Here is a 259,883-nt window from a genome sequence, read left to right as displayed (position 1 = left end):
TTGGGAAATTGAGTGTTTCAAGTACATTAAGGCAGGGAGGGCTGATATATTGTACCAGTACTGCTTTGGATGTATTGTGAACAGCTAAATAATTCCTTTGATGAATTTTTGAGATACAGATGGAAGCTCATGAAGGACTCAGTCTCAGAATGAATGACTCAAATAACTCAGCTCCACTCAAGTAACTCTAGCTGAGGACAAATAACTCTTTTCATGTGCACTTTGAATGGCAGAAGGCAGAGAGGCAGTTATGCTTGTGTAAGAAAGATGAGGTGCCTACATGACATAGCTAGCAGAAGAGAAGTAACAGGAGATTTTCTAAAGATGCAAAAAACCCATGTGAAGGAAACTTCTACAATGCTAGCTATTTTTAGTAATTTTATCAATAGGAAGGTGTATCGGTTACTGACTGAATGACCTATAAACCATCTACGTTAGTCCAGGCAGTCATGTATGCACACTTATGGGACCCAAACATGTAGAAGCTGTGATTCTTCATGGGCATGCAGCAAAACCCAACAACAGATATATGAACAACCCTATGCACTGCATTAATGCAGTTTTCTTTTGCGACTGGGTTTTATATTACTCTGACTCTTATTTTTTGTCATTGCTCATAAATCTTGCCAGGGCAGTAGCTTGGCACCAGCTGGGCTTGTACAGCCCACGGGGCAGTATCTCCTTGTGATGTTTCCTTGGCTCTGCCCCACCTGAGGAGACGTGGGCAGAACTTGTAAAGGGGCAGCCCCAGATCCAGAAGCTGCAATGGCTGCACCAGCCCCAGGCTAAAGCCTAGTAATGCAAATAAAAGCCAGACACACCAGCTCCTGGTGTTACGGCTAAGGTTCAAGCCAGGAAGGTTTCCTGTGAGGTTGGTATTTCCTCACTGCTTTATCCAGAGGGTGTGGAAATTGGAGACAGGGAGGTTCATCTTTGCTGAGAGTGCTGCAATTTAAATGCAGTAACAAAGCCATAACTCCTGCATGACTGACAGCCAGCAACAGGGTTGCAACCCTCCGGCAAGGACTGAAGTGGCTGCAGAAACAGGGTGCACTCATAACCACCTCCCAGCAGATTCAGCAGCAGCTCTACAAGCAAGACGGCAACCCCAGTGCTCTCGGAGTAAGGGCTGCCTACACCTTCTGCCATTCCTGCCACCCGTGGTGACATGTTATCTTATGTTATAATATCTTTGTCCACATTTCTATTTGTCCAGTGGTGTTTCTGCTGGGAAAAAGCCATCTCTCCGTTGTACCAGCGTTCTGTGAATTCTTATGGGAAATGTTTTAGAGCTCACTTCAACAAGTTTCCTCTGTCTTCCTCAGTATGAAGTGCTGCGTGTTCCTATAATAAGGATGCCACTTGTAGCTAGGAGGTATTTTTCATACATTATTTATTCATGTAGTCTATGTGATGGATGTGGGAGGTGTGGTGAATCCATGATAAGAGACCTGGAAGTAGACTTGTTTGCTCATTGTACTGTGCGATTAAAAAGAAACTCTCTGCTTGCGTAGGCAAGGAAGGTATTGAATTTCTCTTATCACTGAGATGGTAAAAAACTTCATTTCTTTAATTTCCTCCATCAAGGAAGCAATGACTGCCAGCACAAGCACACAGTGTGATCTGTTCAGAAGATACACAGTTGCCAGACTAGACCTGTTCTCATCACTTGCAAAATGAAGAGCCAGGAAGTTTGCAGTTAGGGGATAAAACTAAATATTTAGGAGATAAAATCTGCATAGAGTGTAAAATGAAAGATTTAATCTGAGCCTTACCTTGAAGACCTAGATCTGATTTCCTGTCTAGGATCTACTGCCCAAATCCAAATGAAATGTTAGAAGATATTATGCTTGGGTTTAGAGAGTGTACAGTTCAAATTTGCCTGCTTTTGGAACTCAGAGGTTTGCTTCTGCTTATGACAGAAATACAGACCATAATAATAAACAGGAGAGAGGGCCAGGGGTTTCATGAAAGTTTAAAAGGGGATAAGTGAAGACACATCCTTTTTGTTTCTTTATAGCCCTAGAGATTCACCCTCTCTTCACTACAAAAGAACCCAAACCAAAAACAAAAAACAAAAAACAAAAAACAAAAACAACCACAAACCTCAGCAACTTGAAAGAAAAAAGAAAAAAGAAAAAAAAAAAAAAAGAGGTCAGCCCTTTCTGAAAGCAGGCATGTGGATGTCATTCAGGAAACTGCAGGGAGGACAAACACATAGCAGTGATGCTCCTTAGTGGGGGGGATACAGGTACCTGCAATCAGCACCAAGAGGTTTGTCTAGATGTGGAACAAAGAACAAAAAAATTTTGTTCACAACCAGTAGCTCGAAGCCACGGAGATGGGAGGAGCAGTCTGATAGGCATGCCCAAGGAGCCAGAAGATGGTGGTCTTCTGAGGCAGAAGACAGTCCTTCTTCAGATAGCTGGTGGTGATGGTTGATGTGATGGTGGCTCAGTAGTCACTCATGGTGGCCTCAGAGACACTGAAGGTGTTATTGGGGAGGCTGCGTGGATGTACTGCTGGAAGCGTGGCAGAAATCTGCTTGGCTGGAAAACACCCAGGGGCTTTCCCTCCACACTTCTGCCTGCTCATGCCCCACAGGTCAGCCATTTCCTCCCTTTGGCAGAAACCTGTTCCAAGAGTCAACAGCACAAAAGTTTTGCACAAAGTTTTCCTCTGCTCAGTTTGCCTGGTTTCACTTCTGACCATGTTCACAATGTTCCCTTTGATGAATTGTTGCATTTTGTTTCTTAGCATGTAACTTGCTCTTTTGCTGAGTATCTAGTGCTGAAGAAAAGGGCTGGAACAGGGAGATCCAAGGGTATGACATGTCTTTAATCTGGTAGCTCACTGAAGGCCAGGGAGCCTGCAGGCTGGGAGTCCCACGCTGCATGGGAAAACCTGCTTATAAGGGCCTGATACACAAAAAAACAATCCTGGCAGTTGGGTTGTGGGCTCCCAAGCCACCTGTAAGCCAAAGAACCATCAGACACAAAACACAGCAGACTGAAACCCATGCTCAAGCTAATATTCAAAAACCTATTAATTTATGTTCTTTGTTTTCTAGAAAAGAGGATAGCAGCCATCAGCAGTCCCGCCAACAATAATGCACCTTGCACACAGATATCAGTATGTGGTTTTTGAGCTAGCCTGGTGTTTTTCTGAGGACAAGGAAGCTGTTCTGACACATGGCAGCACTATGCCACTGTCCTGATCTCCTGCTCTCAGCTTTGCCAGACCTTATGCTGGGGCTTACAGAGGCAGTGCAGAGCACAGCTGGCAAATATCTCTCATTCAAAGGCTTTCAGCAAGGTCTTGGTGATGTTCCTTGGGACAGTCCAGTGGTTAAACGGTGCCTTGTGACAGCCAAGAGAGCAGCGTGAAGCCTCACCACCCTCAGCAGCGAGGCTGCCAAGTGTTGGGGACAGATAATGATGCTATCAATCTCGGCATTTCCAGAGCAAGTTGTGAAAATTCACAGCATCACACCCTCGACTGAAGCATCCACAGCTGCTGGGTACAAAACAGCCTAGTGGTCAACCACAGGCTGAAAGTGGGTGGAGAAACAACTTTTCCTGTTACAGCTGTCTTTATGTTGGGAGGGGAGGATGAAGAGCACAAAAAGTTGGGATATATGTACACTTAATCATCACAGAGCAACTGTGAAACGAAGTCTAGTCAGCCCTATTGAAAGCAATGAAAGTTCAAACTATATGTGAAATAAAAAATTATTGGTATAGCTTTCTAAGCACGTGTTTACTGATACCAGGTCTCTCCCCTGCTGTTGAAATGGTGGGAGCTGTTTTTTGATTTTGGTGGCAGGAAATGGGATCCAAAGACAGATTTTCTATCACTATGCTTTAAAAGGATGCCAACAACAACAAAAATAAAAATTGACATACAACAACAAAAAGGGACCCACAAAATACCCATAGTGGAAATACAGAGCTATAAAACTTTTTTCTGTGCAGTTGAAATTCTCATTTAAGAATGCAAGACTTTTTTTTTTTCTATTAAAAACAAAATAAAGAAGAATCGAGTAATTCATACATTTCTAGTACACTGGAGGGTGAATGCAAACACCATGAAATCAGCATGCTCTCAGGGCTGGGAGTTTGGCAAAGCTTTGCTGATGCCCCCATGATCAGGCTGTGTGAGTGATGGCACCTCAGGTTGGGGCTACGAGCACTGGCAGCTCTGGTGGACTCAAGGGTAACTTCTTACATCATTTAACTTGTTATCACTGCTGTCATGAAGACAATTTGTAAGTTATAGATAAGTGATGGGGTTACTGAACTGCACAAGAAGAGTGGTATAGAGCCATGGGTACCAGAGCTACAGCATGGGTACTTCTGAGCCAGATTTTTCTCCAAAGGAGAGGAATAAGAGAAAAGTGACAAGGAAGGAAAGAATTTGGGGAACTGGAATTTAGTATCAGCTAAATATAAAGCCTCTGGCCCAGCTGAGACCCAGCAGCTGGGTGGGAAAGCCACTCCCTGCCAGAAGGCCTCAGAGAGCCACTCCCTGCCGGAAAGAGATGCCGAAATCCTACATGAAAGTTGAAGTTAACCTGAAGTTAAAAATCTCTTCAAGATGATCCCCAGCAACTTTCTCACAGGGCATTTTGCAAAACTATCTCAGTGAAGTTACGCAACTTCTGGCAGAGGCAGAAATGACCATCAGCTATAATTTCCATTCACTGTGAAAATTGTGGTTATTGGGGGAAGAGGGTGTCTGTAAGGGTCCATTTCACCAGAAAACCCTCAGCAGCCATATAACTCTCTCATAAACATTTGAGAGTTGACAAAGCTCAGGCACCCACCAAGAAAATGGTTACCCAAAGTCATCAACAAATCTGTGGGAAGTGAATGGAAGAGTTTGCTGAAGCTGCTTGGCAAAACATCCTCTCAGAGATGAACCTGACTGTGACCAAGTGTCACCTCTGATAATGCAATTGGCAGGAGGACCTCAAAACCTCTGCCTCATGGCAAACACTCCTTCTGATCAGGTCGACAATAAGTCAGTCTTTAAAGAGAAGGAGAAATGCTGAGAGATTAAAATAAAATAAAATAAAATAAAATAAAATAAAATAAAATAAAATAAAATAAAATAAAATAAAATAAAATAAAATAAAATAAAATAAAATAAAATAAAATAATTGATCCAACTGTTTGTAACTTTATGAAGATTCCTGGCCATGGAAACTCTGTGAATAGGCAGGACACCCACCTCGCCTCTCAGTCCTAGGACAGGATCTATAAGTGACAGCCACCCACCATGGACAGGGGACATCAAGTTAAGGACAGAGTTACAGAGGAGAAAATGTAGAAAGTAAAATCATAGAAAAATAAGGCTGGAAGAGACCTCCATAAATTCATTCTCCTGCCCAAAGGCAAGGCTACTCTTGACAGATACCATCTCAATCATTCCCTAAGATATTTGGTGCTGGGGATCTGAGCTTTCCCAAGCAGCCTGTCCCACTGCTTGTTGTCATCTACTGTTAGAAAAAAATAACATAAAGTCTAACTCAAATCTGTCCTGCTGCAGTTTAGGACCAAACAACAATTCAGCATTTACCTTTTAGCAAATAATTTGTATTTATATCCATTTTAAAGGAAATATATTGACTTAATATGTTGTGTTTTCCTTTACTTCTCCTGAACAGGATATTTAGGAAGCCTTCATTCACAGCAACCTCAAGCCTTTCCCCTGAATTCCTTGTTAAAAGCAGTCAGCAGCCTGAGGGATGGTGCAAGAGCAGAGATTCTTTCAGAAATCAAAAATGATGACTCCTGTGGGTGAGCAGACCCCTTGCCTTGTGAAACCAAGCCCGTGCTGGTGGCCCCCAGCCCCCAGGAACTCACCCCCACCCTGGCGCCTGCTGCATGCCCTGCCAGAGGCTCCTCCCACCCCGTCCTGCTCTGACCTCACAGATGGCCTTGCACAAGCAAAATGAACCACACCTGATCTGTGCTGCTGCCAGGAGGGGAGCTTTCGGATGTTTAAGTGTGGCCACAGCCCGCGCACTTGGCTCTGGTTCAGCTCTGCTTGCTGCCGGCCACTCGAGCTAGCAAGCATCTGATAATGTACGTACATTGAGCTGCAACGGGGAATGAGCTGCCAGGAGGTAGAGGGTGAGGTGGAGAGCAGACAGTCTGAGTGAAGCAGTCCCACATTGGTGGAGGTGGGAAAACTCATTCAGTACATGAAAAAGAGGGGCAAAACTTGTGCTGCGTGTGGTGAGGAATGAGTGGGTTGATTCAGCTAAACCGCATCCCACATCATCTGTTGCTGGTCATTTTCACAAGCAAAGGAAATGCTTTGCATAAGTAAAGGATTATTAAAACCAGTAATCAAACAAATGAAAGCCGGGGAGGTTCATATCTAAGTTAGGACACATTAAGGAATGTGCAGTGCCCAGCTGCAAGCAGCAGAGCTCTCCAACCACCAGCGCAAGCAGATGATGCTATGCTGTACTGCTCTCGTTAATGGCTGATTAGAAATGTCTCACTGAGAAAATTGAGGGAAGTCATAAAATTGCAGCAAGTTGTTTATTTGCATGGCTGTCCCAGCAGAAGAACACGGTTTTGCGCAGGGTTTGAAATCCCAGGGAGCAGAGGGTGTGAGCAAGGGAACGCTCACCCAAAATTGCAAAGCATGGACCAGCAACTCCAGCAGGCCCCCAAGGAGAAAAACCCTCCAAAGGAAATGTTTTGCTTGCGTCATCAGTATCACAGGGGGTTTGACAGGAACAAACTCTTTCTGTGTGTTATCAACATCATGAATGAAGCAAAATGGTTATTAAAACTTCTCTAAAGCCACTCCTGGATATCAGCAGTAAGAGGCAGGACTTGGTGTGGCTACATGCATGTTTCTACTGTTTGCTTTACAAGGGTGTGATGTCCAGTTTTGTGGGGTTATGCAACTAGTTTTCCTTCACTTATGTATGGTGTGGTGGAGCTACTGACGTCCTGTTGTCACGGAGTATTTTCTTTAGCCTCTTGTTCAGTGTCAGGCCGAGCATGCTGAGCTTGCCTTGCCATTGCCAAGCACTGTCATCACCCTGGAGCAGCGAGCTCAGATGCTTCTGAGGTGGATAAATGAAGCCCCCTGCTTTTAGTGCCTGTAAAGTTATTGTCTGGGACCTTAGCACTTCAAACTCCTGCCCGTTCCATGGGACAGTGGGAAGTGCCAAAGCTCTTCGCCTAAAGCTGGTTTTCCATAGGTTTCCTTGGTTATAATATGTGCCTCTACCTACTGCAGCACACTTCATGCATGATACACTATTTTTGTGGGTGAGGTATTTCAGTTTCATTGATCTGAAATATGCTGTGGGCATTTCCAAAAAGCCACACGTGAGTTATTGTATCATTTAGGGATGCTAGTCACAACCCAGAACTCCTTCCTTTTTATACCCAAACTGGTTAAAGTTGGTTGAGACAAAAACCAGCAGTTCAAACCAAAGCTGGAAAGCCTGTGGCTCTCCTCAAGCTGATTTACTGGAACAGCCCAGCTGTGCTCAGCTCCATCTTCATTAAACATGGGAGCTCCACAACGGCACAGCCTGTGCTCACAGAGCCTGGCTGCAATTGAGCGCAATCTTTGACTGCAATAAAGAATCTTTAATGATAAGATACACTAAGGAAACACGATGGAGATAAGATCAAAATAACTTGAAATTGGAACGCTCTAAAATTTGGCAGAAAATCTGCTTAGAAAGTTTACATGGCAGGGAGGAGTGTGATCCCTCAAATGCTGGGGCTTAAATTTCCAGAATTGCAGCAGGGATATGCAGTAACAACTCCATAATATTTTGATTTGGAAGGAAGCAAATAACATACTGCAGGATGCTGCTTCCATAGCACAGCCCATTGGCAACACCCTCTTCCAAGAAAAAAAGTAAATTAAAATAAAAAGGAAAAAAAGAAATGTTCCCATTGCTTGAAAATATGTGCTGGTAGAATTCAATGCTTAGAGAAGGCATTTTTCAAGAATTCCTTCCCTTGCCACCATTCTCCTCCTTGAACCCATCAAACAACAATCTGTCTTTACAGAAACCCAGTTGTAGCCAAGAAGAAAATCTCTTTAAGACCGTCACAGCCAGTGATGGTTTCTTTGGGATTTAACTGGTCTGACAGGCTTTCCTCCTTTGCTTTTATATAAATTCCCTAATTTATTCTTCATTCCTGGTCAATTCCATTAACACACATCTCTCACACAGTGGCATGCAGTGGCCTCTAGGAGTTGGGAGAGGACAACCTCTTTCTTAATGCTCCATTTCTGACACATGGAGGTTCAGGGCATTTGGGACTGAGGGATAAGATGCAGCCATAGCAGGAACTCAGGAGCTATTCTTTCTTTGCGGGCTAACTTGTTCTTGAAACCAGGTTATTGGGTGTTAAGTAGCACTATCAGTTCCTCTTTCTGGGTGCCAACGTAAAATAGAGAAGTGTCCCAAAAACTGTGTGCCTGTCCAGGGCACAGGAGGAAGGTAATAGGTTATTCTTCCTAATGCTGCAACAACTCTCCGTGCTTAAGTTCTGCTTTCATCCTGGAGGGACTTTCTTGCTGTATCTCATGACAGACCCCAAACCTAAAAAAATAAGGTAGGACTACCTACAAAATATTTCTGAAGACTAGAGTGGAAACTATGGAAACTAAAATTTGTAATTCTACTAATATTAAAAAATAATTAATGCAATAGAAAATTTGATTCCATAGCACATAGTAATTCCCCTATGTCTTATTCCAACTAATTCCTTTATAACGACCCCTCTCTTGCTATCTCTATTACAGGGGCTAATGACTTCCTCACCCTATTTCTGTCTAGTGTTCCCCACTAGTCACAAGCCACCATTTTCTCTGAAAACATCTAAATGATTAGCATTGTTAAGATAAGCTGCAATTTTCTGAAGCTATTGCCTAACTCTGAGTGTGTTTGTCTTGCAGTTAAAACATATTGCTTCCAACCTGAAAAGCTTCTGGGCCCCAAGACATGTCTTTTTATTTGCAGTTACCTCTGTAATTGAATAAGAGAAGGTCCCCTTTGGTCTGGTCTCACTGCAACTGTTAATTTGTTGGTTTCTCCAACAAATGACAGAGCCTTTTGAGCTATTGACTGAACAGTTTTAGTGAGGAAAGCAGCGTGTGTATCTAACAATACAGACTGCTGTGAGAAGTCTCATTTCAGGCAGAGCAACCACCTTGCAGTTAGAGAACAGACTTAGAAAATGCTGAAATTCAGAACTGGGTTATATTCCTGACCCCTCCATTACACAATTTGTATAATTAGGCATAATTGCAAAGTTACTACTTCATATGTGGCATCTGGTCCTCCCACAGACTCTGGTAACTTAATGTAGCTTCATAGATTTCCCGTGTTTTCCTCCCTAAGTGTTCCTATTGCTAAATATTAAATGTCAGCAGTTAGCAAGTAAAACCTCTCACATCTAAATGGTATCCCAGCAGAATGTTTTTCAGTCCAAAACAAATCTTTGGCCTTATTCTTGACAATTTAAAAAAGCTTTTTAACAACCACTAATCTACTTGTAAAGGGTCACTAGAAAATACATAGGTTATCAGTGAAACTATCTTTATACCATCCTTCAAATTGAAATCAGTTCCAAAGTTAATTTTACCAATCCTGAATCCTTTGTGACTGTTGTTACAATGATAAAAACTTTCAGAGGGAAGAAAAGGAAAGGACATTATTTTTCAGAATCATGTGTTGCTACAAACGTAATTTTAAACAGAACAAAAGACAGTGAATGAAGTGCAGTGGAAATGTGTCAAAAAGGACTTAGAAGATGTTAAACTAGAATTCCACTGACTCTCTTGTATGATCCTGGTTGCTTATTCATAAAGGACAAGATGAAAAGAAGGAAAATAAAAAAGCATGCCTGAACCTAGAGTACAACTTGGGTTGGACCTGGACACCTCAGTCCACTGATGGCACTGAGACACAGTCTAGCCAAAGCTCATCAAAGGTGATAGGCACCAAATATTCACCAGTAAGCACATGCATCTGAAGTCTTACTACTGACTCCCAGAGAGGGTACTGAGGATCTCAGCACCTCTCAGACCTGAGGCTGCTTTCAGTGCAGTGTCCAGGTGACACCAAGAAGCAGGAGGAAGCTCCTTTGCAGCATTAAGCCATTTATGTGAGCCTCGTAGTGCTGCTACCCACCCTGGTGTTGACACCAGTATTCCTCTGTACCCACCATGACCCCTTTGATGGTCTTCAGTCAAGAAAACCCAACCTACAAAAAAACCCCCAGAGCAGCTGGGTCTCCTGGGTGTGCTCATGGTACTCCCAACATATGCACCAGCACGTGGTTTGGCACAGCACAAAGCAGCTGTGTCACTTTATTATTCAAAATACACAATTGTCAGCGGTGCTGGCCGCACCTAAATCCTCTTGTGGCTCTGGGCTTTAATTAGCAACATTTTCAAAATACTTTCAGTGCTTCTGAACAATAGCTATAGGTGTCTGCCGGCATGCCTGATGGTGCCAGCAGCTCTGTCTAAAAGAGAAATGGAGATGAATGTTAATGAATGTCATGGATGCTTAGCGTCACTCACACAAGATAAAGATTTAATTTCTATCAGCGTCTTTATTTATAGCATCTCTGTATATTTCACAGAGAAAAAACAGTGGCAAGTCATTTAAATATATATATATATATAAAAAAAAAAAAGTCAGAAAACAAGGTTTTTAGACCATTTAAAACACATGAAACTATTGTGGCTGATTAACCTGAAATCAGGAACTGAAGGTAATGAGAACAAAGTCAGCTTCCTCCAAATCACCCCAAAGCTTGACCACACTACTGATGACACACAAATCAAATAAACATAGAGGAGCCGTAGAGCAAACAACCCTCCAGCTACACACCTCACTGCATGCACTTTCCACTTTTGCAGAAAACTCTTCCCTGTGCACACTCAGGGCAGTGCTAACAGGAGGACCTTGACCTTCCTACAGTATTTGGGGTTGTTCACTGTTGCAAGAAATTCACTCTGCTTCCCTCTTGGTCTTTCTATTTTTGCCAAAGCCAAGAAAATGTTTGAACAGTGGCGGTGGGTATCACAGAGCGTCCATGCATGGAGCATCCATGGTGCAGCTATCAGCACGCTTCTGCTCCAGCAGGGAGCTGCTGTCTTGTAAGGATCACAGCTCTCAGAAAAACATCTCACGTGGGATGAGACATGCCTTCCTTACAGTCTGACACATTATCTGAACAAAAACGTATTTGTTTGTCTTATCTTGCATTTTAGCTTTATGAGCTGCAACATCTCAGCATGACTGTTTTGGCTTCAGCTGATAATTTTACTAATTTTTATTTCTAAATAAAGCCACACAATATTTAAGAGCAAAAACCAGTCACATTACGATGTGTATTACAGAAATGTTGAATGAGCACTATGAGGAAATCCTTTTGTGATGATTGTCAGCTGCCTTTCTTGGAGCAAACAAGCATAATGGCATTGTGAATGAGGCAGGCTTCTCTTTTCTCTGAAGAAAGAGGAAATTCTGTTCTACCTATGTCTTCTCTTTTTAAAATCTTCCTTTTTGGACAGACTTGATAATGAATGCTCTATTATTATTATTTTTTCATGGCAATGAGAAGCAAATTGGGTCTCACCTCCCCCAGGCAACACTTTTATAGAGTCACGACTGGTAGTATACAATAGATCATAAATTTTTCAGGAAAGTTTCATGTGTCACAAGCTCTGCCAGACATAGATTCGTTCAGTCAGTGCTGCTAATTCTCTGAGCTCACTGTCTTCCCAACAACATGACATATTTGCTGGAGTTTCACTGAGCCCGAGGTAGGAGGCTCATGAGGTGTTGGTGGCCTCCTGGCACTTGAGTTGTGGCTGGTGGCCCAGGGACAGAACTCCTGGGTGGAGCGAGCCAGGGACCATCCACCTGGGATGAGTTGCTCAGAGGCTGACTCTTGGGTAGACTGCACCTGACTCACCTTCCTCTTTTCCCCAAACCACAGGAAGAATACCTAAGAGACAAAAAATACCTCTTTGAGTTAAAAAGAGCAAGGACATGCCACCTGTGAAGATGTGGGGACAAGTTTTGAGCCCAAGAGGGGGTGACTCTGTAATGAAGGTGCTTTCTGTAGAAGCCAGACTTTGGTGATCTCTTTCTTTTAGACCTATGGCTAAAAGGAGAGTTTATGAGAGTTTTGAGAAAGGTTGTTTCCTTTTAATTGTTCATTCTGTGTGTCTGCACAAGAGATACACCCAGCTGATTGTGATGACCTTGGCAATAGTAGACCGCAGACGCAGCTGGTAGGGCCAGAGTGAAGATCTGGTTCTCCTCTTGGTAGGTTCGATGCATGGATCCCTTCAATGCATATGGCTGTGTTCTTTGTTAAGAAGGAGAGGAGGTATGAGCCCTGTTTGGGGGTGCAGGGTGGGCAGGACAGGCTGCAGGCTGTGCTCCATACCCCTTCCTAAGGAAAGTAAGCAGTCACAGCCTCCTGTGGGACCCACGAGGACTGGAAGGAAAAGGAGTCAAGTTTATCTCACAGGGCATGGACCTCTTGAGCCCCTGATTATTTGCTGTAAAAAACATGTGCCACCAAGAGTTGTGACCAAGGTACTTGCTCTATTCTGTGTTAGTAATGCAAGTGGACCTACCAGGGTGTATAGATTTATTAGGCAGATAATTTATTTCCATTTCTTTAGACTTATCCTGCCTCCAGCTGGATACTTGCAGCTCCGACCTGAGTATTTCTGTGGAGACGTACTTTGTTTCCAGATGACTGAATAACCCTCATGAGGTAACTGAGATTAAAAAAAAAAAAAAAAAAGTCCCCTTATTTTTGACACTTTCTTTTAACAGAACTTAATTAGGGGGGTCTGGCATAAGCAACTCAACATCTCTGCCACAGCCACGTTGTAAGGTCACCGCGCAAATGAGGTCATAATTTGGATGCTCATTTTTGCCTTCAAGGAATAAATGCATCCCTAAATGCCATCTGCCACCACAGCAAGAAGGCCTTAAGCTTCTGCTTTTCATCGACAGCAAGAGAAAAACCCACAAAACAACAAAAGTCAGAGAAAGGCCTTCCAAGGGTGACTCATGCTGCAGGATGAGTTGTTTGATGGAACAGAGAGCAATTTAAGGAGAGGGGCTTGCTGGGGCCATGCACAAGTGCAGCTCTGCCATTCCCCTCCCATGCAGGTAAGGTGCACCCAGAGCCTGCTGCCTGAGCATCCAGCATGCTCACGTTGCTCTCATACACATGGAGCCTGTGCTGGAAGAAAATTTAAGCGTAGAAGATATAGCAAACCTGTTATCTTTTTTTGGTGTGTGTGTGTGGTTTGTTTGTTTGTGTTTGTTTGTTTTGTTTTGTTCTTTTGTTGTTGTTGCATTTTTAAAGCAAATTACCTTTAATGAAAATATCTGAGAGACAAAGTACCTTGCTTCCATTTTAATTAGCAATTGTGGTTGCTAATTAGAGTAATATCAAAATAATTGTGTCATGGAACAAAAATAATGCACACATTTTTCCATGCCAGAAAAATAAGATAATGGCCCCCAGTCATAGTTCCAGAACAGACAATGCTTTACTCTAACTTTTACAATGCTTAATTCAACCTTCATGTGACAAAGAAGAACTCTGTAGCTTCTGATGCACGGTGCAGCGTACCATGGCACGTAAAGATGCAGAAAGAGATCATAAAGGTCCCTTTTCTTAGTGTTTCAACACAATTAACCTTTAAGGTTGTAATAATCAGCTTCAAATAATGTCATATTCCTCAGTTCCTTTTTTTTTTTTTTTTTTTCTCCAAATCTTCTTTGTATATAAAAATATCATAATCTGTAATCTTGCTGGATTTTCTTTGCCTAGTGCCTTCATTTAGATACATCTTCCACCATTTACTAAGGGAAGCTCTTATATGACAAGACAAGACTGGTTTCCTGCAATTACTAAATAGTCTTTTTTTTTTTTTTTTTTTAAGAAAAAAAGAAAGTCACTTCCTCCACAAAAGCTAATTCATGCAGCATGACGCTTTGAATATATAGCCTAGCAATACACAAGTGTTGGAAGTGACACAAAAGAACTCCAAAAAGACCTCTAATTGATTAATTCAGCAGGGTAGCACAGTGTAAATGATTGATTTCAGTCTACCAGGCCTCCCTCTGACCTTTTCTGAGGCTACGTTGATAGGTACTTGAATAGACAAATTTGAATACAAATGGCATTATGACAATAGCTTCCAAATTCTTTAAAGCAAAGTTTTTCCATCATTTTTGTGTATCAAAATGACTAAAACAGGTTAAAGATGCCACCAAAGATGAAGGCATTTTTTAAAGATACATTTCTCAGTTAGTAAAAATATTAACACTAGTAGTAATGACTGATCCAAAAAGAGTGATCTGACTGACAAATAATAGGTGATTGTGGTCTTCTTAGACAATAACGAGGCATAACAAACAGGGAGGAGGTAAGGGCTACTAGGACGGGCAGATAAAGCTACAGTAACAGATTTTTTTGGAGGTTATCGTGTTTTCCTGTTTTAGCTGTCTTCGAAGCAGCCTTTGCAGACCTAACCAAGAGCATGCACATCTCCTAAACTTATTTAAACTTAAACTACCCTCACATTGCCAATCAACAGAAAAAAATATTCATTGCATGGGTTGATATATCTGCTGCTCAGCCAGAATTTGAGAGGTGGGTGATAGCTGCACTGATGGCACCCAAAGTGAGAGATGCGTGTTGCAAGCAGAGCTATTAGCAGATACCTTTCCAGCTTCAGTCTAGCACCACATTTCTTGCATAAACACCTGCAACAGCATCAAGAGACTTGCTGAATACATTTTCTGAGCATAGGACAGAGGTTATCATCACCTTGTTTCTGCAGCACGCACAGAAGATGGCCCTGCAGTGGGAGCCCCGGCTGGCAGCAAGTCTTGGCTTGGTCCTTCAGGACTGCATGAGGAGGAAGCATGCAAAGTCATGCGTACCGAAGGTACTTAGGTACCTTCTGCTGGTAGTTGCAAAGAGGGATTGGTGCTTTGATGTATTTAGGGGGTCTAAACCTGCTAATGTGGTTTCACATTAGCACTAATGTGGTTTCCAGTGGTGGCCAGCTTCTGTCAGCTCAGTTGTATCTTCTGACCAAGCTTGTGTCATCAGACCCTACAATCTCAATGAGGTTACAAGTGTTTTTCCAGGTATTGTGGTTGAGACTTATTTAGGCTGGCTGGGATTCAGTTTTACATGCATTTCTTTGTCTTAAAACTTGCCAACTTGTTCTCTGGAATCTCAGCTCTTATTTATATCCGTTTTCAAAATCTCTTACCCTTGTGGCTGTAAAGTGAAGTTTTTCACAGAGTGTAACCAAGCAGTATAAGTCCAAGCTATGAGCCCAACCTTGAGTGAGGGGTCAACACAGATGCTTCAGGTGGTCACCCAGTGATCCCCTCCCTGATGCCCTATGGCCTACAGCAACACGTGGCTCAGATGAGGAAAGGACTTCTTCATATGTACCTAAAAATGCTTCCCAGTGAATGACTTAAACAGATGGCATTCCCAATGGAGTGAGGAGCAGCAGCTCCTGGGGAAGCCCTGCCTTCCCCTCCTCTACTTGGGTCATTGGTCAAAAGGGAGGGGCAGAAATCCTTGGTGGCTGGGGCTCAGGTGGCATTGAGGAACCATTAGTCCACCAGGAGGGCTCCTCCCTCACATCTGCTCCTTTCCCTACAGCTCTTGGTCACCTTGCAGTGGGGGTTTCTAGTATAATGTTAATTTTAATTACAGATGCGTCATCAGCTCAACCTCATCTCAACAACAAAAACTGCTGAAAAGCTTGGTGAAGTACTTTGGTGCTTCTGAACAGCTGGATATATTAAAAAGAACCAATATACATATGCAGGTAAAATATTAATTACTGAAGTTTAAAACCATAGTGAGTTTATCCAGCACTCTTGCACTAGGAAAGCAAATGAGATATAAGCAATTACAGGCAAACTGAGTTGTTCTATGTTCTTCTTAGAAGTTTTTTTTTTTCTCTGTTTCAAGTCGATTTGACATTTTTGGGTTACACTTTAGAAACTCAGTGCGGGAACCTGGCTTTGTACCACCGCTCCAAACAAGCAGTGATTTAATTAGGCACCAGCCCACCCCTTCCCCAAAACTAAACCCTCTCAGATCCCAAACTCCCTTCAGCACAGTTTTTAAATAGAAAGAATAAGTAGGGTAAAGCCGGTTGTGGGAGCTACTTTATCTTCCATATTTTCCACCATCATGCTGATTCCTCTGACCTGGCTGGGCTCTCAGGTCCCTGGCTGTTTTCTCATGTTGGGAAATGCCGATGTCCACCTGTAAATGGCCATGAGTGGGTTCAACTCTTCTCCCCAGTTGTGGGTCCATCCACTATCGTGCTGTGATCTGGTGAATGCAACAGCCATTGTCTCAATACAAAGGTTCAAGTTCGATCTCAGATTTTCTATTAAATAAACAGGCCCAGTTTTGCTGAAGTGTGGTTGTTTAAAAGCATTCTGTGACTCTACAGCCTTAGATATAACAGATACTCTTGCTAAGCAGTTTTGCAAACTTGGTGACAAGGTTACTGCTATTCTTTTATTGCACGCTCTTTCCCTAATACTTGGAATACATTCATCTCTTTTCAGTCATTGTTTTAGTGGCCTAAAATTGGGATGTTACAAACAAAATTGAAGATTTAATTTTAAATTGTAGTTGTTTTCTGAAATAGTTGTTTTCTGAAATGTTAACATGCATCCAAAGAACTTATCCCAGTAATTTCACTCAGATCAGAAGAAGTGGTGTAAATTTTTTGAAAGTGGAAAGTTGTGCTTGTCACAAATAGGAAAACATCTTCTCATGGATATGCTGGAGAACAATTGACATGAAATTTAAAAGTGAAAGCTCACTTCAAAAAAATGGGCAACCCTAAGTAAAGTGAAAAATGTTACATATTTCATTATTTCATGAAACTACTAGAGCTCAGCCATGGCCTACTACATCCCATGGTGGCTTTTGAAAGTGACTTGCACAGAGGACTTCAGGATCCAGTGGCATCACAAACCCTACAAGTGCAGCTGCTGCCCATGGGACAGGATCTACAATGGACTAAAAACCATTTCTGCATAAACACCATGCCTTAGATTCTACCATGATGACACATTTACCATGCTTGGGTTTAAGTCTTCCTCTGACAAGATCTAAATTTGGTTCTTTTTGATCTTTTAAAAAACTAAGTTACGTGTTTGTATCTGGACTTCCCAAACTGTAGTTCAGGTTAGCATCCACTCCATGCCTGGTGACTGCACTACTGCTTTTAGGCAGTGGTGTATTTTGCATTTCTTTAGCCCTGGCATCCTCTGCTCTGCTCAGACATAATCTGTTGTTCCTTTTCATCACTTTCTCTTTGCTTTCCAGCTTAGTTTTCCAACATGTCACTCCTTACTCAGATCAAAAGGATTAACAGAGCTAAAAAGCTTACGTAAACCATTCGCTATATTTGGCGCAGGTTTGCGGTGCCTGTGTTGTGGACATTGTAACCACTCTGTTTAAATGACCAGCTCCGGACCAGCTCATTATTTTCTTCAGCTGACTGCTAATCCCCTACCTATTTTGAAAAAAGTTAGGATTGAAATCCTCTTTAGCAGATCACTATGAGTGGGATTTACCTTGACTAATTTTATCCCTCTCAAAGTTTTGGGACAAGACTAAGCCTTCACTGTTCTCAGGGAGGAGAGTGGAGGAACCTAGGATCTTCAGCCCCTCCCCTATATAGAGGATGAATTGTTTCCTGGAAGAGCCTGAGCTTGTTTTTCACTGTTGCGTACCAAAGGAGCACAAGTAAGCAGTGTAAAAGGGATACCCAGCAATTAGTGGGCTGAAGGAGAATGAACAAAATCCCTGCAATCCTTTGCTGGACTTTGTGCTGGGCTCCTTCTGTCTGCTGTGGCAAGCCACAGCTGCACACCTGAATATCACTCAGGCAAGTTTGACAGGCTGTACTCAGCAAAAGGCAGTGACACAGCCATGTGAATTGTCTAGACTGCTCCCCTCCCTTTATCCTCAGAGAAGGACCTGAGGGGCTGTGTTACTCTCAGACCTGGAGGCGTTCTGCACACCTCACTTGCCAGTAAATGATCTGGGGCATTTCCCCCTCTGTGTAACTCAAAGAGTATGTAACTTCTGGTAGTACACAGTAAGTGGGAATTAAGTGAGGTTGGCCCTCAGCCCACTGGGGGATTTAATTCCTTTGGATTTTATGTAAGCAGTTATCAAAGATATTTATCCCAGGGCATTAGGTAATGTAACCTGCTGCGAAGAGGCTTGTGGGTTTTCCAAATGTTCACCATCAAGTCCTCTCTTATGAATGCAATGGTTTTACTGCCCCAGGTGTCCTCAGCCTTTCTTCACATGGCCCTGTTACCAGCTTTGTTGCCTGCCTCTGGATGCTTTCAAGGACCTTATCATCTTTTTTATATTGTGGAGCCCAGAGCTGCACACAGTACTCAAGATAAGGCTGGACAAATGGTAAATACAGTGGGAGAATTACCTCTTCTCTCTAGCTATGCTGTGTTTAATGCATCCCAAAATGCAGTTCTCCCTCCTGACTGCCAGGGCACACTGCTGCCTCCTGCCAAGCCTGCTGCTGACCTGCACCCCCGGGTCCCTTTCAGCTGCTCACTCAGCTCCCAGTCTGTGCCTGTGCCTGGCATTATTCTGTCTGCCCAGGTGCAGAACCCAGCTGTTACCTTTGTTGGACTTCATGACACTGCTGATTGATTGTCCAGCTCTCCAAGGTATCTAGATCCCTCTGCAAGGCCTCTCATCCCTCCAGAGAGTCAGCAGCACCTCCCAGTTTAGTATCACCAGCAAACTTGCTGAGGATACATCCCACTCCTGCATCCAGATCGTTCATAAAAATGCTGAACAGAACTGCCCTAGAAGTGATCCTAGATAAAACTCACTGTAGGTCACACACATGGTGGGAAATGCTGAGTGGCTGAGCACCTTCCTTTAATTTGGTAGCTGCCTCCTAAGGCCAAGACATTTTTGAAAAGGCTTCAGAGGACATTGGCAAGCTTGTGTTGTATCAGTGAGGAACAGCAGTGCCATCCCAACAAGATAACTATCGCATCAACACCATACTTTCTAACTGAAGGAGAGAGGGATGCCACTATTGCTCTGTATGTGCATTTTCATACTTGCTAATTATTCATCCAAGAATTGCTGAGACTTTCTTGTATCCAAAAGGATGAAATGGAGGGAGGTTTATATGCTAAGCCTAAAACCATGAAGCAGAGCATAACCCTCCCAAAGACGGGAAAACAAAATAACCGTTCCTACTACTTTAAGTTACCAAAGTTTTTGTCTGTCTTGTTCAGATAATTGCAGCTATGACCGTGATCGTATCGTACTGTGATGACCTGTTTCCTAGGAACTCTTGATATTTGCATGTGTGACTTATTGCATTATACAAATGTATCTAGTACATTTTCTTTGCCAGCTGTGCTATCAGGGGGCTGCTGCAGACTCACCATTAAGCTGTCAGAGTCCCTGACTGCAGTGAGTGAATAACAAAGCAGTTCCAGCTTTTCTGAAACACACCTAAAACCACTGAGTGGTGTTGAGGTGACATTAAGAAAAAAACAAAACAAAATAGGGAAATGTCTTTAGGGTTGCATTCAAAGGCTTGTTGATGTGAAATTCTTAGCATGCTAATTTGGATTCAAAAGGTACCCAGAAGCCCACTGTTATTTGTCAGTTGGTGAAGAACCAAGTGCAGGCATCACATGGGTACCACACTAACAAAGGCTCGGTGGGAAGAGGTTTTGCACAGCAATGGCTGAGCATTAGTCATACTTGCATATTCTTCTTTCCACACGTTAAAGGTCTGCAAAGACAAAGAGCCGTGCCCTTGACGTTTCTGAAATCCATCAGTCTTAGTCGGTTCTCAATGGGCCCCTTGAAGTGGAAAGGCTTTTTGCCCACACACGTATCACAGTGCTGCATGGAGCGTCCCACTGCTGGGTACGTTACAGCATGCTTTCCAGAGAACATTTTCCCGAGGTAGCAGGCAAAATATAGCTCTTGTATCCAATACTGCTTAAAGCCTGCTTGTCTACAGGAAAGCAATCTCCTCCTCCCCTCCCAAAACAAAAACACCATTTAAAGCTGCATTATTGCCAGGAATGAGTAGGACAAACAGTGAGCTCTTTTTTGTTGCCATTTAAGGGTAGTTTAAAGTATGGCTCATCTATTAGCCTATAGAAGATTACTTCCATTTGTGAGCATAAACAATATATCTGCACTGCTTTCACTTACACCATTGACTTCTATAACTTTTTTTTTTCTCCTTTTTGTTCCCCCTATGAACCAACTATATGTACCATGAAATACAGTACGTTTTGATATCATGTGAAGCTATGCAGATCACATATGAATTGAACTTTTGCCATTTTTTTTCAGATGATTTTTTTTTTTGCTCCTGGTTTCTTACTTTTCTCCATTTTTGTTTTATTTTATTTTATTTTATTTTATTTTATTTTATTTTATTTTATTTTATTTTATTTTATTTTATTTATATATATATATATATATTTTTTTTTGGTGGCCATTGATTGGTGTAGGGTTTTTGTTTGTTTGTTTTTGTGGTTCTGTTTGCTTGTTTGAGTGCTTGTTTGCCATTGAGAGGCAAATCAAAACCCAGTGTAGACATTTGACCAAAGATTTGAGAAAACTTGCCTGCCATCAGTTCATTTTCCTAACAGTTAAAGGCTGTCTGAGCTGCATTAGCAGCAGAAGGGTGTAGATATTCTGGCAAATATATATATATATCCCATGTGCAAATGCTATAGTCAGCCCCCTGGTACATAGCAATGCCCTAGGATGGGTTTGTAGTGGTGGCAGGCAGTAACACCAAGGGCCAGACTTCCTCTATGTGATTTTTTTTTTTTTAATGCAAACCAAATCTGCTACATTTCAAGAAAAAAAAAGACAGAGAAACCTCCTCCCCAGGGTTTTGACATGTTTCGGTGGCCAGAAGCCAAGTACATATTGGGGAACAAGTGCAAGCAGCTGTTTTTCAGACTCTTCCTAATGCAGCTTTAAGACTTGTTCCACTCCTGCAGTGCATTATTAGCATTATTCAGTCTTAGATTCCAACACTGACATGAGCAGGGCTTTTTAGCCTGCTTTCCTGAGGAAACCTCGTACATGTGATGACACTCTAATCAGTCTTTCCGTCAATGTTTTTGAACCAACTGGCCAGTTTCAGTCAAAGCAGTCGGCCAACAGCTTTGGAAACCAACATTTCTTACAGTGTTCCTGAACCACATGTGGTTGGGCAAGTAAAAACAAAAAGAAAACAAAAACAAAAACTTTCAACCTGAACAAGACCCCAGAGAGACCACAGAGCAGGTGATACGTAGATGACCTCCTCCAGGGAAGCTTTACAATAGTTTTTTTTGTTTGAACACTGGTGCATCCAGCAGAAGAGCAGATGCCATTAGTTCCATTATCATTTTTTACAGCACTATCATGAACTTACACTTTCTTTCCAATTTCTCCCATGTTAATGGAGTCAGCTCTTGCTGCGAGGTGAAAACTGAGAGCAAGCTTTGTAAATGTCAGAGAGCTTCTCTGGCACGAGCTGCACTTGCTTTCCCTCAGCTGGAAGGCACAGCCAGATCCACCAGGACAGCGAGGAAAGCTTTACTCATCATTTGAAAGCATGTCTTTGTTCAAAGAGGCATTTCTGCCATGAGCACACGTGCCTGCAGGGAGCTTCCTTCAGGGACTCAGCTGGAAAATGGGGCCACAGGGGCAGGCACAGAAGTGCTGCAAAATCTTCCCTCTGTTCCTCTGAAAGGCTGCTTTAACAAGAACGTACAGTGACGGCCTGTACTCACAGGGACTACAGAAAACAGCCAGAAGTAGCTTCCTTACTAGATTCTTTTTGTTTGTTTGTTTAATTCTAAAATGCACTTTTATAAGCAGAACAGTGTCCCATCTCCTGGAACATCAGCAGTCCTGCGCCTCAGCAGAAGGCATCTAGGGAGGACAAACAGAGTGCAGACACAAGGAGCCAGGAGTACCAGACCCTGGTGACTGGCCTCAGCACAGGCCAGACCAGCTCACAGAAAGCCGTGCTCCTTCACTGGTGCAGGCTAAAGCGATCTAATTAAGGATGACAGAAATTACCTCTAGTAACAAAGCCAACAAGCATTCTTTCAACTAATTAATATTTTTCAGACATATATGTCTCACTCTTTTTCTTTCTCTTCAGTACTGCACTGCTGCCCAAAAGCTAGAGGCAAGACAAAAGAGGGGCTCTGGGAGATGTGCAGAGACAGCACCATTGTCAACCAAAGGAACCTCCTTCAATTATTCAGTGTCTGCCGTTCTCAGATTTCCCATTCTTACAGCTTGAGCTAAGCAGTGCTGCACGCCTTTGGCAGTAGTTCTTGTTAACTCAGAGGACAGCCAGAGTAAGGTACATATGTATTCATAGGATATTTAATGTTTAAAGATTAATGTTGTGGTAACAAGTTTCCATATACATTCCCAAACTATCTGCCAAATATGTATTTGTCAAGAGTAGGGAACCTCAAATGGAAAAGGTAAACATAATCCTAAGCAGACATGAAGCAGAACTGTTCCTTTTTTTTTTTTTTTTTTTTTTGTCTACTTCATTAACAACCATAAAATTGATCCTTAAGCTGTGGCACACCAAAGAATGTGCACCAGAGAAGCAAATGCTGAAAACCCGTGAGCAACTGAGTGCAATCAACCAATAACTAAGAAAATCAGTCTTTCTGACATCTACCAACAATATTTTGAATCTGAAAGACAAACTGGAGCTGAATTCACGACAAAACAATATTTAAGAATATAACGGGATACCTGTGCTGCAATGCTAAGAGACTGAAAGATTCAAACCAATCTTGGTATCTCCAGATAACATGGCTGAACTAGGGAAGGGAAATGACATGAACTCTAGGCAGAGGTGTTGACAGGCAGCATACTCATTTTATCATATTTATCTCTTGGAAGAGTGCTTTGAATGGCATCCTTTTTCCAAATCCCTTTTACAATCTATCTCCCATTTGATAGGAGAGTGGATGCTTCACTTGGCCAGCCAACATGCCCTGTTCTCCTGATCCACTGTGCTACCTCTCTTTTTGACAGACTAGACACTACAACGGCCTAAACCAAGGGCATTGCCCTTTCTGAGTCTCTACAGAACCATAGGCAGCATTTCTCTCCAAGACACCATCTGATGGGAGCCCGAGTACACCAGCTAGAAGTACATGGTTCTCTGCACAGCAACACGCATAGCAGCCTACAGGATCTGCCATGGAAGACAAGCAAGATACCTCCAGTAAAACCATGATGAAATGAGGAATAATATGTTACAGCAACTTCCAGAAAAGCTATATATATGTTAGCTTGGTGATGTGCACAGCTTCTACCAGTAGAAGAAGGAAAGCTCCCAACATTGTCTCTACAGTCTTACAAGCCACCAATCTGGTTGTGTGTCCTTCAGTCAAACCTGTTTGATTCACGCAGCTGATCAAAAGAAGATGGTGGTGGTGGTATCATTCTTCATTTTTTATATTCCCACCCACCCCCACACCATCCCCTCTTAACACTCCATTAGAAATGTGAAGAAGCACCTATCCATTAAGAAGGAACACTTCCAAGCCACCCTCTCCCACAGGCGACCCATCGGGCAGAGCAGGGAAGGGTGTGAGGAGGGATCGGATGCCACACTTACTGCAGAGCCGCCGCCGCCGGGCCCCGCGTCGACAGAGCCGCGTCCGCACCCACTGCAGGCATGGGGCCAGGTCCATGGCTCCGGGCAGTGCCCGTCCCCGGAGCCCCCTGGGACTCCCTTCTCCCAGCCAGGCAGACCGGCGGCAGCCCCAGGAGAAGCCCCAGCCAGAGGGGAGAATGCGGTGGGCAGCTGCCGAGGCCCTGCCATCCCAGCATCTTCGTCGCGCCATGTTTTATGCATGAAGACGACGGGGCGTAATTTCATCCTAATTCCCTGCGCCTGCTGTGTATGTGAGCTCCTGCGACGACACAAGGGAGACAGAGCATCAGCCAGCGCCTTGGTATCAGGATACCATACAGAAATCTGCATCACAAAAGTGTGTATTAGGATGCCATACAGAAACCTGCACCACAGAAGCATGGCCTGTGTTTGAGGCCCTGCTACTGTGCATCCCTGGCAATGTGTGGAAGCAGAAACTCTTGTTTGTACCACAGTAAAATGGCCTCTACACCAATGAGTTTATAACTTAAGCACACTACCTATAATCTTTCCATCAACAAATATGTTTGTGTTTCTTACCATAAATGTTCCCTAGATCACAAGAAAGAAGGCACCATTCACACACACCAGCACATCCTAAGAACAAAGCTAGCAAGCAGGTGTGGAGTGTACAAGGTGCTTTGCAGGCCCATAGGCAGTTTTCTCCCTGTAGGACCTCTGGAGCCTCTCCTGACTCAAGGTCCTGCTGTGAGAGTACTGTACAGTGGCCAGGAGGGCTGCAAGCCATGCCAAATGCATCCAGTGTAACTGGAGAGTGGTGACCAACTGAGTTTCGGGTGTCATCAAAATGTGAATCTTGTTGTGGGGTCACCCAAAGGGCCGTGGACAAGTTTTTGGTCTGATGTAACCAGGTAACTCTTGCACTCATTGCAATGATAGACAATAGCCAGCAGATGCCTTTAAGCTTCATTTTAAAGTTCATTGGATTCATTCCAGTCTGGGCTAAAAGTGCTATTTTGAATCCCTGTTGGGAACATGAAAATCTCAGTGATATTTGCACCTGAAATTTGCATTAAAGACCGTGCGTACCTCATTCACACTAGGAATTCACACAGGATTCAGAGTGACAACCCAGAACAGTCTGGAAGTTTAAAAAATATAAAACCCAAATCACTGTCAAGGGAAGCTATATAATTCTGCAGGCTTCCATTTAATTTTGTCAGACATCAGTCACATCAGATTATTCATTCAGTGTTGATCAGAAATGAAAGAAATGGGTAGTGTAAAAACACTTCTGAAACCATGAAGAATTTGCTCCAAGTCTTGAGTTATTGTGCAATAACTTCATCTTGAGACCAGTCAGAGTGAATTAGCCACATGCTGTGGTGGACAGCACCACTGGCATCACAGGGAGCAGCTAACCTAGATTATTTTCTTCACCAACATGCTTCTGATATTTGAATGGGCACCATCATCTATTCCTGTTCCCATCAAGAAGGGCTGACCATGCTATGTCTTGGCTCTGCAGAAATCATTGCTATACCAGGCTGGAAGGGATTGCTGGGTCAGCACGTTTTAGGCAATACAGCCTTAAATAAACTATGTCTCAGATTTAGTCTTCCTGCCCCTCTTGCCCATCTTTAGCTTGAGGAATAAGGAAATACTGGTTGAGGTGACTTTAAGTGGTGCAGAGTCACTTTGGGATTAGAATTCAGCACAGCTGTGATCTCAGTTTCATGCCTTCATTGCAGTGATTCTGATGCACATAATTTAGAGCAATAAATGAGATATAACAGCAGGTATGTGTGGGCTGGAGATAGCAATTAGATCTGAAATGAGAAAGGTATGACAGGTCTGGTGCACTTCGTGCTTAAATGGTGCTTATAATTGTATTTTTATAATCATACAGACAAATAAATAAGAATAATGTTACAGACTAGCTATGTAGCATTCAATTTTGCTTGTTTAAGGAAAATATGTTACAATGACAGTATATTTGTGCTGATGATAGCTTGTTTTCTTGAATATTTGATGTTTGTCCTCCTTTTTGTTCTTTTTTTTTTTTTTTTAAATCAGAAACTCATCTAAGCTTAGAATAAGATACTTGTAGATCTATTTTTACCCTTGAGCAGGCAGAAGCCAACATTTTTATGCTTGATTGGTTCCGATTCACTGTTATTTTCATCACAACATTTGGGGTGATTTGCATGCAGTCGTGTGGCACCAAAGTGCAAAAGAGAAATTCAGAAAAACTTAAATATGCAAGTCATTTTCTCCAACCCATTTTCTGTAAATGAATGTTGACTTGTCAGAGTCACATAGCAGAGCACACAGTACATATCTTCCTGCAGTTCACTTCAAAAATTTCTGTGGAGAGGAAGAGACATGCAGTTACACAGTAGAAATAGGAACCACTGAGCCAGGTTACATCTAGTTGTGTTGCTCCCGTAACTCCAATCAACAAGAGCCACTCTGGAGTACAATGGGGCAACAGCTTCCAGTCATCAGAGTTTCCAAAATTAAAAGTAATCACTCAAGACAGTGTTCATCCTTGACCTCTCAGCCCAAAGTAATTTTCTAGTGGCTGCTATTTCTCTAGAGAGCCCCCTGCAAATGGCAGTATCCAGAAATTGGTGCCTCAAGCCCTGACATGTGGGCCTGCTACCTTTTTCCTAGCATGCTGCTGACAAACAAACATAGTTAATGAACCTTTTCCATCAGCAGATGGGGCTTATTTTGCACTTATGTTCCCCCACTTCTCTTGCGGTCTTTGAGATGCTCTCATGGCAATTCAAACAATATTTTTTCAGGTTAACAAAGCACAAGTCTGCTAAAAAGAGCATTGCGCTTTGGCATGTCAGATTTCTATTTTGATGTACAGTGGAAATCAAACTTATTTAATGCTTGAAAGCAGGTAATAAGGTATAGTGATGTTAGTGGATGTCAAGAGCACACTGCACTCAGGGAGGAAGTAGCTATTGTTTAGAGGAGAATTTCCACTTACTCTGTGGGCTTCACTGCAATGATTTTTTTTAGATAGTTAAATCACTAGGCAATAGGTTTTATAAAATACTTTATAAAATACTTGGGAAAGAAAAAGACAGCATTAATGGCACAGAATAAAGCCACTTGCTCAGCTGCAGCCAAGTCCTGTGCTGTTCTTGTGCCACCTACTGACCAGTTCCTTACAGCTTCGAATTCATCACTTCCCTAAATGGAACTTTTTTTTCCCCCGTTTATTTGTAAATCTAAATATTTGATTTGGTTTTTGCCTAAGTGATTAATAACTACTTAATACAGTCAGTCTTTGTGTCATGGCAATAATCTTTAGAGCTGAATTACCTATCCTGTGCTTGTTGACTCAGCACAAGAACTGGATGTGGTTGGTGTTACCCAGCATGTCAGACCTGACAGTGCTTTCCGTCCTTAAATATGGAATTCCCGACTGAAATCATTCTGATTGCACAGATGTTCAAAAGCAGGAACCACATGGACAATATGGTCTCTGTCAATAGGAGCTTTTCCTGATACTGCTGAGCTACAGAGAAGGGTTGACTTCTTCCTTCACCAGGAAGAGGTAATGAAATGCAGGCTGTGGGTCCTCACCCACCAGGTGTGCTAGTGAATGGAGAAGTGCTTTTCTTTCACCTTTTCATAAAATCAGGAACTACCCTGCACAATTAAGAAGATACTTTGAACTTTGTAACTGAAAGTCAGGGCAATCACTAAATGGATGTGTGTGTACACCCTGGGGCATTCCTGAAGTTTATACAAGGCGGAAAGCCCTGTTTTAGCTCTAAAGCTACCTGTTTGCACCTATTGTGAGTAAGTAAAACACAGACTGGTAGCCTAGCCTGACACTGTGAGGTGGTCTGCTAGTGGCCTGTTTTACCAGTGAAGAGTGGCACATGGATGCAACAAGCCTGGGCCTGGGAGTCTTAAATAGCTGTGGCACCAATCAAAAATTTCTCCAGATTAACAGCATCACTGGACCATACCAGCTGCTCAGGAAGCACATAGTGCTTCTGGAGCTTCTTGTAAGGAAGATGAAGCAGGCTGCAATGGAAGAGGCTGCCCAGAGAGGCTGTGGGGTCTCCTCCTTGGAGATCTCCAGAAGCCGCGTTGACATGGTCCTTGGCGACCTACTCTGGGTGTCTCTGCTGGAGCAGGGCTGGGACCAGGTGGCCTCCAGAGGGCCCTGCCAGCCTCAGCCACGCTGTGAATCTGAGGAAAAGTTTATCAGAACAGAACACATGGTCTTAAGTGGTCACTTTGCAGCCAAAGCAGCCTTCATCAGGCCAAGGTGTGATGCTGAGAAGTTGCTTCCTCCAGCTGTGGTTGCTGGTGCTCTCTAGCTGCGATCTTCAGTAGGGCTATGATCTCCTTGTATACTTTTGAAAATATGCACAAAACAAGATTTCAGCTTTCTTCCTTGCTAAATTTTCTGCTTCTTACAGCTCTGTATTTGGTAGAAAGGTAAAAATGGGAATAAAGGATGACAGGTTTCTTCACACTAATATAAAGCAAAGTGGAAATTTCATATACTCTTTCAAAGGGATCACAAAATCAAAAGGGAACACATACATTTTGTGTTTGGGATCACAGTGTTTTCTTTTAAGTTATTTAAAGAAGAGCACTTTTTTTTTTTTTTTTTCTTGCATTAAACTTGAAAATACCCAGCTTCCTGGTATTTTCTTCTAAAAGTAGCTGGATTAATCATTCTAGAAATCTTCATGTGAAGACTAAGTATCAACTAAATATTTTTAGAAACAGTTTTAGAGGTTGACAAACATGTGGATTATCTTAACAATAAACTTGGCACAGCATTGTATTGGGGAAAAAAAATGTTTTTTTTTAAGTAATTATGATAGCCTTTTTTTGTTCTGTACTCGACTGTCCCACAGGTACCCACTCTAGAGGCAGTCTGCCACAAAGCACCAAGTAGTTAGGATTTAGAGATAAACCAACTCTATCTCCACTTGCATACCTACATTTGAGTCAGAAATACTGCAGGAAGGTCACCTCTGACCAATAAATAAGTAAATAAATAAAATTAAAAGATTTCAGAATCTATTTCTGGGCCAGAATGACAACAGGAGAAATAAAAGCCATACTTCTTCAAATATTTATTTTAGCATTTTTATTATCAAACATTGAAAATACAGCTGCAACACTTATGGGTCAACAAACAGATATTGTACTTCAGGCACAGGTTTGTTGTTTCCTTAATATTTTCCTAAACTTCCATATCCTCTCTTGCAGACAGCTACTTTATGCAGTAAAGCCAGTTCAGTGAAGGCAACCTTTTGGCAATCTAAACTTAAACAGGTGTAAGAACTAAACCACCTGCTAACCCCTTTCACATGGATAAACTCAGGCCAAATAAGACTGTGCTTCTGTAAAGGAAAAAGCCTAAAATGGGATCTGCTGTGAAAGCAGAGCTTATGTAGAAGCTCCTTATACAGCTTTGCAGTAGTATTCCTTCTTGAAAAGATGCACTCAAGCAAAACATCAAAAAGTACGTAGAAGATTTGTATCTGGTAAGAATGTTTTACTGTGATGTTGTAGCTACTCTTTAATTAGATAAGAAGTAAGCTTCACTATAAAAACCTCTTAATCAATAATAAGTATGCTTTTTAAGTGATATTGCTTCTCAGATTTGCTGAGCTGCTTTTTATCTCTTCCTTTCAAGCCTACTTCCGTTACTTACTTAAAATATTGCTTCTGATTGTCCTCTTAATCATTTGTTTTTATTAATTTAATTTAATTTTTCTGAGTACTAAAAATACTTGATATCTTTCTGAATATTTTTATCTCTTATTCTTTTTAACACATGTAGTTGTCTTAATGTACATCGCTATTTTTCATGGCCAAACACAACACCCCAAGAGCTTTGCGAGGACTACAAAGGTTGGAACATTATTTCCTGTAGTGTCATTATGCATTTACAGGCCCCTTGATATATAGCCCCATATCACAAGGCAAGGTTATATCCTGTTTGCTTCTTCAATATTTGCAACTGACTTTCTGTAAGGAAATTTATTTCCTAGGATTCTGATTTCATATTTATATGAAAGTGATTATTATTATGCTTCAATAATTTTAATAACACTTTGTGGAATAAACAGTGGTTAGATGTGTCACAGAATTGTCTTAACTCATACTAGAAAAGGAGGCAACACTTAAACTAGCAATAATCTTTTTAAAGGTAAGTTAAAACTTATATTAAAGGCTAGAAGAAATCAAATAATAAATAAATAAATTTGTTGTAAGGTATGGGTCACCTCTTGGAATGCATATAAACAAAAACTGTTATTATTGTAACTAATATAACATAGACTCCTCTGCAATCATTTGGTTTCATGATTTCTGATTTTGTAAAACTGATAGAGATGCTAACAGCATGATTCAAGGCCAAAGAAAGGTGTAAAGCTGTATACTAAACTGTTGTGTTTTCTAAGCAGCACACAAGAAATCTGGTGGTGGGTCTAATTACTCTATAGGCTGATATCAAAATTCCCTTCCACTCATTGACGACTCAGATGCTTTTACTTGTTGACCATCTTAGGAAAAAATTGAAGAAAAATTTCTGGGCATTGTTTCTCCCCCCTTCCCAAAATAATTATTATTATTTTAAATATTTTGGGCTTACTCCAGAGACTTTACAGAGGATCAAAGACTTTAATTAAGACTTCAATCAAAGACTGCATCAGTTGTCATCTGGAGAAAAAAAAGTGTGCAAAGTCATCTTTCAAAAATACTTTTCCTCAACCACATAGACAAAAGGTTCCTTCACTTTCTTCTAAGATTCTGATATTTTAATGTTTCAAAGCTTAAATTTGAAAATTATATCCTAAATATTTGTTATAAAACTGCAAAAGGGAGCATCCTGTATTTCCAGCGAAGCTGTGGTTTTCAGACCATGAAGTACCAGGGCTGCAAAACATAAATAAACTGTGAGTTAGGCTAGAGCTTCACTTCAAAGCAAAGGCCCTGATCATGGCTTTCTGAAAATATTTCTATATTGAGGCTTGATTTGACATCTTACAATGATTTCTGGAATACCCATAACTCAGAGAATCAGAAAAATAGAGGTTGCAACAGGCTTCAACACATGGCATTCCTGGAAACTAGTGTAATTTAAATGATTAAAAGCACATCTCCACATAGGAGGAAATGCTGGGATCAGTGAGAGATGTTTTAAGCCTGTTACATTTTCCAATTCCTTGAACTAAATAGATTGCAGAGTCCCATTTTACTTATTTCTAATATGGCAATTAAGAAGCCAGAGATTGTAACAGGATCACAAACTTTATATGGAATTTTAATGTCCAAAGCAGAAACAAAATCCTGAATCAGCAGTAACACATCCTGTCCCCTGATTATGGTTCCCCTCTCATGTATTTCTCTTACTTTTCCACCCTCAGGTCTGGTCTCAAATGGGTAGGGGGGACATGGCTGACAGTCTCAGCAGTTTCCATTCTGAGGTTGCACCAGGTGTGCTTGCCCACATCTTGAAAATATTTTCAGTGGAGTAAAAATATCCTTCAAAGGACTAGGTGCAAATCTCCTGGTGAGATGACCCTTGAGTCTGGCTGGAACAAAATCCCCTATCTAGCTGCTGGAGAAGCAAATCGTCCAAAGGTTTTTCTCTCCCTCGAAGAAAGGAAGTTCAATCATACTTAACAATATAAAAACACTCAGGAAAGAGCACAAAGCCACCTTAGTCTGATATTTCTATGACTCTTTAAAAACCTAAATAAACAATGGTTAAAGAAAACCTTGGCCTACAGGGAAAGAATGGCTGGATGATCAAAATGTAATAGGATGATTTTTTCTCTAACACTTTCTGGCCACAAGGTGTCAATCCTTACTCACAGGAAGAACTAATGGCTGGTACATTTCTCTGAAGTAGAACTGTAGCAAGTTTTAAGCTCTTCCAGGAGCAATGGCAATTGAGGAAATAGAAAATGAAAAGGCAGTAGATTCAAAGGATGAATATAGCCCTCAGCTGCAAAATCTCCCTTCATCTTGTAAGGACATCCCATGTATGCTTTGTAGTATTCAATGAGCAGCTGCACCTACTTAGCTAATAAATAGATTAAATCAGAACTCAATGCTGTTGTTATATTTTTGCAATGAGATATTAAGTAGCCGTACTCTCCTGAACATATTTATATTTAACAAACATGTGAAAAATATCAGAAAAAATGAGAACTTTAGAGACATGTCCAGAAACACCTAACACTTCTGAATAACAAGTCACAGAACAAAACAGTAAGGAAAAAATAAATGGGACAGGAAGGCCTTTAAAAAGTTTGGCACCATCTAAATGTCTCATAGCCAGGTTTTCAACAACGCTTTAATAATGAAATAGCCTTTTGCCAACTGATGCCGTTTATACAGCATTTTGTCTTCAGAAATCCTAAAGGAGCAACTGAAATATATCAAAGATATTTTTCAATTCTACCGTAGCTAATGGACACTGTATTCCCTGCAGGTTCATGTGGTGAGCATCATTTGCTCTGAGTAGCAGTCCTGCATGCATGTGTTCACCTTAAGTACTAGCATGGGAGTACAGCACTGATTTGCCCAAGAGGGAAAATACACATTACACTCCACGTGCATTTTAGTGTTGGTTTCAACTGCTTGTTTCTATTCTGCTATATTTTTTGACTCTGAGTAAGCGTTGAGTAGTGTGTGAATATGCATGAATTTACGCTCTATGGTGTCACGTTGTTTTCTGGGGACTAGGGAAGCATTTTTGTCTCTCCAAGGATTCTTTCCTGCGTTGGCAAAAAATGGAAAGGGAAGAAAACTCTTCTTGTCCAGTCCACTGCAAAATAGTCCCCTTGCTGAGAGCATCAGCTGATGGCTGTGCAACCAGGATCTGGAGCTTGCCCGCAGGACCCTCGATTGCCAGTGATGATGCATAAAGTGGAAGAAATCCAGCTCAACTGCTGGAGACTGGGCTGAGTTGGCAGCTCAAGAAAAACACTTTCTCCTTGAACCCAAGTGTGTTTCATGTGGAAATCATCACTAGATGTAAACAATGCAAACTCTGAAGGGTCTCTGGGGAGCACAGAGCTGCAGTTCAGCAAGGGAAATAATAACAACTAGATGGGACTTCAAAGGGAATGAGGGAAAAAAATATATAATTTAGTGTCCTTGGTAAAAGCAAGGAGGCTCCTTAATCTGATGAAGCAAAAAGCTGCTGCGTTAATTTGCGTAAACATTGCAGTGAGTGCAGAGGGCTTCACCAGGCTACTTCCAGCCCCTCACACTTCCCTCTTCCCCTATCTGGCTACAGTGTCTGTGCTTGAAGGGTTGAGTGTCTCTTGCTGCCTCACAGCTCAGCAGGCCCATTACATACTGAATTCATTGCATTAAAAGCTGTGGCACATATTGCATTAAATGCTCTAGCGTGTTGCTCCTCAAGCTAATTCATGTGCGTTGTGTGCTAGTCCCTGCGCGATTCTCCTTCCTGCATGTGGCAAGGACATCTGGTACACTTTCTCCAACACTGAGGCGAAGGTTTTGTGGCTGAACAAAACTTTTCCTTGTTTTGGAAATACTGCATCACAGGGGCCCAATTCCTTTGCTGAGAAAGGAAATGAGTCGGCTGGGTGTGTGCAACTGGGAAGAGTGAGGAGGAGTGAATCCTTTGTGTCTGTGGCCGTTTTTCCCCTCTTTTTGTTGAATCAGGGTTGTATAAATAAATCAGATCAGGACAGACATAGGATAAAACCTGAAGAGTGCCTCTATGTGTAGGTAAAGCATAACTAAGATCTGCTAAAGGTCTACATGTGTCTGTGTTCACACTGAGATGCTGACAACGCTCATTTTGCTGCTTATTAAACAACGTTAATTTCAGATGCCGTCTGATGCAGAACTGAAAATAGCTACAGCTACTCCCAGAGCAGCAGCAATAAAGTACAGGCTGGTGGAGCTGCTAGCTTGCTGGGGAACGTGCCTACAGCACTGCCCTCGGACAGGTCTGTGCAGCAGCCGGCCCATTTCACACCAGGTTCTGGCTGCTTCTGCTCCACTGGGTTGGGAGGAAGCCGTATTGGTCTTGTGGCTGCTCTGTTTGCAGCTGGGGTAGAAGAATGCTGCATCTCCTCAATGTTTTCAAATTATATTTATTTATTTATTTATTTATTTATTTATTCTTTCCCTGATATCCAAACTGTCTCAGCCTATAATAAACAGCCCACCTTTTCCCAGAAAAACAAACAAACAAACAAACAAAAAAAAAACAAACAGGTTTCTCTTTTCCAAATCCCAACCTTCGGGCATCCTGCTATCACTGCTGCAGAGCCCAGGTGCCTTGCTGGTTTTTCCACCAGGGCCCTGACTGTGCCGAGCTGAATGCTGAATTAGCTTCTCAACTTTTATTTTCAGCCAAAACCACAGTATGCTACCTCTGCTTCCTTCCAGCCCCGTGTGCAAATATTGCAGTATGTATATTGTACCGCCAGCTTACTGTTTGGGCTATTTTTAAGAAGATTGTTTCCAGCTGTCACTCTCCAGATTTTGCTTTTGAGTTATTGCAAGCTTTACCCTTTGTGTTTCAATGTGCTGCAGTTGAAAGAGTGGTAGGAAAAACAGGGGACCATCTGTCTGCTTGCAGTACACGGAGCAGCACTGCTGCTTCCTTCGTGCTGCCTTGAATGGAGCAGGTCAGAACAGCTCCGCTCCAATGCCTGGGGACCTTGGTGGCAGCCAGCATGGCTCCTTGTTTCCTATGGACCCCTCAATCTGCCACATGCTTACAGTCAGATTTGTAATCTGCATGTATACCCATCAGAAACACACTAAATAATCTAATGGAGGTAGTATGACAAAGATTTTAGGCTTCTGTCATGCTGATTGTAAATGAGAGTGTGTGTAACACTGACCCAGGCGTCCTACAAGGAAGTTACTTCTTTGTAGAAACCTACAGGAACATCTAGCTATTGCTCTTGTTTAAGGTTCCTTACACATATCTGGTGTTGTAAAGAGAAAGGTAATAAAAGGATCTCAGGAGCCTCTGTGTGCACAGAAACCAAGAGGCTTTCTTAAGAGTAGGCTAAATAATAATAAACTGGGCATGGACAGTGGTAAACCACAATCCTCTCTAGGAAATACTCTCTGCTGCCTGACTCATACAGTATCTCCCAGTGAACTCTTCTTCTGCTGCATGTTAACTGAAGTAACAGCCTAGGTATTTGACATTGGGGAGCACTGGAATTTTCCAAAGCACAAAATTTAATGGGTTGTTACAAAACAAAACTCGCTTTTGACCTCTTGCTGAAGAATGTGGAGCTAATGCTTTCTATCAGCAGAGAGCTGTTAACGCGCTGAAAAGATGATGCTGATTCCTTGATGGGGCTGCAAATGAATTAGAATGAGGGGAAGAAAATTGTCATCTCGTACTGAGCACCTCATAATTTTGCTGTCACTTGAAGAGCTAAGATTACTGCCAGCAGCAGATAATACACAATTAAAGGAACCAAAAGAAACAAGTTGGAGAAGAAGGAAGGGAAAAAAAAAAAAAAAAAAAAGGAGAAGAGCACTTGTGCAGTGAGGCAGGGAAGGAAGAAAGGGTAATAAAAACCTGTTCTGAACAGTAAATTAACCACTTGGAGTGGACTGAAGGCTGCTAAAATCTGCTATGTTCTTTCTGTAGAAATGAAGATGAAAAAAATAAAATAATATCCAAAGTCATCCTCAATGCTGTTTTGTTTTACAGTACATAATCATAATAAACCAATACATTTGTGCTTTGAGAAACTGCATTAGAGGAAATGACAGCCAGGGCTGGTGACAGGGGAAAATGCTTCCAAAGATCTCTAATCAAATCCATGAGCAGGTTTTGAGTCCACCATGGGAGTAACCATTCCATAATTGTTTTCAGAGATCATTTGAGCACTTGAACTTGATTAGAACTGGTGCTCGTATGCTAAAAAGCAAACTTCAGGCTGATTGTGAAATACGCTGTCCTTGTTGTGCTGCTTTATTATGCAAATCGTCCAGAGGGGGAGCAGAAATGACATGATTTGACCTATGTCACTGACTGAAAAGTGCAGATAGCAAATTGTGAATGTTACAGCCAGCTATAGGGTTCTGTATTTTCCATTTCTATGTCCTGACCTAAATAATACAGTCTTGTTTCTGCTGCCCTAGCTGGGAGGTGTCTGTAACAGATCAAAATGTGAGATGAAGATTATAAACTGCAAATATTTATTCTTAAAATCGTATTTTGCAATTCACTGATGATTTTCTGGAGTAGTTCTTTTTTTTAATAGCCTATACATTCAGTAAGATTGTGGTATTTTCAAAGGTAGTTTACGACTTAGAGGAATGAAAGTGAAGAGTGTTTTGCTGGTGGGGTAGTAGGGAGTTGCAACACAGTCTTCCCTTCTGGGACCTTGTCACATCTGTGGTTTATCTCAGGAATTTTACAAGTGTTTTTCCTTCTGCTGTTCTCGTAGAGCTCCTTTGGCACCTCTGCCTTGGCATTGTTGACTCTCCAGCAAAATGTCCGGTGATTTCATTGCAACGAAAAAGTCCTCTGAGCACCCTGTATCAACCTGAAATAAACCATGCCAACAACCGTGCCCAGCCCCTGAAAAGCAAATGTCTGCACTAAAAAGCTGCTCCACTGATGTGATGAACTTCTGCTGATGTGGTGAATCTTCCCTCTCCTTCACTGAAGAGCACAACACCTAACTGGACTGCGAGGTGAGGACAATTGCTTCCCTGCTGTATTCTGTAAGGGCCGCGATGAATGGCAAGGACAGTTTCTGTCCCCCTTTAGCAAACCAGAACCTCTCACAGCATTTGGCTCGATGATGGCATTTGTCCCCAAATACTGGCCACTTTTAGGTATTAGACGTGGGGTGTGGAATTAACAGCCTAAAGACATTTTTTCATTAAGACCAAGTAAATGGCTTTAGGTGGAGGTAAATCTTCACAGAGGAGCATATGAATCTACACCAGTGATAAGAAGTTGTGTGTGCTGGTGATAATTTTGTGGGAGATTTTTCATATCTAAAAAGCAATTATTTGAATAGCACTTTTAAAAATAATCTGCCCCAGATTATTGGTGACATATATGTGTCCAGAAAATTGGTGTGACCTCAACTTTACTATTAGTCAGCCGTTATGTTAGCATCCTGTTATGGCCAGGCCCAGGAACAGCAACCTCATTTTGCCAGTAAATTCTTGTTACATTGTAATATCAGATCTGATGCTGTTTTTATTGTAAAACATGCAGCTAGGGTGTTCTGTTTGCTCATATCACTTTCCCTGCTTGCTGATTCCTCTATATGTTTGTGAAACTTTCATAAGTTGTCCAGATGACAAGATGACTGATTTTCCTTACTTTATTTTATAACATGTCTAGGACAACACAGGACACCACAGCAATGGCACAGATCCCCCTAGAAGGATCTCGTTCTCACATGGAGCTTTCCTGAAGCCAACAAGGCACCCGTGGATTTTACAAAATTCAGAAGGCTTAGTGTATTTAGAAAGCTTTTTGATACTTAAAATTTGCCTGTAATTGTTGTCAGTCTTCTCTTTTTCACTATAAAGTCAACTTTTTCTGCTCCCAAGGCAGAAATGTTCAAGAAAAATTTTTATCCATGCTTTTCACCCTCTCTTCCTTGTCTCTAGGGCCATCACATGGTGAGCTAGAGGTTTATTTATCAACCCATCTAGGCTTAGCACATGCATTTAAAGGTTCTTGTTGACAAACTGCATGGTCAATGACCTCTCCAGAAAGTACTGCTTAGAGCTAAAGAACATATTTTTTGCAGCGGGGGTTTTTAGGTTGGATGAACAATATTGGTATTGATAGAAAGGCTGTTAGTACTTTCTGTGGGGGAAGAAATAAGGATAGTAAAAGTGGAGAGTGAAGTTCAAACTTCTAAAAGGGAGAGAAAGAATCATGTTCAGTTTGAAATTTAGGTCAGAACTACTCCAGATTTATTTTTGTACAGGTTCATTTCCACCTGCTTCACTGGCCATGAAGAAAATCTGTCTTCTTTTTCAGTTATTTCAGACAGTACAAATAATGTGTATGGAGCATGTTTCACCACCTCGATTTCAAGGGGTTGTTAATCTCTCAAGGCTGACGGAAACCCAATCAAGACGTGTTGTTTGATTAAGTTGGAGTCAACAGTAAGAAAAAGGAGCTTGCTGAGATACTGGATGCATGAAGGCCTGTACTGGAGGAGAAATGTGATTTCACAAAAATGGGGCGCTTTGACTTAGTGACAGATGAGCTGAGGAGCTGCAACACTCACAGACCTGTTTTAAATGGATTAAAATGTTTTATTTCCATTTGGGATCTTGCTAAGTGTATTCCAAGCATCACTAGTTATGCCTGGTACGGAACAGAGAAAGTTAGGACCCCGGTTTAGGTTCTGTATTTAAGAATCATTTGTTTTTGCTCTCCAGTTCCACATCTGAAGTCATAAAAATTGTAACAGTTTCTAACTAAATGTGATGGGATATGCAAAGGATTATGCTTTCACGTGAGAGCTAAGTAGCAGAAGCAGATGAGCTCTTAAGAAACAATGATCCCGGTTTTATGCAAATAGGCCTGCTAAAAGCGAATGAGGGAAGAGGAATATGGAAATAGATGATAATAATAATACAGTAGAGTAACCAGAATTATTCTGAATAGATTCCTCCTATTAAGATTTTCACGAAGCGTCAGCTGCTCTTTGTAATTCTTTTCTTAACATTACCATCAAAGTATGCCTTATCAAAATATACATCTTTGCTGCTGCATTTATAGTCACCTTATTTAAAATCAAGACAAAATACTTTTTTTTCTTTTTTTTTTCTTTTTTTTTTCTTTTTGTTGCAGGGTGCTGAAGCAATTGTAAAAGCGTACGGCATGGCAGCCCAGAGTAAAGGGTTTGAAAAGTGTGTCATTTCCTTTACCAAGCTAGTAATTGATGGAGGATGTGCATTTTTCCCTATCAATTTTGCCACAACTGGTGAATTCAAAACCAGGCATCCAATCGTTTACCAATAAGATACCTTTATTATTTTGCAATTAGCTAGCAAATTGTTTTATGCCTTTTTTTTTATTTTTTTTTTCTAATGAACATTTCATGTCAAAATATTCCTAAGTCCTGGGTCATCTACAGGTTTCTGACCAGATGTGGTCAATGTCCAGGACTCAAATATCACATTTAATAGTGTCACCAAACATAGGCAATTCAAATATAATTATAAAATTGGACAAAATAATTAGAACCAAATACCTGGAGAGATCCGAAAACTGGAAGTGCTAAAAATCATTTTTAGGCTGAGCAGAAATAAAGCTGGTATGGATTGGTAGACCTTGTGTACTTCTGAGCTCCCACATAGTTGGAAGTATGTGACTTAATTGTACTTTGCATACTTCCATACAGTTGCAGGTTAGCTGCCTGTTGGTCTTTAAAATGCTCATAATAATTCCAGTGATTGAAAAGGAACACTTCTTTAAACAATGCTGCTCTTGGCAATGTCTGACTGGCTAGGATGGTGGCAGATGAGAATGTGTGGCCCAATTTGACTTCATTCACTCAATGTAGTGTACAATATCTGTGGAGTTGTGAGGGGATAGCTGGAAAAGAAACCCACCCCTTTGAATTTATTCTTAGAAATGCAACTAGCAAGGCTGGATCATCTATATCTAGAGCTGTTTTCTGCCCTGTTTTTCATAGACATGAGTTTTTGCTGCACATTGCAAGGCAGCTTTGCAAATCAGATTTGATCACCTGATTCCTCCTACCCTGATGCTGCTCTGCAGCAGGATGACTCCATGGTGTGACTCGAATGTCAGTCTGGCACCCACTGTCAGCAACAGAAATCTTTCCACTGGCTTCAGCAGGAATAGGATCGTGCTACAGATCGCATCATAATATTGTTCACATCATGCTCCTAAGGAAAAAAGATTGAGATTCAACAGTGCTAAAGCCTCAGTCCAAGTGACAGAGAAGATAGCAGGGAGGACATTCAGCAGTAGAGACTACAAGTAGCCTACCTTATGGCAGTGAGTGTGGCTTTGCACCAGCTCACATTGACACCTGCCTGATCTGCAGGAGAAGACAGTATTTCAGCTGAGAAGGAGGATGAGGGCAGCAGAAGGGCTGGAAAACAGAAATACAACAGAGTATGTGTCAATGCAGGGTGTGACATGCCCTAATAACATAGAGACCTGTGAGAGGTGGTCAGAAATTCTTTGTGAGCTACTTCTTATAATTTATGGTTAATCTGATACATGAACACACAGTTCTGAGGACATCCCCCTCCTCCCCCAACCACCACCTTTTTCTATCTCAAATGTCTCCCTGCTCAGAGTCTTCTGATGTCCCTAGTTCTCCCCTGCTCTGTTACTGTCAGTTAAGTCTAAGCTGTGGATGCTGTTCTGTTCCCCGCAGCAATTTAACTGGTGCACGATCCAACCCACTGTTCTCGTCAGCATTTTTGTCACACCAGACACTACAGTAGCTTGAACAGTCTTTAGAGGAAAAAAAAAAATAAAAATCTACAAGCAAACCACACAGCTCCCATTTCTGTGGCAGGCAAGTTGGTTATCCTCTGAATGACTTATTTTAAAATGACTTCCTGGGTCTGCTCTGGTGGAAGAAAATGTAGCCTCCTTCCTTTTCAGTAGGCCTGCTGCACGCATGATATGCAAATGCTACATGACTACTGTAGTGTGATCCTAGCTAGGACACCAAGCCATGATAATTTTCACCACTGCAGGTAACATAAGATGAGGAGAGCCCACTGACGGACATAGCAATGACTGCTCGGGAGCAGCTCGGGCTAAGAGCTGCACCGTAGGGTTACAGGAATACAACTGAGCTCAGATAGAAACCCAGCTCCATCTGCCTCAGCCACCCCAGTTTCACTTGGACACCTCTGTTCTTCTCAGCTGTGCTGATGTGCCTCCATTGCGGGGGTGATGTGGCTTTTCCTTTAAGCTGTAGAGGACAGTCTCCATTTGGGAGGCTCTGGGAGCCAAATGTTTGGGACCCCTGGGGAGGTGGTCCAGGCTTCTCTGCTCTGGGAGGTGGAAACATCCTTCTTTTCACAGGACTTGCTGATGTTGCAATAGCGCCAGTATCCAGGCATTACTACAGCTGCAGCTTGCCTGAACGACCATTTCCTGCCTCCTCTTTAGGGAATAAGGAGTGGGAAATGATGCAATCTGCTGATTGAATCTGACCTTGGGGGCATTAACCCACCCAAATTTAGTCTACCTTCCCTCCCTTGAACCAGGTCAGTCTTCTGGGCTCCCAAAAGGAATGATACAGTAGCCTTGGCAGTACTACTTCATTAGCTTGTTATGGTGGCGATTAAACAACAGAACAGAAAAAACACTGCCTGCTACCACCATTCTTTTTGTTTGTTTTCTTTATTTTTCTGTATGTATCCTGGCTTTGCTGTGCTGGCTGGTTCGTGTGAAAGGAAGCAGAGATGGAGGGGTGCTCGCAGTACCCAGCAGAGTGCTGCAGGCAGGCCGGCCTGGAAGGAGCACATCGCTTCTGCAGCTGGTGCACACTGAGAGGCCTACAGTCATGTGGCAGGAGCCCGAAAAGCAAGATCCGCACTTCAAGTACTGTTTCAGATAGAAATGAGGCAATGAAACTGCTTCTGCTTCATGTATGAGCTGTCATAGTTCCAAAAACATGCATTTTTGCAGAGTAAGTAAATAGTGATGGAAGAGAAGGTATCTTTTGGGGAAGTTTTAGTCAAACACAGGGCATTAGACTCAATACAGAAGTAACTGCATGAAATTATATATCCTTTCTTATGCAGACCTAATAATCTGATTTTTGCTTCCTGGGTATTAGAAAAGATATGAACTTCAGAATTCCTATTTTGTTGTTGTTGTTTTTGTTTTGTTTTCTGCCCAAAGATGCTCAGATTCCTCAGTTGGAAGTAAGCTTGCTTATGTGCAACAAGCAAAAAATGCATATTTGTGCTGAGCTATGAGGAAAGACTGTCAGGTATTCTGCAGAGAAAGGAAAAGGATGCAGATACAGTGAAGAAGAGGGAGCAGAGGACCATCAACAAGCAGGTATAGAGCTCTCTTTCTATGCATATATATGGCCAGGTAAGGTTTGACTGGCTGTGCTGTGTGTTAAAAGCACACAGCTTCTTTTACCAATATACCCTATATTTACTGTTTGTTTATTTTCTTTAAAGAATGTCCCTATTTGCTTCCTGTAGTTAAACAACAAAAAGGAAAGGCAGCAAATTTGTATCTATTTCTGTAGTAATTGTATCTGTGTTGGTAAGATAATAGCTAAAGTTATTCAGTGTGCTGGTTGTTGCTGTGGGGAATCATAAAATTGTTTCACAAGTCGCAACAATTTCAAACTGCTAGTTATGTTTCTTTTGAAGACCGGGGAATGTGTAGTCCCCTAGATGCACAGAGCAGCAGCACAGCATTTTACCAGGAAAATAAGTCATCTTCTTGGATTTGTGCTGTTGCTCTCACTGAATGCATTTCAGGCGTCTTAAATAGGCATAAATGACTTTGATCTTGCAGATCCGTCACTCACTTGTAGAGCGCCTGAAATATGAGGTTTATGCAGTAATCCACCCCTTCAGGATGCAGGAGGACCAATCACAGTCCTGCTGCAGTGAAAATGATCTTCTCATTGAAACTGTGCATCGCTACCAGGAGCAAGCTGAAGTATTTCCAGAGCTGCCTAGCCTCTTCCTCTCCCCTCATCCAATGAGCTTCTTTCTGCCCTTATTTTTATAGGCGCAATTAGGCAGCTCACGTGCTGTGTTTCTGTAACGCGTCTGTTGCACATAACAAAAATGCTCAACAGCACAGTGCAACAAGCAAAACACTGCTATTTGTGGGTTTTTCTTTGATCCTGGGGAAGGAGGCATGCTTCTGGTTTCCTTCAGTCTAGCATAAGCCCAGATATTTGCCTTTCCCCTCACAAGGCATTCGCTAAACAACCCATAACAAGGGCATCACCTTAGAACAGGTGACATCCCTGTGGTGATGAGGTGGGGGAGTGCAGAAGAGGCAGATGAGCTCTGGATCAGAGGTTATCCTTCGCCGGGGTTTAAAGTGATCCAGCCTTGGCGATCTCTTTCCCAGGCAGCAGGAAACGAGGGCTGACTTGATGGTTACAACCACTCCCTTTACAGCGTCAACCTTTTTTTTAAAGAAACACACGAGAAGGAGCACTCCTATGGGGCAAGGCCAGCGGGTGCATCTGCCGAGGATGAGGACCTGTTGAGGAGGGCCAGCAGTGAGACCTTGAGACCTTGTTGCTGTAGGCGGCTCTGCATGGCTCCTGTGCTGAGTGGTGCTGGCTGGAGAGGCCACGTCCATGGAGCACCTTGTCCTGCGGGACCTCACGGTGGCTGAGCACAGGCTGCAAACATCTGCGCTTGGTGCTGTAGCAGTGTTGCAATGCTTCCTCTTGGCGCTCAGGGCTTGTCAACAGCCAGCACCAGCACAGCCAAACCATGGAAAAGGAGACGGTTCATCCATGCGAGAGGCTTCCTGCGAGCCAAGGACCGGGCAGCTCAGCCCTCATGCTGCTGGCGCAGTTATTTATTTACCTGCACTTGGGTCATGCCCGGGCTGTCACCACGGCCCCTCAGTAGGGCCAGGGCCTCAATGGTGAGCCCAAATCAGACCCCAGACTCTGCCTGGAGGGAGAAGGAGGCAGAGAGCAGGGACCAAAGCGGAGCCTGGGGCCGGGAAGCCCTTGGGGGCCGCGCCATGGCCGCTCTCCCCGGGGGCCGTGGCTGCGGGTGGGAGCGGCGGCGGCCGGCAGGTGGCCCCCGTGGCCGCCCTCCCCTCACCCCGGGGGGCTACGGGGGGGCTGGGGGGGCTGCATTTCACTGCCTTCCCGTGCCCTGCCGGCCGTGGGCGCCACGGTTCCCCTTTCGGGAGCTGCGGAGGCCGGGGGAGGGCACCCTCCCTCCATCCATCCATCCCTCCCTCCTTCATCCTGCCGCGGCGAGGGGGAAGGAGGGCGGGCAGCCCCCGCCCGGCTCCCTCCTCCTCCCTTCTTCTCCTCCCTCCCTCCCTGCCTGCCTGCCTGCCTCGGGGCTGGCTTCCTCCCCGGGAAATGCCCCTCCCGGCCGCTCTCTGAAGATCCCCATCCCCTTTTCCCTCCGCTCTCGCACGGCACCCCGGCGCAGGGCCAGCCCTCTTCGCCCTCCTCCTCCTCCTCCTTCTCCCCCGCCCCGCGGCTCGCATGCTCGCCCGGCCCTGCGGAGGGGCGGCCAGCCGCTGAAGCAGCCCCGCCGCCCGGCATGGCCGAGGAGAGCTCCGAGCTCCCCCGGGAGCTGATAGGTGAGGGCCGGGGGTGCCGGGCGGGGGGGGGCACCGGGGGGCTGCGGGCTCCCCGGGGGACGGGAGGGCCGGGGGACGAGGCCCCGCTGCTGCCTGCGGGGACCCGAGCCGGGGGGGATCCGGGGGGGCTCTCCAGTGGGGGCGCAGGGTGGTGGGGGTCCTGGGGGGCTCCCGGGGGTCCCCCGGGGCAGGGATACGCGTGGGGAAGGGCCGGTAGCAGCCCTGCTGTCAGCCTCCAAGCTGCGCCCGGGGGGGTGTTACATGATGTTTTTTTTTTTCCCCCTCCCACCCCACTGGGCTTGTTTAAAACTCATTTTTTTTCGTCTGTGTGCACGTCCGAGAGGCTATTTGTAATTAAAGTTTAATGGCTGCATGGGGTGACCTCCCCCCCCTACCCCCCCCATGTTCCACGGTCTGTGCTTAAGCAACGCTGGCTGATGGCGAGGACCTCCTGAAAATGCTGTCATCGCTACTTGGGAGTGCTCAGTACATGGCGATACGGGCTGCTGGCAACCGGTGTCATTTGGGGATAACAGGTCTGATACTTTAGGATCCAGCTGCTCTGCTCAGGCCAGGCGCCCACTGGTTTTAGATGCCGGGTCGCCTGTTGAAGGGCAATACGAAGCTCTCACCTACACTGGAATTAATTTAAAGTACTGCCTCAGTGACAGATGGAAACAGATTTGTCATGCAACCAGGTACATGTTGCACTGAATGCAGCTCTTACAAACATCACCTAGCTCATTTATACTGTTGCTTTGCCTTTGATTGTTACAGGCAGTGCTTTTGCTGGGAATTAGTTTGAGTGTTTATAAAATATCGGCAAAAATCTGGATGGCAAGTTGCATTTGTCACAGATACTTTTTTCCTCTGTATAGAAAAAATAGCTTTATTTATGGTCTTTTTAATGTGCAAACCATGGGGGGTTACTAGCGTTAGTATGTAGCCTGGCTACTGGGAAGTGATGAGCTATGTTCAAAACTGATTTTTTTTTCTTCTTTTTTTTAATACATTTGAGATACTAACACATGATAGTAATTGTTGTGCATCTGCACTGTACCCTACTATACCATAGGGGGGATGTAGTGCACATTAAGGAGAAAGGCAAAGCTGAACATCCCAATGCATCCCATCCTCCGGTGGCTTTGGACAATTTTAAGAATTGCTTCCCCCCACCCCCAATCCTGTCGCCCTGTGCCCACCCACTGCACTTTGTCAGGGCTCTTTAGGGGCTTGTGGGCCAGTTCAAGTGGGAGGGTTTGATTTCTCCCAGCATTTTGGCATCTGCATGTTAAAATGTAACCTGATAAACAGACTTTTTGGAATAACCCTATGCTTTGGGAACAGGACGGAAGGATGTGCCTTATACCATAGTGATTACAGTGTGGAGATTAAACCAGGAGTGAGAATTGTCAGAACTGTAGGTTTTTGTTGTTACTCACTTCCTGCACGACCTTTGCTAGGTCAGGAAGGTTGAAGTCTTAAAAAAAAAAAAAAAAAAATGAAATCTCTGTATTAATGTTGGCTTACCTGGATCTGTTCCCCTGAGGTGCTGGTGTCTGAACATAGGCAGTCATAGCCACAGGTGTTAAAAATGAGTGAGTACGTGAGAACTGGAGCCTTAACTTTGTGCTCCTTAATCTGACAAACTACTTTGCAAGTCCACCCGCGGCCAGTGTGTTTGGAAGAGCCCTCAGTTACACGGGAGAGACCTGTGAAGCTGAAACCTTAACTTTGTGCAGAAAAGTCCCCAGCCCCTTCAGGCAGGTGCTGGTGTCCTGGTGCCTGGCCGAGCCACAGGTCCCAGGCCTCTCCCCAGCCGTGCTGGAGCTGCCGACCTGCGGTCCTTTTCACTGTTGCTGCGTGGCACCTGTGGGATACTGAGGGAAGTGGGTCTCACTCCCCAGAGGAGGAAATACCCTGCTTGCCCGAGAGGAGAAACCAAAAGGCAGAGGCTGGGGGTGGAAGTACAGGAGCAGCGACCCCCACAGCACCTTTCCTTCTGCGTGGAGAGTGGGCTTTCCTTTATGAAAAGGGCTCTGTGGTCAGCTTGCTCCTCAGCTCCCACCCAGGGACAGAAAGGGCAGGACTTGGCGTTATTGCTGCAAGAGGAAGCTTTGGAAAAACAGCTTGCCTCGGGAGGGAGGACGGGGCTGGACTTTCCCCCGGGCCCTGCTTACCTGGCTGCTCAGGGAGCTGGCTGCCTGGCTCCCTACCAAGCAGTTGCCCTGGGAGCCGGGCGCGCTGGCAGCCTGCCACAGGGCTGCCGCCGCTCGGGGACGGCCTTCTCCGGGCTCGCTCACTGCTGCCGAGGAGCTTTTGTTTCCTGAGAGGAAAATTGAAATTCCTGGGGAAAAAAACAAAAAACATTCGGATTTTGCAGAAGGAACGCTTTCTGGCAGAGAGTCGCGCTGACCGGGCGTGTTTGTGTCCTGTGTGCCCTTCTGCCTTGCAGGCAGAGCTCCTAGGCTGGAGAAATGATGTGTTGCCTGAATGAATGTATTGGGCAAATGGCTGAAAATTGTGTGGAAAAAGTAGCATTCTGTAATTAAAAGCCTTACGAAGAGTCTATTATCTTTGGTTTTAGCCTTTAAACTTTACTCTGCACAAGGGCGAAGTGTGTGCGTCTGGGGAGGGTGGAGACCTGCCATTTAAAGGTTCCAGTAGTGGTGCGGGAAATAGGTTAATGTGTTTAAAAGATTTCTTCCTCAGCCCTTGTCTGGGGGGGCTGGGGAGTGAAATGTGCGGAAGGTGCCAAATTGGCTCGTCCAGATGAGCTCCTCTGTTTATCTACCGCTTACATCAGTTGTATAAGCTTTCTGACACGATTCCATGTGTGTATGTTCCCTTCAGTACAGGGTTCAAGCCTTTAGGGGAAAGGCTGGTTCATGTGGTGCTTGGCAGAGACTGTCTATGTGTGTGTATGCCTGTACATATAAAAAAAAATTATGGCAATTAATGCAACTTTGGCACCATGAGGTGCCTACAGCGACTTGGGCTGAGACCAGCGCTGCCTTCCACAGCGTCCGCTGCATAGCTGTCAGGTGTTAGTGGCTGGAAATCTGACCAGTTGGCTTTGCATCTTGAATGTGCAAGTACCAAATGTGTAAACTCTAGGTTTATCCATCATCCCCCTTCTCCCAGTATCAATAAAAAGCAAGCATCTTTGCAGTACAAGGAGTTAATTGGCTTTAGCAAGCTTTTCAGGTACGAATAATAGCAAGTGAGGAATTCTCTCTCTTTTCCTTGAGCAGAGCTAAGCGGTGCTGGGGCTTGTCTTGGGAATGCTTTTGATGTGTAACTAGCACTGGAAATAAATATGCAATTATGTTTAGAATGCTGGCATATGAAAGCTCTAACCCCACCGTAATAGAAGTAAATTATGGTGTGGATGGTGTACTTCTTACAAAAGTTGTGTTAGTTGGTGTTTAGTACTGTTACATGTGCATGAGAGTTCTGTGAGTGCAAGCAGTTGAGCAACATAGCTGTGAATCTTCCTGAAAACAGGACTGTGGTGTTTCCTTCTCATGTTGACAATAAAAGTGTTTAATCAAAGTGTTTTCTTTTATTTCAGAAAGTGCCAGGGATGTTATTGGGAGGAAAATCAAAATTTCGGTCAAGAAGAAAGTAAAGCTGGAAACCAAGGGAGATAAAGTGGAGAACAAAATATTGGTGAGTAAGTAGACTGAGTGATTCAATTTGTGGAGGAAAAGCCAATATATTTTCAGAAGGCATCAATTCTCTTCTTGAAAGATTCTTTGAACTTTTGTTGTACTGTAAGATTCGCATACCTCTTACTTCCTTGCTAGCCTGCATAGCAAGTTGGTGTGTGGTATGCACGTGTACGCACACATGTTTATCACTGAGTTATTCTTCAGGGCTTAGGGTATGGTGTTGTGGATTGATGCTAAGACTAGTTATTATTAGAACCTGTTCTACAATAATTTGATGCCTTTGCTGGTGAGGTTTCCCATCTACATCAATAGGAATTTTGAGTGGACAAGAAATGCAAAATGAAGCATGTAGAATTATTTATCTTTTGAGAATCTCTTGAAGCTGTTACATGGGGAAGAATAATTGTAAAGCTGTTGTGCTTCTTAAAGTCAAATGACTATTTGTACTTTTTAGTATTCTCTGAGTCATTATCTGTGTTTTAAAAGAAATGCTTACTGTGTGGGATCTTCCATTGTCATTCCTAAAACTGTAGTGGGGGAAAGTGTCAGATTAATCTCACTGAAGCACGCTTTCCTGTTTTCTCAAGAATAGTTTTGCTGGCCTCTTTTGATAAGAAGAGAGCTGCAGTAATGAGCTGGTATGCGTGCATACTATCTTGAATACTTGGGTATGCAAAAAGAGATGGAACTTCATTTCTTCTTTCCTTTGATACCTCTCTATCAGGAAAATAACAAATGCAAATAACTACAATGCTACTATAATACTTTGCAAGATGTTTGAAATTTGGTGCTTTGTGTCAATAAGAATGCTATTGTACGTTTGAAAGTTTCATTGCCAAGACTTTGTTTGAGATTTTAGGTACCTTCCACATGTCAATGTTGTGTTTTTATATTAAAAGAAGCAACTAATTAATCAGTTCTGAATTATCTTCAGAAAATACACGTTGCTTGTTCTAGGGCAGTAAGACTGTTGATAATGGCCTACCTTCAAGTGAGAGCAGCTACTTATGGAATTTGAAATATTTTCTGCGTAATATCTACCCATTTTATTTATAGCTCCTGGGTTAACAGTTTGTTTCTCTACTGGAAATAGGTCGAGTGTTTGAATGTTGATTGATCATCTCTGTTTATTTGAAAGCCACGTGTAGAGGGAAGGCTGACAGTTTCACTGAAGCAGTAACACTTGATTGACTTTTTGGCTTATTCCGAATCATTACTGATATCAATAATGAAATACACTGTGGAAATACTGTAGTACTGTTCTGATCTGATGGGACCAAAAGAATGTCAAGTTCTGAATCCTCAGTGAAGCTTCTGAGGGATGTACTGCTCAGCAGTAAAATGCCTAAATGTGACGACTCAGATCATTTTTCTCAGTCATCTCCTAAGCTTTCAGGTGTCAGACTTTAACCTTTTATGGCTGGAGAGATACTGAAAGGGAAGGAACATCTTTAAAGGGTTCACAAGTTTTTTGAGCAGTTCTTGTATGCTTGCATGATGCCTCCAGTGTACAGGATAAGTCTTTCAAGAATATGAAGGGGGTTATTGTCCAATAGAACCATTTGTTCTCTGATACAACCATGCAGAGGACTTATGTTGCAAGGAAAAAGAGAATGCTTTCATGGTTAGGGAAATTGACAGTTGACTGCTGGGGTTGGATTTCATGTTTTCTTCGGCTTCAGATTCCCTGTGTGAAGCTGTACAAATCACTAATGTCATTTTTTTTTTTTTTTTTTTTTTTTTACAATGTTTCTTTGACTGCATGTGTGCATCTTTATTTTATGTGGTTTTCTTTGCAGAAGTGCTGAGTGTTCTCTGCAGTGGCTGAGGCCAGTAGAGGCTATGGTTTCTTTTGAGAACAGAGTTCTCTGAGAAGCGGAGCACTCTGAAAAAATGATATCAGTGACACCTTAAGTTGGGTACCTTAAATTAGTGGAGACTTTTAGGCCTTACTGTGTCTACAGACTGTCATTTCTTGCATGTGACACAGAGGAGATGAACCCTCCTATCCTCAAAAGTTTCTGAAAATAAATGACCTTACTTCAAATATATGTGGGTGCTTAATGCTAAACACCATTGGAAAGCGCCCAATAAAGCTGAGAAATTTGTAATCCAACCTAGGATTTAACAGTACTCAGTAAATAACGCATATGGCTGTGTGCTGTCCAATGCAGGTAAAAGTGGCTACTGAATGCTGTGCCTTAACCAAGCATGCAAACTGAATGCTGAATAAAATGTTGGCAGCAAAAACACTTCCATGATTAAATACTATATCCTTAAGTGCATGCACCACAAGGCTCAAATGCGATTCCATGGCCAACCTTCGTGCCAGCACTGCTTGATACCTGGGAGCTTACTTCTGAATTGTTAATAATCTTCTGAGCATGGCCTCTTGAGTTCATGTGTAGCAATTAATTATTTTAAGATTTAGATTAAAATTGTATTAGTAGCTGTGTGTTTACAAGCAAATCTGTTAGCATGCATTGGGTCCAGCACTTATTAAGTAGAAAATGCCAGTTGCTCTTGGTCTAGCTAACCCCAGCGCTGTTTTGGAACGTACTCAAGATTTTAGAAGAGGATGATCATAGAGGTTGAATGATCTCTCATCCTTTCTTCCTAGGAAATTCCAGCAAAATGAGTGACACTTTGAGAAAGGAAGATTATTTAAAAATTGTTGCTTTTTGCAGATAACTGTAGAAACATTTGACCTCTGGCCCTGTTGTCCATGGTATATTCAAGATGCAAAGTGCTGGAATATAGATATAACTATCCAGTCAAGTCACTCTACTCTAGCAAATTCCTCTGATAAGTAAGATGGAAATTTCTCTAAAGAGAAAAGTGCGAAAAGAAAATTGATGTTGTTTAAAATGAGGTTCCTATGTTAAGACAGTGACGTTGGTGGATAAAGTCCATGCATGCCTTAAGGTAGCTTTAGGATCTCAAGTTTGGGTGTCAGAGTCTGGAATTTTATGACTTGGGAGTTTTGAAGTAAGACTGGTTTATCACTGCACAACAAGCTTGCTGCCTCAGTAATCTCAATTTGCAGTTATTTACCTTTTCAGTTAGTCATAATGATACAAACCAATAAACAGGGCGGGCGGCTTAACTGACTGATTTGTGGCGTTGTGTCTGGCCACAGGTGTGCAGGCCGCAAACTGGAGTCCAACCCTGAAAAGTCAATAACCGACTTGAAAAACCAACAACCACTCTGAATGGGCTTCAGATCAGTCCTCAAGCAATTAAGGTGAAACCCCAGCCCTCAACAAGTCTTCTTTATATTGCTCTAGTACAGCAAAGCTGCCCAGAGGGAGGATCAGGAAATAACCCGTGTGGCCCTGTGTGTAAGGCTGAGCACTGTTGCAAGGGCAGCCATCACTTCTTCTGGGTCAATAGGGTTCTTCCAAAGTAGGCTTACTGGGTTAAAATCAATAGCATCTTGTAATCATGTTAACAATTGCTTTGGTCTTGTGGGATTTTTTTTTTTCCTTTTGTTTAAACATGGTTTCTCTGAGAACAAGGCTTAAGGCATCATGTCCAGTGGCTGATGTGTTTCTCCTCACACTGACAACTTCTGGGCATCGTGGCTGGTTTCAGCCGAAGCTGGTGGATGTGTAGAGGTCTAAGTTGTGATGATAACACTGTGGGTTTTGTGGAAAAAAGCAGTCAGAAAAAGAAGAGAAACTTCACGCTTATTCACCCTAAGGGCCCCATGTTTTGGCACCCTAAAGGATCTCAGAGAGTGCCCTGTCCATAAGAAAAAATTTCAGTGTTGTGTTGTTTATTAATCCAGAGGCTTTGGTGTTTATCGGATTATCACCCACAGACAAACCCTGGTAGGAAATGGGGCTTCTTAATTTCACTGTTCGTGATGCTACTCTTTTCCTCCTCAAAACCAAAGCTATCTGTATAGTGTTTTGCTGGATATTTTCCATTGCAGTTCATTCCCATTATACTTACTGTAATTAATAACAATCATTGAGAAGTTGAAATTGTAAGATAAAGGCAGTATGTTAAATACATCTGATCAGCTCATTATAAAATACTTACATTTTTAGGAGGGATTCATAACAGGTAAAAAATTCCAGGGTCCTTTTACTTTTTCTTTCTTTATTATTAATAAAAGGGAACAATTGTAGCATAGTTTTGTTTTAGATTTGTTTTTCTTTTGAAAATAAAATAATTTTAGATATTAAAGATGAAGAAATATTGGCATTTCATACATACTGCAAATGACCATGCTTCCTGTATGGCGGGTCTGTTGTATATGTGTTTGTGTTTCTTTTTTTTTTTCTTCTTTTTTTTTTTTTTTTCTCCAGTGTTTTCTTAACCTTAAGGTCGGAGTAGTGTGATGTGACGTAGATATCAAGAGCACTTTATTAGGAAATCCCATTGAGGAGTCTCGGTTACGCTGCTGCCCCAGATCGTTTACATTCCCCTTGTTAAAATATCACAGTGCTGCTTCTGGAACCATGACAGTTGCCTTGGCAGGTGGCTCTCCTTGAAATGTTCTGTATGCCCAATACGGATTTGCTGGGAGTAATTTGTATGCCCTTGTCACTTTCTTTGGGGCATATGTTGCCGTGGTCTTCTAAAGCAAAATTTCTAGTTGAATTCTGTCAAAAAGGTTTATATTTATTGTGTGCACAGGACCTAAGATTTCATGTTCTACTTCTACACAGTTGCATGTATAGAGTGAATTTCTATTAAAAAGATGTACCTGTATTTACTTTTAAAGGAGCAGTTATGGGCATCTTGTGCACCGACCGTGTGGCTGCTTTAACAACTTGGCTGACTTTACTGAAGTAGCTGAGAAAAGCTGAACAGGCAGAGCAGCTCATACAAGCTATAAGGATAGCAATCTCGGCGTGGAGGCAGTAATGTTTTGCACTGCCAAAACTATTTTGGGATGAAAAGCTCTGGCGTTAGTTTCCCATTGCTCATCTTTTTGTCTTAATCCATCAATGATAATTTATTTGAATACAGATTCTATATCTGTTTAGGTGTATTGCCTTTAATATATTCACTCATATTAAATCTCGAAGAGCATGAAGCTTACAGGGTTGTCCAAGGTTAGTTTTACATAAAATGTGTGTGATCTCACAAGTTATATCATGACAGCTGGTGTGTGATAATGATCTTAAATATGGACATTCTTGTAGAATAATGGTGTTTCCTCTTCTGTGCCCTGAACACTGAGTGTTATGACATATCTGAAGTGTCTTTTTATGAAGATGACATGAAGTAGGTGTTGGTACATCCCTTATGTCAGAAAGTCTAAATAAAATGAGGTACAATAATAAAAAATACATAAAAATATATTTTAATCAATTTACAAGGGGTCTCTTCAAAAGCACTTGAATTGTCTTAAATTCAAAAGATCACTACAGAAAACTGAAATACTAAGAGTAAAGTTCTCTGGAAAGAGAACTCAATAATCTAGTTCTATTATGCAGTTTGTTTATTAATGCGATTGTATATAAATTTGTTAAAGTGGTTGTACGTAGTCCCCAAAAAGGAAATGTTTTAAAAAATAATCATTTCTGTCTACGTTTTAAATAAATCTACATATACATTGTACACTGATCTATAGTGTCCCTTTTTAACCTTTGTGAGGTTTTACAAATGTAACATTCTCACGCTCTGATAGTGCATGCAAATGTTAAAATCATCTTTCTTGAGATGTTTCCACTTGCAGGAAAGGAAATTGATCAGTCAATGCGATTAACCAAGTGGAGAGGAACGCAGACTTTTGCTTTGGGTTTGTGAGGCTGGGAATTGCATTTATCTCCTCAGTCTCTGCTTATGCTTCCAGTTTTGTTCTCCCTCCTCACCTTCCTTATTTCTAGCCTCTCCCTCACTGAAAACACCCACTGCAGGTGGAACAGTGTGTCTTGTGTTTAAATCAGTGTTGACACACTTGTATAGCTTTTTAATATAATAACAATATGAATAAAATGTGAGGCAGTGCTTGGACATTCTGCTCCTTCCCCTCATGTCTGTCTGCCTTAAGGCTAAGGTGCAATCTACTCTTTTAATTAAATTGGCCTTTGACCAAACTGAAACAGTCCTTTTTCTTTGTCTACCCAAGCGAAAATATGGATTTCTACAGTCCTGGCACTTCTGCGTCCTTTTGAGTGCAACCCTGCCTAGAGTTCTATGCTTTCTTTGACACTAGTTCAAGCATAGATATCTTGCTCACTGAGAGTACAGTATATTCTTATATTCTCTGTAGCACACACTTTGGGAGGATAGTGTTACGACTGTATCAGAAGAGCAGCTTGCTTGCACTCATCGTCTTTAATGTTGGACAACTGGTACATATAGAAAAAGGTAAGAAAAGGTGACTCAGCTTTCACTTGCCTGGAAAGCAGCTGCCTTTGTTCTGTCTCAGGTACTCTGTGCTCACCTGCATGCATATGCCCTTATCTGTGTCCTGGAAGGAGGATCACCTCACTTTCAGTGGCTTCTGGTTTTCAGTTCACAGCTCTACCAGCTGTCAGGAAAATAGCAGTGGTGCGAAGCAGGACTCCACTATGTCTCTGAATGGTTCATAGGATCTTTTCTTCTATCAATTTTTCATAATCCAATAAACCAATGTGATTTTTAAACCATCATACTCTTTCTACTTCTTTTACTGAATATATAATGTACCAAAGTGGTTTGCTAATGTACTTTTGTTTCTAGAGTGCCTGACTCCCTGCCACCATTATTTATGAAATGGAATCTTTCTAAGCAAGGATTTGCATTGAAATCTGTGCATAAAAGTGGCAGAAGAGTGAATATTACATATAATTTCCAAAAAGCTGGAAATGAAAAAATAGAAAATGAGCATTAGGGTCAACTTCTCGTCTCTGTCACTCTGCTCTACTGATGGCTGCTTTATCAAGAAAGAAAAGCCTTGGAAGGGAACAGAATGCATGTTATTAGATGGACCAATACAAATGCAAAAAGCTTGTCTGTGGTGTGTGTATTTTTAAATATCTAGTGGCTTGTTTAGTCTGCCTGGAGATACTCAAAGAGCAGTGCATCTCGCACATGGAATGTGGTTCATTTTACTCTGAGTGGAGGAGGATGCAGTAAACTTGAAAAAGGCTGGAAAGGCTGCTAATTGAAAAGCTAGTGCACCACATGGTGAAAAATACTTCTTATTGGTCTGAGCCCCTCTCTTCAGCCATTGTTGTGGTGGAAGAATTGGTGAACATCACCAATTTTTTCTGTTTATTAAAATATTTACTGTGGATCACCTACATCACCTACAGTTCTGCCTTTTTTTTTTTTTTTTTTTTTTTTTTTTTGTCCTTGTGGTGATGGTAATTTAATTCAGTGTAAAGTAATTACAGGCCCAGGATGTAAAATTATTTGTTAAATATAATTGTTGCTAAATGTGCTCCGTATTGCTGCCACGGTCCCCAGGCTGATTTTTGCCCTTTCTAATCGCTCTCGATCTCCATAACACCCACTCTGCCATAACGTGTGAGTGGTATCTTTTGGTTAATGATAGGTTCCTTAATTCGAACAGTTAAGATGACAAGCTATTGCTATGAAAATTTAATTACAAAAGCTAGGGCCTGATAACCCAGCACTCCTGAAATAAGCTTAACAAAATTAATTGGCCTGCTCAGGTTTGGGGAGCCAGGGTAGCAGAGTAAGGTCCAGATATCTGCAGGTTGGGATTTTAACATCAGCGAATTAAGCAAGTTTCTTCATTTGGTTGGTGCAAAACAAGGAGAAAAGGTCACAGCCTGCAGGATGGAAACCAAAAGCAAGTGAGGAACAGCTCTTGCATGGATGGGTTATATTTCTGGGTTGCAGAATCATAGAATCATTAAGGTTGGAAGAGACCTCCAAGATCATCCAGTCCAACCATCCCCCTACCACCAATGTCACCACCATGTCCCTAAGCACCAGGTCCAACCTGTCCTCAAACACCCCCAGGGACGGTGTGACTCCACCACCTCCCCGGGCAAGCTGTTCCAATGCCTGACTGCTCTTTCTGAGAAGAAATGTCTCTTCATGTCTAATCTAAACCTCCCCTGGTGTCTTCTCTGCATAGTGGCTTTTGTAAAAAATTGAAAACTATGTGCTGGATGTTCTGCAGCTTATTCCCTGTCTGACACGTGGCATTTGTAGAAGATGTAGTAGAAGGCCTGTGTGACAGGAGGATGAGCTTAGAAAAGTACGCAAATAGGGATGGAGAACAACAGCATTAAGGCTGGGTCTAGGTCTTCTTTCCCTTTAAGAGTTCTGTCCTGCATTGGTTTTGTTTCTTTGTTTTTCCCAGAGGTGTCTATGCTTTGCTTTTTAGATGGGTCAATAACTTCATTTAACTTTTTCCCCTCTGTGCAGTTAGCACAGTGGTTAGCACCAGGCAGCCTGCAAGGGCGTTTAGGGTCACTGGAAGGTCTCTAATAGCTGCTGCTTAGGAGGTTGAGGTCACCTGGAACAAGCCATTTCCATGTCATGCTCCTGAACGCCTGGAAGAAGCATGCCAGAGGCACATATTTATGAAATAAGTGCTTCAGGTATGTGCCTCTTCCTCTAAACACATCCTCGGATCTCTGATTGAACAGCATCCCACGCTTGTGCGTAACATTTTGCCAATCCACTGCTTCTGTAGTGCTTCATGAAACATGGATTTGAGCTCAGCTATCAATACCTACTTATTCCTGGGGGCTGGGAGGAAAACAGGAAGGCAATATAGTTGCGACAGAGCAAGTTTCTACTCGGATCTGATTAGGGGAAATGAATGGCTGTTGACCCTTATCTGAATCGGGAGACAGGGCACTGCTGTGTTTGTTCAGGGTTGACCTCTGAATGAAAAGGCTTCTCTCTCTCTGCCTCCAAGGCCATTAGCAAGACCGAAACTATTCATACAGAGCTATTGATAAAGGGGAAACAGTTCCAAGGCTCATCCCTTAACAAGCACTTGAGCCTGGTGCTTAAGAATGATACTGTCTTCAAGCCAGTGAGCTTCTGCAGATGCAGAGCTGGAGGAGGCTTAGGTGTGGAGCGGTGAAGGTAGGACAGTGTTTGTTTGGATTTGTACTGCAGAAAACTGCAGCTGAAGATCTTTTTTTTATTTTATTTTATTTTATTTTATTTTATTTTATTTTTCTTTTTTTTTTTTTTTCCTGGTCTTTACAATGCTGCCAGTAAATATTTGAGGAAATGCTAACTTTGTAAAGTGCTGATGCATAGATGAGAAATAATTTCTGACATCTCGGTAAGTTTATTCATACTCCACAACTAAATTACATATTTTATATTATTATTTTAAAAAAAAATGTAACATGAAAAATGTGTTTTAAATATAAAGAATAGTTTTTTTGACTGCATCACTGTTCATGTCTGTACCTTGCAAGTATCAGAAAAGCAGGGTTTGTGCTCTGGGCTTTCCGTTCTCTCATTTCACAAAGGTGCTGGAATACCTGCAGATTTTGTGAAGCATATCCCTGTATGCTTTGTATACTTGTTGCATTCACTACTGCTGTCTTTATATTCCCTTTCCATCTCCCTCTTTGCTGTCCTTCCGTCTCTGCTTCAGCAAGTCCCTGAAAACTTTTATATGTGTAGATTGTTCTCAGGGCTCATGTTTGCTTTTTAGCCTGCCCCTCCACTTACACTAGCATCACCATTTTCCCAGCGGTGTATTTCCCCACTTTTGTTTCCTTTCCTTACAGGGATAATGCTGGGGTCACAGAGATAATATTGATAGTGCCACAGCAGTCTGAAATATTGTGAAATAGTTTTAAAATGGTTTCCTCTGTGAGTAGAGTGTTGAGATACCCAATTTTTATAGATCTTTCTTTGCTTTGGGAAGACATTTTTCTAAATTTTTTGACAATGAATTTAACTGCACCTTATGCAGTCTGTACCATTTCCCTCACAAAGGATTTCACAGCCACTTTTCTGCCACTTACTTGCTTGGCTGCACCATGTAGGAACGCTGCAAGAGCTGCTGAATGCCACTCAGACTTCTTATAGGTACGTCAACTGGCTTGAAAAAGCTGGTTATCTGGGGAAGAGTGGTGTTCAGTCTTTAGCCAAATGCTAAGAAAAGTCTTCAGAAATGGCCAACAGAGACATATGTTTTGTTTCAGTTGGAAACTGCTGCTGTTTTTTTTGCCTGCACTGAGCGCTGTTGAAAATGGTAAGACGCACAGGACTCAACTTTTCACATTTGCATATTCAAATCAGATGTTAGGTGGCTGCAGGATTATTGCCAACACTGAAAACACCTTGCCTTTTTGACCTCTCATTGTTAAACTGTGATCTTTATCAGCAAAGATTTATTAAACTTAGTAGATGCTTTTTGGAAGCTTTCAGAATACATTTTCCCTGTTAAATAATTTGAAAACAGCCCAAAATACAACAGCTGAAGATTGAGTTAGTGTCGTGAGCTATTTCCAGTGTAACACTATCCTTTTACTGAATTTTTATCCTAAGTACTTCCCATAACATGATTAGATCGATCTGCTGTTGTTTATATGTGCGTGAAATTGTGTGAAATTAAAATCCTGCAGGTTTTTGTACGGTATTAATTTATTGCAAATGTAGCCCTAATGCAATTTTAGTAGGTCTTTGTTCAACCTGAATGGTTAACAAATTTACCCAAATTACTGTTGTTCTTTTTGTCTTTTTTTTTTTTTTCTATTTTTATCTTGCATTGTTTATTTTAGGGTACTCATTATGTTGTTTTTCTTTTGTGGGGGCCTTTTTACTCTTGTCATAAAGAAAATGTTGCAGATAATTGTTTAAAATCAAGACTGGCTTTAGGGATATATGCATGATTTAAGGAAACATTGGCAAGCCAGCTACTCTGCCTCCTTTTTCACCTCTCCTAGTGTTACAGTTTTCCCCAGCTCCTCAGGATATGATTTGTATGGTGCTGATGGTGTCTCTCCCTTCTGCCACAAGCAGCATTGAGCTTGCTGAAAAGGAGGTCGGTGCATTTGTGCTCGACACTGAGTATTAAGGACCACATTTTCTTGCCTTCCCTGGTGCCATAGCCAGAGCTACCTGGTGCTCTCCAGCTGAGTAAATGCAGTGTGGTGTCAGGGTTGCTCAGATCCTAACGAGAGAAGTTCTGCCATCACGCTTACACCTCGAGATGTGCTACAGAGAAAGCTTTGCTGTGGAGTAACCCACGTATCATGAAGTTCACAGCCATTCCTTGTGTAACCTTGTCTGTGTGCCAGAGCCCAGGAGAGGTGGAAGAGACGGGGCTGTGCAGAAGGAGGAGGTGCCTCTGCTTGCACAATTCCTTCCATAACGCCGCTAGACATCTCTCTTGCCAGATGCACGAATCTGCACGGTGCTGCCTGACTTCAGGGCTGGATGGGAACGAGGCATTCACTAGCGGTGCTGCTTTTTCAGAGCACCAAAGAATTAAGTCAGGGAGTTTTATCAGAAGGGCTGCATTTTCTCACCTTCCGTTTCATTGTGCATACCCTATGGGGAGCCAACATCAGAAGTGTTTTGCCAGATAATCTTCATCCGATTTTATTAAGTTTTATCAGTCATTTCTTTTTTTGGGAAACAAAAAAAAAAAGTCTCAGTTTGTGCAAAAGGGGATATACAGCCTGACAGAACTGGCAAAAAGGAGAGGAATAACTTTCTCTGCCTCCCTGTGTCACTGTTTCTGAAGTGGTAATAGCAGCTTTTCCTGGAACACAGGGGAAGAGCTGGCACAGACATCAGACTTTCAGGCTGGCAGGAATTAAGCAAGTCGCCTCAGTTGTTCTTATGTTTTTGTGCGCTCTTGAAATAGGTTTTCCATGGATCAGGCAAAGGGACTGGTTCTAAATAATGTACCATTCTCACAGGACTTTCGTTCTCAGTAAAGTAATTTGAAATCCTTTGATAAAAGGCTGTTATTTCTATACCTTTGTTTATTTACACCATCATAGTTACCTTTGAAAGAAAAGTGTTTGTGAGTATGATGAACTGGATGGCCTTTATTTCTGTAGGAATAGCATTGTGGTAAATATAGGAAATTGAGGGAGGGTCTCAGAACCACTCAAAATACATGAGAGACCTTCTACAGTGCTGCTCCTCCTTCCCCCAAAACTGTGTTTCAAGCTGGGCATTAACTTTGAGTCCTGCTCTCTGCATTAAGTCTTGAGTCAAGGAATCATTAAGGTTGGAAGAGACCTTCAGGATCATCTGGTCCAACCATCACCCTATTACCCACATCTCCCACTAAACCATGTTCCTAAGCACCAGGTCCAACCTTCCTTGGACACCCCCCAAATAACAGATTTGTTATTTTTTATTTATTAAAATAGCAAAGCATGATGAGAAAATCCCTAAAACGCATAGGGTCTAGATGCATCTTTGGGAAGTTATCTGAGTTGTTTAGTACAGCACAGTTCTTGCCATCTTATATCTTTAAGGACACTGAGTAAGTTTACAGCTTTACAGTCATTGCTATCAGATGGCCCTCCCTTGGGAAGCAGGGGGGGGTTCATAATTGACCTTTGGATAATCTGATTGCTTTTTCTGAGAGAACAAACCCCCCCAAAAATGTGGTCACGTGGAATTTGTCCTGCCATAGTTTAAACTTGGGCAGTGGAAATCCATTAAACGCTGATCTGCCATGCTTCTTCTGCAGTTTCTGTGTAAGCTATCTGCTCAGGTAGGTTGAACAGCATCTGCTCAAGATGTGCCCAAAACCCAATTCTGGTTTCTGAGCTCTCATCTCTCCTGGTATAAGTCTAGAGCACTCCCAGGTGGCGTTCAGAGCCTGGAGCTGCAGGGTGAGGAGTGGATCGGATTGCTCTGTTCAGGGTTTTGTGCGCAGCCGGAGGATTAGTGGATCTGTTGGTGCATGGTGGAGCCAAGCCAGTTGGACTCGGCATTAGGTTAATGCTTAGGGCACTGTGGCTGCATTGACAGGAGGAAATTTAGTATCTGGGTTACAGTAGCTTCTGGCAGCAGTGTTAAGCTGCTAGTGTAAGAATATACTCCTTTTCTATTTTTTTATTTATTTTTTTTAAATCCCATGTAATGGAAAATCTGTCCTGAGCTGATTTTAGCATTACACGGAGGTAAAAATACCTAACGGTTTGCTGTTATCAGTCTATCACTGTGTGGCAAGGTTGCTTTCAAGCATCTGAAATGGGGATATTGATGTTTTTCCCCTCCTGTAGGCAGAGTTCATGCGTAAAATTAATGTTGAGCTTCTAAGTGTGCTTAATAACCACCCCTCCCGTGAAGATATACCAATGCACATAATGTTATGCATACTGGTGTTTTAGATTGGACAATGTCTTAAAGAGCCAGTTTATTATATATTAGCCAACAAACACACAAAGATTATACACATTTCAAAGATTGTTACACTCTTATTTTATTTTCAGATCAATAGAGTAACCGAAATAAGAGGCAATACAATAAAATATTCTGAGCCCAGCATGTTGCCTCTTGCATGAAGATGACGTTCGGTTGCTACACGTGTGGTTTCCACAGACAGCGAGCGTGTCAGCAGGTTCTGGATTGCCCATTTGTTTCAGCCAGAGCACAGCCCCCTGTCGCCACATGCTGTGAAATCCCGTAGCCTGGCTCACCTTCTGTGCTGCTGACTTCTTGTAGCTCTATCTGCTTCGTTTATTCATTATTGAACACATGCTTTCTGCTTGACAAGTGCTATAAAATCCCTTTCACTCTGGCTGAACCCAAGAACCTCCACTGAGAGTCTGGAAGGGTTGTTATTATTTTTTTTTAAAATGCAAATACTGTGTATTTCTGCTTTCCACTGAAGTGCTCTTCACAGCAGACTACTTAAAAGGCTGGGAGAGTGGCTCTGCCCCATCCTTTAAGCAGTGGATTCATGTAAAAATGGAGTCCTACATGTTTCCAGATTTCTGTTAAGCACAGGAACACGAATACTTCATGTTTGAAAATGTTCCTAGAGGTCTGATATTATATTGTGTCTGTATGATAAATGAGTGTTCATACTATGTAATATGCACTGGTATATGTACTTCTGTATTAAGGTTGCTTGTACGCAATCCCCATGAAGAACACATGCACTGCATATAACTAAAGGGCATGCTTTACTGACATGAGCTACTAAGGTCTGAGCTTTCTGAAATTTTAATTTTGAAGTACGTGGTTTAGACATCCAGTGTTACAGGTTTTTTGATTTATTTTAACCTTTATGATTGTTTGAGACCAACAAACAAACGGAGGCTTTGTATTTCCTTCCTAAACTCTATCTTGTGTAAGCTCTGGCTTGTCTTTCTGTTTTTATTGAGCATGTTCTGACTCATTTTTCTTGCATTATACAGAGCCTTTTTATTTGTTCTTTCTTAGATGAACATTCCAGTGTTTGGGAGCAATAACCATACCTGGTGCTAATCCAGGGCACCAGCTTTTGATCCAAAGGGGGAAGAACAGAGTTAATCATTAATCTATGAGAAGATCCCTTTCTAAATATAGACTTTTTGGTGCTGATTTTTCTTGGAAAATATAGCCGTGATGAATTTAGCTCAGTCTTCACATGTATGTTTGTATTTGCCTTTAAAATATCCCATTTGAGACCTTTTTGTAAGATTCTTCTCTTGGGTCAAGAGAGGTAGCCTCAGGACTTCTCAGGCAGTTGGATGTAACACCAGCAGTGACCTGAGACAGTAGTTTTGCTGTCGGAATATCTAGCAGTGGAAGAACTGACTTGTCCCCCAGAAAAGAGCAAAGAAGCAGATGGGAGGCTGTCTGGAGAATATTTCAAAAAAAAAAAAAAAAAAAAAGGCCAAGGAAAGGGAGATCAAGGCCAAAGGAATTACTCACAGTCAAGCCAGTCTCCCTCTTGTTTTCTGTACTCGACAGACTGTAGCTGTGAACCTTGTCCTTCTGCACAAGGCCAGGATGGAGAGGCATACTTTCCTTTTTTTTCAGAATAGGGGTCAACAGATGTCTCCCTAATTGGGCTAACAGAAGCTGAAAAGAAGGTGATGGAGCTCAAGTGGCTTTGGTGAACTTGATCAGGCTATGTGCTAAACGTTTCTATGGCCCTTATTAGTAAAGAAGTGCGAGGAATGAAGTCTACTCATGCCTCAAACATGGGTTTTATTCTGTCTCCGCTGTGTTCATCTTTTCTGTGCCATGGCTTCACTCCTACCTGGCTGAGTCTTGGTGAAAGAGCTGATGAAATAGCCACAGGATCAGCCATGAGCAAGGCAGGTGGTGTGCTGGTGTGCAGGTCTCCTCAAAGTGCTGTAAACCAAGCTGGACACCAGAAAACGGTTTCTACTCCTGAGTGGTAAACTTCTGGCCCCCAACCCAGCGTTGAAGCTGTCAGATGGTTCCTTCTGGGCCATAATGTCTCCTTAGAGAAGAGATGTGGGATTCCTGGGGAATTGTGTGGCTAAGGTCCCTGGCTTTTGGTAGGCACCAGATCTACCATTGCCTCTGTCTATTAAGGAACACTGGTTCAGTGCTTTAAGCACAACTGTTGGGTGCAGGCTCTTTCCTCTTTGCTAGATCTACTGGAAAGCCTTGTTTCCAAGGCATAGGATCAAACTTTCCTCTTTGTTTTAGTGCTGCAAAAGCCATGCTAGGTTTGGGAGCTCTAACTGGAACCGTGTGCGCCATCTGCATCAGATAAAGGATTGGATAGATGTGTAGCCTTACTTCCTCCAGCTGGTTATGTGTTTACAGAAATGCCATGGTGTTTGTTTTTCAGGTGGATTTAACACCTCTTCCTTGGAAATCTCAGACATATGTGCAGAACCCACTGTTCAGATGCTTGACTGTGACTTATTGGGTAATTGTCTGAACTTCGTTTCCACACCCAAACTTGATGCTGGAAGCATTTCTGGTGTGAATATTAGTGTTCATCTCCTGTGAAGGCTCATATGGGCAAAGCCCCAGTGCAGTTTCTGCCAGTGCTTTTTCAGTGAATGCTGTTTCTCAAAGATCTGTAGAAGGAGTGTGGGCTTGTGTGAGAATACCAGCCTGTATGGCTGTTGATACTTGCTGAGAATGGTGTGTAGTTGTTGGCTTAGCCTTGTTCTCTAAAAATGAGACTTTGCTAAGATTTTTGCTGCTTTTCTTCTGTTCTCTCTGCCTTTTTTTTTTTTTTTTTTTTTTTTTTTTTCACATGGTGGGAAATGATCGTGAACAAATTAAAACTTGAAAAAAACACCCAACCTTTTTTCTATTTTTGTGCGTCTGATGCTGTTATGTCAGAGTACATGAGGATGGCATTAACTCTTGAATTATACTGTGCTTTAGCTGTTGTGTTTATGGGTGAAGATTTAGGGAGCCAGGACCTGTCATGCGCTCATTTATAATGTCTGTTTCTAGTGACAGAAAGCCAGAAGGATAATCTGTTACCTCAGGTCATATTGGCAGTCATGTCTGCTGTTGCAATCATTTCTTTGGATTTAATGATAATAAAAATGCCTGAACATAAGCTCTGAGAAGTGTATTGATAAAGGAGTGAATGATAAGTAAGATTATTTAATAGCATTAAATACTTATGTGAAGATGTATACATCTACAAATATATATATATATATATGCAAAAAAACCTCTAGCCAGCAGCATCCAATAATCAAATGGGGCTGTCAGTTTACTGTAGCTGTCACATAAATCCTCTTATACCCATTCATGCTGGGTGTATACCTTGGGTCTTTCCCCACATTCCCAAACAAACAAACAAACAAAAATATATGTATTTTTGTGGTTGCTGGCTTTTTTTCCATACCAGATTCAAACATGATTAGGTGGATGGAGCGAGGGGGATGGTTTAATGACAAGGGGATAAGATCTTCAAACCTAGAGACATAAATGATACTGGGAGCTTTCAGCAGCTGTTTATTTTCATAAGAAGGCAGACTCTTTTGGAAAGACTCTTACTGTGCAGCTGGGAAAACACATATCAAGCAAAAATGCAGTTTGAGTTGGGCTTGACAACCCAGCTCTTTTTTTAAATACTCCTCTTTCAACACTAAGTCTGTGCTCTCATCACGTAGGTGACTGTGGTGTAGTTCAGTACTTCCCAGTCTGTGCTTCCCCAGTGAAGCCCATGTGATAAGCTCTGCATTATCTTTGCAGGGAGACTTCATGTGTCTGTGCGTTGTCCTGATGAGCTGTGATATGTTGGGGTATTCAAGGCAGGCAAACCCACTGACTGGGACAAATAAATCTATAGTTAAATAATTTTTTCTCTTATGCTAATGTAGGATTTCCTTCTGCTTTCAAAATACTAATATTTCTTATCAGATCTGTATGATTTGCTTGCACATGGTATCAAACTTCATATCTTGGAATATGTTTTTTTTAAAAAAAACAAAACAAAACAACAACAAAACAAAACAAACAAAAAACAAAACCAAACAAACAAACAAACAGAAACAAAAACAAAAAAACAGAAATATACTGTTTTGGAGTGTCTGACTCTAGGGAATATCACCTGCAACTGAGATGTAAAAGTCTTCCCTGAAGTGAAACTCCATGCAGATTTATTGTTATTAAGTAGGGGAAAAAACATATTGTGAGGCACAAGCATTTAACAGGTTATAATAAACAAACAGTATGCAAGGACAAGAAAAAATATTTATAGCACTACAGGTCTGCTAGTTTTTCAAGTGACCTTGAGAATATGCAAGTGTAGCTGTTCTTGTTAAACTAACAGTAAATAATCCTTTATTAGAAAAACATGAGTCTGGGGGCTGGCTCAGATCCTTGCAAGTAAAAATCATGAAAGTAGCGACTGGTGACCTTAGCAGCTGGTTGCAGTGAGCTGGAAAGAACCAGGGGTTTGAAGCAGATTTTAGGATGACGTTTTATGATTTGGGAGCCATCCCTGAGTATTTATCTGGTCTTGACTGATCAGAGAGGGAAAGGGATAACATTGGCAAGAAAGCAGCATGAAAGCAACACTGCAGCTTCTGAAGAAGCAGCCATTGCTCCCTCACAGTTAAGCAGTGAATATGAGCTACTGAAATTGTTGTTGGAGAAACTGCATGTTTTCTAACTTCTTAGCCCCCATGTAGTTTTGGGATTGATTCCTGAAATGGAAGAGATCTGCAAAAGAGGCTATCAACTTCATGTGGTGTAATTCAGTAGAAAGAAAATATTTACATGCCTAGAAAGGGTTTTGTCACCAGGTAAGGGTAGAGAAGGGCTATATTGAATGGTCATCAGTGCTGAAGGCTTTAATTTCTTTGCACATCTCAGTTGTCTGTGTGCATATTGAATAACCTGACCGACCTTGAATTTTATGTGTGATTGTGTAAGAAGAGATTGTTCAGTTATGACTTGTTGAATACTGAGCAGGATTAAGGTTTTACTCAGTCTGGAAACTTTTCCCATATATGGAGGAACATGTAGTATAATTCTGTCTCTAGAAGTTTCAATTTAAACACTAATGACCTTTAAAATATATTTGGAAAGTTGTTGCTACTAACTTTGGGAAGTTGTATGCTGTCGGAGTTGTTCTGCTGAGCAGCTAATGAGTGGCTAAACCAAATTCCCTGGGCTCTCTGACAGTTTTATCTTTTCAGGGTAATATAGTGAAGAAACTGCTTCACCTGATTTATTCTCCTCTGTTGGGGAATCCATTGATCCCCTGAAAAGTTGATGCAATGGTCATGTTTCTTTGTGTAAAGAACTATTCCCTTTGCACTTTCCTTCATCTGATTAATTGCAATTTCTTAATACATGATCCCTTCTAGCAAGGCATTGCCCTCAGATTTAAAATTGACAGGGTGCTTTACTGAGGGGAAAAAGCATGTGGTATTGGTGCTGAGGTGGATATTTTTTCGACTGAGTGATGAGTGACCTAATGTCAAGCCACACTTGGATTTTGCAGGTTTTCACTTACCTGTTTAAAAAATGAAAAGCCCTAATCTTTTTGTAATCCCCCCATAAGAGAGAGAGAGAAGCAACGACCTGTGGATGTTTTTGAAAGAATAAAACCACAGAAGTGTAAGTGTGAACCCTCTCCTTATGCTGGAAGCTCTGTTTTGTTATTTCTAGCCCCATGCAAGAGACCAGCCTACTTGTGGTGGGCTTTCATCTTTCGTTGGAAATCAGAAGAGGGCAGGGGGAAAAGGCTTTCCTGCTGGAGTAGCTGCCCGTTCCTGTGAGCTGCTCTTCTTCCCTGAGTGGGATTTCATGATGAGAGGAGGGATGGATAGTGAGCGAGCTGACTAGACCAAGACTACTGCAGGGCAGTCTGACCTGTTTGTGTAGACTAAAGCCAGGTAGGAAATCAGAACATGGTGGAATAGCTCTTGCAAGCTGGAACTAGTGGGCTTCACAGTGCCAAGAAGGAAAAAGCAGATTGAAATGTTCAAATGTGTTTCCTCCCTCCCCCTTTCACGTCTCTTTTATTTCAGCTAGTAATGGAAGTCTGTGTACCGGGTTTTGAATGAACAGCTTACACTGCGCTAGTGTGAAGTACCTAATGAGCCTCGTTTCTAAGAGATCTTTCAGTCTGCCTCAGTTAACCCAGCAGCTTTTTTTAGAAATACTTGCTTTGGCAGAGGCTTTTCTGTGTGTATGAAGAATGCGCAAATAAACCATTGCACAATTTGCAATTAAAAAGGAGGATGTAGGGAATGGGAGGTTTTTAAACCAGGAGGTTGCCAAGCCAAGTAAAACAATCGCTTGGCACCATGTTTATGTTAGACCCCTGTCTCAACAAGACCTGGGTGCCTGCATTTCACATCGAGGAGTGGAAGTGTGAGCTCAAGCTGGGGGAGTTCTGCACCGCCTGTCAGGACCCAGTGTTTCTCTTCTTCCCTTTGCATAGGGGTCTTGAACAGCTGTTTCCTGGGTATTCTTCTGTTTTAAAAATCGTTTTTCTTTCAGGATGATCAGGAATGTCAAGGCATAACTCCGCAGGTTAAAAATGCCAGCTATGGGCTCCACAATTTCCTATGCTACATTTCTGGCATAGCTCCTACAGCTGGCATTCGCCTTCCTGCCTGCTCTTACTCTGTGACAAGTCCTCGGTGACCCCCCCAGTCCAGTGGTCAGCCTCTTGTTCCTCCTGCCATGCTGGACACATATATGACATTGCATACGGATTGTGTGCTGTGCCCAGATTCCTGTGGCAGTGCTTTAGTGTGTACTGTAAGCTTACATCTCCGTCTGGATGAAAAGACCACACTCAGCTCTTGGCGAGTCATTTGGGCAAGGTAAAGCCTGCTACACGTTTCGTTGGCTCAAAGCAAAGGGTGTCATTTGAGCTAAGTCACAAATCTGAGGCAGGTGGGGTGAATCACCCTCTATCTATAGAGGGACTGAAGGGGTCACCTAGACTTTAGTCTCGGCTAAACGCCTATCTTATAAGTGACTCAAGTTGAACAAAATGGTTTTTCAACTTGCCTCTCTGTGCTTTGCTTTTATGTTTGTGAAACGGAAGAATTGCTCTGCGCTGCCTCACAGAATAACAATTCTTTTGCCTCCAGTGGTGTATCCTGCTTGCTCACAGGATGCCCTTACTGTAGCAGATGTCCATGGATGTGCGATACTCGGCTGTGCTGCTCATCTCTCCATTTATCTTGCCGTAGCATGTTGTAATTGTGGCTTCTGGTCTTCTGCTGAAGCCTGTAATGGTGGACGGGGAAGCCTTCTGTGGCCTGTGGCTGTATAGTTAGCAGATGTTTTGTGGAGTCTGATAGACACCCCTTTCACCTCCTAGTGATCCCTCAAGTGTGTCCAGCACTTCTTTTCTCTCTCCATAGCTCAGAGGCAAGCAGGAACAAGTTGGTCACACAAGTCGAACATATTTAGAGGCCTAGTACAGGCGCAGTATAATGCTAGAGTACTGCAGTAGGGATCCCAGCTCTGATAAAAGGAATGATGCTTCACACGTTGGTAGTGAGGAAAAGGAATATGGTTGGGAAATGCTGTAGAAACAGCCTTGTAAAACCTGGATTGAGAAAGAACAGGAGGCATTTTAAGATTCTTGTGTAGGAGGTGAGTGGCTGGCCACGGAGCGTGGCTCAGGTAGGAAGCAAGACATTGGGTGAGGATCATCTACAGCAATCAAACTGCTTTTAGAAGAGCTGAGGCAAATGCTTCCAAATCAGAGATGAACAGAGAGAAATGTTGTCTAATCCATCACCCAAACCCAGTTTTACTAGAATAGCAAGAGTCGCAAGGGGTCAGCCTTGCAAGAGCAGGTAGGCTGGTTCAGGGAACAGCCTGTGTTTGTCATCGTCTTTCCTCATGCAGTCATTCCTTGTCTCGGTGCTGGTAGCAATCAAGCCTCTCGAAATGCAGCCCCTGAACTGGTGACTGGCTTTGCTCTGAGTTAGCAAGTTTTTGAAAGTCCAGCTGTGAGTCTACTTTATTAACCGTGGGATCCTATTTTGTATTCACTGAGTGTTTACTTAAATGTAATATCCTGGAAAGGCTAATAATCCATTGTAAATATGATATAGCCATTGAATGCCTTATTTAATGGAATTCCTAGTCTTCCTCCCTTCCCCCAAGAACTTTAATTATTTCTCTGGGCTCCTCATGCAGTTACTGTCTGTAAACATGTGGATTTATTTCAGTATTCTCTCCCTCCTTTTGAAACCCCTGCTGTTTGTTGTACTGCAACGTCCAGTCTGAAATGTTGAAAGCTGTGGGGTGTGATGTTGATTTTCAAGCAGGACAATGCACTCTGAGCCCTGAAGGGGTTTGTAGGTGCTGTGTGAGTGGAAATAATAATAAAACGTGATGTGTTTGTGGTGATGTGTTTAGTTTGGGGTATAAAAAAGGGAGAAGTTTAATGACTAACTATTGAAAAATCCTAACATTGCAAAAACTCAAAAATGTCTGGAATCCAGAGCATTTTTTCCTTGTATACGACATTTCTTGCTTATATTTCATCAACGCCAAAAAATAGGCTTTAAGCTTTGCTGTTGTCCAAGACATTTGGCAGATGTGGTGGTGACAACCAGAATGTCACAGTCCTCTGGTGAATGGGGCAATGGTGGCCATTTGTCAGACAATTGGCAAGCCAGGAGACTGGGAACCTCTGCAAATTGCAGTGAGCCCAGGGGGTTAAGAATGCACATGGTGACACGATGCTTGGGGCAATCATGGTGACAGCAAAGTGAGCTGGACAGTCTGCAGGGTCAAGGGTGATGCTTTCTGGGTGCGTGAGGTACCTGAACAATGATCCTTCTTCCCATGGATGGATGTGGTCAGCAAGGGTGCCACATAAGTAGGTCATTTATATGTCAGATATATATTTGTTATTTTGGGAGTACCAATAAGTAGCTTGCAAATGCTTTGTTGTATATATGTGTTGGTCACAGAAAAGTTTATTATTGTATTAATAGGTTGTTAAGGCTATTTTTTTTGTTTGCTTTTTCTTTACACTTACATGGCAGATAGCACTATTACTTTATCTTTCCCTATCTCAGCAGTATCATGCATGTCTCAAATGTGGTATCTCAGTGCTGTTTCAATACTTTGTCTCACTTTCCAGAGGATTTGGGTTAGAATCATCAGGTACCAAAACCAACCAACCCAACAAAAACCCACTACCCCACAAACAAACTAAAATCACCAAAAAAGACACTCCAAACCCTACAAAACCCTTGCTGAGAAAGAGCATGCAGTTTATATGCAGGAGTCACGGCTTCTTCTGCCTGGCCTTTGACCTAGCCAGACTGCAGTCAGATGAACAAGCTTTTGGTTTGCTTTTCTCCTTGTTCTTTTGGAGAATGACTTCTTAAGGCTAGATTTGTAATGGCTTGTTTATTCCCTCTCCTGAGGCTGCCAAGGGTGATTTGATCTTTAGATGCCTTTCTCACAACATTTTTCCTCTTTCTCCGTATTTCTTGTCTATGTTACATAGTTTTGAACAGACATAAGCAGCAAGTGGTGCTTGGTGTGGTTTAGTAGAAATTGCAGCCAGTTCCAAATTGAAATAATAAACTATTTTCATCAACGTATAGAGTGTAATCACTTGTGAGATATTAATTCCATAGGAGTGAGCCTTGGGTACCCCCCTTCAGTGTGGTTACAAATGTACCTGCCTCTCAGGTCAGCTCCAACAATTCCTAACCCCGTGTTTGTATTCCTGTTACATGTTAATGTATTTCGAGCAGGAGAGGTGTTGGGGAAGTATGTTGGCATGGATGGGTGAGAGAAGGAAGCTCGCTGCACCAAACAGCAATGGCAAAGGGAGCTTTTGCTAAAATCTCCATCAGATGCATTGAGCGTCCAGTGTCCCTGTTACAGCTAGAGCCGACATGGCTAAATGAGTGAGGGGTTATTGGCGTGGGAGTGCAATTTGGGACAAGGATTGAGGCTGTTACACAATGCTAAATTAATATATATGTGTATATACATGTATACATGTGTGTATGTAAGTATACAGGGTTAGCAGGGCTCATGTCTGCTCTGATGCGTGTAGCACCATACAGTCCCACCTCCTGTTGGCTTCAGTGATGACAAATTTCATCTTTCAAGGCTCTATACAAAACTGCTGTTTTTAAACTCAGGTTAGAAATGTAGTACAGACCTCCCGTTTTGTTTTAATGCTGGGATTTCTCACAGGAAGAAAACTGTCAGGAAGAGAATACATCTGCATCCTTGGAAAGGCACAGCTAGGAGCTGAATAATAGAGAAATAATTTAATGCCACATCTTCCATTAAATTGTCAACATTCACCCCATGGGAAGGCCTTAAAGTGTTTTCTTGCTTGTCACCTTATCTCTAACTGCTGGTTGAATCCTACTTTTCCAATTTATTGACATATTTCCAAGAGGTACATATATTAGGTTTATTGTATACATAGTACAGCAAACAAAGAAAGTTTCTTTTTCGTAGGGCTGCTAACTAAGTGGTATTAACTAGGTGTGGTTACGTGTGGATATGACTGAAAGCAATTCCGTATTTCTTGCTTTTTTAATTATTTTTGAATACAAGGGTGAGATTTTCAGGCTCTTAAAGTAAAGGGCATCATGGACCTAGCTTGCCTAGATCTTTTTGAAATCCACCTTGGTTCATGGCTGCATTTATAACTTTTGGAAACCTGCTTGATAGCTTGTAGCTACTAGAAAATAAGAGTAGAAAATCCATTTGTTTGCATTATTTGTAAGATTCAATAAAGTAAAAAGTTTTGGAGGAAAAACGTCACAAAAGGATGCTTGTACTTAATGGTCCTGGACTTGAAAACCAAAGCCGTTTATTATCAGTTACTTGACCTCTTGACTAATGCTGAAAACCTAGTATATCTTTCAGAATAATATTGCAAGTGTAGTAATAAAGCTGCTGCCTCAACCTGAAGAATAATATCCAAAGCAGTTGTGATAACCAAAAACCAGAAGAGAAAATAAATGTATTTGTGATGGAAGGCTAGAGCAGGAGGGTAAATAAAGCCACTCAAATTGATCTCATGAGGCTCCCTCAGTTATCAATGTATAGATAAATGAGCTTCTCCCAAAAGCAATTCAGAGAATGCAGATAAAGCTCTCCTGAACACAGCCATGGAGATTGCTGTATCTTCTGATGATGATGGCTTACCATTAATTTAGATGCTTAGTTACCCGGCTGCACCTCAGCCATAGGAATTCCTCTGCTGTCACGACCTGAAATGCAAAGACTTGGAAGGGGTGAGGTGGCTTGGGAGGGGATACACCCAGCATGCTCCTCTACCACCACAGAAGTTAAGGTACAGTATGAGGAATAGGTGCAAACATTTCCTACGGTGTCAATGGCAGGGGCTTTAAACTTCCCTTGGAATGCTTTGCCTTGACAGTTCATTAGTTGTATTGCTCCAGGTCTGGAAGCAACCCAGGCAGCCTAAATGTCAGTGTGGTAATGAAGACTCTATTCGTTACTCTTAGAATAAAAAGCTACCTGTGTAATTTAAATGCTGCATATTGGTAAGTGCGGTTCTCAGTCTCTGAAACCGCTTGGTGGATCCGTGTAAATCTCTCTCATTAAGTAGTTATAGAAGTGTTGCTTCCAGAAGGAATCTGTTGTTCCAAATCAGTGCTGGAGTACAGGTCCTCTCCAGGGAATGTTGCGAGGGGCCACGCATGGTTTTGTCACGCGCTGCACTTACAGATGATGAAATAGTCACTTGTCGGTATACTGCTGGGTGATCACACCAGAGAGGAATGCCACTGCATGGCAGGGGGAAGGTTATTCACTAACTAGCAAGGGCAGAAATGTAAGATTTTCAGAACAGAAGAGGAATAGGTGACTCTTGTATCCCATTTTCATGTGTGTTGTGTTAAGAATTGAAGTACTAGTCCCCGAACAGCATAGAGTATATAATGTATCTTCGTAGCATATTAAATATTGTTTTTTCCCTACTACTTTATTATATTTTTAATTATATTTTTTTACAATTTAAAAAGTAAATAGCATTAACTGGCTCAGTGGATTTATAATGAAAAAAATTAATAGCTAGATAGGCCCTTACTTAATATTCATAGTATGGTATTTTCTAGGAAATGAGATTAAGCTGTTAAAGCATCCAGAATGCACCCACCCTCCCCCTTTTTTTTCCTTCCCTGGGACCTGCGCTCACATTCAATTATGTATTTTTATCCTTACCGATGAGCATGTCGTGTATCTTTGGCCTTAAACTGTAGTGCACAAAAATTATTTACTGTTTCATGGCTGATGAAATTAACAGAGGCAGGTTCGCTCCGGCTGTAGGAAGGTGGTGGAGCTCCCTGTGTTGTATAAATCATGGAGACTTACCTAATGATGACCAGAGGAGCAGCACAGCCATAATGCATTCAGGCCAGTATTTTCCAGCATCCCCTGTAAACCCTGCATACTACCTTAGCAGTAAGTGTCTTGCAAAGAGTTGTATCACGGTCCAAAGGTGAGAGAGGTAGATTTGTTTGCATGGCTGTACTCTAAGAGAAAATGTGCCGTCATGCTCTCAGTTGCTGAGCTCTAGCAGAGCCACTAAAAGCTCGAGGAGACCCTCAATTGCCAGAGCAGTCTCCTATAGTCTTCCTAACCCAGCTATTTTAAAAAGCTGTGCTGTAGGATGTATCCAGAAATCTTTGTGCCTTTTTCAGAAGGGTGGGTTTTATCCCTTGGGGTTCCAGGGTCTTCCTGCCTCTACAGCAGGAGCTGTGGAGCTCAGGGGCCCTGGAAGAAATTTCATCCCTGGACTGGGTGGTTTGTGTGCTGCTGCATTCTTGCCTCTCAGGAGTTATGCACAGAATGGCATCATGCTGGGTTGCTACAGTGGATGCTGCAGAGGAATTTTTCTTGTTTTTCAGCTGAGATGCTTGTCTCTTTCAGGCATGGTAGCTGTTGCTTACATCTGATAAAGGCTGTCTGGAACTGAAGGATTTGCAGCTTTTTGAGGGTGACACTTTTGATTATATATTTTTTTCTCCATATTTTCATACTTATAGGTAAGCCTTGAAACAGTACACATTTCTAGACTAGAAAAGTTAATAAAAATGGGGGGAAATCATGATAAATGGGAACAATAAAAAATGTGCTTTCAGAAAGTGGAGTAGGTAATAGCTCGGAAATCGCAGCGGGTTGCCACATGGTGGGCATGGTTGAAAACAGGTTGGAGTACTGCAGTTATCCCAAAGGACAGGGTGTTAGCAGCAGCTCTGGAATCATTCGGTCAGCTTGGGGACAGCAGTGTGCTGTGAAGGAACCAGATGTGCCATGGGTAGAAATAGAGAAACAGATTTTTGCACAAGAGTACCCTTCATGGTCTCTGTCCGCAGCTGTTTTACTTGTGCAGGGAGAATCTATGTGCTTAAAATGTGTTACCATTGAGATTTTTATTCATCAGATTGGAGGAAGGTTGGATAATGGTCATTAAAGGGAATATGATGCAGTTGCCACTAGTTCCCAAGGCTTTGCCCTTTCTAATTTGTGTGAATATCTGCTAAACCAGCCGGCTTCCTGGCAGGCCTTCAGTTCTGTGTCTCTTGCTTAACAGCACATTTCTCAGTTTACTGTGGAGAAGTAATCAAGACTGTAAGGCTTTGTTTACAAGACGTTAGGGGAAAAAAAAAAAAAAAAAAGTGTCATGCTATCAAGACATTCTCAAGGCTCGTCCTATAAGGACGATTTCTTATCCTGATAATTATAAGGATAAGCTATGCTCTCCAGGAATTCTGTGATTATTTTTCAGGTGATATCAAGGCCAACAGTGATGCTAAATATCTGAGGCTTGTGCAAAACTGCCCACTATATGCAAAGATTTAAGAGTAAAAGAGTCTGATCTTGGGAGGAGCTGTACAGGTGAGGATTATGCATTTCAGCAGACCTGACCTTTCTTTCCTTACTAATAAAAGCTAGTGAATTTGTTGCTCTGAAGGCTTTTGATTTGGGGTGAAAATAATCCCCCAGATCACATCTGCACTTGTTTGTCCAGCTCTCCCTGTAGCCATGCACAGAAATGCCGTCTCCGCTGCCGCAGCACACGAGTGGCCAGGAAGTGATGCAGGTCTGTGAATATCATCGGGCTGCCAGAACAGGACGTTCAGATCACGAAGGAACACTAACTTGCCTACTTTTTTGGGTTTTATCCTCTATTGTTTAAAACTAACCTGCTGCTTTATTAGCTGGTGTCATTTTCTAGGTGAATGTGAATTCCGTCATTGTAAATTTCCATCTAAGAAAAAAGTAATTCTAGCAGTTTCATGATCAGGAATCCAAATGCTTTTGTTCAGAGGACGAATTTTGCCCCAACAAGGGAGCAAAATGTATCAGTAAGCTGGACACTAATTTTTTCACTGCCAGGTAACTCTGCTGAAAGCAGGTCTGTGTTTATGCTTTGTCATCGTATCGTCGAATTGGGTCCTGATTTTCCTACCTTTTGCTCCTTAGCACGTTAAGCCAAGTGAGTCTACTCTTTCTTTGGCAGTCAACTCTCTATTTTCCATACCTTTGGGATATGGATGCACAGTGCTCTTACAAAAAGCCTATTTCAAGGCTATTTCAAGGGATTTTCCCATTCTTAATGAACATTGCAGTGAAAATCACTACTTATTTATTTGCAACTGCTGATCAACAGTAGACAGTACTTTCCTCTTAGAAAGTAATGCATGTTTTTATGGCTTTCCACTTTGTATGTTTGCAGTTGCCTCATTAAATATTTCTGTTGGAATACTCATAAAAATCACCAAGTGAAAATAAACTTCTATTTGTTTTCTAATGCTCACTGGCTTCATATCTAAAATGGGACTCAGTGAGAAGTTAATTTTTGCTTCATTTTAGTATGACCAAGACCGTTTTTTTTTTGTAACTAACATAGCAGGGCTAAAGTGATAGCATTGCTTTACTTCTGAGAAACTGCAGTCATTCAACAGTAAATTTCTAAAGTGAAAGCCTTATGTTTATGAGCTTCTTAAATCACAACTTAGAGCTGAACCAAAAATAGTGCAACCTACCCCTTCCTAGCTTTGCACAGTATGTGATTTCCCTGTCCCCTTTTAAACTGTATGGGAATCTAACCCATGTATGTAGTATGGCTGCTGCCACTTCACCATTATTCAGTCCAGCTGCCTGGTGGGGCAGGCAGATGTTGTTGGGACATGAACTACACCTGAGAGGTTAAATGACTTGCCCAGGAATGAGCTAGCAGAGCAGAATTTGGGCATCAAGACCAGGTCAACAAGTAGAAGGTGGGGCTGGAAGACCTCAGTACAAGTTTGCACCTTGAGACAGAGCAACCTGTTGTGAAATGGGGAAGGATGAGTGTCCCTCTTGCAGATGGGAATTGTGGCACGAGTAAGTGACTTGACCATTGTTACAAAGGAGGCAGTCTGAGTCAGTTCTGAATTTTGAACTGATGTCTTAATCCCTGCTATCTGGACTCCTGACTTCGATACAAAACATATGAAATATTTTACCTGTTTTGTCTGTTTAGTGAGATAGTTTCTCCACTTTTTTGCTCTGACAGAATATTATTTATTGGCAAGCATTGCAGATACAGAAACCAGTATCATAACTGCTTGTCACCACTGAGCATTGTTGCAGAAAGAATGGTACTGGTAGCTACTGGAGGAAAGAAAGTACAGTAGCAACCTAAGTCAGAAACGGAGCTTTGCAAACTGGTTGTTAATGCCAAAAGTCAGGTCTCTGTGCGCTGGACTCAATTGCTCTCCAGCTACGTTCCTGTGGGCTCTCTGCCTCCTCATGCACGTGCATTCTCCAGCAGTACGTAGTTTGTATCCTAGCCAAAATTCGTCTCATAACCTGGCAGGAATTCCTAAAGGAAAGGCTCCCAAAGGAGGACAGTACTTTCTCATTATTAACATGATCAACTCGTATTCAAGTGAGAGGCTGTATTGTAATAAACATTTAGAAGACTTCAGCAGAAATAGTGTCAGCTCAAAAGCAATAGGAAAAGCTGATTGCTTAAATTGTCAGAGCCCTTAAAACAGAACAGGGAGTTACCTGTGTCCTACAGCAGGGGTAGATTTTACAGCCTGGCAGGGAGAGAGGTAGAGACGAATGCAGCAAATGAGGTTCATTTGAAATAAATCAGTGTTAGTATTCCCTCCTAATACATGCAGAGTTTCTGCTTTTATAGTCTGAAATCATATTAAAATAGAAAATATGTACATTTTAATAAAAAAATGAAAAGTAGAACTGCTTTGTTTTACAGTTACTGCTAGTCTTACAGCAAACACAGTTATGCCCTGGGCTTGCAAATGTCATGTACATTGGAAGAGGGTCTGAAATAAGCCAATGACAGCAAATAAATTCCATACTGACACTGCCTACTATTAATTAGGCTTTACCTAGCAGGCACAATTGTAGCATTCTGCATTGTGCTGCAGTTTTGTCAGCAAGCATCTTGGGAAGGTTAAGATCAACTTACTGCTAGCCTTAGAGATGGACAAGCAGCTTGAGGAGCCAGAGTGACAGTTCTTGGGTGTCATAGTTCTTTCAGAGTCATTAGGCTGGTGACAGGGTTACAGGCACATGGTGCTGCCTCTTGGAGAGTGTGATGGGCTGTTCATGGCCATCCTGGCTTCACAGGTTTGTTGGCAGTTTTTGCTGGAGTAGCAGTGCTCAATTCCTATCCTCAAGTCTTACAGTGAGCTGCTGACCAAAGTGCTATGTTTTCAGAGGAATCTGCATGTCCATGAGGAAGTACAGCTTCTACATGTTTGAGTCCCAAACGTGTACACATGCGACTCCCCAAACTAATACATTGAGCTCCATGGAGCTGTGTGCGTGTGCTGTGTTCATGTGTATGTGGTACATACAAAATAAATGCTTAAATGTCTTCTAGGATTTCATCAGTAAGTAGTTAATCAGTCTGCAATGTACTCAATAAGTATACAAGGCATTTATTTGCCTATGATGTGAGATAGGGTAACGATGAGGTCATTCTTTGAAAGCCCAGACGCTCAGCATCCTGCCTGTGTGCTTTGTAAGTGATTGGGATGGAGAGCTTAGAAAAGACTTTGTAAGTCTGTGAGGCAGCTTGAGAAGCTACAGTGTCAGCGAGTTTTAAATCTGTACAATCAAGAAATGACTTTGATGAATATACTTTAAGTGGTTCTGGGGTATTTGGGGAAAACAGCTGTTTTTTTCACTCAGCTAGACACAGATATATAGCAGTGTTGTACATTAATGTTTTCTAGTTGATTTTTAGATACAGGTATGCTGTAGTTTAGTGTTTGGAAAACCAAACTAAACAGATTGTTTTCTGACAGTGTACTGGTAACTATATCATGCCATTAACAGCTTAGCTAACATAGAATATTTCTTAGAGAGGAAAGGTTTAAACTCGTAAATGTCTTCCTTAACTGTAGAAAACAAAGAGGTATCTATAAAGGAAACAAATGCCATGGACAGACAGGCAGAAACTGATAATGTATACAAGTTATTTTAAGGTTTAGACAGCCAAGTCATGTCCAGGAATAGGACTTTCATTAGAGTTTTACAAAGCACTTCCTACATGAAGCGCTTCAGCCTTCTTAGGGTGCTGCTACTTCCCTTTGGAGGGTCTGGAAATCTGGTTGGTCCTTTCTATTCATTTTTGAAATCATGATTTGTTCTGTATTAAACCTGATACGCACACTTTGGATGCCCATTCCATAAATTCTTAGTACACTTATTCCAGAACACAAATTCCAGAACTCCTATACTATAGGAGCAGGTACTATGTTGAGGGATCCAGGGCTTTGGTGGATTACATGACTGGTAGTATCACTCATTGAAACTTTAATCTTCTGTTTGAAGCTGGAATAAAGCAAAAGGAAGAAGCAGCTTACACTAATGACTTATTTTTAATTCTCCTTTTTGGCATTGAGAGGGTGCTGTGCTAAATTCTATGCATTGCTACAGTTTGGGTGTTTTTGAGCAGAAAAATGCATGCAGCAAGGTTAAATAAATCTTGTTATTGAGAATATATGAGTGTAATATTACAACTTGGAGGAAGAATTTGGAGGAATTTTGGAAAAGAGCTATGACAAGTACTTTTTGATCTGTACATTTATCTTTGTCTTGTGTGACAAAACTGAACATACTTCTTAAAATAATCCAGACACTTTTGCAGCATAACAAAAGTGAAGGGAGGTGAAATATTCCTACAGAAGGTGAGGATATGAGAGAGCGCAACCCAAACATCAGGGAAGAGTAGTTGTAGGACATAATGGCTGTATGTGTTTAATACAAGCTAAAACATGGATGAGAGAAGTCTCCTCAACTCCATTCTTGTAGTTACAAGCCTGATGTCTCAATCTTGCTTCCTCTTTAGCCCCTGAGAGACTGGATTTTGGCTGGAAAATAAGAGCAAAGCCTAGGAGGCTGGTTTCAGGAGCCTGGGCTATGCAGAATGAGAGAGAGCAAGCAGTGTACTTCAGCTGACATGGAGAAATTGGCTCAGGGGCTGGAGAGAACTCGAGACAGCAAAAAATGTGAGGCTGAGTCTTTTAATCCACTCTAGCATATCTCTCTGTATCATTTTTTTTTTTTTCCTGATACAAAGTTTGATTTTATTCTGCAGTCACATAGTTAAAGATCCTGACCCTTTCATTTTTCTCAGTTTTAGAGCAAATGGTGTGTTTCGTTCTCCTTTTCCCCCAGTAACAGAAAGCCGAGAACTTTGGGAGCGTTCAGGAAGCGGGCAGAGAATCGCTGCCTTTGTGTCTGCTTGGGCTGCCAGCCCCAGGGTGGCAGAACTGGGTTCCCATTGTCTGCCGAGAAACATTCACCAAAAATACCTCTTATGGAAAGTAAACAAACAGGGCTTGCAGGCACGTGGATCTGTTTCTAGAGAGTTTACTGTTCGAGCTCGAGTCTTATGTCCGTGGCAATGCTGATTCGACAAACTCAAAGGGCTGCCTGTGCAAGTTCATTCCACTGTAAATGTTCATTGCAGCTGACAGCGAGGGCTGGGGCTTGTGCTACTGGGGCTTTCTTCACGCCTCTGTGACAAGAGTGACAAAGAAATGCTTTCCAGGGCAGTGTCGAGGATACCAAGGTTTGGCTGAGACACGGTAACCTCATGCAGTTTTATTACTGTAAAAGAGGAGTCCCTGATGAAGAATCATAGAATTGTAGGTCCCTTCCAACTCAGGATATTTTACAAGGATCACTGAGTCTAACTCCACACAGGCCCACACAAAAACCAAACCCTGTATCTGAGAGCGTTGTCCAAATGCTTCTTGAACTCTGGTGAGCTCAGTGCCATGACCGCATCCCTGGGGAGCCTGTCCCAGTGCCCGAGCACTCTCTGGGTGCAGACCCTTTCCCTAACCCCTAGCCTGACCCTCCCCTGTCCCAGCCCCATGCCGTTCCCTCGGGTCCTGTCGCTGTCCCCAGAGAGCAGAGCTCAGCGCCTGCCCCTCCGCTCCCCTCGTGAGGGAGCTGCAGGCCTCCATGAGGCCTCCCCTCAGCCTGCGCTGCTCGGGGCTGAGCAAACTCAGGGACCTTAGCTGCTCCTCATACACCTTGCCCTCTAGACCCTTCACCATCTTTGTAGCCCTCCTTTGGACACTCTCTAATAGATCTATGTCCTTTTTATAATGTCCTTTTTATACTGTGGTGCCCCAAACTCCACACAATACGTGAGGTGAAGCTGCACCAGCACAAGATAGAGTGGGACAATCACTTAAGAAACATAGAAAAAAAACAATTAATTCACTTGAGGGGGCTGGAGGAGCTTCTGTTGTCCTTCTCCATCAGAGCAGAGCATGCCAGCCCACAGGACTCCTCACAGCATTCTCCCTTCACACATCCCCGCTGCCCCTCCAGTGTGCTGACCAGAATAGGTTTTAGTCCTGTTTACATTAGTTTGTGCTACCGTTTTGCTGAGTTCTCGTGCATGGTGTGGAGCAATGAACACCAAGAAGCACTGCAGGGCAAGCATGCCTCTGAGGGGGCTGTTACACATTTTATTGGTGTTGGCAGAGGCTTTGAATGCCTCTCTGAACAAAGCCAAGATAAGCGTTCTTGTAATAAAGTGAGATGAAATTTGTTTAGGTACTGCCTCTGCTCGTCCCTTCTGAATGTGTAAAATAAACCTTGTAAAGATTAACAGTATAATAAACACCAAAACACTTATTTCCCAGTATCTCTGCAGCAAATTCTGTGGTAGCTGTAGCACTTGATGGCAATGTGCTGGAGACCGGAGATAGCACAGAAATGAGCTTCCAGTTGGTGCTGTAAATGTGCCTTGTCTTGGTTTCTGCCACTCATAATCTACTTTTTCTTTTCTTTAGCAGCTCACTTTCAAATCTGACATCAAATTGTTAGTTTTGAGAATCAGTTTCTTCTTATGTGTGCAGAATACATCCACTGATACCTAGCATTGCTTAAAAAAGCCAAGCATATTTCTGTGAAGTATACCTAAGCTCTGTAACTCATTTATTTTTTTAAATGATCTTGTGCTTGGACTTCTGTGCTTAACTGACCTTTTCATAGTTACTACCGCTTTATAAGTCATTACTAGAAGGCTTTTAAAATATCATATTAATATTTTTTCATAATAGAATGTTTTTTCTCAAAGATTTTGAGTGCATTTATGCCTTATGGAGGACAGAAAATGAGATTAGCAAACCTTGTAGAGTGTTGCTGTAGCGTAAAATATTTCAAGTTTTAATTGCAATGAAGAATTAGTTTCTGTAAAGCACAATTAAAGAGTTTCTTAGAGTTCAAATTAAGATTCACATTAGCCTTAAAATTAATTTGATAGAAATCAAACAAATTAGACGTGTCAGCAATTAAAAAAGAAAAGACTGTGATCAAATTTGTCAGATGCAGTAGAAGATATTTTCCAAGTTTATCAACTACACAGTGACTTTGAAAATTGTCCTATAAAATGTTGATATATTAAGGGGTAAAAAAGCAATGCTATGTGAAATACTGTGCACTTTTTTGTGCTTTTTTTTTTTTTTCTGACATGAGCCTAATATAGTGCTACTTGCTGAAAAAATGAAATGGTTTTGTTGCTTTAGTTTGCCAGGTCTATCTGAGGTTTTTCTTGACAGAAATTTTCTGGAAAGTGTCAGCCTTGTGCAGTAGTTGAGGTCCATCTGTTAGATGCTTCCCATCTCCTGGTTGTGAAGTAGCATTTGTTTCTGCTCTGTGATTACCCTGGAGTCCTTTCTTCCTTTTGTAATTTACTGTAGTGGTACTTTTTTCTCCTCCCCTTTGGGATTAAGACATCAGCCTTTCTATTCACTTCTATTGTATCAGAAGTTCCTTGTGAATGTTATTTGATCCTTTTGACTTCACTGCAAAGAAAGAATATTTTACAAATTGGCAAGTCACCATTCCTCTACATCAAAGAACCGAGACCTCTTCAACCCAGTGAGCTGATGACAGTACTATCCAGCCTTCCTAGGCAGTTGGTCTCTCTCATGATCATTATAATGCTTACTGCCATCAGTAATCAAGAGAGGGAGAAATCCTCAATAATTCTAGCTGTTCCCCATTCTCTCTTCCTCTCCTTTTTAAATATAGCCTGTATGATGTAGCTGTGCTGAACATGCTTAATCTGCAATATGGCTCTCTATGGGAAGTTGTCTGAGCCATGCAGCTTATAGGTGTCAATCTGCAGCACGTCCCAGGCTTGTGCTGCCCTCCAGCAGTCTTGCCTTCCGCCTAAAGCTGATGTGTCAGCACTGGTATGCTTGATTTCTGAATTAATTAGGCATTCTGCTACTGGGCTTGTATGGTTAGCAGAATTCATGAATTAATAATTTTATGCTTTCCGTGGAGGAGAGAAGGTGATATGTTGTCTGTCCAGCAGGTTTTTTTTTTTAAATTTCATTTCTTGCTAAAGTTAAATTACTGAATGGGCAACAATAAAAGCATTGTTGTTGGGTCAGTATTGTATAATTATGATTGTTTTCTGAATTAAATTGTTCCTTCCAGCCCTTTTCCCGTTCTGTACTAGTATTTATTTTAGAGAGAGTTTTTGCTAGCTGTTTTAAAGAAGATTTGATTTACACATTTTACTTAAGTTGGAAAAACTTCAATACTAAGCAAAAGCCTTTTTTTTTTCTGTCCCTCTTCCTGTTATTGTTTTTTACACTCTCTGCAGCAGCATCCAGTGTCTGCTTTTCTGAAAGCAGCAGGAGCAGAGCAAAGACAAATAGGGCTTAGGTCATTTTTCTCCTGGCAGGCCCAACAGGGGAGAGGTGGAGCTGTGGCACAGGAGGACTGGCTGTCGGGACACAGTGTTCATCTTCACTGATGCTCTGGGCTCTTGTCCTTGAGAGCCCACACATGGTTGTGCATCTTCTGCTCTAGGACCTCATTTTCATATTTTCAGAATGGAAAAGTGGCAGCATATGAAGGATAATAAAGAACAAATCACTACTGCACACCTGAAGACCAGGTATATGTCTGCTTGGAACACATAGCACAAAGCTAAGACAGTAATAGGGAGCAATTCTGAGGTGATATGGTGTACAGTTACTGCAGTTTATTTTGGAAAGTGTGTATCTCTTGCTGTAAAGCCATCCCAGATTCTTAAAGTAAGTTTTTCTCAACTGTTGGAGGTGCCGTGTTGTTTAGGTTTGTCATTTTCACAACCAAGTGGCAAGGGTGCTGCAAGAAATGTATCAGATAGGCCTTCAGTGACATACATAAACACTTATTCCATAATCCCAGTTACTAGCAGATTGTTCACTGTAAGAATAAGAGAAATTCTGCATTAATGTTCTTCAGGGTAAAAATCAAGCTTTTCAATGAATGCAAACAGACTGTGCAGTTTAATTTGCTGGGGGTGGCCCTAACCTACAGCAGGGCTGCGTATTGAATCTTAAAGAGTGAATGATGATTGATCTTTGTTTCTTCTAGTTTGGATGATGTCTCTTATGTGCAATGCAGCTGAGCTTCATAGGGAGGAGGAGTCTGTAAGCTGCCTTCCTTCGTGGGGAAATATTTTGTGGAGAGACAGTAGTCTTCATTTCTAGAGGAATTATTAGAGAGGTTATACAGGGCGGAGTAAAAACCAGAAAAAAAAACCCTGGGATTGGGGCATGAAAGAGAGGGTCATCAAGAAGAAAGCTCGGAAAGAAAGAGATGGTTGGTAGGAAGGAAAGCATCATCCTTCTGGCTGGGCAGGACTGGGATGGAAATAGTGTTGCATGCCTTTCCATGTTGTTAAGTAAAATCCTTACACAGTTGTACTTTGAATGGCAAGCTGGTAGAGCATATTAACCTACCCTGCAGACAGGTAAAAAATAAAATAAAATCAGGAAATATATTACTAAGTACATGGGTACTTTATTGAAGTAGAAATAATTCATGAAATCAGCAATTCTTAAACTTGCTTTTCTGTCTTTGAGTACCGTTTTCAGGCATGTGTCCTTCTCTTTCAGGCTCAGCATTCCAAGCATGAGTCTAAAGCACTGTATTTCTGCTAAAAGGTGTTGTGGTCTTTTCTTCTGAATGGTGGCATTGGATTGAATTTTTTTTTTTTTTTTTAAACGACTGATGCTACATTTCTCCGTATGGTCTAGGTTGTCTTTTCACTTCTGTTTTTCAAATAAGCAGTAATGTTGAGGAATGATTTAGGGAAGGCTGAAAACAAGATGAACCTTGAACTGGCTGAATAGAAAATTAGACCAGACCTTTAAGGGATTTCTTTTGATGTGTGGGATTTTTTTTTTTAAGCCTGCCATTGCTAGCAATGGTTAAATGACCTTAGGCTGACCTCCATCGTTTGTCTGAAGGTTGTTTTTCAATATTTTCTGTACTGCTGTAAGAGGAAGTTCCTGAACAAGTTTATGATTTACATTGTGATACATATCCCTCCACGTTGCTTTTCCTTTAACCTCTGACTAAAAGCACGCGACCTCATGGAGTGCAAATACCTTGCAGACCTTGTAAATCAGTGGCAAGTTAAATGTTTGCTGATGTTTTTTAAACAGATGCAGATGTCTCTTTTAGGTCTCAAAACAGTAAGCTTGGTTGTCTAATTAAGTATATGGCTTTTATGCCAGGCAGTTGTATAAAAATTTAATAAGTTACCTGGGCACCATTTCAGCAAAGTAGGTAAGTACGTGCCTAAATCCAGCTATTCAGGTAGCACCTGTAGAGTTGCGTGTTCAAGTAACTTTTCAGTCAAGACTGGAAGAATTTTAAGTGTGTTTTTTTTTTTGTTTTTGTTGTTGTTTTTTTTTTTTTTTTTAATTATTATTACTATTATTATTTGAAAAACATCAGTGTGACTAGAGACTTAACTGTGCTCTACAAATCGTCTTAGGTTTATTCTTGCTATCTTAGTAATTAATGTGTGTTTGGGGACATTTTTTTTTTCTGTGCTGCTATAATCTGAACATTAGCAGTCTGAAGTCTTATTTAATAATTGATATTTTGACATTGAGATATCTTCCAGCTGCCCAGAAACAAGTTACCATTTGTCTTCTGAAGTGTTGGAAGTCATTTGGATGTGCCTGCTTAATTGCTTTGGGATGGAAAGGAAAGGTGTGTCAAGTGGTACTGCACCGGCACCTTGCTTGCTCGGTGGGCATTAGGAAACGTTCAAATATTGCCTAATGTTTGCTGAAGTGTCTTTCCATCTACTGTGGGCTCTTGATGGTGATGAAACAACAGCACGCAAACAGAGGATTTCTTTCTGGTTCTCTGCCAGAGGACCAAAGCGGTGGTTTCAGAGCAGAGGGTAATGGGGCTGTGGGTTTGTACAAAGCCGCTTTGCCTCAGTGAAGCTGTTTCTGAGGCATGGCATAAACCCAGAGAAAAGGGGGCATCCCACAGTGTCCTGGGATAACTTGTGAAGAGACGGGCTCCAGAGAGCTTTGTCTGTTGGGGCTGCTGTCTGGCACGCAGCAGGCAGCTCTGGGCGGCTGTTGGCAAGCCTGGAAAAGAAATTTGCAGGAAGTGAGGAGCTGTCTCAGTCTGGGGTGCACTGATGGATGGTGTTTTGTATTCGGATGATTTCTTTTCAACATTTGTGTCTAGAGTGGTTACCAAAGCTGTTCATTAGCTTACAGAGTCTGTGGCATTTGTTCCTGTCCCATTTGTGGGGTGTCTGCAGCGCCGGGCCTGACAGAACCGTGTTGCATCCTTAGTGCTGTGTGTGGGGCAGCTGCTGTAACAGCACAAAGTTTTTCTTGTTTGCCACTGTCTCTGCACTTCTTTTCCTGACATGTTAATGTCTCATTGTGTAAACAAGCTGTGTGAAGGGGGAAAGTTGTGCCCTGCTGTCAGAAACCTTGATGGGAGCGACCATCTTAGAGGGGCTGGCACAGTAGAAATGACAGCTTGCCAGAGATGTCCTCGGGGCAGTGCTGCAGGGCAGAGAAGGCAATAACAGCTCCTAATGACTTCATCCTGACAGTGACACGTGCTGAGCAGCTCTGGATTTTGGACGCTTCATTAAAGCAACCGTTTATGAGGTACGTGGCCATGTTCACCCAAATCTTAGTCAGCCAAGGATGGGGGCTGTTCACAGCTGTTTCATTAACCACTTTGCATTCAAAACCAACTCGTGATGCGTTGGCTAGGATCTCTCGCACAGATGTCTCTCCCATGTGCATCTTCTCCTGCGGCCAAGCTTTTTGAAGTGTTTTATGACTTCTGACAAGGAAACTTGTAGCCCTTGCTGTTTGCAACAGTGTGAGGTACCCAGTGTGATTTTAGTATTGTCCCATTCTCAACAAGGAGATTCTTTTCTGTAGTTCTGTTTCTTCAGCAATCAGAAGACCTGCAAGGTTCATTAACTGATCCTTAAAAAAGACTTTTATTAGCAATTGTATTTTGAGTATTTCAGGATGAATTTTTGTCTTTGCATTTTAAAATGTTCTGTGTGATAGGAGAAAATCTTGTCATATAACCTGTTCATTAGAAACTTCTTATTGAAACAATTAGTGTGGTAAAATATGAAGTAAATGACTTGTATAAGGATTATAGAAGAATAACTAAGTATAATTGGTATCAAGAACTTTTTCCTGATGCAACTGAGGGGTAACTTCACCTTTGGGGAAAGATTCCTTTACAGACATTAGGAAAACGACTCTTTTCTGTAAGAAATGTAAATTATAAATGCTTGAAAGATATCACTCTGTTAAACCTCAAATATGCTGCAATATATCTAATAACAGGTGAAGAGCTTTTAAGTTCTGCCTGTGTCTGAACAATGGTAAAGTTTATAGGACTATGGAGAAAACCATCCTTTGTTGTCATCAGAGGATAAGATGAATAATATCTGTCCTGAGTAATCATTTTCATTTTGCTTCATCAAACAAGGCACTGATTAGATACATTCTAAAAAAAGTCATGATGCTCGTACGCTCGTGGTAGCTTTTTGTTTCTTGTAACACCAACTGTATACTTGAGTTGATTACAGCAGAGCAAGAACAGCTATGATAACGCTAATGATGTCTTAATACATTTAAATCCTATAGTACTCACGTGACAGAAATCCTGCATTTATTCTACTTCCCAAAGAGTAAATTTGCATAATAATTTCTGATATGTTTACACAGTGAGGTACAACAATGTGAAATATAAAGTTCCCAAATATTCCTTCCCCCCTTCTGTCTCTCTCGCCACCTTCTTCTGGTTATTCTGTAACTATTCTGACCCACTCCTACAGAATTCAATAGGAGTGAAATTATTTCAAACACTAGTCTCACAAAATCTCAATGACTGAAGAAGAGAGGAAAGTGGGCTCACTAAAGGTTGTGTAAAACTAAGCACACATGTAGCCTGTGGATTCAGAAGCCTAATTGTAGGCTCAAGACATTCTGATAATGAGATGGAAAAAAATAATGTATCAATAAAAAGAGTAAAAAAGCAATTGTTTTGCATTGCAAAACATGAATGTAGAATGCTCTTAACTTTATTCCTGAGTGTAACTGCTGGAAAACTTTGCTGACATGTCTAGAGAAAGTTAGTTGCTACATCATCCTAAATAGAAGACATTATTCTCTACTCTCATTTTTCAAAAAGCAAGCAATATTCTTAAACTTGTAAAATCATTACTTTAGAAGGGAAATGGAAGACTCCAGGATATGCAGTTTTGAAATACATTAAAAGATGTAGTTTTTGAAAAGGAAGGTAGGGCAGTTTGGCAAATTAACTTTCTTCAACCCTGTGAATAGGGGTTACTTTGATGTTTGAAGTTAGCAACAGAGCAGACTTTAAGATGAGCAGACTTGTTTTAAAGGAATTAAGTTAAGTGACGCGCTAATATTGAAGACTGATTCTGCTCTGGATTTATGCATTTATTGGATATATTGGTTCTGACAACTATTAAACTGAAAAACTAGCCAACTGAAAGGCTTTTCATCCTTATTTAAATGCCAACTTTCAAGTGGCTTTCTCAGTGAGAGGCTATAGAACATGCAAAAGGAAAAACAATATGCTAAGAAAGGAGATGTTTTTAATGCTAGCAGAAGAATCTAATTAAAAACAAACAAAAACAGACTAAACTACACAATGTTATTAAATTGGCCAAATGTAGGCTGGCCACCCTCAATCACAGCCAAGTTTTAAATTCCTTTATGCACCAAATGTTTATAACAAGAGTGCTGCTGTACAGTAAATGCTATTTCTCTTCTGCAGTGAGCGATAGATGGTAAAGACAACGCTATAGAGCTTTCTTTGAGAAAGAGCTGAATTAGCCAAAAAATGTTCCGTCTCTCTTCTGCAGCATTGGACCACACAGATCCTGCACGTTTACAGTTTTCAAAATCCTCTACTTTAATGTAAGCATGCGTGCACGCTGATATTCAGCTGGTTACAAGCGTCTAATTACTGTGATTATATGCATGCATACTTCATCACTTTTTTTCTAATGAAGCTGGCAGTGCAAGAGAAGCTTGGCATTTTATCTACTGTATAATTTGCTTGTTTTTATGCTTAGTGTAACAGCTTGCTGAATGTGTGCTGAAGTGAGACTTCGATAAATAGCAAGGGGAGAGCAGGCGCACAGACATGTGGAGCACTAGTGGTCATTGCACCCATCCAAAAAGACATATCAAACAGGTATGAGGAAGGCCAAAAAAGTGAGAGTAATTCACAAGTAATTTTTGTTTCTTGCGCACATTGTCACTTGCGTCTTCAATTTCTTTTTCCTTTGGGAAGTAATTTCTCATTGGATGTATGCAATCTACTTCTTGTTACTTTCAAGAGGATTCCTGCTACGACCCAGGGTACACTCAGCTGTAGGTATAGCCTGGTGGGCACAGCAGTTCTTGGCTGGAAAAAAAACCACACACCCTAACATGGTATTTAACAGAGCATTACGTTTTAGCAGGTAGGTGGAGGGGAAGACCTCCTTTTTGAGAGTTTACCTGCTGCCCTCGATTCTGGGATGGAGGCAGTGAGGTCAGGGAGAATTAATTGGCTACCTCTAAAAGGTCACTAGGTTGCAGTAATAATCATTGGCTTGTGATAATATCATATTTTTTTCATAGCTTGTCCTCTCGGAGAATTAAACCAAGAGCAGGGCCTGGCCTCTAGGTTGGCCATTGCAGGTTAATGTGCTGGGAGAGGTAGTTGCCACAATCTAAGTATCTTAAGATAGCTTAAACCCAAAAGAAACATATAAATAAATATAAAGGAGAGGGAGGGCTAAGAATATATAATAAGAATTTAACCATTTAAATCGTTCCAATACCAGGTTATCATCTATACTCTCCTAACCCCCAGGTCACACTACCTCTGCTGAGCTGACAGAAGCAATCTGTTTTCAAAGCCACTGGTGGGTGGAAGTAAAACAGCCACCCCTTCTGCCTCTCCTCCTTCCTGCCCACCGGAGCTGCTAACCAAAGTCTTTACCTGCTTGAGGGCCACCAACAGCAGTGCCTGCTCCACTGGGGTGGAGCTGGTGGGCAGAAGAGCCCCGAGGGGTAATTTGCTGTCAAGATGTGGTGTTGGCTCCTCAGTTGTCTTGTGGTACCTCTGCAGTAGAGGGCTGTAATAGAATCGTAGGATCATTGAGGTTGGAAGAGACCTCCAAGGTCATCTGGTTCAACCATCACCCTACCGCCAATGTCACCCACTAAACCATGTCCCTAAGCACCAGCTCCTTATGTGAGGTGTGCATTGCAAAAATACCGCGTTTCACCCGCTCTTCTGGCAGAGCAGGTGGAGCTGTGCTGGGAGCCTTCATTCGCAGTCCGACCAACCGAGGAGCTCAGGTTTTAAGGGTGTGCATCATGTCCTCCAGAACTGTGCATTTTCACTTGATAATTTTCTGGGTTTTGAGTTGAAAAATTGGTGATGTTTGCACTTGTTCTTAAAGCAGTGGGTGTTTTTTATTTGTGTTCTGACTTCTTAGCTTTTGGAATGAACTTCAGAAGCATATCCAGGTTTTTCTCTGTAAGCCTGAAGTCTCATGCTCAGATGGTTTTAGAGAATTTACAAAAGCATTTGATATTATGAGACTTGGCAGTAAAATGAGGAAAGGTAGGTTAACCTCCATGTTCAGTTCTGCCTGGAGTGAGCTCATGTAAATTCTCGGTTACCTCTTAAAGGTCACCAGGTTGCAGTATGAGTCATTGGCTTGTGATGATATTGAAGTTTGCTCCTATTTTGTCCTGTTGGGAATTCTAGCATTGTGACAGGAAATTAATGTTTTCTTATCTAAACTTAGGAAAAAAAAAAAGGCACCAATATTTTGGAAAGTATTCTCAAAATGAGAATTGTGAAATACTGGCGCAGGTTGTGGAGCAGCTGTGGATGCCCCATCTCTGGAGGTGCTCAAGGCCAGGCTGGATGGGGCTGTGGGCAACCTGGTCTGGTGGGAGGTGTCCCTGCCCATGGCAGGGGGTTGGAACTGGGTGGGCTTTAAGGTCCCTTCCAACCCAAACCATTCTGTGATTCTGTTATTCTATTTTTGGGGAGCCATTGAAACGTTAAATTTAATAATGATGTGAAACTTTTTTTAATTAATAGTTTAAGGTACCTGTTAGAAATAAGGCACAGGACTACTCTTGTGAATAAAGAGATAGAGAGCAATTGGCACAGAAATGACATATTTTAATTTATGTTAGTTGAAAATGTAAAGTTTTTATATGAAGTATTTTTTACTGTCACTTTCTTTTTCTCCTTTGCCCCCCGCCCCATTTTTTTTTTCATCTGCCATATGCTGCATGTCTTCTTGCAAGAGCACTGGAGATGGATCAGATCTAAATATACTTTTTCTCAGCTTTAGCACAATGTGGCTATGATCCTGATTGGGACTTGAAAGTTCTTGAGGATAAAAATATTAAGGAATCTGATGCCATATTTTAAATGGGTCCTTTATGAATATGGGAGGTGCTTTGAGCCTTCCGCAGAATCAGCATTTCTCCAAAATGTCCTGATATTTCAATTGAATAATGTATCAACCAAACCCAAGAGATATTAAGTAACAGATAAAAAAAACAATTGTTTCTGCTTTTTAGTCAGCTTTCATATATATGGTATATACGGGCATTCTTCTATGAATTTTACATGCCCTGAATGAAAAGGTAAGAAAGGTAGATATGTATTTGAACCGTTTTTAAAAATCTAATGTTCAAAAAAGGAAAACAAAATTTGAAGATGTGATAAATAAAATTGCCCTTTGAAACTTTTTTTTTTTTTTTTTTTTTAAACTAATTAAAGCAACTCCTCCTGTAGAGCAGGGTCTTGAAGCAGCTCTGACATGTTTTAATGCTGGTATGTTGAAGCAGCCACGTCCATGGGAAGTGCATGGTTTGATGGAGGCTGTCCTGTGTATTTGTGCTGTGCATTTTTTTCATCCCAAGCAGGTCTTGTGGCTGCTGTGGGTTACTCAAAGCAGGTAAGCAGGAGTCATAAGCTAAGGTAGCACAGTCTGAATTGCTGGGAGGAATCATAGCTGTGCCAGAGTGCTGTGTGGCCATTTCCTAGGTAGGTAAGAGTAAGCAGGGTGTTTGTCTGAGCTCTGTTCTGCCTTGGCCTGGAAAAAAAAAAAAAAAAAAACAAAAAAAACAAGATATTTCAAGGCAACCTGTTCTTCTGTTATTTATAATTATAATGGTGTCTAAATGCATTTTTCAAATGCAGTTATCCACAGGATTCAATGTGATGGGGAGAGACCACACTAGGTTGGGTACTGGAAGCTGTATAGCAAAGAAAGGAGGAGCTGAGAGCAGCCAACACTTGCTTTGTCATGCCATGGCTGGGCTGCTTCCAGGAACCTGAGCTAGTTTGTTTTTTTTTTGCATGCTACAGTTTGTGCCACATAAACATAACTACATACTTATTGCCCAAGGCATTATCCCTTCCACAAAATAGGCAAGGTAAAGAAAGATGATAAGAGGGTACTCTGAAGTACAGGGACTTGCTTGGGTTTACTGAAAAGGTCCTGGACAGGCTGAGATCTCACACATCAGGGTCCTGCCTGTTAGCTGGGACAACCTCTTTGTAGGTTGTTCCCTGATCACCGATCTTCATCAGTGGATGAAGAAACAGCTCTTAGTTTAAATGGAGGTAGAGAAATGCAACAAGATATAAGCCTGGTGCAGATAGCAGTTAGGGGAATGGCAAGCGAGTTTCCTTTGTCCTTTTGTTTATTTGTTTTGGGGTATGCTGCAGCATTGTAGACTGTGGAAAGGAAAGCTCACCCTGTGAGATTCCAAATGCAGCTAAATATGGGTGAAGGTCCAGACTTAGTTATTGCAGCAGGATAGAGGAAAATGCAGTATATATCTAGCCTTACAGCTAATTTTATAGCACTTATGTGTATGCAGAAGCACTTAAATTTCACAATTCTGTGCTGTCCAAGAATGCACAGGAGCTTTTATTTAGCAAGACTAATAAGAAATAGAAACCTACTTTGATTTATTAGATGAGCATGATTTTCACCTTCTTTACCTTCTTGCCTTTTCACTTACTCTCTGTCAACTGTTTTGGATTTGTAGCTGTTCATTTCATTCTGTTAGTTTCTTTTTTTTCTTTTCTTTTTTTTTCTTTTCTTTTTTTTTTTTTTTATTTTCTGCAGCAGAGGAATCTAGAAGTACAGCTGGGTTTTGTTTTAAATCTCGGTAATGAATAAATAAATAAAAATAATTAATTTCTTCTGAAGTACACAATCTTTCGGTGTAGAATTTCGGGCTTGGTGTTTATATAAAATAAACAATAACTTCCAGTTCAGGAATGTTATTGTTCATGTTACTGCAACTTTCTGGAAGAAATAAGATCTGATTTACTGACTCATTTTAAGGATATTTTCATTCTTCTTTCTAAATCAAGCAACTGTTTTGTGGATTTTTGTTGTTGTTTATTTATTACTGCTCACATCTTGGCAGCTAATTCTGTGTCTCTTACTTATCATGCTGTTCTGAATCCGTTGTTTGTGGGTGGAGGTTTTTTGCTAGCCTTTTTTTTACTTTTTTCTCATGGCTCATATTAAATCTTTTTCCCATCATAGCATCTGCATTTCTCCATCTTCCCAATGAGATGCGTTGGTAGGAATGTTCTCATATAACTGAATTGGAATATTGATGTTTGCTTTCTCTGGGTATCTGACATAAATTCTATGGGCTGAGGAAGACTGAGTGCTGCTGGACCTGCCTACATGCAGCTGAGGCTACACATCCTTTTTGCTCTGCCCCTGTGTGCAGAACATGTGCCAGGTGTTGCTGTCCTGAAGCCAGTCCCAGAACTTGTTCCCACAGGGACTTTGAGGCTTGTTCAGAGCAAGGAGGCATAATATGGGTTAAAACAAACAAGGCAATTTCCCTTCCCCTCCAGAAAGTGGTGTTTTCATGGCATTATCACTGTGTGGAAATACTTAACTAAAAAGTTAGTGCAACTGCAATCTCCAAGTCTTTCAGCAAGCAGTACTGTGCAAGTACCTGTTTGAATAAGCTCTTGTGGAATAGGAGGCATCCACCTATATCATAATCTGTTAAAATATTTATGAATGAAAGAAACCCTCACTAGGGAGGTCTGGTTCACTGAGTCCAGTCCCCTGCTGTTATGGGCACCCCACACCATATGATAGGGCTCGTGTATTAACCAAGCTCCACCTTAGGCTTCCTGCCTCCACCGCTCCCATCTGATGTCTCCCTTTCCTGGTGTGAGGAACCTTATAATTTCAGGCACAGATGCACTCACAGTCAATTTAGCCATACTTCTTCTTGTGCCAGATTAAATCATTTTTAAATCAAATTTAAGTAGCTCTTCTCTTTTTCGAGGCTTACTGAATACATATGAGGGACACCTAGAGCCATCTCGGAATGCAAATACACCATGGTCTGGTATCCAAGCACACGAGTAGTTATTTTTCCCCTTAATCACTTCTTGATGAGACTTTTAGACTTAATGCTGAGGATATGCTGGCAAATCATGTTTCAGTGACCTAGAGGAAAAGTTGACTTGTGCAGTGGTCTGGTCTTTGTAGGAGCCTCCTAGCAAGTGTCCTACCCACCTTAATATTCTTCTTAATTCCCATCTCCACTCCATCAGAGTCCTTCACGCTGCTGAGTTAGGACTGACATATTTTCTTTGCCTAAAAAATGAGCTACTGTGTTTGAAAAGAGCGTCATGTTGGTCTGTGAATTGATTTTATTTTATTTTTTCCTGGTGCTGGCAAACTAGTGCTGTGTTTTATTCTGTTTTCCTTTAACCTCTTTCTTTAATTATGCCTCCCGTTACAGCATGTTCCAACGCCATATGCTTCTACTGAGGTGATTTTTATTAGCAGCAGTTGCCTGGATTAGTTGTTTTTGTTTTCTGCTTCCTCTGATTTTTTTCTTTTCTTTTTTTTTTTTTTTTTTTTGTTTGAATGGATTTATTGTGTTTGAACACTTTAGAATCATATATCACCTTATATTTAACAGTTTTATTGAAGTCCTTGCACCTAGCCTTGCAATTTCATTTGCCCGTTCTTAAAGAATCCATAGATGGTGATTACTGAGGTGTATCTGGTTTTCAGTGCATTAAGCTCTTTGGGTCTTGCTTCTGTTTTCATGCTCTGTGCCTCACAGGCATCTTGGATTTCCCAGGCTGGAAAATGAGAAGGATAATTCCATTTGGAGACTGTTGAAAGTTGCCTGTAGGACACGCTGACGTCAGATTCTCTGTGCAAGTGTTACGGGATCCCTAAATGAAATTTTCATTTCATTGTTTAAAAGACACGATGATGCTGTAGAAAAATCTAAAACCGTGTTTTGACTTATTTTTTCATCCCAGTAGAGTATTTCTCCAAGTCTTCATCCAGCCTCTGTGCTGTGCTATGTGCTTTGAAAGCTGCAGCAATTCCTCTTCCCAGGACTGCCCCCCTCCAGGTGACCCTTCCAGGCACCATGTCCTTTTGCCCAAAAAGAGGCTTGTGCTCGCACAGCTGCCTTGCTGAACTCTGTCAGTGTAAAAGGAAACAATTTCTCTGCTACCTGTCAGGATTTTGCAAGTACAAAAGAGGCAGAAACATATGGCTGGGTTAAGAAACGTGAACGGGATGTGAGTATTACCTCCACCTCACCCCAACATGCCCTTTGGATGTGTGGAGTACAGCTAGGAGTGGGTGAGATGTGAATGATGGCAAGAGCCAGACTGACTCAATTTGGTGACTTTAAATAGTCCATGAGGTTTCCATTGGGGGCTTTGTTCATGGCATGTTGAAGTCCTTTCAGGTTTGTAAGCAGCGTTTCCCCTTCTAATGAGGTGAGTGAATCTAGATGGTCTCCAGTTTCACTGCAGAACTGTAGAGCAGGCATAAGCAGGTAAGAAAATGAAGCCAGCAGAAAAAGTGTATCTGAAAAACAATTGTGATTTTACATGGTGGTTCTTCCACTACTTCTCTTAAAAATAAAAATTTGAAGCTCAGCAGATGGCCACATATGCTGCTGAGGCTTTAAAGATGGAGGCTGAAGGTGCTCCAAACCTTAGAAAGCAGTTACAAATCCCATTAAATTCAGGTGGCTGTTTTCAGAGGGAGGCTGGAGGGCTTTGGGCAAGGAAGGTTTTTGAAGCACACGCAACATCAAATCTCTAGCAATGGTGTTTTCCTTTTTCCTCCTCCAGGGGCTAGGACTGAATCATACAGATTAAAATTTTAGGATTTGATTTTAAAATGTACAGTTTTCGAATCACCAGACGTGAGAAAGCAAGGGCTGTCATTCAGAACACTAGAAGTTATGCAGTGGGAGGGATGCTATTGCTTCAACAACTGCCTGCCCCCGGACCTTTCTCCCTTGGAGTGCCACTGGAGAGGCTTGTTCAACTCTAATGTTTTTTGTCATTGTCAAGCCAACTTTTAGTCTTTCACAGAGCAGAGAAGGAAAGCCTAGCTCACATTTTAAAGAGCATTTGAAACCTATAGCTGCCTCAAGCTGTAGCTTCCTGTGCTGTGTGGTAGTGTCTGATAATGAAAGATGAAAGCTTTCTATTTTGGTCCTGTGAATGTGGCTCATGTTTCGTGTTTGTGGGCCAGATTGGTTGATTTTTGTGTGTTCCTTTTCAGTGCATTCTTTTATCTTGGGAAAAGGGGAAGGAGGGAATAGCAACTTCATTGAGATGCTAAATTTAGAGTGTTTAGAAAAAAAATGTGTGTGTGTATTCAGGGTCTTTCCAGCATTTCAGACTCAAGGCACCTGAAAAGGCTGATTTATGACTCAGCACATGAAGCTGAAAGGAGGGTGTCCGGGCACCAGAAGCCCCCTTGCTCTTCTCCCCAGCAAATCTATCACAGGTTGCAAATCTGTGCACCCTGTGACACACAAAGACAATCTTTCTCCGTTTGTCATTTGAAGCATACGCTGCAGATATAGCTGTCAGTGGAGTGTTTCGATCTTGACACGCTTTAAAATACACTTTTAAAGCACACCCAAAATCAATTGCATATTTTTAAATTTTATCTGCCTCATATAGTGAAGAGCTTGACACAATACAATATTTTTTATTTTCATAAAAGCAGTTTCTAAGATGAGATACAGCAGATTTGTGCTTTTTTTTTCCAGCCATGCAAAGTACAGAGATAATGTTCAGTGGGAGAGGGTGAGTGTGGAAAGAGGAAATAGAGGAGGACTCATCGTATTCTGCCTCTTGGGTGTTGAATTTTCTTCCCTAGATTTACTGGGAAACTTGATGGTCCGAACTGTAGCTATCCAAGTACTTCTCTTGTACAAGCATAAAACCACAATGTGGTTTGTATTTTATTTTTCTAAGACTTTTTTCGTTGGGTTGTACTCCCACCTCGCTTCGCTCTCAGATGTTACAATTCCCACATTCTTTTCTAAGTTGGTCGATACCTTCATAAAAAGCATCTCTGCACTAGCGTTGTGGACTGAAATACTGTATCTCATGGTTTGCTCCTTCTCTAGGAATATTCCTGTGGAGACAGAAGCCGTGTACTTGTGTGTCCAGTGGTTTAGAGCAGATGCTCTTGTTCTCCAGGAGGCTGTAGCCCAGGATGAGATTCTGGCTGCAAACCCAATCCAAGAAGCTTTACTGCTCAGGTTGCCCTCTCCCTGTTCACAACTATCCCCTTCCAGACAACTTTTTGACATTTTATATGATGAGCTCCCAGCTTAGGAAGGTGAGAACTGTAGAAACGACAATGGTAAAGCTTTGTACAAGAGCTGACTTCATGTTTGTTCTGAAATGTGAGCTCCGTGTTTGGTTTTACCTGGTTATGAAAATACAAGGTTCTTATATCTTCCTATCTATCCACACTTACAAAATAGCATAAAGGGCATCTTACAGGTTTTTCTTTTGATCTTCCGTGTTGTAATTTGAGGTACTGTATTCAGAAAAAAACATACAAAAGTGCAGTTTATTCAGAAACAAAGTGATGAAAAGGAATAGATGCTTGAGAGCTGTGTTTGGAGTATACTTGTAGGGAGTTGCTGCTGTGCTCTCTCTGTGCTCTGAGACTAACAGCCTCTTGCCGCTACAAGACCTTTGCACACCGGTTCCCCACCACTCCCCAGCACTTTAGGAAATTAATGTACCCTGGCATTATGTACACTTAACTGGCATCGTGATAAGTGAAAGAGGTCACGCTGAAGCCTGAGCGGAAGCAGACTACGGCTGGTGTGCACGATACAAAGCAGGCGTCACTTGGTGAGCCTCAGTCTGCAGCTGGGTGTGCGTGCTGGCCGTGCTGGCCCAGCGAGATAAAATCACAGGAGGGTGACTAAGATGCCTGGCTAAACATTTACGGAATCTGGTTAAGCTGTGGCAGATTGATCATTCACGAAAATAATTGGCTGTTATGTCTGCTCTGCCTGTTTAACGTGAGACAGGGAATTGTTACGCTGTGCGCTGCGGGCTGGTTTTGTACAGCATGGTACCTGCTACTTTCCCACGTGCACAAACTTTTTCAGCACTGCTGGAACTAAATATTTTTCCCTTTAAATTAAATATGTCCACAGCTAAACAAAATCCCTAGGTGAGCCAGGTATCCTGGTACGCATGGGATTGCTGGAAGGTGGCCAGCGGGGCTCGCTGACTGAGGATGAGAGTGGGAAAGCAGCAGATTTTAAGCCTAGCAATGGGAAATGCTGAATCCTGGTGGTAGTTGGCTATGCACAGCCAGAAGCACTTTGGGAGCAGAGTCTGAGCTCCATAAAACAGCTGGTGACATGTCTGTAGTTGAAAGATGGTTTTGGCTTACAACCCACAGCCCCATTCAATGAGTTACAGAGCAAACTGCAATTATTTTTTTTGCATTTTGTTTGGTAGATGGCTCTTTTTCAATGGTGTTTGGGATAAATGGTGCTCTTCCCTTTTTCCTGTCTCCCTCCCCTCTAACAATATAGTGCAGTTATTTCTCTGCAGGCTTACTGCTTTCCCTTGGCTTTCTTCCCTTTCTCCTGCTTGCTGCTTGGAGCTGAGTCAGTAACTGGCATCGCCTTCTTCAGAGCAGAGCAAGGAAAGGAGATGATCCAATGGCATCTTACAAACTTGGGCATCAGCAAAGTCCCGCACTGCATCGGTGGGGTATTTCCCCTGTTAAAAGGGGTTTTACACAGGGGGGAAGAGCTCTGTCAGTGTCAAGTTCGGCTGCAAGAAGGGCTGGGTAAAACCCCAGAGGAGTCCTTATTAGCCAATGCCTGTTTGTTAATGGTCCCATCTTCATGACAAATTGGAGTTGTGGAGGGAGATACAGCTACAGGAATTGGCTGGGAATTACTCTAAGTGGAAACACCCCCAATCATTAATGAATTGGCAATGTAAAGTCTTTATTAAAGAAAGCATCCTTTTTTTTTTTTTTATTCTGAGAGGCAATAATAATGAGCAGCAGTAGTTCTAATATTGGTTACAGTGTCTAAATGAAAGCAAAATAAACGTTTGCAGCAGTAAATTACTGCTTTTATTTATTTATTTATTAGTGGCACCACTAATACTGTTTCGGTATTGCAAACCTCCGCTGCTGTCTAGATGTATGCCTGCTGAACTGAGGGGGAAATCACAGCAGCTCAGCAAAACTGAATGCATGAAAGAACTGAAATGTGTACTTAATGTAAAAACATTGAAGCACGCCCAGAGGCTGGTGTGCTGCCTGGAGTAATGCTCACCTCTTTGTAGGAAGGAGATTGCATTGCTGGAAGATTTTTCTGGAATTCTTTGTGTTTTTGAGATAAATTTTTGCTTTCTGTAAAGCAACGATGGTGGAAAGCAATGAGCTGAAACTTTCTGCTGATAACTTCTAATAATTTGCAGAAGAACTTTATTTAATATCCTTGCTGAGCAAATTTAATTATTGCTGATGAAAATTGGGGGTTTAATACATATGTGACCTAAGGCAAACAATTTTGAAACAAGCCCATTCCTGAACTTTTCAGTTTTAGCAGATGCCTCGTTTCAGACAAAACTTCACTTACCCATGACTCATGGCCACCAACCAGAAGTATTTTGTTGTTCCTAAGGGTAAAAAGCAATCTCTTTTGTGTTTTGGGCAGTGATTCATGGCTGAAAAGCATGCCATTAGTGCTTCTAAAGGTAAATGGGATGCTGTCATTCTGTGGATGGAGTTTTTTTTGTGTGTGTGTAGGGATGGCCTCTGGTTTGGATTCTCAAGCTGCTCTTCATGTGGTTTCTCCTGTTTTGGGGTCACCAACATTCAACGGTGTGGGGGCTCTCACAGCCGGTTCAGAGACTGTGATGGGAAGATGTAGTCGATAGTTGGCATCTGTTTGGCACATCTCCCTCGTGGGGAGCATCAGGGCAACAGGCATCAACTAAGCAAACGGGCAGAATTTGCCCAGCTTCTGGAGTGCAAGAATTTCACCGTTCCTGGGTAGCTGGGCAAAAGACTGCAATCCCTCGTGTCTCCTTCCTCAGAGGCACGAATTTGGTTTCGTGAAGGGTGTGGACTGCAGCCGACTTCCCCAGTGGCTCCTCTCATCTGCTGACAGTGTTGTAGACGGAAGATAAATTGCTCGTCATTGCAGTCTGACGGCTGCCTAGGGAGTAGAGCGGGATTAATTCCCAGAGTTATTCCCTGTTTCATCTACCTGCATGGATGCTCACTGCTGAATTTCTAACTCCTTTACAGCAATGAAAAGTAATAAAACAATCCGTCCTGTTCATTTGGCGTACAGTTAACATCTCACATAATACAATTAGTACGTTGTTATTTGGATCTACAAGGGAAAAATCTGGATTGTTAAAATAAGCTGGTAATGCAGCCCTGTTGTATATGGTGGAGGCCTTGGGGTGTGACTCGTGTCATTGCCTTGACCTCCAACGATGACAACCTTGCAGTTTTCCATCTTTGCTCTTCGGCAGGTGCACTGCCATTCTTATTACCTACCTCTGCGGTTTGTTCGGGGCAATAGCAGATATCAGGCAGTTGTGTATTTTTATTGTGTTTATACAAGGCTCCTCTCTGATGATGAACCTAACTCTGGAGCTGTTTTATTTATTTATTTTTTATTTATTTATTTATTTATTTTAATGCATGTGGCAATGTACAGCTGCTCTGTAATTAAGAACAGGCAGTGAGGCTTGTTTACCTTGCACTGCAGCTCTCAGTTAACTATTCGGGTGTTACTGCACGGATGTGGAGAAGCAGTAGCAAAACAGTAGCCTGCACGAAGATAGAAGATAGGTCCCGAAGAGCCTCAGGGGCGGTTAATAGACTGTTCCTGAGCTTTTAGCTGTTAAGTCAGCTCTGGCCAGGTTACAAAACATGTTTTGTCTGGCAGCGGCAAGGTTCAGTGAGCCAAAGGCTTGCGAACAGTTAAAAGGAGCCTTTCTGACTGAGCAGAGCTCAGGCAGCTGGTGGAGAAGAGCCTTGAAGAGGAGGAGGTCGGATCTTCCCTGGGTTTCCAGCACTGGATGTTGATGGTCATTTAGGTAAGGTGGGTTTGCGGTACTTCTTGTTTCAAAGCCGTATTTCTCTCGTGTTTGCTTTCTACTGGCAGGATTAAATACTGGGTGGAGGAGTTGAATACAGCTGGTAGCTGCCAGGAGGGAGAGGGTGCTGCTGGGGGTGTGCAGCACGGGGCTCCTGACAGTCAGGGCCCTACATCCCCTGTGTCAACATCCTATGTGCTGCTTTATGGATGTATCAAAAGGAACCCCTGGAGGATGTTGTGTATTAAAATGTCTGGTTTTAGGTTGCAATGTATTCGCAATTTTTGCCGAAGAGGAGAGTCAGCTGTTGGTTTTGCTGGGTGGGAGTCTGTTTATTTGGGACTTTGAAAGGGAAAATTCTTTCATAAAGTGAAGCCTCGTTGCTGCATACAGCTCTGGGAGAGATGCTGTGTGTTTTCGGACTGCTCTCATCGGAAAGCAGTATAGCTGCAGCACTGCTAAATGCTGGGACTCACCTAAGATACTCTTACTACATTCTCTGTAAGATTTTATGCACTCAAGCACGTTACCTTTTATGGAAAGAGCATTAGCTAATTTTATTTTAGTAATCTGCAAGGAGTTGCTAAGTATACCTGACAAATGGACTGCTACCTGTGTTGTTGCGAAAAATATCGTAAGAAAAACTCGATTATGTTTTCAGCTTACTTAGTACCAAAGAAGTTCTGAACAAAAATGTACACTTTTTTATTTTCACCCTCCACTGTGTGCTTTTCTGTTAATGTACCTCTATGAGAAAAAAGAAATCTGAAAAATGCCTTGGTTTTACTTTCCCTCTATCTGGTTATTACTATCAATACTTTAGAAGTAAGAGGACTACCAGGCTGTATGCTTTCATGTTTTCCCTTTCTATTTCACCATTTGAATATATAATCTATACTTCTTGTATTAGAAAAGTTTTTACTTCTTAGTCTCAGTGGAAACAAAGTCGTCTTCCGTGATGCTGTCAAAGGTACTATATACATGACCATTGCAAGCAAAGCAAACTGTGTGTGAGCACAGTCAAACATTTTTCTGATTAAAAGCATCATTTATTTTTTTTCTTTAAACATTATAAACCTTTTAGAAAACTGCTTTAAGTGTAAATGTACTTGTCTTGGCCGAAGTGATAGCCTAAATGGAAACTAAAAGCACACTTCAGAAACCACTTGTGTATTGGGAACTGTCAGGAGTGCCAGCGTTACAACCGACTTGACCAAGATGACATGCTTTAGGTATGTTAGGGCATATGAACTAGGCATGCTACCAGGTTAATTAGCCCAAGCTTGAAGGTTATTTTACAGTTAACTCCTTTCTTTTCTTCAGTCTTCTTGAATTTGCTTTTCAATTTTGTGAATTAGCATCAATACACATGGGAGGACATTTTCTTTGGATCCCGCACTAAATTATTCTGAACTATGTAGAAGCTGACACTGAGAGGAGTTGAATGTTTCCCCATCTATGCTGTTAATAGGCTTTTCACAGTATATTTTTGCACCTATTTGAAGAAGTGATATTAGCCTTCCAATTACTGTCCAATCTCTTTGATTATGCCGATGAGCAGTTATGCAACATGTCTGAGTAGCTTCCTTTCTCTGAAGAGCGGGCAAGGGCTGACAGGACAAGTGTTCACTCCTGCATTCAAATTAACTCTCGAATTGAAATTCAGAGCTCAGGCTGTGGATCCTCTGGGCAGGTACCCGGTAAATTAGGAGAAGAGGCTGCTAGCTCTTACAGAATGAATGTGATATGGTAGCACAGCATCAGCAGAGCTGAGTTGCACTCTGGTGCTTCTGAAACGTGGAGTGTAAATTCATACAGCGTTTTCATCTTCCATCCATTGTAGGAAGGGGTGACTTTTTGTTTTCTTTTTAAGGTTAATCAGCCCAAATGGTACTGACTGTTGTAGCGGTTGAACAAATATCTGAACCCTTCTGTGTGGGCTCGTTCCTGTGCTTCTCAGTGCCCTCATGACCTGCTGTTCCAGCTTTCCAGCCTCTGCTACTCCTTCCGGGACCTCCACGGCTCCTCTACTGCAGCCCTTTGGACGTGGAAGAGCTTTGCCAGACTTATCGGCAGAGACATCTCCAAATGAGCCTTCTGTGTCTGTTGCAGCACTTGGGGATGAGCTTCCAGATGATAATTACCAGAGTGGAGGGCTGCCAGGGCTTGGTCTATGTACCTAAATCACAGCATGACTCAAAGTCATCCAGCTGTGGTATATTGCTGGCTTATCTAGATGTGCAATTTCATCACCCTCTCTCTTCTGCAGTAAAAATACCCACCTCATATTTGTCCCTTAAAAAAAAAAAAAAAAAAAAAAAAAAGTCCATTTTCTTTATGGGTTTGTCCTCTTGATGACAACATGTAGAAAAGCAAAAGGGTGGCAATTAAAATAGTTGGATTTGTCCAGCTCCCTAGTGAGGACCTTCCCTCCAATACTAAGTGGCCAAGCTCTGGATGATCTAATTGTGCTAATTTTTGGAAAATTCCACCGCTGTTTGTCATCTTCCCCTTTGGCAGAGGTTGCTGCTTTGCTACCAGGGTGGGTGACGTTGACTTGGGCATCCATACTTGCATTGGGCGCTATCATTGGGAACTGCCACAGCAGTTCACAGTGCACTGTTATGCCACAATTAATCTGGATTAATTGCAATCCTAAATGCAGATATTTAACTCTCATGGAGACCCGATTTGGTGTGCATATATGTGATAGCTCCTGCTTAGATGAGTGGACCTTTGTAGGTGGCTGGGTGGTGGTAGCATTGCTGGTACTGGAGCAAAGTGGAAGGATTTGCCCTTTTAGTGTTAGCCCTGTGGTTACACCGGGTGAGCTGTATTGTGAAACTGCATGGTAAGGCTGCATATTGGCATGTGAACTTCTAATTAACTCCTTCACTTTCTTTAATGCTTCATTTGTGACCTAGAAGATGGATGTTGAGGCTTATTTAGTGTTCCTTGTGCTTCAAACAGTTTTATGTATTAATACGAGGTATGAATTTAGCTGTGGTCTTCAACCATCTACAATGAAATACTCCTTTTGCTACTGAAAAGGACTATGTTTCTAACATGAGTCAGTTCAAAGGGTCAAAATGTTCTCCAGTTAAAGTGACCTGGAAATAAACATTTCCATTATTTTTTTTGTTGTCGCTATTTTTCATTCATTTTTCCCCCACAGAGATGTTCTTTTGTTTTGTTTGTTGGTTTTGTTGGTTTTAGAAGCTTCCTGGCTTTTCTGTAAGAATTATTTAGTGTCCCAGATCTGCCAATTATGAGCTTCTCAAGCTAGGGGCATAGGAACAAGGGGGCGAACCTCCAGGCATAAACCTGGTGCAAATAGCACTGAAACAGCTGCAGACAAAAGGGCAGGCTGTGCATTTGAAAACATTAGATCTGAGTGCACTGGGATTGAAATGTAGGCATATGAAAGGTGACAAATTTAGCCCAGGGTAAACTTGCCTTTGGGAGAGAGCTGAGTCTCTAGGACACGTCATGTGTTCACAGCTTTTAAATCAGGACAGGCTGACTTAGCACAGATTAACCCTTTTGAGAACCCCCTTACTCAGTGTCTCTAACCCATATTATGATTTGGTTTCTCTGGTCATGTGATCTGTTTTCATTTGGCAGAAAAAACAAAACAAACCAAAACAAACACACAAACAAACAAAAAACCTGAATGAAATATTGAAGTCTTGGTGTGTTTCTCCTTCATTTCCAAGTCTGTTTTGGTCCAGTTGAAAATATGCCTCTGAAGTGTATCCTGGACCTGTGGAGTTCACAGTCACATCTATTCACGGTATAGATATAACTTGTTATGCATAACAAGTAAAAATCCTGGTATTGGGCATCTTTTCTTCAAAGGGTTATGCCTACCTGCTTCTGGCATCTGCATTTTTAAATTTGGGCCTTAATCACGTTTATATTATATATTTAATGATCACGATAGTGTACACTAAGTTTGAGGTAAAAGCCAGTTTTATTTATTCTTCTAAGTACATTGGGTAGTGCTCTAGCTTGATCAAAATAACATCCCCTGGAGCTTCCTTGCTCAGCGTGAAGTAGATGTAAGTAGAGTGTCCCATTGGTTCCTTCTCCCTTACCTCTACTTTAAGAAAAATTTGTAGCTGGGGGCAGAAGATCTCTTAATTTATTTTCTAACAAATGTCCAACGGGAAATAGTGGCCCTTTCAGAATTACTAGAAACTCTACAATGTGATGGAGTTTTGAAAGTCTAAATGCCTCCGCAGACATGTTGACATGGGTACTTTCTTCTTGTCTTCATTTCTTGTCTTGTCTTGCATTTTCTGTGTAAGAAATGCTAGGATTAAGAAAGGGAGAGAGAAGACATCTCTATCCAGTCCATGCAAGAAAATAAAAAATGGTGGTGTAGACAAATTGAGTGATCACAGCACCCCAACCTAGAAGAAACAGAAGGTAGAACAAGGCAGTGGGGTTTTTGCTTCCATGTTTCCAGTGGTGTAGAAGGTCTTGGGGTTGTATTTTACGGACATCACTGGTGGTCCTATCTGAATAACGGCATTAATAGTCAGGTAACACAAGAGTTCGTGTGTGGGTAGAGTTCAAATCTTCATCATATCTGGTGCTATGCTGGGTACAATTTTCTGCAAACCAGTTAATGAGACCATGGATTGTCCATAGACTGTGGATCTTCCATTCACAGTGCATTTGGAAGCTGATCTGTGTAATTCAAAGGCTTTTTACATTTTTTTTTTTTTTTAATTGAAGTTCTATTTTTATTTGGGCAATATTTCTGTCTTGATGGAAAGATCAAACCTCAACAAAAAGAAAATAAAACATGCTTAGAATTTTAGACAAAAGATCTTGAGAAGACATAAAAAATAAGTGGTTTGAGAAGTCATAACTTACATATATTAATCAGTAATTTAAACAGCTTGAATGAATTATCAATTTCTTTCTGACTTGTGTGAGAAGATGAGCAAAATTGACTGAATCAAGTTTGTTAAGTACTTGGTGGATGATTTATAAATCCAGCAATCAATGGTATTGAGAATTTTGTTAGGCTAAGGATGATAGTCACATTAGAAGCAAATTTAGCTAAATTGGTGTGTATGTTAGTACCATTCTTTATAACTGCTGTAAACTTGAGCTTGCAATTGCAAGCATTGGTCTTGAAAGTGAAGATGGATTGTTTGTAAATCAAACTATAGCTTTACTCATGAGGTCTTGTTCTACCTAAACTAAGTATAAAAATCACACCTGAAGATAAAATATGACAGGAAAAGGTATCAGTAGCAACTGGATGGCCTCCATACTAAAAACTGAATGTTTGTAGTAGTTGGTCTGAAGGGAAAGCATTTCCACGTTATTGTGGAATATTGTTACCAACATTTAGTTTTGGTCTTGCAGTTAAAATAAACAAACAAATAAATAAATAAATCATTCACCAGCATTAAGAATCAAAGAAACCTCAACTTGGAAGAGAAAAAAAAAAAGGGGGGGGGGGGAGGAATAACAGCAATACTTAAGATAGTTAAGATAGGGCCAACCGTGTCCTGTGGTGCATCAAGCACGGCATCACTAGTAGGTCAAGGGAGGTGATTGTCCTGCTCTACTCTGCGCTGGTGCGGCCTCACCTCGAGTACTGTGTGCAGTTCTGGGCACCACAGTATAAAAAGGACATGAAACTGTTGGAGAGTGTCCAGAGGAGGGCTACGAAGATGGTGAAAGGCCTGGAGGGGAAGACGTACGAAGAACGGCTGAGGTCACTGGGCCTGTTCAGCCTGGAGAAGAGGAGGCTGAGGGGAGACCTCATCACAGTCTACAACTTCCTCGTAAGGGGGTGTCGAGAGGCAGGAGACCTTTTCTCCATTAACACCAGTGACAGGACCCGCGGGAACAGGGTTAAGCTGAGGCAGGGGAAATTTAGGCTTGACATCAGGAGGGGGTTCTTCACAGAGAGGGTGGTTGCACACTGGAACAGGCTCCCCAGGGAAGTGGTCACTGCACCGAGCCTGTCTGAATTTAAGAAGAGATTGGACTGTGCACTTAGTCACATGGTCTGAACTTTTGGGTAGACCTGTGCGGTGTCAAGAGTTGGACTTGATGATCCTTAAGGGTCCCTTCCAACTCAGGATATTCTATGATTCTATTCTATGATTCTATGATATTTCAAATGATTCTTGTCTGGTTTTCTCTCACTTGCATTGGCTTTGAAGCCGTGATGATAACATGCTGGGGTTCAAGTTGTGTTCAAAGGTTCTCTATAGCGGGCTGATGGCCTTTGTGGTTTTCTTGTTGTTTCATTTTGTGTTTTTTATCCCAGCGGTTCAGTTAACTGCGTATCTCAGGAACAAAGTAAAGACACATATGATGTATGTAAACGTCCCATGTCAGAGTTGAAAAAGTAAGGCATTGAAAAAAACACATGAAAAGTTTTTTCTATCGAGTGTTGAATTTCATGTGAACACTTCCCAGCTTTATTAAAAGCAATACATCTCCCGCAGTAGGAGAGACAGCATTTGTAGCCATACTATTGAACAGGCAGCAAAACAGTCCTAGCAATCGTGTGCTTAAAGTTTTATAGATCCTGGCTTCTTGGAGTTTTGTCTGTATGAATTCACTGTTTTCATCATTAGTGGAGCTGTGTCAATAGCAGGAGTGTGTTGTTTGGAAAAACAAGCCTAGAAAGGGCAGGCTATAAACTGTCAGGATGCCTTGTCACTTGCATTGCCATCTTCCAGGAAGCCATAAGTTTCCTAGCTTGTATTTCAAAAAACAGGATGACTTCAAGCAGGGCAGAGCATGCTCTCGCCTAGAAGACCATGGGAGGCAGTTTCTAGACGGTTAGCTCATACAGAGCACCATGTTCCTGTGGCTTCACTGCTGGTGGTAGTCGAGCTGGCTCATTCAGGCAGCCTAGGCCTGTTGGGATCACCGACTTGCCCACAGATGAGGCTGGCCTGTGGTTGTGCTGGGCCCATCCTGTGGCACTGGTGGCATGTGAGGTCTAGGCTGGGGGGAGCTGCTCCCACCTCAGCTGGGCTCAGCAACCTCAGCACAAACCCTGCTGCTGAGCCAGGCAGGTCCTGACCCTCACCTCTTTTCCATGGCCTTGTGTCAGCTTTTCAGTTACATCTTTTGAATCTGTGCTGTCTAACCAGGGTTGATTTTAGGGTGCATGCAGGAGCGATCTCTTGAGATTAGCATCAGACATGCAGGAAGCAAGCTGGGAAGGATCTAGTTCTCCTTACACTTCTGTTGCTTGTACTGACAGGGTGAGTCTGTGGTTTAAGGCTGCCGTAGTGAGGTAACCTTTTAAAATTAAATAGCTCTCTTGTTCAAGACTCTTGTGCCACGGTTTTGAAATGAACAATGATTAAGAAGCATCAAGCGTGTGGTTCATGGCTTACAGAACCAAAACTTCTCACCCACAGAAGTGACCCGAGAGACAGTTTGACTTAGAAGACCTTTGCATCTAAGTCTTTTGCAGATTTTATTGGAAGAAAGCTGTGGGTTTTTTTATGATTTATTTTTATTTTTATTTTTTTATTTCAGAGGCAAGGGTAGTTTACAAAGCATTAGTGTCCTCTGTATAGCTAGCAGAGCTGGCTCAGGTGATTTTTTGGGGTAACAAGCATAATACCTTCTACTTGACTCCTAAGGTCAAAGAACAGAATTATTTGTCAATTTTGCATTTGATGTACTGTAATTTTAAAGTTTTAGAGTGGTTTCTGCCACTTTTGGAAGTTTAATCTCCATTTGGCCATTATAAGTCGATGTTCTTCCAAAATAAATAGGGGTATTTTGTTATTACATGCAAGAATCTGTGTGAATAAAACACTGGTAACATGTGCGACACGTTTAAGAAAAATCCTTACAAAAGTAGAAAACAATAAAATATCTTTTATATGGGGCGGGAGCATACTCATTTTTAATAATAAACAGCATTAGATAATTGACATATGTTTTTTAAAAAAAGTATATATAATAATAACCCTCTAACAACAGTTACTTCATGGTTTTTGCCCAGTCTGTGCAGTGAATGCTTCTCAGGCAGACAGGGCAGTGTATCTGTGGGGACTGGGGTGAAACCCTGTAAGCATTTTTTGCAGGACGTTGGAGGCAAAATTCCTGTTCTGGAATGTGGCAATTCCTGAATTTCCGTCTAGCTGGAAGACAAAGGCAATCAGCTGTGTCACTGCCTGAATCTGTAAAGCTGGCCTAGCCTCCAGGCTTCCTGCTTGCAGATTTCTCAACTATTATGTGCAGAGAGCAAGCAGGTGGAGGGAGTACAAACTGGGATTCATCTAACTGGTGCAGAATTTCATAAGAAAGAAACTTCTGTATGACAGCGTTCCTGTATGACCCGATTGGACCTATGTGGGGGCAGTGGGGCTATTGCACATACCTGATTTTTATGACTGCTGTGGCTGTAAGGGTGGTGGGTTTGCCAAAGGAGCTTTTGTGTTTCCCCCAGGAAGCACCAGTTACTAACTGGTCAAGCTGCTGGGTGAGTGCGGTCAGCACTGGTTCAGCCAGCAGAGGATGTCTCAGCCATCTTCGGTTCGCAGGGGTTCAAAATAAGGCACCAGAGCTGTGGGAAAGCTGTTTTGTGAGGGGATGGCAATGGGCAGTGAAATGGACGGGATCCCGCTAGTTCTGCTTTCCTGTGGAAGGAGAGGGAATAGTTCCTTCTCTTCCCACTTCTGGAAGGCACATTTAAGCTCTAAAATAAATGATCTCTTTAGCAGAGGGGAAATGTGACACCCTAGGAATAAACTAAGAGTAAAATGATTTTCTTATAATATGTGAAACAGTTTAACAAAAATCCAGGTTTGGGGGTTGGGAGTATCGTGGTGGCTTTTAAGGCTTTTAAACGACCAAGCGTCTGGTTCCAGCACTAAGCACCATTCCTCCCTTGAGAGACTGAAAGTCTTAAGATGCCGATATAAAAAGAGATGAAGATTTGCAGCATACCTCAGATGATTAAGGATGGAGTGGCTGTCATAGTCATCTTAGTGCCGATGTGTACTTTGTATTATACAGATGGAAAAAGTGTTCTGTGGAGAAGCAAAAGCAGGAAAAGGAAATCAGAGTGCACCTGAGGACTGCACTGAAGCTGCTGAAGTGATGTAGAGGGGCAGATCTTCTGTAACCCCCTCTGGAGATGCTCAGGAAGAGGGTGTTGTCTTGCACCCTCAGCACTGGCTGCTTTAGGAAAGAGCTGTCTTGGCTTGGAGGTTTTCATAGCTCTCCAACCATTGGTTTGGTTTTGTATTTCAGTTTGCCTGGGACATGGGATTGGGGAGAGAGAGAGAATTTAATTCTACAAATTTATTAAACAGACATCTTTTACTGTCCCTTAATTCTTGCTGTTATCCAAGACTAAGGTTGTTGAGACTGCGGTTTATGGCACTGTGTATTGAGGAAAATTGTTTTACCGTGCTTGTTTGTTTTACTTTGGGGAAGTGTGGCTTATGGTCTAAACAGAACATAGTTTACAATCTAAAATACATTTTAATATTAAGTGGAGCTAAGTGCACTTCACTAATTGAATCTTCTTATAATTGTTGATAACTAAAAGCCAAGTGCAAAGGGTTATGGAAGAGTTCCATATAAAATGCTTGCATTGTGGATCAAATTGCAATTCTCCTGTCTCTGAAGTTTTTGTTTTGCTTTCTGATCTTTAACATTTTTCATAGGGGTTGTGTATAGCATGCTTACAAAGAGAGCAACCCTCTCTCCAAAGAACCCCGTTTGCAAAATATGTAATATGGCATTTCTGCAAGATGAAATTAAAGAAGATAAGAATAAAAGTACTGCAGAAGCAAAATCTATTTCCAGCTGCCTCTGCATAGAAACAGCATCCTGTGCAGCCCACCAAACTGCTTCCAGTCTTATCTGCTGCCCATTAACCCAGAAAGAAGCTCATGATGAGAAGAAGGGTGTACAGACATATGTTCAGTCCCTTATATCTTCAGAGGCTTAAACCAAAAGCAGGTGCTCAAAAGTGCACAAGGAAACTTGCTGTCAATGCCAGGGATAGGTAGTGTTAGGGTTTTTCTGAAGAGAGCAGGGTCTTCTGAGTTACAAGTCACCTGAATGTTTTTGACCTACTATTTAAAATTAGTACTGGGGGTTTGGATGTTGTGAAAGGATAATATGTGGGAAGTGCGTTCTGGTACACAGTGCTTTGTAAGGTGAACCTGAGCAGTGAATCTGTATTGTGTCTCTGTATAGAGGTGAGCAAAAGTGGAAAAATATCTAAACTAAACATGTATTCTCACTAATGTGCTACTGAGCTATTTATGTGTAACAGACGCAGAAGGAAACCCCCTTTCGGATTATATGGCTCACTGGTAAGTTAAAAAGTAACGTGTGTTATTCCCCCCTTCTCTGTGCCAGCCATGGAGCAAAATGCTGCAGCTCTCTGTTTCCTGTTTTTGTGGCTCAGAGCAGGCTGTGTGTTGAGAGGAGCAGCAGGGAAGTTTTGCAGTCTGTAGGGGTTGCCTTGGCTCCAGCACTTGGTATTGAGCATCGCTCACAACGTGGTGAAAATTCGTGTCATGACTGCATGACCAGCTCTGCGGTTAGTGAAAAAGGTAGGATACAATACCAAAGTCTCGAGTGCAAGTCGGGGTTCCAGTCTGCACCACTAGTGACCACATCCCAAGCTGCTTCACTGACCCTGGCTACCCTTGGGGTGCTCCTGTTGCTGCCATTGCTGGAATCTGGCCAAAGGTACGAGCCTGTCTCAGCATCTTCTGGGATCTCACCTGTACCGGGGTAGCGAGGTCAGTTACACACTGCAGACAGGGTTATACGTAGTATATGAATGTGTATGTTTATTTGTTCTTCGTGTGTTAAAGAAGCACCCTTTACAAATCATTCTCGAAGCTAGGATGCTGCCTAAAGGTGATAATAGTAGAGTTCTTAGCTCATAGAGCTGTATGAGAAGGTACTGAAAAAAATGTTGTGGTCATCAGACCTTGTTTTAAGTTGCTGACAAACCTCCATGCCCCATTGTTTCCTCTCTCAGGCCAGAATTAGCAGCGGTTTATTTCAAGCTTCTCTTTCAAGCTTTGCTACTTATTTTGCCTTTTTGTTTATTTGTATTCAAGCCTCGTTTTGTCAGCTTTAAAATAAGGATGGATTTTTTAACCTCCTCTTCTGAGGAGGGCTTGTTCATTGCTGTCTGTGAAGTAGAAACTCTTCTGGATATTGCAACAGCTCTCCAATAGCTAAGTAAGCATTTCTATTTAAATAGGTCTACTATAACTTAGCCTGAAAGGTAAATTTAAACGAAGCACTCCATTGTGCCATCTTGTGGTGTTCCCTGTCTTGTTCTGTAAATTAATTTGAAACATGCTTCACTTCTCCTGAAACACAGTGGATTTGTTACCAGCTGTTCTGACATCTGACCCCACTATTTTTCTGTAAAAACCCATTTCAACTAACAATTGTTCTCCATACCATCCTTTGCTGTCCAGAAAACATGGACAGAAGGAAAACTGGTGGGCCATAACAGAACAGCTCTGAGTTTTTAATGCAGTGCTGCAGTAGTGAAGAGCAGTGAAGGTTTGTGCCCTGTACAGAGTGCCTGAGGTTTCCTTACCAAGGGGTATGCGAAACTACACCTGGGGTGTGTTTCGCATAGGTATTTGGGCAGCTACAAAGGCATCAATGATGTAGACAAACCTGTGAGTATGTTCAACACAGCTGAGGTGGACTGAGGGAGGGAGAAATTGTGGTGTTTGCAAGTGAATGCTAAGAGGTAAATGCCATGAACGCATGCTCCAGATTTTCCCCAGCTCAGGAAGACCTCTTTAGTGCTGCTGGATAAATGAATGTCCTTGGAACGAGAGCAAATAAGGTTTTCTGATGTCTTTATCCCAGATGACACTTTAAAAGTAGCCAAACCCAAACGATGGCAGCCAAATTTGGGCTTGGAGGACTGCGGGTGAAGGTGGTGCTGCCATCAGCCCTTGGGGCAGCCTCGAGCTGAGCTGCTCTGCTGGAGCCAGAGGAACAGAGGAGAACCCATCGTGGGCACAGAGGGAAAACATCCCTGAAGTAACGCACGTGTTCCTGCAGAGCCTAAACTAACCAGCCCTCCAAAAAGGCCTTCAGGATGTCAGCTAGCCTCTTCGTACAGGGAGACACTGTGCTTTTAGCAGAAATTGCCTTGGTCGAAACTCGCTCAAATCTCTCTCAAATCCCTCTGACACAGTGCTGGAAAGGGCCTTTTATCTGATCGAACTCCGGTCACTTCGGGATGGAGGCATTTACAAAGCCAGACATGCAGCACAGGAAATGAACAGGCCATCCTGGAGGGACCGAAAGAGACTGGATGGCCTAACACATATTGATTCATCCATATATTAACAAAACAAAACGTATATTAGTGCTGCTGCTTTACTTCATGTTATTATGTATGCATTAGGTATTGAACCAGTGGTAGTAATGGAGAGCTTCTGATAGAAATCATAGAGCAGCTAGTAAGCATGGACTGGAAAAATAATCACAACTGGGATAATTATGATAATGAATAATGACAAAAACAGGAATGGTGTAACTATGAAGTATATAGAAAAGATTGACTGTCTTCTGGACTTCAAGGAATTCTCTAAATGATATATTTCTAAATAAGAAAGCCTGTCACAAATGCTTCTTTCATGAAGTAAATTGTGATGGAAGAGACTGAAGCACTTTGAGGCTGACAAAATGGCAAATGTTAGGGGGAAAAGGAACTGAAGGCATCAGAGAGTGTATTTTAAAAGGGAAAACTGCAACATTTCATCAGAAAATTAGAAAGTTTTTTTTTTTTTTTTGGTGTCTGTCAATCAGTTTTCAGCAAGAGAAAAGAAATTGGCTTTTATTTATGTGTTTATTTATTCATAAACATTTCAGCAAAGGGCAGTTTCCAGCCATGGGGTGAATGGGGTGAGCATCATGCACCTTCCTGTGGCTAGCAAAGTGCTGGGGTTGTTTCATGTTATTTTATTTCATCACAAAGCCATGTATATGATCATGGTGTACATCATCATTGAGTTTTCCAGAACTCATTATTCCAAGGCATTTTGAGTAGGGTAGTGGTTTTTAAAAGATTTGTTTCATTTGCTTGAGAATTTGAAACCACTTTAAATATAGATGAGATTGCTGGAGTTGCTGTGGTCTGTCTGGCAAAACAGATGCATTAGAGCAACTAATGACCTTCCCGAGACTGATGGACAGGTAGTCTGCTGGGTTAACCCAGTGCAGCCCTGGTAATTAAACTTACAGTGCCAAAATATGGCTAGAATTTGTCAATAAATCACAAGATGCATCTGTGTATTTGTTCTCTTGAGTCTCACTGAGAATCTGTGCTCAAATTGTATTTACTGAAGCAAATTATTTTTTCTGGTAAATAAAAGATGACCTTGTAGGCCACGAATCTCTGCAGAAATAACTTGCAGGGTATGTTTTTGGTGAATGTTTCCAAATTAATTTTCAATTTTTAGCTTATTTCACATACATTTAAGAGGTGGAGTGTCACAGAGTTGAGAATGATAAAAACATTAAGAAATTGTCAACTTTGGGGTATCTACGTGTGAGTAGGAGTCATTTAATGTTCAAATAATAATCCTGCTTTGTGCTTAAAAAAAGGCAGAGTAGGAAGACAGACTGAAGCAACTGCACACTAAATATACTTCTCCTTTATCATCCCTTTCACGCAGCAGCAGCCTGGGTGTGCTTGCTTGCTTCGATCCCTGTCACAGCAGTCACTTGCAAGTCTTTGGGCATACAGGTGTGTTAAAGCATGAGTCTTTACACCGCATGTGTTTATATTTTGACAGGATCTTTTAACTTTATTAATGATTGAATACCATTTGTGACCAAATGATGTGGTTATGGAGGAATGGGGTCGCAGCCTGGTGATCTGAACACGTGAATGTTTCTTTATCTGAAGGAAAAGGAGGTTAAACACCGTGCCTGGCCCGTGCTTCTGGCACAGCCTAAGCCAGGGCATGCTTTGTGCTGCTGATGGATAAGTGTTTTTCTGAGTGACTGGTTTTTGATGTGACTTTGACCGAGACGCTGTTTTTCTTGTAATTAAGGTGCCTCAAGTGCCAAATAAGCATAATGGTAGCAGAATCCTCTTAGTAAAATGCTTGAGAACTGCTGGAGAGTAGCTAGGGGCTACCTTTTGCTTTTTATTTTCTTTATGGGAAGAAATTAAAAACTCCAGGAAATCTAGAATCTAGCTATTCATAAAACTCAACACCGCTGGAAACCTTGGAAAGCCCTGGACAATTATGCAATTAAGCACACACTCATTATTCATGTTAGAGGAATGCACGGAGACCTGGGACTTCGCTCGCAAAATAACTCTGTGCTTCAACAGGGAGATGAACGGTGAGTGTGAAAACACCTCCGGTGCCTCTGCGTTTGGCATCAGCATCGCATTTCACAGGGTGGGAAGAGGGGGTGATGCATTCTTGTAAGAGTCCACAATATGTGTTGTGTTGCTCTTGCAAGCAGTATCGTTATTGCAGAGCCCTACTCACAGGGAAAGGGGCAAGCTGGGATCTATTTGTTTATGTGCTGCAACTGGATCAAGGAGAAAGAGGGCACCAAAAACTGGTAATGTTTCTCAGCTTATCAGAAGAACCTCAAGTGGCTTTGGGGTAGAGACTGCTGTGTTTCCAAACATGAACAAACATTGATGTTAAAATGCAGATGTTGCATAAAACTGTGAAAAAAAGATGGATTAAAGAGAAAGCAGTGAACTAATGGTGATCCTGTCAAAGGTCAGTATGCATATTCATGGATTTTAGCAGCTGAAATTGTGATAAATGCCAGGCCTCCTCTTGGCCAATTCTACCGTTTTTGAAAGAAGCCTGGTCCTGCTGTTGTCAAAATGGGACGTTAATTTTGCAGTAATCGTTGACCTTGTCTTTGACTGACCTCGGGTAAAAATCAAACTCTTACATGTACTTGCTTCTGACAGTCCCAACTGCGGAAACTGTAGAAATCTCAGTGTTACTGGATGAAAGGGCTCAGGCTGCTTTTGTACTGCTTTATTGCTCAAGAATTGTTTGTGGGATGAATAAGGGGCATCATCCTACAACAGTTCTCTGTATGTAAATACGTTTTCTTAAGGCAAATAGGTGCTTGGCTTTGGCAGGATCACTCTGGGAGTCTCTGTGCATCCAACACATGGGGATGCACTGACTTATGCTCTGTTGGAACATCCTTTTCCAATATAACCATGTTACAGCCTTCTGGTTACCTGGTTTGCATTTACCTTTGCTACTTGGGCTGATCACGTTTATTGTAATCATGTTAAAGGGAGCCTTTGTAAGCAGCACTATCCAACATAATGGTGTGACTGAGGGTTTAATCCTTCCCAGAGATAACCAGGAGCGTTGCATGCAAATACTGTGGGCAGCTGCCCTTAGGAAGGGCAGTGAAAGAGTGGAAGGAATCCAGGTTTTATTCTGTGAGACCCTTCCCTGTCCTTTGTATGCAGGATTGTAGAAGGAGTGCTTGTAATCATGCATCTTGAAAGTGAGCAGGACAGAATTTTTCTCTCCCAAAAGTGAGTGCAAGGGGACAAGGCTGATCTGTCTGGTAGGGTCGGGGTGTTTCAGCACCCTGGGTTGCAGCAGAGGTGTGCCAGACAGCAAAATGGGACTTCAGGTGATGGATGGGTGTTAAAAGGAGGTAAGGTAATGTTTCTCTTCAACAGCAGCGTAGCCCTAACTCAGTGATAACTGGAGCACTGTCTCTGTTCACTTCAGCTCTAAGAGATTCTGCTAACATCAAGCATGACTATGTGTTGGTGTTCATGCTCTTAGGTTTTAGCAAGATATGATATGTTACTGTAAAAATAGGATACTGGGTCCTAGATGTAAAATCCACCAGGAGCCGATGTGAATGATACAAAGCACCCAGGCTCCCTTGCTTCCCTTCAGGTTTCATGCTGCCTTTCACACCAGCACCACCGACCCGTCCCTGCTGCACTGCTTCTGCCATGCTGCCGCCCTGCTGTCATCTCCTGGCACCATTTCCTGCTGTAATGCAGGTTGGCTGAGATACAGAGGTTCAAATCCAAACTTTAAAGTGTCTAAAGCATGTTAGGAGCTGGGTGCTGAGTGGGATATGTGTTGTGTTAACCTCCATGTACGGAGAGAAATGGTTATCTAGCATGACTGGATATAGGGGGTCCCAGCTCTGTGGAAATCTCTGCATGTGCTGCAGGGTTTCGATCTTCTGCATGTTTGAATCTAGTTTTGAAAACTGGGATCTTTTATTTTTTTTTGGCTGGAGAAATGTAGGCGACAATAACTAATTCCATAGGTGGGTAAATCAGAAGCCGTGCTGTGGTTTTGCAAAGTGATTCATTGCTCTTGCAAGGCTTTAGATCTGTGAGTGGAAATTGAAGTGGTACTTCTATATATCATTATATTTCGATTGGCAATACCTTTGAAAATATTTCAGTCTCATTGTGTTTTCTCCCCTGAGTCACTGTTCTCACTAATCTAATCACGTTTTTCCATTGTCCTTGCCAGAGAAGAAATGCAGTTGGTGTCACTGAGAAATCTTTGCATTGTTATTCTGGATACACTCTGTGTATCCAAAGGAAAATATTTGCATATAGTCTCTTATATTACTACCATCATATTTATGTTGCATATTTTGGTCACATTTAATGCACCGCGGTTCCTGAGAGGACTTCTTACCCTTGCTTCTTTTTAAAGTGTAACTAAGATTGCTATTAGATGTCCTTGAGAGATCGATTAAATACATTTCTTCTAGTTTGATGCTACTATACTAACTAGTTGGTAGATGACCAGATTGCAGCAGTCTATTTGCTCAGCTGTACTGGATCGGAGCCCAGTTTTGCTTCCTTCAGTGTATGACAGCAAAGGGAATTGTTGCTAACTCCACTTGAGGCTTTTTCCCTCTGGTTTCAGGATTTTCCTAGAAGAGATTCTTTAATAATATTACTGATAAATGAAGTATTTCTTACAATTATTATTATTTTTTTTTCTCCTAATAGATTTTGGCATCATGTCGGGCATTTCTTTTAACATCTCGGATTCCCACCAAGGTAAAGCTACCGTGTTTCTACAACTATTGTGTATTTTTAGATATAAATGTAAGTTGCATAAACTTAGCATATTGTAGTTACACTTGTGCATATGTTTAAGAATATCATAAGGAATGTTGTTAAGGTGTGTGGTGTTAAATCTGTTAGATGCTTCCATTTATGTCTGTCCTAAATGAGTTGTCAGTTTACACGAACTCTTTTAGAGAAAATTTAACTTCTAGAAATGCAGGTGGCTGAAGTATTAGGCTGGAAACATCAACGTGATGAAGTGAGATATGAGTCTGATGACCTTTGTAGTGCTGCAGTTTCAAACAAGCTGATTGGCATTATGCGCTGTAGAGTTTCTGATGTCAAATAGGGATATAGTTGATTTGGAGACAGAAATTATGTTGAGCTTTACTAAATTCCCCTGTTTTCCGATGATTTCTGTGGAGATTGCAGTTCATTTTGAAACGCGTCTTTATAACTGTCCTTACCAAAGCCACTGAATTATTATTATTCCCAGAAAAATTTGTAATGATTGTTGTAGCAGTGAAAGAAAATTTCCACTTGAATGAAAATGACTGATGTGAAAGATCATCTCTTGTCCAGATTGGAACTGGTGAATGTGAATTTGACACACATTCTATATTGTGTTTTGCATATGTATATAGGTGTGTTACACACGTGTGTGCCTAAGTATGTGTATACGTAGATATGCTTTATAGAAATAACTGGATCAATAAATTGAAAGATTGATGTAAGTTTTTTAAAAATGGTCACTGCTATATGTGACCGCCCTTACCTATAGTTTGAAGATTCTGGCTGACAGATCAGATACCTCCAGCTTGAATTTCTGCTGAAGTTTATTTCCCATTGTTGATCACCCTGTCCATGTGACACGGATGTCTGTTGGGTTTTGGGTTGTAGTGGTTTACAGCCTGGTTTTCAGACAGAATTTGGTGACTGGTTGCATGGAAACAGTCAGCTGATGAACAACTCAGGTGTCAGTGCAATGGCAGAATGACAGACAGATGTTGGTGGCGACCTTCTTAAATAACCCATAGCAAAGCCATTGTAATTCAGCACAAAGCCTTTGAAGATATGGACTTGGTATGCTAAGAAATAGCTGTGCTTCCAGTTTAGCATCACAGGTGCCTCTCAAAATACCATTTTTATTTTTTATTTTTTATTTTTTATTTTTTATTTTTTATTTTTTATTTTTTATTTTTTATTTTTTATTTTTTTATTTTTTATTTTTTATTTTTTATTTTTTATTTTTTTTAATGGAGTTACTTAGTTGAAGAACTTCATTCTGTTTTCATGGAAAATCTAGAATATGTGCTAACAAAATTGTGACTTCAGTGATTACAAATGGAAGAAAGATGATCAGAGGAAACCATTCATGATCCTACGTCAAAATTCAACAAGTATATCTTGATAATTACTAGGATGGTTGAAAATACATTTCTTTTGTAGAAAGACTAACCAAACTCACTGAAGTTTATGAATTCTGTTGTATTTTCAGAAGAAGCTCAGCAGCTTTCTGAGCCTGAGAGCTTCCTTACAACTAACACACAGTCACTCCTAGCAAGACAGCTGAGAACATACAGCAAAGATGTTTTATTCCTCCAGGGCGCTCTCACAAAGTTGAGTGCACTCAGAGATGGTGGTTTTGGAGTGACTCTTACTACTACATCTGATTGCAAGCTTCACCTTTCCTTAAACACCGCTGTTGAGCCCTCCCTATAATCTACTAAGCAAGAATGAAAGTTTAAAGGGATAAAGGTTGTCTAAGTGAAATATCCACTTAATGAATATCCTTAGAGCACGGATATTACTATGGTCAGCTCATAACTTTATGTTGTGGTCCAATCGGTTCATTTCCACTAATCTAGATAGGTTAATAGAAAAGGAAGTGCAGTACTTAAAGCCTCCTAATTCTTGCTACAGTCTGTATAAAACATAGTTGCAACATCACTAAAAGTCGGATGTGTCATCTGGCCCACAGATAAGTGTCTGAAGTACTTGTGGGTATGTAATTGTTTGCAAACATGTTTCTAGTGCCAGCTTTCAGTACGTTATGATTGAAAAAAATTGAAAGCTTTTAAATCAGCTGTCTTGGTAACTACAGGGTCTCTAAATTAAACATACTTTTAAAAGGAGTATTTAGAACGTAATTTTAGGTAATAAATAAGATTATGAATTGTGAAATTCTGTAAAGATGATTTCATAGTTTCAGGTAGATGTGTTCTATGTTTTTTCTGCAAAGCAAGGACTGTAAATCCATGTGTTTAAGTAGAAAAATGAACTGAAGCTTTAGAGACGTGGCTATACTTTCTGGTATTTATTAATTCTAGTCGAGAGGACTTTTGCAGAATGCATTCTTGCATCTGGATCTGTGTAAACTTTTCTCAGGGGTAGAAATGTTTTTTTGGTTGTGTGTGTGTATATGTATGTTTGCACATTAGCAAAAGCGGAACCTTCAATCTGGTAAGTAAATAATTTGCAGATATGGAGGATTTCAATCACAGAGACTTTTTCCTAACATTTCAGTTCAATTTGGGGAAATAAATGTCAAATAGTCTCCTGTTTAATTGCTTAATTTAATTAGCACCAGAGAAAAAGAGCCTTTTACTTCTATATGTGTAGTCTAGTCTAACAAGCAAGAGCTGCTCTGGATTTTATTTAATTATTTTCTGGTCTGAATGAAATGCGTGGGGCTCTGTGCTGTCATCAAGAACAAATGCCAGTCCTAGCTGGGAAATCAGGAACCGGTGAGGCCTGAGGAGAAGTGGATGTCTTACTCTTGCAAGAATGCAACACACTGGTGTGGACAAGGGGAAGATGCTTTCATTGTTTCTGTCTCATGTGCCTCAACTCTTCGATAATGAGCCTTTTTAGATACTTACTTAATAACAAATCTTAGCTAGTTGTCAAGTTTGGAAACTGATTTGTGTTTGCCATCTTTGTGCAGGGGCATTCTTTAGACTTACACTTGGTTACTGAACGCTTCAGGAGTGTTTCAGGATTTTTTTTTAAGGATTGCCACCAATGTAGAGGTAGAATAACATGGTGTTTGCTGGTTAGCCTGCAAGCAGGCAGGTTGTGAATCTAGGATAAGATAAAGTAGGAGAGACTTCATATATACAATTCTAACAGGCTGCACAATCACAATGATTTTGATGATAAATAAAAGGAAATGACCGTGCTAGTGACTTACCCTGTGGTTCTGATTCATTCCAAGAGATTTGTTTCATTCTTTATATATGAGCTGTCAAGACGTTTGTCCACGTGGTTGTGAATTCAGACCTTGGCAAACTTCCTGAAGCCTTAGAATTGTCCTCAGAGCAGAGGGTTTTCCTGCCTCTGCATCTTCTAAAGGTCCATTTGGATTAAATAACTGCACTGTTCTTCACTGCCTAACCTGAATGTTGTCCAGATAACCCAGTCAGGAAAAGATAATGTATTTTTTTCCTTCTAGAAAACTTAAAATTTCTAGACACGCTAAGATAGTCTTGACCATTTCTATTTTTATAATTATATATACGTATCTTTTAATATGTATATATAAATAGTGTAATATGTCCTTTCAGCTTCTACACAGTAAAATTTTCATGTCTGTGATCAGTGTAACTAATGAATGAGTAATATGTGATGCTGTTAAGTATTCTACTCCATGATTATTCAATCACAAGTGTATAATCAGTAGGATATTGTATAAACAATGATGCTTTCTAAGGTAAAGTTTTGTCCTCAAACTTGTTAAAAGTTTGTGCTTATAGCTTGCAGTAAAATGCTCAATGTGATATCCCTGTAACCTCTAATTGAACCTGCAACAAGCAAATGTGTAAAAAAAATAAATACAAATCTAAGTGCATAATGCGATCAGATATTAACAAATATTTAACATCTATTACAGAAATCGACGTAAAAAGCCAGTAGCCTTGCTCAAGGATTTTTAACCTTTTTAAAATCAGACAGTGTTTGTACTAATGTGGCGTTTTCTTTTTTGACTGCAGTTAGAACTAACTTTCAGCTACTTGGAAATACAAGGAGTAACTTCCTGTAAACCCGGTCAGGTGAGTGTTTTCAGACTTAAGAGAAATCAGGCTGTGACACACTGATACGTGTTACCACCAGCAGTATTCTAGATAAAAAGACACTTGTTTGCTCATTGCTAAATCTGTTCCAGTCAAGGAGGTAGTGCTCTAACATGTAGGTGTCCCCATCTGGTGAGCACGTTGTACATTTGAATTCTTGGGTTCGTGCTGATTGTAAAGTTTGACAATAGAGATAAGGATTTAAAGAGTCAATTTTGGGAACCTGCTGCATGGGTGGGATAAGAAATACTGTTTTTTTCATAGCTCAGTTGGAGCAGAACAAGTTTTAATTTGTTTCGTAAGTGCATATTTTTTCTCAGAGATAATAAAACAGTGGTGGCTGGTATTACAGTCATCACTTGGATGATTATGAGTTTTCAAGTTTGAAAGACTTTTGTGGTGTATACCATTATGGTGAAACCAAGTGCTACTGCATACATTGCAGACAGACTTCTATCGTCACCTACTCTATAAAGCACTCTGTACATAACACAAAATAGGTTTGGCAGCAGGTAATGTGCTCCCAAAAAAGTGAATGTCAGAGAAGGTGGCAGGAAGAAAAACATTTTTGATACATTGTTCATTCATAAGATGAACATGTTGATAAGATTTGAAGTCCAATTTTATCAAAGTCTTCATGTGGTTCATATATATTTGGCTTTTAATTTTTTTTTTTTTTCAGAAATAAGAGAATCTGGCACTTTATTTGAACTCTGAAAAGTTCTCTTTGTATTTAACACATCGTATTTTTAACATGACTTTTGAAGCGCTCTGTAAAGGGGAAAAAAACAAGTCTACATGTTTACTTTTTTGATAGCAAAACATTTAGTAAACTGTGTTGGTTTTGTGACCTTATTTATTTCAGGTAATAAAATGCCATGGTAGCTAATGCTAATTATCATTAGTCCCATAGAAGATCATTGCTGTATCAGGATTTATGAGGGAAAGTCCTGATTCAGCTTCATTTAGCATACCATTTTCCTAAAATAACTTCTAAAGTGTAAATGTTTACATCTGCTTGTGTTATAAATGTGTAAGGCACACAGCTGAAGGCAGGTGGAACTGTTGGTTATTCCTTGTGGGACAAATGTTGGTGCTGCAGTTTTCCTGCAAGAAGCACATTGTCTTTGTGATGTCTGAAGGACTTAATGTCATGCTAGGCATCTCACAGAAAGCTTCCAAGCATAAGATAATAAATGGACAGAGTGATGTAGGAAGTAATATTGGTGGTGAAGAAAAACAGCAGGATGTTGCCCACTTGTTCACCTTTGGAGTGTGACAGCAACTCTCTGAAAGGAGTTGAATTAGCGGCAAAAGGTGTGAATATTCTCCTTGTGCTTTTGGGATAAAGCAGCCTCTTCTGGAGTTAACCTGGTACCGATCCTAGACGTGAACTAAGAACTGAAAGTGCTCCAAGTACCAGTTTCAAATAAAAAATAATAATTTCTGTTGCATATTGTGCAGTGTCCCCATTAGGATTAAGACAGAAATGTACAGAGACAATGCTAATGTTAAGAGCAGGCTTCTTATTTTGTATATGCTGTACCTAACCTCAAAGTGTTTGACTTGGGCTTGTTGGTTGCTCTAAATATACACATTGGAGAAGACAGAAGTATTACACAGCTTCCTGTGACACGGCCAAAAGCAGCAGCAGACCTGATGTGTCAGTCATACAGCAACCCAGTTGTATTCTGAACACTCATATATATGTATATATGTGTGTGTGTGTGTGTATAGATATATTTATATATGTATTATTGCAGAGAAGGGTAGCAGAAGGCTTTATTTCTCCCCCTAGTTGAAGCACGTATTCCCCAGACAGGAGGCCTGTTAAGTTAGCTGAATTGCTGCATCCTTTGAACTGGGACATTGTATTACCCTAACATTTTCTTAAACAGCACAGATCAAAGCATTAGAGCTTTTACAGAGAATTGCAGCTGTTAAAGACTTTCCCTTTTTGCTCAAGGAAGCAGGCCCTGTTTGTTCAATAGTTTCCTGTCAGGCTGCGCTCACTTCTCCTGGTGTTCTGGGATGTGGTTCAAAACAGGACAATACTGTGAAAAGTTCTTGGTTTTGGAAGTGCTAACTGAGGTCAAGATCTTTGGAAGCCTTTATTCCCGTGGGAAGCAGGGCGCTTTTAGGAAAAGCAAAGTTTGAGTACGCAGTTCTTGTACATTCAAGAAGCTCAGAACCTCTGCCTGGGACATTGTCATGGCATGTATCACAGAGTAACAGATCCTTGCTGGCATGCAAAGCATTCAGCCAGCATTCAAAATGCTGTCCTTTTTCCATGGATGTGAATTAGATGACACCCAATTCCTGCCCTCATGCTCTCTTGTTTACAGCTGATTATGGAAACTGAGAAATGCAACATCTCCATGAAGATGGCGTCCTCGGAGGATGTGAACGAGGTGCTGGCACACATCGGAACCTGCCTCAGGAAGATATTCCCTGGACTCTCTCCAGTGTAAGTGTCTTGTAGGCCAACTGTAGCATGAGCAGATTGTGTGTAAGGGTGACAAGCCACCGCCTTTTGTCCTTGCATCAGATGTGCACTGAAGGTACAAAAAAGACCTTGAGGCAAGCACTAAGTCTTCATTAGGTCTTTTGAGGTATACACGAGAGCTGTGACATGGTGCAGACCATAGCTCAGGCATGCTCTGTAGGGTCAAAAAAGCCTTTAGTTTGAAGGGGTTAATACAGGTAGTTAAGAGTCGTAAGTTTTTATTTTAACTTATATTGTCTGTCCAACCTTAGGCAATTTAGGTTGTAGTTTTTGGCTTGAGTGTATTCCTTTCCTCATAACCAGTTGTGATACTCAGTGGGTTTTGCCACCTTTTATTGTTTTTTCTCCCCAGCAGTAAATTTGAGTTGGAAGTAGAGCAAGAGGTTCTGTTTACTTTGAATTTTGTGCAATGATTCACAGGGTTGGGAGCCTTGCACTTCAACACCAAGCCCTGGACGTTGTCATATACTTTTTGTGGAATAACTGGCTCCTTGGATCATACATCTGATTTTCTTGCCTTTTTTTTTTTTTTTTCTTTCTGTATTGTTTTCACATTTTTTTTCTTGTATTTGTGCTCTCCTCTGCCTCTGAATTTTATTATCTTGCAGCAATGCTCTGTAGTTTTCCTTCATTTTATTTTCTTCTCTCTACCCTTGCCTCATCTTCATCACTGTCTACAAGATAAAGCAGCTCTACTATTATTCTCTTCAGCTCCTGGTTGTTAGCAATATTAGAGAAAATGGACCGTGTAAGAGTTTTCCAGGATGCATTTATTTTTGAGTGTAATTTTGTAACAGACATTAAATGTAAGTGGTCAGGCTAAATTTACATGTTTTATTTGGGGTGTGTGTCTATTATTCACCTTTCCTTTAGAAGGAGTAGGAATTTTAAATTCATAAACTCTAGCTGGCGGCTCTTTTATTTCCACTTTATCGCTGTGGCAGTATTTTTAACTTCCCTAATGGAGATGGAGATCTTCCTTCAAGAAGCATAAATACAAGTGAATATTTGTGAGCAGAGTTGCCATAAAACTGCAGTAATTATGTGAGAAATGTAAGCAAAAGGAGCAGGGCGAAGAAGGCCGCAAGGCTGTACGTGTTTTTGTCAGCATTTGTGAAGGCCTTGAGCTGTATACATGTTTTTTCTGGGCTTTCTGGAGAACATCGCCGGGGCATTTTGTATAGCAGTATATAGATTGCTTGGTTCCCAGAAAAGAAATCAAATTTCTTGCTCTTTTCTCAGATGGCATAGCTTTCCAAAATGAGGATGCTGGAGTTATGTAGCTGATATAAGATGGGAACAGGCAACAAGGGGGAAAGAGGTTTCTCCTATTAATATCTCATTATTTTTTTTCTTCTGTTTTATGGAATTCTGGAATCTAAGACCGTTCTGTCATTCAGAAGAACAGATACTTTCAATTTTTAAGACCAAGAAAGATGTGTTTTTGCCTAGAAGAGGAAGAACACTAAAAATTGCAACAATTAGAGCTAGGAGTGCAGCTCAGAGGCCATGTGTAGGTAGCTACTCAGTGAGCTCTGTAGCTCTTCACACTATGAGACTTTCACTGTATAAAAGCACTTGAGTAGATGGCAGTAGTTTCAGGGTAGCCAGTAATACTATGTCTTCCTCCTATTTTTTTATCTTTGTCATAGTCAGGGAGCACAAGTCTAGTTAGCTTGAGTGATCCTGTCACAGAAATGGGCTCAGTTGTTCCAGGAGTCACAGAGTTAATTCTTGGAAGGAAAGAAGAGACAAATAAACGTTATTCCTGCTACCTGCATCATGATATGTTTGACTTTCAGGCAGAGAATTGAGTTGTGTTAAAGATGGTAAGACTTCCTATATGCAGGAACTGGAAATTTAAAACCATACTTGAAATAAATTAGATTGGTGGGTGCATATAGTGATACAGGTTTAAAAATATTTTAAAGTCATGAATACTTTTTCCCTTTTGCTTTCAGGAGGATTATGAAAAAAGTAACTATGGAGCCTTCAGAAAGACTGACCAATCTCCAGGCCCTGTGGGACAGTCAGACAGTGGCAGAACTTGGACCTTGTGGTGAGAATGAATCTAGAGGCTCAAATATAAAAAGGTTGGAATTGCAGTGTCAGGAAGTCTAATTCTATTTCTGGTAGGAGCTTGTAAAGGTGTAATTAGTATGGAGCAGACTTCTGATTGGTAGGTGAAAGCACTATTTTAAGCTTTCTTGCAACCTGCTGGGTGTTACAAAGATAGGATGGTCAGTTTCTTTCAGCAGCACAATGGACACACTTCTGAGAGAAAAAGACAGTGAGTTTTGACAGTGTGCTTTTAGATGTCTTCTTGTTTGTTTTTCAATTATGTTGAATACTTTCTTGGGTCATTTCTAGGAGGCTTTTCGCAGATGTATGCATGTGTGTGTGATTGGCTTGGATTTCCCTACAGAGAAGAAGTACAATGGGTAAGTACAGGTCTTGTGCTGGAGCTCATTTCAGCTAACTGTACAAATGATGAAGGAGCAGATAAGTCATAATATGTGGGGAAGTGAGGAAATACATTCGATAAAGATGTATTTGGTTATGTATTTTTAACAGGATGTTGACACAATTTATCTGACACAAGATACAAGAGAGTTGAATTTGCAAGACTTCAGCCATCTTGACCACAGGTAAACAATATGCAGTAATCATGGTAATACTTAGCAAATTTTCCTTGTCTCTTAACCTGTCCTTCCAATAGAATTTGCCTGTCCTTGCTAAAGCCCGATACTTCCGTAGCTGTCACTTGAATGTCTAGACCTCTGAAATGACCATCTATAGCATTTTTAGTTTTCAGCACAAAGATGCTGTTTTTACACAAAAGCCCCATAAAGAGCACATTTCATTGTGAAGATAAATATATTTTGCTACTGGAAGCACTCCAAAAAGATAGCAGATAGAAAACATGCAACTACATTGGCAGGGAAAATAAAAAAGGAAATTATGTAGCATTTATTTTTGCAGAATCTTTCTCGTGGGGTATACAGTAAAGGAAATTAATTTTTTCAGCAAGTCAGTTGAAGTTTTAAGTTATTCAGCTGAAACCCAGCCAGTAGTTTCTCCACTGACAAAAGATGCTATCAAAAATATGTACTTTCAGAAAGGCATTTATTGAGGGTAATTTTACTATAAGATGCTGAAACTTAGTTAAGTGTTGTATTTGGTTTACTGATTTTATCTGGCTGAGAAAATTGGATTCTAAGAACACTGAATCTGAAGATATTTAAGTAAGAAGAAGTGGTAAAGAGTCTTAATTAAAATCCATCATAATACAAGAAAAATGCCAATTTAAAGAAACTGTAAATAAAACAGTGTGTTTGCTTCTTTGGGAAAGCCCAAGGGAAGAATTAAGAATCTGTCAGAGATACAATGTTAAAATGTAACAGAAAGGATGAACTTGGAGGTTGGTAAATAAGAGTATTTTGGCTAAGTATTCTTTGCAGCTTTAAGCTACATAGTGTGTAAACTCACACACACATACACACAAAAAGCCAACAACAAAAAAAAGTTGCATATTTACTCAGCTTTTGTGGTGTTTTCACTGTCCATACTGAATTCCATGGTGATGTTAGTACCCATGTTGGCTAATTCAGTAGTAACTTAAGGTAGAATACAGGGCTTCATGACAGGTGTAGCCAAATAATTTCATTGGTTAAGACTTGTGGAGAGAAGCTAAGGAAAGGAGTACTATTTAGCACAAGCAAATGTGGGACAAGAACACAAGAATGGTTAAAATTATTGTGCTGAGAAGAACGTACGTCATTCTTGAAAAAGGGACTTGCAGATACTCATATTCAGCAGAAATTTAACACTAGAACAAGTTACTAGTAGTGAAAAACACTACTTGTTAATGAAAACTATAAGTGTTTTAAGTATTTAAAGCATCTTATCTGGTTCAAATGAGCTGTAGCTTAACTGAAGGTTTTCACTGAAATATACCTTACAAAATTCACATCACCAAGGAGATATATTTGTGTTGTTAATAAAAGTTTTTATTAAATGTCTCATGATTGCATAAGTCCAAAGATTCAAAACAATTTTAGATCCATTTACATGCGTTAGAACCCAACTTGAGATTACGGTTTCTTAGTACTGAGACTGGAACTGAGAAAAAGGTTCTAGATTGAAATTTTCAAGAAAAATGATTTTTTTTTTAGGAAGTCAAAACCATATGTTATTCATTACAAGTAAAAATTAGGATCTGAGATCCCATATAATTCAAGAGTGTAAGCAAGTGTTTTGTCAGATATTTAGTAAAGTAAGAAGACTACATTAACAACATGCCGATGTCTCTTTGATTTTGAGAAACTTGTACATCTTGTCCACCTGATTTCCAAGATAACTGAAACTGTATACTTCATGCTGTGGAGTAGCTCTGAGGTGAGGTAGGATGAATATTCAGTTATCTAGATAAAAGGACTATGCATTGCAAAAACTAAACTATTTGTGCTTTTCCCTTGTGAAGTATTTCTGTTAGAGGTCAACATAAGATGGCATGAATTTTAGATGAATTTAAGTTCCCAGAGTGTCTGACACTTAGAGTGCATAACATGGCTTGCCACTTGGGAACATGACTTCTGAGGTTTTATCTGAAGTTATGTTGTGCTGTGAACCATATAATTGTGTAACATAAAAAAAAAGAAAAAGAAAAAAAAAGGCAAATAGCACTTATGTTAAGTCTGCAGCAAAATTTTCATCTGTGTTTTAGCCTTCAAAAATGTGGACATTCACAAAATCTGTTGTCAGAAAAGTGTGATTAGTTAGATTTTTTTTTCTTCGCTGTTTAGATTTCCTGTCATCTTAAATACACTGGGGGACTGAATTGTCAAAAAAAAAAAAAAAAATGAAGGCACTGGCAAAGTTTGAATGTTGTTGAAGCTTGGAGAGATTTTCTGCATTCCAGAAGAACAAAATCTGTTTTCATTTAAGATGGCACAGATTTACATTTTGTACAGTCTGTAAATCTTTATTCTGGATGGTAATTTAGCAAGCAGACTAATAAATAAACGTAAGCAATTCAATATAACTTGGTGAAGGAATGTTAGGAGATGTCCTTGCTTTTGGAAATGGTCATTAGCATTCTTTCTTACTGCAAAAGAATTTCTAATTTTCTAATTTCTAATTTCTAATTTTTTTATTTCAATTTTTCTAACTTTCTAATGCAAAAGAAGATCATTGTTAGTACCACATCTAGAATTTAATAGAAATAAAGTGAAAAAAAGAGCAGTATATCATTTTGAAAAGGAAAAATCAAGAATAAGTACAATAAGGTTAGGTATGCTTAAAGTAAGACAAGGAATAGAGCTAAATTCCACAAGGATTCTCACTGGTAGGAAACACCTTCAAAAATTTAAACAAAATGAAAAATAAAATTAAACTATGTAACTTTAACTTTCTCTAACTTTGTTTAACTATTAAATTTTCTCTTTAAAATTGGATGGTAAAGTGAAGAAGAATTTGATAGACAAAAGTTTCTAGACAGAATACTGCAGGAAAGGCAGATGTTCCACTATCTTCAAGCATGTAGAGGAAGGGAGATGATTTTTTTTTTGCTGTTTTTTCTCCTCCAGTTGGTATTACAGAATTATACCAGTATCTGTGCTTGTCTGAAGTTTGAACAAACAGGCCTTGAATACTGCAGAAGACTAAACTATTTAAAGATGAGAATTTGCAAATCAGCAGGCTTGATTTATTTTAAATTATTCCTGTCCTGCTGTAGCAATGTTTCTTTAACTTCTTGAAAGCACAGCAGCTTTTTTCCACCAACTCCAAACACCCCCTGTGCTTCGACTGTTTTCATCCCAGGCTTGGGAAGGAGAGGAGAGAAAGGGACAGCCTCAAGCAGCCTCTGCCTGCGGTCACCCTCCTGCCCAGGAGGTGCTGAGCTCTTGCCAGCTGCCCAAGCTGGTTTACCCAGGTAGTGTAAATACATGCAGCCAGTAATCGCTGCTCATTGTCCCTCTGTTCCTTTGGAGGAACTGGGCTGCTGTCCACCGCTGACATGTAACCACCAGAGGTGTTCTCTACCCCTTTTGGGGTGGCTGTCCACAGCACGAAGAGCATTGTTTTTTTTTTTCCACCCTAACATCTCACTAGTCAGTCACTTTTTTAAAATTAAAAAAAAAAAAAAAAAAAGTGTAATGAAAAAATATAAGTGTGGTAGGTGGAAATAAATCCGTATAGTTGATGAAGTTTGTAAGACTACAATGTCAGAAATGAATTCACAGTGAGACTTGATGCATGCTGCAAACAACGTGGAAGGTAGGCTTAATCCTTGAAGGGCACCACACACTTCACTCTATATCTCCTCTACAAGTGTTTTTGGGAGCTTCACAGTTGGTGGGCTACAGTGTTTTGCTGCAAAGTGCCACAGCTTCTTACTGTCATCTCTGTGATGGGCTTGTACTTCCAAGTGCACCAGCCTCAGTTCTCAATATATAGCCTGCAGAAAGTTTGTCCATATGATGTTGCCATGTCTCTTGGCTTTCTTACATGCTTAGTGATCACCCTGCAGTGTTTGAATGTTCATGGAAGAAGGTGAAGGAGAGGAAGAAGGAAGAGGATGTGCTGCATGCTTAGTGCAGATATATGCCTACCTGCATATGTCCTGAGTGAAACACTTGGGGGTGGTACTAGCTTATAAAAGCTAATAATTGTAAATTTTTCCCTGCAAAAACTGAGGCTCACACAGCACTATTTTGCCGATCGTGTACATTCACATACATCACAGCTCTTTGTTATGTTATAAAGGCAAGGGGTTTCTAAGTAACTGTTGAGTCTGCGTGTGGGTGTATATATGTATTTAATGCGTTGTGTATAAATGATCCAAGTGCTGTGCTGCTAAGTGGTCTGCCTGTGCTTGATGAATGATTCTGCTGGGGGGTGGCATGCAGACATGGTATTTGTCAATGTCTGTTACTGGCGGAATTTAGCAGAGGGGGAGCAGATCAAATTAAGAGGCTTGGAATAAAGAGAACGGGAATAATTTAGAATTTCATTTGTGAAATCCCTGTTACAATTAAGGAGGGTTTGTGCTGGAAGTCGCATTATCCTTTTGCAGGTCTCCTGCTTCCTAGGGGAATTTAACTATAGAGATGAGACAAGGATATGTTCTCTAGAAGCATTCAGTCACGGGATTATATTAAATCATCAGACTGCCAAAAAGCTTTTTAGCGTCACGCTCAATTATAATTAGAGGAGATTAAGAAGCTTAAATATGTCACAGGCTGAAGAAAAAGTAATGCTGAAAGTAGGAATGGCAGCACAGACAAATTTCGTGTTTAAAAATTCATGCTAGAATGGATGTCAGTTGGCCAGTCAAAAATTTGTATTAAAATTCAGGCAAGTCACACAGCTGCTCTTTTTTTTTTTATTTTTCAGAATGCAGAGCTTTCTGTAATGCTGATGGCAGTCAATTAGCATTGCAAAAGCAGAGGGAATTAGATATGAAGAGCACTTAAGAGACTGTTTCAAATGACCCAAACTGACAGTTATATGAAATGTGTGTAAAAGTGTTTTTCTTTTTCTAGAGACTTAATACCTATAGTTGCTGCTCTGGAGTATAATCAGTGGTTTACAAAGCTGTCCTCCAAGGATCTGAAATTAGTAAGTAACAAATTGAAATTGTATATCTGCTCTTACTAGGCTGTGCTGTGCCTTAGAGGATGCCATTGAATTTTTTAAGGTGAACTTTTTGAGGTAAATACGACTGGGCAGTCTTATTTGAAAATTGAAAATTGTTTCTCCATTAATTGTATTAGGAAATTATAGAAAGTTGGATGGTTCATTCATGCTGTAGAAACACTACTGAGAGCCAGGTCTTGCCAAAATTTCACATGAATAAAGTTTGAAAATTTTATTTGGCCATAATGGTAGCATGTAAAGCTGCTCTATCAGGTGCTACCAGCTCCCTCAAACAATATGAGGTGACTAAACAGGAGACAAACTGTAAAGCAGCTAGAAATATCTGTGGCTTTATGGAGGTGTAAGAAAAATACCAAGATTCCTTTTTTTTTTTTTTTTTTTTTTTTTAACCTCACATCATGGAACAGGCTTTTCTTGTAATTTTCATCTCATCTTGATGATTTTTATCTCCCAGTTGTCTGAAACTATCCCTTTAAAGTATGTAGTGACATGTGATGATGATATTCTTCCCCAACAGCATTCTTTTTGGAAAGTAAAAAGTGGGGAAACAAGTTGGACAACTGAAGAAAATACCAAGAAAATAAGTAATTAAGTGTCTTATTAAATATATGAAAATACACCTTTAACCTGAAAGCCAATAGTTACAGGTTGAATTAGTGGTTTGAGAAACTGTTTTCTCTTAAGTTACTTATTTTAATAAGATATTTGGGGGATTTTTTTAGCAACTTTTATATAATAAGCAAATAAACTTTGTCAATCTTGAAACTGTATCAGTCCTTAAAACAAACAAACAAACAAAAAAAAAACAAAAACAAAAAACAAAAAAACAAAAAACAAAAAACCAAAACACAATCTTTCATACATTCAAATTTCAGTCAAAAATACCAGGAAAATACAAATTGTTGGACAGTAACTCCATGCCACAGGGACACTGCTGAGGGTCGGTGTGAGGTCAGACATATCCAGAGGCCACTGAATGTATTGTTCTGCTTTGTGAGTCCCACTCTGACATTGTGTTTGATAGACATGATCTGTAGTGTTTTTACAGTGCATGCATGAAACTTTCCACTTGCAATTGCTCTGCTGCAGAAACACCATGATGATGTTCTGAATTATTAAAATATGAAAGGCAAAGATATAATTGGAGAGAGAGTTGAATTGTCAATCTTTAGAAAACATTGTCACCTTTACTGTGTAAAGGATTAATAAGATTTCTGTGTGTGCTAGAGCATTTTTTTTTTCCTTTTAGGAGTTTCAGCAAGTTTATGGCATCAAAAATGCCATACTGTCATTAGAGATAAAAATGTCCCAAGTATGAATGCCAGATTTTAAGGGTGGATGACAAAGAATAGTTTCAGCGCTTCATGATCATGACTAAAGTTCAGTTTTGGACTTCATCTGAATGTGTGCTGTGAAAAAAGACTAAGAATCAAAATAAGAGATTATAATACAAGGTGATGAGATACAAAGCTCACTGTAGAGCTTTTGTAACCTTGAGGTTTTATCTCTGTCTGAATGAGCACAGCAAGCAAACCATTTTGTAATGTTTGGATCATGGTACTTGTAAATGTCTGTGCAAATTCCAGAATTCAGCAGGAGTATGATCATGAGATGTGATTTATTCTGTGTAGGCTGGCACAACTCATGCTGAAATACAGTCACCCTTCAACACTAGTCCCTAAGCAATCTTTGGAGGACATGTATCTAGAGCGCTCTTGCTCTTGAATTTTTTGTTTCCTTTTTGTCAGCTTTAAAACATCTTCCTCGGTGTTTAGTTGTTGTTCCTGGTCAGGCTTTATTCTCCATTGCACTAGTTGTAATTTTTTTCTGAGGGATTAGCATCTATGTGAATAAGATTTCTTCAAAAACTATATGAGTGTGTTTTTCTGAGTCCCAGGGTCTGGGGTGATGGTTTCTTTATATATTTTACTATAATTTTAAAAAATCTGCCCCTTATGATTAGGTGGCCTGTTTCATAAATGACTCGCTTTTAGTTTGCCCTTTATTTTTCTGAGTCTTTTCTAGATGTCCTCTCTTGCCATCTGACTCTCTCTGGGATGTTCCTGGTATTCTTATTTATGTATGACAAGAAGCAGCTCATAGCCTGAATCCTGTTATGACGTACAGCTTATAGCTAACTAACTAACCAACCATATGTTCTATGTTTGCGTTCTTTAACACTCTTCTGTCTTTTTTGTGGCAGTCCACTGATGTCTGTGAGCAGATTCTGCGAGTGGTGAGTAGGTCCAATCGATTGGAAGAACTGGTATTAGAGAATGCCGGGCTTAGAACGTAAGTAATTTCTTCAAAACGTTGCATTAGATGCTGCTTACTCTCAGCAAAAAGGATGTGTGATGTATGTTAGCCAGAATAAGCATTAGAAAAGCTCAAGCTTAATGTCTAGCTTGCTCTGAGGAGTCTGTAGTCACGAACGTGTCATTAAGTTTAGGTTCCTTATGGTCCAGAAAATCTGGACCAAAAATATCTAAACTGATATTTTCTTAAGGTTCAGCCTGGAAAATTGGGTTAAGTGGAGCAAAATGGGTTGGATAAAAGATAAACCCTAAATAAACTCACACTGTTCCTCTCCAAGTAGACTTACCAAGAGAAGTATGAAAACTTTTTTGTCATTTCAAAGTACTCAAGGTTTTGTTAAAAAGTGTATCATTCCATCTTGTATAACAGATTATAGTTTAATTCCCAAGAAAGCTGTTTTTACCTTTTGAGGATTACATTTGTGGTTCAAATTTAGTAATACCTCTACTTTAGCAACTTTTTTTTTTTTTTTTTTAAAGAAGCAAGAAAGTAAATGATTGTTTAATCCTTTGCTATAGCCTTAAAAGAAAAGTATGTTAAAGTAAGATGTGCAGTATAATTCTTGTATGTGTTTTAAATACAGTACGTTATAGCTACTAGGTATTTTTTTTTCTTCTTCTCTTCAGAGCAAATAGATGCAAAGTTCAAATTACAAACTAGCCCTGATGGAAGTATGTGTAACTTGTTGTGGTGTTAGAGTAGCATCTGAGACTATGTAAACAAAATAAGCTCTAGTACTGATTCATATCTGTGTTAAGAAACAAAGTATTGGAAAGGGAGAAAAAAAAAAAAAAAAGTCAAACAAGCACAGGGAAACGCTGTGGCATCAATTATTTTTCCTCCTATTCCACTGTTTGTTGCTTTTTCATCCTTTTTCAAAATTGGCTTTGCACTGAAATACCTCTGGAAGAGAATTGCCTAAATGACTCAGGAAAATTGTGGTGGAGTTTGGAATTACACCCAAGCTTTCTGATCACAATGTCCTTAAAAGCTGTCATTCAAATATGAACACCTGATTTTAATCTTGTTTTTCTTGTACTTTGTGCTATGAAACGCAGTGCTAATCATGAATATCAAAAGATATATTGACTTACATTTGCACGCTGCCTACAGTGACTTATAACTTGGAGCTGGTGTCAGTTTTAACAGGATTTGACAGATAATCAACCTGTGACTTTGGTTTTCATGCCTCCATCTACATGCACAGTGTTTGGCATTTTGCCCCGGTGTGTATCTGCTCTGATCAGCATTGTCTGTCTGTTTTTGTCAAGGACGCATTTGTCAGTTTTGCCAGTTATCATATCTGCTCACTAGGAGGAAATCCTATTGTTACTGGGCCTCTTCACGTCACATAGCTCACCAACCAGCCATTTTTAATGAGCTGTGACAGACTGCCAGGCCAGTATTGGGAAAGAGCTACCAAGATGAATGCTTTCAGAAACACCTGAGCAGCTGCAAGAGCATGTTCCCTCTGGTGGTAGGATCAGTTTAAGATGATTGCATTCTTTTCTGTCTCCAGGCATTTATGTCTGTGATTTGGTGTGGGACAAGAATCCATAAACAGTTGTCATCCTCCCGACTGATGGGATAGCAAGCTGTGATACAGTAGCAGCAGTAGTAGTAGTAAGGACACAGGACTAGGCAAGTGTGGACTGGCTGTTGGGGAAAAGTGGGCTGTCAAATGAAGCCCCCAGGTATGATAAGATTTCTGCCAGTGTAGATGTTCTTGAAAATATCATTCCCATTGCTGTTTCTTTAGCAGACTTAAAGAATGTGGTCTAGATTATTTTGGATGGCTTTAATGCATAAGGAGAACTGTAATGTTTTGATAATTGTTAGGATGCTAAGTGAGGTACGTGATTATCCAGATTTCAGTGAAAGGACAGTAGTTCAGGGTGGCTTGAACAAATGAGCTTGAAAAGAGTTCCATATTCATGAACTGCTTTAGAGGAATAGGGTAATATGTAATAACCAGCAGATTTTTTTTTGCATGAACCTACAAGATTCTCCAGTCTGGAAAGGCTTGTTTGCAGGAGCTGGTAAAAATCATCTGTTTGTTGTGCTTAATTCCTCTGCAAGCTGGCAGGCAGGCTGTCCCTACCACCATCCACACTGACTCTTGCTGCCCTGTTTCACAGGGAATGGATGCTACAACAGAGAGGGAACAGATGTGCCCATAGTGGTGCAAGGAGGGCCTCAGAGAGGTGTTGCAGCTCATCTTCCCCTGCTGAGTGGGCTCTGAATGTCCTTACATCACATTAGTTCTTCCCACATACACCTTCTGCTTCTGTTTCGGAGATGTTGTCTAGACAGATCTTGAGGAATTTCTGTCTGAGATTTCCTGATTTAAGTACGAAATTTATTGTTGAGTGTTTGTGTTTACATGCTGCTTGTATTTTAGGATAAGAACATGCTTGTCCTAAAGGCAGCTCATCATCCTGCCTTTGCAGCATTGGAACCTGTTCTGCCCTCAGGAGTCCCTCTAAGGAAATGGGGTTTCAAAAGGAAATTAAACTTTCCTGGAACATCTCTGTACCTGAGCACACCTTGCAACAACAGAGAGACCAAAGCTATGAGGCTATTACTGTCCAATCTCTGCTCTTTTCCAGAGCATGGAAGAGGGAGAAGATTGCTGTGTGAAGGAAGCTCAAGGGATGTTTTTTGATTCTTAACTCAATGTCTAACATAGATAAAGCATAAGAACATTAAAAGTATGGTCTCAGATTAACAAAACTGCATGGTAGGGTTAGGCCCTTAATACATGATTGCTTCCCAGTAGGTACAAGGACAGATTTGAGGAATTCGCTTAGAGCTGGAAACAGCCAACAGCCTTCTGACATAAAGTGAGGAATATGTCTCCACCAGATTCTGGCAGTGTTGTCATGTAGAGAAACCAAGCCAGCTTTGAACTTAATACTGTGAGCAGTGGTAGTCCAGCCACAGCAGAATGCTCTCAAAGAGGGTTAACATTCCCTTGCCTCTCAAGTACTTTTGGAACAGGATTTTGTGGAAGTGGATTTTGGTCATGCTCTGCAGCTACCTATGACGCTTAGTTAGGTCTGTGGTCAACGTGGTCAATGCTTCTCAATGTAAAAAGAAGCGAGCAAAGACTGGTTTCAGTGTCCTTCTGTTGTTTGAGAGAGCTGCTCCTGCTGTTTTACAAGATCAGAATACCCTTGCTTTGTTGACCTTCTGATATGTTGCAAGGCCCATCTTTTTGAGTGATTGTTGGTATAGTTGCTGCAAGCTCGGAGGGGGGAGGATAGCTTTGTGAGTGTGGGAGATAATGGTATGGAAGTTAACATATATGTCCCACCCATGCATGACATGGAGGAGACAGAAATCTGTTAAATTCCTATTTTATATCATCAGATCTTTATCAAAAGTAGCTTGAGCTTTGAGTGAGTGTCCTTCAGTCTCTTATATTACAGAATAAACAAATAATAATATAACCTGCTTTGAAAGATAGCAAATTAGCCAGATAAGCATTGTTTAAAACTATGAAGGATCAGTAGGGTAAGTTGGTTTCTTCTGTCTGCTAGTCCTTTGGCACTCTTAAGCCTCTGATTGTGCTGTTGACAGAGGAGATAACAGAACTCTTTCTCTCTCTGTATTCTTTTCTTCCAGAGATTTTGCACAGAAACTAGCCAGTGCCCTAGCCCACAATCCCAACTCAGGACTTCATACAATCAACCTTGCTAGCAATCCGCTTGAAGACCGAGGTACTGTAACATTTCTGTTTTCCTCTTTCTACAAACGTAATAAGGGGATTACTGCTGCTCCATTCAGCTTTGCCTGAATAACAGGTTATTGTTCTGTGTGTAATGCCATTGTAAATATCTGTTGTTCACAAATGACTGAGAATTGCTATTCTTTTTGCTTATTACATATCCATTAGCTTGTGGAGAAGTATTTAAATGTCTTAAACCAACCGTGGATTTCATTAGATTTCATTACACTTTCATAGAGGTTTCTTTTAAAGGAAGATGGAATGCAGTGAATGTTTAGAGCTAGAGCGAAAATAAAATGGTTTCTACATGCATATTTTTAAAGGCAATATAATCACTTTAAAGCTGAAGTGTGAGACAACTTTGTTGCTTGGATTATATTTTCCTGATGGTTTTGCATTTTTATTTTAGCCATAATTCCATAATTATTTCTGGTATTGAAGCTGTTCTTTTTCAGCTTTGTTCTAGTCCATAATGTTGCCAATTCTTTGTGATGTTCTGTAGTACTTACATAGCTAGCATCCTTATGTAGCTGAATACTGTTGACTCTGCAAGATGAAAAATCAAGCTGAATAGCCCAGCTTTTCTCCAACTAGACACTGCTAGGCATGATTTCAGTACATATCAAGTCAAATCATTCCCCTCCCTTGTCTATTTTCTTTTCACCCAGGGCATTTATTTTTTAAAATAAGGTTACATTCTTTCAGTCTGCCGTTGACCCTTCAGCGCTGCCCACGTGAGATTTCCATTTGTTTTGCTTAATGCATTCCAAGCACATCATGTTCTTGGGATCAGACTAGCGTGTGCTCCTGTTGGGCCAGAAGTGAAATAGGAATTTTATGCAGTGAACCTTTTCTTGTGTTATTTGGTTTGTTTTGACAAAATTTTCCAGTCTCTTGGCTGACATGATTCAAAATGGAAAAAATCTTCGTTTGGTTACAACCTGACTGACTCAGAATGTTGTTTGTAGGTGTGTCTCCTTTTTCTTCATTTTGGTGAGGGGAAAAGAGATGCAAAGGGTATTTTTCCTCTCCCTCTTTTGTATCTCTTCTCCTTTTCACCAGAATCAAGTATGAAAATATTTTTGCTTTCAATACATTCGGAGTAGTTTTTTATTTAAAATTGTTCACGTGAATTGCTAAACTCTTCTGACTATCCCTTGCCTGGTTCTTGAAAACTCCCTATCATGTGAAAGCCAATGCTTTGCTGCAGAACATTATTATTGCAGTGTGCTGCAGGCCTAACTGCATTATTCAATGTTTTCTCTTGCAAGTTGGAAAAAAGGCTGTCATATTGTTGATTCTACTTTGAAAGAAGTGTATTTAGGTTGTGTTTTATGAAAGGTTTCTTTTAAAAAGAACTAGGTTTGGTATTTTTTTGTTTGTGTTTCCTTTTTGTTTGTTTGTTTTGTTTTTTGATGTTTTGTTTGTTTTAAATCTTGAAGCCAAACAAATGACGAAAGCATTCAGTAGCTATTCTACAATGCAAGGATATTTTTAAAAGCATATCAGTGTGAGTACTTTCTTTGCAATAAAGCTATTTATTCAAGCAATTTTGGAGTAGCCACGTACAAGATTTAAAAAAAAAATGCAGAAGGTAATACTTGGAGAAATTAGTAGAAATTTATTATTATCTCAGTCTCTCCTATCATATCCAATTACAGTTTGACCTTTTAGTTAGAGAATTAGCCAAGTTATATAGGTACTTAAAAAGAAATTAACTATAATTGCAATGTGCAAATATTACAGTTTTCTGGTTTAAGAAGGATTTTCATGTCCTGTGATCTGATATTCACGGAGTGCAAATTAGATTTGACTTTATTAAGCCGAAGGGGCAGCGATCATTTCACAGGTAAAAGCTTGCATAATGAAGATTTATGTAAACATATGGATTTTATAAAATATCTCTGGAAAAGTCATCTCTTCGGGCTCTAGGAGTACAACCAGAGTATTTTGTAGTTATGAGGGAAACAATGCCGAACTGTGTGAATAATGGAGAAGAATCTATCCTTGTCCCTTGCTTAGACAAAGAAAAAAACAAACACAAGCCACTAAGCTGTTTGTATGCTATTGAGTACTAAAAAGTAAAGACATTATATTATAATATTAATGCAACTGCCTGTGTTCCAATAGCAGGACTGTTCTTTTTAACTCAGACATAGGACCCGGCTTCATTTGAAATATAAAGCAGTGTTCACAAGATACAGTTTTGCACCAAGATCAGCCTCTTAATTTGTGATTAGCTTCCCTTAACAATACTGTCAGTTTTTGTGAGGTTAACACTTGGAAAGTTTGTTATTAATATTGTCTTAAAATCTAGTCATGCTGAAGTGATGGAAACTTTGCTTTTGACTTTACTAGGATCATATTTTCTGAAAAATAATACAAAAACAAGCTAAAATTTGGAAATCCTCAAAACCCAATCTATGTGGTTGGATGTGTTGAAGTCTACTTCTAAATCTGTGTGGTCAGATGTGTTGAAGTCTACTTCTGCTATTAGCTATTAGAGCTCAGCTCTGCTAGGAGGTTAGCACAAGTGGGTTGCTTCAAGAACATCCTAGGGCCTGAGTTACCAGAATTTATCTTTTCTGCACCTGATTCCTGTATCTTAAAACATAACAGATACTTCTCCCCCAGTGCTGGTAAGATGGTAAAATTCTTCAGCTTTGTTGGAGTGATAAGAAATATGTAGGTTGTTTGCTAAACATAAAGATGGAGAGGAAAAATTACTTGCTGCACCTCTTACCCAAAATGCTTTGTAATAAAAATTACACTTAAGATGTCTTTAGTGATTCTCTTGGTATTCCTTTTCCTCCTCTTTTGCCAGCAGAACTCTACCTTGCGTTTGAAACTATATATTGTGTCCAAAGCAGCTGAACAAGAGTGAACAGTCCATCACAGAATTTAAGTTCTGAGTCTGTCTTAAGATAGATTGATCCTCCTTCAGAGGAGCTATAGATTTATTTGTTTATTTATTTATTTATCAAAGTAGGGGAGTTAGGAATGCAAATCCAGTTAATACGACTTGATGCATTCTTGCAGAAAGTTAAAGACATGGTTACCGTTGTGTTTTACAGTAAATGATGTCAAGATGTCATCGGTCTAATATTTTGGCAAGACAAATAAAATACAGCATGTTGTTTTAAGCTGCGTAGAAGATGCACCTCTGACCAGCATGTACACTATGCTTTTCATAGAAGGTTAAAAAAACAACACTGCAACAAAAAAACTTATGTCAGCAATATATATATGTTCTCTTTCATTATTGATAGTAGAAGGTGATAAAAGCAGAGTAAACGTGTATGTGACATACCACCAGCCTGTTTAATGTCTGCTTATGTGGAGAATAGTATCAGCTTTTTTATTTAATTGTGTTTGGAGCAAGTAAAAGGCTTTACTTGCTTCTCTTTCCCCTTTTCTTGCCAAGTGATTTGTAATAGAGGACTATATTTCACACTCAGGTTAAGACTTGAGTTTCTATGTTGATTTAATCCTATAATAAATATTTCATAAAGTGATTCAATTGTTATTTAGGATGTGCTTTCTCAATCAAATTTCAGTCTTTTCTTGAACTGGGGATTATATTTATGGACTGTGGAACTTGGATACACTGAGAAGGGGCTTTAATGAAAAGACATGAAAAGAGATGTTGGATTTATGCTGAAGTAGTCAGCATATGAATGAATTTTTACTGTTTTTGATCCCAAACAATTGTAATGTTTCCAAGTCTGCGTACTGGCTGGTAAGCTACAGGCTGCTGTAATGAAATGAGATAAGTGGCCATTATAACTTGGTGGAGGTTTCAGGTTTTCAGGGAAAGTCCTCAGCCACTATACGTGTATCATAGTTTCTTTTATGTGAAGTGCATACTCTTCCTCAGGACTATTTCAGATGGCTGGTGCTTGTCTGTGTTTTTGAACAACCTCTCACTCTTTTATTCAACAAAGAACAGGGTTAGTTGAGGAAAAGAAGGCAGTATTAGCTAATATGTACATGTCTCTCTTGCCTTGATATTGCTTCCTTTTAAAAGAAAAGGTTTTGAAGTTTCATGCAAACTACCATTCCACTCTTGGGGTTTATTTATTTATTTATTAACTTTTTTTTTTTTTTTTTTTTTTTTTGGGCCAAACCATAAAGCTTCCAGTTTTCCCGAGTACTAACTTTTGGACATGTATATTTTGCCTTTGACCCCTTCTCAAAAGTGTGTGTTTATTGTTTAGTTTCTAAACTACTTAGAAGTGAGTCAGTGATAATCAACAACAAAGTTCGCTGTGTGTTCAGTAGTTAGCAAAGATGGGATCCTGACAAAATCAGTCATTTCAAAGGTTTATGATCATAAAAAGCATAATTTTGAGCTCCAAAGTTAGTACAGTTCCTCCTCTAACAGAGTTTGGCCTGCTCTGAATTTGATACCAGTGTAATTGCTGGCTGCTCTTGGAAGGGCCGGGAAAATCTGAGATCACATGGTTGAACTGAAAACATCCTGAAAAATTCTGCTTTCTCTTTATTCCCCAACAGGTGTATCATCTTTAAGCATCCAGTTTGCCAAACTTCCAAAGGGACTGAAACATTTAAATTTATCTAAAACCTCCTTGTCACCTAAAGGTATGCTTTACAAATATGCTTGTTTTTCTGTTGTAAAAGTTTCAGACTTTCATCTTAATAATACCTTTTGTTACAAGATTAAGTCAATTACAGAATTGATTACTTTATATATGTGTATTCTAAACAGTGCAGCTGCTTTTTTACCATTCCAGGTTGCTGAGCTGTGGGTGCAGAACTTTAACCCATCCAGTGCTTTGAGAAATAAACTACTTGCCCTAGATACGAGCTTGAACCTGTACAGTAAAGAAAGATTTAATTTAGAATTGGAATACATTGTATGTTTCTTTTATGCTTCAGAAAATGTTTGAAGCAAAAATGTGCAGGAAATTTTCCAAATAGCATTTGGAAAACTACTCAAATGTTTTTTGTGTGATTGCTTCATTTGACTACTTCATGAAATCAAGTGTTTTGACAGTGCTTGATAAGTGATTTGCTCTGACTAGAGACTTTTGCTTTGTAATTTGCATGTCTCTGACTTGATATAGTAGTTGAAACATACATATATTTTTAAAGTGAATTTATTCACTCATCATTTTCGTTAAAAAGAATTTATTCAACTCTTGTGTTTTTTTATTCTATGCTAGTTCCAGTTTTTTGGTGACATGCAACTGATTAAGAATCTTGACTAACCTTGCATGTACTCTTGAGAGTAGATGGTTGTGAATTTGACAGATAGTCATGCATTTCTGGTATGTTCATTCAGCCTGTTTTCTTCTTCATGTGATCTGAATGATTTCAGAAAGTGCTTTTGACTGTTGAGTCAAGAGAACCCTCTAGCTGCATTGCCTTTATAAAGAGCAAATGCCTGCTTGATGAAGCTAATCAACAAAATTCTTGTCAGTAAAATTGAATTTTGATGTTATAAAAATAATTTGGAAGATTTTTAATGATCTTTTCAAAAACAATCTTTAAACAAAAGCTGCAAATACATTCCAGCTTCTCTGCTGCTGACCTTATAAGAATCCTAGTCCAGGCTGCATAGGCCATCCTAACCCATAACTATCTATCTGTTCTCCAGAGTGCAACAGGTCACTATTGCTCCATGGGAGCTCCTCAAAATTCCAGTAAAAAGTATAGGTGAAGTCTTAAAATTGGAATTGTTAGAGAAGAATATGAAAAATCTCAGTTTCACCTCTTTGCTTGTCTGCAAAGCTGTCTATCTTAGCCAGTTTTCCTTCACCTTAAGAAGATGGTACTGAATTGGTTTGTGACTTGGAAGGCTACTTTAGAACTCCCAATACTGAGGTATTTTGTTGGTTTGCTTTTTTTGTCTGGGGGAAGCTGGCTGTAGAGGAGACAGTGACATTGTTTAGGGAGGTTCTTTACTGACCTTGGATTCAGTAGACTCTAGGGTACATGGATTATTTTTACAGCATGTTTTCACCTCCAGAGAGATGCCCACACCACCATCACTTTTTTCTTATTATTTTTAGCTTTTTAATTTCAGAAATTCTGTACAATTCCTCACTGGTTTTGACCTTATTTCAAGATAGGTTTCTAAGATGGAGAAGGGAAGTTCAGATGGTAACTTCCCAGCTGATCTTTCTTCAAATATTGTATCTCAAGGTTCCTAAGAGCTATTAACACTCTGAGCCTCCTGAGAGCAGTAAAAGAGCATGATAGATTGTCTGCAAATGAAAGTGAGATTACTGTCAAAGTATAGAACGAGGTAGGTGAAATTCAAACAAAAGTTTATTGATCTGAAGGTTCTGGTTAAATGGAAAATTTTAGTATTTTTTTTAGTATTTACTCATTCAAAGACAGGGCTGGATTTTCTGAACCTGAGCCAAAGGCTAATTAAAAAATCCCTCATTCACATCATTTGGACTAAGCCTTCAAAGATGTGGCTGATTTGGGGCAGTTGGCTGTCTTTAAACATGAAACAAGCATAAACAGTATGGATTGTTTTATAGCTGTTCTTCGTCCCCAGTCAGTGACAATTCCTAAATTCTCAGAATTGTATTTCAGTAGTATATGCTGAACTGTTCATAATTACATTAATTTCAACTTGTTGATTATAAATGCTCTAGAAGTTAAATAGACCTTTTAGATCTTTAAAAGTTTCATAAAGTTTTCATTTGCTGTTTACCTTTAGGGATAGGGTACAGATTCAGCAATGCAATGTTAAGAAAAAAGAAAAAACACACTGAAAATAAAAGTTTCAAGACTTGGCAAAGATGGCATTGTGCTGCAGTTCTTTTCAGTATCAAAAATCTCCTGAAACTAACAGCCACGCTACTAACATGGGAGTATTTCTTAATATTTGGAAGCTTGGAAAACTAGAACACTGACTGGGGATATATTTTGGTTTCCAGTGACTTGCTAGCTGCTTCCCCCACATGCTGGTAAATCCATTTCATAATAGTTTTTAAGTGACGAGTGGATATGCTCTATCTATTGAATGCCAGTCCACCTTTACTGATCAGGAACTTTGAGAAGTTGCACTTTAATGTGTTGTAGATCAAAACACGTGCCTGCTTCATTGTTCTGGCTAGGTACTTATGAGAAAATAAATTCGTTTGCTAAAGGAGACAGTGATACTTATATAAGAAATACAAACATGTAGCACTTGAAAGGCAGCAAGCTTCTACAATAAATTAAGAACTTGGTAATAAGCTGCAGAGCTCTCAGATGAAAGTTAGATTTGCTGGAAATAGCCACATCCTAATTTGTATTTGGAAAAGTTGGAGGACTTGAGGGAAAAAGAGCCCTGACTGGTTTGTTCCCAATGTGAGCTTTTTAATTTTAATGGGAAAAACATGTATTTTTCCTCAACAGGAAGTGACTCTTAATGCATCTTTTGATATTTTAATTAGCTAACTGTTTTTCTGAAATTACAGGCAAATACATAATTGAAATATTTTTAACTTCTAGGTCTTGTCAGTCGCTTTTGAAGTTCTGGCAAATTATAATTGTTAATGTACTTGGGCTTCCACAGATACTTTTATCTAAATGTTATTTTTTGAGAGAGGACATTGCCTTACCATTATGAAGTAAATTCTCTTTTAAAAACCTGTTCCAAGATACAGTTGCACTGTTAAAGCCACTGCAGACATGGCAAAAATATTTATTCTGTGGATCTTGGACCTGTAACACACTGTGCCCTGTTTTATCAGAGGCACAGAGAGCACTCAGTTTCCAGAGCAGCTGATGAAACGTGGCCCAGGCAAAAACAGATCTTCTGTGACAAAGAGAAGTCTTGTATCTCCCAGGTGATCTGTCCTCCTCTGCTGCAGTATAGTGGTGGCAACAGGAGGTCATTAAACATTTATGTATGACTGTGTTCACTGAAACTGTGCTCTTGCAGGATATGGCATTGGAGAAATTGGATACTGAGTTTGTTTTGTTTGTTTTGTTTTGTTTTGTTTTTCAGGGGTGAATAGCCTTTCCCAGTCACTGAGTGCCAACTCGCTGATAGCTAGCACACTCGTCTATCTTGACCTCTCAGGGAACGCTCTCCGTGGGGATGATCTCTCAGTAAGCACGTGCTTTTTATTTGGGAATTAATGAAAGGATGTTTTAATTTATTATTAGAAGGGCAAAACCATTTTATTTAGATTCTCTTTTGCTTTTATTTTAGTACAGTTTTATTAGGGATAGAAAACAATATTTTGATCTCTGTTTTTCAGTATATACTCAGAAGCTTAACACAAGTAAACAGATCCACAGATCCACTGATCCAAATATCCATTGTTTAGTTGCCCCACACAACTAAACAGATCCACATAATCCATTCATGCTTTTAGTTCTTGGCTTTTAATGATAAATGAGAAAACTGCAAGTGAGTTGCTTGTTTCAGTCAACTTAGCATGCTCTCTGAATTCTATTAAAAAGACTCATCTTCTTTCTAGTGACGTATATTACAATTTTTTTATTGGAAGTTTAAAATTAATTGAATTATTTTGACTTGGAAAGACTTGATTCTTTTTTCATTTTGACTATTTTTGTCTGTATAAATAAATCTGTGCATCTCCTTGATACATGCTATTGAAACTCATGATTTTTTGAACAAACTTAATTATTTCTGGAATTCTGTTGTTTAGTTCAGTTGCCATTGAGGTGCAGCTCTATTTTCTGTTAAAAAAAAAAAAAAAAAAGAGAGAGCACTTCAGTTCTCAATTTGTATATATTTGTTTTTTGACTATCACATATTTTTTTGATATGTGATAGTCATATTTTTGACATCCATATTTCTCTCTTACATCAACAGTTGTGTGAATGTAACTGTCAGTTTTTGAGTTCTTTAAGTGTGAAGCATCTAAAATATGCAACACCGGAGGCACCCAATCTGATCATTTAAAGTCCTCAGACTTTATCTGCCTATGACTTTTGTGTGACTTTTTTTTTTCACAAATCTTACTAGTTTCAGATTCATCAACACATTCAAAGAACTAGTCTTTTCAGACATGAGATGAAAGTTTCAGCAGGACAAGAGGATTTAAAAGGTAGCACATAGTTAAATGACACACAGTGAATTATTCTCAAAGAGAGAAGAACATACACAACTTTTATAGGGAATGGCTAAAGATATCAGATGTTTACCTACAATATTTTTAGGAAGATAAATACAATACATCTTTTCTTAGTCTGTCAGAGAGAAAGTTGATTCAAAGAAGATTCTTAATACTGAGATCTCTTAATCTGTGGAGCAGTTTTCAAACAGGAGCAAAGAAATCCTGTTATTTGCATTTAAAATAAACCCTAGCGAAGCACAGGGATTTTTAGACTAGGGACCTTTCTTGCATGGTTAGGTATATGGGCTAAATGACCTAATTTTAGAAAGATGAATCTATTTTTGAAATGTTGAACATTCTCTGTCTGGATGTCATGTGGAGTTGTGTTCCATGTTTCTGTGAATTAGGTCATACCTTTTTCCATTCTGTATTGTTCTGAGAGACTAACAAATAAATACAATAAAGCAGCGTATAGTAAGAACTTTTATGTACACTAACATTTTCATGACATAGTCTATGTAGTACTTAATTCATTGATATTAAGTGTATTACTAGGTTACTTCTTCTGTATTTTGCCTTAAACTTCTAATGCACAGCTGATATAAAGAATTAACCATAATCTTCAGATGCAATTTAGTTGCTTCCCTCATGCTTAAAAGGTCTAGCATAAACTTTCAGACCAACTAGCCTCTCTGAAATATAATGGCCATCTGAGTGACATTCCAAGGTATTTATAACTAAATTAAATATCATTTCCTCTGAAAGCATATTGCAAGGTAACTCACATTAAGTACATTAAGATTACTGTTTGGCAGATGTGGTCTGGGCACTGTTTTTTCCAGTTCTTCCTAAAAAATTACAGCCTTCAAAAGTAAAACAGGTTGTATTGATTGGGTGAAAAGAAGTTTCAGACACAACTCTTGTAGTGCAATTTTATAAGAAAAGCCTAAAATGTATTTGAGAAGTAGTGATACAGTAATCTGTGTCATAATATCAGAAGTAACGTTGATAATTTATTTTTTTTTTCTCCATTAATTGTAGAGCCTGTACAATTTTTTGGCCCAACCAAATGCCCTTGTCCATCTGGATTTATCCAACACAGAGTGTGCTCTAGATATGGTAAGGCTGTTTTTTTTGTGGAGATTCAAATACTAAGGAAACGTTGCCCACCTTCTGTCCTTAGAAAAGTGCATCTTCCTTATTTTAAACCAGGTGTGTGGAGCCCTCCTTCGTGGATGTCTTCAGCATCTAGCTGTCCTTAGCCTCTCTAGGACGCTTTTTTCTCACAGGTACAGTTTAAATGTCATTTCTCTCAACTTCTGCAAAATTTTGCTTTATAATTGCTTGGCTTTGAGCTGCACCTTTCTTTTTAAGAAGAAACATAAGACTTTATAAATGGCCTATACAAAAGAGGTATTATTTATTCCAAGCAAAAGATTTTTTTTCACTTTCCACTTTTTTGTTAGACAGCTGTAAAATAAGCTACCTTGTCTAATACGTTTTTTTTTTTTTTTTTTTTTTTTTTTTTTTTGTGATCCTGATGCAGCAGAACATCTATATACATCTTTTGTCATAGTATCAGGCTTTGAAGTCTGTCTTGACTCCTCTTTAAGTTTGTTTTTTTTAACGTACTTATTTTTCATGATCTGGTGACGGTTAAAAATGATATTTTTTTCCTTCCTTCTTCATTCTTTTTTTGGAGAGGAAGTACCTCTGAAAGTCTTTGAGACTGAACACTGACTTTGCAGAGTACTTGCATCGTAGGATACAGTAACATTAGCTTCCTTTTTTCTTCAAATCAATGGCTTGAGTCCATATTGGAGGTGACAGCTAGTTGAGGGTAAGCTACTACATTGTTAAGTAACGGTTTATAGTGGTGAAAAGGCAATGTGTTTGTAACATTGTTTGATCTTTTGCTTGATAGATATAAGTACATTCACTGTTAATCGGGTCTAAATGATCATTTCTTGTTGTTCACCAAACAAAAGCTAGATAGTAATGTCTTTCGAGCAGCAGTGTAATTGAGGATTGTTTGTTGAATCAACATTTTGATGGCATTGTATTTCCAAGTTAACCAAGAGCCACTGATTACAGAGTTGTTAAAGGTACAGCAAATTAAACACGTAAAAGATTGTTAAAATTCTGACTGCTTGTATTCACTATTTATTGGAATGAGGAGTATGTAGATACTACTTCTTAATTAATTTATTTACTTTCAGAAAAGGAAAAGAAGTTCCTCCCTCCTTCAAACAGTTTTTCAGCAGCTCACTTGCTTTGATGCAGATTAATCTGTCGGGAACAAAACTCCCTCCTGAGCCTCTAAAGTAAGAATTTAATTTCATCTTCTCCCATTGCCTAAAACCTAGTTCACATTGTTATTACGTGAGTGCTTTATATTGAAAATATAATTTAAAATGTAAGAGGAAAATATTTATTTGCATTATTTTTCCATTTGTACATTATTGTTATTCCAAGAGTGAGTTTCATAATGATCACACCGTTAGGAAATGTTGTTTCCATCTCACAGTTAAGGCTATTAATCGTATTTTGTTCTGTGTGAATGTCACAGCTGTTTTGTTTCCATCAACTTTTTTGTGATATATTTCTTACTTTGTGGCTTACAAACAAAACTGTTTGCTTCACAGTTAAATGGGATTATGTACTTGTGTGAGTGCCCTTCCTTTGGGGCTGCAGTATTGCAACAACCATTGCTCAAATGAAGCTGTTGCAGTGCTTGAGAGAAGAGACCTATTGCACAAATCTATGCTTTCCTTTGAGTGGGAGAGACGACGCTTCTCTTTCCTGTATGTCACCCACCCTACAGATAACAGGTTCTGTTTTTGTGGTTTGGGCGACTCCATTGATCCCACCTGATGATTGAGAGGAATTCTTCTTATAGAGTAATGCAGATGAGGGAAATTGTGTAGCACTTTGCCACCCTTTCTACAATGTGTGCAGTTTTGAACTGTAATGAAATTTCCAGATCTGGAATTTAAAGGCATGTTTTAAAATCAAGATCAGCCTGGGTAGGTCTAATTTCAGTAGGTCATTCTGTGATTTTGACAGAATCCTTGTGGTTTGGGGGCTGAATTAAAGAAAGGCTCTTCACAAAGGTTCAACTTGCTAGCTGCCATGTATTAAATCATATATAACCATTTCTAGTATCCATAGAAGAAATCTAGGCATGTTCCCCAACCATTCCTGGGAACGCACCTCTAATATCCTAAGCTGGACATCGATAAACATATACATACATATACCTATGTGTGTGTGTGTACATATATATATCTGTACATGTATATTCGTGTCATTAGGAGCCTGTTTCCTGAGGAAGAATAGGGAAGGGAAAAGTCAGCAATAACTCAGCAAGGAAGCATCTAGCTAATGAATGGGAGTTGAACGCAAAATCAGAGATAAGGGAGTTAGCGAGTACTGGATGGAAAACTTTCAGTAAAATCTGGGGGAAGCTAAAGAAGAGAAAAGCGACAAGTACCACACATGAAATAATAGCATGCGTAGTTTTGGGATATTTTTTTCTTAATGCAATCTGACATTGGACAGAAATACCACAACATGATGCTTAAGTGAGATGGAATAGATTGAAGTCCATATTCTGCAGCAGGAGTTTAGTGTTTGTAGCTCTGATTTTTCAGTGTTCTGTATGATCTTCTTGCTTACAGTCTTGCTTGCTTAGACTTTGCTAAGATTAGGATGGCATAGTATCGATGGTCTGATGGTCACAGAAAAATGATTATTGATAGATACATTGGTTGATTCTGATTAATTTAGGGATATTGATTCTGTGGTGGAGGGCAGCAGGGAACTGTGTTTAAGGAAGCTAGAAGAACAGAGGCTGTACATGACAGATACATAGGTCAATCTTACCAGTAGTACAGGAAAAAAAAAAAAAAAAAGAATGCTGTGAGACATTGAATATATCTAGAGAGGCCAGGAAGGGTGAGAAGTTCCAGCCACTAAGGTTCAAATTTAGCTTTACTCCTTGGCATGTTGAGTATCTCCTGTGGTGTGAGGAGTTTTGGCAGGTATCTGCACTCATGGAAGGTGTTGCATGAATGCATCCCAAATACTAGATCTGCCAATTGTGCAGCAAACATGAGACCTTCCTAGTCCTTTTCAGCAAAAAAGCTACTCTGTTGATAATGTGTAAGCTAATCTTGTTCAATTTGACTGAATTGGGTTAGAGGGAGTTACTCGCATGAGTGCTGTTGGTAGAAATAAAGAGAAAGTGGTAAGTAGCATAGAGTGAGGTGACAACTGTAACTTGCATCACTAGCACAGACAGCTCCAGGAAGGAGCATCTGTCCAAAATCTACCTAGACACAGATGGTCTCAGAATATCCCCCAGAATACCCATCCACACTCACTTGGCTGGCAATTTGGCATGAGCTTCATTTGTTTTGCCCTGACAGCAATGTTCATCACTGCCTAGGGGTTAACAGGGAGCTGTTAATGCTGCTTGGTAGTTTCCTCGGTGTGCTTTTTCTCTGACCCGAGCATTTCTTCAGTCTGAGCTGAGTGTCTCTGTCAACACTGCAGAAAACTATGATCTGCAGTACATCTTGCTTTCCCTCTTAAAGCAACCCGTATGGCTTGACTAATACATTTCAGAAGCATCTTTTTGAAGTTAATTTGGTGTTAAAGGGACTGAGGATGTGCCATAACCTGGGGCATCTGCTTAGCCTTTTCATCTAAACTGTAAGAAACTAGAAAACTTCTACAGAACAATCAAGATCATGGGGTGCATTAAAGACAAGAAGATTGAAACATTGGTTTTCAGTCAGACTTATTTGTCATTGCCAAGACTGCAATAACAGATGAAGGATGATTTCTAGAAGGAAAACTAATACAAGGTGTGATAATAGTACTTCTTTAGCATTTTTGATCAGTGCATGCCGAAAAGCATTTGACAGCTTGGGCCTTGTAACTATCCTCTGAGAAAGAAGTTCCTGTTTTGTGTCCATGAACATGAAGCTTGCCTCTGAGGGGTAAAATAAAACAAAACAAAACTAAACTAAAACACAAAAAAGGACCACACCAACCAAAAAATAGAGATACCTGACATAGTGAATCCCAAATTCCCCTTTTGGGGATAAATTGGTTAATTTATTGCCTGATAGCTTTGACTAATTTGGTTATTTGATTCCTTTCATATCAGCTTCCTCTAGATGTGTAGTTTCAGTGTGTTTAATCACATCTGCTGACTCAGTGATTTTAACGATACTGGTTAATCAGTGCACTCAGGGAGGGAGATGATCTTGTTTGTAAAGCGATAGGCCTATTAATATAAGCCAAGCCTCTCAGGGAAGAAGTTTGCTAATAAAGCTGTGCTGCTGGGATGCCATTTAGCGGGTGGAGAAAGGCTGCTTTTAGTTCTTATACATAGTTAATATAGTTTATGTTCCATCACTGTTTTTTTTTCTTCTTTTTTTTTTTTTTTAATTTTTGAAAGCAGATGAAGTAGTTTATATGCTCTTTTCCTTGTTTTAATATATGTTGGCATTTTTCTTCATTTACTGACGTCGCCAGAAATTTTATTTTGATCTGTCAGGGCTGTAACAAGACAAGTTGCTGATATGCTTCTCATCCAAATTGTAATTACGAGGCCAATTCTTGCCTTCTGCATGCACCACAGTTGACGAGACCTTTCCAAGTATTGCTGTGTGTGTGATTTCAACTCAGTGACTTAGTACAGATATGTCTGCCTTCAGTGTCTTTGTTTGGTGGTGCTGTTTCAGGAGAAAGAAGTGAGAAATTGTGAGGTTTTTCTTAGGATGAGTTTATAGGCCAAAAGGTTTGGTGTGGGAAATATTTTTTTTTTTTTTTTTTTTTTTTTACCTCTGAATAAGGCATATTTGAAGCATCAGTGAGTCTCTTTTTTTTTTTAAAAAAAAAAAATAAAAAAATAAAAAGTTTGTTTTTTAATTTATTTTTTTAATGGTTGCACTGCATTTTTTAAGCTCCCTCCCTCAAAATGTTAAGGGAATTACTTGCAAAGTTATCAGTCACTAACTTTGCATAAAATCATGCTCAGGAAGGACATACAGATGGGGAATGATCTAAAAAAAATGTAAAAACCATTGCAGAGCTTCCATATTTTTCTTCACGTCTGTATTTTAATAGCTTAAGAAGTAAACAAGCACAAGACAAAAACACTCTTTTGCTAACAGCAAAGGTCTGATCATCATTTATACCTGCAGGACAGATATAACTAGGTTTAAATGAAAAACCTTCCTGGCACAGGCATTTTACATGCAGCTTTTACACGCTGCTTACATAGCAAGTGTTCAGGTAAACAGCTCAGCAAAATTGATTGTTTTTTTTACATCCATGCATTGGTAGTTTGGATTCTGTTTGGCTGAAATGAAGCTTGAGAAGGAAGCCCTTCTGTTTCTCTGTTCAACAACTGATTCAAAGCAGCACCTATTCTAAAAAAACCAGAAGGTGTGCACTGATTGTGTTTGCTTCTTCTCTTAAGACATGTACTGTTTTGCTTGCTGGTTTGACAGAATTAGTAGAAACGTGATATTATTGCTAACTTTTGTATGTGGAAAAAAAAATCTGTAAGGCTTTAAAGGTGATTTTATGAAGATTTTAATTGGCCATTGCTACACTTGTTTGCCATTCTGCCTAATGACAAAGGATACCATTGTTTGGGAGTATCATTTAGAAATCCCTAAATATTTATAGGGGTGCAGAAACAGAGACTTCAACATGATACAGTGTTTGAGTGTTAATAGGCACTGTGCTTGGCTGAAATGGCTGGCTGCAATGCATCTTATATATATCAAAAGCACGTTTTTTGGTGAATTTTGGAAAATTGGAGACTCAAAATGGTTGTAAATAGAACGCTCCTTTTGTAATTATTTGATGTTCTTTTAAAGCGTATGTTGAAGACAAATCATCTGAGATGAATCTTATTAAATGTTGATATAGAATTAGTTTTACTATTTGCTTCTTTGCATTGCAGTTTATGATGCTGCTGGGGTATTAGTATGGCACAGCAGGTTTGTACTGCGTTATCATTTAAGAAGTAACAGCTCAGCTGATGTGGTTTTCTTTTGAAATGGTTCTTCGCATTATTAGCTGTATTAACCTGTGATTACTTAGATGATGTTGATATTGTAAAGCTGCTTTAAAAAAAAAAAAATGGTTCTAATATTGATCTCTTTCAGAGCGCTTTTATTAGGCCTGGCTTGCAATCACAATCTGAAGGAGGTGTCTTTAGATCTCAGTAGCTGTGAGGTAAGGATTATTCATCAGGATATGTTCAAAAGATGTAATGATGGGGAATTAGAGTTGTCATGTAATCCACTGGGCTAGATGTTCTTCCTCTCCACTCAGAAGTTGTGGGAAAGGTAGAGTCATGGTAAAGTGATCTGCTGTGTGTTGCTATGCCATAAATAAGGAGGGCAGAGCACCTGCAGCACCTCACTGGCAACATGCCCCTTGCAGTAGCGACTGTGGATGCTGAGCCAGCGCGTTGTTCACTGCTGGGCAGCTTCTGCCCTCTGGGGCTGTGATTATAGGGGACCCTGAAGCAAGATTTTTGAGGTGCCCAGGTTAGAATGGGTCACAGGAAGGTGCATACCCTGAAGGTGTGTCTCTGGTTTGAATGTCTTCCTTCAAAATGTCTGTGCTGGAGGCATGAATACTCTTCTGCAGGTTCACTTTTAAATCTTTGGAGAAACTCTGCTTTTTTAATCAATTAACCAATTCAGGCCAATAGGGAACTTCTGTAAGAGATGATTGAAGCATGCCATTAATTTAAAAGGCATTGCACAAATGGCTTTAAATATTACAACTATCAATTAAAAAAAAATTTTTTTTTTAAATAATTTTTTTAAATTAAAAAAAAAGAAGCAGCAGCTTGATTTGCTTTATCTCACTTCCTCTTGCTTCTCTGTGCTTTGCTGTGCACTTTGTTTCTCAGGATTGTCCACACATGCAGGATGATAATTGTATGGCTACAGATTATAACAAGAAATCATCCATGATCCTGGGAGTTAGTGAGGCAAAGTTACATGGAGAACTGGGGATATTTACCAAAACCAACATGAAGCTTTAGCCTTCCGGAGCTGAGTGGCCACCCTTTCCTTTTTAAGCTGCAAAGAAAGCCTCTTGTTAGGCAGATCTTTCCAGGACCATCACTTGTGTATTAGCTCCTTGTGGTAGTGCCTTTCAAACGCAATGGTTTCCCTTTAAATAGAAAGCATGCAATGTCATGGACATGGTGAGGTGTAGTAATCCTTCCCTTAGGTTTATAGTTGATTGCTTTTGGAATGTGCTTAATTTCCTTACAAAGGAAAAAATAAATAAATAAATCACCGTGAATACATTTCATAGTTTGTTTTGATATTTGATACTTTTTTAAAAAATGGCTTTACTTTGAAGAACATTACATGTAAATTCCAAATAGAAAAGCTTTCAAGTTAGGTATTCATGCTTCTGACTTCTGAGTAAATAGATCTGAAGGACGATAATGTTTCTTTCAGAGGGAGGAAGAAGAAGGGAGGAGTAATTAAAGTAATAAACACAGAGTCCTGTAATCATAACCTTAAATAAATAAATAAATAAATGACACACATACTTAGGTAATGAGAGTGTAAATTAGCATGTAAATCAAGCAGGGCTGAAAAGAGTGAAGGCTTAAGCCTGTCTGCTGGGCCTGGAACTGAGTGCCATTCATTAAATAGCCCCCAGGATGGGTTACGGGGGAGTCATTAGCTGCACTGGACACCAAAGCAAAAGCAGTGGTGGCTGACTGCTGTAGCAGAAAGGAAGGAGTCACACCTAGCCTGAGATCTTTCATTCCCCTCCATGATTTGGTTGCTTCAGCACTTGCTAGGTGTAGGCAGCATTTTTCTGAAGAAAACTGGGAATACACAGGAGAGACGGTCTGTAGCTGGGCCATCCAAGCCACCAACGCTTCCTGAGATCCTTCCCTCAACATTTTGTTTTCCACATCACTGAGCTTTATCCATTCTCACACGCTTTGGAAAGAAGAAATTACGCTTCCACCAGCAGAGGGATCGAAGTGCCAGGAGCTGGAAGCACTCTCCATGGCCCAGCACCTCCTGCCTCTGCTCCACTTCTCCCTCTCCTGCTGTGAGCCAGACAGGGTGATCTGTACCCAGAGCAGAGCAGTGGGAAGCTGGGAGCTGGTGCCCTGCGCTTCTTTCTGCTTCTTCAAGCACACGCTGTCTGGAGGCTAGAAAGCTGACACTTCAGCTTTGCCTGCCTTCCTACACCAGGCAAGCTGCACTCAACTGTGGAAGGATAAATCTCGGTTCCTTCCCTCTCCCACCACTTTTAATTTGCTCCCATAATTTTCTGATATACTAATTCCAAGCTTAATCACTTTATATTTGCTTGTTTGTTTGTTTTTATTATTTTTTATTATGAAAATTACATTTTTATTTCTACCTGCTCAGCACTGATGTATTTCACTCTTTTCCCTTCTGCTTCCCTTAGCTTGGTCACTGTGTAAGTACCCTCCATGCTTTACCTTAATTCTTAAATCAGTAAAAAGATTTGTTTCCCCTTCCCATATACTTCAGAGTTTTGAGCACACTTGGCTTTTTTAACTGTCGAAGGGCTTGTTCTACAGTTTCTAAATAGAAGTTTGTATTCATAGACTCATTAGTGTGTCATATAGGAGATGTTGCAGAGTTTTGTCTTCAGTATCACAGTCCTCATTGGCATATAGCCCTTCAGTTAATATCTCCTTTTATATATATGGTTTTAATACAATTGCAATAAAATCTGATCCTAGAAGTCAAGTGGTTACCAACACACCCTCAGATTAGACAGATATCAGCATTGCACACAATGAATGTTTGTGTATTTATTATTTTGTGTTATCAGTACAAGATTGAAAGCTGCTCCGGAAAAGTTGCCCACTTAAACAGTTAAAATATATATGTAATTTTTTTTGTGTGTAGACCTTTTACCATATCAACAAACAATCCTTTTGATGATAGATAATCCTTATTATCTAAAAATGAAAATTTCTATAATGGAAACTAAAGTTTAATGCTGAAATGTTAGTACAAGTATTATAAAAATATTTTTGATTTTTGTTAAAATAAATCCTAATATCCTTTACAGTTAAGTATATCCTTTCTAGGGCACTCCGGAACTTTGGCTCCAGTGAAAATCAAATTGCAACACAGCGAAAATAGTTTTTTATATAAATCACTTTTTTAACTGTGACAAGACCATGTATAACCTGCCAGCTCCAGAGATGCTGCAACAATTGATGTGGCACTCTGTGTGAAATGGTTGTCTCATAGTGGGCGACTCTGTGAGAGAATCAGAGAGCAAAACTGAATTATTTTGGCATTTGTACAGCCAGCAAGTATTACAAATGCTCTTACACAAACAACATTGAGTTAAAACTGCACCAGTTTTGGCCCAGATACAAACTGCAAATTCAACTTCTAAAGAAGATAGGGCTAAGTAGGCTTTGTTTTATGCAAAAGGGGAAGGGCATCTTCTGTTTTCTTATGCTTCCAGAAGTGACTTATGGTTTATATGTTGTCTTTAACCACTGCTGTTCTTAAAATACTCAGAGCAAGTTATTGAACTGTTTCCTTACCAATCACAAATGTTGAACTTTCTAAAAAGTGCCAATTCGACACCTTATTGAAAATACTCTCAGAAGGTTGCTTAATTATAGCATTGATAAAAAGACCATTCACAGAAATATCATCAGATTAGTTCAAGAAATTTGGTCAAGTGAGTGAACTAAGTGAAATATTACTCATTTTTTATGCACAGGAAGTAAAATGGAAGTTTAAAGTTTGAAAAAGCTTTGCATTACTTTAAAGAAATAAAAGTGAAAATGGAAAACGTTTTTGCAAAAGTCGAATTTTAGCAGAACTTTTTACTTCTTTTGCTTAAGTCTTTCTGGGTGATGATTATGAAGGGACGTATATTTTGTGTAGTTTGTGTAACTGCAAGAAATAAGAAAATGCTTTTGCTTCTTTGGAAAAATTATGTTCTGTTTTTCAATTCAGTAGCGTTAGTAATTAAGAATGTAGCTTTTCATAACTTTGATTCTTAATGTTGATATTTTCTGTTAGGCTACTTCATTTTTTTTTTCTCACTAAATCCTGAAATTTCTTTTACATTTATTTAGTATTTCAGATTAGTAATATAATAATACCTTACATGTAGGCATTTTTGTTGTTGGCTTTCTCTTTTATTCCTATTTCAAAATCAGGCATAAGGTAAATTACTGATTACTGTTGCTTATGGTGTTTTGTGACCATTTTAGAATAGGATTATTTTAAAATTCTTTTAAGTGACAGGGAAACATAATTTCATTGATTTTGGTTTGGCTTCTCCTCTTTTAACTGGGCACATGGTCATTGTGCTTGCTATACATAAAGCTTGCAACATGCTTTTGCCATAAGACTCGACTGCAGTAGAATTCAAGGGTGATAGTGTCGCATATTTCTTTACTGAGACAAGCTTTTTTTCCTCTCTGGAAATCAAAAATGTCCTTCATTTTTGCCCAGGACAGAAATGTTCTGGAGAACCTGCACCAAAGTCCTGCAGTCGCTGCCCAGCAGAAGTGCTAATTTTATTTATTTATTTATTATTTTTTGTCTGCACCACTTGCATTAGATATAACTGCTGAATAGTAAAGCTGGAGCTTTTCTCATTTATATGCAACCAGTGAGAGTGAAGGATGAGAATAGTAGCAATGTGTGCATAGTCATTCTGATGTCTGTAACTTCTGTCGCTGTTGTTTTTGCTGCTGGTAGTGCCCTCTGTATTCGCAAAGCTCCTACCAGTGTTTTCTGTGTAATCTCAAAACCATAACTAGTTTGCAAAAATGGTTGATGTTTTGTCTCTAGTTAAGATCGGGAGGTGCACAAGTCTTGGAAGGATGCATAGCAGAAATACGCAATATCACCAGCCTAGATATTTCAGACAATGGTAAGTATACAGAACAGGAGCGGAGGGCCTTGCAGGTCCCAAATCTGAGATGTATTTTTTGTTTCAGCTCTCAATATAATCAAGGGTGGTTGCACTTGCTTTATAATAATTTGCAATAAGTTATGAAAAAGTCTCAGACCAAGACTCTCATTGCTATAAAGTGTAAAAGATATGTTAATAGAGTAAATCTACTCTTAGAGGTTTATGTTGTTTGAAGTAAGTGTAACGCAGCAGCAGAAGTTGAGAGCAGCAAGCATCATGTTAATAGTGTTTTGTATTAATAGTATTTTGTTCAAAGTGAGTTTAAGTAAGAGAGGATAAGAAGCTAATTGGGGAATGAAAGTGTAGTGAAAGAAGAAAGGCAGAGGAAAGACCAGATATGGAGTGAAGCTGAGGTTGTGACACTGAAGAAGCAAGAGAAGGAGATTCAGAGCATGTGGTCAACCAGCTTCAGGTCATAGAAAGCCTACTGGTATCTTTGGAAAAGTCTTGGACTGTTGCTGATTTGTAGGCTCTGTGCTTCATAGCTAGAAATACCAGTTGAGTTCTTGTCTTGCAAGCTCAAATTGTAGATATGTGGAATGGAACAACTTGCGTAGCTGGGCTTGCCTCTCTGACAGCAAAATACAGAATTATTTCAGAAAACGGTTCCCAGTACAACTGAAAAACCAGAATGGTGGGATTAGCAGGTGGAAAGCTTTAGGAGGTATTCATCCAAATTATGTAAAGAGATTGGATAAATAAATGTATTTAGTATCATGAATTATCTCATGAACCTGGATCCTAATTCAGTAATCTAACAATACCCTTCAGTTCCACCAAACTAGTATTTGGGAATACAGTAGCACAACAAGTTATTTTTCTTACTCGGGAGTAGCATGAAGTTTGGCTTGTTTCTTCACATCATTTTATTCATAGCCTGTTTAAAACCTGCAGGCTTTGAGAGCTTGTTGGTACACAGCTCTGCTGAGACTGAACAGAAATTAGCATGGTCTCTAAATCCTCAAAGGAATTTTGCCTGACAGTGCAAGGAACCTACCCTTGGATGACTGGACTGTGGATAAGGGACTACATTTCCCTTCCGTCTGTCTGAGAGATGCTTTCAATGGCTAATTAGGATAGTAATTTAAAAGGCTCATTTTAGAGAACACATTTATTCTCATGGAAAAACAGATGAAAAAGCTGTATAAATAGAAGAACTTTTTTTTTTTTCCCCTAGAACTCTTTGAATTAGCACACTGAAAATTACTTGAATGAATTTAGCTTTAATAATTGGACCCTGTCAGGGACTTTTGAAAAAAAAAAAAAAAAAAAGGTAAAAAAGTGTTTTAATTCTTAATCTGATCTGATTCTTTACAGGCCTAGAATCTGACCTCTCAACCCTTGTAGTCTGGCTTAGTAAAAACCGATCGATAAGGCACTTGGCTTTAGGCAAAAACTTTAACAACATGAAATCCAAGTAAGGCTTTTTCTTCTTTTAAATAACAAAAGAATGAATGAGGAGAAGCTGCTGATTTCATCATCTTCCTAACTTTTCTTCCCTCAGAAATCTCACTCCAGTACTTGATAATTTAGTTCAGATGATTCAAGACGAGGATTCAGTGAGTATCTTTCTGCCTACTATCATCATGTGTATTTGTACCTTCACAGTCTATTTCCGATAATTTTCTTCACTGTGTTAATTTTCTGCATAAAATTTGATCATGATCCTGCACAATGACATCCAACATCTCATGGTATATTTTTTTCCTAATAATAATTTGAATTATGTGTAGCATGTAGGTAAATGTTTCTTGAGATAGTCTTAGGATCTGTGCTTGCTGAAAAAATAACCCAAATAGTTGGATGTGCTTAGCCTTGTTTGCCCTAGGTCTAAGTTATAGGACATTATGATGGTAGTGTTCCCTGGGTGGTGATATTCCTTAAATAGCAGATTTATTTTATTTTACTTTATTTATTCATTTATTTTAGCTAATAAAATGGACAATTTCTTGACGACTGTTCTTGGGGGGTTTGGCTTTTTTTTTTTCTTGACAAAATGCCAAATCACTGTAGCAATGTCCCAGAACTACTTTCTTCATCAGAAGATGCACATAAAGCAATCACTATGCTGTTCTTTATTTTTCTGGTACATTTATCACAGAAGCAATTTCATAAAACTCTTTCACAGTGCCATGCTGGGATCCTTGCCCACTTCTTTTTGTTTCCATGCCCTCTCCTGATTCCTAAAGACTTATGTGGTTGGGTTTACTTTCTTTCCTTTCCTTGGCATCCTAGTTTTGGCTAGAAGTGAATCTTAAGAGTCTCTGTTGGTCTCATGCTTGTCAAATTTTATTCATCATTCTTAGTCCTTTCTTTCTCCTTCATGCCCCTTGCAAATACCAAGCAATTTCCTCATTCCTGTTTCCCTCATTCTCCAAAAATAGCTGACTGTAGACTTCAGTTCTCTTAACACCTGCTATTCCTTTCGTCCTTATTGTCTCACCTCCAGGTTCATGGTCCACACTAACAGCTTACATATTTTCTCCTACCATCTGTGTCTGTACCCTGCAATTCAGTGGAGTGGGGTTTCCGATGTCTCCTCCTGTACAAGACGATTAGACCCGTATTCTATGTTTATCTTTTCTCACTACTCTGAAGTGATTTGTTAAACTAGTCCTCCCTCCTTTCTGTGCCCTTGTAATTGGGATTAGTGGTACTGCTTTTTTTTGATTCTTTGCCTACCTCTTCCTCACTTTGATTGTTAAATACGAGATGTCTGTGTGACACAGTGAAGTGCTGCATATAGATACCAGAGCTAATTCTAATTGAGTTAGCACCAGGAATGAATGCAGTAAGTTCTTCTGTGCACAAGTCAAATAGAAGATTATTCTAAGTGTATTGGTAGATCTCTATATTACTTCTTGTTGCAAACTATAGCCTTTTAATTTTGTGTTGTGTGACCACCTCCTTCTATTCTGTCTCTGAACAGAATGGTGCAGGACTCTCTTTCCCTACTGTTGTTTGTTTTTTTTTTTTTTTTTCCTATTGATACTGTACTGGCGGTGGTATCATTTCATCAGATAACGTCTGCTTATTATCTTTGGACATTTGTCTCTGTCCTGCCCTGTATCTCATATGAAATCATCACAGCATTCCTCGAAGGTGGTTGTTTAAAATCAGACTAATCACAAGAACATTTAATTTGGTGTTTTTCACAGTTTTCTTCATCCTTTTGCTTTGTTGCAGGTGAATGTTTCTTCCCATGCAGGTGATACCCTAAGATAACTCTTCAACACATACTGTCCTTCCCTTTCATTATCCAAACCTTCTTCTCAAATGTGCAGTATTTCTTTCTGTTTATATGACTATCCTCTTCATAATATCTGTCCACAAAGGTAAAACTTTCCAATTCCAATTTTGAAGTCTCCGGGTCTTATAAAAAGTAGCTGCTAAATTTTGTATGTATGGTTCTCACAGTTCACCCTGCCTTGCATCACCAGCTTCAGCTTCTTGTGCTCCTTTTCTTTTCAGCGTATGGGTGACAGTAGCCATTGTTTCATTTTCTGACTTCTCCACAGCCAGGTGGGCTCCTGTAATTCTTATTCAACACGTCTTTTTTTGAGCTAACTTACAAAAACCTGCTCTTTAGTCTCATCCTGTTTTCAAAGCATTGAAAGGAAATAATCCACAAAAAAGATTTTTTTTTTTTTTTTTGTTACTTAAAATAACTGTTTCTTCATGTCCTGCATTAACCTTTGGGATATAGGCTACTTGCTGTTACCCTATCTCTTCTCTCCCCATTTTCTAGTCTCTTGTTAATCCTCTCTAGTGAAAGAATCTTGTTTCTTTCTGTCTCATCTGATGCTAAAATCAATCAAAAACATCTCCTAGCAGCTAAATAATGGAGAACAGACTATGTAGCACTGTGGGAAAAAGATGTGTTGCAGATAGCTGCCTAGGATGGCCCTCACTCCACCTGGAGATAGTGCAAGGCTTAGAAAATTGTTTCAAGTTTTATAGCTGTTTATGTTTGGTTTTGAATCCTAAATGGGGAGGTCCTTGTTGTACCACTACTATGCATTTACTGCCACAGGACACTAAAAAGTTGCAATGGAACCGGAGAGAGCAGGGGATGGTGTTGCCCAGAACACATAGTGCATGATCAATATTGCCTGCAGGCTGGTGCAGCCTGGGGACCACGCATTATCTGCATGGAAAGCTGGAATGAGAGGCTGTAATCTAAAACAGTCGTATGCCAAATGCTTCTTCATGTATTTATATACGCTTAAAATAGATCTGTTGCTGTGTTAATGTGAGTCATGAATAAAATGATTTAAACAATCAATAGCTTGGTTTGATAACTGGAAAAAAATACAGCCAGGCACAGATGTAATTCTACACAACTTAAAAACAGTGGTAGTAACCTAAACAGCAACATTTCCTAGGTATTTAATATAAACAAGAATGTAATATTGAGATTAAAAATACATATATTTGTCTTTATTTAGCTACATGCTGTACAGTGCAGCCTATAATTGTGTGTTCTTATTAGTATAGCAGGAGGTGTCTGAAGCTGGATGCTTACTGTGCCATTTCTTTACCTCATGCAAAAATGGATGTTATGCTGCAGGTACAGTGTAGCATTACTTGGAGTAGCAGTCAGTCCTGCATAGGTGCAGAGAATTATCACAGAGCTGAAGATCTTTAGTTTTTAGTTCACTGTTTGTTGAAGAATTGGCCTTTTGAGTGATTTTAAGAATTCCTTCTCCTTAATAAGATTGTTCTAAGATGTCTTCAGTGCTATTGGCAGGGTATCTGCTTTCTGCAGCAGGGCCACTGCAGTGCTTGTCAGATACCTGGTTTCTTCACATCCAGATAAAACTATAAAACTGTGTTGTTACAAGAAGTCAATGTGGGTTTTTTGTTGTCAGGGGTGGAGGGGTGGGTTGTGGTTTGTTTTTTTTTGGTTTTGTTTTAATGTAATGGTCAGGTAGTTTCGTGAGTGTTTAGAAGTGATGTTACGTTAATCACAGTCATATTCTGATTCTAGTTTGCATTCAGACTGCCAAATCAGTCCAAAAGTGTTGTTCCTTTCTCATAATAAACAATAACAGTAAACAATAGGGGTAGTTGTGCAAGAAAATTAGCAATTCATCCACTTCAAAGACACTGCCACCATAGCAGGGTTTTTTACTCTCGTGTACGTACATTTCTTAGGTGGTAATACTGATGTATAAATATCAGTCCTTGCAGAACATAGTGCAGAAGTCTTTCCAAAGTATATATTTTTCTGTCAGAGTGTTGGAATAAGTGAGATGAGAAATCGTTTCCTGAGAAGGTATTTGAGGTTTAGAAAATCTGATATGTGGGAGTGAGCATTTCCAGTGAAGTTCCTAGAATGACCCTTTCTAAAGTGACACACAAAAAACAGAAGAAACTTCTCTTTCACAAACTTATTGGTGATTTCTGCTTCTGATTGCTGTGTGGTAGTGCTTTTCTATGAATCTGTCACAGGAGGTCTTCTCAGACTTGTGCCAAGAACACTAAATACCTTTCTAATGTGATGTTAATATTCTTTAGGGTACATAATGTAGTGAAACAGGGGAACATAGACAGATTAAGGACATTAACATAGTAATTTAATAACTTCCATTTAAAATAAAATCAGCATGTGGCTCGTGTTACTGTTAGACTTTTTAATTATAAACCTGCTGTGCCTCCAAATTTTTATGTATTTTCTCACTTATAAATGCATTTCTTAGTGTTGCAAACTTTTTGGTTATCCCTGTCATCCAGTGGTGTCTGGAAGCTAGAGTCCCATTGTATAGCAGGTGCCATGCAAACTTCTCAGATCCTGGAAGGTGTGCACATATAGCTCAGCTGGTTTATTTATGTTAATCTAAGCCTTAGGCATCTAATTTAGTTGCTTTGATTCATCCTTCTGAGGTGTTGATTTTCCCATATATGAGTAATTTGGAGGTTTTAGGTTCCTAAAATTCATCCTCTTCATACATGACTAAGTTGGTGTATAGTGACAAAGCTCTTCTGCATATGAGCTCACACTTAGGCAAGGGAAAATGTTTTGTGGAGCTATTGTATATCAACAAAGACAAATTACAATCTTGGCAACCGTGGTAGCTCTGCAAGGTGTGGTGATGGATAGACTAGCTCTTAAGCTCCTGCTTTTGAGTATTGGGACACTAAGAATGGAGGGAAGACATAAGATCACTAACAAAGGTGTTTTTAAAAGTTTTCTTAAGGCTTTAATGTGCGATTTGCAGGAACCCAATAGCTAGTTTCAGGTTAACATAGGGTGTGTGTGTGTATACATAAAAAGCTGCATAAAGGTTTTGCAATCACAGGTGTCAGAACACTGCTGTGAATAATATCCATTGGCTTACCCTTGATACTAGATACTCTTCTTACTGCTTTTAATTTCAGACCTGTTATGTTTTTTTTCTCTCTTCCCTCCCAAATGTCCATGTTGAAGATATGCAGATATGCAAAAATGATCCTTGAAATAACAATAATAAAACAGTTTAAAGGAATTAGTTTTGTTTTAATAATGTCTCAGGTCCTAATTTGCCCTGGGGCTAAACTTTCCAGTCTGAGTGAGAGGATTGTGTGCTAGATATTTTTATTTCTCACTGGCAGGGAAGCATGCTGGTTAAGCAAAACTCACTGGACACCAGTGGTTGTCATGTGAAGCTGATTGTTGCTGTCTTGCCTCTTTTCAGGTTACTGCTGTATTCAGTACTTAGTGGGACACAGAAAATAGAAGTCATTGTCACTTAATGTTTTTTTCAGGGTGTAACTTAATCTTTGTTTGTGTCTTTGACACCTGTGCTGTAAATTGCTGAATCCTACTTTGTTGCGTGTACCGTACATGCAGCAAACACAGAAGTAATTCTTTGATGCTCAGTGTCATCTTCAAGAGTTTCGTGAACTTATTCTGGTGGATGTGCATGCGCTATCAGTTGCTATTATCCGTGCCTTTTCTGTGCTCCACAGCCTCTGCAGTCATTGTCCCTCGCAGATTCCAAGCTGAAGACTGAGGTCACCATCATTATTAATGCTTTGGGCAGCAATACATCTCTTACAAAGGTGGATATTAGTGGAAATGCCATGGGAGATATGGGAGCAAAGATGCTGGCAAAAGCCCTACAGATAAACACCAAACTCAGGTAAGGGAAACGTGGGAAACATATTTGCACTAAATGATATAATAGCTTAATAATAATGAAATTGTTGGCATATCAAGCTTTCTCTCTTCAGAACTGCTGGAAAAATCCAAGCTATAATGCATCTATTTGGAAAACTTCTCATCTGTTTTTTTTTTTTTGTTTTTTTTTTCCTAAAAAGGAAGAGGAAAAGAAATAGATGGAAATTTTCTCTGAAAAAAATATCTCCAGAACTGAAACTGGAGCAAAACTGCATCCAATTAGAAGGGTATTTTGTGGTTTAGGATTAGGTACAGAATTTGATTTGCTCATCGACTTCAAAATCGGGGGAGAATGATGTGTTTTTGACAGATAGTGCATAGGCATAGCTCTTTCCTGTTTTCAAGGCAAAATCCAAACCCATTTTCATCCAGTTTCAGCTCCAAAAAGACTTAAGCCTTCTTGCTCATATTAGCCTACTTTTGAAGAGATGGTATCTTTCTGTTGTGACAAGGCAGCTCTAAATTTCCTGGTATCATAAGAATGATTACATTGGTATGGAGCTCTGGATGTCACCTAATCCAACCTCCTTCTCCAAGCAGGGCCAGCTTTAAAGCTCGGTTGCTCAGAGCCTTCTCTTCTGAAGATCTTCACGTGCCACAGAGATTCCACAACTTCTCTGGGGAACCTCTTCCAGTGCTCAGCCACCCTGTTCTGCTCTCTCTTTTCTATTGGAGGCTTTCCCAGCAGAGAAAATTCTGATACTTGGGTGGGAAATAAAAATAAACTATTCTTTGTCTAATGTAGTATCACTTTGTAGGAGCATTAAGAGCTTGTTGAATTCAGAAAGGGTAGCAGCATGGACCATCCCTTCCTTTCCCTCTCCCCCCACCTATAGTGCTGATGGACCTTGGCATCACTTCTCTGCATCTTCATCCACCTGACAACTTCACTGTTTTTTTAGCACATGGCTGGCACTGGTGGCTACAGAGTATCACATTTTTTCTATCCAGGATGGGATTAGCAAATGGTAAACCTTCAATCAACATGTATCTTGATGGGAACCTCTAAATATGTCACCATCATCAGGAAAACCAATACTCACTCCTCCTCTTGTCAGACTGTGCAGATGAACCTTCCATGGTGTATTGTCTGTGTGAAGAGACCACTATGCTTGATCTCCAAGAGTTTGTTCCCTACAGGATAAGAAATTCTCCAGAACAGTCCTAGCAGTTTTGCTAAGATACAGAGATCTTGGCATTCGCTTTGCTATTCCCAAACTGAACATTGAAAATGTTAAGGAAATGCTGGAGAGGTAGCTGGGTTTTGTTCAATGTGTTAACCTGAAATATCCACCAGTACCTGAAGCCTTGAAGGCATTCAGGATGGCAGACTGAAATGTGCCACGGCACACTGAAAGTTATTGCTGTAGTTTGTGGTAGGATTACAAACTGAATGATGCGATGGTAACTGGCTGTGCTTAAAATACTATAAAATTATGTCCTGGTAGAAATGTAAATAGTTCTTCAAACGACAGAAATATCCAATATCTGACCTTGGACATTTCTGACCTTTGGAAGATAGGTGTAGAATCTACTTTCCTCTCTTCCTTACCTCCATCTTTGTATTTTCAAAAAAACAAAGGGATTATTTTGCAATAGCAGAAGGGTGTTACTACCCGTGAAATCCTGCAGCTACATTTTTTTTGCACACCAGAACTCATTGTTTATGTCTTTCTTTTTTAAGCACAGCTACAACTAGTGCTCGTGCATGAGCAAGATTTATCTGCATGACTGTCTCTTCTGACTACTAATGAGATCTTTGAACATGTGTTCACAAATTGTCAGGCAGTCTGCCTGAGTGGTCTAAACTGGGGGAGGAGGGGAAAGACTTGATCACTCCTATCACAGAGTTTTGTATTCAGAAGAGCTGCAATTCATGCACCTATCCTAATGGTACATACTAGCAGCTAGTTACATTCCATGTGAAATCACAGGAGCTGTGCAAAGAGCTGATACAGGATTGAATGTAAAATAGCCTGAAAATTTTGACCTGGAATCAGCATGATTTTTAAAATTATTTTTTTTTTTCTGCAACTTTGGTGATATAGCCTGGGTGGATTTCAGTTTTGGTTTTCAGTATGGGCCTGCAGAGCAGACAGTTGAACTTTGTTTTGATGCCATTTCTGGAAAAAGCTGAAATTTTATCTCCAAATCTTTCTATTAACTATGTTTTAGAAAGGTTATGTTTAGGTAGTAATAATAGAAAATATAGTACAGAGTTCTCTTGGAAGAAACAGGAACTCAATTTTGTAATATCTTTGTCCCTCACTTCAGTCATTCTAAGCTTTTAATGTATGAATAGAGACTGTTATTTGTAAAAATGTTGCCAGCGCTATGCAGTTTTGGACATACAACTCCGTGTTATTTCAATATTGATCCTTGTGGGTCCCTTCCAACTCAGTATACTCTATGAATATGCAAAGTTTCAGTTTTTAGATTTATTTGACTCATCTGTGGTTATTGTTTTTTTTTTTTTTTTTTTTTTTCTTCCTCTCAGAACTGTAATATGGGACAAGAATAACATCACTGCGCAGGGCTTCCAGGACATAGCTGTGGCACTGGAAAAGTAAGTCCTCAAGCAACTGAATGACTGATGAAGAAAGAGGTCAAACACTTAGATCCTGAGTGATCTGAGCAGCTGCAGTTTTCACTGCAGCCCGTGTGATTTAAAGATACTGAATGCTCTCAATTTTTGAGCATCAGGGTGCTTAATCTACAGGCAGACATGACTTCACATCCTTCGAAAGGATGAGAAGAGGCTCTGTGGCTCTTTCATGCATACACTGTTGTCAGCATTAAGAATGTTGAGTTCTGCTGTTGACGTTAAAATTTAACATTTGAGAATATTTTCCCTTTTTCTTCATTCTCTTGTGTTGGTATCATGCAGAAATTCTATTCTTGTCAATGAATGAAGCTGTCTATAATAACAGAAAATTACTGAAGCATGCCTTTGTGGTCTGATTTTTTTTTTCTTTCCCCCAGCAAGTTGAAACTAATAGTGATGATCTCAGAAAATGCAGTTGTTCATTGTAGTCTCCATGGTCTGGGTCCTCTTGCTTCCCTGAGCTCACTTGCAGTTGCAGCAGTTAGCAGTGATAGATGCTAAATGGCTTTCATCTCTCTGCCTCCATCACATTTCTTTATATGTGATTATTACTTTTCTGAAGAGGGAAAAATTACAGATTTAAATTAAGCAGCAGTTGCAGTTGTTTCACGTCATTAAATCCCTCAGACAGGAACAAAGGGTCTCTTTAGAAGGTGAAGCTAATATACCATTGCTAGTTTCTAGACAAAATGTCTTGCAAAACTGTATAACTACTATAGGGAGCATCTTAACCCTCGGAGGGGTCATAGCTCTATAGAGCTTATAAAGTTACTTGTTTTATGAAACTGCTGTAGTTAATATGCTTTGTTTCAAAATGAATTCAGTGGCACTGGTGGGGAAAATTATATAAATGATGTATAATTAAACAAATCATCTTGGAGTGATTCCATTGATAGTTGTGAATAAGAATTTGCAAAGGTTATTTGTCAGCTTGCAGACATTTTCAGAGAGCAATATCATGTGCGTTTGTGAGAAAGTCTGGTAGAAAAGAATATATGCTTATTTTCTGGTTAGCATCAACTTTACGTTTCTGTTCTGAAGTGCTTGGATAAGTAAATAAATAAGGAGGGAGACATCCTAAGGCGAAAGCAAATAATCTAAGCAGGAAAAGGAATGTTACCGATAATTCTCTGACATTACACATTGTTGAGGTGATGTCTCATTTATTTAGCTTGGAAGCTGAGGTCACTTTATGTCTCTGCTAACATTTAAAAATTATTAAAATCGTTGATAATATCATAGCCTAAGTCACAAACAACAAAGGTTTAATCTTGCAAGAGAAGGACCGTCAATGTTGGCTGAAAACAATTAGCCTTTAAGCAATCCATCTCAAAGACATATTCAGAACATCCTATGCCATATGTTTCCTAAAAATACACGAAACCAGCAATATTCTGTAGGAACGAACTGTTGCTCAAGATGCATTGAAATATACTGAAGATGCTTGGGGGTGTGTTGTGTCTGTTTTGGTTTTTGTTCTTAACAAAAATAGTCATATACTGAACCACAAAAGAGAAGAAAACTGGGCTTCCAGAGAATGAGGCTGAGGAGGACTGGGAGGGATTCTAACAAACTTTTAACCAGATTGAAGTAATCTGAACATTTTCTTTGTTTGTTATTCCCCCCCCCCACACACACACCTTTTCTTCATCATTTTAAAGTTGTGTGAAACCATTATTCCTGTGAGGGAATTTGGCCATTAACAGATTTGCCACAAAGGGCATCCCAGACAGCTGACATGAGCTGAGAGGGGTTTCTGTAGAGTCCTCTAAAAGTGTCTATTCAGGAGAGCAGTGTACATCCTCTTCAGCCTGGCCATTAAATATGGATTTGTATCTCAGTAATTTTGATATGGAAATGAGTATGTGCTTGTGTGCTTTGCAATCTAGAGCCTACTCTGTCATAGAAATGTGTGATATTGCCCCATATTTATTTCTGAGAGACTTGTTTGCATGGACTGACTGAAGAAATAATTCAGGCTCTAAAAGCTGATATGAAATGCTGGAATTGAGTAGAGAGCTAGAAATCCTTCCTTTTTTCAGTGTTACAGAATTCACATACCCAAGCCTGCAAAACAGATGATGTTATTCCCACAAAAAAAGAAAGGCAGTAAAATCATGGTGCTGCAGCAATGAATGTACGTCACAAATGGAGCAGGAGTTACTCCAGGAGAAGTAATGTGAGGAAATGTAGGACTATTGTCACATATGCTATATGTAAGGGAATAAACAAATTTTTAAGACATCCTTTCCAGTCACTGAAATGTAACTTTCCTGAAATGTAACTTTCTTTTTATGTAGGTATTTTGCTGAGAGTATTTAAGAAATTACCGAGTGTTATGAAATTACTGGATTATTGAGTCGGTAGAGAAAGGTGCTCCATTAAAAAGAGAGAATTGGAGTCTTAGAAAAGAAGAATGGAACAATATTTGGGGAAACAGAAAAATGGAACATGAAGATAAATGTTTCTCTAATGATCAAAGTTGAAAGCAAGCTTTAAATTCTTGATATTTGTCCCTAAGAGCTGCTTCATTTTCACATGCAAAAAGGCTAGCATTCCAATAGTGCTGCTTGTCCAAAGGACCCATTATAGGGCCTTCCTTAGTGGTCTTTTAAAGTTCTGCCTCTGTCCATGAAGTCTCCTTGTCTTTCATTTCTGTGTGTGAGGGAGAGAGAGGGAGCGCTAAGCTTTTGACTAAATTGAATTTAGCATATGATTAGTAGCATGAGGGCTAACAGTTATAGATTTCAGTGAATGTGATGTATTAAATGTCAAACAGCTGCATAGATCCTTGGCAATCTACCTTTTTTTTTTTCTTTTTAAACAAATAAATGCACACCGCACCTGCCCAGTAGTATCAGGCAATCAGCAACTTCTGTAATTATTCTCTCTCTGACATTTTGTTCTGGGTTAACCTGGCAGGCAGCTCAGCACCACACAGCCGCTTGCTCACTCCCACTGAGTAGGATGGGGGAGAGAAGCAGAAAGGTAAAAGTGCAAGAACTCATGGGCTGAGATAAAGCCAGCTTAATAGGTAAAGAAAAAGCCATGGGTGCAAGCAAAGCAAAACAGGGAAGCATGAGGAATAGGAAAGGCCTTGGCTCTGCTCTGCAGCAACTGAAACAGCCCTGTGTTATCAACACTGTTTTCCTCACAAATCCAAAACACAGCACCATACCAGCTACCACAAATTAATTCTGTCCTGACCAAAACCAGTACACATTGAAAATTAGTCTCCATGTTGATGGTCAGCCAGTCATTCCTTGTTTTGTATTACATGGGGACACACAGCAGTGTCTGTGTAGTAGATGCAGTTCTTTTGAAGGAGAAGACAACTAGAAAGAAGAGTTAATTTTTTTTTTGGCTATGAATAATGTGTTCCCCTTTGGGAAGAAAAGTGGAAGCCTCACCTGAATATGCAAGGTAAAATGTTGAGTAGTATCAGTGAGGAATCAATGGGATAGATAGGTGGTTCAAAAGTCCTTCAGAGAGTGATGTTTTATGTGGCTAAGCAAGTGGTGGGATAGGAGTTGAAAGAATATTGGAGCTAGTTAAGTAGTTAAGGTGTCTGTTGTTAAAGCTAGTGCATACAACGAGGGATCGGTCCTTTGAAGTCAATGGAGTAAGCTCACTTGAAACTGTCATCTGTAAGGTGCTCAGAAATAGAGGCCTCTAGGCATACATAAGGAGCTCTGGATGGAATAGAAACAGACGGTTTGCAGGATGTTTGCAGACAGCTGAAGGAGAAGGAAGAGGTGTTTGCAAACAGTGAAGGCTCATTGAAAACAGGCAGAATAATCGCTTTTCCAGTTTCTAAGAACTGCTTGCTTTTTTTTTTTTTTTGCTCTTATTGAAATATAAAAGTATACGGACATACCACTGCATATAACATGATAGGCTTAACCATGCTAGTCAAGCTATATTCTCAAGGTTTAAACACAATTTTCACTTGACAAAACCCTATCTTTATTGTATTGTAGCAGATGGATGAAGCTATGGAAATATTTTGCAAACAAATAAGCAAAATACAGGGAGCAATTGTTTGCATAAAGCAGTGTGGAGATGCCGCACTTGTTTTGCCAGCTTTTATTAAAAATTCAGCAAGTGTCTGCAATTTGTTGTAAACACAAGGAGCAATTAAATACTAAATTTTCAAAACTCAGTCTCTTGGTCACTGTTTTATCTATTACTGAATATTTCTGTTTAGACTTAGATCTGATAGAATTGCTAGTAGGCACTGAGACTTTCTGTTCTGTTTCGATATAGGAAAAAAATAATCCAACCTTGTGGGCAAAAGCACAGAGGACAGCGTGACCTTTAATTGGCAGCCACTGGGCACTGGCCATTTAACTGTACTTTGTGCCTTTTTCAGATCTCCACTTCTACCTAGTGGCAAAGAATAAACAAAATAAAAGGAGCATACATGCCTCCAGATAGTCCACTTAAAATGTGAAAGATAGTCTTAGTACCTTCTATAGCCAGGCTAGATGCATTTTCTCTTCCTCTCCTAGCTCATTCTTCATGAAGAGATGCAGCAATTAGGCTACGTTTTACTAATAAAGACTTTATTTTTATTTTTTTTTTTTATTTTTCTTTAGGAATTATACTTTGAGATTCATGCCTATACCTATGAATGATGCTTCCCAAGCACTCAAAACAAACCCTGAGAAAACAGAAGAGGCACTGCAAAAGGTATTGCCTATACCACCCCCATATAGAAATAAAGCCAATCCAAAAAAAAAAAAAAAAGTAATAATTTTAAGTGGCTGTGATTTCATGCTTGGCTGAATAAGAATTCTTGGCTAGTTTCATTGATTGTTTGATTTGCATGAGCATATGTGTGGTAATCAAGTGCTGCAAGGCATGTAAATCTTTTTATTCCAAAGTGCTTGAAGTGAAGGGGTGATGGAATGCAATGGTGTCATATCAGAAAGTCAAACCAGTGCAAGCTAGACCTTTTATTTCTGTACATCTGAGAGTCAGAGTCAGGGAGAGTCAGAAGCAGCCATATTTGTTACAGATGTGCATGTTTTTATTTCCACATGCATAGAATTCATGGTATGCATTTTTTCCTGTTGGGGCAGAAGAAGTGCAGTCAGCTCAGCACAAGACAAAGGATGCTCTTAAATTTGGGGGAGGATAAAAACATTTACTGCCTGTGTTTTATATTGGATGTATAAAATTCACACACTGCATTGCCATAAATGAACAACTGCACCAACATGTTCTTTTGGATGAAAGTGGTGTTGACAGCACGTGTAGTTGTTCCACTTGCACGGGCTGTACAACTCCCAGCTGAGTTTTAATACAGTAAATCTTGCAAGCTCCAGACGAGCCTCTTGCTCAATTAGAAAACATACAGTTCACAAGTCTTTAATGAGTAGCTTTCCCTCAGCCAGGGTAGGGTCATAAAAACCTTATAAATAGTTCTCACAGACAGTTGTGATTAAAAAGTAAATGCCTATGATCCTTATTAGAAAATAAATTGTCAGGAAAGTGATTCTCAAAGGGAAAAGTGCTAGTAGTTAGCCCCTTTTTCTTTGATGCATGAAAATTATCTAAATTCTGCCTTAAAAAATCTGGATCATGGGGGTTGGTTATATTTCTTGCATCTTGTTTAATGTAATTTTAGATAAGTTCATGTCTGGAATGATAAATGCATCTCTGAAAAATACAAATTCTATGTGTTAATTAGGCATTACTTACAAAGAGCATTTTCTTTTGTTCATTTCAAAGTTGCTAACACTTTTTGGACATCTGTTTGTTTTAACTTATGCTGTTTAAGCTTTGTTTATACAATATGAAGCAGCTCTCTCCAAAAAAAAAAAAGACAAATCTTTGTGGAGTGGTGCTGTGAAAGCTGCCAGTTCCCCACAGGCAGGAACACCTGCCCACACTAGCTGAACTGTGGAGCCCAGTGTAGGGACACCTGAACTGACCAACTGGCATTTCAGGAGGGTCCACAAACTTCAGCACACCACAGCTTGAACACAACGAGAGTGCTCCTGACCCCAATCCACCACTAGACAGCTATAGTAGCTAACCTCCCCAGCTCTAGGATCTCCACAACTTACGGTGTGGATGAGCTGCATAAGCCTTGTATTACTCCTGAAAGCCTAACGGGGGGCATGGTCAGACTGCCCCAGTCCTTGCAGGTTAAGTGATGCAGGTTAAGAGGCGCCTGTCAGCCCCTGGTAGCCTCTGCCTCACAACCTGCTGGCTACCACACCTGTCTGTTTCCATTTTCTTCCTCTCAGACCAGGTCCATCATTGGAGATGGACCTTAAACAGTTTACTAGTTGGGTTTTGGACTTGACTGAGTTTGACAGAACCGGGTTAAGTGGTTATTCCATGTCCCATTAAGCTGGCTGACAGTAGGTGGTGACTTACGGTGACAGTTGTGGTGGGCTGTGACCAGCGGCTGTAGGTAGAAATTACTTTTCCCTGAACAGCACTCATTGGTTGGTTAAGCCCTAAGTAATTTTTGAACTGCATTTCTTGGATCAGTTAGGCACTTCTAGGTAATTTATCTTCTCTCAAGTCCATAGTGTTGTTTAAACCCTCTTTGAAATGGGACAAATGAATCTAAGGGTATCATCTGTCTTCTGTCATCGTGGTCTCTACAGCAACACCTGAAGGACAGATTCCCTGTAGATACTTCTCAAATCTGGATCTACTCCTTTTGCCAACATAGCTTACTAAGTTGTTCAAAAGAGATGACTAACTCAGGAAGCACTGGCAAAAGCACAGTGTTTAACAAAGTTTCACCACTGAGTGAGTGAATATTTGCCAATGTGATTATCCAGCATTGAGACACATAGAATAAGGTTTGCAGATAACAAACAAAATGATACTGAAGCAATTGTTACTGTTAGTCCTCATTTCTGATACAGCGTGGATGAACTGCATGAACCCTGCATTACTGTTGAAGGCCTAATCAGGGACACAGTGTGAAAGCAAATTACATTCCGGAGTCAAATCAGTTTCCTAATCTGGCTTTGTTTTTTAGATAGAAAACTACTTGCTTCGTAATCATGAGACCAGAAAGTACCTACAAGAGCAAGCATACCGGCTGCAGCAAGGCATTGTAACTAGTACCACTCAGCAGGTGAGCACCTCATTCCTTGTTGGTACTCCTCTGGTTTTAAGATCTGTTTGGGGGACAGAATTATCTTGCTTTTCCTTCAGAGTAGCTTAAAGCAGAATGTGTTTTGAAGATGATACTTGGTTTCTCAAAAAAAATAGTAATGATCAGCGATAATATTTTTGGAAAAGGTAGGTCTTATGTATAGTACCTTTTGACTGTGTACAGAAAGACCCAAGCTATCTCTGAGTAAACTATGATTGGAACCAGGAACAGTTCAGTTCATTTGTGCTCAGGAGTCTGACCTTTTCAGCAGGCTTTCATTGTTGTGGCAAGTATCATCATAAGGCTGTGCCACGTCTGGTGCCTGAGTTAGATCCAGTGTCTCTGCATAGCACTGAGCTACCATGTATATATGCCCGTTGATACCACTGGAGCAAATAGCCTTAGAGCGTATGTTTGTCCTTAGACCTTCAAAATTTCAGGTATCATGGGAAGCTTTGCTTAGGTGAATGAAGCAAAGGAAAGTGGAAATCTTCTGTGCTCTTTATATTGTGGACAAACGGAAAGGCTTCCTGTCTAACACAGTCCTAAATACTGCTCAAAGTTGGGAAAGTTTTTTGGTTTGTTAACAAATTACATCACTACCTAAGCACCTCCCAAGCACCAAGTGGTAAGACAAGAGGAAATGGCCTTAAGTTTTGCCAGGGGAGGTTTAGGTTGGATGTTAGGAAGACCTTCATTGAAAGGGTTGTGAAGTATTGGAACAGACTGCCCAGGTAAGTAGTTGAGTCACCATGCCTGGAGGTCTTCAGAAAACATGTAGATGTAGTGCTTAGTGACATGGTTTAAGGGTGGACTTGGCAGTGGTGGGTTAAAGGTTGGGCTGTCTAGATGACCTTAGAGGTCTTTTTCAACCTAAATGATTCTTCAATTCTAAGTTTGCTGAAGCGCAACATGTTATTTTTGTATGTTTTTTGTGTGTTTTTTTTTCCCCCTTTTGGTGATGTAAGCAGAATAAAAGTTGTCACAGCCTTTGTCTTAAATTTACTCATGTGTTTCCACTAGTTGTGTTCCCATGCAAACAGAAGACTCCAGCATACTGGAGGAGGAAAAAATGAGAGCAGTGCTTGTTTTGCTCTTCAGCTGAGTCAAAAAAGTTTCTCTGTGTTGTCTTAATTTTTGAGAGGTGAATTTTAATTCAAAATAGCTTTTTCTACCTGCATCATTAAAAGTTAATGGGACAGAGTTTTATTACTACAGCCTGAAATTATATTGTAACCTCTCAGCAGAGAAAATGGTTTGTGGAGATGTACTGGCAGTAAAAACTGCAAGAGCAGCATCACTTTATTTTATTTTAGTCATTTTTTTGTTCCAATGCCATCTTTTTTCCCGTGTTAGTAATCTCCATATCAATTAAGTTTAGATCTTTTTATAGCTTGGTGGATTTAGTTGTGCTTTTCTCCCAACAACCACACACACAGCAGGCTTCAGTAAATGTAATTTATTATTGTTTCAAAAGTAGAGTAAAATTACTCATTTCTATATTAAATTGTGCTTGGTAGGGATTGATTTTTGCAAACAGTGTTAAAAGAGAGCTGGAAAAGATTCTGTAGTTACTGTAGTGGAATTACGTTATTATTCCCAGAGTATGTTTTTTTTTCCAGTCCAGATGTCCCAGTGAGACCTTCCACTATCTAATAATTAATTAGCTTTTTGTACTTATACAAAAAAAAAAACAAAAAACACCCAAAACTCTTTGAAGAGGAAGAGTCATGTGGAGCAGAAAAAGAGCATGCTGTGAAATTATTTCAGTTCTCATTGCTAGTGATATAAGATGTTAGAACTCGAGGCTTTATATGATTATGACAACATGTGCACACAGATGTTGCTTCAAAATGTCAAATTGGCAGTTTTACTGAATACTGTGTAGGCCAATAAAGACTTTTAATTAGTGTATGTTCCTGCCCTGTATCTCATATTCAAAACTCTCTATATATGTCAGCCAATCTATGGTCCTTCTTGTAAGGATACAGATAAAGCACCTGCCTTGTACTTGCAGCGTGTTGAATGAAATGTTACCAATGAAGATGAAGTTCGTTTTATCTCACAGTGAAAGATCTGATGGAAACTTCTGCTTTGGCAGTTATAGTTTCCCTTGACACCAGGAATACTCACATTGTGAAAGAAATCCCCCAAAGCCTGCACAACAGCATTTTGCTTAAATAGGAGAAATCTCTGCTGATGTTTGTTGAATGGATTGTGACAGAGCTTTCTTTTAGTGTCTGAACTTCTTAACAATTCACCAGCCATCAAAGCTAAGGCTTAGATGTAACAACACCTGCAGTGCTAAACTTGTTCTGAAAATCCAAACAAGACCTAAACTGGGTAACTTGTTGGTTATTTGCAGTTATCCTAGAGATAATCATGAGAGAAGTATGCCAAAGAATTCTTTTATTTTTTTTTTAATGGCAAAGTTTTATTTATTTTTCTACTGTTCAGGTGTGTTTATAAGAGATATGATGCCTTCGTTCAGTACTATTGATGTACCTCTGAGCAATGATCATGCATTTCCAGATCATTATATTGTCACTCCAAATCTCATCATGGTAGTATTGATTTGCTACCTGGACTGGATTCAGCGTTCTGATGTTTTATCTTTCCTATTTCTTTTGTTCAAGTAGATGATTGACAGAATATGCGTTAAAGTGCAAGATCATCTCAACTCTTTAAGAAACTGTGGTGTGGATGCTGTACAGGAAGATGTCAAATCTGCAGAAAGGCTTATGCGAGATGCTAAGAACTCCAAAACAGTAAGCTTTTCTCAGCATACTGGTAATACTGAATGCTGTTCAATGTGTGCTTGCAGCCTTCTCTTTTCAAGGGGTTATAGTAACAGTGTGTCAAAAAGGAGTATTTTCTTTAGATGATCAGCTTTAGGTGGTATTTAAAGTAACAAAATAATTCTAATTTATACAGACTTGGATTTACCAGAGGGGTTTCATCCTGTTGTCCAGATTTGAAAACAGGTAGCAAAGAACCTACATGTACTTCCCAAAGATACTCTTTTTTGTCTTACAGCTCTTACCAAATCTGTACCACCTCGGTGGGGCTTCTTGGGCAGGAGCAAATGGTTCACTCTCCAATCCAATCCAAGAGACACTTGAATCCATGGCTGGAGAAGTCACAAGGGTTGTGGATGAGCAGCTTAAGGTCTGTGGGTAGCTTTTTTATTGTCTCTCACGACAGAAATAATGCCTGAGATCTTCTGTTCATATTAAAATGCAAATATACCATACAGATTTTCATCTCTCCCTTCCTTCCTCTCTCCCTTTCTCCCAGTATATATATTTGTACTTAAGTTATCTCTTTGTTATTAGTTTCTTACAGGTTTGTGCCTTAATATCTGGATACTTGCCCAGTTGGAATGAAAAAAATTAGTTTAGTGTTTGCAGTAGCAGAAGGAGCGTTACTGTTTATATCAAATGCAATTTCCATGACAACAGACCACAGGCACCACATGTCCTTTCTGGGAATCTTTTAGGAGAGGGAGTGTTGTTGATTGCTCCTTAGACCCTCAATAAAGCTCTCTCGAGCACCCTAAAAAATCTCATGTCCTGGAGAAAAGTAGTCCCTAGTTAAGGTATCCCACTGAAGCAAAAGCTGCTTTTCTGTAGCTTCCACTGCAGAATTTTTATCCCAGTGAACACTTCTGAAGCTGGTGCAGAATTTCCACTTTAACTGTTAGGTTTGGATAACGTGTGTGTATTGAGAGTGCCCCAAGAATACTCCAGGCAGCTTTACAGGAAATCCTTTCACAAGTTTCCTGTCAAACATCAGTTCTTGAAATAGAGGTAATGGATCTGTAAATATTCCCATCTGTGAACTCAGCCAGCACTTGTGCAGTAACCTATATGTTCGGTTATGTTAGGCCTTACTGTATAATAAATAAAGAAGAGCCATTCATGCAGCATGTGAAGAGGCAGCAGTCCAGCAAGAAGGCAGGGTGGAGTAACTTGAGCAACTGATGGTATTTTTATAGAAGCTGATGAATTGAAAAATATGGTTCTGAGTCAATTCAAAGCAACCTAAGATTATGACTAAGCTACCTGCCCGTGTTTTGTTGCTGTATTTAGACTGTCAAAGAATCTGAAAGTACAGACTGAAATGTTCAGTTCAATCAACATGAAAATGCTTTAGTCAGTGGGATTGTAGTGAAGAACAATAATAATAACACATAACTAATTACTTTTTCTAAATTGAAAAGTTAATGAGGAAGAAAATGGTGCTGATTTTTTAGTATTTTCCCCCTTTCCCCATTATATGAAATAAGGTGACGATTGGCTTTCACTTCCTTAATTTTTGTGGACGTGAAAGCAATTTAGCTACAGGATTCTTCCCAGTGTTGCTTCTGGGCTGTTACTGGGCAGGCATAGCCAGGTCTGCCCTTTGCATAGGGATCACACACTTAAATAATTCCTGTGAATTTTGGAGAGTCTTAAAGAATAAAAGTACTCTTCAGCATTTGGAATGTTATTTATAGTTCCTGGCATAAGACTGAGTTAATGGGCCTTTGATTTATGCTTTTACACATTTACAGCAAAAGGCACTTTAGCCTTTTTAGCCTTAACATTCTAAACTTCATTTATTTTTATGATTTGCAGCATCAAAGTTTAAGTGTCTTACAAAAAAACGGTTAGGTCATAATGCTCTTTGTATATTGGAACACCCATTTGTATTAATTTTACACAATGGTTTTCTTTTAACTACTATGGTGATGCAAAGTGATCCACTTTGCATGGTGGAGAAAATGTTGAACACAGAATAAGATTATTTTTTTTAATTATTTTTCATTTATTTAGGCCATTTCAGAGCATTGTGTAGGTTTTATATATATGTGCTGGGGGTAAAAACCTTTTTATATGCCGTAAGTGGAGTTTCAATTTTTAGCTTCCATAGCAACCAGAGAGCCTGGTTCTGGAAAAGATTGTTTGGAAATTAGGTAAAGGCAAGGAGCACTTTTCAGGCAAATAAGAGGTTTGTAAATCTCAAAGAATGGAAGGGAAGTGAAGGGAGAAGTAGAATAAGGAAAAACAACATCTTGGAGTGAGTTGAGTTTGGCCAAAGGAGAAATAATAGCAAGGCTCTTGCATTTCTCTTCCCCTGCTGGTTTCACTGTTGACATACAGAACCCAGAGATGGTTTATTCAGTAAGCAAAGGCCCAAGAGAAAAATGTTAGGCAAGACAAATGGTACTTAAGCAAAGGGAAGATTGTAAAGACAGAATGAGTGTTTGAACTATTTTTCCTCGGTTCCATCTTGGTGCAATGGATTTGTTGGCTCCATTACTTGCCCACACTCCATTTTTTTTTTTTTCTCTAGATATCACCAGCCTTCAATCCTTGTATTCACCTTATTTTTTATTCTGATTGTTAAAGAGTTGTTAATTGTGATCAGGACTTCATTTTCTTCTTCATGCACACCTGCTGACTGACACTTGTGGCTTTCTGACTGAAATATTTGCTACTCCACAGTCAATGCTGTTAGCTGTGAGTTTCAATCACTGAAAGGTTCAGGGATGGAAATAGTGAGCAGAGAAAGTTTTCTTTTTTGTAAATTAGTAATATCCATGTGATAAGTCACCAGTTGAAATCCACCAATGAAGAAATTTTGCTCAGCTATGTACTTAAAAAAGGCATTCAAACTCTATTTAATTTTGTAAATGGTACACTCTCTGAGTATTTTGAGTAAAAATTAATTCTGAAATCACCAGTAACTTTGGTCTTTTGTCCTACTTCCCACTTAAACCTTCAAGCAACATTTCTTCACATGATCCATTTTGAAAGATCGTGCTTAGTCTGCAGATGCAATTAAATAAAGCAGGTGTATAATTTTTATGATTGTGGTCTTTAGGGGAGGGTCAGTGTGTTATATTTTTTTTCCCCAGGATAGACTAAAAAATACCATGGGAAAAGGTGGATGTGTCAGTAATTTTCATTAGTTTCCTTGGCTCAGTTGTCTCTGCCATTGGAGTTCATCATCCTCCATGCGGATATGGTCACAAGGGCTTGAAAGGCCCTTCATTAGTGTTATGACCCCAGAATATGCTTGGGGATCAACAGAGGGAATGTGGGATGAGTCCATGAAGTGCAGAGAGCTTGGGAAGCCAGAACTAACCCCCATGTAAAGGAATTTTTTGATTCATAGGTGGAAGATTGTGTGAGGGACTGTGAGACTCTCTCCTGCACCTGTTGTGAAGGCTCTTTCATCTTCTAGACAGAACTGGGTTTTGGAAAGGAAACCAGTAGGTGATCCAACCAGATTTAAACCAAAATTACGTTTTCTCACAGGCACGGGTAGATTAGGTAAATCCAACAGTAAGTAGATACACCCAGTGTAGTCAAAAAGTGCTTCATAACTCAGCTTCACTGAGGTACATACGATTTTTCAAAGAGAGAGTCTGAGAGGGGAAAAAATACTTCTATGCCACCAGCAGGGGAGACCTTACTTTAAGAAAGTTGAGAGGGTTGAAGGGTTACATAGTCCTGTTTCCAGAATACACATTATCTTCTGTCCTGATTTTTTTGTTTGTTTTTTATCAGTTATTTAATATATATATATATATATATATATATATATATATATAATTGACTGCACCTACTTCGTTGTGGAATTCCAAGTACGTGAGATCCATACATTAAAAGTTTTATGCTCCGTGCAAATCATACCTTCAGCTACATCTTAGTATATATCTGTAAGTCTGTACAGCATGCCAAGTTTTTGTGAGTGTCCTTTCTTCATGAACAGATGCCCCTTGAAAAAAAGGGCAGGTCTAGTGCCCCGATGAAATTTGCCAGTTCAGGGCAGAGTTTAGAGCAAAGGCTGGTACAGTGGAGGAGCCTCTGCTTCTGCAGCATGTGGTGGGTGCATAAGGGCAGCTATTGTTCTGACAGTTAAACACACAAAAATGTAAATGTTTCAGATATGAAAAGGCAAACAAGTACAGTTATAGGTAGTTTTCAAAGCAAGTATGTTGTTCTTCCTCAGCTTTGTTTTCTAAAAGGCCTTTTATATTGCCTCTGGGTTGCAAAATGGATTAGAGTTTAGGAAGTAAAATCATAAAAATTGCAAGTCTAGAAGTATCATAGTGCTATGCAACAGAGTAATGGTGTGATCTTCCAACTAATGAAGATGTCCGTACCTGATGTTTACTTTTGGTTACTGTGCCACAGACGCTCCTTGAATCCATGGTGGATGCAGCGGAAAACCTTTGCCCAAATGTAATGAAGAAAGCTCATATTCGTGAAGACCTGATAGAGGCCAGCACTGAGAAGATTTCCATCCCACGCACTTTTGTGAAAAATGTCCTTTTGGAGCAATCTGGAATTGATATCCTCAATAAAATCAGGTACTTGAAAAAGCTAAACTAATAAAATTGGCTATAGAGTTTGGAGAGGACTCTATTTTGAGTGCATGTGTGTGTTTGTGCAGTAGAAGAATTTTAGAATGCTTTTCTGAGTCACAAGACACTATATTAAGACATTCAAAGAGCAGGAAATTGTTGTATGGATCCAGTGAATTTAGTTCAGGAAATTCAAATATTTGGAATCTTACAGGGATGTTAACTTGAGCATTAATGCATGTGTTTCAGGTTTCTTTAATAAAAGTTTGGGTTTATGCTGCACAAATAACATTTTCATGACTGGTACATTTTTTTAAGCTGTTGATGTCCTCAGGTAGCACTAAATTACTGTAATAGAAGGAAATTGCACTAGTTTGCTTTTAGTATTGACCGTGCTTTGCCTGTTGCTGCATTTGGTCTTGCCCTGTAGCTATAGCAATCACTTTAAACCTTTTTTAGTGAGGGAGATGAAAAACAGAAACTTGGATATTCAAACCGGAGCAAGAAGTTACTTTAAACAGCTTACAATTCCCTCTAAACAACAAAAAGAGAGAGAGAGAGAAAGGTGTGGCTTTTACCTGACCCTCTACCACATATTTATTTTCACATTAAATGTGTAAAAGAGTACATATTTATGCCATATAACATGGTTAGCCTGTACTTAAACCTTTGCAGTTGCCATCAGTTGGCTATGAAATCCTTTCTACATGATGGAAAAACATGTCATTTTGGATGGAGATGCTTATATATTTGCAGAGGAAGAAGTGCTTATTTTTAAAAACAGTAAGACTTAGAATTTAGTTTTACTGGGTGCAGCAAAATTGGCAGGAAAACATGTTAAAGACTTTAGCTATGCCTTCAGAGTGTTTAAAATGGTTCAGGGAGTTATTTTTCTTCACTTTAATCCTATCAAACAAATCTGTCCTGAGACAGTAACAGTGTCCCTTCCCCCCTTCCACCTATAAAGTGAAGACTGTCAGTGGGGTGAGGGTGTCACACAGTAACCCTTCCTGCTTTATAATATCTAAAGTCACTATGAAGATAATGGAGGGAAATCTCCACTCTCATTCTCTTCTCACTGTGGCTTGGTCATTAGACTACCTCTGTTGTATTGCATCACCTTTTGAAGGAGTTTCTTACCTTTCTTCCTCAGGCTTCCTGCAGCAATAATTCTAGCACCAGACAGAAGTTGCTTTGTTATTCCAAAGCAACTCAATTCATGCTTAAGAACCTTACAATAAAGTTGTGGCACTTAAGAGGGTCAGCTGAAGCAGCAGACCTTGAAACCAAAGGCTCAGGAGAGATGGAGCTTCAGGCTGCAGTTCAGGCTTACATGCTTGTCAGCTGTAAAACCACCCTCCACAGCCTGAGCCTTTTGTACTCTGGCCAAATAAGGGACCCCAAGGGAGCAATTCAAGGCACACATTTCCTTGATGGGAAGTTATTAGCGAAACCTCAGTCAAGTGTACTGATGTGCTGGTGTCCCGTGTAGTCTGGTGTAATAGGAATAGCTGACACAAAGCTTGTAAGACAGAAAGTGGTTGCTTAGGGCAAAAAGACAAAGCAATGTGTAACCAAGTTGTGATGGCAAAGACTGGAGAATCAGTGTTGTACAGTTGCCCTTCAAGTGGCAAATACAAAAAGAAGTTGAGGAAATGTCTGGAAATGGATCGTAATTGTTCAGTGTAGTAGTGTTAGGCAATGCTTTCCTATTCATCTGACATTTGTGTTTCTCTGACTTCAGTGGTGGAGTGTTCCTTACTGCATTTCATATGTGGTTTTTGTACAGCTCGTACCCAGATGTTTTCGTTTCAGCTGTTAGAAGAATGTTAGAAGGTTAAATATGGTACAGAGGCTCTTGTGTTTGTGTGATTCATAAGTTTATTTCTGAAACCTGCAGTCATGTATCCTCACACCCTCTAATATTTTATTTCAAATGAAGTGACAACACCAGGGATAATCGTTGTACTGTTGAACGTGTCATAAAGACAAAATTCTCCTCCATGAATTAAAAATTTCTGTCTCGTTTTTAATCCTCACACAGTGAAGTAAAGCTGACAGTGGCTTCTTTCCTGTCTGACCGAGTTGTGGATGAAATTCTGGATGCACTTTCCCACTGCCATCACAAACTGGTGAGTATTTGCATGGCTAATATCTGAATACACTGGGTATCTCAACAGTGCTGTTACATTCATGACTTTGTTATTCCCTACCATGGTTCCATTTTGAAATTGGTCTTATTTTCACTGGTATCACTGACATAATTTGACAAATAATCATGGGATTTGTGCTGCTTTGCTTTAAGCCTCAAAAAGGCTGTGTCACATATTTGCTTTATTACCTTTTTCAGTATTTTTGTATATAGAGCTAAAAATGCCTTTGAGACGTAAGATTGACTCTTAAGTGCCCATAGTTGTCCTGGCAAGATGATGGGGATTGGTTGCTCTTGAAATGAGTGAAATCTCATTCTTTAGAGGGAAGCTGCTGAGACCTTATTTCCTGAATGAATACATCTTGAGACTACTTCAGAAATGTAGGTATCAAGTTTCAAGAGAAAGGAATGGAAACACAGGAAAGGAAATGTTCTGGGTGTTATTTGAAGGTACTAAGCTGCCAGGAGGCACTGTTATTTGTGATAAAGGTACTTGCTTCAACAAGAGAAGGACAAATAAACATTTTTTTATCCACAGAAAAACATTATGATTTCTTATGTAGTGGGACTCTGTGAGGAGAATCCAGTACTGTTTTTTAAAGAAGCCAGTGGGTGGTCATTCTCTTGATTGAAATTGCTTTCCTTTACAAATTGATATTTCTCTGGCTTCAGCTTTCAGTCATGAGATTTTCAGATGCTTTTCTCCATAAGATTAGAGAACCATAAATTCCTCTTTATTTCTTCTCTACCGTTCTATACAGGAATCAAAACACTATTTTTTTTTTTTTTTAAAAAAACCTTTTAGTTTATTTAAAAAAAAAAAAAGTCTGAGTTATTTAAGGGTGTGTCCCCATGATACAGAGCAGCATTGTGTAAAGATGCAACCTCTGGCCTCAGGAGCTATGTAACAGCATCAGGCTGCTGTGTGAGTGGCATGTTCATTAGCTCCGGGTGGTTCTGGAGCAGGCTCAGCTGGCAGGAGCTTTGGGCTGTCTTTGTCTCGTGGCATTGCAAAACTTGGGCATACCCTGACTCCTGCACAGTAAGTCATTTTCTCCAGCCTTTGAGTCTCTTCAGTGACAACCCTGGGCACTTTCTCCATCTGTTTAGCAGTCTCTTTTAAAATACAGAATCCGACAGGCTATTCCAGCCTGGGTTTTAGCCAACAGGGGATAGAGGAGTGAAATTATTTTTGCCCGATGTTCTTTTCTCCTCATATTTATACAGCTAAAGACATAACAAACCCTTCTATTTGTTGGAGTTTCAGTGGTAGCTCATTTTCAGGACTCGTTTTGGATCTGGATTTGATCTCCTCCCCAGCAATGGCTTCTGGACGCTTGTCAGTCTCTTCTTTTCAGGATGGTGTCCATAGCTAGTGGCCAGTGCTCTTTGTTCTTAAGGAGCTGTACACCTGATTTGAGTTGATTTAGTATGTGATCCATTATGGCCTGCATAAGTAGCGTGTCCTTTTTACTGTTTAGCACTCTCCCATCTCTCTGCTAGCTGCAGATTTTTTCAGGTAATGCCATTGATGACGATGTTGAAGAGCATGGATCTCAAAAATGCTCGTGAAGAACTGTGAAATTTGTCAGTGTTAATCTCCAATTGAGAGCTGCAATTTGAGAGTTGACAGCTAGATCTTAATAAAGCAAAGATTAAATGCATTGATACAGTTCTGTGACAACTCCTTAAATTGGAGTGTCAGGCAGTAGTAATTCAGCCACCTACAAACATCTATGTGTGCTGTGTTGACACAGTTGTGTTTGAGGCACATTTGAGAAATGAGCCTTGCTTGACAATACCTGTGTTTGCCTAAAGTGGTGATGATTAGCGTTTGTTATTATTCCAGCTATTTTAGTGTGATTAAAGAAAAATCCGTAACAGCTCTCCAATTGTTTTTGCCTAAACAGATGCTAGACTAAATGAGCTATAATTTACTCGGGTCATCTGTTTACCCTTTTGATGTTAAACAGAACTACAATCCACTGGTTGTCTGGAGTTCTGCTGACGCTGAGCAGTGGACTACAGCTCTCCCTAGCTGTCACTTCTAAAGCTTCTGTAACTAACTTATTTGGGTCAGCTGGTCTTCAATCACTTGCTCTTAATGAATATTATGTAGTATTCTCTTTACCAACAGAACTAGAAAATATTTCATGATTTTACTGACTACATGAACTCACTCTGTTTTAATCACAGTCCAGAGTATTTTCTATAGTATTCTCTGTATTCTTAGCAACAATTTTTGGTTTTGCAGATCTGATAATGCATTTTATTATTGTTTGAGTTTTTCCTCTCAGATACTTAAAAAACAACAACAACAACAACAACAACAAAACACCCTTATCATATGGATCTATCAATTTCCTTTTTTTTTTTCTTTCTGTGTTAATTCCTACCTATTTCTTCAGCGAAACAGAACCGAAGCTGTCCCATTTTTTAAATAAGGATCATAGCATTTTGACCGTCTAATGAACATGAAAGAATTCCTGCTCTTCAATCCTTTTTTTTCAATTTTTATTTTTTCCTTTTTTCCATACTACTCTCACTTGGATGTTGATCATTTGCCATCAGGCTACTGATAATTTGCCTTAGCTTTGGTATTCTGCTCAAAGATGCTTATTTCTTGGGGTGGGAATTTGTACTCCTGGTTGGATAATCTTTGTACCCAGTCAAGAGTACAATTTGTACTTTTGCTAATAAAGATTTTAATTGGGTTGTGGTCACTGGTCTCTGAACAGCCGTCATTCCAGTCCAGTGACAAATTCACCTTCATCCAATAGGAAGTAACTGTTTTGCATAATAATTATTAGATGGAGAACAAATTATTCTACCTTTTCTTTTCACATATACAGTATGCTTACAATTTTGACATTAACTGAAATTGTAAGTCTCTGTATTATTTAATTAAAAAAAAAAAAAAAGAAAGATACATAACAAAGTTTCTCTTCCACCCCTTTTGTTTTCTTTATCATAAAGACGGGATAAAAGCTGAGGAAGACCCTTAATATTATTATAAGATAAAAGTATGATGTCTTTTATTTTACTTTTTTTTTTTAATTAGACTTTTCCCTTCCTTCTTGGAATGTGTAATGGAAGGGTTTTTCCATCAAAAAATCCTTGCCCCAAAACTGTGTGAAGATGAACATACACAACCAAGCTTTTAAAATGATCTTCTAGGATCCGTGATTGCTCCCCCACATTTTCTCATTTGGTTTGGTTTGTCTTCTTTAACTTTGACTGATATGTTCCTGTCTTTATCCTGACTGACCATTTTGATCCAGGCTGACCATTTGACCAGACGTGGCAAACCGCTTCCACAGCAGGAATCACTGGAAATTGAGTTAGCTGAAGAAAAACCAACTAAACGCTCGATCATCATGGTTGAGGAGTTGACAGAGGTAGAACGTTTAGAGGATCTGGACACCTGTATGGTAAGACACATTTCCTCAGCCTGTTTAGTTTACAAATTACTGGAAGACAAATGTTTCTAAAAGTGCCATTTGGCTGTTTCATGGAATCAGGAAACAGAAGGTAAGAGTTGACTTCTGGAAGAAAAAAAAACTACACGTTAGCTTGTGAATGTTTTGTCTGAGTTACATATTGCTGCTAAGCAAAGGAAAATATTTTTTTTTCCTACTTCTCCTTTCCTAGTATCTATTCAAAGGTCATTCTCTTGCATGCAGTGTTATAATAACACAAATACAACAAATGTCTCATTCATTGGCCACAGTTTCATAGAGGTTCAGTTGCAGGAATAAATTGGACCATGCTATTCTTTGACTGCATGCTGATTTCTGCTTTTGTCTTCATTCTACTTGAGGTGGATTTATATGAACCATGACAAAAATTGCTGCTGCCTGGAAGTCATATTTTTGGCCGTGAACATAAGTTGATGTTTTTAAATCAGTTTCTGGATGCATAGAAGAAGTCTTAAAACCTTAAGACCAGGCTGCAAGTGATCCTACAGGGCAAGCTTTTCAAAAGTAATTGAGTTAGGAGGAGTGTGAGATTTAGTAAGAATGCTGAACATAGATCATTCAAGTGCCTTATAAAATCCCATTGTGACTTTATAATAAAGATGGCTCCATGCCGTCCTTTACAAGACGTAAACTGATAGAATTCCAAATAAATAGGTTGCTAACTGTTTTCAATCTCAAATTCACCTCCACCCAGCTCAGTCTTTTGTGGAACTCTACTGCAAATGGGAATTTGAGGTAGCACTTCCATATTATAACTTAGTCAGTATAATAGGTGGTCACTGCTGTACATGACAGTCTTCCTCCTCTGCCCTCCTACCTGGCTCCTTGTCTGTGTACTTTCACAAGAAGATAAAATAGCAGAAAAAAAAAGGGTTACATCTTTTTGTAGATGAAGTTCTGTTGACTCACCTCTTTGAACAGATTAACTGCAGAGTCAGACAAGTACAGCTGAAGGGAAGGAGCAGGATTGCTCTTCTCTGCAGCAATTGTCTGTAAGTCTGGTTTAGGTACAAAAAGAAAGCACACCAACATTGGAAATACCAGCTTTAAATAGTTCTCTCTCCCTTCCAAATTTCATACCTTACCAACATCTGATTTGATGCAATATTTGTCTGAACATCACGAATGCCTGTGAGGCATGCGTTGTGGACTGCATCAGCTGGCTCATCAGTGGTACTATCAAGTTGCATAAGCTTTCTATAGCTAACATTCAGTAATCATTTGGAACCCTAAATCCTGTGGGAGGGAAACATTCCAGTAAAATATCTAGCAACTGAACCCTGTACCTGCAAGTTATTTTTTTTTTTTTGCGTGCTGTCTTTGTATATATTAAAAAAAAAAATTTTGGCCCCCACCTTTCCTCCTTAAATTTATTCTTGCAGGTTGTAAAAAACAGTCATACTGAAAATTTTAAAAATAGCTCTTGCCTCTACCTCACATCACCATGGTTATCTAAAAGAATCATATCGCTGCGTTGTTATCTTTCACTTCGGTCATATTAAAATAATGGGATTGTGATGATGTCTATACTCTAAAAGATGCATTAGATGTTAACTGTACTTACCTTGAGAAGTGTTTATATATCTCTTCATTTGCTTCATTCGCCCTCATCACACACAGAGATTCAAACACCCCTGTGACCCAGATTCTCAGCATTACCTAATTTCTAAAGAGAATGTGAAGCATCAGATAAACACAAGGTGGTAATCTTAGCCAGTGCTAAAGAATCCATTTATTAAAATCTGCAATCATTTTTTAAGAGCTGCTTTTTGCATCCTGGGTGCAAGTAATATTGGTTTCTGTTGTAAAAATATACAGATAAATACATAGCCCCAGGAAGCGGAGTAATGCAGGTATTTTTACTGAGCTAGTGCTCTTTTTACTACTAAAAGCATCTTAAGAACAGATTTCTTACGTGAAGTTACTAACTCCACCTAGAAGGGTAGTACTTTACAAGTCATGTATTTTAAGCTATGGGAAAATTGTATGAATTTCACATACTGTCTTAGAAAAAATCACAAGATATGTGGCATTTAAGCATCATGCAGATTGCATGGAAATGAGCAGTCTTCTAAAGGGGATAGCAGTAAATGCTTTGTGAGCTGGTCAGTGCAGGAAACGGATGTGCTCCTGAAAGATTTTACTAGAAAGAGAAGCATATGGTTTTATGAACCAGAATTATGAACCTAATTTCCTTTGATTATTTTTTTAATCTTAAATGAGAAATAGCTATTTAGAGCCCACATCCAAAATGGCATTCGTCCAGAACACTGCCTTGTTTGGCCACTGGAAATCCCTAAGCACGTCTTTGCTGTGCAAGTAGCTTGTGCACCTGGCTGTGTATTCTACAAACCTCAAATGGAAAACCTTGGTTTGCAGCTTGGTGTTCTGCATGTTTGTGCACCTATCTCCTGTTATCAGAAGATTATTATTAAATATGCAATGAGACTGATCGTGACACTGGGATGAGAAAACTCCTCTTCTGAGCAGTTCATTTTCCACAAATCCTTACTACTTTCCTCCAGTTATTTGGCAAAATGTTTGGGCAAGAAGAGATTTTGGGCTTGTTGGAGAAGTGCTGAGCTTGGACCACCATTTTGGCAGAGCTGGTTTTTGCACAACTGGATTGACATGCCAAGTCCATTATTTTTAGCAAGTCTGTTGTTCTTCTTGGTCTTGTTTTCTTCAATGAGCCTTTTGAGGATCAGTTTTCTGGCTGAGGCAATGTATACAACAGCTTGCTGTTATGCACCAGCCCCCCTTGAAACCGTATTTGAACAAATTGGAGAAAGTCTGGCTCTGGGTTCAGTTTTGATTTTTGGCTGGTCTTTTGGTTACAGAGAGATTGTGAAGCTCTGAAACTAGGTGAATAATTTTGAATGAGGTAGATTTATTTGGAATAAAATGCTTATGAGCTATTTGTTCTTATACACTGACTGAAATTGTAAGACAGGAAGGTTTATTGGACTGCCAGAGTACTGGTCTGAAACTTCAGATGATGGGGACAAAGCAAACAAACAGGTACTGGTCTGTTATAAAGCCTACCCACATGTTCTCAAGTAGGGTGGAGAGCAGCTGCAGCCCAGGGGATTCCCATGCCAGGGTAGAGAGTTGCTATCCATTCACTTCTGATTTCGATATGCCTCAACTGATAAGACAGAATGAAATATCACAAATATGCCTTTAAAATGCACTGAGGAGGAGAGGGGAAAAAATAAAATAAAAAGGATTTTTCAATCTTATTTCTGTTTTTATTTTTTGTTGTGGGAATTAGGACATACTAAATAGCATACAGTAATTGAGTAGTTAAAGCTGATTAGCTTCAGTGTAGGACTTGGTTCTCATCCTAGCCTTTAACTGTGTCCAGAGAGACCAAGATATGAAAGACTTGTCAGTTGTATTTGTCAGTTGTATCAGAGTTTGCTAGTCCATTAAAGGGGTTGTGAAGAGCATTGAGGGTGATTGAGTGGTCTGGCGTGGGACATGCTAGCTTGAATGTTACTGACTTGAGAACCTCTGATCTCCCAGAGCCACAGTGCAGTAAACTGATGCTTCCATAATCCACAGCTGTCTTACTTGTCTACATTTAATTAGAGCTGCATCGATGGTAATAAGTCATTAGATAAAAGTTGCATGCAAATAAAATGGAATGCAAAAAATTACTTGTTTTTCTCAGATTAAAGGAAAAACTGTGGCCTGCTTTTCAAAGCTTAGACTCAATCAAGAATTAACTTCATAAAAGGGCAGATTTTTTCAGAATGTTTATGTGTATATGACAAGTGATACATTTTAAAATAATACATGTATTTTAAAACTAAACAGAACACCCCTTTTTCTGAGGTTGAATATCATGAACCTTGGTACATGTAATTGTTTAGGTAGATACTGGCTGATTTCATTGGGTTTAATGCATCTAGTTGTAATTTATTCTTTCACAGATGTTATTTCTTTGCAGAAGTAAGAGTTACTGAATAGTGCTTAATTCCTCAACAAAAAGTGACAGTGCATCTTTGTTAGACTGCTGGACAGTTGCATTGTAAAGGCCTTTTTAAAAAAAAATAAAACTAAAACATGTTTGTTTTTAAATTCTCAAGCTAAAAGCTTGAGGAAAGCTTTAAAACAGACCATTCCCTGTTAGTTTGCTGTATGTCCATCATTTGAGGTTCCATACCAGTATTTGGTCTTCTGAATACAAAAAGGAGGTCACCAGAGCTAAGCCACAATGTAAAGAAAAGTTTTGAGGGCCATAGTTTTTTGTTTGTTTGTTCGTTTGTTTTTACTGGAAATCTGTGTACTTTTCCTCTATAAAATATCCATTTCAGTTCTATATTGTTATTACTGTAGTCAGTGACATGCATACAGCCACACTAAGTATTTTATTTTTTTTTAGAGCAAAGCAGAGGTCACTTTATCTGCGTTATGAAGGGGCATGATAGGAATTTGTTTGAAAAATGAAGAGGAATTGTAGGTTGTAATACACAGCAAGTCTGCTTATAAATCTTCTTTAAAGGATTTCAGTGTAAGATTGAAATGCTGGAACAGTAAACCATGTATTTGCAAAAATGCTTGTAGCTAATAGGAAAGGACTGCCTGTGATGAATGTTGAATCGTAGTCATTTCTGATCGATTTCTAACTTTAACCATAGAAATGGTGCTATGGCTTTAATGGAAGAAAGCTTCTTTAGAAACAAACAAAACACAAGCAAACAAAACAACAATAACAAAAATCCCATGTGAATTATATTAATATTATAGCTTTTATTGAACAACAGGTTTCACCTGTATAATAGAAAAGATAATTTGCAGAACTAACAGAACTTTTGTAGGGAGGTGCATGTATTTTTTTCCTGGAAATGGGCTAACTACCCATTGTCAAAAATTTAGCACGTTGAGTTCATATCCAGATGAAGACTAATCAATCCATAGGTACTGGAAGACTAAGTGTATGTAGATCGCAGTGTTTGCAGGAATAAGTGAGAAATTTAATTCATCACACCAAAATTCAGAAAATTCATAAAAGCACTACCTGAAAGCCCCATATCCCCAAAAGCCAAAACAAATTAGAGCAACAGAAATCCCTCCAGTCAGTTTCACTAGAGGAAGGAGAAAAGGTAAAGACGTGTTCATATGTACACATGTGCTGATACTGTAGGAAGAAAAACTGAAATATGTAGGTCCCTCACCTACTACCACATCTGATTCTTGATGTTCTGTTGCGTGCAGCAGAATTCTCTCAGGCATAGATAAGCAGCTTTTTGGAAGAAAGACTAAACACTTGCTAGAAAAAAAGAAAAAAAGAAAAAAAAGAAAAAGAAAAAAAAAGCAAACATTCCTGTTGGATTCCTTATGTTCTCCCTTGCTAGAAAAAAAAAGTCTTTAGCGCTACAACCAGCTTAATCCTGCAAAAAACATTGTTCTGGCTGTAAAGGGCATTTCCATTTCTCCTGTACAGTTTCTTCTTTCCAGCCCGCACACTCACACTTGTACTAGAGTTCATGCAGCCACGTTACAAACTGGGTATGGGAATTCATTCACCTTAAAATTAGGCTTTCTCCAGAGGTTTCCTTTCCTGGGTCAGTTTGCAGGGTGCTTGGTCCTTTCTTTGAGTGCCCGGAACAACCCCTGAGCAGCAGGAACAAGCAGTCAGGGATGAGGGCAATGGCAGCAGCCCTGATGAATGCCAGATGGAATTGATGGGGACATCTTAGCTTTTCCCTTACATACATTAGCAGAAAAGGGCCATTTATGTACAGCAAATACAGTGCTTTGTGGGCAGCTAGGAATTGGCATAATGGCATATGAGAATATTTTGGGCTTCTGAAAAGGCTCCATCACAAGCCTGCAAGCAAATCTACCTCCGTGGGAGACTAGTAATATTTCTGACTCAGCCCAAACTAGCGTATGAAAACATCACCAGGAGGCACACAGCATAGGCTAAGCCTTCCCCAAACATACAGCACCAAGTCTGAGAAAGCAAGAGACAAAGGGAGCTGGTGTGATAATTTGGCAGAATCTGGGAGTTCATTTGCAAGTTTGTGTGTTAGCCTAACCATCAGTATTATGATTACATTAATTTTAATTGCAAGTATTTGTAACCTGTTGCAAACATATTTGTTATCTTTTCCTGAGTGCCTTTACATAGAGTTTTGCAGTGACCTTACAACCCTTAGAGGTCCTTATGTGTGGTTGTTCAATGCCTGTTACATGCATTGAACACACACTACATTCTTTTTCTGGCTCATGAGGGGTTATGTGTTCCCAGCTGAAACAATTTAAAAGATTACTGACACTCATTGCCTTTTCTTGGTGTCTCTGAGTGGAAGGAGGTAGTACATAATTGCTATAGAATGTATTTTTCTTAAACCAACGGAGATTTCTGAGTGAGAGTCCAGAGTTCTTCCTCACAATTTACGGTATGTTGCTGCTGCAATGTGAAATAAATGAAGGCAGTGGTGAATTGCTTCTAGTAATAGCACTACGTGCTTGGGTTTAAATAAATAAATAAATTGCAGACTGTTTTCTCTTTAGATTAAAACGAATGTCATGAACTGCAGCTGTTGGGTGTTCTGTTTGCATCGTGACACTTCTCTATTGTGAGCTTGTCTTCCCCCAGCAGCAATGCTATGTTTTGCATGAACAGACCCAGACTTATACTGAGGATGGAGAGGAGGCTGTGTAGGTTTGTCTTTTGTGGCAGTAGTTGTCTTGCAGTTACTGAGTTTCCATCATTTTATTTCACATGGTGAAAAAGTCACACTAAAGGAGCATTCAAAGCGCTCACTGAAACTTGAGGGTTAGCTCTCCTGCCGTGGTTTTAAGAGGGAGATTACTACTAAGAAGTTAGTCTGTGGTAGACAAAGGTATTCCTCATGTAGCTGTGAAATCTACAGATCATGCCACCCCTGGCTGCTCCATCCCATCCAGAATTCACCTTTCCACAGCTCCTGTTTAAAAAAACATGCCTGGTATTTCCCGTAGCTGATTAGCAGGAGCTCCTTTGGAGGAGTTCTTGGCAAAACCTAGATTCAGGAGCCCTCAGCAGAGAGACAGTAGCAAAGAGCTTGAGAATAACCTCTGGTGGTGCTGCTCCTATAGCACACATCTGTCTGCAGCCTTAGTGCTTCTTGATTCAATTAATACCTGGCAAATTGACCTTCTCAGGGGGCTGAGGGGCTTTCAGTATGGGTTCTGCTGCTTTTTGATTCTGCCAGTGTCTCAAATGAATAGCTTGCTCCAGGTTACTTGTCTGCATTGTGTGGAGCAGGCTTGTTTACTCTGAAATCTGGAAAGCCTCCTAAAAATAGCACATGCACAATTCTGTCTTCCTGGGAGTACTTCATTGCTCCTGTTTCATGCAGAACAGGAAGCTTGTGATTTTCTGCTTGGCAAGACTGAGACCTCGTATTGTGGCGTGAAGAACAGTTGCTCACAGGAAGAAGAGAGAGAGTGTCGGAACTAAGGAAGGCAGTTATAGAGCTATGTTTTGTCACCAAAAAAGGAGGCTAAAATGAACTAGATTACTGGACTCAGAAATTATAAAATAAAGCAGGTGTGCATAGTGCCAGAAGGCTGAGAGAGAGCTTCTGAGTCATCAAATCTCATCCCTGCTATCACAGACAACTGTGTCACATAATCCTATATAAAAATTTATCATGCTTTCTCTCAGAACTTTTCTCTCAGACTAGAGGGAAACTTAGAGGTAAATAGATTCTTTTTTCTCCTGTTATTCAGGTCAGCTAAATCCTCGTTGCAAAATGGTGGGTATCTCCCTGCTTTAAGATCTTACTTCATGGGAGTAAAGATTAAATTACTGTGAATTTTTGAAGTCAGAATGATGACAGGATTGGAATGCTGATCTGAAACCAAAAGCACATAAAGTGGTGAAAAAAAAGCCCTATAAGCAGATGTTGAAGAGAACTAAAAACATTGAGCAGAAAAGGAGGACAAAGTGATTGAAGAGTCAGGATAGTTTCATTCGGAGCTAATCTGAGCATCTTTTTATCTTGTACATATTAGCTGTGGGTCCTTTCCAATACCATGGCATTTGGATATTCCAGGGGAAGTTTGTGCCTATGTGCTCCAGGTAATTGCAAAACCTGATGGTTTGTTGCTTACCAGCTTTTAGTTCTTCACATGCAGGTGAGCAGTTCTGTCTTGCAGGGTAGGCATCTTCCCCTTCTTTCCTGGTGTTTCTGTCTCCCCTAGGCTTGTGTGCTCTCCCATGACTGTCTGGCCAACCATCATTATTACAATTGTGTATCCTATTTACATGCTAGCTCTGTATAGATCAGCCTTCGAGTTTTGCCATCCTCTCTTTGATATTTATGATTGACCCTGTCTGTCAGTTTGTTTTAGAGAAGAAACTGTAGTTTTGAAACAAAATGTCTGTCTACTCAAATATTTCTGCCTTCCATACAAGGAATAGAATACTTGGTATTTCGCTATCAAGATATCTCCCTATCAAAAAGGGTGGGTATATCGAATTGTTCTCTATTGAGACATCTCCCCATCTTAATAGGGAGATATCTTGGTATAGTAATTTCTGACAAGACTTAAAATTGAGAAGATACGCTTTTTTAATCTTTATATTCACGAAGTATATCTCAAAAGTGGCTGAAGGACATTAAAAATTACTGTGTCCTAGGAAGGTGTCTGAGGCAAATCTCAGGGAGAAAGGAGCAGCAGCTCAAGTAAGCCTGAGGGAAAAAGAGGCCATCATAATTCTGAGCAGAGAGGCTACTAGTCTCCATCCAGGGTAATCTGCATCTGATTCTTTATGATGGTTTTCTTCCCTTTACTGTTTCTCATTTGAAATATCACTGCTGCAGAGCAAGCAAGACTGTCGCATTATCTGCCCTCAATGGGTATAATGATGGTGGGAAGATGACCATTGGCTTTTGCCTGGGTAAATATTTTTCCTTTTGGGAGGCTTTTGTCCACTTAAGAGTGTAGAGAAAGGAGAGGCACTGAAGTCATGCTGGTTCTCGGTCCTGGGAAGCTGTAGGGCAGCCAGGTACAACAGTTCCCATTCAGTAGGACCTTGCCTCAAACCTGCTCTGAAGATGTTCTTGCCCAGGGCACATGACAAGCATATGATCATTGTCTTTAAAGAATTTTCTGAGAATATCTTTAAAAACTGCCCATGTCTCACTGTTTGCTCAAATCAAGAGCTTTTTTGTCTTATTATATGGAAGTTTGGGTCATGAACCAAGTAATTTTTGAATTAGCATTTGCTAGCTGAAAGTAATGAACAATCATAAGCACACAGGCTTAAAAAATGGTTTTTGCCATCTGATTTGCAGCCACTCCCCATTTTGTACTTAATTTTTAAGTGAAGTAAATCAGTTGGAACCATCCTGTTTGTTTGTTTTCAGCTGCTGCAGAAGATGCTAACCTCTTCATGAGCAACTGGAAAACAGCACTGATAATGGATAATGCTGGGAATTGCTTTTTCTTGTGCAGGTGACATAGTTGCAGGCAGGCTTCTTTGTGGGATAATCATTCAGAAGAAGAAATAAATAATTCAGTTTCATAGTTTTAGAAACTGTTCAGTTTAACTAATGCAACTTTTTTTTTTTTTTTTTTTTTTACTCTTCATAATAAAGGCCTTGGATATCCATATGCAGGAATACTTATTAGCGGAGATTCTACATGACTTGAAAGATGAAAGTGCGGAATTATTAATTACAAGAATACATGAAAATACTTGGCAAAATATCGTACAGTCCATTAGCCACATTTCAGCAAGTAGGAGGAAAAAAAAAAAAAAAAGGTTTATTGGCTAGCAAAATGAAAGAGCTCAAGGCCAAGTCTATTGAGCTTATTTTAATGCAGCACTACGCTTTTTCTTTCAGAAAACATTACTGTACAAAGTGACTCTAAAGGTCAGGGTGGTTTAGATGAGACTAATTGAATTAATCCTGAACCACAGCTTTCTCTAGAAATTTAACTCTTAGGGAGGGAAAAGAAAAGAAGCAGACTCCTTAAATTCATGTGTGGATTATTTGTATGCCATATTTATCTACTCTATATAAATGGATAGTACTTCCATACAAAGGACAAAACTGTGAAATAAAAGGTCAGGACTGGGTCCTCTGCTGGTGTAAAAATGCCATAGTCCCTGCATTCAGGACTGCTGTGCCAACAAACAGCAGCCTAACACAGGTTGGCCTTGGATTCCAAACTGTGTTATTAGTGGCTGTGCTCTCACCCCTCCTCTAAAACTCATCCATCCTCTGAAACACTCAGCTGGCTGTCCTGTGTTCTGGCATTGCAGTTAACTTCCCAAGGACAATGGCACTCAAGGGGAAGATTCTAAGGATGGTGGTGGTTCAGGACCCCAGCATGGCTGGTAGGAAATACATCACTGAATTTCTGCAAGCTATGCCAAGGGTTTTACCCTGGAAATCACGTTATAAAACATTCAGCAGTTGAAGCAAGCAGTAGCAACTTTCTATTTTCTAAGACTTTTATTGGGATAGTAAGATATCTGTGTGTCCAAAGATTGAGATGCAAAAAAGCAAAGTTGGTCAATTTACTGCTCTGTTTTATGACAAGCACCTGAAGGTTGTTTGTTTTGTTTCTGAATGAGACAACAGATGTGTGACCTCTCTGTCAGAGGTAGTTACTAGAGGAACCTTGGTGATTGGTGTCATGGCAGTTTAGCAGGTCAGGTTCTTTACAGGAGGAAAAAAAAAAAAAAGCAAAAAACAAAACGCACAAAACAAGGACTTATGACAAGATGCCAGTTCCCAAGACATGGCTTGCAAAACACATACCTCTGAAATAATTTAGCAGTGGTTTAAAATGTTCTGGGAGTAGGCTCCCTGCGGTGCAGTCAGACTCCTAGGTGGCTTCAGGCAAGTCCCTTTGCCTCTGCTTTGCTTAATGGTGTTCCCTGTCTAGCCTTTCACCTGCTGCGTGCTTCCCCCTCCTCCTTCTCCTTCCTTACTCAAGCTGTTTGGCAACTTTTAACTTTTAAGCAGCTCAGGAGTCGCACTCATGTGAGATCACTGGAGCCTGGAAGGTGGGAACTTCCATAGGTCCTTGCTGGGACCAGGACCACAGGCTGTAAACTCCCCCAAACCTGGGATTGTTTCCTGGTATGTGCAGAGCTTTGCACTTCAGTCCTAATCTCACATCCAGCTGCTTGTATAATAAAAGTAACTTCCCTGCCTATGCATTACCTACACAGAATGTGCTGGAGTACTACCAAGAGCACTGCCTGAAAGAGAAGCTGCGGTGCAGAATGGTTTTTCAAGTGTGCTGGAGATCTATTTCTAAGAAGGTTTTGGTTTTATTAATGTTTCTCTCAATTCTGCAGTCTCTCTGGGAGCCTCAGACTTCCTAGTGACTGGTAGTGTAGAAGATGGGCAGGAGAGAGAACATGGGGTCCGGCAGGGAAAGGGGGAGAGGGAAAGAGAAGATAGCATAAAGAAACAGGAGCAATGAGGAGGTTTGCCTGAATCACTGGTAGATGGGAACTCCTGCACAAATTTTCCGATGGTAAGAGAAAATAAAAATAAAAACCCTGAGGACAGTTGGAAAAAAAGTCCTCTGGTTCTGTGTGCGCCAGTGCTGCTTGTGCCATTCAGAGATTTCCAGTCTGATCCTTAAAACTTCTAGCTGCAGCTAAGCTTAGAAGTATGAACTGTGACAAGTTGGTCATTACTGCTGAAAATGTCAAAGCATTGAATAATTGGCCTTTGTGCCTCCTCAACAACTAAAAAATGAACTTCGTGTTATGAGCGGATTGTTTATGGTGCTGGCAATTAAACCCCAGTGCAATATACATTTAAAAATGCAGCACTCCCCTGCTGAGCAGTTTAAGCCAGAGCACGAATATTGACTTCTGCCACAAACACTGTACAAATATCTGCAGTTCTCATTTGACTTGAAGATGAAACCACACTCCTAATAACTGTTTTCTCATACTCTAAATTGAGAAGGAGTGTGACTGGATGGGTAATCTGCCACCAAAGAGATGGGCTATGGAATCGCTTCATTTCATATGATGGCTGTGCTTTTTCTTTACAAATTTTGGAGGGGAGAGGTAAGGTCATCCTTTATTAATGGCATAGCATCATTCCAATGTGCCAAAAGTGCTTGAAAGGTCTGCACCTCTAAAACTTTGTATGGAAAGGAGAAATACTGTCACTTTGGATCTCTTTATTATAGTAGGATTATTTCAGCCTTAAAAGAACATACACACACATTCCTTTTCAGCCTTTCAAGAGAGGTTTTGTTTTGTTTTCCACACTCCTGTTTTCCAAAATAAACTACAAATCTGTAATTTAGAAGCCTCCTTCAGACTAGGACGTATCAGAATAAAACCTCTCTCACTGCTGGTTCCAGCAAATTGAAAAAAACATAGTAAATTAGGACAGCAGGTGGCAGGTTGGCACCATTGGTGAGTGCCATATACTGGAAACACACATCTGAAAATCTGAGTTTGTCCCAGTATAGATAAAGCAAGAGAGATCACATCCATCCCTGGAAGCACAAAGTGTATAGCACCTCCAAATGCAAAGGATTTTTACCTCATTCTTGCATGTCACCTTTCCTGCTAAGACTTTTAAGTGTTTTGGCTTTAGTTTTCTTTATTTTGGTGAGCTCTGGTTTTGCCTCCTTTCCTGAAAACTGCTGTTGCTTTGTCTTCCCCATTCATATTCTTTTTTCTTTCTTTTTTGCTGCATGGAGACTCTCTGCTGTACAAGTGTAAGTATTTTTTTAGCTCTGCTGTTTCTGGCCTACTTGTTTGCGTTTTTGTGCTCCATTTGCCTCTGTACTACTGTGTTAGTCTCCTGGGAGACTCTAGTGCCATCCATCTGCACTTACAAAAAGAAATAGGCAGCAGTTTAGGAATGAGATTGGATTTTACAAGAAGGCTCAGCCAGCACAGCCTTTGAATTTAAAGCATCCCTTGACTTTGAGACCAAACCAAAGCAGAGTGCTGATGAGATCTAAGCAGCAGTGTTACTGCTCAGAAAGAGAATCCATCACTTGGGTTTTCTGTTCAAGCATCACTCAGCTTGATGAAACAATGGCTTAAGAGTGAGCATAAACTAGGGTTTTCTTGACATAGCAAGTTCCAGGTGGAAGAGATGTCATGGGTTATCTCTGAGTTTGAGCAGGTGTGTTTTCTTTGTCTGATTGAATCACTTTGAGATTTTGAATGCTGCCACCCTTAATGTCTGAAAATCCTTATGTAGTTTTGCAGGAAGGAGGGCTGGGAGTTGATGGGTCTGGGAGCTGAATTTTGAGAGAGAGGGAGAAGTTGTTCATTAATTCAAGTCTTTCAAGAGGGCGATGACAGGAGAGTCATGGAGAATCTCTATTAGGATTGAATATAAATGATTCTGGAGGAGGAGGAGAAAAAGATGGGAATGGGCATATTCCTGAGCACTGAGAGCAGTTCCCATTAACTGTACCATCAAGGAATGTAGTGTCTAAGACCCTGTTGCTAAAGGCATATAATTTTCTAGCACTGGAAACAAAGCTTCAAGCATTTTAAATGTGATCTTAGTTGTTTTTAAGCCCTAAGAAACTGATGTTCTTCCATATTCGGTAATACAACTTAAGAAAACTCAAGAGTGTTCAGATAGCTTTGTGAAGAAGGGAGTTGAGAAGAAATCTGGAGCAGTGATCCATTTAAGAAGAGATCTTAGTAGTTTATAGGTAGCTTGGACACATGAAACTGCCTAACTCTAAATTGCCCTCTATGTACACCTGAGGGGTAACTCCATGGAGCCATACCCAGAGAGAGCTGTGGCATGAGTGCATGCAGACTTCCACAAGGACTTCTGAGAAATAGAGGTACACAGTTGATCTTTTGAGCTGTACTGCCAGACAGCTGCAGTGTGCTCACAGAAAAATAGGCAAAGCAAGGAAAAAGTTCAGGAGTTGGCCTGCTGTGGTGGAAAGTTGCTGGAAGATGTGGAAACTGTCGAGGAGGGGATGTCCCCTCCTTGTTGATGCCAACAGCTATTCCCCTGGACAGGCCTTGGCTTGAAAGGTGAGGCAGTAGAGCTGAGCTGTGTTTGTATGGCCAGAGGTGGTGTGAAGGCACAAGCTGTGCGTGTGCCCAACCTGAGCTGCTTCCTTCAACTATGGGAAGTGGGGCTGAGACTGAGGAGAGCCAAGATCCTTCCCTAGGAGTTCAGACATCTCCTCTGGTAGTGAGACGTGCTGTGCTGCTGTAGCGTGCTTCACACTGGCTGAGATATGAAGCAGAGATTGTTTAATATTTCGTAGAAGGAGCACACTGGCCTATTTAAATTAGTGCTTTGACCCATTTTGTTCTGCGTGCTCTCTAGAAAGTTCACTTAACAAGAAGTGTTTCATCTGTGCACTTCCTAAACAGGCTAGAAAACAGAATGTTTTCCAATAAAAGTGTGTGCGTAGCTGCTATATTCATGCTGTTAAAACAAATGGCAGGCATCTCTGTCCCTCTGCCTTTATCCTCAGCAACCAAGCTGCTGATGGATCATGCCAGGCTGACGGGAAGTTACAGCAATGATAAAGGGTTATGAGCACCAGCACAGGCTCTGCAGTGTCATCTGGGGGCTCTTTCTCATTTAGGAAGGAAGATGGAGTCATCCTGTTCCTGGCTGTCAGGATCTGTATCTTGGAGAGTTAAGTCACTACACAGAGGCCTCAAAACTTGCCCAATGCAGGGCTCTCAGCTTGTCTGCGTTCATACAAGAGCACTCCAGACATGGACGTGCAGTTCCTGAGCTGTCAGAAGTCTCCCGTCAGCCTTGTTTCCCGTCTTCCTTCCTGATCTTCTTCAGCACATGAATCGCAGCATTATCCTGATATAATTTCCAGTTGCACCACCAGAAAGAAGTTGCAAGCAGGCCAAAATGAGTGTAAATATACATTAGCAGGAGAAATAGGGTGCAGATGGAAGTGCAACTGGTGGTGACTCCTAATTGCTGTACCCCAAATGCTGAGCTGCTTCAGCTTGTCAACGCGTGAGGTGCAAATGCCTTCTGCTGTTCCAGTTTCGGATGAGCCCAGTTTTATCATGAGACAAACCCTGCATTTGGTTTATTGCTAGCTCTCAAAGTAGCATCTGACCTTTTACTGCAGTAAGCATTTTGCCTGCTCATTAGTTTTGTGGTACATCTCCTCAGGTAGCAAGCTATTTCCTGTCTGATCACAGAGTTACTTTATTATGAACTGATGCTTGTCAAATGTCATGTAGAAACCTGCAGCTGAAGGTGTCTTTTTCTCCCAGTGATATTCATGGCAGCAAAAACACAGCTCTGTCGCATGGGCAGTGCTATCACTGCCCGCTCTGTAATCTGGCTGCCCATTTCTGATGTTGAGAAGACAGGTAATACCTCTCCCGTTCTAAAAATCTGTCATAACCCCGAGCAAAACCCTGTTAATAGTGACATAATAATCCTTCTCACTGCTTCAGATGGGAACATAAATTCAGTACCTGTGAGCATGGGCACTGAACTTTCCATAAGGAAAAACTATTACATGCCTAACTTTAAAAATTCACAATGCCTGAAGTTTCAGTACCAGCTATGCCTTTTCTGGCTCTCCTAAAATTGATAATGCTAAACTTGATTAACAATTCTGTTGATGAGTTGTGAGCCGTAACAAAACCCAGCTTCCTGACTGGCACTCCACATTTGAAGTCATGAGATAGGGCTAGAAGGTAAGTGGAAGTATTCGAAGTATACAGATGTCACTGAAGCCAGCACATATGACTCTGCCACAAAGAGAACCTATCTTTACAGGAGCCAAATAACTTTAAATTAACTCCTTGGGAAACATGCAGCTCAGCTGTTGGTTTACAAGGCTCATAATGCTGAGCTATGTTAAGAGGTTCAGAATTGACGACACACAGTTTCCTGTAGCAAAAAGTCTTTATTGCCACACAGACTTTCAGAAGAGGCTAGGTAAGAAAATAAGGGCAGCTTTCTTCCAAAAATAACAAAACCAGGTCTTAAGTCTGGGTATTTGTGCTCTAAAGGCAGCATATTCCTTTTTCTGGTAATGTGAAGGTGAGAAGAATAGCACGTAATTTATCGTAGATACACTGAATGTATGTAAAGGCAACTTTACAACTTAGCATATCTAAAGTCCAGGGAAGTTATATGTTTGCTGGTGGTATCGCTAACCCTGGCATGGTATTTATGGTATCTTGAAGGGCTGCATGCTCCAAGACTGTATTTTCCTAGGGAAGCTTGGTGAGCTGTGTGATTGTATCCAGAGGCATAGACACCTGGATTTTAATCATTCCCAGAGGCATGTCACTAACTGAGGAATTGTATTTTGTATCGAAAGTAAAGGCCAGAAAGAACAAGGAAGAGACAGTCGATGGTATTGTCATTAACTGCAATAGAGGACACAGTAATTACTTAAGTTTTCTGTGTCTCGTAATCCCATATGCAAAGGTGTCGTTTTAATAGTTACCTTGTTTTACAGTTGGGGATCAATGAATTAATGCTTGGACAATTAAATTAATTATCCTGTTTACAACATGAGATTTTAATGGGAAGAATAACTGCCTCCCTGCTTCGTTTTCAAAGTCAGTTCAACAAAATGCCAATTTAGAAAAAGTTATGAATGTTTGAGAAGGGGAGGAAAAAAAAACATTCCTTCCTGCTATTAAATCCAATCAGATCTTGAGAGCAGATTTGCTGTGTAGAAAGGAAAAAGTGTTCCTTGTTATTTCTTCTGTCTGCTGAAGTCCTTTGTTTTTATTTTATATTGACAGATGACTCCTAAGTCAAAAAGGAAAAGCATCCACAGCAGAATGCTCCGGCCGGTGTCCAGAGCTTTTGGTAAGTGAGAATTTCTTAAAACCTTTCTGCTTCTTTGCTTGCTGAGATTCTTCTAGATAGTTCTTTATTCAGAAGCACAGAAGACTGTCCCTCCCTCCGGAGTGCATTTGAGGCCATGTTGCTTGCTTTGTTTCGTGAATCTTCTGGTGTGTCTGGTAGTAAGTGCTTGCTCGCAATGCTCTGTCTGCTCAAGAACGTGTTGTGGCTGAGCACATTCTCTAAACGTGTTCATAACTGTTTACCCCCAAAGAGAGGAATGGCATTGTCTTTTTGTTTTAAACAGCATGTCAAGTCTAATTAGAAAGTTTTGATTTCTCTTAGAAATGGAATTTGATCTAGATAAAGCACTGGAAGAAGTACCTATCCATATAGAAGACCCACCGTTTCCTTCCAGCAGGCCGGACAAACGAACTTCTGGATTCATTTCAGAGCTGCCATCAGAAGAAGGGAGAAAACTTGAACACTTCACAAAATTAAGGCCCAAAAGGAATAAAAAGCAGCAGCCCAGCCAAGCAGCAGTGAGTCTACTTTGAAATCCTGTTGTTGATGTTGTCTGTTGATTGCTTTTTGCCATGAGTCATGTCTTGCAAAGTAATGAGGACAAATGTTAAAGTTTTAAAAGCTATAGACAACTTCTTAGTTTTTCTTCTGGTATTCAGGTATTTCAGTGTGCAATCCCCATTACAATCCCTGTGTCTTGTTTGACACAGCCTAAACCCAGGGTTGCTTTTATCCTTTTTTATTTACTTTTGTTTTTTAATGGGAGCAGTTTCTGGAAGTACGTGGAGCTTTCACAGGAAGCTCATGAAATACAATGAAACATTTCAATTACATTGCAAGGGTTTAAGTCCTAATTTTTTTTTTTTTTCTGCCTGCTTCAAGACTTGGTAACTTGGCATGGATTCCTATTTCTATCAGCTCTCAGAGGAGCTACCCTGTGACACCCAGCTTCCCACAGCTCCCTAGCTGAAGGTGATGTTTGGGCCAGCAAATCTGCATAGTCACAGATCTGCTTTTCATGCTGGAGCCTGCCTTAGAAAAGCGAAACAGAGCACTATCTGTCTATTAAAGGCATTGGTGTGAACCCAAGTATACGTGTATGGAGTTCCCACAGTTCCATTTCCTTGGCATACCACATCAATGAAGATTCATTTCTGTGATGGTATATCCTCAGGGTATGTAAGGACAGATCTGGAGGAGTTACAGAGCTATCTCCTGGCAACAGAGCAGAGCTGATATGATAAAATAACCCTTATCTGGGGGCAGATATTGCTTCTCTGAATTATAATGCCTAGTAATGAATGTCTGTGGCCTCGTCTGCTGCCTTAGGATTGTTGGAAGAGAGGACCCTTGAAATTTTCCTTAATGCTGGGAAAGATCACATAAGGCAGGTTTTTGCACCACTTGGGAGTGGAGAAACCTTGAAGGAAAGGGGGATATGCAAGCCAACTTTCCATTCCCTTGCCCTTTACAGAGAAGTGTAGAGGTAGAAGGAGCACAGGCTGGTCTTCACGTTGTAGGGAAAATGCATCTGTGTTTACTCCATCTGATTCCAACTGTGCAGAATGCACGTGTTTTCCCCATTGCTAAGCTTGCTTCCCATCTGAACATGCTCAGTGCATCCTGTGCCACCTGCGTAAGCATGGGGAAGGAGCAGGGGCACAGGAGGACAAGTGCTCTGCTAATAGGCTGGCAACCAGAAAATAAAATATCTTGCTTGACAGAAACAAAAAGCTTACCTCTTGTTAAGAGGAAGTGCCTTATCTCTTGTTAAGAGGAAGTGCTACTTCCCATGACAAAGCAATGTTCTGGGAACACTCATCCATATTGAATTAATTAGGAAATAGAGAGTTAATAGTTGCAGAAATTGAAACAAAGGGGTTTTTTGTTTGTTTGTTTGTTTATTTTTTAATTTTTTTTACTTAAACTCATTTGTCCCTGTCTGGTTTTATGGACCATTTAATTCCTTAGTTGTTCAGACCTAATAACAAATCTAAACAAAACTTTAAAAGACTTGAGATGTTTGCTCGATGCTTCCAAAAATGAGACAGACAAATTTTCAAGTCTGGAGTCACAAGTGGACTCTGTTATTGTTTGCAAGGTTGATTTGCTGATGTTTTTGCCACTTTGATGCTATAGAAAGCAATGGCTAGAAGCACTTCAGAAGCAAGAGGCACAATCTCAGATCCACACTTTGCCCAGTATGGATCTGGGATTTCAGTCAAGGTTTTGTGTTTTTTGCCCTTGCAAGTCATGATTTTCATAGCCAAATTTATGGCTTCATGTCCACCCAGAACAAATGTTTTGGGGGTGTGGCAACTGAATCAAAAGATTAAACTATTTGCATAGCTTTTTTCTTTTTCTTTAAACTTTTATACTGCTTAAAGCAGGACTATTTGGTTGTTTTCTATTCCCATTATTTCCATTGGGTAATTTAAGGAATCTTAAATGATAGCTGTACTTCTCTGGCTTTGTTGGAAAACAGACTTGTACTCTGTGAGTTGCTGTAGCCTGGAAGCTAAAAAGGAGAAAATGTAAATTTTTAACTTGGAGTGGATGGGCAGAAGAAAGCTTTATAGCTCTGTCAGGGTGTATACTGAAGTGTATACTCTGAAATGAGTGTTGAGAGAAAGAGAAAAGAAGAACTCATCATCCCTGGTAAGCTTCTACATAATATGATGAAACAGTTGTTTATAATTTAGTTTTTGGTGAGATCTTCACCTGATGGGTTCTTCAATCATGTGTGAAGCTCTAGTACAAGAAAGAGATGAGCACGTAACAAGCAGACTGTGATTCACTTTATTTCTTCTTTCAAGCCTGATTCTTCCTTAGTGAAGAACATAGAGGGCTCACCTTTAAAGTCAGGCTAAAAGAAATGTGATAAACACAAACTTACCACCTTTCCCCTTTTCTTTACCCTTCCCCTAGCATTAGGAGCCTAACAGATGAAATAAGCGGGATCTTAGTCTTCTACTTTAACATTGAACATTAACAGGGATTAAAATAAACATCTATAAGAAAATTCTGTGCCTTGCTTACCTTATTAGACCCCCAAATTTGTGTACATCCTTAGTACATTTTTAGGAACTTGCTGCTTTTTCAGTTGCAAAATGTTTTCTGTTTTGAGGTAGATCTCATTTGCAGTGGATTATTGGATTCTTGCATTGCTTCAGGAAATGGACTTGCCTTTAATACATAGATGCTTTTTCTTATTGTCTAGAGAAACAGTTTAATATTCATCCTTAGAAACCATCAGATACTTTCTTATTTCTGCTGATGTCAGTGTCAACCACTTTTTGTCAGGGAAGTCAAACACTTACCTTGGGACACTGATATGACTTTGATCACTGATATGACCAAAACAGATGTCAGGGCATGCATGGTTGCCTAGGTTCAGATCTTCCATCTGAATCTTCATCTTCAGATCTTCCATCTAAACAAAATCTCTGGAAAGATAACAATGGTGTCAAGAGTTGGAAGTCTGAGAAATCATTGTGCTTCTTAGGATAAAATTTTTATATTTATTTTTATTTTTTTTAGAAACCATGCACTTTTTTAAAGTGAAAACATGCAGGTAATAGAGCAGTCTTTACCAAATAGCCTCTTGTCTGATTAGAATTACATTAATACAGCAAGTATCTATAAAGTATTAATTGTTATCTCTGATGACCAGGTAAATACTAGGCTTCTAACAGGATTCAGCCACTGGAAGCTAAAAAGTTTCACAGATGTGTCAAAGGTTTAGTTCATACGCAGTCTGTCTTCCTGGATTAATGAGGCTGGGTTTTACGTTAACTGAGTTTTTAGAGTGTTTGTGTTTCTTTTTAGAGGCTTGGAAACAAGTCTGTATTCCAGCTGAAAAGGGAAGCTAGGATTACCCTGAACTGTTGTGGCAACTAGCAGGTTCCTTGACTTAAATTATTTCAAATCATGAATCCTACTATTTTGTGGCAGACTAATTCCCGGTCATTAGCACTACCAAGAATACAACTGGGTTGGGTCTTGTGGCATCCTTTGTAGTCACCTGAAAGGGTTTCATATGTCCTTTAAATTGAAGGAAGTTTCTCTGCTCGTAATAGAGCTTTTCATCAAAGCCACATACAGGAGCTAGACCGTATGCAAATTCCTTCCAGGAGATGGCATGTTTGATCTTCAGGAGGCTACAGAGACACCAAGTAATCTTCACAGGGCCTTGGTGGTTGGCAGGTACTGCTAACTCAGCTTCTTTTAGATGCCTTCAGTCATCCATTCAAAATATGGATGCTGAAACCAAAGAAAGGGGGCAGGTTTTCAGATGTTTGGTGAAAATCTGTGTTTGATTCCTGGAGTGAAACACCGGATTCTGTATTTAGACTCTCTGCTACTGGATGTTGTGGATTGAATGAATTTTTAAAGGCTCTGTTAGCCCACTGGAGCTCTGTTTCTAAATCTCCAAATCCAGAACATAGTTTTTCTCTGAATAGGGAAACAAATAGCTGTTGACAATACTTCCTCTGCAGGTGACCACTGCAAACACACAGAGTAGGATTTTTTTAACTGTTTTCTTCATTTCTGTCTTAATTAGTGCTCTACTCGCACAAGCCCAAGACATTCAATTTCTGGTCTCATCCAGTATTTGGTTGCACGACCCAGTTTGCCACTGTTGATTTGTGTTACTTTGTGTTTGATACAATGGGGCAACTGGCCTGAGTAAAGGAGGGATTCTAATAGGGCTTCCATTGGCTGAGGTTTGGCTGGCACATGTAACTTTAATAATGTCTTAATTATGAATAATTATCATTTAAACAAATGCACTTGAATTATTTTACACTAGAGAGATATTTTCTTCTGTCAGGTATCTGCTGGAGTGGCTCCAGAAGGGGATCAGAACGGTCTCATGGGAAGAGTGGATGAAGGTGTGGATGAATTTTTCACTAAGAAAGTCACAAAAATGGATACAAAGTAAGTTAATTGAAATAGAAAATATTAAAATAAACTATCCTGATAGCTGGGAAACTAGCAATTCTAAGTCGTATTTGATTTCTGCTCCCAGTATTCAGGGTTGCTTTTGTAAAAGTCAGAAAATACCTTAATAGTCTAAGATATTGTGAATTCAATTACCCTCCATTAACAATGACTACTTTGAAATAAATTGCTTTGGTATGCCATGTGGAGAGGATTATTGACTAGCAGGTATTTGTATAACTCAGTTGGCTTCATATTACCCTTCAGTGGAGCTCATTAGAGCTGAAGCAGAGTGGTGTATTGGTTGAGGCTCTCCTCTCTAGTGCCAGTAGTGCCCACATGGATGTGGCTATCTAGTAAGGATTGATTAGGCACACTGTTGGGGTCAATGACAGTAGATTTATGCTGTTTAAGAAATATACGTTGAAGATGCATTTAACCAGTTTGTAGTACTCCAGATTTAGGAAATATGTTTGTTTGGAATATATGCGTGTATTTATCTAGTTTTGTATAGGGGGAAAAATCTGGCTTACACAATTGCTTTGTGCCTGGTTGTTTATTTGCAAGTGCATGCATCTAGAAGTTCTGGCATTAATGTATGTTTGGGTTTATACATTAATGCATACATCAATATTTCCATAAATAAATGAGGAAGCTAGGGCAAATTCTGGACAGCTTGGAGTGACCCCTTCTGTGCTGTATGAGATGTCCATTAAGGAAAATGGTAGGTGTGAGCTGGTAGACAGCAGTGGCAGGAAAAGCAAGTGTTTTAAAGTCAGTGTGTTGCAAATATTTGTAGTGACATGTGAAGCCATGTGTGACATACTCTGTGTAGTGGTAAAATTGTGGTAGCTTTGAAAAATGGATACACCAGGTTAAGTTCAGGGGACTGGCAGGCTGTGGTATCCTCCTGTGCTTCCCTTGGGCTCCTGCCAGCTGCTCATTTCAGATGTCCCTGTGAACTTGCACATCCCACGTGCATGGCTCGGGGATCTTTTGACAGCCCCCATTAGCTGTCTCCATTTGCTCCACTGGTGGCTCTTCCCAGTTGAGGTGCTTGTATGCAGAAATGCTCTGTACTCAGCTTTCCCTTCAAGTGTGAATGCTCTGCCTGCAAGATGCAGTTTGTAATTTAGACGCGCCAGCTAATGACTGAGCCCAGGGCAACACATAGATCATACAAAAGGTTGGCTTTGCCCAGGAGAAGTCATTCAGTGCTATTTAAAAGAGAAGGGGGAGGGGAGTGGCGGAGAAATTGAAATGTCCATGTCTTTTATCAGGAGACCGTCGACTAAAAGTTCAGATGGCAGCGAGCCCAGTGAAGCAGGTGATGAGAAGAAGAAAAGGGACTCAAGGAAGAGTGGCTTCCTTAACTTAATCAAATCAAGGGGCTCCAAATCTGAACGTCCCCAGACTGTGGTGGTGGCTGAGGAGCCCTCCTCACCCAAGGTTGCTGCAAAAAGCCCAGCTGTGGATACAAATAAGAAGGAGCCAAAACCTGCAGAGCAGAACGGTGGTACGGAGCGATCTGAGGAATTAAAGACGCCAGACTCACTGGAGGAGGCACAGCCGGATGATGCTGCAAAGGCTGAGAGGGGTGACAGCAAAGGAAGCCCTCAAGGAGGCCGGAGGTATGGCGTGCAGGTGATGGGCAGTGGACTTCTCGCAGAAATGAAAGCCAAGCAGGAGAAGAGAGCAGCCTCTGCTCAGAAGGTGAAGGCAGTTTGATTTCTCTTGAGTTGTTGTAAAAAATGGCCGAGAGCTAGGTGTCTCCAGGGGAGGGGCTACAGGGGCTGGTGGCTGGGGCTTGTCACATCAACCCTGCTTTCCACCAGGGGTTACAGAGTTCTTGAAGGAGGATTGTTCAGTGCTGGCTGGGGTGGTTGAACATGAATGGACCAGGCTGCACACAAGAGAAGACATGCCCTTAAGCCTGCACTTCTTCTCCTTGTGCAGAGGAGGCAAAGCCAGCTCTTGCACTTGGTGTCAGGCCACCACAAGCACAGTAGAGGACACGTAACCGTTTGCACATATTACAGGGTAATTTGGGAGCAACTAGTGAGCACAGTTTGGATGTCTGCACTCTATATGATGTGTGGTTTGCTCAAATGTAATGGAAGCATGCTTAGCATAAAGCCAGGAACAAGTGTTTACTGTGATGCTCTGCACACTGTACCCTCAGGTGTTTGGCAGAGTTAACTACACACTTCACTTTTGGAAGGTGATGTAGCAAGTTGGAGAGATGTGTCATATTTTAAATTACATATCCCATGTGGCGAAGTAAATCTGGTTTCCAGACACTGTTTATAGCTATCCAGCTCATGTTTTTTTTGTTACATTTCTTAATTTTATGCCCTTTTGTACCACACCTGATTATTCTTACGCCTTGGTTTTCTGTGTTTCAAATACTAACACTCAAAACAATAACACATTTAAAAAAATACACAACCTACTCTCCACAATCTTCATGTTATCCTCATGTTGTAATATCCTCATGTAACTCCAAAGCTTTTTGTGCCAAAATATTTTGCCTGATGCCCATTTCCAATTGACCTTACCGCTGTCAGACCCTGTTTCCTCCCAGCTGCAGTTCTCATGTCCTAAAGTTACCAAAGGATCAGTGATTTCCTCCTTCTCTCTTCCTCTCTGGCATGCTGTCCATTCCTCACCATTTACCCTCAACAATCTGGAAGATTCATGGCAAAACTCATCTGCAAGCTTTGCCATGTTTTCCTTTAAAATTCTGCACAGTTACCTAACTGTATCTGAGCAAGACACTCAAATGTTATTTTTACATCTCTTTTCACTCTTACAGTACTTGCTGTCATGTCTGAACTATGGCTGCAAACCCTGAGGTCTTAATAATAAGACCTCAGCATATGGCTAATAAGCTGTGTGCTCGTTAAAGTGATCCTCTGCACAAAAACGATTTTTCTAAGGAAATGACCTATTCCCACCTTTCTGATTGGTGCTGAGTAGTGCCCATGAATAGTCTCATTGATTTCTATGACACCAAGTTTTCAAGTAAAATGCTAGATGATTGTAAATAAGACTGTTACAGTCTGCATAAAACACTGACTTACACCAGATAATATAGATATATTTATTTATATAATTGCATAAATGGTTTACTTGGTGCTCTTCAATTTCTTAACACTTGTCCTCTAAATTTAGTCCCATCTGGGGTGATGTGTTTGAGGTAGACTATTAGCAGACATACTTTTTTTTTTTTTTTTTTTTTTGAAAGTGGAGAGAGTAAAAGTCTGCTTCCATTGATTAGCTTTCACAGCATTGATTGAAAACCTGAATTTCAGCTATCCAAAAGGAAAACTGTTACCTTTTCCCAGTATTATGTTTTTCACCCTTTGAGGTTTTTTTTTGCCAGCTTGGAAAGGTTACCCCTCTCCTTTCATGTTTATTATTAGTTTCCCGTTCTCTTTATGTTAGTGTATGAATATAAAAGAGAGAAACTGTTAAGAAAACAGTTGGTTTGGAATTAAAAAAAAAAAAAAAAATTCTGTTTTGCAAAAGTTGATAGTTATAAAATGCACAAGTAGGTCATTTGGGGTTGTTTTTTTTTTTTTTTTTTTTAATTTTGTTTTTAATAATAACAAGAAAGCTGAATTGAAATAGGAATCTATACACGGCAGGGTAATGACTTGCTATTTCTTAATGTTGCCCCCACCACAGAAAATTGAACTGCTGTTCGAAAGAATTTTTCACGTACTTCATCCTAGATTGCAACAGCAGACAGTTTAGTTTTGCACTTCCATTTATGACATTCCTGAAGCTGCAAATCATACAGTATCCTGATGGTTGAGCTGCAGAAGAAAGCATCCCACTACTGTGAAATTGCTTAGGATGGGTATGACACCAACTTCCCTAATATCTTCAAATTTATCAGAATTCTGGAGTCACAGAAAATTGTATTTTCCTTTAAGGTACAGATGGCTGCTTATATTCTGAGTTCTTTTACGTGAAAACAAAGCCAGAAGGAATTTACTATTCCATTCATACCCTCCTGCAGTCTTGTTACAGATACAAGTGATGAGCAGGTGCACAGTAGATGGAAAGATGGTAAATGCTTTTTTGTTTTCTTTTGCTTAGAATACAACGTGAGAATTGGCATTAATGGTGGAGATAAATATGTGCAATTAGTGTAACTGCTAGGCATGCCTAAAAAGATCTTTTAGCTCCATCTAGTGTTTACAGGCTGCATTTTTAAATACCTTGAGCAAGACCTAGGAGCAGACAAGCTCATTTGTAACCTGTTTATTCACTCGCCATTGCACCCAACAGAAGTATTTCCCAATCCTGCGCATGTTCCTTATAAAAGTAGAGCCTGGTCACTATTTATCTGCATGATAAATTTCCCTGCATTTATCTGACATGACTGACAGCTTCTCAGGGTATATTTTTGCAGTAAGTGCTTAGTGTTGTCTCAGGACTGTAAGCAGTTTGTAATGTGTGTACACTAGTTAGCCAAACATGCTGACATTTCATTTTTAAAGTACTGCATTAAATGCCAGCACTGGCTTTTGTGTTTGTCTCTGTACATGGTAGTATTTCCCCAGCAATCCCATAACTAGAGAGGGAAGTTATAGAAAAAATCGTTTTCATATTGTCCTAAAGCTCTCTTAAAGTCACTTACTGTAGCTAAACCTTTAGCATATATCTTCAATATGTACCTAGAAAAATCAATTTTGGTGAAAGTTCATGGGAATTCATATTCCATGAAAAAATTATTAGTAATTCAGTTGTCAAAGAGTTCGTTTGCTAAGGTATGGGAAAAAGATCCAGTAAATGGAGAGTGGCATTCCCTTCAAAAATACATAGCCAAGATTGTCTTACAAAGAAATACCTAATTTTAGGAGGTAGAGAGGTGAGAATTGAGCCAAAATGCCATTGACAGACAAGAAACGGGAATAAAAATAAACCTGGAGCTCTCACCTAGTGGTACAAAGCATAACATTCCTGCTAGATTTGGATGGGACTTTATTTTGTTGATACAGGCGATGTAGCTTACAACTCTAGCTCTTCAAGTCATTGTGTTTCTAGAGTGCTTCTGATGGGAGAACAATTTGTTTTGCTTACATGTGTTTTTTAACATACAGATGACTTCATACTTAAAACCTGTAGTACAATCCCTTAGACTGGGTTGCTGCATGGTGTCAAGGTGATTTAACAGTACAGGAAGTTTTATTTTGATTCTAATTACATCCTCCTTAATGCAGTGTGCCATTTAAGCATGCACCTATCCTTAGAGGAGAGATAGGAAGACAGACACATCCTATACAGGAATTGCAGGCATTCAGCACCTCCATCCTTTTCTTTGTTGCATTAAAGAGTTGCTTTGTTTTACGAGCTGTGTGATTATATGAGCAAAATGGAGGTATCCATAAATCTGTAAGGCCAACCATGCTGTTTTCTCTATCACCCCCCAAAATCTGCTTCTCCTAAATTTGCTGAATTACCACCACAGGGGAAAGACACATGGACAGCATATTTAGACATCACTCCTTTATGTTTATACTTACAATACTATTTCAGTCTAAATCTGTGCTCCTGCTACTGTGACTGTTCTCTTCCTTCCCACCTTTCTGTTGTCCAATTTTTATCTACAAATAGGATATACAAATGCAGATCTTTGGAAAAAAATGCTTTTCCTTTTAAACCTAAACGAAAAATGTTTAAATATGGAGCTGTCTTTGGGGAAAAGACTTTGTTAGTTTCAATTCTGTTATCTGAGCCTTTAGTTTCAACTCCTGTACATTAGTAGACCTGTCACTTAGGAGGCAAGGTGTCACTGCAGTTTTGCTAGGCATCAGTGCTAGTGATCAATTCAGTGTAATTTATTTTCCACTTGGATTTCCAGGACATGGAGAATAAACAAGGAAGTGCATTCAGCAGTCAGTACTTGCACAGGTTTTTTTTTGCCTTAGGGTTTCCAAATTGGTGCTTTTTTTTCTAACAGAACCACCAAGTTGTATTAATCATAGATCTATTATTAACATGAGACCTTTTCTCATTCTTTCAGAAACTTGGAAATGACACAGCTTCCAGGGAGTCTTCTGACACAGCAATGAGCTCAGAACGATTGGATGGAAGTGGTACAGGTACAGTCTGGGTTTCCTGGTATAAACTCTTTCTGGAAAAAAAAAAAAAGTTCAAAATCACTCTTTCCTCTCCGAATTGTGTACCTAACAATTGCTTAAGCAAAACATGAACTTACGCTAAGTGAACAAGATTAAAAACAAGCTCGCTTTGTACTGTGTTTGACAGTGCTGCTTGTCAAGTCAGCTCAAGAGCTGTGTTGATGGCTGGTTGTTTTACTCCTGTGCTTCACACTGCAAAGGAGGGAAAGGACTCGGTGTATGTGCCTCAGGCTCCTTCTAATGGGTCGTGATTTGTAACAGAATTGGCAAAGCTGGAGCTGAACCCAGGAGCCAGCAAAAATGTCTGCACACAAAGTGAAACTCCTGAATACATCTGAAGACAACAGTACAACCAGTTTGCAAGGTTAATAGTAGTCAGTGTGGGTACCAGCTTGAGTAGTCCCAGCTTCTGGTTATCAGAAAACACATCTCACAGGCAATGGAGGCTGGCTTTTCCCAGACATTAAATGGCTTGAGCAAAATCAGGGCTGTCTGAAAAGCTGTGGAGGCCCAGGGACACTGCCTGCATGCAGAAAATACTTAAATAAACTTGGTACTTACAGCACTGAATCACTCTGCAGCTAGGCCTGCTGTGTACTGGCTGAGGGCCCTTGTCAGGCTGTAGTGCTGGGCCCTGGAATGGCAGTGCTTTCTTTACCACTTTTGCTTGAGAGCTCTCCAAGGCTGCTCTTTGCTGTTGTGGCCACAGTTTGTCTTTGGCTTGGGTTAATTTATTTCAACTTGCTGGGTTCTAATAATATTAGCAGGCCTGAGGTTAGGAAGGCAAGAAAGAGAGTTAATGGAAAGTTGCTGGATGTTGCTACAGGAAAACTACAGATCATGATACAGAAGGAGAATAAGTTGTTGTTGATATTATTTTTATTCCTTTTTTCATGCCTGGGTATCACCTGCTCTTTTGTATGCACATAGACACAGGTGGAGAAAGCATCCTGCTGTTTTGCTGACAGCACAAAGGTCTACTGCATGCCCACAGACATGAACTCCCCCTCTCACACGCTCACACAAATACGTACTTAAGCACACAACTCTCTCTAGTTAGCCAGAGTTTAACTCCGACTGGGCTGAAAAACAGCTATGCAGGCTGGAAGAATGTATTGGAGATTGGCTTGCAACAAAATACATCCAACACGCCCCTCCCGTTGCCACTAAAATGTCTGTGCTCAGCACTCTCATAACAAGCAGGGTTTCTGGATGGGAATAGCAGGTAGGTAGGTCAAGGGAAGTCTGTGAGCCTTGCCAGGTACCAAGGCAACCAGTCTGCATTTCAGTTAGTGTGTCATTCTGTTCCTGAGAATAAAGATGTGACAGTTGTTGAAAGTCCCAAGCTAGCATACAAGTTTCAAGATTATTGTTACAGCTGAGATGTGCAAGCTTTCGGTGTCCTCAAAGCTGCAAAGTAGGAAAGTGGGGCAGGCATTTTGCTTGTTTGCAACCTAATGTCCAGCAGGCTTTCTACCAACTGGCATAGCTAAATAAAACTGATTCATCTCTTGGAAATGAATGTAGTTTTATGCATAAATACTTAGATCTTTGTTTGGGATAATATGTTGATAAGCCTGCTAATGTGTAGGAACTGTAGTCCCTATACAGTGTTATTACATTTATCAAAATATTATCTAAAGAACACTTTAATCTCTACCAAGTTTCCAAATCTCCTCTAGAGCCTGCTAAAAGCAACAAATAACAAGACGTAGCCTGCTGTTCACAGGTTTGGGATTAGTTTTCTGGGCCAGGATTTCTCTGTTGATTTTGGACAGCCAACCTTTTGTCTGTAGGGCTGCCTTTTCTACTGATCCAGTGCTGCTTTCTCAGCAAGTAGGCCATACCATCTCCTCCCACAAAGACGAAGGGAGGATGAAGTCCAGCCAGCCATCAACCTGAATGTATTAAAAAGGCTGGAGGTGCCATTGCCTCTGAGGCAATTGAATTATGAAGTTTAGCACGTGTAGAATCAGTGCGTCTAGATGCTCCGCTTGCAGTGATTCTAAATGAGATACCAGGGGTCACTTTGCAATTGCTCACAGCTGTGTGAGTGTATATGTGAATGAGTAAAGGTATGTTCTACATGAGGGCTCTGTGTACCGGCACCTTAATTTACATTTCTGTTTATTTTAGTGCCTAAACTCCAGCAGACCCTTCCAGAGAGTCGGTTTGCTTCCAATAAAGGTGACTCCGTCTCAGCATTATCTGAAAAAAATGCAAAAGCTGAACCAAAGGCAGAAGCTGCAGCGAAAGCAAGAGGTTCTTCCAATACGACCAGCCCCAAACCCCCACCGCAGTCTGCAAAGCCCAGCCTGGCAGGACGACCCACGGTGCCACAGAAACCACGCTCTGCCTCTCGTACTGGTGAGGAGCTCTTCTGGGCATTCTTAGCCCCAGCTGGGTACTTCTGCACAGAGTTTGGGTGGGCCTTGAAGGAGGCAACCAGGGCCACATCCTGGACAGGAGTTAAATGTAGAAGGAAAGGCTCTTTGGTCTCTTGTTCTTGTCTTGTTTCCTTCTTTTCCACCTCCCTCTGTCCTAATTCAAATAAACTTATTAAAACATTTTAGCCTGTCATAACACCTGGCTTTAAATACTGAAGTCCTTAGGGGCTTTCTGGCAGGCTGCTCTTAGCCCTGTGAGCAAATGCCTGTTATTCCTAATAATTAACACAAACTACTGTTTCTCACTCTCTTTTCCCTTGTTTTGCCCGTGATTCTCTTCTTATTGCTTTTGATTGGAAATAATTGTAGCTGTGCTTTTATAACCCTTGCTAGGCTGCCTGCTGAATGGCTGTTAACTTCAGCTCTGTCCTAACCTTCTGCCCAGACATTACCTGAAGATTTCCAGTAACTTCAGCAGATTTCCTATACGCTGTCTGTTCGCTATTTAATAGGCCAGTGACACAACCCCTTCTTTCCAAAGCATAACCACGGCAGTAGAGAGGAATTACATGCTAGTTACTCACTCTCCCAGTGGCTATGGCAAATAGAGCTTATTAATTACCACTGACTGAAAAATGGGAGCACAGCCATTTGTAAGAGCTCTCTGACCTCCAGGCTTTTCCCGTGCTCACCACTGACCTTAGAAAGATGTAATTTGTGCTGGGGGCGAGGGGGAAGCTGGATGTTACAGCTTCTTCCCTGTCCTTGGTGTGTACCTGAGCGTTACTTGGTCTGTGTCTGCACTCTAGTGGGTATTTATTTTACTGGTCATTTAAAAAATGGTCACAGAAGTGAGAGGTGTTGGGCGAGGTACTCCTGAAGATGAATACAATAGGAAAGCATGGCTTATTTGGTGATGCTTAATCTGTAATATAAGCAGCATGTTATCTCAAAATGTTTTGTATCAAACAGACATAAACTATCTATTTCTGCCAGCTCATATTTCCTGCAGGGAGAGCATACCGCGGGCTTAACAGAGAGAACAATTAGTATTTGCTAGTAATAGGCCAGCTCTTCAGGTGGCAGCAACAGCAGCACCATCTCTGCTGCAGTCTAACTTCAGTCCTGGTGCTTGTATCAACTTGCTGGCTAAGCACATCCAGGGGATGTGATGGAGAAGCCAAGCAATAATCCTATTTACATTCTTGCTCCTGCTGTTGCTTATGGTGATGTGGCCAAACAAATGGTAGCAAATTTTTGCTAAGTAATCTGAGGGCAAAGGAGCACAGCTCAGATGGCTTCAAATTAGCAAAGACTGAGAGTGGTTCCTCAGTAAAGCATGGTGTATCAGCTTTTAAAGCATGGTATATCAGCTTTTAAAGCATGATATGTCAGCTTTAGTTCAGTGCTCATGCATGCGTTGATACCAAGCTTCCTAAAGCATGTGGCCTCACAGGCACGTCAAATGTGTGGAGAAAGTCTTGAGAATTAGCGTGTCCATTCAGACCGAGTTGCATTTGGAAGGCCATTGCTTCCCTTAGCTGAAATTAAAATGATTGACTCCTTTGTGATGGCCAATTTATGTTGACAGTGAGATAGATTCCTATTAATTTCCGATATGCAACTGAATTAACTCATGTTCCAAGTATGCAATATACATTACTTGATACTGTGAGCTCCTTTTTGCTTCTGTCAATACTAATGTAGCTTCCTAGCTGCTCTGCTGGATACACATGCCAACGTTTATTCCTTGGGAAACAAATATACAAGAAGTTTAAGTAACCCATTATAGACTTCATTTGGACAGGAGGGAAGTCCCTGTCTGCTTTAAGATTGAAAAGGTCTTCTTGTAAGGACTGTAAAGATGGTAGTCAATATGCCATATATAAATGCATCCAATCTTTAAGAGAAACAACATATCCAGATGGTTTAAACTATAGATTTGAATTTAAATTTCAGATTTCCTGAGAGTCTAGCAGACTTTTTATTTTATTTTTCTGTTTAGAAAATCGTTACAGATGCTCTCGTGCTATATATACTGGCAATTTATTCCTGGAAGTATAGACTTCTGCAGGCTACTTACAGAATTTGTTCCACTGATTCACTTTTATGCCTTACAACTGTGAAACAGGACATCTAACTTTATCAGTTCATTGTGTCTGAGAACAATAAAAACAGGAATAGAACAAATATTTCCAAAAATCCATCCAAAACAAATTTCAGCTGTTCTTTACAAACTGCATGCTTACGCCTTGCATGAAATTCAGTTGGTCCCATCAGATTTCTGTTTCTGCTGCAATAGTAACATACATTAAAAGTGCTGAAATTGAGATCTTCACTTTGGCTATCAAAATTCTTGCAGCTGGACTGAGGGCCATCACATGTTCTCTTAACATGATGTAAATTCCTGATTCCTTCTTTTTCTGGCACAGATTCTAGCTGTTTCTTGATTTTTTTTTTTTTTTTGTGTTGTGTTGAGCTTCAGCCCCATCATAAAAGTGTCCTTTCTGTCAACTAAATAAAACTTCTCACCTTTTTGTTCATGATACTCCACAGAGGATGCTCCAGAGTCTCCCTCTGGCCCCAGTTCCCCCAAAGTTGCCCTGCTTCCACCGGTGCTGAAGAAGGTTCCTTCTGATAAAGAAAAGGATGGTCAGAGCAGCCCCACAATCAGATCATTTTCTCAAGAAGGTAGGAGGGCTGGTATGACTGTTGGTCCAGCATGCCTTTCTTCTACTAGGAAACAGTGTGTCATTGTTCCCTGTTTGGTTTCCTCTTGAAAGGGAAGAGGGTTATTCATTTTGAGGAAAAGAGAGGGAGAAGAGTGAATCTGGTCACCTGCCCCTCGTCCATCATCTGGTCCCATCCTCCCTCTCCCTTCACCCATGGGCTGGTGCTTTACATTTTCTTCCTTTCATCAAACCAAGTGAAATAAGATGAATCCCTTGCTATTAATAATGCATTTGAACTATTAATGACCTCTTGTATTATGTATATTATTCATTAGTTTATTATTTATTAGTTTAGTTTGGTCTGAGTCGAGATGCTGGATGGTGTTGGTCATGCATAAACGTGAAACACAGCTCTGTTGATTAGCAGATTTCCAGGGAAGCAGCCATGCCTGTTCCTTGCAGCCAGCCTGTTGCTTTGTTTGTATTTCTCCTTTCCATGGGATCAATGCACGTGACTGAGCTCAACTCACCCTTGTCTTCGTGTGCCAGGGCAGGGCTTGGTGCCTTTTACGCACAATAATAGACTGCTGCCATCTCTTCGCTGCTTTTCGTATCTGCTCTGGATTTCTAATTTTGCTGGTGCATCTCCTTGACCCACAGTTGGCTCTCAGAAGAGCTAAAGCTTCCTCTGAAAGTATAGAACATATGGAGAAATAGTCACAGAAATACCATTCAGCGTGGTGTTAGCTGGCACAAAACCAATATTGTAAATCTGAGTGTGTGACCTCCTCCTTCCTTGGACTCTTCTCAAGAAAGACAGTGAGCCCCATTTCCATCCCAACGTGATTCCCACCACATCCAGACTGGAAAAATCACATAAGTCGTGGTGCCCTTTCAGTACTCTGCCAGCAGGTTTTGGAGTATAGGATGGGGGCTGACGAGTCAGGGCAGATATTTAATGCTGGGTTGTGAAGAGGAAGCAGTTGTGCTGCCTGCAGAGCCCATTACCCTCTAGATGAGAGGCAAAGTCATCCACAGAAAGGGAGTGTCCAGAGGTATATTTTGAGAAGTTTGTCCATTTCTCCCCTAAAACTACCATTTCCTTAATGAAACAGTCTACCTCCCAGTCTGGTTGATGCTCCTCTTGGAAAATTGTTGGTGTGGTGGCTCCAGTTTGGTGACCACATGTCAAACCATGCTATGTGGCATCTGTCTACAGATTTTGGCTCTTCCTTCAGCCATCTGTATGATCCTGTTGGGCTGGTCTTGTGGTGTAAAGGTAGCCCAGAAGAATGACAACGGTCTTGCTGAGGTGTGTGGAGCTAGCAGGGCATTTTGGGCACACCCAAAGATCTCTCCTGTGCCTGGAAAGGGCTGAGGGTTTGGATAGTCTGTTTTGCCAAAAGGTTGGCCTTTTGTATTACAGCAACCTCTAACACAGCAGAGATTCAACAAGTTTTTGCTGTTTGTGATTGTCACGTGAGAAGAGGGACTGTCACTTAATTTTTAAAATCTGTTTGCTGTTCCCAAAATGTTACACAAAACGAGTTGGATGCTGTGCCTTCCTCACTCCTTGCTCACTTACAGCTTGCCTCCACAGCAGATTCAGCCACGCTGAGGCTCCTAGTTGCTGCTGCACTGCACTGTGAGAATTTTAATAATAGCTTGGAATGGCTCAAATTGGGTTTCTGGGTCCTTACAGAGCTGCTACGTTTTGCATAATGTTGTTTGGGAAAGGCTAAATTCTGTTTCTTTGGGTTGTTATTCTTCATTCAAGTTATCCTTCCTTGTTGCTGCGCTCCTTCCTCTTGTAGCCATTCCTCTTTCCTTGCGTTCTGCTTCCTTTCAGACTGCCATGCTCAATTTGCTTCTGCAACTGGTAAATCACTACAAATCTGCCTAAGTTAGTAAACAAAATTACATCTACGGCAAAAAAGAAAGCCGCACATTAGATGATACTTAATTATAAAATTGCTTTACGTTAATGATTTTAACTGTGCTGCATGGGACAATCTCCAAGTGCTCCTCCTTACGCAGAGTACCTGTAAGATGGGGCTGCTGTTACCAACGCATGCAAATTTCTGGCCTAAATTTAAGCCAGCCTCTGGCGTATTGATTGCTACTCTTTGAATAATTGATTAAATGGGATGAATAAGTGAAACTGTTTACACTACTCATTACTTGCCATATACGGCCCTACAGCTTAGGGGTATAAATTAATCCTTTTCCCTGCTAGAGCAAACAGGAGATGGGCAAAAGAGAGATGCAGACCGTGACCGTGCAAAGCCGCCTGGCGGAGGGGGAGCCGCAGCGGGGCAGTGTTCTGCCAGTGCAGAAGAGGAAGGCAGTGAGCTTGGGCAGAGGAAGGCACAGCCAGCTCCTGGTTAGCAGTTTCCTATTTCATTTTTCATCACGACAGTGCTCGACAGCTGGCACTAGCAATCATGAAGATACGGTGATAGCAGAGAAGCCTTGAAATGGTGCTGGTCTGTCCCTGAAGTATGAGAAGGGTAAAAACCTCAAAAACCTAAACATTTGAAAAAAAAAATTGCTAATGAAAGATGTGTTTGCATATCTTCTTCACAGCAGCACCAGTGACCAGTAAGTACCTTGTAGTACCTGCAGGCCCCCTGTGGAGGAGGGCTCCTTACAAACTATTACTGCTCATTACAGAGGCAGTGGCACGCTGCTAAGTCCTCTCCAGGTCGAGGCTCTCTGCTGCTCTGTGTGTGCAATTCCTTCGTAAGATGCATTCATTGAAGTATTTCAAACCACATTTCAGCCTCCAAATTGTTAGTGCCAGCTTCAGCACAGTCACTCACACAGCCATTTGAGAACTGGGTAAATCAGCTTGTTTTGTTACAGCACCTTGTCCTTGTTTGGCATAAATACGAAAAAAAAAAAACAAAACACAAAGAAGCACAAGACCCTAAACCCAGCACTGTGCTGAACTTCCTGATGAGCAGCTTTGACTGACAGTGAACTCATTCAGAAAACTTCAAAAATAATTGGTTGAACCACGTGTTTTTTTAAATATAAAAACTCTCGTTCCCAAATGGCATGTGTCTACATATCCCCTTTACCTCTTAACTAGTTTTCTTAAACAGTGATTCAATAATACTTTTTTTTCTGCAGCATTTTAATGTGGCGTTTGAATATCTTATTCAATTGCGTTTACAGCCAGTTCTTCTATTTGCAAGGCATCGTGTATCCCTTCTGAAAACTTCCCATCATCAGGGAAAGAAACACCCCATCTGCCCTTCTCTAGCCTTAGCCCAGAAGGCATAAACTGATTTTCTTTTCATATTGTGGAATCAAACTTAGCCCACTGAAATTCAGAATCTCTACTCACTACCATAATCAGATTATTTTAATTAATTCTAGGACGGCTCACTGGTAAAGTAAGTTTCAAAAGCTGAAATGCTGCTATAGATCTACACAAGTCCCCTTTCTGTGGCTCCATGGGGACTACACATGAGCAAGAGGCAGCTCTGGTGGCATAAGCCTGGCTGCAGCATGTGGACTTAAGTGTCCAGTGTATTTTTCAGGCATTTTGGGGGGCAAATTACCCATCTTGCTTTATTAGGCCATAAAATAGAACAGCTGCTGCACCATGTGTTGTGGGTTTTGTTTGAAGAGTGAATGGAAGCTCAAACAACAGCCAGGTAATTACTAGCAGGTATAATTATAAAAAATGACTTCAAACCACCAGGCACCTATTTCTCTGAACAGCAGTGGTGTTTGAGGAGATGGAAATGCATTTTATTATTTTATTTTATTTTATTTTATTTTATTTTATTTTATTTTATTTTATTTTATTTTATTTTATTTTATTTTATTTTATTCTTACGGAATTTAGGTATCTTAAAATTGTCAACATAAACTAAATAGCTTTAAAAATACCAACTTTCTCAAAATCCTTTTCTCTTCTTTCCCAACTTGCAAAGCAGGAATAAGAAAGTGATTTTGTAGCTGCTGGCTCTTGTTTCATCCCTCGCTTTGGCCAGCACAAATAAAGGAACTGCTATTTTGGAGTCAGGAGGCTTATTTGGATAAGCAATGTGCTGTGTGTGCAGAGATGGGTCTCGTGAGATGCATGCTGGATGCGTCCCTTCTGCTCTCGTCCCAGCAGAGATGTGGAGCTGGACGAGGTCTGTGCCAAATGAAAATAGGACAGAGCTTTCTGGCACATCTGAGTGTCCCTGAGGCCTGACTCACGGCCTCTAGGCAGGGCTGGGGCTAGGGGAAGGGACAGGAGGTGTTTCATAGCTGCTCTGGCTGGTGGCACCTTGTTCAGCAATGTGCACACATGGCCACAAGGTCCAGCGTGGACCAAAGCCAGGCATCCTCACCTGAAATGGTGGAGCAAAACTCTTGTAGCTAACACGACTTGCAGCGAAGGCACATTTGAGGATCACTGTATGTGTAAAGGTTTGTTTTGATCGGAAGCATGAGATTTCCAAAGCCATCAACTCTTGCATAACCTCACTCTAACTGATGTGCGTAATAAAACTCTTGTTTCCATAGCAATGTTAGACCACTAATCCATCCAATCGGATATATTAACAAGGTTTGAAAACCTTTCTTTTCATTTCATTTCAAGGCTTCTAGGTTTGGGGGGGAGGGAACCACTGGCCTTATTGAGATCTGTGCTGGGCAAACAGAATGGGTGCTGCTTGCTTTTCGATCAAGGGGATCAGGGACATTCCTCTGCTTTCTCCACTGCTGAGGATGGTGAGGTGCAGAGCCGTGGTCTCAGCTGGAAGGATGCAGGTTGGGCTCGGTGTCCTGCAAAGGAGAAAGGCTTGGGATGTGCACTGCTGATCTGAGAAGTGCCCAGCTGAGAGACCCGAGCAGTCAGGTGGCCATCGCCTGTAACCTAGCTCAGCTGGGGAAGAAAAGTGCTGTTTTGTTTTGAAGTGATGTGATGAGGAGGAAGTCTCCAGACCTTTTCTACCTGTAATGCAGAAAAGAAATGTAATGTGTCACACTGAAGTACTGGGTTTCATGTTCCAGGTTTGTCTGCTTGCCAGCCAATGGCAGAATAAAGCTTGTTCCACTTTTTTCCTTCTCTCCCTCCCTGTCTCTCACCTTTTTTGTGGGTTGAAGAACTAACGAATCTGTGTTACTCCCCCTAGTTCAAATTAATTCAGTGGGAGCGGGAGCAGGTCTTACATGCATGAGTGACTTTTTTTCCTTCCCTTCCCTCCCTCCTACAGTCCTCCTTTAGTAAGACCAATTTCTGTGTTTTGTGCAGCTGCAAAAAGAAGCCCCGGGCAGCAGTCCCACGAGTTCCAGGAGCTGAAGCAGAGGTCCTTGAGTAAAGACGGCCATCAGGGAAGCAAGTCCAGTGACTCTGGCGAAGAAGCAGATAAAGATTTTATTTTTGTGTAGCAATCAGTGTAAGCGCTTCGTAGTGCGAAAGCTTTTATAACAATCAGGGTACAGCAATTGACAGCCCTCCTAGCCAGCTGCTCGGTCACCACAGGTACACTCCCATGCAGAAAAGGTGATCTTCCAAACACGAATTACTGTGCAATCGGTTGGCATTGATTCGGCCCTTAATCTCTGTCCTGTACACTTCAGGCCTTCCTTCCCATGCCTTTGCTAAAGCCAGCAATTCCTTCGTGTATTCTACTTGAATTTCTCTGAAGCAGCTACAGAGAAGTGCCCTGCATTAGGGCATGTAGAAAGCAAAGCAAGTTAACTGGACACTGTCATACACTAATACACTGTACAGCAGGTAATGTGTTGTACTGCTGAATGTAAATGTGTCAAATCTGCACGTGACTGACCTATAAATATATCCTTGCGGTATGCAATTGCACATTGTAATTATATTAAAAGAGCACACTAATAAAATAATTTGTATAGATTATATATATTAAATGCTTGGGTATGGTTTTTACATTCTCCCACCGGGAGCTTCTTTCTTCCTGTTATTGTACTGTACATAAAGCTCCCGCGCTTACATTTGTGTACTGTCAAAAAGCACAAGAGAGAAGGATTTGAATGATATATAATCTTGTTATGCTTCCACATTCATATATTAATGTACATAGTTGGTTGGAATGAGGGCAACTGAAATTTTATTAATATTGGTGTTTTCTAGAGGCCTTCTTCAGTTCTGTCTGCATATTCGCTTCCTTTCAATGTGTAATTCTCCGAGAAGAACAGTTTGACATCTGTAAAAACATTTCTGCTTTGGGGGGAGGGGGCGCAGATTTCACAGGTATCCACTTACGTTACAGGTTGAAGGGATTTTATTCATATGTATATTTGTAACAATAAAATGATTTTACAACTGAAATGGAACTCCTCATTTTTGTAGCACTATTTTTGATAGATAAAGAACACAGTCAAGACAAAAGCCATGTCGTCTTTTTCTGCTTGTGGTAAAAAGCCTGTTCCTCTTTAAAGGGTCACATAGATATCAACTTCATAAAGTCACTGAAAGAAGATCTCTTTGCTTGTCTCCTCACTCATGATTTTTGCTAAAGAAGCCTTCAGGTGAGCCAGAGGCGTCTGCTCTCCAAGTTCTGTGGTTTGGATCCATAGGACAGAGCAAACTTGGTTCAGTGACTCGCTCCCAAGAGCAATTGTCCTAAGCTTGCTGTGGCCTCTTGCATGGGTAGAAGGGCTCAGATGCCTCTGTCAAATTAGCTTTCTGCTGCCCCCTGGGAACAAGCTCTTGCTACCCCTGCTATCCTGCTGTAGAGGGGCTGCTACAGCCAAACACTGGTCTTTTATACCGAGACCTTCCAGAGGCACTTTGCAGAGATTTGCATCTCCAAGTAAAGCAGGAGGCCGTGGGAAACAGGCCGTAAAATCTGGGGTTTCATACCTACCTGCCACAAGTTTTGCATTGTTTTGGAATTCCGCACGCATCTACAATCATTAAGAGAAATTATCCATTTTCACAGGCATTCAGTCTTTATTTGTTGGACATCCTGCTCAGAAGAACTTGAGATTGTATTAGAAAAGAAAACCAATCCGTGAGTTGTCTGCTGCAATTGTCATTCACACAGAACGTGGAAAAGATAACTGTGTAAGTCTAAGTATTCAGGAAGGGTTCCCTGATTTGCAGGCTTCATGAATTTAAGATTTATCGAACCACAAGGTTTATGTTAGTAGTAAGCAGGAATAGACTGACTTTCAGCTGCTGGGAACCTCTCTGAGATTGCAGCCCTTACCAACCATCCACGTGTTGTACAGTTCCTGCTGCAAGGCACCTGGTGATAGTATGTGCACATCGCCCTAGCGTTAGTAAACCAAAGAAGGGGTTTCTGAGATGCTGTAGAGAAAGGGTGTGCTGGCCCTGCTGTGTTAGAGGAAAAGCTGTAGTACTATAGAAGAGTTGTCTGCTGTAGCATAGAAGTTCCATTAGACAGCAATGCTTTTTTTTTTTCCTCATGGTGTAACTCATTTCCAGCAGTTATTCCAGACATCACTGTGTTGGGCAGGCTGGATGGTGGGGAAAGCATGAAAGGGAGCGCTAGCGAGCTCTCAGAGACCTGAGACTCACGTGCATGTGTCTGGGTATAGGGAGGAAGTGTCTGGGTGTGAGGAGGAAGGTCACTTCGTTTCTGTGCTGCCTGCCTGGCACTGTCAGCCTGGGGTGCAGGATGGCTTGTTGCCCGAGGAAATTGTGATCCCCACTAGCCCCACGCCCTGTCATCAAGACCTGCTTCCCGCTCCCTGCTAAGGCAGCTTGAAGTCTGGGTGATGGATTTTGAGTGTTCTCAAGTGCTCCCTGGTGTGCAGTAACAACAGCAAATATCTGCTTCCTCAAATGAGAACAGCAATCGCCTTAAATTCCTTCCCCCTCCAGCAGAGCTGCCCTGGGCTGATTCAGGCATTAGTGTGGCCCATTAATTGCAGCCTTTGTGCTCTGTGCGACCGCTGCACTTAACGGGGAGCTGTCATCAATGTTAGCTCCTGCTGCCGCTGCACACCGTGCGCTTATTCATTGATTAACGCGGGGATAGTTGTGCTCTTCTCTTGTATAGAAAAGAGCTGCTGAGAAGGATTATTTTTCTAAGAAAATAGCAGAAAGGCTCTTCGAAGTGCTGGTTTTCCCCAGGTGCGAGGATGCCAGCAGTGGTGCAGGCAGTGGCTGCGTCCTGGCTCTAGAGATCATGCTCTGCTCTGGTTATAGCATCATCCTCTGCTCCATCCAGAGGAGTGATGCTGCTCTTCGCTTCTCCTGGAGCTGTGTTAAAACACGGTGGGTGCTCAGGAAGGGAGGGAGGCAGCACCCAGCCCTGCTCAGCCGTGCAGTTCTCTCATTCCCTCTTGCCAGTGGATCTTACTTGTGCGTCCCCCAAACATTTGGATTGATGGTTGCATTTTCCAGGAGCCTCATGAACCATACAGGAAACAAGTTTACTAGGAAATCGCGTGTATGCTGCTTGAAACCTATTTTATACACCCAGGTTCACACAAAAAACAAAGAAGGGCATTTCTTACTCCTTGATGTGTAATTGCCACAACCTGAAAATAAACTGATAAAAGAAACATCTGCACTAATGATCTGCCATCACAAAGGCCTAATGGAAAATATAATCCTGTGAAATATTATTAGATTAAAGCCGTTTCTGAAGTTAGAAAAAAAAAAAAAAAAACACAACCGTGGTGTGATTTTCAAAAGATGTATCTTTAAAAATCTATAATGCTATGAAGAACCAAAAAATCAATTGTTTATTTTTTTTTCCAGCTTTTCAAAACAAGGGTTTGAATTCCTCCACCTCGAGAGTTCCTGCCTAGTACAAAGCCAGAGCTGAAGAATTCATTAATTGAAAACACCCCCCACTTTTGAAAATGCTGCCAACCTTTAATTCTTATTTATTCCCATAAGGAAACAAGGCAAGGCAAAGCAATGGGAGTTTGGTACATGAGCTGTGCGTGCAGCAGAAAGCATGTCCCTCTTGTCCCTTTAATGCCAATGGCTATAAACCCAAAGTTCAATGCGCTCCTCAAGTTTACAGTACCCTGCACAATGCCCTGCCCAAGTAATATAACGTGCTCTGAGCCCCTTTCTTTAATTCTTGCTTTACTGGGCAACAAAAAGCAGCTGGAGAAGCCTAAACCCATTTTAACCATGCAGAATTTAAGCTTTAAGGTAATTTAATTGATATTGCTGCAAATCGTTTCAGTGTCACCTGTATTTAGAAGGACCTGCTGATGTTTCCGAGGGATGTTTGAGTACTTGCTCATGCTTTTAAAGAACAAAATGTATTTTTCTGATACTGGATTGTCACCCAAGTCCATTGCAGCATTTATATTACCCCCTACATTTACAGGGTATGCTGGGGGCAGGATTTGAGGAAGCAAAGACATGGGGAATCTCTGGGATGGGGTCAAGAATCAGGAAAAAAATGAAAGCCTATGGGTTGAGATGAAGACAGTTTATTGGGACAGAAAAGAAAGGAAAATAGCGCTAATAGTACTACTACTAATAATATGTATGAAACAAGTGATGCACAATGCAATTGCTCACCACCCACTGACCGATGCCCAGCCTATTCCCGAGCAGCTGGCACCCCCACCCCAGCTAGCCACCCCTATATATTGTTAAGGGATGATGCCAGATGATACGGAATACCCCTTTGGCCAGTTTGGGTCAGCTGTCCCGGGTCTGTCCCCTCCCAGCTCCTGCTGCACCCCCAGCCTGCCTGCTGGCAGGACAGAGCGAGAAGCTGAAATGTCCTTGGCTTGGTGTAAGCACTGCTCTGCAACAATCACATCAGTGTGGTATCAACATTATTGTCATCCTAAATCCCAAACACAGCACCCTACCAGCTACTAGGAGGAAAAATTAACTCTATCCTAGCTGAAACCAGGACAGGAAACAAAATAAGCCTGGAAAAAACTCTCTGTAAGACGACTGGGAGGAGATAATGACATTGCCAGAGATGATGTGGGGAGCAGGCTAAAGTACTGTGGCGCCAGCGTCCAGCCCCAGGTAGCAGAAGTTTGAAGGCAGCGTTCCGCGCAGCCCGGCTCTTTCAAACCCATGCGGGACCCCCCACGCCGTGATTTAGACACGGGGCCACACCACAGGCTTGGTGGGGGGGCTCTGCCATCCTCCTGCCCCCCGTGGGGCCGCCCCCGGGGCGGGGCCGCCGTCCTCAAAGCCGGGGCGGGCGGCGGGCGGCGGACAGAAGCTGCGCGGGTCCTGCGCGGTATTTGCGCGGCCGGGGCAGCACCATGGAGAGCGGCGCGGCCGCACGCCTGGACGCCGCCGCCTTCCTGGGCGCCTGGCGCCGCTTCGACGCCGACGGCAAGTTTTTTGGGGAGGGGGGGACACGCGTGGGGGGACCACACGGCGGGTGGGGGGGTGCCTGTGAGAGGGTGGGTGTCCCCCCGGGTGGGTGTCCCTCCAGGTGGGAGCACGAGTGGTCGGTGAGCAGTGTCCCCGAGCGTCGCCTGGGGTCTCCCGTGGGTGTTTTGGCTTCCCTCATCCCCCGTGTCGTGTCCAAGCTTCCCTCGTTTTACCCCCAGTTTTCACCTTTTTCATCTCCTCCCTGCCCCTCTTGCTCTGTTGGCTGTTGAGTTCCCCGTTTGTGTTTTCCCTGAAAAGTTTTCTGTAATGAGAACTACGGGATCCCCACAGTGCTGTTCCCACCACCCCATAAGAGCAAAGTGATCAAATGGGACATGAAACCCCCTGAGCAGACAGGAAAGGGGACCCCCACCCCACAGCCTCGGCACAGCGAGTAGTCCCCGTAACGCCCCACTGCTGAGATGTTTTACTTGCCTTTAGACAACGGCTACATAGAAGGGAAGGAGCTCGACAACTTCTTTCACCACCTCCTGGAGAAACTGGGACCAGAAGTAAGTACCGTGCCGTGCTCATCGTGCACAGAGTCCACATAACAAGGCAGTTATATTAGGGGTTATTTGTATTTATTGTCCTCGGGTTGCTAGCTTCCCTAGCAATCCCTGAGGTAAAGAGCTCCTCGCTTAGCAACGCGGTGGCATTTAGGCAGGTAAAGCAACAAGTGCAAAATGTTGGAGCATTTGTTTTCGGTCCAACATCTGCTCTCGCCGTGAGGCTGCAGCTGGCACCAGCCAAAGACGCTGATAGGAAGCGTGGAGAGAAAGTCATTTACTGCCACCGAAACACGTGAACAAGCAGTGCCACGCAGCCTGGCAGGGCGAGGGGCAGCACCATGGTGCTGGTTTATTCCAGCAGGTGCTGATGAGCTTTGTTAATGAGAGGGGTTTATTTCCAAGGTCAATTCTTAACAAATATTGTGTCATTAATTTTAAATAGTGCTTAGGAAGAAGAAGGACGTCTGTATGGCTGAAAACAGCCAGAGGCCAGATAGGAGTCAATTACTTTGCTCGTAAGGTCAAGACCTGGCTCCCAAGTGTTTCTGCTTTTCTCCCCTGGTTTACTTTTCTACTTGTGGCAGCCTTTCCCCGTTTCACTCTCTGCACTACTACCAGAAGTTGCACAACAATTTACAGGGGATAGTTTCTCCAGCTCCAGCCATATTTTGCCTTCCACTGCTTCTGCCAGTTAAATACAAATCCTGCCTCTCGGGTCGTTTGATCAGAAGTATCTAAAGGACATGTTGGTAATGGTCCTACCATTTTCACTACGCAGCCTATGGTCAACCAGTAAAAGAAAAGGAGTAAGTGTCTTCCAAATGGAAAGGAAGGGTATGCCAAAAAAACAGATATTTAAGCAACAAGTAATTAATGAAAAGGGAAAAGGTAGCTAATGAAAGGCATAAAGTCATGACTATCAAGTGTAAAATCAAAATTACACTTAGAAGCTGAGTAGGAGTCTTGGGTCTTCAGGGCTACAATAAGAAAAGATGCTGTGAGTCGCTTTTTTATCAAGTATTTGTTTAACTTGCAAGTAAGTGTGGGTTGAAATACTGGCAGTTTCTGCAGAAATGTTTCTCCAGAGCTCAGATGGTTAGACAAACAGATAAGCACACAGAGTTTAAAGCAAATCAGAAAAGACTCAAAGATAAGCGCAAAGAATCACTAGGAACCCAGAAAAGCAGTTCTGAAGAGAAACTGGAAACCTTGTGGTGGGTTTGGACAGGGATGCCAAACTGCCTTCAGCTCCCTGATGATTAGAGGTCCAGAGGAATCTCCCAGCCCTGCTCCATCCCATAGCTGCCCCTCTCAAAATCCCATCCCATGTGGGGTTTTGGCAGCAACCTCACACCAGCTGGGTGCAAACTCGGTGTGTTACAGCAGTTTTGGCAGCCTTGCTGCCATCAGTGTGAACTGTACTATACCGGGCCCGCCTAGCTGGCACCTCACTTGCTTTTGCTCTCTAGGTTTAGCCATTAAAAGAAAAAGCTTAGCACAGAAGGAATGGAGAAATAATCATCTCTCCCCCCTCTCTCCTAAATGGAAGAAATGAATAGGTTAAACCTGGAATAAAGTGCTTGCTAGCTGCCAGGGCACTCAGGCAGGCTCTGAAGTGTTTCAGGTGTTCTCCCCTGGTTTTCTGTCACACGTCTGACAGCATTTCTTCTCAGGCAATGTTACCTTGGGTAGTAAGACAACCTGCTGTCTTCTTCCCCTTGCTGACAGCCTGTTTGCTGTCCTCACAGTTTTATTTGGGGACAGGCAGCACCAGAGCAGCTTGTCTCCTGCTCTGCATGCAGGGCATAGCTGCCCTGTGTATGAGATCACCTGCAGCATTGCATAGAGCACACTTCTTTACCTGCTTTGTACAACAACTTTGTGTAACGATTTTCACCCATTTTGCTCTTTTTCACACGCTTTATTTTGTACAGGCTTGTGGTTATTGTGGGAGGGGTAAAGAGTCCCCCCTGCAATGCTTTTCACTGCCCTAGAGAATGGTAATGGCATCAGTGACAAGAGCAGTGAGCTGGGGCTGAGCATCCCTCTGCTTTAGGGCTCATTTTGACACTTATTTCTTCTGTGGCCTCTTGACATCTCTGTTCTCTTGCACTGTAAAAGAGAGAGACAGTAATATGTACTGGCGTAACTTCCAGATGTGTCGCAAGGATTAATTAGTGACTGCGTCTGAAGTGCTCTACAAGTGATAAATAATGTTATCAGCTCTGGAAGTTGTCTCTGCTTGAATAGCAAATGGTCTCATAATTATATTTTTTCAGCCTGCACTCTCTAAGCTGTTATTTCTGTTAATGACCACTGTAGTCCTTCAGCTCTGTTTTTCTTCCCAGCGACTCGGCAGCATCCCCAGCTGACACTAAATGCCAGGGGATCAGAGCAGCTGGGAAAACAATGCAGAGTGAGCCCTCAGCAATCTGGGAGTCAGATTTCTTGGTGACGGGGCTGAGCAAGGAAGGAAACTTGAAATGCCATCCAGCGAGGGAGGCTAATGCAATGTCTTTTACTGAACTATCAGGAAGCCAGGGAGAAAAGGAAAACTTTGAGGCAAGGGTAGACCTGAGTTTTGCCAATGCCTTTTAACTTTATAATAAACAGACCCAAATCCCAGATGCTGATTTCTGTCTTCCCCCGTCCAGCAAGGGGCAGTTCTAAGAAAATGCCTTTGATTTCCAGATGTGCATTACGTGTGTAGAAGGGGTAAGTGCAACACAGTGGATTTATGGCACTGATGTACTCAAGTGAGGTTTTTTTTTTTTTTGATAATTTTAAGATTATCAAGGTTTGTGAGCTGCTGTCTTTATACATCTGCTGCTGCCATCACTCCCATGACTTCTCTCAAACCACTTCAGCCTCCAGCTTCACTGCACAGGTGCCGTGAGCTGCCTGTGCTCTCTTCTCCCACTTGCTCATAAACCTCTTTCTTCTACATTATGGGAACACTTCCATTTGTAAAATCCATTATCTTGCAGTGAAAATTTAGTTTTCTTGCAGCACTGAAAAAGTAGTTTTATTGGAACAAGAAATACTGCCCCTATATTTCTCTCTTACATCACTATGCATCTTCCTTTATGGAAAATATTTAGGACCTTCCTTGCTTCTTCTTTGCTATAGTTTTAATGAAGCTCTATGTATGTTCTGATAAAAATTAGATAAGGAAAAGGTTTCTAGATGAACACTGTAAATTTCGGATTGGCCTTTTACTGAAAATTTCTATAAAATTGTGTAGATACAAGAGGAATTGTACATTACCATTTCACTTTTAAGGTTCATTCACAGGAAGGCCTTTGTTTAAATTGGAGTAAAATTAAGCAGAGATTTAGGAACAACAGACTTTCAGATAAAAGTCTGTTGCCATCACCCAACTGGAAGTGTGTAAGAGGCCATGCGTGGAAGTCTTTGAAGTGCAAATTTGTTCAGGTAAGACAGGTATTAGCCTTGATATAATCCCTGCTCCCCCAAACCACCTAGATAGTTATGACTGGGAGGGGCTGAAGTTAATCTTCAGGAGCTCAGCCTGAACAGCTGTAGAGGATTTGTCTTTTATTGTTACTTCCAAAGATGATCAGCCCCCAGCCTCTCTTGCATGTCAGTCTTGCCTTGCACAATGTCTTATTTGTCTAAATCATGTGTTTAACTTGGTGGTGAGATGACATGGTCAGGAACAGCTAGTTGCTCAAACCAAATGTAATGTCCAAAATATCAGCCAGCCTCAGAGCCACCCAAAGCAGACTGCCCCTATATTGGACCACCCCAACAGAGCCAGGGTCACAGAGCAGGTCTCTGGTGACCAGCAGGTCAAGTAAGAGCAAGAAGACCCCTACCAAAAAGCATTCATGTTGCAGCTTCCTCCAGGCTAACTCAGAAATCTAAACCCTGAGTCAATTCTGGTAATTGCCCAAATAAATACATTTGTTTATTTAGGTGTGGCTTTTGTCGGCCTTGATTATCCCAACCAATTCCTATTCCAGTTGCTGCAAGTTAAGGCAGAGCACTGCAAACACCTGGAAGTATCTATAATTGCAAGTTCGACACGCCCATGGGAATAACAGGCAAAACTGATGTGTTTTCGTTGCCCAAAGGCATGTCAAAAAGCATTCAGCCTAGTGGAAAGGGCAGAACAAAGAACCTGTCCAAAGCCTAACCACAGAAACGTGACGGCACAGGGAAGGCTGCAATACCCTTTGTTCGATGCTGGTGTCTTCTATGTGAAAAAAAGATTTCCCACATATGTGCTGATGAGAGCTAAAGCAAAATAAGCAATGAAAGCCCGCAAGGGATGACACTGTAAGTGCTCATCTATTGTAGCAGGCAGGATTGTAGTAAATCCTAACCAAAGTACAGGGCCAAGTCCTCCAGCAATAGCACTGCAGGTCAGTCAGCAAGATTGGCCCAGTAGCTTTGGGTGAAATCACATGCTAACAAAGACAAAGCAGTCCAGCATACAACTACACGCATAAAGTGAAATCATTCATGAATATAGAGATTTTTTAACACTACAGGATTTAAAGAACAAATGTTTGGCCAAAAAAAGTTCTCCTTCTAAAGTCGAAGTGTATGTTTCTGACGTCTTGTCTGGTCTTCACTGGCCTTCCATCATTACTATGTGTTTTTTGGCATGGTAATTATTGTCAAGGTTGTTTTCCAACTGTCATTCTTGGCATATGTAATTTATTTTCATAGATCTTGTAGGAACTTGATATCTCTGAGACCCTTTGCACTTCTATCAAATTTGGCTGAAACGTTGTTAGGAGAAACATGTGCTTAAGATAAGCTTCATTTTTTTCAAGGAACAGGCTACAATAGTCACTTACGTTTAATTTCTTCTTGCTTTTTATACCATAATCAGTATAGGGACTGGCTTCCAAAAATCATGTCAAGAAGGAAAAGAAAAAAACTTACGACAAGGCTGTCTTGATCAGCAAGGATTAAGTGAGGCTGCCCCTTTCATCAAATAGTCGGGTCTCCACAGCGCTCCATGCATTCGCTTTTTGCTCCCCCAAAACAAATGACTCATAGCTGTATTTTCATCATGAAAAGCTGCTGACAAGCACATGGATCCCTTAAGGAGTAAAAATTTAATCAGAAAGCATGGGGCAAGAGTACAACAATATGAAAGGAATAGGTTAACAAAAGGGACAGATTACAGCCAGGTTTCCAAAGAATCATAATCAACCTTGACAAAGAAATTAAATGCTGTGTGGATTAAAAAAATGTGAACATGCCCTTTCCATTATTACAAACTGTATTAAAAATTAAATTACCTTTGTGATGCTAAATATTTCTGAAGGGTTTCCACAAAAGGAAAGATGAAGACTGGACTTGGAAAAGAGAAAGCAGAAAATTCATTTGTTATGGCAATTTCAATTATAGAAGCTCTCCTCTTCAAAACTATGTGGAAGAACATCCGTAGAAAGAAATTTACTGCTCAGCCCTGAGATATGTATGAACAAAGTCACAGCAATATTTTAAACTGTACTTTTATGAGGAAAAAAAGTGACGTGTCCTCTTTCTCACAGGGCATAGTAAGGATTTATTCCTTGACCGGGCAGCACAAGCATGCAACAGAGCTTAGAAACCATGCAGCATCCAACCTGTGAGGGACTTTATATTCATATAGAATAGAGATTCATATGTATAAGGAATATGTATATACGTTTTAGATTTTATAAAGCCTGAGCTTCATATGAAGCAACCTACAAAGGGGTTAGAGCATCCCTCTGTTCCAGGCTAGTTTTTATCATCATTACAGCCCAATGAAGATCGTATGTTTTGGGATTAGCAGAGAATTGCAACAGCATTTGCTTTCACAAGCTGTCACAAAAGCAGAAGTTTATCGAGCTGCTAACAAGTTTGCAAGATTTTAGCCCAAGCATTGAACACTTCTGAAAACTTTGCAAACCTTTGAAAGCAGGGAGAGAGGCTTAAAATGGAGATGTTGCTTGAGACAGGCAACATGGTCAAGACAGCATTAGCTTTTAAGAAGAAGAAAAAAAAAAAAAAAAAAAAGGATGTGCTCAGCTACAGTGCAATCAGTCCTCAGAGAATGGTGTCCTCGAGACTGAATTTTTTCCCTACTCCCCTTGTAATCCATAGAGGATTGAATAAATAGACTGTGAGCCTGAGGCATTTGCAACAAGCACATGTTTGGCTTTGGCTTTCCTGCTTGCCTCAACCTTTAGTTGAACAGCAAATTAATAATTACAGGGGAGGGAAGGAAGCAAGGAAGGAAGGAAGGAAGAAAGGAAAAAACAAAATTTCTGGGAAATCTGGTGGCCATAGCACTGCGAGCAGCACGTATGTAAATGGCATCCATCCTTGCCTGTGCCTATCTGTAGTGCTCTCCTTCTTGCTAATCAGCCTCTGCCCCTTCTCCCTTTATTATAAGACTTGCCCTGATCTGGGAGGCAAGGAAATATTTGTAAGAGCCTAAAGGCAATTGGAATATAACATAGACGATACTTTTGTCCAAATATTTTCGAGAAAGGGATTAGCATCTTCATCCATGGTCCTGGCTCTTCCTTGCAGCCTGCTCAGGCTGCCCCACAGCAACCTACAGACCTCCAAAGTCAGATTTCAGAGTGAGCAAGTACAACAGGAGTCTGCAGTTCCTGTCCTTGCTTGGAGAAGTGGAACAAGTCATGCAGACTACGTGCAGGCTTTTTTCCACCCTTTTTGTGACTGAAAGGCAATTGGAACAACCTACTGGTCTGCTCGCTCCCTCCCTTGGTTTGTGAACACCACCTTTAAAACCTAATGGTCATACTCTGAGAAGATATATCATACATAGTGGAAAAATCTGTAATATAAAAATTATTTTGCTTTGAGTGTGCATCTTGGGAAAGCCCATTTGTACAGCATCTTTTACTTCCCTTTTATTCCTTGAAAGCAAAAATTGCTTTTTAGCAGATGCCTCTACCTTTTGTGTTTCATAAGCAGCGTATTTATGATATAGCTTGTCCAATATGAAAAATACACTACACCTCTCAGACTAAAACCTATTGGAGTTGTGTTTCTGTACATTCCAGATTTGGGGTATTGACTTGACGAATTCCATAGCTTGAATCAGTTAAAAAAGAAAAAAAAAAAAAAAAGGAAAGGACGCAGTCTTATTTTTATGCAGACAACATTCCTGCCACGCAAAGTTCAATGAAGTAGTGGTTAAAAGCTGACACGAAGTTGAACATTTAACAAATGACTAGTCTGAACTCTGCAGCACATTTTGTAAAATATCAGCTCTGATTATAGTTTCAGAAATAACTTATCCTACTGGGCCTGGAGGAGGATAATTTCAGAGTACTTTGCAAGCCTATTGAAGTCAGCAACTGATAGGCTTGCCTAATGCCTGGGAAGTGTCTGGAAGTGTCAAGGTGCAGTCAGGAGGCAATTTAAATGGCACGAGGATCGTGAGCTATAATGCCGAGGGGATGGCCCTCCGGGGCATCTCCCCTGCGGCGCTGCGCCCTAAGGGACGTGCTCCACCTGCCCTACAAAGGGCCGCCTGGGTGCCCCTGTCCTCCCATTCCCCCTCCCAAATCCCCAGATTTTCCTTCATCTGGCTCATCCTCTGTTACCACAGATAGTGACAAGATAAAAGAGGTTCGCTTGCTCTAAGCAGAGCCCCCCTCCCAGTTACTTTGACTTGACACTTATAAATCGAAGCCAATTAACATTTTCTCCCTGGTTTCAACATAGGATCCTCTGCATGGCCCATGCTATTAACGACTGATATTACACCATGCTGTAAAAGATTTTTGTGTGAGCCCGTAATGACTGTGTGCAAGCAGATGCTCATGAGCTCAGAGTCTGCTCTGAAGTAAGGTGAAGGCAAATTAAATGATACTATAAATGATCAGTCATACTGTCTGACTACCCATTTAACTCCAGAAATCTTCTTTGTGTTATCACTAGCAGCAAATTAAGGCTTATGGAAAATACCAGTCACACCTAAACATGTGGGAAAAGCTGGTGACGACGCGGGGGTCGAAATAACCGTTAGCTTAACGAGCTTAATCTGAAGATATGATATCTCACTGCCTTTCTAATGACTTCATCTGTGACATCCTGGTGTGTCTCTCCAGCCCAGTCACTGTACAAATCCCCTGCAGCAGAATTGCTTGAGAGCAGCTGGGAATAGCATTATCAGCTGGCTGCTACTGAGTATGGGCAAGGCCAGGAAGGTTTCGGAGCAACAGGCACGTGCAGGTCTCTTTGTGGTGGTTTCAAACACCCATCTCAAGCAAGAAGATGAGCTGCATGGGCAGCCCTGTTACTCTGCTCAGAGGGGCTCCAAAAGTAGATGAAAAAGAGAAGCTGGGTTAGGAGACCCTGAAGGACACTGCTATATCCGTAACTCCACCCAGATGTTGAGAAGATAAAGCCTTTCGAGGGCTTTTCTACAGAGGTGGCAAGGATTTAATGTATGCTCTTGTAAAAATGATAGAAAATTATGCAGAGAGATGGATGGGGTCAGAACCAGGAGCTGACCGATGTAGGTGCAGAGGGAAATGTGACGTGGTAAGCACTGCTGAGGGATTCACCAGCTGGGCTTCCCAGCCCAGCCACAAAGCTTGTCTCTCCAGAAGGCTGTCCCCAGGCTGGGAAGGTCAGGCTTTGTGTAGCCAAGTCAGACCGGGTACCCTAAAGGTTACCATTTTAAGAAGTTGTGCCTGGTTAACCTACACGATGTGTTTCACCTGCCTCAGCAATGCCTGTCAAAACGTGTAACCTGACAAATCCTGAGAGCTCCTCACTACGAATGAATCGATTATGGGGTCAATCAGATGCAAAGGGAATGCGAATTGCTTAAAATCCTATGTTATTAACCCAGAAATGCTGACGGGGCTTAGTGCCAGGTCTGGAACCGGCTGACTGGCAATAATAAGCAGCCATCTCGCCCCACAGACAATTTTCAAGGCTGATGATTTAGTGAACTACAGAGATGTTCTTCAAGGATAAGGGTGTCTTGTTGAATGAAACAAAATGAGAATTAGCAGCATCTGAACTTCTGTAATACAAATTCAAGCAAAACCCAACCCCAGGGATACAGTGGGAACAGTTGGCTAAAGAAGCAGCATCACTGAAATGTTTTAGGGTCTCCAAGCACTGGTCTCCCAACTGATAGCTTAGTTGCCCCAAAGTTATGTGTAGAACTTATTTCCAGATGTTCAACTGAGGCGGTGTTGTACTGGGTCTGGCTGGAATGTTAACTTTCCCGGCAGCAGCCCATCCAGTGCCGTACTCTGTACTTGTAGCTGGAACAGCAGTGTTATCACACCAGTGTTGTGTCTACTGCTGAGCAGCAGTGGCACAGCATTGGGCCTTTCTCTAACCCTCCTAGGGGGTGGGCAAAAAAGTGAGGAGAGAAACATCACTAGGGCAGCTGACCTAAACCAATCAAAGGGATATTCCATACCATGTGGTGTCACACTCAGCAATAAAAGGTGGAAACAGGAAGAAGAGGGGAGGGGTGGGCTCTCGTTGAGAAGACGTCGGTCCTCCTCTCGAACACCGGCTGCGTGCGTTGAGGCCTTGCTTCAAGGACGTGGTCAATCATCGCTAATTTGTGGGAAGTAGAGAGTAATTTCTTTCCTCTGCACTTCCATATCGCTTTCATTTATTTTGTTTGTTTGTTTTCCTCCCTTTTTCCCCTTTCCCTTTTATTTCCCCTTAGTTAAATTGTTTAGTTCATGGTAGTCTTTATTTAATTATTATAATTATTTCCCTTTAATTAAATTATCCTTATCTCAACCCGTGAGTTGTTCTTTGCTTTACTTCTCCCCCTCCTTATCTAAAGGAGGGGGAGTGAGAGAGCAGTTGTGGGGTTTAGCTGCCCAGCACGGTAAAACCACCACAGGTGTGTGTGGACTTTGAGAAGCATTAGCCCCCAGCTGTAAGGATGCAGTGTTCCTGGTGGTTACCTGTGGGTGAGACTTCCTCCAGGAGGCTAGAAGTGCACTGGAAGTGCCCCCAGCAACTTCCATGCACGTGTTGTTTTCCCCATGGCAGGACACCATCACGGAAGAAAAAGTTCAGAGGATGAAGGAGCAGTTCATGTCCGCCTACGATGTCAGCACCGATGGCCGCTTGCAAATCCAAGAGGTATCTCTCCTCACTCCCAGCTCAGGGTTTCTTTTACAGAAGGAGGGAGGATGAGGGCCTGGAGCGGACCTGGGAGATGTGAAAGATAGAGCTGGGTGGCGAGGGGGTGAGTCACGGAGGGACTACGTAGCCAGATCTCTTGCTCTGGGGTTTATCTCCATGGCAGCTTCTATTTCTCATACTGCATCTGCAGCCGTCCAAGCTTTTCTTATCTTTACTTTCCCTGTTTTTTCAGCTTGCAAATATGATCTTGCCAGATGATGAAAATTTCCTGCTGCTTTTCCGCCGAGAAACTCCCTTGGACAACAGTGTGGAGTTCATGCGGGTCTGTATCTCTGCCTGGCCCTTTCCCCTTGCACACCAATAGCTTCTTCAATACATGCACCCCAACCACCTTACCCTGAAGAGTTAGGACAGGCTGTGAAGGCACACAAACGTATCCCTGTCCTATCCAGGGACACGGAGAAACTCATCCTTGGCAGAATGGGCACAAGAACAGTTGTGAAATACAAACTCATTTTTTTTTTCTCTGCAAGTTCCTTCAGTTGAAATTTTTGAAAGCAGTCAAAGATTTCAAAGACTGCTTGCAGTTGCTTTTATTTTCAGTTCAGACTGAGGGCTCCTGCAGATCTATGGCCAGCTGTGTGCCAACCTATAGTCAAGGCAATAACCACACTGAGAAGCTGCGTGTACAAATTAGGTAAGAAATGCAGGCCCATTTCTCAGTCTTTTCTTCCATTTATAGAAAGCATGTCTGCGTTAAATACGTGATTGCAGCATGTCACACATACAGCATCCAAATGAGAGTAAACACTATTGTGTGGAAAGTTTATTTTATTTTGTCCACAATTAGTTAAACATTGGGTAACACAAGAGCTTGCTCATTAGGGAAGTCCCAGTTCAGATCTTTACTATCTCCAGCGTTGGTGATTAATTGCAATATTTGTGCAGTTGTATCCATCTATCCCTATCCAGATCTGGCGCAGCTACGATGCTGATAGCAGTGGATTTATTTCAGCTGGCGAGCTCAAAGTAAGTTATTCTAACCCGTCTCCTGGGGCTTGATCTACGGCTCACAGATGTCAACGGGAGTCCTTCCGTCGCCTTTACCAATTTGCTGCCTTTTTGTGCAGATGACAAATGGCACTTCTAGCTTGTTCACAGCCAGTTTAAGGGCAGGGAACCCTCTGGCCTACTGGCGCAGCTGCAGGGACCATGCTGGGCTGAAAGAGGCTCTGCTGTCACCCCTGCTGTCCCACCGCCCCCTTGCCCTGCCCCATGACCCTAAGGAGCTGCCTCACCTTGGCTTTGCTTGTGCACCTCTCCCAGCCTTGCTGAAAAGAATCGTCCTTTATTAATGGTGTTTCTTCATAATCTCTTCCTGAACCTGTGGATTTTTTGAATGCTGATTTTTTTTAAAGGCTTCTGAGGCAGATGCCTGTTCAGAAACCACCATGCACATGCTTTGAGCAGTCTCTGGGCTGCAGCCTCCATGTGCAGCCCCACACAGGCAGATACTGAAGTGTTTTGCTGAATGGAGACTATTTTCACCTGAGATCAGTTAGCAAATACTGTAGGACTTATGTTATCTTTGCAGATGATTTTTTTCATTACAACTGATTCTGCTATGCCTGCTCAGTGGAAATTTGGTTATTTTCTAATGTATTCATAAAAAAACATGCTTCAACTTAAAATGTGAGTTTTACATGAAATTGAAGATGCTGGTACTAATCAGGAATGTGAAGTAAGATTCATGTGCCCCTGATGAATGTGGATCTAGTTTCTTACTGCTCCTTCTTGAATTTACTCTGCAGAGTAACATTTGAATCTTTCCTGACTACAGGATTTCCTGAGAGATCTCTTTTTGCAGCATAACAAGGTGGTTGCTGAAGCAAAGCTGGAAGAATATACTGACACGATGGTAAGAAAAGAGAGCAATAATGTTGTTTGGATTATAGTACTGCCTAAAAATCCCCCTGAGGGTAAATGTCCCGGTATGTGGTGTCACAGATGCCCTCTCAAAGGCTGTTTCTTCCCCAGGAGATCCCTGTGGGAAGTTAAGCAGTACATGCTGCTGCTGCTTCTTTGTACTGTACTGGACATCAGCCGTGAACTGCATTTCAATTATTTTTGCTTTGGGTTGAATGGTTTATTATGAGAAAACAGCTTGACTTTGTGCCACAGCAAACTAAGCCCTAAACCTGTTCAAAAAAAGATGGGTGAGGTGCATGCATCCTTCTTCAGGGGAGGTTCAGTCTCAGATAGGTCCCCAGCTCCCTCTCTCCCTCCCTCCTAGCAAAACCTTCTGCTCTCAAGAGATGCAGGTATCCATCTCTTCTCCTCTGCAAAACCTAGAAAGCCTTGCTGGCTCCCTGCTGCTTCCCTGAAAGGCTGGGAGCTTGAAGGCTTGAAGGCTTTGTCTTGTCCCCTGCCTTCTCACAATGTAGCTTTAATCCTGCAATCATCAGCAATATAATATTTGGTGTAAATTTAGCATCAGTCACCTCGATTTCAGAGCAACTTATTTTATCTAACCATCTGAAAACAAGAAGGAAAAAAAAAAAGCCCATTTCTGATGTCATTATCAAGGGTATCATTTGAGTTCCACCAGAAGACACCTACCGTTGCAATTTTCTAAATGATTTTCACACGGGACTATCTTGCTTCTTGGCACAAAATCTGTGTTTGTACCTACAGAAGAGCTTGCTATGCAAGCAAATGAGGAGCTACCCATGTATTTTGCAATACCACATTATGAATGCATGAAGCATCAGTGACTAAAAACGAGACCCTTGAAAGCAAAGTGAAAAACTGTACCTAATGGTGTACAAAGGTGTGTATGTCTTTTTGTATTTATAGAACAGTGAAGGGAGAGGAAAGCAGACTGCAGAAATTATTTTCCAGCTGGAAGAGCTTGAAAACAATAAAAATCCAGAAGTTACAGCCAGAACGAAAATCTTTCCAGCAGTGTTTGTAGGTAGCAAACAGCTTTTAGGCTGCTCCATTAAGGCTCCCTTCCCTAGCGGCTCATCTCTGACCAAGGGCTGCTGGTGGATAGGTGATCTGAAGCGTGTAGACATTGGGCGGCTCATTTCCTCCAACTTTTTTCCCTTTCCAAGAAATACCTGTGATTTCTGCCACCCCAGTGCAGCTAGATAGAAACGCAGTTGGGAAGAAATGTGGTGTGGTGATGCAGTCCAGGGCTGACAGCCAGGGGGCCTGGTTTCTATTCCCATATTTTTTATATGGCTTTGTGTCTTTGAAGAAACAGTTTAGTCTCTATGCTGCAGAATAAGATTTGATCTGGGAAAGGGAATGCTTCATATATCTGGGAAAACCTATGACTTGAAATGCAAGTCTGGCTCATGAGGACAAAAGTTTGCAAGCCATAATGCCAAAAGGATCACAGATGTTATTAGAAAATGAGGATGTGGCATATGTCTTTTTTGCCTTATGATTCTTTGCTATAAAGATTGAGGAGGTCTACAAAGACACCTGATCCCAAGAGCTAAGGTGGGATGTGAAATCACAGAGTAACATCACAGGTGCTGCAATATCCTGCAGCAAAATGGAGGGTATGCATCATGTGTGTCACGGCAAGGTAGGAACATCCACGTGGACAGCATCTCTACAGTAGCAGCTGCACTGCAAAAAGTGATTGCATGGGAAGTTGTCTGAAGCAGTTGTGCAATATTATAGAGAGGGAAGAAAAATTCAGTCTTACATTATCAGTGTATTAAAAAGAGAGAAAACTGTATTAAAAAGGGGAGAAAAAATGACTCGAGGTGCCAAGAACAAAGGTATGATGCCAAGACCCAGGTGATAAGAGCAGTCTGCTTTCTCTTCCTGTTTTCTGCACGGAGCAGGAATGTCCCACCGGGAAACTTCTTCCATCACCACTGTCAGGGTGATAGAGGCCCTGACATATTTGGCCAGAAAGCCAGAGCCTCACACTTCATTTCTGAGGCTTTTAACAGGCTTTCTGTTGAATCTCTAGCAATCATCAACACCACCACCAATTCCTTTAGTGCAGAATGGAAATATTTGTATTTCTTTGCCCCCCTACTTTGTTCCCACTCTCGCTTAGAGCACAAGGTCTTCTGGATGAGGACCTTTTTTTTCCACCACAGCTACAGAGTGTATAATGGTGGCCCATCCATCCTGTTCAAGGCTTTTAAGTGCCACCGTAATAACTTTCGGCTGAAAGAAGCAGCATCCCAAGGAGCAGTAATCCCATCTGTCTCCACAGGCATTTACAGATCTTTGTCCTCTTTTCCCTGCACTCCACAGCTGGCTGCATATATCTTAAGCAGCTACTGACACACTGAGTGGGTCCTCAAGCTTTCTGGCAATAGGGATGAAGGGGAAAAGATAGAAAAGATCTTTTTAAGGAAGATAGCCAAGGTAGAAAGTATTTCTTTTGGAAGTATTGCTTTTGTTTGTTGCTTTAAGGAGTCAGAGATGTCACTAGTGCCTCAAAAAAAGAAGGGCCCTTCTCTCTCTGACCTAGGTTTAATGTAGCGCCACAAATGTTTCTCCTGAGTAAATGTTAAGGAATATGGAAGAGAATATTAATATTAATATTAATGCTCACTGTCATTGGTGAAGGCTCTCTCAAGGCTTAATGGATTTTGGACCCAGCTACGAGTCTTATTTCCAAATTTGTGGTGTAGGCTCTTCAGACTTCTCAGATTCAGATGCATTTACATATATAGACTGATTCATGGTATATAAGTATACACACATACATATTAATATTTTATATCATTCTAATGTTATATTTTATATATATTTACACATTTATATGTATGAACACATTTCTCATTCTTTATCTTTAGCCACTTCAAGTCAGACATAGGTGAAACCAGAGTATCTGAGGTAGTGTTTCTGCTCTGCTTCACTGTTACTTGAAGCACTTCCCCATTTTTAACATGTGTATATTGGCTGTCTGCAGAAAGTAGCATCACTTTATCAAGTTGCTTAGAAGCCATTTGTTGGCAGACTATTCTATTTCCTTGTGACCTTGACATCCCTTCTTCAGAGAGCACTGATTTAGTGATAGATAATCAGGGATTAGATGAACAAATAATGAACCCTTGGGAAGAAAAGCAGTAGGGAATTTGTTGGCATTGAACAAGCACTATGAGTTTGTTAAATCAAATCTTAAGGAGAACCAAAGTCACTGAGTACTGCTGTGAAAGAACATCTGAGTTCTCAAGGCTTTTGGTGAGGGAATGAAAGTAGCAATTCTGTGCTGAGGAAGCCCTTTTGCAGGGTTTCTGTTAGTTTTTTTGCTTAAAGATATATGTGTATATATATATATTTGCTTGTATTGATAGTCATTAAGGGTGTATTAATATTTTCTTTCACGCAAGCATTTGCATGAGAATATAAACACTGATGTGCTGTTCCAAATCTTTGAAAAAAAGTCTGTGGGCTTGTCTTCTTCCAGAAAAGACAAACCACAGATGACTTCTAGCCTGAGAGTTGTGGGCAGGGAGCAAAGTGCTTAGAGGCAGAAGCAAAGCTTTGGATTGCTCTGAGCCTCTCTGGGCAATGAGAAGATGTCTGGGAGATGGGGTGGGGGAAGGGATGTAATTGAAAGTGGAGGCTTTTGATAGTGTGGTAAGAATATTATGCCTTCTTTAAGCAACACAAAATGGAGAAATGAAAACTTGCCCCATTACTGCTTCATCATGAGGAGTGTGGAGGATGGCAGTAGTACTAACAACCTTTCCCATGCTCCTGGTGAAGTTTCAGACCATGCACACCCAGTTTATGCTTACATTTCCCAGCATTTTGTCATGAGTGGCAGCTTCCATACACATCCATGCACGTAGCTGTGTACTTCAGCAGAATGTTGTAAATGCCTGAATATGAACCAGATTTAAGATGTAGCTTTTGATGAAATTAAGCATTCATCCCTTGTCTTCTGTAAGAACAAAATTCACACTCAGCTCTTGCGTTTTGGCATACATTATTACCTTGTTGATCAGTAGTTCATAGCTTCCCAGATAGCAGCATGCTACTCTAATTGGTAATCCCAGTGCCTACAAGCCACATGCAGGGGAAAGCTCAATACTGAGGCAAAGTTCAGCAAATTATGTTACATATACTGCTGAAATAGTCACTCACAGAACACCAATACTCACTTTTTGAATTGCTTTATGTTGTTATAATCAGGCTGAGCATTAAAATGTCCTGTAATTTGAGCATTTTAGCAAAATATAAAGGATAAAAATAACCAAACCAGAATATACTCTTTGCCCACCACAAACTAAATTTCTAGGAAGGCAGTAATGTAAGCGCAGTGACTAGTAATTCAATAAGTATTGGTCATGAACTGCAACATCTGAAGAAAATTAGTATATGGATATGGCTGAGGATGAAATCTTATCTCCAGAGAAGTCAATAGAGCAATCCTCCCAGCTATAATGCTGCCATAGTTTAACCACGCTTATCTGCAGAAGTTCTGGGGATGGAGCTGTGTATCCTGAGCAATCATTGCCCACGCATGTGAACCCACAGCTGACTAGGTGAGAGCTCTTGTTCTTCTCAGTGCAAAGGGAAACAGGCGCACTTCTCCCTGAAGATGCTCTGTGTCCATGTGAATTGTGTACTACCTTTATTTTGTGTTGGTGGACTAGTGGTGGTTTTGTGGTTGCTGGCTGTCCCCTCTGCAAAGACTGGATGCTCAACATGGTTACTTCTTCATCTGTGAAGTTCTGTCTTTCTGTCTGTGCTCTTTGCCAATGCCTGTGTATTTACACAGGGAAAATCCAGGTGATGTACTTCTTTAGCACCTTATTGGGCAAGCTAGCTTATCCATATAAATTAAGTCATTTATGACCACCATACAGAGCAGTGCAATGGAAAGACATCTTTATTATAATGACAAAAGCCTAAACAGAGCCTGATATGTTTCTTAATACATCCTAATCCAATTTCCCAAAGCCCTAGAAATATGATAGTGGAGTATGGCCTAAGACTGGTGGTTTAAAGGAGAGTTCTTTGTACTTCCCTTCTCGTGATAGTGGTCCATGCTGGCCTTCATCCCAGGTTGCTCTGTATGAATGCTGTGACTACAAGAGACTGCATCTCCAGTTCTGCATTGGCACTGCAGCTACCGAGCCTCCTAACGCCAGCCATCACACTGGGAGCTCTCCCTGAGCACTTCCTTGTGGCTCTGGGTCAGTGTGACTCCTCTCACTGCAGAAAGGCTGCCTCGTTGTGTGAGATAAAGGGAGGGTTCCCACATAGCTCATGAAGGGTTCCTACATACCCCGTGAACACCATGGAGATAAATCTGGCTCCTATGTCACTTCTGGACTTAATCCCAGTGGTTCTGTCGTCTCCAGTTTTGCACTGTGCTTGCTGTGACGTAAGCCAACAGAGGCAGAAAATCACATTTCAGCTCAACGCTCACTTCTAAAGATCAAAACCCATGGACTGCAGATGCCTGCAGGGTTTTGAAAATCAGGTAACAGTCTTTCAAGAACCGAAAGACTCTTAGAAACCCTATACAAAATGACTTACCTAGATTATACAGCCAATCTGGTGGGGCAGAAAAATGAACTTCTGTTCCAGGGGTCCCACAGGGCCCTCCAGGGCTCTGCAAAAGCCTCTGGGCCACCATCCTTCCCCACAGAAACAAGCAGTCTTACTGCTTGGACATGTGTCTTTGGTCTTTGTTTATACACATGTAGTAACGTTTTTTACTCCTTGGCTATTTTAGTTATAGCTGATGTGATATAGGTGGTCGAGTTGTACATTTTTAGAAGGTAGATGGTCAGGGAAGAGACAACTCTCCCTGTGTCTTCCCCCAGGGATAATACACTTCATTACACATCAGAGAAGGGACAGAAAAGTGTTTAAAAGCCAGCTTTAGTAATTCCACTGATGACAAACCTATTTATTTTGGTTGTTTACTTCTCTCCTTATCTCTGTCACAGAAAATAATTTCGGTTTATAATCTTATATGGCTCTTCAAAGCATGTGTGAGCTTGTCATATCTTGGTGTTTCGGTGGCCTTCTTTACAACACCTGATTGAGGAGGCAGAAATATTTTTTTTTTGCTGAATTCAAAGCCAATGGCAGTTTTAATTTAGCACTTGAAATGCAAGATGTAGCAACTTTCATTTTGTGAAACTAAATTTCACTTACGCTCTGTCTGCCTCAGAGTACACAGACTAAATTCAGACAAACAGAGCTAAGACTTCCCTGGTGCACTGCCATTAAAACGTCAGAGAATTAATTTGTGCAAACATTGGGTAGCTTGACAGTAAAACAAATGCATCATTTTATAAAGCATACTGCAGAATGCAACAAAGCTTTTAATGAAATTGAGTGTTATTTAAACATGCCAGACCTTATCCTTAACCACATGGAGATGTTGCATATCAGCCTGGCAGCATAAATACACCTTTTGAGAATGTAAACTGAAAATCCATCAAGTTTAACATATCAAGATGGTGTGCAAAGGCAAAAGGTTCAATTAGAAACAATCTCATAATAATTTAGAATACCTACTTCTCCCACAAGGTATGCATCATCATATGGGGTGGGTACCCTCTGTCATTCTTTGTGTGCTTATGTACACAATTAGCAGATCAGATCAAACACTTGCACGCTTGAAATTTGAAAGTTTAATTAATGAACATTTCCCTAGGCTTTTCCATCCCAAGATTGCCATATAGCGTGTATGCATGAGCTACAGTTGTCCAAATAATAGGATTAGGTCTATCTTGTTAGCTGTGGTACCTGAACTAATTCAGTGAATGCTATTCCATCTTCCCTACGTGTTTTCCATCTTTCATGTGGAATTCACAATGCAAGAATTAGACCGAACTAGCTCTTCCAGCAAGAAGTTTTTTTTGTATGGGCAACAAAAACATCTCATAGGTTTGAAAATTTCATTTAGAATGTTTCCTGCAAGGAAAAAAAAAAAAAAAAAAGAAGAAGAATTTGAAAATGCAAAGATTCTCTCTTGATATTGCAAAAACAGAGATGAATGAAAGAGGGCAGAGAGGAGAGCTGTTTAGATATAAGTAGACATGGTAAATCACTGGAAGTTTACTGTTAAGCTCAAAGATTGAGTGCAAACGAAGCAAATTGATTGGGACGTTGTTTTTCAGTAAGCATTCCACTAAGGGATGTATTATCTCTGTAGTTAAATTTGTTTTAATGGAGTCTGCAATGCTGCTGGAAAATTGCAAAGGGTTCAGAAATGGGTAGAGTTGAAAACCACTGGCTTAGAAAATTGATAACGGAGCAGAAAGGCTTTCACAACTAAACCATCACCTCTAATCTAGCCTGTTTCATTAAGGGCACACAAAGCTCTCCAGCTTCTCACAGCTATTTCAGACTTCCAAAACCATGAAAACACTTTGTACCCACAACATAAAGCAAGTGCAGGGCAGGTGGGACACTTGAAAGTCCCAGGAAAAATATGGCTACACTAGGGTAGCTTATTTTTTATGATAAATGAGATGTGAGTTGAGATGTTTCATAGGAAACAAAACTCATGGCTTGTCTTAGACAGGTCTACCTAAAATGAAAAATGGGCCTAAGACTGCTTCTTGGATTGGGGACCAATTCTGTTCTGGTCCCAGAAGTTATCGTCATGGTCAGCATTTATGTATGTTTATTAGCATGATTGTACAGTGGTTAGGAACACATCGTCATGGAGCTGAGCTTCTCCCAGGAGCTCTGTGTGTTTACTTTCTTGAGGAATCACAGTGGGAATGGCACATCTTGAACCCTGTTGGAATCCAAAGTCTAGGCTGAAACACAGGCTTTTAAGTTTCAAGAGAGTACTTCTGAAATGTCACGGAGAATAGAGGGAAAAAAACCTTATTTGGGAACTCAGAAAATACATGTAGGAGGATCTGGGTGGAGTTCAAAGAGTTCAAAGGCCATAATTTTCCAGCATGTTCTGATAAGGGACTTGTGTCTCTACGTGAGGACTAGGCCAGCACCTTCAGCTCAGCCTGCTCTGTCCTGGGCAGGCTGAGCTAATCCCAGAGGGGCAGAGCATCCGCAAAACGCTGCCTTCGAGGCTATCCATCTTATGGTGGTTTCTTACAGACCTGTGGATACTGTCGGGGTCACTAATGCTCCTCAGCAGCCTATATGGAGAGAATTAGAGAAACATTTTCAAAAGCTGTTGATTTACTAGACAGCCAAGGGGCTATGGCATCCCTACTACCCACATTTTGGCACCTTCTTTAGCTGGCTAAATAGGAGTTCATCTCCATAAGCTTCCTTTATGGAGTATTTTTCAGAGTAATTGTGCAAGCCGGATGTTGTAAGGCAGCCTGCGAGGGCTCCTCTGCAGAAGGAGCTATTATGGTTATCTCCCTCTCTCCTCATACAACATACAAAAACGGCTTAGCCACTAATGTGGTCATTTGGAAAGAGGTTTTTAAAATGTGATCTGTGGTCATTTACCTCTACAGGGAACATTAACCATTTTCTATTGCCTGCAGAAATACTGCTTTATCTGCAAAGAACTGAAAGCTCAGCTTTTTCTCTCCGATGGCAGTGGGATGCTGTCATTGCAAGGACATTTCAATCCCTCAGTGGCACCAGTGTGGGCAGCTCCCACACCCTGCCTCCAGCCTTGCCCTGTTGTGGCCCAAGCAGACACCAGGGAAATATCCTCACATTGCAGTGGGACAAACTAAGGGGCAGAAGGCAAGGTGGAAGTAGTAGCTAAGATGGAGAGGGACATCTTGGATTGACCCAATCTGAGAGAAATCCTCAGGATGGTTCAACAGCTTTAATTTTCTCTCTTTAATTTGCTCTAGGCAAAAAGGAAAAGTGGGAAAGTGTCTTTCCTTGTGCCACTGAATATCTGCATTGGTATCAGGACATGAGTTTTCCAAAGATCTCAGTATGGACCTTCAGTTGTCCATATGAATTTTACACTTTCTGTCAATAGCTGAAAAAGTGAGCCCATACCAAGTGTTCATCAAAACTCCCATCCAAACCTCAGTACTATAAATCACAGAAGAATTAATAAAAACCTGCTGCAGTATCTTATTTACTCCCAGCACAACAGAGGGCTACCACAGACTCACCAACCTAAGTACAAGCACCAGAGCAAGGGGCAGGGATCTGACAAAAAAAGAAGCATTGTGTTTACTCAGTGGCACCCCAAGAAACATCAGAGGATGGTCCCTGTGAACCTATGGAGCATGTGCCTGCCCCAGCAGTGTGCTACCACACCGAAGGTTTTTGGTGATTTGGCTGCTTGTAACCACCAAAAAGAAATGAGGTTCATGGAACAAAGACCAATGCATGTTTTGTTATTGACAAAGAATGACAATCCATCTTAGGAAAATATGTGTTTTTTCCCCCATTCATATACTGAATACATTTTTTCCTTTTAGCTTTGAGCCATAAGTTATTCATGTCTGCGACCCATTACACTCTTCCCCCATAACTTATTTGTGCCTTATAGGGAAACACGGTACCAAATACATTAAATAAACAGATAATATCTGGCGGTGACTCACCGAAAAGATTGCATTAAGAAAAAAATAATATTCGGGAAAGGAAAACTTTTGCACTCACCCAAATTAACCTCTTGAGATTGGCAGCATGAATCTTCCTTAGAAGATTCAATGCTAGCCAACTTTATTTCAGGGCACAGCAAAATGTCTATCAGCTTTTTTTGTATGTCTCCTCCTCATGGCCTGTCTATTTCATGGTGACACTGTCTTCTTGATTTTTAGATGAAAATCTTTGACAAAAACAAGGATGGACGGCTGGACCTGAATGACCTGGCAAGGTAGGCTTCAATTACAATGATGCATTTTTCAGCTTGCAATGCAGATCTAGGCAAGGTGATGACTTAAAGCAGTAATATCTCTCTGGGAACATGCATTTGCATCCTAAATTACATCAGGCACTCTCACGTAGGCATCTCAGGTCTCTGACACGTGGTACTTACTGTGATAGCCTGTGAGTGCTTAGTGCTGATGACACTGAGCAATGCTAGGAGTGGTTCTGGGTCACCAACTTATTCTGGTATGGCTTGTGCCCCCCCAGCACCGCTCCCCAGGAGGTGGCAAAGAAGCCAGTAGTGCTGCTCCTCCAAAAGGTTGGCAGTCCCTCTCAACAGAGGACAAGCATTTGTTTCATATTGCCCTGTGCAGCACAGATGGCAAAGAGGTTTTGCTCCTTTATTGAGGAGTCAAGGCACCACTGCTGGTGAGTTTGGCCATGTCAACAGGAGAGGATTTGGAGAGACAAGGTGAATGAAACACATTTGTGATTGAAACACATTTCTTGCACCTTGAGCCCTTCAGTTTGTGGAAGCGTTTTGGCACACCCCAAAACTACCAGCTCTAAGAGCCTCGAGGCAAGCAGAGCAGCTGGGAAGATGAAAGCTTTCATCAGTGCTGTGAGGGACTTGTGGAGAAAGTGTGGGTTGGGAAGGAGTGTAATTTGTGTGGCCTCAGAGCTCAGGCCAACATTACTTCATCCCTTCCTTTTCCAGCCAGCAATTCTTCCTCGAAAAGAGGGTGATAAATTACAATTTCCTGTAACACAGCACAATAACCCAGTCGCAGAGGAATAATAGTCTGGCAGCTCTCATGTCAGAGGCTGGCAGCCTCCACTGCAGTGGGCCATCAGGAACAAAAGCGAGAGGCAGTGGTGCTAAGAAACCCAGTTTTTGGTGAGCCAAGGAAGACCTGCGGCTCCCCATCAGACAGGGAGGGAGGCACGTGCTTACTGAACAGCACCCATGAATAACCTGCAGGAGGTTTTCTATTTTAAAGGCCCGTAATCTCAAATCCTCCAATGACCTGGAATAGTTCAGAGCAGTTTGTGTGAAGATGACAAAGCGGCAAGATCGTAATTTAAATCTCTCTTTTCAGGATTCTGGCACTTCAGGAAAATTTCCTTCTTCAATTTAAAATGGATGTAAGTATTTTTGATGCATTCCTCCCATCTCTCTCAGCTAAGATAACCTGTGCCAAAACCCGAATCTCTTTTTTTTTTTCTCTTTCTTTTTCATTTGTTTCTCCTCCCTGCATGCAGGCTTGCAGCACAGAGGAAAGAAGAAGAGATTTTGAGAAAATCTTTGCACACTATGATGTTGTGAGTCCTAAAGGCTGTTTCTTTGTGGTCTTTACATGACACTGATTAAATACAAGCTGCTAACAGTTCCTGTCCCTGGTGGGTGCTGTGGGTTGCAGCAGTGTCAGGTTCCGTGGGCTAGAGGTGCCCATGTACAGGTGGGGCGAGCAGAGCTGGCTGATGCTCAGAGGCCAACTGGCAAAGGACACATTTTCACTTTTTCAATCAGCACAGCCAGTACTGCTGCATTAACAATATCTCTCTGCAGGAGGTGCAAGGGCTGCAGAAAAATTAAATCCCTTCCAAGGGATTTAGAGCCAAGAGTAATTCTAAACCTGGCCCTGGGCAGACAGAAATGCCCAATCATTGGTTAGAAAATAGCAATCCAGAGCCACTTCTGCCATTCACACGATGGTGTGGTGGGATGACTAGCAAGCCTCACTAAATGGTGGGAGATGTTGCTGCCATTTGAGCGGAAGAGATGCTTTGGAGAAAAGGAAGGGATCCTAGCATTATTGAGCTCAGTGACAAGGTGGATCTACTGACTAGTAAACATTTCTGTGGTTTTGACTTTCTGGAGGGTTTTGATGTTTCTTCCATCTTTCAGAGTAAAACAGGAGCTCTTGAAGGCCCAGAAGTGGATGGGTTTGTCAAAGACATGATGGAACTGGTCAAGGTATCTTCATGGCTCTTACTATTTATTAACACCCTATATGTCCTATAATAATTCAGTGTTATTCTGGTAAAGTTATGTAAATAGAGTGGTTAGTGGGAACAGAGAGTCAAATTTCACTTTGATCAGAAGCAGAAACAGAAGTCATCATCTCAACATAAACACTGTAGAGCATTTCACCATATCACAGAAATTCTGCCTGACAAATTAACACAGCTTGACTCAGCAGTTGTATTTAAGAAAAGTCCATTCTAACTCATGCTCTGGGCTGAGCAGATATTATGGTATCACAAACAGTTTATGAAAATTTAGTCACCACCTACTCTACCCACACAGACATATTTTTTACTCTAAAGACATTAGTATTTAGGATAAAATAGCTGAAGGGTGTGGAGTTAGCTGAAAGAAAAATTGGAATGAGTAATACGTGCCTCTGCCTTTTCATATCATATTTGAGTGAAAAGCAAGGTAATGCTGGTCAGAGATGGGAGCCCCCAGCTCCCACTGACAGCGACACTAACTGAAGGTTCCCAGAGCATCATGAAGCTCAGCTGAAACTTCAGGAAGTTCATATGTAGGATCCTTGGTGGTTGTGATTTTGTAAGGCCACACAATCAGCTTTAGAGGACGATATTGATAGAGCTGCCTCTGCAACAGAAATCTTCTTTGACTAAGAGCAAACCATTTCCCTTATTATTCTGCCTTCAGGCTGCTGGAACAGCTGTTCAGAGAGGACAGGGCAATTCATATTCAGGAGGTGGTAACAGTAGTACAAATGTTTATACATAAAAACAAAAAACACAACAGTTGTTACTCCTAAATTCTGCCTTCTCAATGATGAGCAAGTATACCTGTATTGATATCGATCAGCCTACAGTCCCAAGTCCATTTGGCAGACACCAAAGACCTCACCTGTGTGCAGGCAGCTGAAAGTCTGTGTATGTTGTAGCCATGGCATGTAGGGAAGGGTGTGAGGACAAATGGACCACTGGGCTTGTGCTCTGTGCATGTGTGTGCAAAGAAGCGAGGATTGTACTTGCCCTAGGGGCCTTTCTTCATCAGCATCACTCCTGAGCACCACTAGCTGTGTGCGTGCATTTGATCTCCTCATTAGGAAGTGGAGAGCAGGGAAGTGGTACAGCATTAACAGCAGGCAGAGGCAAGGTGGCCTGTAAAGTATGCCTTTAGCATTCATTTGATCCACTAAAAGTATTTCTAAGCTGCAGACTGGCTTGTAAAATAGTGAACTGGCGACAGAAATGCCATGTGCAACATGTGCCTCCGTGGGCAACAGGTCTGAGAGAGGAAACAATGAAAGCAGAGGGCCAGACCTTTCTGCAGACACTTGTTTGAAGCAGATTAAATACTGCTGATCCTAAGGGCAAAAACCATCTCACATTTCCTTGTGGGACTCACCATGCCATAAGCTTAACCATGCCCGTATTTGCAGGGCCTCATTTACCCCTTCCCTGTTCACTTCCCCACTCTAATGAGCTGATGTGGGGTCAGGCCACTTGGTTGCTCACCCTTTGTGGCATCTCCCTGCAGCTGCACTGCCTCCTGCTTTTCAGAGCTGCTGAAATCCAGAGCTGTTTTCCCTCTTCACAACGTTGTTCTCTTTTGCCTGCAGCCCAGCATCAGCGGGGTGGACCTGGACAAATTCCGCCAGATTCTGCTCAACCACTGCGATGTGAACAGGGATGGGAAGATTCAGAAATCGGAACTGGCCTTGTGTCTTGGACTTAAAATGTCCCCATAGCTGTGGCACTGCTTGTGGCTGTGTTTTCCTTGTGAGATTGCCTGCTACTCCTGGTGAAAGTGTACTGTATAAGCAGGCAGGTGGCAGAGCAGGGGGGCATTTGTATGAAGGGGCAGCAGATTGGGAAGACAGTTTTATCAGTGTATTTAAATACCTGAAGGGAGGGTGCAAGGAGAATGGAGCCAGGCTCTTTTCAGTGGTTCCCAGTGCCAGGTCAAGAGGCATTGGGCACAAATTGGAAATCAAGGGTGTCCCTGCTGGAGTAGGGCTGGGACCAAGCAGCCTCCAGAGGACACCTCAGCCATGCTGTGAGTCTGTGACAAGTGTCAGTGGGTGGTATTCAGTAGATGCCATGGCTTGTGGGCCCCTCCAGCAGCTTCTTTGCCCACAAGGACACCATTTGCTCAGAAAAGGTGCTGCTCACCTACTCCTGCCCCCGTGAAACACTGCCCAGCCTGTCTGCTAGAGTAGGGACAAGCATCTCCTAATGTCAGTGCTCTTGGGCTGCTGCTGCTGTGTGTTTCTGATGGTTACCTTCCATGTGAAGTCATTTCTTTGGTGAGCATTGTGCTTTTGTTTGTGCAGTTAAAATATTGGATGGTTGACAGTGTATTTGTGCAGAAATAAAAACAACAACAACAAAAAAAAGGCAGTTACAGAAAATC

At 40.7% G+C, this 259,883-nt stretch overlaps 2 protein-coding genes across 3 annotated transcripts; both read left to right on the top strand.

Moving 5' to 3' along the window:
- Positions 1 to 44,082: 44,082 nt before the first annotated feature.
- Positions 44,083 to 228,993, top strand: CARMIL1 (capping protein regulator and myosin 1 linker 1; the record flags this gene model as incomplete). Of its 2 annotated transcripts, XM_084281386.1 has the most annotated exons (38): positions 44,083 to 44,122; positions 47,697 to 47,794; positions 118,487 to 118,537; positions 122,539 to 122,598; positions 124,965 to 125,086; positions 127,087 to 127,184; positions 127,496 to 127,566; positions 127,700 to 127,773; positions 132,673 to 132,748; positions 134,991 to 135,079; positions 138,731 to 138,825; positions 143,349 to 143,435; positions 146,809 to 146,912; positions 148,931 to 149,008; positions 149,102 to 149,178; positions 150,109 to 150,213; positions 155,083 to 155,152; positions 159,775 to 159,856; positions 161,216 to 161,315; positions 161,403 to 161,457; positions 166,850 to 167,022; positions 169,558 to 169,626; positions 174,264 to 174,357; positions 176,675 to 176,773; positions 179,434 to 179,562; positions 179,831 to 179,962; positions 183,982 to 184,157; positions 186,196 to 186,283; positions 189,585 to 189,734; positions 206,521 to 206,587; positions 206,909 to 207,105; positions 211,422 to 211,528; positions 212,812 to 213,244; positions 217,569 to 217,647; positions 219,823 to 220,053; positions 222,630 to 222,764; positions 224,982 to 225,128; positions 228,003 to 228,993. In XM_084281386.1, 38 exons carry the CDS (start codon positions 44,083 to 44,085, stop codon positions 228,137 to 228,139), a joined length of 4,275 nt encoding a protein of 1,424 aa, XP_084137512.1. In that variant the 3' UTR covers positions 228,140 to 228,993. The 2 variants fall into 2 exon arrangements, with proteins under 2 accessions (XP_084137512.1, XP_084137513.1); XM_084281387.1 differs by lacking the exon at positions 224,982 to 225,128.
- Positions 228,994 to 232,954: 3,961 nt separating this feature from the next.
- On the top strand, positions 232,955 to 259,218 carry SCGN (secretagogin, EF-hand calcium binding protein; the record flags this gene model as incomplete). Its single annotated transcript, XM_084281212.1, has 11 exons — positions 232,955 to 233,027; positions 233,511 to 233,581; positions 243,605 to 243,697; positions 243,933 to 244,022; positions 244,673 to 244,729; positions 245,541 to 245,618; positions 255,436 to 255,491; positions 256,585 to 256,630; positions 256,748 to 256,807; positions 257,394 to 257,462; positions 259,090 to 259,218. The coding sequence occupies 11 exons, from the start codon at positions 232,955 to 232,957 to the stop codon at positions 259,216 to 259,218; spliced, it is 822 nt and encodes a 273-aa protein (XP_084137338.1).
- Positions 259,219 to 259,883: the final 665 nt, after the last annotated feature.

The sequence above is a fragment of the Netta rufina genome (genome assembly GCF_964035555.1).
Source record: "Netta rufina genome assembly, chromosome: 2".
In the NCBI taxonomy this organism is placed as follows: domain Eukaryota; kingdom Metazoa; phylum Chordata; class Aves; order Anseriformes; family Anatidae; genus Netta; species Netta rufina.
Note: the sequence above shows the minus strand (reverse complement) of the source record. Positions and strands in the feature narration are given on the sequence as shown.